Source organism: Excalfactoria chinensis, chromosome 1 (genome assembly GCF_039878825.1).
Source record: "Excalfactoria chinensis isolate bCotChi1 chromosome 1, bCotChi1.hap2, whole genome shotgun sequence".
Lineage (NCBI taxonomy): Eukaryota > Metazoa > Chordata > Aves > Galliformes > Phasianidae > Excalfactoria > Excalfactoria chinensis.
The window spans coordinates 28,447,776-28,675,991 of NC_092825.1; the positions used below are offsets into that span (position 1 = coordinate 28,447,776).

The 228,216-nt window shown below is 38.5% G+C and overlaps 3 protein-coding genes across 4 annotated transcripts; 1 reads left to right on the top strand and 2 right to left on the bottom strand.

The window, feature by feature from the left end:
• Positions 1-4,029: 4,029 nt before the first annotated feature.
• TMEM117 (transmembrane protein 117) lies at positions 4,030-199,001 on the top strand. Of its 2 annotated transcripts, none has more exons than XM_072333610.1 (8): positions 4,030-4,469; positions 9,755-10,059; positions 36,608-36,740; positions 86,968-87,067; positions 127,359-127,456; positions 158,316-158,475; positions 187,670-187,799; positions 196,920-199,001. In XM_072333610.1, the coding sequence occupies exons 2-8, from the start codon at positions 9,783-9,785 to the stop codon at positions 197,558-197,560; spliced, it is 1,539 nt and encodes a 512-aa protein (XP_072189711.1). In that variant the 5' UTR covers positions 4,030-4,469; positions 9,755-9,782; the 3' UTR covers positions 197,561-199,001. The 2 variants fall into 2 exon arrangements, with proteins under 2 accessions (XP_072189711.1, XP_072189702.1); XM_072333601.1 differs by lacking the exon at positions 4,030-4,469 and adding an exon at positions 7,716-7,913.
• On the bottom strand, positions 29,487-33,831 carry LOC140250715 (P2Y purinoceptor 1-like). Its single transcript, XM_072333621.1, has 2 exons — positions 33,762-33,831; positions 29,487-30,508 (listed from the first exon to the last, which is right to left on the bottom strand). Exons 1-2 carry the CDS (start codon positions 33,829-33,831, stop codon positions 29,487-29,489), a joined length of 1,092 nt encoding a protein of 363 aa, XP_072189722.1.
• Positions 199,002-208,838: 9,837 nt separating the features above from the next.
• On the bottom strand, positions 208,839-213,827 carry ARRDC5 (arrestin domain containing 5). The gene is given in 6 exon segments (XM_072327042.1): positions 208,839-208,983; positions 209,107-209,174; positions 209,176-209,233; positions 210,084-210,189; positions 212,094-212,206; positions 213,574-213,827. Coding segments are annotated over 6 exon segments (744 nt in total).
• Positions 213,828-228,216: the final 14,389 nt, after the last annotated feature.

Below are 228,216 nucleotides of genomic sequence, written 5' to 3' on the forward strand. Positions count from 1 at the left end.
CTCAGTCACATATTCCTGTCTTTAAGAACATTCAAAAATAGTAACAGTGATTAAGTAAAAATGCATGGCACAAAAATGAGAAAATACTTTTATTTTTCCTACTGTTACATGGAGGACATCGTGCTTTTACTGAAATCAGTAAGAAACCTATCAACAAATTCAGTACAGACAAGACTTTACTAGTAGAGAACTAGTAGAGATCTCTCTGTAGCATATGATCCGGTGCAGTGGTTGTGTGGATCCCATCATTTTCCCAGTGAACTCAAAAGAGAGGTTCTGGGCAATATTCCTTCTGTATTTATTTCTACTTCCTTCTACTACTTGCTTGAGATAAGTGCACTGAGACACTGTGAAATACTGACACACCAGCACTATGCTGATTATGTGCAAGTACTTATCTTGTTTTCCATTGCTATGGAGATGCTGTTTCCTCTCATGATGAGGTACAGTTAGTACAAACTAATATCAAATGAAGCATCAGCAACTCTGGCCAAGGCATTGTTTGCACTCTGTGTTGAAGACACAATGTTCTTAAGTCACTTCCTCTCTTAGAGAGTCCAGCAGTATCTGTACCCTGCTTAGGCTGCTTACCTTGTAGCTGGGGGGGAGGGGGGGGAATACTTGAAAATTTCAGTCTTTTGCTGTATATTTTCTCTCCCACTCTATCTTTTGTTCCTGAGGTGTCATGTTCCTGCCTGATTCTTCATGGCTTAGATAGCTGTGGGCATATTAGATCTAATCTCAAATTCCTTTTTGCCCGGCTCCTACTACACTTCTCTTTGCTCTTTTATAGTTTATGCAGCTTTCTTTAGAGATTAAGTAAGAAAAGGTTCAAATTGCTGTTAGATAAATCAACTTTTTGATGTCGGCATCATGATGACAGCTATGACTCTCTGAGGTACTTCAAAACTGAGGTGAAAGAACAGGAGGACCTGGGACAAAAGATGCTTTCAACCCATTGGGCCCCGCTGTGGGAGAAGAACTCAGTCAGACAGGTCCTTATCCCAGCTCACTCACAAGTGACACCGTCTTTCTATCTCTAAATTATTTTGAGAAAAAAATTAGTGTGAAAATGCCCATTAAGGGGAGATTTTATCCCAAAAGGATTCCATGAAGCCAATTAGGGATCTTATAAGCTACCGAATTGTAGGAAGTATTCTGAGAAATGTGAGAAAAAATGTGCACTGTAGGTCCTTATTCTGTACTGTTTAAGTTGATAGAAATGTGGAGGAAGGATGGGAGAAAGACCTGCAATGAAACCTGGAGAGTAGCGCAGTTCGCTTCTGGCACTGAAGCCTGCTCTGTTAGTGCTGAAGCAGAAAAAACCCTTCTGTATACATCTAAACCAGGCGTAGGCTGCATTTCAGCATAAATGGAAGGTCTCCAGTAGTTCATTTTAGCTCCAAAGGATTCTAGAGTGCACTCATTGCTGGTCTTATAGATGAAAGGAAGTTCACTAAACAAACAAAAGACATTTTGACTGTGCTGTCCATTCTTACTTGTTCTCTTGGGCACTCACTCAAAGTGTCTGTTCATCTTCAGTGGATTTCCAACTGTTTAATAAATTATTACATTTCTCATTGTAAGGGTTTTTTTTTTTTGGCGTAACTATGTTTTTTCACAGTGCATTAGTGTGAGCTAGAAATAGCAACCACTTGTCACAGGATATTCTTTGGCTATTGAAGAAGAGTCTATTTGCATAAGAGATACTGCATATCCCTATATATGATAAGAACAAGTTTTAAAGAAAGGTCACAAAGCTTGGTCTTCTCATTGCTTATTCAGAGCTGAAGATCTGTCACCAGAGAAACCCCTCTCTGTGCATAGCAGGGTATATGTGATTTTCTTATTAACTATCTTCAGACTATGATTAGCTATCTCACATTTAATGCTGGTGTATTTGATTATTTTCAGTGAAATTATTATGATTCACTAAGTGATGCCATTTGGACAATCACTGAAGTCATTAGCAAACTGAACTTAGTATTCCTAGGGTTTGATTCACTGCCTGGAGAAACCTAAAGGAGGGCCACAAGGTGAAGGCCACAAGGTGAAGGGTATGGAGGGCATGACATTCTTCTACCATTACAGTAGGCTTGTACGTTGTGGTTAAGCAGTATTCATGGAAGTCTGAACTCAGATTGAGTTCTTTCTTAATTTTGGTTTTCTCTAACTCTCTCTATATAACTGTTAATGTAGATGAACATTGATGATTCTTTTCTTAGTCTAATACAGAAGTCACACCTAGCTGAAAGCACCTGTATGGCCAGTGGATGCAGAAGATCTTTAGTGATGTAAGTTCATCTCACTAGCTACTTCTTTAACAATTCTATCTAGGCTAGGTGTGTGTTGCTTATCTCTTTGAAATCAGTATGATTATTTGAAGTAGAATTCTGCTTACTAGGAGTAAATTTGGTGTGGATGAACAGAAGTAAGTACTTCAGCTAATGATAAGTTTTGTTTCTAATCTGACCGTCACCTTCAAAACTTCCAGTACAGCTTCTGTTTTATCCTTGTTAAGTCTTTTATCATGTGACGGCAGGACTGGAGTTCTGCTTCACCATATGTAAAAGGTCACACAATTCTACATCTTCTTGTCCAAGTTCAACCACTATTGCAAAATTAGATCTATGTATCATATATTACTCCCATTTTGTTTTTATGACTTAATCTATCAACAGTGATGAAGTCATCTCTTAACTTTGTAAAGCTGAAGTTTCTTGGCAAGGATCAAAAACTACACATTAGTCTCTCACATCCCTAAAGTGCCCTACTGTTTTTAGCCAGAGCATCATTTATATTTGTTAAAATCCATATCTGTTGGTTTTTGGTTTTTTTTTCCCTTTTCTTCTTGTCATATAAAAATTGTTCCTATTCCCAGTTACATTTGTATTGAAATATTTTAGATTCTACCCAACAAATTGAAGAGCCTAGAGTTTTACCATCAGAGGTTTCTCTCTGCCATTAGTTTTAGCTTCCCTCATCTTTGGTGTTTTGCAATCTCTCTCTTGTTTCACTGATTAAAATATTAAATAGACTCATAAATATGTAGCATGAATGAAAGCCTATTGGTACACCTGTGCATTGCATATAATGTTGGTTTTGTGTCAATCTAGCTCTTTCACTGGAATGTCCATGGAGATCAGAAAGCATAAGATTTCAAGTATATTTCTACGTAGGTGCTTATAAAAAGAAAGTGGCATCTCTGAAGTGACATCAGAACAGTTTTTCAAGGAGGATTTTCTGCCAGCTCATTTTATTGGCGGCTGTTACTACAAAAATAGAGGCACTGGTTCAGCCAAAATCTGGGAAATGCTCTGACTCACACAGTGCAGGCAGGGACTGCACGGCTGCACAGCCTGCCCCACTGCCTGGCATTTAGCAATTCCGGTTCTTCTCCCTTTCATTCCTTTCTGTAATTGAGTCCTGAACCTGCCTTTCCTATCATTTTGCCCATACTTGCTGTCAGCCCAATGAGCCTGTAATTAAATAGGTCATCCTATTTACCCTTCAAATATTGTTACAGCATTAACTTTCTTCTGTTTCTCTGAAACTTCCTTGGCATTTCAGAAATTGCTAGGAATTGATTTTAATAATTAACATTGCTGCCTAATTCTACTTTCATTTATTTTTCTAAAAACTCTTTGACCTGCCATTTTAAAAATAACTGTCTAATATATTCTGCTGATCTTTGCTGTCCTTTTGTATTATTGATTTAAAGGAAAGTATTTCAATGTAATATAATATGAAAGCACAGCTTATGTTTACTAAATATACAACAGAAATATTGATTAATTCTGCTTCTGCACATTCTTTTAGGCAATTCTATTTCTTTACATCTAGTAGCAACATACTAACAGTATCTGCAATGTCATTGTCTCTGAGTTAACATGCTTACTTTCAATGAAGTACATATTTGTGTCTTTGTGTCCAGGTTCCTATATTTAACTCTTTAGTTATATACCAACATTTGTCAGCTTCTGTTTTTTTTCTCTATTTTTTTTCTTTTAATGGTTTAATGCACTACTTTCTCTTCTTTCAGACAGTAAAAAGGCGTTGGGAAAGCAGATAGATAGCACACAGCAGCATTGCTGAGACTGGTTGCCATAACCAAAGGCAGAAATCTCTTACTCCAAGAATGTTATCCTGCAGGTTCACTGGGGCTGGGATGGAGTTAATGTCCTTCATAGCAGCCTCTGTGGGGCTGTGGCTAAGGCAGTGCTGATAACACATCACTGTTTTGGCTGCAGCTGAGCAGTGCTCTCTGCTTCACTCCCACCCCAGCAAGAAGGCTGAGCATGCAAGGAGCTGGGAGGGGATGCAGCCAGGACAGCTGACCCAGACAGGATGTCCCATACCTTCTAACGTCATGCTCAGCAATAAAGCCTGGGGTGTGAGGGCTGGCTTCTGAGCTTGCTGTCACTGAGAGGCCGCCTGGGCATCAGGCTGTCGGTGGGACGTGGGATGTGGTGAGTGATTGCCTTCCTTGTTTTTTCCTTCACTTACTAAACTACCTTTATCTTTACCCATGAGTTTTCTTGGTTCTGCTCTCCCTGTTATCTCCCTCATCCCCTGGGAGAGGATGTGGGGGGAAGCAAGCCCACAGCTACGTGGATGCTGAGCTTCTGGCTGGGGTCAGCCCACAACGGCAGGATGGAAGAAAAATCCATTAGGAGCATAGTCCCTGACTAATGGGATTTTGAGGTCTGAAGGAATTACGTGCTTTTTCCAAGCAGCAAGCCAGAGAGAAGGCATGTGTTCAGCCACGGAGGTAAGGAGTGGGAGGACAGAACTGGGGCTGCTTAAGCTTGAGAAAGGGAGGCTTGAGGAGGGCACAGAGCACTTTACTGAAGTGTATGAAAGTCTGATAGAAGGGATAAAGAAGACAAAGCTGGATTTTCTCAGTGCTATTCAGTAGGCACAAACAGAAGCACAGAACATTTCATTCAACATATGAAAAGCACTTTTCCCCATGAGTGTGGCTGAACACTGGAACAGGTTGCCCAGCAAAGCTGTGGAGTCTCCAATCTTGACAAAACCCCAAGCCCATCTGGACACAGCCCTGGGGAATGTGCTCTCACTGCCCAAGCTCTGAACAGGGGGCTGGACCAGTGGAGCTCCAGATGTGCTTTCCAGCCTCAGCTCTGCTGTCATGCTGTGAATTTCACAGGTGTTAAGCAGTCCTTGGTTTTGTGTATCAGGCAGCTAGGCACAGTGTATAGATATTTGGGATAGCAGAGAGCTTCCTCAGATGAAACGGTAACGGGAGGTTCAGGTTGGATATGAGGAAACATTTCCTCTCAGAAAGAGCAGTGAGGCATTGGAATGGGCTGCACTGAGAAGTGGTGGTTTCACTGTCCCCGGGGGTGTTAAGAAACGTTTAGATGTGATACTAATGGATATGGCTTAGCAGGCATGGGTCAGCATTTGGACTAGATTACCTCAGTGGTCATTTCCAATCTTTATGATCACCCTTTCATCCTGGATTCACACAGAAAACTAGAGGATGTTTTATAACAAACTGCATTTTTGAATATTTTTTCTTGATCAGAGCGATTACACCAATGTTTTTGGTTTGGACCTGCAACCTTTCCACTGACAAAGCAAGCACTTTTGTTTTGGCATTAAGGCAAAGCAGAGAAACCTGTCTGTTAGTACAGCATCATTATTTGGAGCACAGTCCTGGGCCAGACGGGGCTGTTGGAAGCAGCAGCCCTGGATATGAGCTGAGCACTTCCAGGCCGATGTGCAGAAGGCCGGTCCTCATCCAGAAGAGTAAAAATGACTTCAGAGAAATTGAGACTGCACTAAGATGTATATACATTTAATTTAATACTCACAGCTCTCTGCTGGAAACAGTGTAAAAAGATAGGGTTTACACGAGCACTACTTTGTAGTAGGAGATCTGGTAAGTTTCATTCACAAACACCAAAACTAGCATTTCAGGAAGACTCGTGCCGATTCCACCTGCTCCTTAGGCCCACCTGGCTGCTGTCACTGCTGGCCTCCCAGTGGGCATTCTTCAGTTGCTGAGCAGGTTTGCTGGTCCCTGGCTGCTAAGGATGGGTCCCTATTAGCCTTCTTAAACGATGTGCTAATTGTTGCTCATCAGGAACGTATTTTATTGACAATAATTCGATTGCTTGATTAAGAAAACTGAAGTGGTTCAGCTCTTCTTTGCATCTATCAGTGAAATATATATTAAAAGGAAAGCACTTGCAAGAACTTTGGGGGAGGTACATGGCATAGTTACACTGCTGGCTACTTGAATAGAAAAGTGCCTGATTTTCACATGATTGAGTTATATCCGGGCTTCAAAAAGTTGCTCACAGATTTACTGTAAGAAAAACACGCAGAGAAACGCTCTGTAGTGTTTCCATGCAAGCTGAGTAGCATTTTTTTCCTTCCATGTGTAGGTGCATGGAGCGTGATCTGTTTGCCTCCTCCTCTTTGGATTCCCATCCACATCCAGGAACAGGGGGAGGCTGAGCCCTGTGAGCGTGGCAGTGCACACGGAGCTGTTGCATGAGCCGGCAGTGCTGCACGCTGTGTTTCAGCACTCTCAAGTCACACACGATGACTTGATTTTTTCTTACTCTGAATATTTTACATGTCTGTTTACTGCAAAGATAGCCTGGGGGCAGGGGGCTGGTGTTGAATGTATTGAAAGTTTTGCATCTTTCTACCTTAAAAATGAGGACCTCGTTGGTTATTGCATTGAGGAAGATAACATGATTGTGCCAGACACCTGCAGAGCAGCCACATTTATTGCAAGCAAATCAGCAGAGACTCACAAGCGCTCGGCTGGTGCTCCTGTGGTTGTGCCGCACTTCCACAGCGCAACTCACTTGAGGGCTCTTCCATGTGCCTCAGAGGACCTCAGCCACGTTCCCCCCCATACCTTGAGCAATCCCATGTATATGTCAGAGTCCACGTTTTAAGTTCGATGCTGTATTTCAGCTCCCCGCATCAATAGAGTGCCATGACTTCTCACAGTCCTACCGAAACGCTGAGGCAGCATCTAGCAGCTTCAAGCATCGAGCCGACCGAACCCCTGCCATAACGCAGCGCTGTGAGCATCCTGCACATGTTTTCCTGGGATGTCAGCAATACCAGCAAACCGGCGCTAGGGACCAAATCCCGCGTAGAAAGGCTTCGCTCTACAGTAAGGCTGAAGCGCAGCGTCAACACCGCTGTCAGGCTGCACGGAGAGCATCGGCCCGACACAGCGACAGCTCGGATGATGCCCGCACCGCGAGGACCTGCCGCGGCCTCGTGACAGCCCCCGCGATGTGACTTCAGCGGGTATCGCCCTCCCTCCCACCCTGCAGGAGGCTTTTCCTCAGTCTCCGAAGTGCCGCCGCCAGCCCCGTGCTCTGCCTCACCTCGGCGGAACGGAGATGTGACCCTCATTTCCCACCTACGGCTGATTCGCTTCCTACTGAAGGCAGCGCTGAGCGTCGCCCCGCTGTCACTCACCCTCCGCCTGTTCCAGCCCCGCCGCTTCCCAGCGCGCCCGGCTCAGGCCCTTCGCAGGGTACGGACCCTGCCGCAGCGCCGCTGCCCGCTGCCGCTAAGCCTGCGGCACAGCCGGGGCCGCCGCCGCCGCCTCCCCGGGAGAGGACAGGGCGGAGAGGAGGGGCCGCGCCGCCGCTCCCGCCGCAGCCGCTCCCTCCCCGAGGCGGCCGGGGGCGGGACGCCGCGGCAGCGCCAGCGCCGCTGTCAGCGCCCGGGGGTTCGGGGGGCCGAGGCGGCCGCGGGCTGCGCCGGGGGGTCTCCGGCCGCTGACAGCCGTTCCGAGCGGCCGACGGCCGGTCCGCGCCGAGCCGAGCCGAGCCGCGGAGAGACGCTCCGAGCCGAGTCGCTGAGAGAGAGCCGCAGCAGCCGCGCTCACGGCGCGGACCCCGGCGGCGGTGAGTGAGGCGGGAGCTTGGCCCCGGCCCCTGGGGGCACGGCGGGGACGCTGAAGGGTTGCCCGGCCTGCGGGGGGTACGGCGGCGTCTAACAGGTTGCGGCGGGCGAGGGGTGCGCGGCAAGCGGGGTCGGGCTCGGGCTCGGCACAACGGGAGCGCTGCTGCTGTTTCAGAGGGTGGTTCCTGAAGCCTTCAGCCGGCTGTAACCCGGCATCCTGGGGCTGCCGAAATGTCAGCGCATCCAGTTGTTTATCTCCAGCTCCGCTCGGGCTTTAAAGAAGGTTCGTGCCCGTGAGGAAATAAATAGGGAAACTTTGCTGCTCTTAGCCGGGAGATGGGAGAATGTAAAATAGTTTGGGGCATCCTTATGGTTCTAAAGGTGATTTGACCTCCTCAGAGTGCTGCTCCTGAGGCTGCTGGGCCGGTGACCCCTGCTTGAAATCGCCCCATTGATAAAGTTGTCCACAGGGCTGGTACTTGTTTCTGTCGACTGTTAAATGTGTGCTTTGTGCTTTGTCGTCTGCAATGTGATGTTATTAGTTCCGAATGTTTACTAAATGCTCTGACTGAATATGCTGAGAGCTTTCATTCTTTTGCTTTTCATGGATACATAATTCCTTGTAATTTGACCGAAATACTTCTGATTACAGAGTTAGGTCGTTTCGAAGGGACTACCTAAGGAGGGACGTTGTAATTTGAGCTGCTTGCGAGTTTCTAAAGTGAGACTCACCCACAGTCCAGGAAGGGATGGGTAACACATTGCTGTATTTAGGCCTATTGCTGGCACTGGGGTTTGATCATTTTTTCCCGTAGGGTAGATGACATTTACAAAGATCTACACTGCTCACTTGAGCACACCGTATCCTTCAAGGAGCGTGCTGTAAGAAACAAACAACATTATTAGATATTCCTTTCTTTTTGCTTTTTCCTTCCTACACTTGGAATCCCTTTGAATAACTGCGGCGTTCCACAGCACAAAGGCCTTATATATCTTTGTGAAAACAAAGTGCTTCAGCGGGATGAAACAACCAATTTGTTGTGAGGAAAGGAGAAATCAAATGACAAACAGCTGAAATGTTGACCATACCCCGCTGTGTTTTTCTGCAGCTGCTCTACATAAGTCGACAAGTTTCAAAACACAGCTTTCGTATTCGTAGAACATGGTGCTCAAGGCGCTCTTTCTTTCTTGGTTATGAAAATATCCTTAATTACTGGTGTGCTCCCTGAAGCTGATGAAGAGATTTCTACAGGCTTCCCTGGGCTGTAGGAATTGCCTCTAGGAACTTTTCCACTGTGGTGTCATTCTTTCATATAAGTAAAAGTTCCTGATGGGGTGAGGGACGTGTCTGAGAGCATCCGGGGGTGAGGCAGTAGGAGCCTTCATTGCACTCATTGACTCATTCCATTCTACATAATGAGAAAGGTTCAGTCAAGGTGTAGCATCAGAATTTGTGAAACATGCATGTCTTGTGTATTGCAGAACATGGGTGGAAGGGTACATTGAGTTTCCTGTTGCCTGCCTTGTTCTCACACACTGTGTTTACGTGCCCTACTGCTGAGCTGAGCCCTTAAAGAGATGATACAGAAATGTTTGAGACTAAAAGGACTGTGCTATAATATGTGTTTTTTTTCTTGCTTTTGCATTGGCAAGCGTTTTCAGTTTTTCTTTGCGTAAGTCTAACAGTATCTTCCGATGGAAACTTTCATCTCTCGTCAACGTGAAGGATTGCAAATGAGGGATTGCAGGGTTACTGCGATTTGGGTAACAAAATATGCAGATATTTCCCATTTCCATAATTCTTGGTATGTGTAACACGATGCATTTGTATCTTTACACACAGACAAAGAGCAGCTCTGAAGTACCTGAGGATGGATAAAGACTTCCGCTACTACTTCCAGCACCCGTGGTCTCGCTTAGTTGTGGCTTACCTCGTGATCTTCTTCAACTTCTTGATATTCGCCGAGGACCCGGTGTCTCACAGTCAGACAGAAGCCAATGTGATCGTTGTCGGGAACTGCTTCTCTTTTGTAACCAACAAGTACCCCGAGAGCGGCGGCTGGAGATGCCTGAAGGTGCTGCTGTGGCTGCTGGCCATTCTCACAGGGCTGATCGCTGGGAAATTCCTCTTCCACCAGCGCCTCTTTGGTGAGTTCTGTGATGTGCGCACGGACCTCCTGCTGATGGCTCAGTCACGTCGCCTTTAAACTGTCCACTTACTGCAATTTCGTAAGCTTTGCTATTAATCACTTCAGATGTGTAGAGCTGCGTAGAGCTTGGTACATCAAAGCTTACATTGCTGTGGAAATTAATGCCGTGTCTGCTTACGTGAATGCGATCCACAGTAATTTCAGCCAAAAAAGGTCTAAAACCAGAGAAAGCTGACGCGTTTGAAATAATGGAGAGATGGGTGATTTAAAATACTAAGAAAGTACTTTGTCTTCAAAGCAAATTTTAAATCGTATAATTTTCTCATCAGTCTGCAGAAAAGGAGTTGTTCCTTTAGGCAGTGACACTGAGTGTCTTGTCAGAAGTCTCATAAGTGCAACATGGGGATGTGGTTAGTATTAGCAGACCTGAGATAAGGAAATACTGCAAGAAAACAGGAGCTCTACAGAAGCAGGAGTTGTCCTGCCATTTCTTCGTACAAGAACAAGTTAATGAAATGGAAAGGTAGGAAATGGAAACAAACATGACAGCTAGTGCCTTTATGCAGGAGATGTGACTAAACTGGGAAACATACTGCCCATGGCACGGCTGAAGGGAAGGGAATGACCCCAGACTAAATTCTGAGTCTGAGAACTTTGGTGTAGGCATGTATGTAGAGAAAAATATCTATCATTGTCTTAATTGAGTCATGTAGTAAATGTAAAAAACATTGCATCTGAGGGCTCGAGGCTGTTCCAGTTGTAGAGATAAGTGGAAATCACAGGAGAGGTTACTTCAGTCTGCCAGCTGCAAGTGTTTGATTCTGGGTAGGTCAGAGAGATGGTGCTGGAGTGGGTGGGCCAGTCCTGTGTTCTTGTTCTGTTGGGGCTGCAGGATGGATTGTTGCTGAACACCTCACAGCACATGAGTAATTGGCCATTTCCTCAGCCTGCCTCATTCTATTAAGATAAAAAGAGGACCGGTATTGTTTCAATAAATCAAATGTAAAGCTATTATGTCAAGGAACAAATAAGGAAAACAACTCTAAGAGGCTTCTCTTAAAACATGAATTCTGAGAGATGGCTGAGCATCTCGATAGCTATTTGGTGGACATTTTTATGTAGTGTGGTGATAAGTGTAAAATGTAATGATGTTTTCAGTTCTGCCTTCCAAAATTGAGGAGTGATTTTGTTCATTTGGAGAAAGTAATGAAAGTGATGACAAAATTACAAATTGAGCCCTATAATGAGAGGATTTAGAGGATAAAGGAAAGGTTAGAGAGTGACTTGCTCAAATTTGACTTGAAGGACAGAACCTTCAGTCCAGCAAATATATTGCAAGGTCCAGTGCTTGGAAGTGGCAAATAGCCAAAGGAGCACTTTTTTTTCCTGTAGTTGGAAGGCTACATGATCAGTGGAATAAGGGATAGGCTGGAGTATCAAGAAAAGTGAAGTTTTCTTTTGGAGAATATGTTCTGTTCTGGCTAGGTAGATAATTATGATGATTCCTCCTGGATTTGTAAACATGTATGATAGAGAGAACATAGCTTAATGTGAATTTTTAAAGTGGCTTGAATCAGCATTACCGCCCAAAGAGGGCTTGCCCTGCCTTCAGTGTCTGCTGTGTGTTTGTGCTTTTGTGTAGTTGCTCAGTGAAACAGGTTTGGGAGCACAGGCATGTTTGCAGTATCCACCTTCTATTTCCGCAAGGATCATATCTGATCCCACAGATATGTGTGGCAGCACAAAGAAGGAATCAATGCTGGGAGGTAACAAACAGCCAAGAGATTCCTATCTGTGATGCAGTGCTGGCTTATGGATATTTACGGTTGTGGTCTGGGGGAGTGATAGGGGTGTAGATATGATCTGATCCAGGCTAGCTGCTGCAAGCTCAGTTTCAGAGCAGTTTAAGCCAACATGGCTCTGCCCCAGTCCCACCCAGCTGTGGATTTTGGGCCTGTCTAGAGCCAGCGCTGCTATGGATGCAGCTGAGCAGCGAGCCAGCCTGGGCAAGCGGCGCTCATGAAAAACCAGTTGCTTCTGCCATAACTTGAGTATCAGTGCTGATGCCAAGGATGGTGCAGCCAAATAGCCAGGGGCCATGGCAGCTCGGCCTCATGTTGGCTCCAGTGCTGTGGGATGGTGCCCATGCAGCGTGGCCATGCACACGGGCTGCTGCCTGTGATGCACTGAGAGCAGATGGTGACCTGCAACTGACAGCCTGTGTGACTGACAGCCTGTGTGACTGACAGCCTGACTGCGTGCTGTGTGCTGTGGCCATGCTAGCTGTAAACTGGCATGTGTGGAGAGTGACAGCATCGATGTGATGATGATGTGGGCTTCAGAGGAGGCTTTTAGCTTGGGTGTATCTTTTTGGTCTCCAGAAGATTTGCATAGTCCATGCTGAAATCTTTCTTGACATTTATGTGACAATATTTTAAAGTCTTTGCTGCCTAGAAATCCCACTTTGTATCCAAATCCCACTGAGTATGCCTGCTGGATCTTCTAGCTTCAAGCACTTCATACATTCAGCCCATTATTGCTTTTAATTTCCTTATTTCAAAAGAGATAGAGATAGATGTTGCAAAATATTTGTCTTTTCATATAGATTTTTCTTGTTTTCATTATTTTAATTTTTTATTATTTTAAATCCTTGTGCATTTATTTATATTTCTCTGCTACATTCTGTTTGCAGAGGAAATTGTGACTGGTTGTTTCCTGTAGCCTGCACATACTTTCCTGCTGTCGGGAAACCAAATAGCACCAGTCAATCTCCCTGTGTCAGATCTTGGCTCACAGTGTGTGCTGCAAATTGAAATTGAGAAGGATTAGTCTGCACATCTCACTTTAGATGTAGAGGACTGAAAAGGATTTTCTTTCCATGTGCCCTTCCTGCTCTTTTGTCCCTTCTGTATTTCTTACTGCTGAATGAGCATTTGGACTAAAAAAATAGTGTTGTGAGAGCTGCATTGTAACAAAGTTTACCATCTATAACAGACACCATCTGATAACCGTGACTGTTGTGAAATACAAAAATAATAGGATTAAGCTCAAGCATGTTATGTTCCTAAAAATGGAAGGAGAGGGGTGATAGCCTAAACATTAATTAGGCTTAATCTTTCTGAGACTACATAAAGATAAGACAGTAAGTAAACTATATTGTTGCGGAGTGGAAATCATGAATAGAGGACATGGCCAAGTATTTTCAATTGATAATACTCATTGCTACCTTAGCACAATAACCTCTTAGGGCACCTTCAAGACTCTGCTCACAACTTAGAACTCTACATTCTTGCTATTCAGTCAGGTAGAAACTTACTTCATTTAATAAACATCTCCAGTGATAAAGATTTCCAAAGAAAGCAGCCTTTATCCAGTACGTTCTATATATTTTCTTGGCATATGATCAGAACAAATGGAATTTTAAAATTGCCTCTTGGCTGTTAGCCACTATATTCTTTTGATTCATCACTGAGCATATCTCGTGTTTGGTTAGCTGTGGTGTTCTGTCATGCTTTTTATTTTGCATTGGAAAATGCAGGGTCATAGATGAATATTGGAAGTTTGGGGGAATAAAAATGTGCATCCTAGTCATTTCTTATTCTCTATGTGAGAGTTACTTGAGGAGGGGAAAACCAGTATCTTCTTTGCCCTTGCTTAGAGATTTATTGGTTTATTTTCTGCTTTATTAAAAGCAGAACGAGCTTAGAAACTGGCCCCATTAGATGACAGTGTGCATTCAGAAAATGCATTCAAATCTTACATGCTTCCTTAAAAGAAATTCATGAATAATCTCTTCATATTGCTCAGGGGCACTGTCTGGGAAATAACACAGTATTCAGTGTGTAGAAAGTGAATGTTTTAGTCGGCACCTCCTCAGCATTTGTACAATTGCAGTTCTGTACTCAAGCCTCGGGCCTGAATTCTGAGTTCAGAGTGGGACTTTTTGTTTCTAAGTTCGGGCTGTGTGTTTTGCATCAGTGTATAAACATCTATTACATCACGTATATCTAAAATGTTTTTTGATTTATATAGATTTTTAGCAGTGTGGATAAATGAGAAGTATTATTGGACTGAGTGTCTTCGTTTTTTTTCAGTTCAACATCTTTGCTTTGACTGATTTCCATGAGTAATAAAGCATAGCTTGTGCTGCAGATTTACTGAGTCAGTTTTTCAAAGTATAATTACTAAAAAATGGGCAGGTATGTGCCTGCTTGTTTTCCTGATTCTAAGTGATTACAAAGTCCAATTGAACTCTGTTATTATACAGATTTAATTTCATTCAATTGTTAAGGAGTATGCCCAATTTTTTAAGTTCACTTAAAACTGGATGGAAATTAAATGCTTAATATGTTATAACGAACTATAGAAAACAGGGTAAACAGAACTAAAGCTGTATTTCTTAAAACAGGTGGGCCATCGTAATAATGCAAGCAAATCTGAGCAGTTGAAAGAATGTTGAATTTAATGTATTCTCCCCTATAAATGATCGCAGTACGCAGTTTGTCTAGAATTAAATGATAATCTGAGCATTGTAGACACAGGAGTGAATAAATAAAGCAGTCATTATAGGAATTGCACTGAGAATTGCACGCACTAATGTTGCAGATTTTTTTAATGGGCAGTGGTGCCATGCTGGGACCAATTTCACGACAGACAGTTTCAAGCAGAACACCCACTGAGGACCTGTTGTCTGCAAACATAACTCTTTTTGTCAAACATTTTATCTGAAAGGCTGTAAAAAATATTGCAAACCTATTATAAACAGACTCTTCAGTGTCTGCTTTTATGCTGAGAGGTAAAAGTGCGTAACAACTGAAGCAGTGAATGTATGCAGATTGCAAGAGGAAATTAGGCAGAATGGGATTTAGTCAGGATGATAATGTACTACATAGGAGAAAAGTGAATCTGTCAGGCAGCTAACTGACGAAGGATACATTTGTACAAGAGCACATACATGATTAATTAGTATCTTGAATATCAGGGGTCATGTTAAGGTAAAATCTGGGCTGCAGTATTGCAGCTAGTGTTGCTGTGGCGTAGTGCTTGTGCAACGCCTAATGAACTAAATGAGAAAAAAAGATGGTGGTTGTTTTTCAGCCTGATTGTCTCTCATTCTTGCTTGTTTGGAACTGTATGAACAGTCGTGCCACTGTCTGTAGCAGCAAGCAATGGGTGCATGACAATACTTGCATCACACTGCAACCCGACTGACATGGCATATTCTTTTCTTTTGTCAGCTCTGTAGCTTAAATTACTATAAGACCTGTCACTTAATACCCAGCCACTTTGTTCCTGCTTTTTCTTTTCCATTGATGATTTCAACCCAGTAGAAAGCTACTAATGTGATAGCTGGTCAAACAAACAAAGCATCTTCAGGAGCCTGTTCAATATGAATTTTAACAACATTTGTTAAGTTTATGCTGTTGAAGACATTCAAGGTCTGCTGTGATTACGTCACAGTCAATTCACCTCTTTTGTATCCAGAAAAATGTCAAAGCAATACAGTCGGGTTATTTTGGTTGTACAAAATGTGTGCCAGAAGGCCAATCTAACAGCTAGCTAATAATAACACACAAAGGGCTGTGAGTGTGCATTTCTGAAAGCCAGATTCCTCAGCACAAAAAAAAACTCCAAACAAAAACAAGAAACAACCCACAAACAACAACCCAGAAACACCACCGCAAGATGAAAAGCAAGAAACTCTGCCAGCTGGTAGGCTCATTGGATTCCAGCTATGGCAAATTGCCAGTAATAAAGATGTCAGTTTAAAATGAGCTTTACATTGTTCATCAGAGAGACCACACGTGACCTTTAAAGTATAAATAAAAAGCATGCAAATGACTTCCTAGATTCTTCATTTACACTTGCGTTTTTAGGAGAGCTGTAATTTCTTGCTGCTTCCTATCATGAGGTTCAATGAGAAGAACGCTATTGTTTGCTGTTAGCATTAATTATGGAATGTCTGGTACCAGCAGAGTTTAATTGGAATCATTCAAGTTGGAAAAGACTGGTAGGATCATCCAGTCCATTGACCCATCCCCACATGCTCACTAACCATGTCCCTCAGTGTTACATCTCCTCTGTTCTTGGATGCCTCCCATGATGGTGACTCCACCACCTCCCTGGGCATATTGTTCCAGTTTCTCACTGCTCTCACTGAGAATAAGTTTTTTGTAATACCCATCTGGACCCTCCTCTCATACAATTTGAGGCCATTACCAACAGCAGCCACAACAAGCTTATTTTTGCAGTGAAAACTTTGATTCTCTTGGAGGTATGTCTCCCTTTCCCCAGGCAGCAGCACAAGAATGCAGAAAGAGCTACGTGAGTGAGATTATCTGTAATGGGAAGACTCTAGAGAATATTTAGCATTCAGTGCCTGAAAACTAAAAATAATCTCATTGCTACTTAGTATTGATGTGTCAACTGATGTGTTTTGATCTCTTTGATGTGATGTTCAGATTTTTCTTTCCATACGAGACAGGGAGTGATTTTGGAATGATGCCTGTCACTTGCAGGAATATGTCTCAGTCCCCTGATTTCTAGAAATAGAAGTGAGTTTATTACTAGCAGGATAAGCCTTGTGGGCATAGTGCCGGTACAACCTAGTACAGGGGCAATTTTCTTCCTTTCTTATTCCATACAGTAAGGATATATTAGTGTGGAGCATCACCTTGCAGCATGCTGTTGGAAAACCCCAAGGAGAACATGGTATCATTGGCCATGATGTGCTCTGTTGAAGGTCCCCTTAGGCTGTCAGAGTGGCATGAAGGTCCTTCATGTACCAGACAGTTAATGTTGCAGAAACAAATCCAAAAGAAGTGAAAACCTGAGTTTTCCCTTAAGCTCAGCAAAGAGTTCTGAAGTTATAATATCCAAACAAGAAGCAGAAATGTCTTTTATTAAGACATGAGTTAAAAAATTATAATCAAGATTTCAGTTCTTGCACATTTTGTTGCATGCCTGTGCCACTTATAATATAGTAAATTCTGCCTTTTCCTTTGCTTCATGCATCTATTAATTGATCAACCAGAATGATAAAGAATGTACATCTTTTGCATATCCAAATTGGCCATTGAATAGGCTATGACAAACTGGATGATTTAGGTGTGATTATCAGTAGTTTAATGTTATGACTTAAAAGTCTTCAGAATGTTACAAACTTTATTGGTTAAATTTCTCCCACTTCTGGCTCGATATCTGACAGTAGCCCACCATGGATGCTAAGGAAAGATGGTGCTGATAGTTTTCCAGCCTGTAACAATTTGTTCAGATTCAAACAAAAATAGGTCTATTTTTAGATGCCTTTGACAGTAATTCTGAAGGCAAATAATAAAGCTAGCAGTCATCAGTAGTCTTTGTTCCTGCCTACCTGTTATTAAGAAGCAAGTCCTCCACAATTTTTCACATTTTCTCATAAACTTCCAAATGTATCAAGTTCTTCTTCCTCCCACTTGTGTTAAAGTATTGGAGAACTTGTTGATTTGGACCATTTGCCTGGAGGGCAGAAAAACTGAAATGTTTAAAAACAAGCTGTTGATTGAAAAGAGGCAGATTACTCTGCTGATGTCTTCCTGTCTTAAATTGCTTTAATTCCTCTTTCCTCTTTGGCACTGGGATATAATCTTTCAAAGTGGACAGCTGCTTGAAGCTCATGTATGTGCATGCTAAGTAATGTTTTCTATTTCTGGATTACTGATGCCATGGTGCTGAGAAACACACTTTATTTAGTACTAATGCAAAGAGGGCACCAGACCTGTGTGCTGTAATACTTAATTTTAGTTTATGTGGAGGAAAGGGAACAAGGCCTAAAATTGGATGAATCCTAGCTGTAATTACCAAAAAACCCCACAAACATCCTAGCTCTTTTGTTGATCTTTGGTCAGAGGTATAGGTGGACATAAAATACGAATCTTAATTCACACTTGACAGTGTAATGTGTTGGAGTTTCATGACGTATAAAAACTGAAGAAGATGTGAAGACTCTTCAGAATCAATGGGAGCACACTGCAGCGCTGCTGCCTGCACAGGAGTGGCCTACAACTTGCTCAAAAGAGTCTTACTCTTAGCATTCTGCCAGCACCCATCGACACTGGAGATCTGAGAACCCTTTTGTGTCAAATGTTATGGTCTCGTCATATATTTGATACTAAGGTCCCATTTGATATTGTATCCTGGGACAGTAATTTAAAAAAAAATTAGTTCTGTTTCCAGTGATACCGTACGAGTTTCTGTCCATAGATCAGCTTCTCTGGATAAGAGTTTGCCCCCAAGGAGTTACAACACTTCTTGTGGAGCACATGTTCCTCATTCACTTTGTACCATGCGTACTGCACTTGAAATCAGATTGATGCCTGATATATTTCCTTTAGAAGACCAAAACTGAAACTGAGAGTTCTCACTCTGCTCACACTGATGTATATTGAATCCCTCTTTTTCATTTTTATAGTTGCAGACCTTATCCTTCAAGAGCTATCCCATAAAGCCATCTTATAGTATTTCATCACGTTGAGGGAAGCAAATTAATTACTTTCTAGCTATTTACTTGCTGTGATATACTATAGAAGTCTGTAGTAGACTATAGACTTCTATAGAAGACTCTTTCCTCAGAGTAGGAAGAACGTGTGCATTTCTAAGTACATCAGTGTCAAAAAGGTGTCTTCAGCAGTATGAAAGGCACTATTTGTTTAGTGATGGTGGAGTAATTTGTATTATTTTTAATCCTATGTTTAATCCATAACTAGACCTTTCAAGGAGTCTCAGTGAATATTCTGTGACCACTGTAATGTCAGAATTCGTGCTTGTTTTTCCTCACTGATGTACAAGATGGATTGAATGTAATCTAACAAGACATCCATAGAATAATTACTATTTTAAAATGAGTGCAGATATTTGATTCTGTTGAAGAGGTTTGGGTTCTTTGCTCTGAAAGGGAGAAAATCTTCCTCTGAAAGAGCCACAAACATTCAGTAGCAGGACTGAGAAAGTGCTCCATAACCTCAAGGAAACAAATACGCCAGATATGATTTTCTGTGTCTATTCCTTATCAAGACACTGGCATCTCAAGATGGAGAGCGTTGTGTTGGCTATTTGAAGATGAAAATGTAGTGCCCTAGCATGGTGCACATGAAGAGCGCTGGATCTGAAAGCTGTGTTCCTGACGTGTATGTATTCTTTCATTTACGCTCTGAGATCCAGGATTGTATAAATAGTCTTCCACATGAAAGCAGGACTGTTGCACCTCTGGAGTTGCTTTTCTGTTACAGTATCGTATTTCCCAGGAAACTCAGGTATTTTCTCTGGGAATGTTTGCCACATTAACACAAAGAAGTGAATGGAATGGGTTGTCTTCCTGAATAGCTTATCAGCATTTTTCTCCTTTAATTGTTTCCATTGTGACCATCTGGAACTCCCTGGTGCATCACACTCCAGAATCTGAGTAGTTCCTGAGCTTCTTTTGCCTCTTGCAGTGGGTCCTGCAAAGTGCTCCACTTGAGGGGCTCCACTTGAGAACACCATGTTTGCTGCTTGTGTGTAACTGAAGCTTGTGAAAAGCTAAGCAATCAAATCCTCACCATCAGGAAACTTATGCTTAGGGTGACCTTAGGTTTTAATGGGTTAATGATCCACTCCTTGAACTCTATGGATACTTTCTTCCTTAACTATCTTTCACTGGAAATGGGCTTCCTACTGACCGTAGTCTATGGTAGAAAAGCTGATGAAATGCAAGCTCTGAAAGTATACCAAAATTTTGAATTCTATAATGGTCACTTTTATACTTAGCATAAATTTCACACCTCATAAAATCAGAATCTTACCTTAGCCAGCCTGTGCATCTTCCTTGCCCTTTCACATTTCTCACCAAAATGCTATCTAACGACAAGTGACACAAAACTCTTCAGACTGTATCAGAATGCCTTTCTGGTTATCGCCTATCTAGTGAACTAAATCTTAACTTGACTGAGTCTTGTATGAGGCTGTCTATGAAATATGAATTCTTGCCCCTTGGATTTCTAGATACAGTATGATATCATGAAATTGTTTTTGTGGAATTGGTGTAAATCATGTGCTCATATTTGCACAGCTGTCTTACAGTCTTTCTAAAAATCTTGGACCCTCTTGCCTTCAGATCTCAGACAAGTGTGCAGATGTCCCACTAGGAGTGCATTCTGTTCCAAGACGCTCAAAGAATCATAGAATCCTTAGAGCTGGAAGGGACTTCTGAAGGCCACTGAGTCCAACTCCCCTGCAATGAACAGGGACACCACAGCTAGATCAGGTTGCCCAGGGCCTGATTCAGCCTCACCTTGAAAGTGCCCAGGGATGGGGCATCAACCCCATTACTAGGCATCCTGTTTCACTGCCTCACCACCATCACTGTAAAAGATTTTTGTGGCTCTTCATGAGGTGCCAGATTCACCACAGTTCCCTAAACTCAGAATCATGGAACAGTTTGGGGTGGAAGAGACCTTTAAGATCATGTAGTTCCAACCCCCCTGTCATAGGCAGGAACACCACCTACTCGACCAGGTTGCTCAAAGCCCCATCCAGCCTGGCCTCGAATGTGTCCAAGAAGGGCACATCCACATCCTCTCACCTTCCAGCAACACTGACTGGATTCCTGCTCAGCGGTGGTTCTGGCTGGTGAAGAAAACGGGCAACAACCGGTCTGTTATTCTTAGGCTGTGTTAATGGCTAGGACTTCCAAGGTTCTGCTGCTGTGTGACAGGGGCAGTTGATGCTACTACAGTCTGTGTAGACACCTGGCTAGAACCACAGTAATCTGAGGAAAATAGTTTTGAGAAGCAATTGAAACAGATGTAATCATCTTTCAACAGAGGAGCACCTTCTAGTGGTACTGAATGATTATGACAATTAAAATCTCATTTTCTTTAAATAAAAAACAACTTAAATATGATAAACAAAGAATAGCAATGAATGATTTTGTACAATATTTGGAAAAAATTAAGACATTTTTCAGTAACCTCCTTCTCTCCTGCCAAAAAAAGACCCTCTATAGTTTACCAGCATTTTGTGTACATACTACAAATAGTGTTCTACCATGGAACCTATCTACCCTTTGACCTTTTTTCAATAATGAAACTTGGGTTCATTTTATATCTGGTTGAGGTCCAGATGAAATTTGCTATGAAGCTGTTACTATTATTTTTATTTATTTTTTTTAATATTCACACAGTTTCTCCTTTCACATTGTTTCTAGTAAATACATATTTCTCAGTGCAGCATTTGTCACAGTTACTTAGTTAGCAAATAACAGTATCAAATTATTTAAAATTCATTTTTTCTAAGACGCTGCTAAGTGAAGTGGATCTGGAGGTTTAGTTGCTATTGTGCATTTCTACTCTTTCCACTTCAATACTGTAAATAGTCCTTTTTGGACTCCATCACATAACATTAGTACATAATACACATGAATGATGTGCTGCAGCAAACTGGGATTAATGAGCATTACTTATGATTATACCATTAAGAGAGTTCTGTAATGCCATTGATGGAAAAGTCATTGTGTTCCTTTGTCAAATACAAAAACTCCACTTTGAAGGTGGAGGAATGTTAACAAACACATAACTACGGTTCAAATTCTTAGTTCTATAAACATAGTCCTCTGTTATCAGTGTAGAGAACCTGACATTTTTTTCCTAGATGAACCTTCAGCCCACAGTTGAAGTAAGTCTTGCAAATATTTTACCCAGTGAAAATTCACTCCATATCACTGTTTATGTGCTTGCATCACACACCAATATTGATGTAGGACTTGACTTATTGACTGTATCCCTTTTGATGTTCAGACAAGTGTCTTTCTGATCACATATACATGTGCTAGTTGAGAAATACATTGCATATGAAATAATAGTTTTCATGGAATCTGAAAATGCTCAGGTCTAAGTGCAGGTCCTAAACATCCGCAATAGGCTAGAAAGCCTTCTTGATTGTCACTGGAATATACAACCTCTCAGTCCCACAGCACCAATTCTTTACTTGTCTTGCGCATCTTAAATACAAACACCCTCTGTAACCTCCAGGGTACTCCTTGTGAACCGTTAGATTTATTCTTCCAGTACAAAGCAGACAACAGAATTGTAAATATTTATTGAAGATGAAATATAAAATAAAACTCATGCTTAATCTATGCGTACTGGGGTTAAATCAGAAAGCTATCTGCAGTCCAATTTTCTTTTTTTCTGTATATTTTATGCCTCAGAGAGACAGAACCTTGCACAGGGAATTCTACTCACCCTTCCTGAGGTGACCAACGAATTCTGGACAAAAAAATAATGTACTTTGTTCTTAGCAAGGAGAGAGTCCAAATATATGTATCTGTATTTAGTAAGAAAGCACTGTTTCATTTCCTTCAAGACAATTTCTTTTTATTAGATCATGCGCTACCTCCTGTGTTGGACTACTTTTTATCTCAAGAAAATGTAAATCTCTTTTCTTGCTTGCCCTCTGCTGGTCCTTGACAGCTCAGCATACATGTTTGCTGTGAACCTTGCATTCCCTCCAGAGTAGCAGAGACAGTGCTGTTTTCTTTAGTCTCTTAGAAAACCAGTAGCAAAGCTCATGGTCAGACTAAATCTATTTTATGTTCCAGGTCAGGGTTAGTGGTGGGATGGCTGCTTTCTGTTCATCTCAGCTACATCTGTTTGAGAGAAAAGGACATTCCTGACTCAAGTCAGGCTAAACATATGTCGTGCATATTTGCTATTATTTAAACATATTATGCTATTTACAATTAAACATATTAAACTGCATATAGCACTACTCTCAGGTTTCTGAGCTACTTTGCCACAGTAGTGCATTTTGGGCAACTTATTACAAAGACCTTTTGTAAACCTAAAGATGCTTTTTGATGCATGAGGACAAAATCTCCTTTATTTTCTGACAAAACACGCTTTATAAATGCTTATCTAGAAGGGCAGCATGAAAGATAGGTTGCAAGCAAACTATTTTTTGTTGAAAGTAAGCTTGTGAATCAGTTTTAAAGCAGCGTCAGGAGAAAAGAACAAACAAATTTAAAAGAAAACAGAGAACTAATGATTCTGACAAGTCATTGCAGGATGTCACTGAACTGGGATTGAGAAATAGAGATTACAGCCCTGCATTTCAGAGTTCAACATCAGTGTTATAAAGGATATAAATGCTGTAAAGCTTCTTTTATTTATTGTGAAATTTGATCCAGTAAATTCGGAGAAGAAAATTAAGCTCTGACTAGATGATACAAATAAAATGATGAAATGTATTAGAGCTGTAGAATGAGAAAAAGGAGGAGGATCATGGAATTATGCTTATAGCTCTGGCAGTTAAAAAAGCCAGTACTTAAAGACGCTAAAAATTAATTAAGGATAAAGAGTACACAAATATAATTACATGCCCTCTAAAGAAATTTTATTTGTAATTCAGTGAAGATATCTAAAGAGGGTATTTTTTCCAGGATCATTTCATAAACTGGAGACTGTCACATAAAGTTAAACAATCTGCACCTCACAAACAGACACGTTAGCACTTTCTATTGCTTAGGCAGGATTTTGAGTTCCTTCCCTACTGCAAATTGTTCTAATACATAATAGGAAATCAATTTTTTTTTTTTTTTTTTTTTTTTTTTTCTTTTAACTGCATCAGCAGAATGTTCTAAACCTGATGTAATAAAAGGAGGAAGAGTAAAGTCTCTGGTTAAAATGACATTTGAAGTTCATGTAATGGGAATTGACAGATGTGGAAAAATGCGAAATCAAGCCTGCTTGCACATCATAATTCTGGTGTGGCTTAAGTCTTCCCATGTTACCAGCATTGTGCAGTTTATTCATAATAGCAGACTGAGGTATTATATCCAGGTAATAGTAATGACATTAATGTGAAACATAGAGAAAGATGTGATGCCTGCATGAATTCACTGCATCATACTGTAGAGCAGGTGGCTCTGACCATCACTAGATTTCTCTTGATTGCCTTTGGTAATCCTTCAGAGACAAAGACCATGTCAGCTCTTTCTTTGCAGTAGTAAAAGTCCATCTTCCCGTACTTATTTTGTGTTAAAAGATGAGTTTGTATTCTTATGAACAATTTTATTTCTGTTATTTTTTTCTTAGACAAGTAGCAAGCAGTATCTAAAGATTGCGTGGCATTTTAGATGAAGAGAGCAATACTGTTCAGCTGTATTTACTTCCCCCGCAGTTTCTAGTTCACACCAGGTCCACAAGACCAGCAGAGTCAGGTAGGTCAGGCCCCACAAGAAGGCTGATGGAGACATTTTGGCTGCTAACATTGGTCTTCTGACCAGTTCTGGCTGGGCTGTTAGGAAACTGGAGATCCTGGGTTCCCATAATATATGACATATTGCGCAAAGGCATCACTTTTCTAGCTAGGTCAGTAGCTGAGACCTTGAGTATGTACATTTTGTGACATTAGGTTGTGTTTTACCTTTGAGTGCAAAAGCTGAGAAGTGCAGTTCTCCCCGATGAAGGCTCACCTTGCCCAGCTGGAGGAAGACCTGTGAACCACGTGAAGAGGAAGCAGGGATCTTACCCTGGCAAGCAGTGCCATGCTGCAGGCCTTGTTTAGACCTTGGCCACCTGTGCCTGGTGAGGGGCCAGCCAGGCAGCGGTAGCGAGGCCCATGAAGAGCTTACTTCCTTCTGACATAGCTCCTCCAGTTGTAGAATCAGTTTGGTGATTATTTTTCCTTCTACCTAAAAAGCATTGCTTTCCACTGGTGAAAGTGGCGTACAAAGGTGAGATATTTTATCTTCCTGTTTGCCAGGTGCAGTGATTCTGAGGCTTAGGAAAGAAAAACTAATATCAGAATCCATTGGTTTGTGCACATTGAAGTAAGATTCCATCTTTTAGGAGCTTTTTAACATTGTTATTTTAAAAAGGTAAGCTCATATTTTAACATGGGAAGTTTTCAGGTAGCTTTCTGCAAGTATTACACAGGCAAATACAAAATGGCGGATGCATAAGTGTGGCTTACCTTAAAGAACACCTTTGGGACATTCGTCACTTGATTTATATCTTCAATTTAGAAATTTTAATTTTAGCAACTTTTGTTCACAAAACAATGCTGAGTTTTACAGCAATAAATAAGAAAGTTGTTCCCTCAACCACAGCTGATCACACCCATAAGCAAATCTTTCAGGCCACAGGCCATTTTGTGTTCATTTAGTAAGTTACAAAGATGCCCATCGCTGTAATATTTCTGAATCTAGAATTAGTAATTGAGAGCTATCCACATCTTGCAGTCAGTTTTGTAGGCTAATAAATTATTCCAAAGTTAACTGATATGTTCAAACTCATTAGAACAAGCGGGCATTTAATTAGATACCATGTCCTCAGATTTAACCCAAACAATAGGCTGTGAGAAAGCAGTGCTGCAACATATTTGTCTTAGAAGGAGATGTTGACTTTGGCTCTTAGCTGTTTGTTTTATTGTTCGCTGATTGTAGCAAAATGGAATAATCTGATTTGATTTTATTTGTGTATGTCAAATTATCTGAGGAATATTATAATGAAACATTTTAGGAGCATTTATTTCCAAATAAAAATATGACCAAGTAAATATGAACAGATGTCTTGTGTTTTTAAAGTCTTAGTTTGTAGAAAACCTTTGGTTTCATTCACAAGAACATTAGCATTAGTTCAGCCTGGTTGAACAAGAACACTTTATAGAAGTGTGTTTAATTGATTATTGCATCACTTATAAGCAGGAAAATAAATGTTTAGAAGCCTTTTCAGCTACTAGGGAGTACTCATAGCTGATTAGCTTGAGGAACTGCTATCTGAACAGCAGAAGGTAAGAGAGAGAGAACGATTTTTCCTACCAATTATGTGTCCTAAAGCAGATCTTTAAAGATTAACTTTAAACTCAGCCCAGTACGAGGCACGTTGTGCAAGGTACCAGGTTGGGAGAACAGGCAATGGAGGCACTGCGACATGGATACATTATTTTTTAATTTTTTTATATTTTTTTAAGGAATGTCTTCATTTCTTTCATTTGAGGTTGTTGAGAATAAACTTTTCAAGGACACAAGGAGGCTTGTTGGCTTTTTCTTTCTCGCATTCTCATTTGTATGTGAATGCTTTGGGACCTCTTCACATTGGCAGAAAACTGAGTTATATAAACTTGTGGGCCATTCCATCCAGGTACAAAAACAGACATGGAGAGAAGGATTCTCTTTTGAAATACACTTTATTCCATATTTTTATGTTTGTGAAATACAGAGAGAAGTAATGTGAAAAAGTGGATTTTATGAGAGTTCCAGAGTCCCAGTAGTGTGTGCCCCTTGACCTGTAGATGGACATAGAACTGTGGACTGAGGAACACCTGCTGTAATCCATCCTATGTAAGTGAACAAGAGGAGTCTCCAGCTTTCTCCTGCTTTTCTCCAGCACAGCATATAAATCGGGGTTGCCATCCATGCTACCTTTATCTCTTGCTCATATCCTTGGAAGTCGGGGAAGATCAAAGGAGATGCAGCAGAAATCAGTGTCGTTTTGATATGTGCTATTTCATGGCAGTTTCAGTCTGCTGACTTGGCTTGACATCTGGAAAATCAGTTCCTTGCCTCTTTTCTCCTGCTGTCCTTTCCTGGTCACTGGGCACAGCACTTACAGCTGCTGGCATTGTTCTGTCATGTGTGCCTTAGACCATGCAGTTCTTTGGTAGGGTGTTGCTGACAGAAAGTAAATAGCATCTCATTTTGTATCTTTTTATCTATATACTGCATAATTCAGCCACATAGAGACTATGAAGGTCACTCTTCTTCAGTTAAATGTGTTTTTATGTCCAAATTACCTTGACCAGAATAAAATTTCTGTCTAATGGAAAACTTTTTCTGAGTCAGAATCTCACATTGACATTCCTACAACAGTCTAAGACTACACTAGTAGTCTTATTTCCTCATTAACATTAATGACGCTTATTTCCTCATTAACAACAGAACTTTTGCCTAATGATGCTAACTACACTAGTAGCCTTAGTTTTTCTTTTCACACACTGAATCTCAGGTAGAGAAACCCATGACTTTGCAATCCATATTAATGCTGCTTGCAAAAGGCCTACGAGTTGCAGAAGGGTTATCTGTGAATCTTTCTAATTGTTGAGCCTGACCTTGCTGCAAGTTTCCTATTCCACTCTTTATTTGATATTTTTAATTTAATTCTCACAAACTTTTGGGTACTTGTGACCACAGACTGCATTCATAGGTGCATCATCTGTCGTTATGAAGACAGCAATTCTAAGAGAAAATGGTTTCGTTTTTTTTCCTTTTTCCAAGACAAAGAAACAACTTTGATGTTTTTCATGATTTCTTCTGAATCTAATACTTATTTCCTCATTAACAATTGAACTCCTTTCTAATGATGCTAACTTGATACGTAGTAGCAACATTAACATCTGTAGACAGTATGCAATGAGAATAGCAATGAGCTTTTATGCTTAATTTGTGTTAATTTTGATTTCCCATTGAGTTTTGTGGAAAAAAAAACAGCCCCCAACCATGCTGAAAATCAATACTGAAGTAGAAAAAGGAGAAAGAAAGAGTGTATTTATAGCTTTAAAGAGAGAATAAATGATAACGTGGCATGTGTTTGATTTTGGAAATTGCTTATGTTTAAAACTTGGCAGTGCAGTCCAGAGGGAGCAATAAACTCATTTAGCCCAGAGCTTCACAATTATCTCTCCTGTTCATCCCTTTCTCATGCTGAGAGCACCTTTGTCATGAAATGGCATTAGTATCATTTCTGTATCAGTCTGAAATGTAAGCGTATAGAGGAGTAGGTAGTGGCCAATATGTACCCATATAGAGATTAACAAACTTTCTTTAAGAAGTCAGTGGAAGTCAGTGCATTGTTAACTATCCTGTCGTGTTTACAATAGGCTGCTCACACATAAAGTAGATGAAAGGGAATATTTTTTCTTTTAATATATGGGAAAATTAAGGATTAAGAAACATCAATGTGTTAAGAGCAGTACTTAACAAATAGGTAAGTAACTCACTAGAATAGAATACAGACACACAATTTACTGTGAGATCCTCACATATGCATATAAACATATTTAAAGTGCTTTGTATTTTCAAGACTTGTTCCTTCAGTTTGCATCACCATTATGAACAATTAAAAAACACAATGTTCTAGATACTATGTGTACACATACATTTACTCAATACAACTGAAAAATTCAACAAGTGAGATTTAATGTCAATGTAGAATTCTATACAAGAACAAAATCATACTAAAATTATGAAAATGAAAAGGACACTATACAAAATATACCTAAAAATACATTGTCACTTCTGAAAATACAATTGTCTTGTCCACTGATTTATAGCCTTTAATAATTAACAAGATATTTTGTGAGACTTAGCTAGAAAGTACATAGTTGAATATGAAGGATGACTGTCTACATATGTTGGGAGAACACCTGTCTAGTGACTATTGAAAGTGATGTTCTTCATTGTGCTCTTTTAATAAGCAAAGCTGTATACTGTCCTGATGCTGAGACCCTAAATTAACAAGGAAAAAGCACTGTAGTGTAGCAGTGTTTCTTCCCTCAGCTCAGCTACTTCAGTGTTTCAGAAGCTTTCCTTTGTACAGTTGTCCCTGTTAAAGAGTTCACTGTAGAATAACGTGCTTCTCTGAAGCAGAGCACTTAGGAGAGACAGCTGTAATGGCCCAAGGTTTATGAGACTCTACCAGTGTGTCTGTGGTAACGGTTTGGAGCCACTGCTGCACTGGAAAAACTTTCATCAAACTCTTCAGTCCATGCTTGTTTGCTTCATAAGCAGACTCACTATGGCTCCGACTGTCATCAGGGGCTTTCCCTTATTATTTATATTTTGTTTGTTTTTGGAAATCTGCTGCATTTATCCAGGTTATTGAGGTTTCACTGCCACTGCCAGGGGAAATTTAGTGCAAGCAGCATTACAATTAAGTACTTGTACTAGGCCTCTCTACAAATGCTTGGGAAGTTCATCTGTTAACTTCATGACTCTTACTAATTGCATACTCTAGCCACAATACTACCTAAAAACATATTAAAAAATAATTAACAGAAACTATTAGGAGGCTCCTCAACACTGTTTATTCATAGACTTTCTGTATTTCCCTGACCAAGAACTAAAGCAGATCCTTAGAGCTTTTAGTCACTGTTCATCCATATCAGATGTACATATGGGGAAGAAGTGCTGTGTCACAATAAATTAACCTGTATTTATGACAATAATATTTAAAGTACATATAATAACATTTTTTCTCCAGTAGATCTATGTGTTAACTTTTACTCTGCATTGCTGTCTATTCTTGCCTGCTCAAGAGATTTCTGTGCTATAGAGGAGATGAAATTTTGAACTGTTCCGATGGTAGAAAGTTAAATGGATAGGAAGAGATGCATGTCTTAGTAAACTGACATTTAAGTCACTGTTCTTGGGGACAGAGCAATGTCCCTTACCCTGTGTGTTAGACAGCAGCAGCACTGGCATTTGAGATGACATTTTATATTTTTAATTTTTTGATAGAAGGTTTTATTTGCTACTGTAAAAATGATTGGGTCAAGGCAACTGTTGATGCTGCAGATGATCTCTGTGATTTGATAAACTGCCATTAATGTGCTTAAGCTCTCGGAGGTTGGTTGACAACAAGTTTTGTAAATTATTATCACCATCATCGTAATGTGATAAGGTGTGAAAGACACAGCAAATACAATCATAGCAGCTGAAATCAGTAAAAGAGGCCTAATAATTCTATTTTTTCTTTGCTGTCGTTTACAGAGTTGTAGTAATGCTTTGAGAGTCAACATATAGCATGTAAAGATGACTGTGACTGGAATTAGGAATCTCAATACAATCTTTGAGAGTACGAATGGCACTTCAAATTGTAAGTGCCCTCTAATGTCATCTTGGGAATTTTTGCTGTCATGCTGTCTTCTAGCTTCAATTGTGCAGAAGATCTCTGGCACTGATGCAAGAACTATGAAGATCCATACAGCAGCGGTACAAAACATGGCCTTTTCTTTGTTCCACCATGTTAATGAAGTGATAGGATGGACAGCACCTAAGTATCTATCAAAACTGATGAGTGTCAAGAAGTAGACACTTCCATAGATATTAATACTAAAAAATAGTTTTATGATGTAATAAAATGTTTGACTGAGAGAGTTGTCTGACTTCTGGAGACTATGGTATACTGAAAAAGGTGCCATGAGAATCCAAGTGAGGTCACACAATGCCAAATTAAATAGAAATATGCTGTTAGTAGTCCAGGTCTTCACGCAGTACACATAATGTCGAAGGGCAAGTATGTTGCCTAGAAATCCCACTATCAAAGTGAAAAGGCAAACCAGAATCAGCAGATAGCAGTACCACTCCAGCTTAGGATGGCTGTTGCAAATGAAAACAGTGCATGTACCATTTGTCGTCTTTCCATGGAGTAGGCCTGAAGGGGAAAAAGAGACCAACAAATTTAAAATAATAGCTAAATATACTGAATTTGCAATTCAGAACTTTTTAGTTAAATCCATTATGTTTGAACTGGTGAAATAATTCAGAATATGGTATATTCATGTGCTCCTCTATCTGAAAAAAAAAAAAAAAGCAAATTCCAAGTAGGCAATACTGAAAGCTTACTATACAGCAATGCCATCAAAGGCAGAGCTTCACGAACCTTTATAAAAACCCTTGTGTTCTGCTCTAATATTTAGTGTAGTGCACAACGCATGAGAGAAAAAAGGCATGCAGATTCCTTTTGCTGAGTAGTACATCTGTGTCTAGCTTTTCAGGAAACAGAGGAAAGAGCAGAAGGAAAATAGATGGCCACGCTCACTCCACCCGTGCTCTGACTGGCTTGGGTACCTGTACCGGGCCTAGAGGCATTTGTAATGTGGGTAGCTGTGCAGTGGTTTGAGACTGAGATCCAGAAGACAGTATCAAAACAAATCAGGTTGTGTTGAAGGCAACACCAACATTTATATCCAAGGCAATGAACAAAATGCTCTTTTGCTGTTGTGTGCTTTATTTTTGTTGGCATTCTTTTCTATTCTTTTCTAAACAGAAGTCCATGGCCAAAACCATTGTGCTTTTGATTAGGGATAGAAAGACTTCATTTTGTCTCAGTCTTTTGTTGCTGCCCAGTATCTATCAGTGCCTATTATAGATAATTTGGAATATAGATCCGTAGTGTGTTTTTCAAAGCAATGTTTTCATGCTTGCCAAGACTCACTTTTAGTCCCAAAGATTTTGAACTCCTAATTAAACAAACAAAAAACCCAAACAACCCAACAAACACATAATAAAGGCTGGAGTGTTTCAGCAGAGTGAACTGTCACCATTTTCATTTGTCATGTTTCTAGAATCTCTCTCCAAATGATAAAAGAGAACAGATTTCCCAGAAAGGCTGTGCATCTTTGGAGGCATTCAGGACCTGGTTGGATAAGGCACTGGGCAGCCTGATCTGATGGATGGCAGCCCTGCTGACAACAGGGGAATTGGAACTAGATGGTCTTCAAGGTCCCATTTGAACCCAAGCCATTCTTTGATTCAATGATTCTGTGACTCAGTGATTCTATTTTAATCTGTGAGGTCTGTCCAAATTGGAACTTTGTGTGAGGGTCATAAAAACAGCCGTTTAGAAATCAGAATCCACTACAGCACTTGATAGGAAAGTGGGATAGAATTTTACTCAGCATTTACTTACTTTACATAGAAGGAAGAGCTCCTTTCCATAATGTTATTGATGCCTTGAAAATTTTGGACCATCTTCCACTGTTAGGTTGATAGTAGTGCTTTTTTGGAACATGGTGTTTTGCTTTTGTACCTCCCTTACTATTACTTTTCCAAAGGTATGTCCACAGACATAGCTCAGGACATAACAAATAAGAACAGGGACTGCATTGGTTTGCCTTATTTATTTTGCTTTATGGCTCACCCAGATAACATACTTAGGAAAAGTTAGTTCAAACTGTCATGAATAAAATTACAAAGGAAAGTTATTTCTGTAGAAGTTCAGCAGTCAGGCAAAAGCAGTCAAATGACTTTCCAGAAAGATGGAAAGCTATGTGGTCAACTCTTGGTGTTTTTAAGAGATTGGAAACACTTACTTATTATTCAAATGTATATTCTTAAGTGTTGAAGCACTGTGCTTTAGCCTGGGGTAATGGTATTCTTATATCTTTCTCATAGCCTTTATGGATATCAAGTTTTGTATATGTATTTTTTTCTTCAACCAAAGTTTATAAGATGAAGAGATTAAATTCTTAAAAATGTAACCACCCTAATATGTACAATACCACTAAGTAACATTTGCTTTACATTGTGTTCAGTTAAAAGGAGTTTTAATATGTAAAGGAAAGTTATCTTTTTCTATGATCATCTTGGCTAAATCTCACTTGTCCTTTGAATTAAACTGTATTTATTTCCTACCTCTTTGCCTTCCTTTTAAATAATTATGAATGAAGGCACTTGATTCTAAGTATGGTGGCAGCACAAACAAGCCCTAAACTGGCTACAAAAAACATGTCTGTAGCTGCAGGAGGCAACTGTAATGCTGGGGATTCCTGATCTCATCAAACTCACGGAAGAGGACTGTAGGTCAGTCTCAACTGGAGAGACAGCTGTGCCACCTGATCCACTTTGCTGACTGTATGTATAGCCTGGTAAATGCATTATGGCAATTACAGACTCTGTACTCTTCATCACCTTGGGTTTATAGACTGTGCTCTGTCTGGAGCCACAGGGGGTTAGTTATCTGGAAGTTCTGGTACTGCATATTTTGATAAAATGAATATGGAGATAAAAATCACATCAGGAAGAATGATTGCATTTTTCTCTGTTTTCCATGCTCTTTGAAATTTCCTGGTAGGCATTTTCCTGGAATTTCATGAGCCCTGGTGTTCATATTTTGATTTTCTAAAATATTCTTAAGGTTTCTTATTTATTCATTGTATTATAATAGAGCTTAGAGACCGTAACCAGGACTGAATTTTTGAAACACTATACATTGCAGCTGGGCTGAATGAATTACAGTCTGTCAAACAGGATGGATGCAGTCAAAGAGGTTCAAATTAAATAAGAATGTTTTCCAAGATAATGTAATAAGCAAGAGAAGGACACAAACAGTTTGACTCTCAGCTCAGTGCTATAGTAAGACCTCCTGGTCTTCCATTAGAAGAATGTAAAGAATTCTCTACAAGCAATATCCAGTTTTGCTGTACCTGCATAGACATCATCACCATGCCCTGCTGTATCCTGAGACCATTAGAGCTATGCTGATACCGATAAGATCTGCATATGTGCTGCAATAAGTTTCAGGGGTGCCATATTTTAATATCAGACAATGGCAAGTTTTCTGACAGTCAGGTAAGTACACTGTGCTAATGCTCGGTTCCTTTGTTCCTAGTGACTCAGTCTATATTGTGATTAAGCTACTATTTTTTTTTTTATTTTTATTTTTTCATTAAGAAATGATGTTCATTTACTTGAAAGTTAATGAAAGCCCATTTGGCAAACGGATTGTGGTAAAGGGATAGTTAAGGCTTAAAGAATTGACAATAGTTATTAAAAAGTACTTTCAATAATTTGAAACTGTATAGGCGTTTGTATGTGCTGATCAGAATGCACAAGCTAAGTACCAAAAAAAAATGTTACTGTGGAGAATACAGGCGGGGTGAATATTTAATAAATTTTTCTCTTACCTGTTTTAGAAATGTTGCCATCATCTATTTTACAGAAGTCTAGATTCCAGGCTGTGCTTTTCTTCTCCATTAATCTCGATCTTCTAGAATTGCAATTCTGCTTTGCAAGTACTGCTTTTAATCCAAGGTTTCGGTGATATTCCATAGGCAATGGCAGCTCTTCAGAGGGCATTTGTCAAACTGCTAGAGAGAGAACTTTTATCATGATGCCCCTCCTCTCAGTCTGGCTAAATTGCTACTTAATGTAGCAGCCTCCACTTGTTTTTCAGGGAAAACCGACTCACTACAAATCCACAGTCTAGCTCTTTCTGGGGCTTTCGTTGGTTCTAGCATGAAAGAGAATGGTGGAGGGGCTTGGGGCTTGTGTGCCTCTGCACTTTCCTTCCCTGTTCTTCACTGCCAGAATTGCTGCCCCACTGCAGAAATGGCAGCTCTCACCCCACCACAGAGCTTGGATAGGAAAGGAATGGGCTGGATGAGACTGAGAGGTTCAGGAGAGGAAAGGTGGAATGGGAGTAGACATAAAGAAGGTCTGGAATCTAGGTAGGCTGAACTTATTTGTACAGGTGGGCTACAGGAAACCTAACGAAGTGAAAAACTGCTGTGTTAATGGCAGTGAAGGAGGACTGAGAGAAAAAAAAAATGAGAGAAGAAAAAAAAATGGAAGCTAAGCCATGAAAAATATGGTCCTGAAGAAAACAGGACAAAAATTTTACCTGTCCAGTGATGAGAGTAAGCAGAGCTTCTTTTTCTAGCCATAAGGCATACCTGTGTGCTCTGCAAAATGCATTTGTTGCAGAATGAAAAGTGAAGTACATCACATGATTGAGGCACCTACATTTAGGTACTCGCACACTCCTGTTTAGACCATTAATTACTGAAAATAAATAACAACAGTTGGAACCATTAAAATCCAGTATAAACTGGGTAAAGCAGGATAAGAAGAATGTTATACTGCAGTAAGACTTCATTGAGAGGACAAGAAAATCAGTCTCGCTCTGACAAAACTGTAATATTACATTTGTGAAATTACAAGAACATTGCTATGAGAAACAATCAGCTCAAACACTCCAGAGAGCAGTTAGTTCTCTGTGTTGCAGTGACAACATTTGGTGTACAGTTTTGGCTAAGAAAGTAGTAATAATTACACTGTAAGTATGGCTGTAAGTTCTGTTCTGTTTTGTGATATGGTTCATTTATGTTTTCACTTACAGGCTTAATCATTTTAGGACCTTGTTGTGGTATCATGTAGCAAAAAGGCAAAAATCCCTCCTCCCTGCTAGTCACAGAACTGAGCCGAACCAGCCCATAAACTGTTGACAAGTCAACAGTATAAGAAAGAGGATAATACTTTCTTCCATTTGATCTCATAGTAAATGATTTGTTTGTAAAATGATGAGAAGGTAGAATTTGGATCCTAAATCTGATGGCAGTTGCCTAGAGTGTATAATGGGTAAGGTCATTCTAGCTGAAAGCAGTATTATTGAGGTCTAAGCACTTCAGTGTATTTCTAGAAACTTGGACTTTTTCAGCACTGCCATTAAATGGGTGGCAGTACTCACAAAATAGGGGAACAAGGAGTTTGCACAGGACGATCTCAACTTTATTGCAGGGAGGGGTGATTACTTACTTATTTACTAACTGTATGTTTTTGTGTACTTCTGGGCTTAAGTAAGAGTAATCCTTGACTCGAGGCATGGCTTTTCCTATGGTGCCTGGAGAATCCCTTTAGTCCAGGCAATTTCTTTAATTCTCAACTGTCCTTGCAGTCATCTGCTCAGAAAATAATCTTTCTTTCTCATGAGTCCAAATGTCCTGAATCCTCCACTTCTAGTCTGTTTGTGTTTTTCACAAGCTAGACCAACGCATACGATGATTTATCGATTACTGCGTATTGTATTTGACCCAGCTTTGTCAATAGTCAGTGGAACAAGAGAGGCAACCATCAAGACCTAATGACTCTGTTTTTACTGCTCAAAAAAAACCACAAAAACCAAACCAAACGCTGGCATCAAATAACAGATATCACAGCCCGGAGTTCTTATGAAACCTCTAAGTTTGTAGACTTTTTTCTCAGAACAGTGAGCAAATGCCACGAAAGGTGTCTCTTACATTGACTTCTAGACTAATTCCATGAGATTTTCCCTGCTGTGGTGTTTGTTTTAGAAAGTTAGTTTCTAGAAAGTGGGATGGCTTACTTTACACATATGATCTTCGTGATCATCACTCCTTTCCACTTCTGCACGGATTTATAGCACTGCTATTCACCGAGTCTCAGTGTCAGCAGGTTGATGGAACTAATTCAACTGGAAGGAAAAGATGGGATTATCATTTTTTCTTGACAGGTTGTTTCCCTACTCCTTTTCACTTGTGCATACCTGCTCTGCCAGCATGAGAGTAGACTGGGTACGGGTGTTAATGATTAGAGCAAGGAAATAGTGAAGGCTGCTTAACCAGCATGTAGGATTGCATATGGTATATATAAAACCACAGCCACTTTCCAGTTAGGTACCACAGGCATGATGTGAACTCCTTCAGAGGTCCAGTTTAATGATTTAGTCTGTAGAATCAGAATGTAAATCCGTTTGTCACCAAATCAGTTTGTGGGAAACAACCTTATAGTTTTGTAGGAAATATCTCCATTCATGGCTGAACTGAAAAAGACGAGTGTGGCTGCATGATACTGAACCTGTCCTCCCCACACAAATTGGAATAATTGGCTGCAACAAGAAATTCACTGTAGTACACTATTTTGTTTGGTTGTTTTTTGGATCTTCTTTGGTATTGTGTAAACACATATTTACTGACTGACTAAAATATGGTTTCTCATAATATCCATACCACAGGTCAGTTGCTCCGTCTGAAAATGTTTCGAGAGGACCACGGGTCTTGGATGACAATGTTCTTCAGTACCATCCTCTTCCTCTTCATTTTCTCTCACATTTATAATCTATTCCTCATTATGGCAGGGAATATGAGGTAGGTTACAAAGTTTGTTTTTCTGTCTGTTTGGCTCTAGAATGTATTCCATGGGAAACTTCATATTGTGCATGAACTTGTTCTTACAGTGAGCGTGAACTTACAAAAACTGAAATGTAATAGTATTCACCATCTTTGTTTTTTCTGGATCTCTTCTTTCTGAATGTAGGTAGAATAGTAATTTCATTGATTAATTTGCCAAGAGGAAAGTTTCGGTTACAAAAAGTGGAATCCTTGCCTAATACCAACAGGGTATTCATGAACATTATGTAGAATTGGTTTGATTTGAAAGTATAAGTCAGCAAATTTGAAGTTAGGACTTAGCAAATTAGGAGTGTAAACGTTACTATTGTGTATAATCAGGAAATTCAGGGGTGAAATTGAGAGAAATCAAAACATTCAAATTTGAGTAAAGACACACTCCAAACATGAAATATGTAGTATGGTGCTATTCTGATTATGCAAAATAATGCTTTCTTATCTGATTTGTTTAAAAAATTCTTAAAAATCTGATTTTTTAATTTATTTTTCTTTTAAACTCATAAAGTGCACCAACAGGGTAACATTGAGGTTGACTGATGAACAGCTGTCTGTCCATTCTGTTTGGTTTTATTTTAATTTGAGCTTTTAATCTGAAGGTTTTGGTTTAAGAAAACTTCCTTTCTCTTATGCTCAAAATCATTGCAATTTTTGTGAGAAAATTTGCATCATTAGTCATCTAATACAGGCAAAATTAGTTAATTAGACAGAGCACAGTAGATGTGTTGTCTATGAAAAGCGAGATAGCATCTGAAGAGTTTTTAGCAAGAAATAAGAAACTCCAAATATATTTGAATTGAAGAGCAGTGTCAAATAATTGAATGACTTGTTAGAAAAATGTCAGAGGCAAGTCAACAGAATCTGATAAAGTGTTATTTAATGGACTTTTATGTCGGTCAACAAAAATACACAGTGTATGGAGTTCTCTTAACAATGAGACATAAAACAAACATTGATTGGGTGTTACTGAATGAACCTGAATGGAAACCAGCTGGGGTAATTGTGTGGTATGAAGACTAATTGTATTGATTCAAGCAAGGTGAATTAAGCAGCAGAATCACTCAGTATTTTAGAAGAAGAAATGATCAGGAAATGATGTAGTAAATATGAATAGGTGCCTAATAATAGGCAGAATAATCCTTCCTGCAGTGGAGAGGTTGGAAGCATTGCAGCTTTCTTTCTTCCCTATGTACATAGTCTGTTATTGGTACTACATTAAGATTTATATTTGGTATTTCTAAAGCTCCAGGAGCTATAACTAGCTATTAGACAAGGCATTAACTGCTTTGAAAGCTTGGCTTGTATCTGGAATCTGGAGTTCATTTGTCCTTGTCAACATTCCTGTTCCTCCTATCTGTTACACACTTCCATTAGCTGCACTGAGAAGATTGTGTGGCAGTCGTTGTCCGAGTTCATGGAAATAAGCACAGGCTATTTCTAAAATGGCTGGTGTCAGTTGATGTACTCTCACTGGGAAGTCTCTCCTTGACTGGAACTGATGCTAGCTCTAGGTTTGTCGCGATCATTTTGGGAAACTGACCATGCTGTTCTAAGAAATCACTGTGACTTTCCAAAGTGTGATGAAGGATTAGTAAAGCTGTTTTGGGTGTGCATTCCAGCAAAAAGGAATTGAGCAGATAAGGAACAAAATGTTTCAGTTTCAAACTGCACAACTTAAAACATCAGTTAAACTGAGCTGTTGGATCAGTCCTCTCAAAGTCAAGGTAGAACAATGTGCAGTACTTTTGAAAATAACATTTCTACAACAAAAAGCAAACAGTATCGAAGCCAAATGCTTCACATCAATATTATACAATGTTTTAAAGTGTGGATTCTCTTTCCTGAGTAAATATAATAGTCACGAAAGCCATTTATGGTTTATACTTCTGTCTGTGTGTTTTCACACAGTGCCTTACTGAAATGGCTGGTATCAGAGAAAATGGTATCTAAAGGAAAGGTCAGAGTTCAACTGCTGCATGAAGGTTACAGTCTATGTAGAGACAAGCTGGTCTCACACCTCTGAGATTCTGTGAAATGCGGGCACACAGAACACACATTATTTTAATACAAGGCATGTAAAAGACTTAAAATTACCTTCTATGAAACTGAGGAAAAAAAAAAAAAAGAAAAAAAAAAAGAAAAAAAAGAAAAATTGCAATTCCTAATGTATTTGTTCCTTGCTGTGTCTCTTGTTCCTGTTTGCTGCCAGGAGAGCGATTCTGCAAAGTACCTGTATGTCAGATGTTTGATATTATTACTGAACATTCCTCTGTGGCTCATGAGTAGGAAAATCCTATGTCTCTCATGTGTGTGCCTGTGTAGATGATCACAGCAGATCATTCTGAGGACTTGAGAAACCAGTGCCAGGAGTGCTCTAAAGTGCTTCTATGTTACCATTTCTAAGACAGTATATTTTACATTTGCCAAGAGTATTTTTGAAGACATTTCAGTTAATGTGTACCTCAATGTGGTAAAGTTAAAAAGTCTGAATGTATTCCTTAAAGAAAGGGTAGTTGTTGGGACTGTAGGTTGCTAGCAATTGTGAAAACTGAATAGGTTGCTGGTATTTGAACATAAGAGAGCTGCCATGAAAGTAATGACTCCTATTTTCTTAGGTTTCCCCATGACATCAGAGGTAGATGAGGGTGGTATGGCAGTAGGGACTAAACCTTCCTGTCCCTATCTCATTTTGTTTTGTTGCTGTGTGACAGATGGCAGCAGAGGGGCAGTCTGATAAAATTGGTGTCTGACATGGAAGTGTGTATGAAGCAAAAGTGTGTCATTGAATTACTCCATGCAGAAAAAAAAAAGCTCTTTTTCATTGCTGATGAAAATGCACGGCTAATGGTGGTGAAAATGCACGGCTAATGGTGGTGACTATGATGAAAAATAATAGTAGCTTTGTAGCTGAGAATTGCTCTATTAAATTGTGTTCTTGTTTACTTTGGATCTATTTCACTTTCTGTGGAAATAAATAGACATCACTTTTGAAATGACCTGTGTACATTATACAGCTATTAAGTGGGTCAATGTGTAAATATTTGAACTGATTTTATTTTATTTTATTTTGGTGACAGATTGGAATGGATTTATTATTATCATTATTATTATTATTAAAGTTTCTTTTTTTTCTTTTTTTTCTTTTTCTTTTTTTTTTTTTTTCTAGTGGTATTTCTTTTTAGGTACTTCACATTTTGTTATATTGACCCACCGCAAATTTGGTTATTGCTCTTTTAGGCAGAGTTGAACATCTGGTTGAGAAAATGTATTTGAACAGCTGTCTGACAATGATCTGTGACTATTTTTGCTTCTTATCCCCAATAACAATAAGCAGAAACCTAACTGGGCCCAAGGCCCAAGACAAAGACAGTGTTTAATGGAAAATTCTCTGTCAGGATCATGACAACCTTCTGTTACACTAAGGAAAACCAGACTGTGTAGACAGAAAAATGGAAAGTGTCAATTTTATGCATGATAGTTTAACTCAGGGCTGAAGGAAGGGTTAAAATTAAAGCGTTTGCATTCAGGCCTCATCTTACAGAGTCTGTGTCACTTAAGTGCTTAATTGTACTAGGGGACTTCTTTGCTAAGGGTGTTTTTCATTACTTACCAAGCCATTCCCAAATAGTCAAGAAGCATGAAGTGCAAACCTCAAGACATACTGGCAAGTTTGTGTTACCATCTGAAGGCATGGGAGGGTTGAGGACTTTGGTCTAACTGGTGGAAAAGATGTGGAAAAGAGAGGTTAAATGATCCAGAGGTAGAAAGGTTCCCCCATTATTTAAATGCTTTCAAGATCTGGGGAATGCAGCAGCACAATTTGGCCAAAATAGAGAAGCAGTCAACTGGAAAGCAAGACCTGTCAAGGCTGCTATGAGAACAAGACATAAAAAGTTGTTTTTTGTAAGTGAAAGTAACATTAAGGAGTGCTTCATGCTCAGGTAAGGAGAGAAGATTTATTTTACAGTAGTTACAATTCTTGGGACACAATAAAAAACAATTGTAAGGTACCAGAAAAAAATACTGTGGGGACTAATAAGCATCACAGTGGTCTATTCTTTGTTTCAGTACTGTATGTCCACAGCACCAGTCTTACACTGCATTCCAGGCTGGTATTCAGTTCCCATTTGATTTATCCCCCCAGATAGAGGGGTTCTTATCTGCAAAATGAAGCTTAATATAAATGTACAGTGCAGTGCATGAGGATTGCAGGGTGTCACAGAAAGTACTCCTGTTGTGTGGCAGACCTCTGAATTCAGGGCCTAAAGTTGTGACACTTATCAATACTTTTCAATTCAGAGGTTTGTATTTAATTTTCAGTGCCCGTTTAACCTGTCCAGCAGACTGGGGCTTTCTTACATCAGAGCACCCACCTATTTTAATCATAAGCATAGACATACACACGTTATTCAAGCCTCACATTGTAATTAGTACTATCATGACATCAACCAGATAATTTTGGTTACTGACTGAAGTCTCATCAGCTTCTGACCCTTTGCAGTGCACTCTGATTAGCTTTGTGATATTTGAACACGTAGGATGAGTCTGGCTGAGGTGCAGATGGGAAGCTGTGCTATCTCTTCTATGAAGGCACCATGCAGGGGAAGGAAAAAAAAAAAGAGTGTTGGTAGTTTGTGAGATTGCATTTTCAGTTTCCCAGTGTATTCCGAAAAGGCCCACGTGATGGCAGCAAAGGGTACAGTTTAACAGCAAAAAGCTAAATCCAGTGCAATTCTGTCTCTTTATTTATTTATTCTGAATTTTTGTGTGTTCAGCTTCACGGACCTTAATTTATATTGTTTTCCTTTGATGGAATTCTGAGTCTTCAGCTGTGCAGGAACTATCCCTTATTTTTCTCTTTTCTTTATAATTTTATGTGCTGAACATGTTGAGATAATCTAAATAGGTACCAAAATGTATTGACATTTTTCCAACCGTATTGCATTTCAGTGGAGAACATATGGCCTAAAGGAAACCTCTGCTCTTCTTTGGGAGCCTGTGTTGGCAAATAGTGCCCTGATGTTTAAAATTGTTGCACAGTGATTTATTTTTCATGTGACATCCAAAAGTCAGAGTTGTAACTGCTTCTCTCCCAAATGTCAGCTGTCTTAAATGAATCAATTTTCAGCTCGCCACTGGATGCTGAGATGCATCATTACTCAACTTATCAAAGTGTCATCACAGTTGCAGAAGCCAGCTATTTTTCTGTTGCTAATTGTGACATTACAATGGCTGTAATACAGGTTGTTAGGATTGTCTGTTAGGACTCTGTTTAAGTGGTTAAATGATTTGGGATCCAACTCCAAAGATTCTGTAGTTGAAGAATATATAGGAAGAGAGCTTGTATTTCATTTAACAAGCTGAAGCAAGTAAGCAGATATATATATTTTAAACAAACAAACAAACAAACACATTAATAGTTTTCCATCGAATACTTTACCTTTGTCTGGAATCATTGCAGTTCTGCTTCCTTTTTTTTTTTTTTTTTTTTTTTTTTTTTTCTTTTTTTGACAAGTTTTAAGAACAAATAGGAATATGTTTTACTAACTACTGTTATATACTGTTAATATTGACAGCAACATTACAAAACCACGACACTGTTCTATAGAACTTCAGGGTTCGTGGTGGATCCGTATTAGCCTTCCAGACCACCTTCATAGACCTGTTTAATGATGTTTATGTTGGTGCATCCTATGTCTGAATCTGTTACAGTCAGATTTTTATACCACAGTCATCTTAGATGGCAAAACATAAACTGTTTTGTTTCACTGTACTCTGTTGTTAAAGCACTCAACTAGAGACAAGATCTTAATATTTGTCCCTACTCAATGGATAAGGATTGTTGTGTTACACTATGACTTTCAGAACTTTCAAGCTTTTGCGGACTGCCAGAAGGATGGATTTCAAAGCCATAAGTCTGCTGTACTATTCTCAGAGACTCATCCTTTGTGGGCACTGTGAGTCCTTCCCAGAGAGTATGCAGAAAATGAGGACACCTTTGGAAGACACATAGGCTAACAGAGGCTGCAACAGATGTACCCTGTGTGAAGATATACAGAAGAGCAGAAAGTTGTAAGAATACAACTTTTGCAATTCTGCTCCAAGAAAAACAGATGGCTGCAGTCTTTAAGTGCTCTTCAGGTGAAGCTTTTTATTGCAGGTTCTCATGCTAGCTGAGATCCTAAGGCACAGGTGTCTAGGGAGAGTGCATGAGCAAAAGAAACCATGTTTTCTAAGGAGCTGTGATTGAAGAGTCTCTTGAGTCAACATCAGTACGTGAAAATCGAAGTTTACTTAATTTTTTTCCAAACAAGTTCGAGTTGCTTTAACCTTTATAGCTACATATACTCTCAGCCATATCACCTGGTAAAAAGCAGCTCTTGGTTCCATGTGATAAATCTGCCATATTACTTCTATCTTCTGTTAAGTATGCTTCAACAGGCTGCTGTTTTTCCTGAGCAAGGAAGCACCAGAGCAAAAAAGAAAAAAGAAAAGTTTAGTTTAGCTGTAATTAGAAGATGGTAGTTCTGAAATCCTCTTGAAAAGCTGAAAAATTAATTCCCCAGCCCACACTCTTGATGCAAGCAGAGGACAATCAGATCTCTGAATGACTGCAATAGAATCCTCACCGAACCTGGGCTGGGTGGATGTAAAGGAAGATATCAAAGAGAACCCTTATTCATAAAGAAATCTAGAGATCCTGCTTGTTCTCAGAAAGATCACAGCCAAAAAAAGCCTGTGGTACAGTCGGAGCTGTGTTATTATAAGGCATGATGCAGGTAGATCAGTCTGAAAGCCATACCGATCAGTGATGGAATGACTGAAAATTATCCAAGCCAAACCATTTTCCTGTTAATTCTGTGAGGTAGTTTATGCCAAACCTTGGAAATCTAAGTGATAGAAATCAGTTTTAGAAAGAGTTCTCCATCAAGACATAGGCAGAGGACCCAGGCTGGCAGTTGGGTACATGTGCTTACCACCTGCATTAGTTTCAGGGGTTGATAAGTGCTCAGGCAAGAACTACAGTGGTTGTGCTATTCTATAAATCCCGCTTCTTTAAGAGCTTTTTCCCCATTCTGGTGTTAATGGCTGGTTTTAAGAAGGTTGTCCCTGATCAGAGATGCCAGTGGGAAGAACTGTAAGTGCTGAATGTGGCCAGACCTGTTAGCTATGAGCAGGAGCTACAAAGGGTGCTGGCGGCTGTCCTGGGAAAAGCTTGTGAGGGACAGCGGCCTGTCCAGCACCTGAGGGGCAGCAGGTTGGATGGAGAAGCAAGTAGCCTTGTGGCTGTGACACAAATGTTGCTTTGGTGACACTGATGTGACTTTGGGGGTATCTGATGGCTGTGTAGACTGATTCCCCTTTCCTCCTTTGCAATATAAACTTACTGTGCTGTATATAACTAAATGAATTGATCATGGCATTGTGTAGTTGTGCCTTAAGCAAAAGTTCACATATACCACTGTTATGTATTTCATATTTTCTTTCTTTTTTTTTTTTTTAATTTTTTTTTTTTTTTTATTAGAAGTATTACGATTGAAGTAAAACAAATCCACAATTGAAAACACACAGTAAATTTACCCGTTTTTGATGTGTTCTCATTCATCTCAGGGGAAAAAAAAAGACACATTTTTCCTCTGCCCATCCTGCGGGTACTCACTGACAAGTATTTTCCTTTGTGAAGGGACAGGTAATGGCTATGGCATTGCTTTGTTTTTTTCATATCACTCTGGATTGAATTGATGCGTAGACACAGATAGTGCATTACTTTAATTACACTATGACACGAAGACTGAAATGCTTTGCTCTAACACAAATTGTTGAGTTCTACAGGGCAAAAAAAAAAAAAAAAAAGCAATCCCTGTCTGATGTTAGTAGGATCGTGGCAGCTCATGATGTAATCATAATGTAGGAGGCTGAAGGCCCTAAGAAACGTATAGGCACGTTAGGATACAGGTCTGTCAAAATGACCTGAGTGTCTTCGTATGTCTTCTTTCATAAGAAATCAGATCCTCAGGTGATCTTTTCTCACTATAAACTAAGAAATCTGTAAAGCTGTAATCTACACTTCCGGGGGCCTTGTTGTTTGCTAGTAATGAAAGGCTAATATTGAACCATATCTTCTGCTAGGTAATCTCTGTGAAACTGCTGCCACTCCCTGCAGGAGCTGGTCCACTCATGTCTTTCTCCCATTTATTTTAATTCCTATGAGAACATACACATAAACACGAATACAGTTTTAATAAAGGAGAATTTAATAATTAGTGCTTCCCTAAAAGCAGTTTTTAAAGAAGGAAAATGCTTCTTGGCACTTTTCATCCCTCTTCACTTTTGCTGAATCCCTCCTAAGATATTAAATACCTGGAATGTAAAAACATGTAGTGCAGCTGCCACCCAAGTAAGACATTTGCTTGCAGTAGGTGCTGCTGCTGTATTCTGCTTTTCTGGGGAGCAGACAGCCCACCTGTCTCCATCATCTCTGCCAGCAACAAAGTAGGTGGGAGCAGCAGATGGGCAGGCAGCCTGTTCCCCAGCCTAGTGAGGCTGCTGCACATGGAAGCCAGGACAGGGAAGATAAAAGCTTGGAAAGAAGTTGTAGTTTTGGAATAAGTTTTGCAGGCATTTGTTTTCTTGGGCAGCAGCAACAACTGATTTGACTCACAAATTTAGCCCACATCTTGCTACCTGCTCCCACAGGGGAACAACTGAGACAGTTCTCTGTTAGTGCCCTTCCCCAGGCCCTCCATACATTTAGTGTCTCAGATTAGAATGTGGCTGCTTGTGTGAGCGCTTCAGGTGGGCTGTACCAGGTGATGGCCCTGGTTCTTAGGGTTAAACTGCAATGTATCTGTTTTCGTCATCTTTCAGTAGTACAAGGGAGAAGAAAACAAAGTATTAAGTTTGTTCTCAGAAAGAGCATTATTTGAGTTTATTCAAGCATTCACAATTGCATTACCCCCGAAAGTACATGCATTTATAAAACATTTTGTTGCCATCTTGAAAAGTCAAAGCAGATTTTTTTAATAGAAATGTCCCAGTTTAACAAGTGATAATTCATGTCCCCGTGTAGCTTTATCTAGTATTATAACTATCAATCAACCCAAAACAACAAGTAACAGAAATAAATTACCCATTAAAAAGACCTGTTTACCTGCTTTTATCAGCAATTCTTGTGTCCTGAGTGTGCTTAAGGAGAATCTCTAACTGTGAGGTAAGTGCAATTGTTCTTTAATGGTTAACCTGCAGGATTACTGCAGTTTTCTTAAGGTTAGAGTTTTAAAACAGGACACTCACAGGTAGTTTGTACGTAGAATCATAGAATTACTCAGGTTGGAAAAGACCTCAGAGATCATCAAGTCCAACCACAGCTTAACTGTAGTACCCTAACTCTATCAACCCTCTGCTAAATCATATCTCTGAGCACCACATCCAAACGGCTCTTAAACACATCCAGGAATGGTGACTCAACCACCTCCCTGTGGAGCCTATTCCAGTGTTTAACTACCCTTTCTGTAAAGAAGTGTTTCCTGATATCCAACCTAAACTTACCTTGCTGCAACTTGAGGCCATTTCCCCTCATCCTGTCACCTGTCACCAATGAGAAGAGACTTGCCCCACTCTCACTGTAAGCACTTTTCAGATATTGGAAGAGAGCAGTAAGGTCTGCCCTCAGCCTCCTTTTCCTCAGACTAAACAGCCCCAGTTCCCTCAGCCTCTCTCAGATGAGCAGATTAAGAGTTGTGCTCGCAAATATCAGCTTTTAAATCTCTCACTGAATTTAATAAGAAAAGACTCCTTTATTTCTAATTTAGACCTTTTGTATTTTTGTTCACAAATTTCTGGCTGTCACTCAAGGATAGGAAGTTTTCACATTTTGACTGTGAACTGGAAGCTTTGAAGACTTTTAATTTTTAGAAAAACAACAAATGTTTCAGTGAGAAAAATGGTTGTAAATCTACTTTTTTGTCACAAAAGTTCCTAAATCTCCATGAACTTGAAGATACAGGAACAATCTGGTTTACCAGACAGTAAAAAGAATGAATGAAAATGGTAGAGCAGTTCATCTCTTCTGATACTTGCATGATTTAACTGGTGCATAAGCAGTTAATCTGAAGTTAATCTTAAATTAATCTGAAATCAAAACTAACAGTGTTTTTGCTTTGGATGGTATTCTCAGTGTTCTCTAAGCAATACTCAGAATATAGAGAAACCTTAATTTCCCTTTTTTCCAATGGGAAAAAAGACAGTAAATTTGAGGAAGGAGGTTTGTTTCTTTTTTCAGAATTTGGTACGGAAAATCTAGTCTGTGGAAATACTGAAGAAGTTAAAGGCTTTCTTGGATTTCTTTTAATTTAATATTATTTTTCCCCCCAGTTTACTCCTGCATGGGAATTGCCATGTCATGGCCTGAACCAGTGATTGAATGCAAGGTGAGAAGGCATGGCTAACCCAGAGAGCTCAAGCCTAAGCAGTGCACCTGAGCAATGGGAAGAGCTGAACCCTGAGTCCACCTTTCCTCACTCTCGTTTGAGGGTTAGCAGCCAAGGGAACAGCATCTCTGTACAGAAGTTGTGCTTTTCTCGAGCTGTCACTGGTTGTTGGAGAGGATGATCTGCTTGTCCTTATTTGTCCTATTTCGTTGCTCCATAGTGCTTGTACTCCAGCAGAGGGTGCTGTTATCGCCTTTCTTTTCCCTACAACTATTCAGATGCATCTGTTTTTTCTTCCCGCTCTGAGTCTTGCTAAATCTTGAGTTCTTTAGTTAGAATACCTGCTGGGCGAGCTAGGACTTTTGCTCAGTAGTAACTGCAAAATTCTGCTTGCTTTTTATTCAGCCTTCTTCTAAAAACACTTTAGCTTTATCTCTGCTGTACTCATCTACAGATCTTTGAGGTGAACATTTTTTATGTGCAACAATAGCATGCAGAGTTCTGAGATTTCACTTACTCCTTGTTTTTATTTTTTCTTATTTGTTCTCAAACTGTACGTTGTGTTGTTTCAGCACCTACATGATCTTCACACTCAAATAAGTTCTTGGAAGTTTTCTTATATCGTTTTATGGTAGTGATTTCATTTATCTTATGTCTGCTTGTGAGCTTTACTCATGTTTCCAACTGCCTGCTGGTAAGAAAGTCAGGTCATCTGTAATTCATAAATTCAGTTTTAGATTAGGACGTTGCTGTACAATTCAGGAACTTAAATGATTAACGCATTCTTCTAGCTGGGCTGCCAAAACAGCTGTTAGAGCAGATCGGTGCAGATTATCCAGAATATTAAAATAGCGAGTGCTTGCTGTAAAATGTTAACAATCCCCAAATTCTTCAAGAATTCAAAGGCCACTTTGAATAATGTACAAATATCTACTCATGACAGCACTTGATAGCAGAAGAAATTGCTAAATTAATGAAAATAACTTTTTATAATGCATGTTCCCTCAGCTTTTTTCCATGCTACCATTGTTCAATTACATTTAGTGCTAAAGCGTTATAATTAACAAGCCATTTTCAGTAACGTTCAGACAAACTGGAGTTACATTCACCGAGATGTTTGTTTCATCCATTCTGTAGGGTATTCTGTGAAAGGAAGAACAGACATTGTGTTTTAGGGTGTCGTGTTTGTGTGTGCTTAGGAGTGGGTGCCCATACATATGTAGGGACAGGAATAATAAAGGTACATGGTGTTTTTGAAAAGATGGAGCACTTTCCTTCTATTGATGTGTGCTTTTGACTAAAGACATTGCTGAGTTTCTTTATTTCAAGATCTTTTCTTTTAAAGTAAACACTATTCTTAATGCAGTTCACCCGTCTTGGAACAAATAAGTTTAAAAATAGATTCTAGAATTCTGTGGTAAAATAGTATTCAAATATATGTGCAAAAAGGTTGATGTAAGGTAGGATACATTTTCCTATCCACATTTTTTTTCCATGCAAGATTTCCTACAGAAAATTCTTGAATGCTTTGCAGATAGATTAGAAATATTTTGCCTCCTACTGTTATAACCTGGCAAAGTGTAGGTTAGGAGCTTATTTTTAGAGACATTTTTATTGTATAAGAGTCAGCATGACTGTGGTGGAGAGCACTGCTGGTTGTAAAAGTTATAATGAAGTGCTGAAAACCACACGGTTAGATCCTATCTAAATGGAAGCAACCTGTAAAGAGATTTGTGCTGAAATGGTTTTCAATAACACAGGCTTTGAAAAGAAGAGTAAGGACGCACAGTAGGTTTTGCTTCTTTCACACGATCCATTGTAAGACTGCATTGTATTTAAGGCATAATGATAACTGAGAACACAAATTTATAAAAGTTAACAGCAGCATTTGGCAATTACAATTAGCTCTCCATTGTTTCATAAATGATAATACAATGAAAAGAACCTTTTTCTAGCCTTTATAGCTTGCAAAGCTAAGAAAGGAGGTGTTCCCTTAGCACTTAGCCGTCTGAAATATCAGGAGGGTCAATTACATTCTGTAACAACTGCATAAGGCTCAGTAGGGGAACTTGCGCTGCATTTTTGTTCTTGTCTTAGATCAGCAGAGGCCAGGACCTCGCAGGCTCCCTGATGCCTCCCAGTGCAGCAGCTGTGCTCCTGAGCAGTGCAGTGGCAGTGATGGAATCTCACAGTTTTGGTGTGATGCCAGCTATTAGTGTCCTCTGTGAACTATGCTTCTTGGTCTTGATAGCATTGCTGCTTGCAAGATTGGCTCAGGGACAGAAAAAAAGGCAACGTTACATTGTAGACTACAGAAATGTGCTCCAAAAGCCCGGAAGTTGTGACAGTTAAAATAGATCTTTTTCTGTGTGCCTCTGGTCATAAACAGATGAGGACTTACCCATTGGAGGCATTCCATGCTGAAGCAGAATTCATATATGCATACAAAAAAGATGAGCGTGAGTTAGGATTGAAAATATTACTTGCTACAAAAAAATTCCTGCCAGTAATTTGAAACCAGTGAGCTAGAGCATAATGCTATCATAGCCAATCCATCTGTGATCAATGCTTGTAACTCAGAAACATTCACTTCTTAGTTTATCTCAGGTTGTTGTTTTTTTTCCCAAGAGTTGTCTGCCTCCTCCAGGAAATGGAGAGTAAATGCTAGATTCTCATACGGCCGGAGTTGAGAACAAAAATCTTATGTCTCCTGTTGCTGAAAGCTTCCTGTTTCTGTATCCCAGAATGTTTCCACTCTGTAGATATTAAGATCTGGGTTCTCCCTCTTTTGCCTTGATATGCAGTGAATCATAAACAGAGTGCATACAGTGTGAGACAGATTGCTTGAGTTCTTTATAGCCATTTGCAATGCAGTATTTGTCACTAAATAAATGTATTTTTTCTTCTGTTTACCAGAAAATAATGCTTAGTTTTTGCATATTAAAAATCACAGGGTTAGGAAAATTGAGTAGGTTCTAGGGCCTCTGTGGTTCTTTCCATAGGTATTTCTGTCCTTTTCTCTCAGTAACTGAATAATCTTTCAAAGAAGAACAGGAAAACTGGAAATGAAGGGACCTCGTGTCACTTAGATGCTTTAGGACCATCTGTAAGAAGCTGTCTAGGGGTCTTAAGATAAGAGTCACTCAGTCTTTGGGCAGCTGACCTGTATTCATGATACTTCTTGTTTCCTTGTGACACAGGCAAAACTCAGTTTTTGGGGTCACTCAGGGTTCTGCTCTTAACACAGTATCAGGTTTTGTCTCTAAGACCCCACCTGGAATGCTGTGTTCATCTTCTGGGCCCCCAGTGGAAGTACACAGGCCTGTTGAAGTGAGCTGAGAACATAAGGCTCTGGGGAGACCTTATAGCTACCTGCTTGTACTTAGAGAGGGCCTACAGGAAGGCTGGAAAAGAACTCTTTAATAGAGAGTGTAGTGTCAGGACAAGAGATAATGGTTTTAAACTAGAAGTGGGAAGGTTTAGATTAAAGATTAGGAAGAAATTCTTTACAGTCCAGAGAAGCTGTAGATGTCTCATAACTAGAAGTGCTAAAGACCAAGCTGGACTAAGATTTGAGCAACCTGGTCTAGTGGGAGATTTCTCTGCCCAGCACAAAGGATTGGAAATAGATGATATTTAAGATTCCTTCCAAACTAAACCATTCTGTAATTGCCTTTTTATGTTCTTCTGTATGCAACGACTATTTTGAAATGATACAAACAAAATTAAGACAGCTAGAGGGCACTGTGGCTAAACATTTGTAATCTGCCTTTTAGCTGGTACTGATTTACTTGCCTGACATAAATTGTAATTCAGAATTAACAATAGGTTTAAAGTTGCCCCTCACGTGTTTTGTTGTTCCTGGAACACATCTACATTACTATTAAATATATGCCGTTTTCATCCTTGAGCTTTTGAGCAAAGAGTAAAAATGCACAGAATTAAGTATTAGTGAATTCCTACAAAACATTCACTGTAAACCATCAGTGAATTCTCACCAAAAAATCACTTTAAAAATGCATGTTTTCAGATGTTGAAATCTTCTGTCTATTAGTCACAGTTGTTTACCTAAACAAACATGTATAACTAGACATAGTGATACTATGTCTGTGGAAGGAATGTCATGGTAATCTTTGGAAGAAAGAGTCCAGATTTTGATTTACTGAGAATAGCAGAATCTGAAAATGCAAGCTTGGATTTAGGGTCAGATCTTATTATCTAGATTTCCTCAAGAAATGCCTTAGCCCTCATGTGGCCTCATTTAAACCAGCAGAACAGCCTACTGTGAATTAGTATTCATATGTGTGAAATAGACTGAATCTGTCCATAAGTAAACTGCTACGAGTTAGAAAGTCAGGTGCCAGTTGACTCTAAATCACAAGGTAATCTTTGCTGAATATGCGATCTGTGCATAGATAACATAAAAAATAGGTAGGCTGTACAAGGTCTTTCTTTGATTGTACAAAAGAAAGTATATCGAGATTCTTCTTAAATTACAGATTGTGCTGCAATTTAAGGTACATGATTGAGTGTTGGATTTTGTTTCGTGGATTAAAAGTGGCAATAAAGCCATATATTCTCTTTCACGATTCCAGTGTTCATTATTATTATTTTTTATCAGAATGCAGCTTGGCTATACATATGGCTCTTTAATGCAAGGCTTACATCTGACATGTGCGAGTGCTTTTATCTACATAAATCACGTACCAATTAACTACTGTTACTTAATTACACCATCCATTTGGTGGAATCATTTATTTATCCCACCTAATTTGGTTTGTGCTGGTTACTGTTCACAGTTGTGTGGTTCAGCTGGGATTAGTTTCAAGCTGTGTGTTGCAGCTGCACCATGACTCAACTGTTCTCTCTTTTGTCTCTATTATTCAGGAAGGTGACAAGACAAGTAACAGCTGAGCTAGTTATCAGTTCTGAGTTTATTGGTGGATTGAATGCATGCTTAAGGCAAAGATAAAATGATTTCTGTCATTAGGGGTTGGGAATTTTCCTCTTCAGGCTGCTTATGATTGAGCCCATTGTTCTTGATTTTTGGCCTTGTTATTTTCCAGTGTCATTGAAAAATGTCTATACCTTTGTAGCAGCTCTGAGTGTTTCCTGTAGAACATCTGAATTTGCAGTAGCCTTGCCAACAGTAAATACAGGTATTGAATTTTTGTCGCTATACTGATAGCCGCACCAAGAATGTCTTTTTAAAATGTTAATAGGAGCTTACTGTGCTGATTTAATGAATGGTTGCATTAAGTATATTAAATCTGTGATTTATAAGATCTGTTACAAGATTAACCTTTGGTATTTTTAATTAAAGGCAGTTTTTGTTTTATTTTTTTTGAATTCTTGGCTTTCACCAAGGAAAAACAGCAATAATAAGCCATCAAATAGAAATGGAAGTTTATGAGGATAGATATGAGAAGGATCTCATTGGCATAGTAGAATTCTTAGATTACATAAGAACTATCTGGGACAACTGATTCCTCTCATTGAAGCTCAGTCACAGTGCCTCTGTAAACCTCTCCATTAACACTTTTCCAATTCTGAGATATGTTTGAGACAATTGGGTATGTAATGGATTGGTGTTTTTTTCCCCTTCTACCCAGCAGGAGGCTTGTTTGAGTCTCTTCTTAATTGTGGTATGACGACCAAAGCTACTGTGAATCAGGGATTCAGTAGAGTGCAAGTTTTAAATAGAAGTCCTTCTGTCAGTTCATTCTTGCAAATCAGCTGTTTTGTCAATGTAATTTTGGATAATCCCAGATGTCCAGAGATGATGCTTTCCTTTATTAATTTCAGGTAAACTAATGTAGAACAGGAAAAGCCTTTCTCTGCAACAATGTTTTATGACTACTTAATCAGTGATTTCTTGTGTGTGTAATGAAACCTGAAAACTGATTTTATGTTGATCGTTTGGTAAATCCTTTAAGCCTAGTGAGCAGTTTTGGTCCCCATAATAATTCTTCATAGTTGCTAACAGTGTACTGTATACTGTAGTGTACTGTATACTAGGCTTTATAATACCAAACATAGACAATATCTTCTTTTCTGCCCTTTTGTTCTTTGTTCGTGCATCATAGCCAAATAGATGGTTAGAAAGGCAGGGTGGAGCCAAGCTGGCTTTGTACTGGTGAGTCTTTCCCAGATAAATGAGAATGGGCACTGATTAAGTGTCAGGCTGCGCTTTTACTAATGAAATATTAGAAGAGAATAGCTTGTATCCAGTTCCCTGTTTCCTGTGTACCTGGTGCTTATGTGGTACAAGTGTTCAGTCACAGTTCTCCCCACATTATAACCTGTGATTCAAGTGGAATTGCCTCCTCCTAGGGAGGAGCTTGCTTCATGGTCTTCTCTGTTTCCCAGGGTTTGGATAGGAGGATGCTATTTACCCCTTATCCATTCTGTCTGCTGTAACCTGGAGGCACTACATCTGGCTTTGAACACAGAGTTTGACAGCAGATGGATATGCTGTCTCAGAGGCATCTGCTCTGTGCTGGTAAATGCACCAGGATATATACACACTGCCACTGCATGGAGGAGAAACTGCAGCTCTGAAATGTTCTTGATCTAAATATGTCACTGGACAGAGAAGCTGCTGCTGCTCTGAGAATTGTTGAGCTGTTTTTCTGATGTGGGAGTTCACAGCTTCTAATTCTTGGTTGTTTAATACCTTTCTGCGATAAAGGATTTTTCTCTACCCGGTGTTTATTTTTTCTGTAGACGTGTTTATTCTATGACTAGGTCATCTCTCAGTGCTATTTTTAGTCCACCGAACAGGCAAGTTTTAGAACTCACTGTATGTTTTTTCTCCAGCCTTATTTTAACATGTTTTTATTTTCTTTTAAAATATGTGTTTCTTCTCTAAACTGCTCGCTCAATAGATGGAATGGGCACTATGGTGTCTAGTACTTGTTGCTGCTTATTACTTCTGTCAGTTTTGAGTACAGAGCTGCCCTCAAGAATACACACTAGAACTTGTTTCTCAGAGTGCATAATTAAAGCTTTGCTGGATGATTCTAAGGTGATTATCACATTAATGAGTAATTAACGTTGTTCCAGAAAAATTTCCCACAACCTGTGCTGATAGCAGGAATGAAACAATGAGAAGTATCTTGAGTTCACATACAGGAGGTGGTACATACAAAATACAACATTTAGCTTTTCCCCAAGGAATGGGAACAGGGAGAAGGCAGCTGCAGACATGAGTGCTGTGGAGCTATCCTTTTCTCCACAGAGAAAATATCGTGAAATTAGTGCATGGATAGTCAAAGGCCCTCAGTGCCCAGCAGTTGACAGCCTTGGTAGAACAATGTGCAGCATAGACAGGAGATGGTGATGAGATCTGTGCAGGAAAACTGCAGCCAGTTGTGCAATGCTGAGAGAGGATGTTCGAATCGTGCATCCTGTCTCTGCCCCTGCTGGTAAGGAATGGCAGAGGTGGTAGTGGTTTAGGTTGCAGTTGTTCCTGTTGTGATGATTTGTTTCAGATATAACTGTGCTTTCTTCATTCTTTGAATTTCTGACTGTGACAGTGTTTACTTAAGACCTGCATATGCTGATTACAGTTATGGAAAATTACCTTGTTCCCCAATGAGAACATTTATTGTTCAATTAATTGTTCTCATTGTTTGCTCTGCTGTTTTGTTTTTTTTTTTTTCCTGATTTATACTAGACAACTTTTTTTTTTTTTTTCTTTTTTTCTATTAATAAATAGAAGTTGCTCTTATCAAACTGCAAATTCAGTATTCTATTGAGTTCCAGGCAGACTTGTAACATCCATGTGATGAACAGATCATTGGGTATAACATTCTTTCAAGTATCTCTAGAAGATCTGAGGTAGCCTTACCTTCTGGTCTCATGGAACAGTGTTGCTCCTGTGAAAAAGGGCAACCAGTTTCAGGCAGGTGTTGTTTAGGGATGAGTTATTTTGAGCACAACTAACAGAAACCTGTTAGTGAGCTACTGGCAGATAGATAATAACTTTAAAAAGGTATATAATTTGTTTCTAGATGATGTAATGGAACAAGTACAAAAAAAAAAAAAATACAGCTTCAAAAGAAGTTTGTGAAATTTCATCTCTGCCATCTGACACTGGTAGATTCACAAGTGGAAGATGCTTTAGAAGAGCAGTAAATTTTATTAAAATGTAGACTAACACTTTTTGAAACACTTGAAAGGATTCTGGTGAATGAGGAGTGTCATTCCTGGATTTTTACCCACTTGAGCAAAGCCTACTTTGGAGAAGTGTGTTGCTATAATTCAAAGTTTTATGGTGCACAGTTTGAAAATTAAATTAAACTTTTGGTCACTTTTGCAGTTAATACTTTAAAATGCACGCAGAGACAGCTGGCAAACCACAGCTGCAGAAGTCTGACATCCCTGCTGGGCAAGCTGATGGGATCAATGAACTGTAAACAAATATGCTTTACTAAGAAGAGTCTGAGAGAATCCTTCTGCAGGGGAAGGTTATGCCTTGCAAAAGTCTCTTACAGTTATGTGCCTTAAGGCATCACTGAGTATGTGAACTAATAAATCCTACTGATATTAACTTACTTGAAGTCTTTCAACAAGTTTCTGATGTAAGGCTTTCAAGGAACTCAGTCAGGATTAGAACTAACGTGTATTGAAATGAATGGCCTGTTAAAAGACAGGAGACAAAGGACAGAAATAAATTATCTGTGTTAAGAATGAAGGAAGTTCCTCAGTAATGTGTCAAGGGGATCTGTGCTGGTACCTGTACTGCTCAGTGTTTGCAGACTGTGCTGGGAAAGAGGGTAATAGCAAAGTTTTTGGTGACACTACATGGTTCAGTGAGGTGAAAATGAAACCTCACTGCAAAGAGTTGCAGAAGGATTTCACAGCACCAAGTTTCTAGAGGATGGTGGGGCATATGAAAAGCTATTGCATCACAGCAAACAGAGCTGAGAGTTAATACAGGTAGTTGCGTAGCAACTGTCACTTCAACAGTGAGCAGAGGGCAAAGGAGAGAATGTAAGGAATTATTAGGAAAATAGTAGAGGAAAAAGAGTAAGTTTAGAAGGAACAGAAATCCTGCCACTGTCCATACTTGAAGCAATCTTGTGTCTTGAATAATAGGCATCGTTCTGCTTCCTCTCAAAAATACTTAAAGTGCAGCAAGGATGATCAAAGGAACATCTTTCGTACAAGAAGCTGTTAAGTGGACTAGAGTCTATGAGAAGGTCTTTAAAATCACAGGTGGCACACACAAACTGAAGAACAATTGTGTGCTTTCTTATATTGTAAAATTTGGGGGTTGTCAAATAATATCACATGGTAGGATGAAAATAAATGGACTTTTGAGCACAACGATATCACATTTGATTGAGAAAGTCTTTGAACCTTGGGTTACCCAAATCTGGGAGTCTGTAATGGAGAAGCATCATCTGTAATTTCTTATCCTAATCCTTTCCTTGATCATCTTTGTGAGAGAGGTGTGGAGTACTGGGATAGATGTTTGATCTGGAAATGTACAATCATGATTATATTATTCTGATGATGTATATTTCTTAAATGTTATATATAAAGAATGTATTTAAAACACTATCTTACTTGTATTAAGCCACATGAAATACATACAGTAGAGTGTTACATGTCATTTCCATCATGCCTGTTCTACTGTTCTTGGTACAGTAAATTCGTAATTTTTGAGTTTTCCTCTTAAGTTATCTCATGAAAGATGAATTAGTTACTTTAACTGATTATAAAGTCATAAGTGATTACTCTAGAAACTTGTAGATGCTTTGGTGCTGAAATTTAGCAAGATAGTGGGGGAAAAAAAAAATGGTTTCTTCAGTGGCTAATGTAGACTTGCAGATGGGAAGATTGGTTGGATGTAATGGCCCATGTTTATTTATTCATCTGAGATTCTGCTTTTATGTCTAATTCATAGTTTCCAAATCTTTCCAAGATGGGATTTGGAACAGCAGTATTTACTTCAGCATGCATTATTAAAGAGTTGCAGCAAGTACTGAGCCGCTATATCAAACTTGTTAACTAAGTGCCCATTGGAGAATGAATATTTTCTCTTTCTCCCGGGGCTCCTAAACACATAGGAAAGATTATAATGCAAATAAATAAATAAAAATAAATAGTGAGATTATGAACTACTGAAATGCTTTTTTTGAGAAATAGACAGGGAAAGGTTGTTGAGTGCTAAAGAAAGATACTTGGGTTCCATTGGCAAGTTTGAGTTTACTTCCATCTGACTATTTTCAAGCCTTTTATTATAGTCTTGCCCTTTCCTTTCAAAGAAACTGCAGATGGATGAAAGATGGGAAGCACAGATGGGAGAAAATGAAAATGGAAAGGTATTTTGAAAGCCCTTGGTGAAGCAACAGAGATAATATTGTAAATTCATTGGGTGTGCTGTGTATGGCAGTTCTGTCCAAATTCTTCTGTTTCTTAACAAATTTATACTAAAGAAAGACTGCCTGTTTCATTCATTCAGTTACCAGTTCATTCATGCACTTTACAGAGCACCTACCAGACACTGAACTGAATGTATTCCCTCAAATATTTTCCCCACAGTCCTAAAATATTAGCTAAATAAACCATCAGTAATGTCACCCCAAAAAGTGGTATCTTGTTATAAATATACAGGAAGAAACATCTAAAAGCTCAACAGGATAAAGCAGTTCCTCTCGGTCTCTCTGACACCCACACATACACATGCACGTGTGTTAGGCAACTTATTAAACATTCAAAACATTGAATTACTTCAGTATCTGTCCTTGGATTTGCAATTTGCATGCTGTTTATCACCACAAGAGTACACATACTATGGTTTCCTTTTTATAAATCATGTCGATAACACATTTTCATTGTGTGTCACTGTATATAAAATATAATTCTGTTTTTGTCAGCAGACTGCTAAATGACAGTGGAGCGTCTGCAGTGTGCATAAAGCAGCATCTTGTAATAGACTGCAGGTCCCATGTGAGAACTTACAAGGGATGCATTTTAAAGCACAGCATCAAAAACTGCTGGCAATCATTGATTGTGATGGGTACATATATGTTGATTTTTGACATGCCAGTGTAAATGTTCTGCGAAGATGACTGGCAGTATCATGCGCTACAGTTAGCGGCCCAGTCTTTTACTTAGTGAACTGGCATTCTTTCAAAGACAAAATGTAAATAGTTCTGCTTATTGTGTAGAATACATAGAAAACCTGATGCTTCTGGGAGGCAGTGTTCCAAGTATCATTAGCAGTGTGTACCTTTGTATTCAGAAATGTGCTGCTGAATCTTGAGGGTTTCCTGTGCAGGAATAGGATACAGGACAATAGTAGATTTTAGCTACATGCATGTAATATTAAGACAGAAAAATGTCACAGCAATACATCTGAATTGAGCACAGTGCCAATTTATTTATTTATTACTATTACTACTACTACTATTATTACTATTACTTGGTTGTTCCAAAAAGTCAGGAAGCTTTGCACGATATTTTTTTCTTAAAAATACACAAGTTCTAGAACTGAGGCACATGAGAAAGATCTTTCCATTTACTGGCACAAATTCTACTGATTCACATTAAGTATAACTCATAAACCTTAAAAGCCAGGGCATTTCAAAGGTTAATTGTTGTAACAGTTAAGCATGAGTACATTGTTTCTGCTTTGTGTTGTTTAATTTAATTTTCCCACCATTTAATGCTGTTACTCACATTCTGGCTAGATGATAGAGCTCTCTATTATCAATAATCTCCCATGTAGGTACTTGTGTGGTGTAATCAAGTTCCCTATTAATCTTCACTTTGATCAGATAGATGCATCCTTAGGATTGTCGTTGCAAGGCAGAATGTACAATCCTCTGATTACTTAGTCATTCATGTATCTTTCCTTCTTTCTAGTGTTTTGCATCAGGGCCCAAAACAGCATTCTGAAAATATGCATGCTGTCCAAAAATGCCTCCAAACCCAGGAGGAATACTGTCCTCACATCCTGGAGAGACAGTCCTCTGTGTATATTGTCAGGGATGTTGTTATCTGTTGGTCCTGAACAGAGACCTCGTTTTGTTGGTTATAATGATGCTTATGTTATGCTTTCTCACGCAATATCCCTTCTCTAACACATTAGCACTATTTTATTGAGTAGTAGAATGCTGACTGAGGACACATAATTGTGCTTATGATTTGCTATGTAACACTGGATCATCTGCAGTTTTATTAGCAGTCAACTTCTAATGTTTCAAGCCGACTGACAATTGATGAGCTGAGTGACAACTGATCTGTAGGCCCGTAGGACAGGCACTTTACAGGACTGCATTTTATAATCTGGATGAACCCATTGACTGTTCTTTAAGACCTCAATTTTGAAGAATTTGTTTTAGCATTCTGACAAGATGGTAGTTTGGAAGGACTGTATTCTGTTGCTTCTTCACATGCTTTGTATGTTTGAAAGATGGCCTCTAGCTAGAGGGGTCTTAAATTTTGAAGGTTATTACCTGAAGTCTGTCATCCAGTGAAAAGTCTTGTTTTTCAGCAGTTAATGATAATGGGTGTAGTGAAGAGTTTGTCAGCCTTTTCAAAGTATGGATCTCCTTTCTTTTGTTGAAAAGTTTACTCAGATGTTACGTAATAAGTATTTCTTAAATGCCATCAAATAGTCAGAGTCCATTCAGGTTGGTTGTGAGGGATGCTGACTTTCTCATGACCGCAAAAACTCATCCTTCCCTATACTGGAAACAGTGGAGCTGCGTAGGTTTTTATCAAGTGAGGATCTAGCCTACTTTACATAATGAATTTTGAATTCACTGATGAGGTTGACAATCAGATGGTTTGAAGTCAACCTTTTAAGTAAAAAAAATAAAAAAAATTAAAAAAAATGTTGCTTTGGAAATAACTGTCCCTGCTTTATCCTTCCTTCTCCCACTACCTCCAAAAATACTGTTTTCTCTTCCAGAGCAGACGAAGTTTCACAGAACATTTAAAGCAAGCAGAGCTGTCTTCTCCTGGACACTGCAGTGATGAAGACACCTTTTTCAGACTTTCAGATTCAGAGCAGCATGCTCCCGTTCTCTAACTTCTTTTCTCCCAGTCTGTTTTCACAAGCTCACATGCCCCTACTGCCCTGAAGAGTTGCTAAATTGTCTTTGAACATGTAGTTGTGTTGGGCACCTGGCAGCCCAGGGGTCAAGTTCTCCATGATGTCAGACCACACTCACAGTGACAGTTAAGTGATTTTGCTGCTACTATGGCAAAGGAGAGCTATAGTGGGAATTTTGTGTTTCGTTCAGTGGAACACCAGTGAAGTGAAGACCACAGGCATAAAATTCTTGTCTTATAACAGTGTTTTCTTCTTGCTACCATCTGTGAAAATTTGAATCTTTAAACATTTGTCTCATGCATTTGTGTGTGGGAGGTGTGATACATTCAGTTTAATAAATGAGTCTTAGCTTGTTTACAGTATATCAGAATTGACGATAATTTGGACACTATGCATCTGTTCTAGAAAATGTCTAGCATACTTACTTTATAATGGTGTGTGATTATGTTTATACTTGATTTCTCCTGCACAATGAACCACAATTAAAATTTAATTTGTAATCCTTTAGTAATACAGTATGAAGCTTCTGTCAATTAATTGGAAGTAATTAATTAATTAGATAGAAATGAAAGAACCTTGAGAACAATGAGCATAGAGAGCAGGACAGTGAAAACATCTGTGGGAGACAGACAAGCATAGTTTGAGTCTCCGTGCCACAGATTAAGTAGCACTAGTAAAACAAAAATATGCATTTGTTTTTAAACCTGGTTGTTTGTGGTTTTAGTTTTATTGTTGTTGTTGTTTTTTCTGGACTGCGGAGCTGCAGATCACAAGGCAAGGCAGAGCAGATCAGTTTGAAATTACTGCTCACTGACTCAAGATGAAGAGGATTTAAGTTCTTTCTTAAATACTTCAGTAATGCAGGACTTCATATGAGTCACTGCACGTGGATTAAATCTAGCTAATTTCTTAAATGCAAAAATAATGGACTTCTCATGGTCTGAGTTCTTTTCTGAGGCCTCCTCTGGGCCACCAGTTAAATTCTAATCTTCTTGCTGTCAGTATTGCAGTAAAAAGGATCTTGCATCAGGTATCATCTAAACATCTTCCTCATGAGCGTCCTAAATAATTGTAGTAAGCTTGGTCTGGCACATTTTAGCCTTGGTGGACACAGAAGCACTCTCGTTAGTCTTACTTTTTGTGGGGAAAAAAGGTGCCAAGGGCTGAGTATCCTGAATATATATATATATAGGGGTATGCAAGGGGGTTACTTCAGCTTTTCTCTTGTCTGATCTGAGCACCAGTGCCACTGCAGCAGAGCGCGAGGTTTGGGTTGAGCTGGAAAATGGGATCTCAGCAGTGCACAACCTTCCTTTATGTTGAATCCATATCAGTTTCTGTATTCCTCACCACTGGGAGGCACCTTATGCCTGGGATCCCAACCATCACTGTTTTGTAAAAGTGGTCCAGAAAATGCTTTGTGTTGTGGTCATTCAGATGCTCTGTGGAACTGCATAGAACAGTATTTGATGAGGTTAAGAGAAAGCTGTGGTTTTGTTCTGTCTCAGGATAAGCAGGGAAGCGTGTTGCTTCCAGGCTACTTGAGTGGTTGTAATAATTTTCACAGTTTCTCTGAAGTTTTGGTCACTAAAATGAGACACTGGAAAAACTGTGACTCTCTGGATGAAAGGCAGTAGAGGAGAAGTGTGGGCTAAGCTGAGATAACTGACTTGTGATTCCTGGATGCTCTCTGTATGTGTATTTTATGAAAGTGCATTTTTCTTAATAGGTGCCAAAGGTATGATTGCCTAATGGGTATTGTATACCAAAGGCCATTACAGCTGAAGAGGAGTGGTCTTGTGCTGCCGATCTTTTTGCAAAAGCAATAGTTCTTTAGATGGGAGAGTTACTGGTGAAACCTGCTGCTGTTAAAATATGCATACTGGTGCCAGGGAATGTTAAAATGTTTTGAAGCTGTCCACAGACAAACAGTGGTTACTTGCTCTGTGAGGTTTTCCAAAGTGTTCTTGTGCTAATTTATATTGCACCAGGAAGAACATAATAAATTAGTTTTCAGTGTTGTTGCCAGAATACAGATAAATAAAACACTGTTGTTTACGATAGGAACTAGAAGTAACAAAAAGCTGCAGTAATAATACTCCTTTTCCACCCCAGTTTAAACCTATATAGATCTGAAAGTAACACGATAGCATATTTTTTGTTTCTTTCTGCGACCTGCAGATATTTATGGTCTTGTGAAAGTGTGAAAAGACTGTAATGCGCTGTAGTGATGATTGGTTCTAACTTACAGCAATATTTAGTGGCAAGACATCTAGGAAGGAAGCACAGGAGCAAGAAGAATGCTGTGATACATTTCCCAGTGTACCCTAATAATTTCCACCAATGCAGTGTTTTGTGAGTTTTGTGAGCTTGCTATTTTATTTGTATGTTAATAGTCATTTAATGGGCATTCTTCAATGAATTTGTAATATCATTTTTTCATACTGCCTAAACTTGCTGCTGCAGTACCCAGCAATAACTCCAGGCCCACGTTATATACTCTGTAGAAAGATAGTCGCTACTTTAAAATTGTGTTGATTACATTGTTTTGTAGGTTTTGTGTTGGGAAATGGAATGAATAATACTCTGTTTTTATGATTCTTCTTTTATATTTGGGTCCTGTATTTGTCTTCTACTGCTGTCTACTTTCTTTCCTCTGAAATGTTCCATTTAGGCTTCAAAAATGGCCTATATGTAATGGTAGCCAATAAGCAGAAGTGGAAACTCCTTTGTGGAAAAAAATAATAAGAAAAAAAAACAAAAACAGAGAAGAAAAAGATATTGAGAGGGCAGAGGCCATCTTGAATGACAGGACATTGCTCATCTGGGCTTGTCACTAGCTGAAGTTTCAGTTTACAGTGAAGGAAGAATGGCATGAGGAAATGCAAATGAAATGGAATTTCTTTTCTGAGAAAAAGAGAAGAAAAATAAATAATAAAAAAAGCAACAAAAAATCCCACTCTATGTAGATGAATTCCCTAAATTAACAATTGCCTTTTGCCTGCTCCCTTTTACATCTGCATGCACATAACTCCTTTAGAATTTCTTCTTGCTCCTTGTGTACCAGCATAGCAGCTTAGCTGGTGCCAGACACCTTACAGAACTAACTTTCTCCTTGTTGCCATTGAAGAAGGGACTTTTGTAACACCCAGAGAGCGGTGAATTGGAACCAAGAGAATGTTCTGTTTGTGTTTTAAGTATTCAACTATTATTTCATCATGACTAAAATAGCATCATTCTATCTGCTGGATAGCAGTGCTATTCTGGCCCAGCAAAGGAATTTCCAATTGAAAACAGAGCTCCAAATAATAATTTGTGTGCTTTTTATTTATTGTAATGACATTTCCAAGTCAGTAGACAAAGCCAACATATGCTTCAGGTTGCTGTTTCTGTTCTAAATGAATGGTAAGCCTTTTCCCAATGTGTTTGTTAATGGAAAGAATGTTATTAAGGCAGTGAGACCATAATTTGACCTGTATTTTGTGGTTTGAATGGTAGAGTGGGCTGCAATAAAAGCTTTTTCTTCCCTTTCTTATATTAGATCATTTATGTTAACAGATTAAGATAGTGAAATTCAGGGGTGATACTGTGTTGCTCTTACCATTTTGAATCTGAAATAAGCAGAAACCTTCCAGAGTGTGAAGGAGTATAAAAGCTCAGTTATCTTAAGTTGGTGATGAGTTCTGCTGGTATCAGTTACTCTACGAAAGCACATCAGGTGATCGAGTTTCATAACAAAGCATAAGTTTTGCGTGATGTGTCCCCTCCTCAGGAGTTTTGCAGTATGACTTAGAGAACTTTATTCTACTCAATGCTCAGTCTTTGAAAGGGAGAGTCTGAAAAGAAGTGTTGCCTTTCTGAGGTTTCCTGTCTGTGAACCACAGAGAAAGAAAAGAAACAGAACAGTGAGTTTGTGGTAGGAGACAGCATCTGTCTGTGGGTTGATATATTTAGGAGAGAGAACAGGAGAAGGAAAGGTGCATTTATTTTTACTTGTAAACACTGCTGTGACTATTGTTAATGTTTTATCTACACTCGGTTTTGCTATCAGTAGTTTAAAAGCTGTAGTAAGTGCAGAAGATGAGAAGCTAGTTCAGGTACTGGGAAGTAAGAGAGTGATAGATTAGCAAGGCCAGGAACAAAGAAAGGTGAAATGGGGATATCACATAAATATTTCAAAATGGGGTTTCGGTTCATAGAACATATTTATATTCCTGTCTATATGCACATGGAAATTCATGTCAGTTTCCTTCCATTTTGGCCTCACCATTGCAGCAGAGAAAGCATGAGCTTCACTCTGCTAATAGCTTTTTTACCAAGACTTAAATTACAAGGCCTTCTAGTGTCTTACAGTACTTCTAACCCCTCAATAAATAAGCTCTCTTTTGTTATAATTACATTAATGCTCTTTAGCATTTACGTAATTTATTTAATCTATGGGGAGATTTACATTCATTAGTTATATCTTCCATCAGACTAATTTCATGGAACGGTTTTGGTTGGAAGGGACCCTTGTGATCATCTAGTTCCGACTCCCCTGCCATAAGCAGAGATAATTCCCGCTAGACCAGCTCAAAGTCCCATCCAGCCTGGCCTCGAATGCTTCTAGGAAGAAGCCACCTGTTCTTTCCTCATTTAAACAAAAAGTATTACTGAGAAGCTTGGAACGAAGTACAGAGTGTTTTACATATTTGACCTCTATAATCTGAATTAGGAAAAGGATGGTAATTGTAGGGTACAACTGTTTTTCACAGTGTTCTTACAAAAAGGATGTTCTCTTTGTTAAAATTGGGAAAACATTCAGTTTGTGATGCGACTTCATGGAACTGGATAATTTTAAGGAATAATTATATGGGAATAAAAAGTATTTAACTCCTTACTGCAAGTATTTCAAATTAACCAGGCATTTATAGTTGTAAATACTGTATGATGCTGTGACTGGTATTGGATACTTGCAAGTGTTTTAGATTTAACAGGTACAAACATAGTATGTTAAAAAAACATAATATAAAACATAAATGGTAAGTGCCATTAGTCATACAGACTGCGTAGGAACATTCAAAGTCTGTATCCATATGTTATCTGTTACTTCTGTAAGTATGAGAATACAGTTTTGAATGGTTGGACCTTTGAAATACTGAGGATAAAGCTTTTGTAGGTGCAGGTAACACCAGGAAACTGTTCTGCTGTTGGAAGATACAGGAAAGCATGCATGCTAAAATTGGAAACAACTGGAAAATTGGGGTCAAGCCCTTCAAGTAATTCAATAAGAGACCAGTCTTCATTAATCTATGTACTAATTATGAAGTCAGACTTAAAAGTGCTTTCAGATCTGCTGTATAGATGATGTATGTAATCTATCACTGATCTCAAGCAGATACTTTTTACCTACTAGCCATTAACTACAGAGTGTAGATATCCTTACCATGAGTTCCTAGTGAGATAACAAATAGGAAGTACCTGCTGTACTCAGCAGGAGCAAAGGCTTAATATTCTTAACCTGCTGCAAGCAATGCAAACAGTTCATTAACACAGTTGCTTATGAGGCATGTCTGTACTTTATTCTTTATTAAGCTTTTACTGTCAGCAGCTCTGCAGCTAGACATTTATGTAAATAAAATCGTGGGAAAGATCTTTGGTTTACCTTCTCTGAAGTGTTCCCAAATGCCCAGTTGCATCTGAGGTTTGGGTTTGATTTTGCCCTTTTTCTTTGGATAGAACAACCAAAAGCAGCCATTTATTAGAACTTTAAAACTATATTTTCTCAAACATAAATTATTTTGTGCCATCAGAGCTAGTTTAGAATTGATAGAAATGTAAGCAACAATCTGATCTGTGCTGGCTTAAAAATAAATAAATAAATAAAATTGTCATGTTCTGATGTCGAGTTTGATTAAAACTTCACCTTTGTGCTAATTTGCATGGACCCAACTTCTCTTATTTTTTCTGTAGCTTTAGGATTCATTTGAAATGCCATCTGTTAAATTGCTGAGCTCTGTTCAGTGGTTTAGTGAGAAGAAATATCTGTCTAATAGGAGTAAAAGTAAATTATTTCTGTTTATGTTTGTAACCTTGAGATGCAAGTGGGAATGTCAACCCTTCTGGTTTTGGCATTCTTTCGAGCAAGGCAAGTAATTCCTGCAGCATAATCTTATTTATCTCTTGTCAGCTCCAGGTGGCTCCTTGGTCTTTATCTGGGATATTTATTCTTAACAGAATTATTTCCACCTCAGCCAGGCACATCTGCAGTGTCAGCATCTCCTGATTCACACTCTAGTACTGTAATCCACAATCTATACAGACAACGTGAGCGTAGGCATAAGGAGAAATAATAGAAAACCAGAAGACTGGGTTGGCAGAAATAAGCAAGTAAATTAGAAGTGGAGAAAGTGAGTCAGAGAGGAGATGTGAGTAACGGGATCAGTTTCTCCTACACTTAAGTATTAATACTGGACAAAAATTTGTTTATAGTGAAAATCACTGTAGTGTCCTATAAAAATGAGGAAAATAAAGCTGCAGTAAAGTATCTGCTCTTTTAAGGTCTCAGACAAATAAGCTCAAAAATATACACACTTAGTTCTGAATCAGGAGGAACTACCATAAGTTACTCACACTCTTAAGTAATTTACAGATGGAGATCAAATCAAACGGGCAGTAGGCACAAATTAGAAGATTTTTCATTTTCTATCAATTTCAAGTACTATTTGAGCCTTCTTTTATATCCTAATGCTAGTTTTTAGTGAAATCATTCTCTATACAGCCTAACAACAAGGTAGTGTGAACTGTTACGACCATCATCTGTCTCAGTCTGACATTCTTATTTTATTTCCTTTCTGCATAATCACTAGCATTAATTAATCTTAATGAAATTAGATAAATGTTGAGTGGCAGGGTTCGTACATTAGCACAATCCAATAACAGCTCACACCTAGTTGCAGCACCTGTTAACATGTTGCACAGTTCTAGAACTATAGATACATTATTAATAATGTTCATTTTTGTCTTAATTTTGACTCAAAACTAACATGAGACCATACTTCAATTAATAAATGGGAAGTGCATTTGTCTATCAATGAATACTGTGCAGTTTCTGTTTGAAACTGGCAACTTCAAATGGAACTGCATCCATACATTAGGTATGTTTGTTTAACATCTACGTATTGGCAATGAATCAAACCAGGAACTTGTTTGTGTTGAAGTTGATGAATAACATATTGATATTTTAGGCTTATTTTATGACACTGTATTGCAACTGTTTGATAGCGTATCGCCCAAGCTATTTTCAGTATTGTTGATGTGAGGTCATATCTGGTGCAGTTACTGTTACTCAGCCCTTCAGAGAAACTTGGCTGTTGCAGTTATAAGAGCACGGGAACTGTGTGATTTCTGTGCAAGACTGGCTTTAACAAACTTGTACGTCCATTGAGAAATGTTCATTTTGGTATATAACAGCATTTCTGTGAAGAATGTTACAGCAAAAACCTGTCTAGATTATATCAACCATGAGTGAATTAAAATACCTTCATACAGAATTGCATGATTTCGGTATCTATATATCTATAAATGCATTTTTATTTGTTAATGTAATCTAATATTTAGAATTGTGAAAGGAAAGCAAATTCAATATATATAGTCAACGTCATTAAATGCTGTTAAAAATAAGCCAGGAGGGGAGCAAGGGGCAATCACTTGGATAAATGTTTATAAGTGTGCCTGCCCGGTTTTTGTTATAACTTTGCAAATCCAACTTTAGCATGGATTTGCAGGGATTCTTCTTTATATTGCTAATTACCCTTAAAAATTTAAGAAAGAATGAATTAGATTTCAGGAGATAATAAACAGAAGATTTCAACCATGCTTCTTTCTAGAACCTGCACACCTACAAAGGAAAAAGTCAAAGCATTGAAACTAGTGATACTATCTACCAGTAGTGTTTGTATTTGCTGTTTGCATTCTGATGAATCTATTTTATTATCCTTTTCAACTCTTTTTTTTTTTTTTTTTTAATTATGACTGAGTTTCTTGACCAGTCTAAAGAACTTGGTACTGGGCAGTTCTCCAATCAAAAGATGAATTCTTCTAAGCATTAAGAAGGAGCTGTGTCAAACCAAAGACAGTTTTACCTACATTCTCAGAAGTGGCTTCGCTTAGCTACTTGATACATTTGCCATTAGGATCTTGTTTTTACAAGCATTCTTGTAAAAGCTGGAACTGTGGAATACTGGTGACCTGCTGGGGTGGACCTTTTGCCCCCACCTGCAGGGCCTTGTTTGTTTTCTTGACTGAAATGGCAGTTTGACCTGAAAAACTGACAATTTGTTATGCTAACATCATTTGGTTTTGGTCTGTTATTCCAGCACTGACCTTTAAGGAGTTCTATCACCTTTTTCCCCCAGCTTTCATGTTTAAAGTTCTTGGCCTCCATTGTTCTCCTGGTGGCAGGAAGGAGAGGGACATATACATTGTCTGCCTTGAAAACAAATCTTTGTGGTAACGTTTGTTAGGCATATATGTATATTGAACTGGTAAACTTATTACTAAAAAGGCTGCATCCCAGACTGTCCCTTAATGCAGGAATGTCAGGTGGCTTTGTAATATCTTCATTCAAATTGCAGCAATTACCATAGAGCTTTTCACACCTCTGAAAAAAATTTATTGGGGTCAAGGTCATCTTAAATAGTCCAATTTCTTTGTGGTATTTGAAGGAAAAAGTCTTCAGAGAAAGTGGGCAAAATTGAGAGAGGGAAATGCTTCACTTTCTTCACAGATATACGAAAAGTATAGTCAGTGGCTTTTTCCTTTTTCCTGTAAGAAAGAAGCTGCCAGTTTTAGTAACCAAAAACCACAAACTCTCCTTCCTCTGATGGAACAAAATTAATCCAAATAATTACCCAAAATAAATAAATAAATAAAAATTAGGAGGACTTTGTTCTTCTTATGAGTAGTATTAATTAATCCTTATGTCTCAGGGATCTATCCAAGCACAAGCCTCTGCTTATGCTCAGCTCTTATCTCTGTTACAGAGGTACAAGTACTTGTACGGATATACGCACAGCAACTGAAAAAACATGTAGATGGTTTCAACAGAATCAGTGTATTCAAAAATGACTTCTTCTACTACCAGCAAAATACTACTACCGCTCCACTTCTGCTGGTAGAACAATGTTAGCTTTTATTTTGTGAATGACAAGTATAGTGTTCATTATAATAATTAATTTCATGTGACTTTTAAAAATGATGACCAGATGAGCTAGTATTTGAACTTAATATGCAAAAAGGAATTACTTAGCTGAAATAAGGAGACATGAATATAGTATCTCAGAGATTCCATGTAAAAATTCATGAGTGCTAAAAAAAAAAAAAAAAAAAAAAAAAAAAAAAGAACACAACAAAGCCCTCAGGAATGACTCAAAGTAGAAACATATGCTTTGTGGTCTGAGACTGATTGTTTTATGTTGGAATACTTCAGGAGAAGCTTGAATAGAGACTTCAGATATAGAGATGGAACATAAGATTTCCGGTAATACCATAAAGTGTTTAGTTTGGCATGGTTTTAGAAGATGCAGTATCTTAACACAGAATCTTGAAGTATTCAGAGTAGAAATAAAATGCAGACATTTTATACTGAAATTAAGCAACCATCAGAAATTTTTTGTGTTCATTTTCTGTGTGTACAGTTAAAGTATTAAAATCAAGACTTTCTAAAAGGCTTGCCTAACCTCATTTAGAAAGAATCAGTTGCTGCTGAGAATTATGACCTGGATTATGTAGATGAAACTGGATTCTCGTATTTTATACTTTATGACCTTTAAACCTGTGATTTCACAAGTTACTACCATGATAATCATCACTTGTTACCTTTAAATGAAAATGAAATATTCCTGTTAAAACACTATATACAAGTAATTGAAAAATTGAAATATGAAGTTCACTTCAAATGAACAGCATAAAGATATGGGCAAAAGTATGTAAGTTGCATCTTTGAGGAAGCAGTAGTCAGAGCTATAAAATCATACTACAGAGCTCAAGGAGAATGACTGTTCCTTTTTCTCCACCTACAAACCTTAAGAGCTATGAGTAGTTTCACTCCATTAAGCAAAGACGGATGAATGAGACACACAAAGTCTGAAATTACAAATGTGTAAGATTTTCTTTCAGTATCACTTCATTTTGGCACTTTCCACATTTGCATTTAAATTCAAGTAAATGTAACCAAATAGATGAATGACAAACCTTTGCATTGTCTTTTTTATTGCTGATGTGTTCTGTATCAGTTCAGATTCTTTTGCTTTACTGCAACCTTGGCCAGAACTTCAGGATAAAGTATTTTGAATATATTCCCTACTTTATATTTTGTATGTATTTTGTTCAAGATACATGTAACTATTTGAAATTGTCTCAGAAAAAATAGGATAGAATCATATAATCATAGAATTGCTCAGATTGGAAAAGACCTTAAAGATCATTGAGTTCTATCATGATCTAACCATACTACCCTAACTCTAACAACCCTCCACTAAATCATGTCCCTGAGCAATGAATGTCTTTATCTTGCAACAGTAAAAATGCTAAGTGTTAGCATTCCAAACCTAGCCTATCAACATATTATTTTATTTTATATTATTTTCTCATCTTCTGGAATTTATTCCCAAACTATTTCTGGGAAAAAGAATGTCCCTACTAACACAGAAGTTGTTTTACTTTCTAGCCTTTCTTTGTCCTGTGAGGCATCTGAGAATACAGGAAACTAATATTTGTTCAAAACTGATGATTTTGCTGGTATCAAGATAATAACTTCCTGTCTTGGAAGGATTTAAAACACTCTGAATGCTTGCAGTCCATTCAGCTTTTAGAGAATTATGATCTATGTAGTCTCATGCTAAACAAATCTCTTCTGTCTTCATTGTTTTGAAGTAAATTGTTTCCTTTTCTAAAACGGGGAGATAATTTTGCCTCTTCACTTGTTTAAGGGAAACATGACATTTGTTAATGAATACTAATTTCTGAAGAGAAAGTCCAGCCAAAGCATAACTGTTTTCTGTTTTGCCTGTCTGACAAAACCATTTTGGGTTCCACACTGACTCAAAGAACAATCGTCTCTGTTGTGACTAGATGAAATACTGCCACCTGTTTACCTAATTTAATGTCATCCCTGCTAATAGTCATTATGGAATCACTAGTTTCAGTGGAAAAAGATTTCTTTCTTATGATTAGCAGATAAAAAAAGGCCTTAACATGTTAGCAATTAAAAAGCTACATAAACAAAAGGAAAACATAGAAAACTCTAAAAAGCCCATGTAAAAACCAAGACCATCCACGGCTACGTGACTTAAGATTAATAAATATTTATTTTGCATTTAAAAAGCTCTATTCCTTATAAATTTGCATTTGAGGTTAGATTTTTCCTCATGGTAGTCAAACAACATTTTGAGGCAAATGGAAGTGTTGATAACCAAATCTTACCTAAGCTTGTAATGATAAGCTGTCTGTTAGGACTGTGCTGGGGGGAAAAAAACAAAAAGAAAGAAAGGAAAAAAAGGGAAATAAGAAAAGGAATAACTCAAGTTGGTTAGACTGTTTCTCTTGCGGACTGAAGGCATGCTACCAGCACAGTGTCCAGTTCTGGTCTCTTCAGTTCAAAAAAGGCAGGGATTTCATATAAGGAGTCCAATGGAGGACTGCAAAGATGATAAATGGCCAGGAGCATATTCCTTATGAGAAAAGGCTGATTTACCTGGGTCTGTTCATCCTGTGGTCTATTCAGACTGAGAGGAGATCTGATTAATGTTTACAAATATCTAAATGGAGGTGTTAGGCAAATGGATGTGTTCAAGCTCTTCTTGGTGTGCATAGTGAAAGGACAAGGTGCAATGGCCGTAAAACTTGAACATAGGAACTTCCAGACAAACATGCGTAAGAACTTCTTTATGGTATGGGTGATGGAGTGCTGGAACAGATTGCCCGGAGAGGTTGTGGAGTCTCCTTCTGTAGAGATATTCACGACCCATATGGATGTCTTCTTGCATGACCTACTGTAGGAAACCTGCTTTAGCAGAGGAATAGGACTTGATGACCTCTTGAGATCCCTTCCAGCCTCTCCAGTTCTATGATTTTTTCAGACCCTGACTTCTCTGTCTGAAAAAAGCCATATGGCTAATGTTGCCTTCCTATAGGTATTTTGCATAACAAGGCAGCACTGTACATGCTGTTGTAGTGTGCTGTACTAGTTACAGTATGGTTATGAATCTGTGCCAGCGATGGTCAAGTTTCAACTGGGGAGTGAGAACACTGGATGAAATAGTATGTTGGAAAAGAAATGAGAAGAGCCACACCCCATTAAGAGCCCAAGTGTTCTGTAGAGGAAACCCATTCTGCTCTTCTTGATTTCTGTCATTTCTGGAAGGTCTGTAATGTAAGAAATTTCTGAAACTAAAAAAACCTTCCTGACAATGTGATGAATGAATGCTTAAGTCTTGTATCCCTTTAGCAACTGATTTTTTGCCATTGCCTTAATCACTCTCTATTTCAGCAGTCCAGATGGAGTCCAAGAACAGTCTAGTAAAGATACTTGCTTATCTACCCAAATGCATGGCTCTTTCTTAGTCATTCCATTAGTAATTTCTTGTTTAAGATGAAGTCTTTGTAGGCTTTTTAGTTCAAAAAAAAACCTCATTAATGCTTATTTGTAATTTGAACTTTTTTCCCCCCTGTTTGTAGCAACATGATTACTGTAGCTCATCTGAAATTTTCAAGATCTGAGTGCACAATTCAGAACTTGGTCACAAACACAACTAAGCAAATTGGGACATTTCTGACAAAGAGAAAAAGAAGATTGAGTTTCATTTCAAAATTTTCATCTTTCCAAATCTGATGAATTGAAATGTGTTTAAAGAATTGAAATAAGTTGATCATGGAGTACACGTTCCTTTTGGAATGTTTGCTACTGTCAGTCTTCCTGAGGTGGGCCATCCAATCAAAGAGATTGTTCAAGGTTGTGTCCAGTGGGGTTTTGAAAATGTCTGTGATTGGAGGTTCTGTAACCCTTCTGAGAATCATAGAATCACCATTAAAAAAGGACCTACAATATCATCTAGTACAACTGTCCTCCCATCACCATTGCTACCACAAGCCACTAAACCATACCTTGTAGCTCCTCATTCAGACATCTTGAACACTTGAACACTGCCAGGGACAGTGACTCCATCACCCCCCTGGGCAGCCATTCCAGTGCCTGACTACTCTCTGAGAGAAAAAGCTTTTTCTTATGTCCAATCTAAACCTGAGCAATCTGTCCCCATGTTCACTCACCATCATAGTGATTTTTTTTTTCCTTACATTTAAGTGGAATTTTCTGTACTTTGATTTATTCCAGTTGTTTCTTGTCCTATTTTAGCATGCCACTGGGAAGAGTCTGGCTCTACACTCTATCTCATTGATAAGATCCAACCTGACCCTTTCTTACAGAGTCTAACCTCTCTATATAATCCCAGCTCTCTCAGCCTCTTTTCCTATATCAGATGTTCTGGTTCCTTAGTTGACTTTGTGGCCATTTGCTGGACTTGTTCAGCTATGTCCATGTTTCTCTAGTCTGGGGAGGCCAGCAACTTGCCCAGCACTCCAGATGAGTCTCACTAATGCAGAGGGAAGGATCACTTCCAGCACCATTCTGGTAGTGCTTTTCCTGACACAGTTTAGAAGGCTGTTCCACAGAGTATATTGCTATTTTGTTCTCAACTTGGTGTCTGCCAGGAGCCCAGGTCCTTTTTCACAAAGATCACACTAGCTGATCAGTCAGGGTCTATGCAAGGAACGTCTAACAAGTAATAAGGATCAATATAACTATGTTGTTAATAAGTGCTGGGGCTGCATACTGGATACTGAAACTGTGGACAGATGTCACTGTGAGGCTGCTCACTAACAACTCTGAAAGATCAAGGCACATGAGGAGATCTCTTGTGATTTGTAAAAGGCAAACATTTAAGTCCACCTTCCAGAGGAACAAGTAGGAGAGTTTAGGAAGTTCCAGGCTGATCAGTGTAGTTGCAATGTGTGGGAAGGCTGTGGAACATGTCCTCATGACCATGTTGGGCTTTTTGGTACAAGGGAGACATTGATCAACTAGAATGAAAATATGAGAGGAAGGGGTTTAGGAGAACAGAATGTATGAAGAGCAGCTGAGGGAATTTTGTTTTCTCTGGAGACAAGAAGGCTACAGAGAAGGTGGTGCCAGAATCCTCTTAGAAGTAACAGGGACAGGATAGGTGGCAACGGTTTTGGCCTGAAGCAAGGAAAATTCAGACTGAAGTGGAAAATAAATAAATGAAAGAGGTAGCAGTTCTATAGGCACATAGGCACTGAAACAGACAGCCAAGAGAAGTTGTGCATTTCGAGGCTCTTGAAGCTCAGATGGCTCTCAGCAATCTGATCTTATTGAAGCTATCCCTGCCATGAGCAGAAATTTGGATAAGGTGATCTCCAGAGGTTCCTATCAACCTAAATTATTATATATTTTCACAAGTACAGAAATAAGAAAATATATGAAATTCATTCTTTTGCACTGTTTATCTGTTTTTTTGTGTTTTTTTTGTTTTTTGTTGTTTGTTTTTTTGTTTTTTTTTTTTTTGTTTGTTTGTTATAAATCACTTGTGGAGCAGCTAAATTCCAGTCTGTGCAAGAGTAAAATGCCATCAGCTTTAAGTGCTGGCAGCTGACCACTCTCTTGTATAATGGGAAATGTGAAAACTGATTGTGAAACAGTGGAACTGGATTCCTGCAAGAGACAAATCTATTGCCAGCCCTTAGATGTAACCTTAGAGGAAATTAAAGGGATGACTCAATGTAATGCAAAGTGTACCTGTACAACCAGTAAATCCAAAGGGACAGGGTCACAGTGCATTCTTTTTTTTTTTTTTTTTTTTTTTTTTTTTTTTTTTTTTTTTTTTTTCTCTTATCTGGCAGAAGATTTTATTTTCAATTACAGTAAAGAAATGGAAGTTCAGTCCACAAATGTGGCAGACTACTGACTGAACAACCTTCAAAAAGAGATGAGAAAAGGTTCTTTAAACGTTATGCGAGATAAATTTGGAAGTATTTGTTTCTTTGTTATTTAGCTGAACGTCTGCATTGTCCTGCTAATGAGATTTCTCATTAGGTCACTGCATTTTATTAGGAATATAATTATCAAATTATTAGAAGACTGTTTTGTGAAGGGGACAGTATGCAATAGAGCTATGTTGATTCGAGGATCAAATCTGCGAGCAATTTCTGGCAATTTGTCTTCTTTGTTTCAATGATAGTTTTGTTTAATTACTGAGTAAAGTAAGAATGAAAGAATATAACAGTTAAGTACGATTTATTGCAAGATCATAGCATATCCAGTGTTGAACTCCTTTGGCCGATACATTCTGTATGGTCAGTATGGTTCAGATGATGGTATAGTAGTTTTAATAAAAGTGTTTGCTTTGTCAGACAAGTGGAAGAACAGGCTGTCTTCTTCCCTTCATTTTCCATGTGAAATTCTCTGCTATAATTATATGCCAGCTCTTGTCAACTGACTGGCCCTAGACCCAGTTGTTCTTTATGCACCAATTTTGAGTAATATAGTAAAGAAGCGATCTTCTCAATTTGTTAATTTGTATATTGCTTGAAGTCTAGTTCTTTTCCATCTGCTCTACAATCTGCTGCTGTTATTACGTTATGAGACAAGTCAACCAAATCCTCAGACCAACTTCTGAGTTCTTATTAGATTTTTTCCTCCCATTGCTTCTCAGAAGTGAGAATGGTAGATTGTTATTTCTTAACAATTCCAACAGTTTCTGTATCTCAGTCTGATATTATGGATTGCACTGATACACAGCAGTCATCTTCAACAGATATGAAACCAATCGTACATAACAGAAAGATATTTCCTATTCTTTTGCACCTGTAAGCAATTTTAAGGAATAACTTTTTATCACATGAGAGATTCCCATTCATTTTGATTTAGGTACAAAATACTGACTGTGTATACAGATTGTAGAACTTGGGCAATATATTAGAACTCAACATGTACAAAGAAAATGCTTCACAAAGTTGTTATTTAGAGTGCATTTTTGTCTGGATCAAATTGCAGTATCTGTCTTCCGTATGAAGAAAGTCAGTTTTCCAGTCTGAATTACTTTTTTCTGCCTACTTGGTTCTTTGAGAAGCTTAGTAAGGCTGACATGCTAATACCATTTTTGGTCTTCATAAGACCCTGCATATTTATCTTTGCCATAGCATAATAGCTTTCCAAGATGGTGTATTCTTTCAATTCCTTGAATGCATTCTTTCAGTTCCTTGAACAAACTGTAGTTTTACTCTCCTTTATCTACACTAAGCATTAGTAAGCAGATAGATGCACTAAAATAACATTGTAGAAAGCATGGACTTATTCCTTTTTCTGAAATGATTCTGGTTGAGTGCTTTTCAGGGAATGATGAATCTCTCTCTTTCATCACATAGTGAAACTTTCTCTGCAATGCTGAGATTCTGGATAGTTAACTCTTTACAAGAAAAGTAGCACAATGCAGCTGAATCTGAACACTTTTCTAAAACCATTTTTGGACTGGGACACTGTCAGTTCCATTCTTGCTTTTCACTTTTAATCCTTCTAACATATTTTGTATTTGAAATGTGTTTATGAGCTTCTACAAATGCGCAGCTTGTCATTTTCCTTCCATCATATTTGCCAATCCAGTTTCATATTTCACCCACCCTTTTTAAAAAAATTTTTACTTCCCCTGTTGTGTTTCATCTTCTCTGTTTTTGGCTGATTGATTGTCACTCTGTGGTCCTTGTCAAATTCAGCGTTTAATAACTTGGTGAACCAACATCAGTTCCTGGTATGATTTTCCAAGAACCTCTGTTCCCCTTTTTAGGCTGTGCTTATATACAGCACAGGTACTCTAGGAGATAGAATTTGTGTTTTCAGTTAACTTCATCATTATCACATATGTACATATTTATATATATATAAAATAACCCATATTCTGTATATTATGCCTATGTGTAGGGCAACTTTCATATTATTTATACTAACATAAAAGTCTTACATTTATTTAATTTAACAGCTGCTAAACTATGTAATGACATGAAGAAAAAAATGAAGTGCTTTAAGAGATGATATATAGTTGCATATACTTTATTTCATTGAACTGTAGTGAAAGGACAGGGAGAAGAAAATATTGGCTGTTTTAATAGAAACAGTCTGTGCCAAAGCCTTGGCTGCTTTAGCACTGTGTTATATTGTTGAGGTCTTCCCATAATAAAAAAAGACCTTCTGAACTATAAGTCCAGAGCAGTCAATTGTAAAGAACACCTTCTCCCTAGTGCCCTTTTAAATCTTCTTTTGATAAATAGGCTTAAGTAAGTAAGTTTAAATACATGTTACTTAAAATAAACAATCCTTAAATAATTTATGAAAATAAGGCCTTGATCAATCTGGTCTAAAAGTTATCCCATTTAGTGGGAGGGGTTGAACAAGATCATCCCTTGGTTTTATTTCCAGCCTATTTATTTTTTTCTATGATTTATCTCCTTTTTAAAATTATTACTAATTACTTATTTGATGTATCTTCCAAAACTCTAATAGCTACTTTAGAAATCTTCATCTGCTTTCCAAAATTTTATATAGTCCAATCTTCGTTGTTCTATTTCAGCCAACATCCCACAAGCTCTACTGCAGGTATTGCTTGCTGTTCTTTTTTTAGTGCATATGTGCAATGTAAAGTAGGTGGAATTTGTCCATGCCATTCATCCTTTCAGTCATGGATGTTGTCGCCTCCTGGTCTTCTTCCTGACTTACTAATTTTGAAATATTACTTGTCTTCATAGAAAAAAATTTGAAGAAATACTTAAAAATATTATGTTGTTTGAATTGCTAATTCTACAGCCTTTATGTGCCTGTAGTATTATTTACGGTTTTAATGATCATGATACATGATACCGGACTTGTTCGGGTAATTTAAGATACTATTTACAGGTCCTACACAGTCTATTTTCAATGCAGAATTAATGCTTTTATTGCCTGGGTTTGGTTCATCAGTTAACATGCAAAGTTTCTTGTGAAAAAATAATAATTAAAAGGAAAATAGAAAACTGATAAATATTTTGCTACAGACAGAGGTAAGCCACAATTTACCCTGACTTTTACAGAAGGTCAAGTGTTTTCCTATCTGTAATCTCTGAATCCGCTGAAGCTATACTGGGCTTTAGTTTGCGTTGTAGTTTGAGGTAAAAATACATTTCGCCGAAAGAAAAATCTCTCATAACAAATGCCATTCCTAAGTGGTGTGGACATGAAATGTTTTTTTTCAGCATCACAAGAATTTTGGAAAATCAAAATGTTTTTCTGTCCTGAACCAGCAAAATATGTTAAAATCTTGAAAGTGTTTGTAATATGTAAGTTTAGAAAGAAAGCTGAAATGTTCATAGAAGATAAAAAAAAATCTGAATCTAAATTACTTCAATTTCCAACCAAACATCAAGATTATTTTTAATTTTAGAACTTGACAGATTTGCATTTCAAAAATAAGCTAATATTTTCAGATTTTTTAAGTATTTTTTTCCAGTGTATTAGAACTGTCAGTTGAAGGAAAATATGCCTGCCTTTTTTATCATAACGGTAAAGTTATTCTGACCATTTTTTGGTGGTCACGATAACTTTGACAAAAGGGACATGTAGCAGTGGCACTACAAGCACACAAGCCAAATCAAATACCCTCAGATCTTATATAAAATGTAACGTGACTGGGATTTGAAATGGCTGTCAGAGAAATAGCCTTCAAGCCCATGTCTGTGCTGCTTCAGATACTCTAATGTCTCTGCAGCAAAACTCTGGAAACAAAAATGTCAAAATGAAAAGTCACTGATGATTACTGATGTATTGAAAACAAACAAACAAACAACAACAACAACAACAACACCAAAAAACCCCAAACCATTTGTAGCCTACTTAGGAGCAGTTACATTCCTCCACCACACGTTTAAGTAAGTTTGGTTCAAATGGTAGGGTGAATCATATGTCACGTATCCACTGCTTTACAAATGGGCATCCGTATTTAGGTTGCATTCAACTGTATTTGCAATTCTCAAATTAAAACTGCATCCAAGGAGGAAGTTTTTCACACAGAGGGTGGTGCTGCACTGGCACAGGTTGCCCAAGGAGGCTGTGGATGCCCCATCCCTGGAGGCATTCAAGGCCAGGCTGGATGTGGCTCTGGGCAGCCTGGTCTGGTGGTTGGCGACCCTGCACATAGCAGGCCATTGTATGATTCTGTGATCCAAGAGGTTGCTTTTAAAGGAAACGCTGACCTAGCTTTTACTGTAGTGGAGCATCTCTTCCCAGTCACAGATGCAGAGATTCTTGAAGAGCCTTTTAGTGTTCAGAGAAACACTAGGAGTTCCCTAATCCATGCTGGAGAAACAGCCCTTTGACCCCTTGTCATTCAGTTGCACAATATTACTGCAGCTTCCTGAAAATAAAGTTTTTGCTGCAATTCACTGAAGTTTTAAATGATGCCAAACTGCTTTGCAAATGTATTTATGTCAGAGTCAGAAAGTTGCAAATATGTAAATATATCTTGTTCATATTCTGGCAGTTCTTTTTTATTAAGTCAGTCATTTTCTTGAAATTGCCTGTTCTAAAAATTTTGCTTTTCATCTTCCCTTCCCCTGCTGTAGCTCTACTAAAATGTGTATGTGTAAGCCATATGCTGAGAAATTCAGGCAGTGTAGTGTGATTCAGACTTACAGGTATCTTGTCTAGTATATATATAAAGACAAACAAACAAACATTTTTCCTTAAAATACAATGTTTTAATGCATCCAATTGTATATTACTAACCTAACTTCTCAAACATGTTGCCTGTTGTATTCCTTAGTTTCTGTTAGAGATGTCTTCAAGCTTTAGTAACTATTCTTTTTTTAAATGTCACTTACTGAACAATTCTCTTCATTTTGAGATGAAGAAGTGATCCTCAATACACAAGAACAAGGAAAATTTGAAAAAGATACAGATATATTTGAACAGGCAATAAAATTGTCAAATTCTTATGTCAAGCATCTTTTATGCTTTTACTCAGACTATCTCATCTGTAGGGAGTGCTTTGTAGTAGAGCCTCTAAGGGTAGTAGAGAATACAGCATCGAAGCTCTTAAAATAGTGATGGGGAACACTTCTCATCTAGGAGACAAGAAATCTGGATTTAATTCCCAACTCAGCCCCTAATTCTCTCTGATTTTGTGTAACTTAAGGTTTGACCTAAAAAAGAACTATAAGTTTAGCAGATTCTGTCTTTTAACATCCCTGGGAGTATGTGCGAACACTGACAAAGATTATCTTTGGCTGAAGGGGAGGCTGCATTCTTGCCATAGTGGAGTCCCTCAACACTTTTTTTTTTCAGATCTTTAGGATTTTCCCAGTAGAGATGCAGATTCTTTCTTTCTCTGGTGTAGAAAGGTTTCCCCTGCTGTTATAAGCAGCATCTCGCAAATCCTTTGGAAGCAGGATCCACCTGCTTCCACCTCACGGGTGCTGTAAGTGAAAACCATTTTGATTATATTCCTGCTCTGAATTGCCATCAAATCCATTAATTATGGAGACAGCCTAAGGAAACTGGTAACATCATCTGACCCCTAGAGAGAAGTACAGATTTTTGGGCTTCAGGTTTGTTGGCAGAGAACATGTAACACCACATATCATGAGCAAGTAACTCCAGTCTGCAGAAAAGGAGCTATATAAAGACAGAAATGTTTTAAATTAAATCCCAACTTACATTAAGTATTTTAATTGCATTGTAGTTTTGATCTTATCCAGAATCCTATCCTAATCTGTGGAATCCATTTCATTTTTCTTAAAGTGGAGAAAAGAAAGCTCTTTCTTATATATGCAAGTTGGGTAAGGATACCTCACTCTTGAATCCAACAATAGGAGCACAGGATCTATAGCTTCCATTGCCCCTCATGCAAAGGACATTGAAACACATATTTCTTATGCTCCTGAAGAGCATTACGTGTGCAAAACCACTTTCCTAGTAAGAGCTGGTCTTCATTTTTACTTTTCTTACAGTGAGATGTAGTTCTCTGACATGGGAAGGGATTGAACCAGTTTTCCCTGGAACACTGATTGGCTCTCACATGCTCCCTACCATTTAATTTAGATACGTTCTTTTCTACATTTACAGACAGAAGTGTGATTGCTGCTTTTTTTCAGTGGGCCTTGTCTCCTAAGGCAGGTTTGCAAAACACTTCACAGATGGAGCTCTGCAGGCAAACCAAGTGAAGGAATAAGTACTTTATGGATATCAATCAATACAGGATGTGAGTCGAAAGCCAAATTGCTTATTCCTGTAGAGAGAAGCTCCTCTACATGCCCAGCAGCAGATCTTTAAATGGCTTGGGAACCTTAAAACCGAAGTCCCCAGAGAAAGGAAGGCAGCCCCCCTGGGCCCATAGGCTGATGAGCAGAGGTTTTCAGAAACACAGTTCTGTTGCTTAATTTAAAAAACATTTATAAACAAGTTACCAACAAGGAGTGTTCAGTTGCAGCTTCAATTCATTAGTCTCAGGTGTCTTGCTCTGGGCCATGGATCTGTCTCAAGGGAGCCTTGCAGTGGTCAAGCTGTTATTGAATGCTGGTTTTGTTGTGTTTGGAGATTAGCTTGCTGAGCCTCATGCAGCTGTTCCCTCTCTGACACTCTGTCAAGCAAAATAACTGGTTCAGTGCATTCAGAAGGGCTAGTGACCATGTGCTTGTCTGTACTATGGGCAGGTAGCTATGCTTTAATTTCATTTTCGTTATGGCATTTCTGCCTATAAAACATAGGTCTAGACTCTGTGCATCTTCCAGTTTCTTGTGACTCCAGTTTCTAGCAACAGAGGGATATCTTTTCAGCTGAGCTACCATGATTCTCATTTGCCAGTCTGTAATTTTAGGGGACCAAATATGGAGCAGGAACTGTATCTTCAGTCTTTTGTGTATGTTTTCAATTATTCTGATACTCTTTAACTCTGCAAAATCAAAAATGAGGGCAGCTTGTGGAGATATGTCAAAGCACACGCATCTTTGTAAACTGTGAACTTCTGTGCTGTCCCTTGTTGGCCATTGTCAAGGCACTTCACTTTGTCAGGTGCACCAAGATGAAGTCAATAGATAATTAGCTATTGAGTGGGACTGCCAGATAAGAAAGCTGCTGTATTAGACTGCTGAGCATGTACAGATTTTCTGTTACTTAAGATAAAAGACATCTATGCCCACTCTCCTCTTGGAAGCGTCTCAAGCTGCGACACTATGCATGCAATTATTGTAGACCGTACAGAGCATACCATGTGCTGTGTGCCAGCCCTAGATACTGTATAAAAAGACATCTGACAGCACAGAGGTCCCTAAAATGGCATCAAATGCCTGCACTTAGGCAATCCTAACCTCCCATCAGTGTCAGTGCTCTCATTGCCATCCATGGGGATCTAGGGTTTGGTTCAAATGTTTCTGGGTTGTCAGCTGTGTCACAGGATTTACAGGAGATAGAGGATTTGGATTATCATCTGGAGAACAGAGTATGTCATGGTTCTTGGAATGATTTAGTCACCTGGTTTTAGCAAAAGCTTTTGGTATATGAACTTAACTGTTTTGACATGCTAGCCATCCTACAGTAACAAGGTAAGCATATCCTTCACCTAGCAAATCTGCAGAAGGTTATTGATAAAGCATGCTTGAATCTCCATTTGCTGTTCTGATTGGGACTCCACTGAGTGTATGATCCCTAGCTTACACTTAGGAATGTGTCTAAATTCAATCTAAATCCCAACCTTAGGTTCCTGTTTCAGTGTAACAATGTTGATAGCATCACAGTGGCTTGTACATCTGTTTTGAACTTTAAAGTGCTCCACATGCTTTCAGACTGTTAGCCATTTGGATAGCTGCTGACGTGTCATCCTTCTTTGGAAGAGAAAAAGAAAGAAAAAAGACTTCAAAATCTTTCTTGATTTGAAAAAGAAATTCTGGGATAGTGCTGTTGTTTCTGTCTTTGTTCTCTGCCCATTCTGGTGCTGACTTCAAAAAAGTGATCAAGTACACTGTTCTCATACATCTTCTTTCTGATTGCCTGTTATTAATTTGCCCTTTGGATGTAGACAGCGCTTGATAATGATGAATTTTAGACTCTTTCTGCCTCAAGTCCTTTCTTCTTGTCTCTGGCTCCTTTGTTTTGCTGTTGTGTGAAAATTGTGGTTTACCTTCTATAAGGCTTTAACCTGGAAAGAGTGTTCTGAGCATTTTCCCTTGCTTAACCGCTTCCATTTTTACTATCAGTAAGTAGTAGTAGTAGGTTTGTTCCAAGTACCAGATGAAAAATTGTCCTTTATGTACAGTATCCATAAACATGGGCTTCTCAACATTTAATTATTTACAGATATCCTCTCTGCTTCTGAAGAGCTTTTTACTTTGTTATGAAATTTAACCACTGTGTTTTTCCTGTTACTTAGGTTGTGCTGCTCATGTAATATGAATGTACCTTGCTACAGGATTTAAGTATGGCAAAGCGAACAGAAGCTTTTTGACAAACCAAATAAAAATCAGGCTGACCATGGCAAAATCTAGCTGAAATCCAACCACCCAATGGCCATTAACCATCCTACAGGGTGCAGACAAGGGTCTTAGCTGTGAAATGACAGTAACCAGCTATAGAACACTGCTCTAACTACAGGCTGAAGCTAGAAAGCTGTGGGGATTTTTCCACAATAGGTATAATTTTACTTCTGGTGCAGGTAAATATATGTAACCTGGTGACATCATTAGGCATGCATGGCTTTTTAAAAAGGTCACCTACTCTCATCTGTATTTGAATTAAAACTTGAAAATTAAAACTAGAGGCTCTTTTCATTTCTATCCACCAAAAACAATTTTTTTCATAAAGTGAAATTTGCATTTTGAGACTAAAATAATACTGCAGAGAATGGGATGTAGTGCTAATAGTTAATAAAATATAAATGTATTTTGTTACTATTTCTAACAAGCTAATGACAGTCCTAAAAATATTTGCTGTATTCCATAAAAGGTTGCAATTTTATTTTTATCAGTAAATGCACTTGAATCATGCACAGATTATGTTAGTATGAGTTTCTTTAAAGTAACGTTATTTTGCTCTAACCGAAGCTTGCTTAATTTGCAAACTTAGCATGGGCATTAATTAGTTATAGAATACGATGCACAATTTATACTAAGAATTTTGGATGCTTTCATGTTTCAAGTGTTCATGTTTCAAATTTCCAAAATGACTGTGAGGGTGATCTGATGTTTTCAAGGCCTTTCTATGCTTTTGATTATTTTATACAGCTTACCTGATGTTATTGTAAGGCCTGAGATACAACATTCTTGAAAATAAGCGACTACGTGGAAGGTTTCCATTACTATTAAAAAAAAATAAATAAATCACAACAATGTTTATGCCCAGTGTGGTGTCTCTTCTACTTGTTAATACCTATTACACAGTGATCATTTGCCTCATGGCCTTTTTTCGATAACCAATCTTGCATATGTCTGCTTTCCACAGTGGTACTGGGCTCCTGACAATGAGCAGTGGGGCTGTAGGAGTTAGCTTGGTAGCTGTTTTTCAGGAATGTACAAGAAACAGCTGGTTTCTGTACACCTGTCGTCATGTATAATGCATATTTCAATGACTTATGCATATGAGTAATGGGAATAAAAAATAAAGGTGCAAACTGTGTTTTTTTTTTTCCATGTGTTTTACACAAAAAGGTACCAGGTTGTTTTGAGAGGCCAGTCCTTACAACTGTTCATATCGTGTCTTATTTGTTAATGAGATACCTCCTTAGGAAATGCAGATTTAATTATTGTTCATCTTTACAAAATATTACAAAACTGCCATACTGAAAATGCAGGGAAAAAGGGAATTCTAAATGATTACAGTTACACTCTCCCTATCTCTCTGCAACTGGGAGATGTGTTCTTGTGTGTTCTTATGATCTTCCCTAGGAATTTGATATTGCAATCTCTTGAAGAATGGATATTGGAACAGAGAGACTTTAGACTAACCCACTATAGGTGATCTTGTGTTCCTGAATCCTTATTTGCAGTGCAGAACATTTACAGCATGAATGAACTTATTAACTACATGGAAAATAATTAAAAGTACTCCCACTCCAGAAGAAAATATAAGCCAGCATTTATATGCTGTTCATCTCATTAAAAAAACTGTGATTATTTTTTTTTAACAACATGTTGTCTAAAAGGTCACCAAATGTATTTAATCAAAAGAGCCATTAGAGTATGCCATTTTATATGAAACCATTCACTGACATCAGTATTTCTACTCTACAACTTACCAACTCATATCTAAGTAGCAGTACGGTGCTGTGCATTGATTTGTGTGATCAAGACCCCATATGTTGATCAAAAATCTAGATTTTAATATGACTGCCCCAAACAGTGGGATCAGCCTTGTGCTGATCCAGTTGCACAGATACTCTACAGTAGACTTTATAAAATACAGTCTTGGGAATATGGTAATGATAAGGTTTGAATAATACAATAATGACAGAAGCTGCTACATGCAACTGGGTGGGTTGTGCATAACCTTAAGTAGGCACAGCATTATGTAAGCAGTGTTTCCAGGAGTCTTGAAAACAGTTTAATTATTCAGTGCTTTAGTTCCTGAGGGCAGTTGTGTCTTCCTAAGCATGATAAAAGCATTTGAACAAAGAATATGCCTATATTTAAAGCTGTATTTTGTCCCAGAGAGCTCTTACTCCAGCAGGTAACTTCTTACTATAATGAACTTGAGTGTTGAGGTCAAATTATTGTGTAAGGTGTTTACTTAAACAAAACAGAACTACTTATTTTGGATTTAAATAAAATATATCTATGGAAATACATTGTATACATCAACAAATGGGGAATGGTCTTAAACTGAGATGGGGAGGTCTAGCTTAGATATTAGGAGGAAGTTTTTCACACAGAGGGTGGTGACGCACTGGAACAGGTTGCCAAAGGAGGCTGTGGATGCTCCATCCCTGAAGGCATTCAAGGCCAGACTGGATGTGGCTCTGGGCAGCCTGGTCTGGTGGATGGTGACTCTGCACATAGCAGGGAGTTGAAAGTGGATGATCAATGTGGGACTTTTCAACCCAGGCCATTCTATGATTCTGTGAATCTATGATTCTAAATTACTGCTTTTCACTGCAAGTCTCTAAAGCTTACTTGCACTACTGTGTTATAAAAACATGTTTGTATAGCTGGCGGAGTTAAAAATGAGGTGGCTCAATGATCTCTTTGAAGAGACATTAAAAATTTTCAACAAGATTTTGCAAAGTCAGCAATACTGAGAATGTTGCAGTTCCATTTGTACAGGGGAAGAGGTAAAAAGTGTAAAGCTGTTTTTATTTCTAGAATCCTTACATAATCCTAAATACTTTACCTGTCACTATTTTTGCACCTTCAGAAGAGATGTGAGCTGTAAAATCACATTTCCAATTCTAATTGGAATTGACCCATCCTAGTTCAGTACTGTGTCAAGGTTCAGATCTGGCAGAAAAAGTGATTATGCAAGAAATGGGAAATCTTTCACAAATTTGTCGCTAAAGCAAGTTCTTTATAACTACATTAAGCAAATGTGTGTAGCTTACAGTGTGTGTTCTTGTTTCCACAGTGCATACATTATAACAGACTTCATGGGCATCAGGAATGAAAATTTTATGAAGGTAGCTGCAGTTGGGACTTGGATGGGAGATTTTGTCACAGCATGGATGGTAAGAAATACAATATTACATTTTAAAAGAGAAAAGAAGTGAAGTAAATTTCTTAGTTTCAGGGAAGAGAGGAAAGGATAAGGGCTAAAACTCAGCTTCTTGAAGTATTCAAATATTGTAACTCAGAAATAGAAAACAAAGGCAAACATAGGTAAAGTGGCCTAATGGCGGGATATTTAAGTAGCTGGGATTCAAAAGCTGTTTCAGGAGCTTCAGCACCACTTTCATCCTTCTGTTACGAGTGGGAATTTTTCATAGGACAGCAAGGGCTTAAGTAAAACATCCCGGTGGACATGTTTTGCTGTAGAATAACATGATGACTTGCTATCTTATAAAACAGAGTGTAATAGCTCAAAATAAACAAGTCTAATTAAAAGGATTAAAAAGAAGAAACAATGAACAAATGAAGTGATAGAGTGATGGAGGTGAGAGAAAGCGAGCAAGCCAGTTTCATCCCAGAATTTGAAAGTAGCCTGTTTGACATGAAACTATCAGATTAAATTTGTCTCTAGTTTAAAGGTTTAGAAGAATAAATCTTTGCATAAAATTAGATGTGTTTGTGAGGCTCTCTTGAGTTATAATTGTTGAAAAAGTTATCTCCTGAAATGGTGGCTACCCACATCACTCCTTAGTGAAAGAGAACCAGAAAATGTCAGTTAATTGGGAACTAAAATGAAGCACATCCAAATGTGGTTTTCTTGTTCAGGAAGAGCATTTCTTAAACACAAAACGATAGAAAGTGAATTCTTGTTCCTTTTCTACTTCTTTCTTTCTTTCTTTCTTTCTTTCTTTCTTTCTTTCTTTCTTTCTTTCTTTCTTTCTTTCTTTCTTTCTTTCTTTCTTTCTTTCTTTCTTTCTTTCTTTCTTTCTTTCTTTTCTTAGTAAGATTATATTTCTCTGATAAGTGTAAGTAAGAATTTTAACAATTGTTGACTTACATTAATCACTGAAGTCACTACATTCATTTATACTGAAGTCAGAAGTCCATGATTTTTAAGCTTGCATAATTTTTTTTTTTAATTAATAACTAATAACTTTTCCCTAATCATTCACTGCTCCCTCAGTTGCTATTCAAACTGATCAACATAATTCTAGGGAGATTCATTAAAAGAAGCAACATTACACAATTGTGTATGTTTATCACATAAGCGTGGTTGGAAAGTATTTCGACACAGCATGTAGAAAGTGTTATTTTAGGCTGTGGCATGTGTTAGGAAAAATCACTACGGAAATGGTTTTAAATAAGAATCACTGTAAGACTCTTAAGAGTACGTTCTACAAAACTGTAGGAATAGTCTGAGAAGGGGATCTGAGTTTATGTCAGTTTATCTTGTATCCTCCACATATTGTGAACATACTGTATAACAGACAGGGGGAAAAAAAAAGAGCATAAATGATTTTTTCAGCATATTGTTTAGATGTATCAGCGGTTTGTCTGAGACAAATTATGCTCTGTGAAATGGTAGCCATGAAAATCAAGTAGAGAACAAATCATCTATACATACAAGCTTACAAGAAGGAGTCAACACACACAATGACTGATGCTGACCATTAGCGTGCATTTCTGCAGAATCACTAATAAAATTCATGGCTATTTCGGAAAACCTTTAGCTTGACCCTTGATGATGCATACACTAAGCTGAATTGAGAGTGACATATGTGAATTAGAGTTCTGACAACAGGTTACGTACAGTTCATGCTACATTCCAGTTTTTCAGTCCCTCTTTTCTCATTTGCAAAAAAAAAAAAAAAAAAAAAGAAACAAAGTATTATGTGCAGCACTGATGCTTTCTGTGTACTCAAAGCTCTCCCAGGTCTATTCAGCAATAGAGCTAAAATTAGATTGTACCAAATAAGATTCCATTGAAGACCAGGAGAGATTGCTGGGGCAGTCTGGGGAGGTTGGCTGGAGCCACTGCTCAGGAACTGGCTGGGTATTATTTGGTGGATGGTGAGCAGTTCAGCTGTGCATTACTTGTTTTGTATGTTCTTTTACTATTATCTTCCTCATCTACAAAGCAGAAGCAGAATGCAGTATAAATGAGGATGAATTTTCAAAAAAGTCATATTCCTGGCACAGAAAATTCACCTTTTTTCAGCGACACACAATATAAACTGTCCATCACTCCTGCAGCATACCGCCTTACCTTGCTGACATTTAGTATTTGCTTCCCTTTCCCACTGTCATTCTCCCAAGTTCCCCATTGCCAAAGAAATTTTTAAAGTATTTGTAGACTTTATTTCCTGTGTCTGTTATTAGAATTGTCTGAGTATAAATTAAAATCAAAACTGGATTTGGAGGAAAGGCACATTCAAACAGCCTTTGAAAAGTGACATTCAGTTTTCGTCATTTTAATTTTGAGAGAAATGCTGTGTTACATGGTGCTAATGTGAATGCTTCTATATAGAGCTGTAATCCATGTTTCCATCAGCAACAATGCTTATGACTGGTGGAAATGTCAAACTCTTCACACTTTTCATATGCAAAGATTGTCTGAAATCTCTTCAAATTTCTGATCTCAGATGTTTAGATCCTCAGAGGAAAAGAGAACAATGAGATTGCTTCTGCAGTGCAAAGTGTATGAATTAGTCCATGGAACATACAGTGTTGAAGGGCAGCTAAATCTTGAAACACCAAGAGAATGTACACTGTCAAGTGTAGAAGTATTAGTAGCGCTGGAGAGTGGACAGCATGCACACTGATGTAAACCTCCATTGGTAAAGCATGCTTATAGAGTAAGCAAGTTTGCAGAGTATACCTAGTGCGTGTTGACAATATGTAGTGCTAAGATGGTATTTCCATCTCAGTGGTGATGGTTATGATTTGCTACCTGTAGATATGCTATCTGTCATAACCTCAAAATCTTGCTCCTGGGCTATAGCGGTCCGATGAGGGCCATTGTTTCTTATGTAAAGCTAGTATTCTTTTGCCCCTTGTGAATCACTTTACATTCATTTACAAAATATTTCATCTGCCATTTTATTTGCTAGGGACTTCCTTCCATAAGGACCTTTCTCAGTTCTTCATGGTCAGCACAGTCATCATCCTTATTACTGTGAATAACTTAATACCATTATAAAGCTTTCTCACCTCACTGCTCACTCATTTCACAAGGTTACTTAAGAATATGATGAACTGCATCCCTTGCCGAAATCCCCGTGGAACTCAGCTAATGACCTCAGTCCATTGCAAGAGCTCTCTAGCTAACCTGCTTACCTTCTGTTTCCCGTCTTTTAACCAGTTATTTATCATCATAAAGGCCTTCCCTAAAGCTCTGGTTGTTGGGTTTCTATAAAGGCCATTGATTTGGGATTTTAAAAGCCTTTACAAAAAATCAGATTAGGCTGTTTCAGACACATCTCTTTTATAAATGTGCTTTGTTGACCTCATTCAGTAATCCCATTCTGAAATATCCCCACTCCTGATACTTATGGAGCCAGCTATTTCACTTAGCACTCCTTTCACAGCCTCAGTGTTCCCTGCTGCCATTAAAGAAATATTCAGATGATGTTGAGTGGCCCTGAAATTGCTGTTTGTCTGAAAAACAAAGAGTCCCAGGAACTGTGAATGTGCTGAACAGTTTGGGGATGCCTTCATGTGGCCTCTTGCTGAAAGACAGAGAGCTAAATTCCTACCGTATATAAACCATATATTCATTTTCCCTTATTTTTATTTGTTTCCTCTTAAAACACTTTTGTAGTATTGGCTGGGCATGGTTTTGCAAGTGAGAAAAAATGAATGTGGGAATACTTTGTTTTGTATATACTTAAATATAGTGGAAGGGACAGAGGCAGAGCCTGAAAATGTTAGTTAGTGTCACTCTGAAAACACAAACATGTCTGCTTGTGGTTAAGGCCTATATTCTGAATATGTGTATTTCAGAGAAGATCAACCATTGACTTATAACTTTTCTTCTATGTAGCACGGTCTTTTGGATCTCCTGGGGCTAGACAAGGGGGGTCTTACAAGCCAATGTTATCTCTGTAGTTATGTGGCTGATATTAGTGTCATAATTTTGGATGTTTAATTTAAAGCTGGACCCCTTTTGGCTTTACTGCTGAGATACACCTTTCCTCTCCTTCTCTGCAGTACAAGCAGTGGATACAGTACAGTTTCCTTAGTTTGGGATGGAAATGTTTAACAGCGAAAAATACATACTTGCTTAAAGCTCTTGACCTTGTAAATGCTGGTGTGACCTTTTTCTGTAAATCAACATTATGCTTTAGTGTACTATACAGTGCAGGGTGAAGTAATGTAACAAGTACATTATACTCCAGTAACTTGATTTTATTTTCTGGTATATATCCAGTACCTGCAGATTATGCTCTGCTTTATTTTTTATTTGTTTTTGTAATAAGAACAGGTGTTTACTTGTTAACATTATATGCTTTTTGCAAAACTATTGGCAGAAAAATTTAACAGTATTCGGAGATGTTTACTTTTCATTGTTGCCATTGAAATCATGAAAAATATATTTGCAGAATAGGAGAACAAGCTATTGAATGATTTTGAAGTACTTCCCTTGTTTTCTTTAAGACAAAAGATTATTCTTGTCCTCATTTTTTTCTGAAACATGAGTACCCATTCTGACATTCTAGTAGAATGAAGGATTTATTGCCACTCTGCAGAAATTAGGTTGATTTATCTCTGTTTTTATTTCATCTCATAATGTGTTTGTGTTAATAGGGCATGTTCAAAGGAAGTGAACAACCTTGATAGTGCAGATACTATCAAGTTACAGAAAATAACAGAAGCACCAAACTACTGCAGTGCCAGTAGATAGAGAATAAAATGCTAGTATGATTAAAACATGAAAACCTCCTTTAGTTCAGGGCAGGACACTACTGTAAAAGAATGATGAAAGGAAATGTAGCATGATTGTTAAAAATAACTCTCTGAGATATTGCACATATTTTTCTTATAAAATGACAGCCACAAATGTTAACTCTTGATTGTATGAGCCTTAGAGAGTGATCCTTCTTTCAAGAAAATACTGTTCATCAAAGACTGTTGTATTTTTTTTACGTTAGAAGCAGTGAAAATTCTGCCATCTTGGTGCTTGTTCCATGATAGTTGGGACAGTCAGGAGTCTTGAATGAATGGCACCTCTTCTAACTCATGCCTCTGTCAAGGAATGAGCATGACAATTCAGACTATGATCAGCATCAATCTTCTTGATCGTTTCTATTTCAGACATATCAGATGACAAAATAAAACTCTAATTGAATTTGCAGTGGTGTCTAAAATACTGTATAGCTAACAACTCCACTGTGCTTCAGTAGTGGAAATGAAATTAAACCAAGAAGCATCAAATGAAAGGAGCAAAGTGTATGACACATTTCTAAAACCACTTGCCAGAGCTGCACAGGAATGTGACTAACATCACTGGTGTCAACATGCTTCTTTCCATTCAGAGAAGCAGACACAATGCCAGTTGCTGTGTTTCATTTTTACTTTTCTTCCTCTTCTCAAGGGTCAGACCAGTTGCAGTCATTCTGTATGTAGTTGTTCTATCTCTAGGTGATAATATGCACATAAAGACATTGACACAGCTGGTGTTCATACACTCCATCTTACAAAACCTTCTAAATCTGTGTCTTAAGTTTTGTAGGGCACATATACATACACATCCTGCTCTTCTTTGTGACTGGCACATAGTTATATAAGGTGGAGTGTTCCTGGTGTCATCTGAGTTCATCTGATCATCCCATCAAGTCAGATTGCACTATTATTTATTCATTGATTGATGGTGTAGCCATCTGTTCGTGTGGATTATAATTATCTGCCTTTTCAAACTCCATCGTTTTTTATATTCCCCTGTTACCCTGTCATTTGAGTTTTGACCAGGCATTGCCAGAGGTGTTGCTTCATTCCTACCTCTTTCCCAGCCAGTGAGTTCTTTCAGCTCATTCTCACAGCAGGTGTCTCTGTTGAAGATAAGCATTTTCTGCACTTTAATACATGTCTTGGTATATGTACCAGTAAAAAACTCAATATTTTCTTCTAGAGAGGAATACATCCAGCTCTTTCTCAGAATTCAAGAGTAAGAATTAGAAACCCCAAAGTTGTGCCTCAAAATTTGTCCTAGGATTTCAATGAAGCAATGACACATACATCAATAAATGATCACCTGACACCTTTCTGTGGCAAGCAAAAATAGTTCAAGGATTTCTTTTAAACATGTGGGAAATTTCACCTGACAATTTTGTTTTTGAAGGAGTATGAACTCTTATGTACATTTCTGTGACCTCGTAAACACATTTATTGTACTGTCTGGATCATTTTCTCTTCACTCTGCATGTGTTCATGCCTACTAGTTCAGTAATCCTGAACCTGGTGAACACCGTAGCAAAACTCAGCATGCATGCTGGGCCTGGTGAGAGGAGTGTGTGGACTGTGCAGGAGACGCTGTCATTCATCTGACAACCTGTGTCTGGTGAGTGGCTTTAGATGAACTCAAGAAATTTCCTATTGATTGGGGTGGTAGATCATAAGCACTCAAGCATGGGGAATTAGCCCACCTCCGTCTTATGGCCTGTATGACAACAATTGATTGATTTGAATTGATAATTGAATTGATAATTGAATTGATTGAATTGATAATGAGGGGACTGTGAAAACAGTACCCAAAACTGCCTGAGATTGTAGGGAATGAATGACATGGACAGACATAAAGCAGGAACACTCATCACTGCAAAAGGAGATGTTTGCAACTGGGGGAACCCACAAAACTGGAAAGGGTGTGTGTTCTTGTAAGCCCCGTGACTGTGATACCTTCATGATGTGTGTGTCATGTGTGTTGTTCTTTTGGGAATTTGGCAAAGAAGGGTCTCAAAGAGTGTTAACATTTGTTAGATGCCAAGCATTGTCATTTATCTGTTATAGCGCTGGCTGATTGATGATTAATGATGTATCATTGATCAATTAATAAAACTCTGATTTTTATTTGATTTAAACCTTGTGAGTTAAGAAGTTTTTCCCTGCAGCTCTTGAATATTTTCAGTAATCTGGAGAACCATCTCTTCTTTGTCAATACATGAACACAAAATAAAGATCTGTGAGAATGCTGTGATTGATGTTTCAGGCACTCTGACGCAATTTACATTTGATCCAGAACTGGAAAACATAGCAGAGTGGCTTGAGAATGTTTTTTGCAAAATTAGCCTCACTAAATGGTAGTTATTTCTGCCTTTGAAGTAAAAAAAGTAATGATGTCAGATCTTCAGTTTCCAGACCAAGCAGTGCAGTTGATGAATGGTCTTCCCACAACAGTACAACTGCTATAAACTTGCTAAAGAGATTCTGTTAATTATCAGTAAAGAAGTCCAGTTTTTCAGCTCAGTCTTTAGTCAAGCTCTTCACTCCCTTTTCAGATCTGAATCATAATGATAATATGGCGTTTTCTACTGGAGCCAGAAGTCTGCTATGGTCTTGTATCCTACAGTGTTTAGTTCTCTGGTGGAACATCATAACATATCTTGGTGTTCTTCCTGTATATAATACTTCTACAACACAATCTTAAATTCTTTGAATTCTTTGTGCTTTCATTTTCCAATTTTTACACTGTTAGAAAAATTAACATACTCGTTTTTACCTCCTTCACTTCATATCTGTGGGCTGAGGTGTCAAGATGGATGTCTCTTTTCTAAACTGAACAGAAATTCCCACAGTGTTTGTGAAGAGATAAGAAGTGAAAAAAGTTAGACCTTGCTTGCTGAGACTGGCCATGGTGACAGCAAAGTGCCTCTTACAAGATTGCTGTGGAGCTTCTTGCCATCACTGGAGCACTTGCCAACTGCAGTTCAAGCTACTTTCCTTCTGCAAAGTGTCTCTGCTTTGAGTATTGCCAAAAACCATGACTTATTCCTTCATAAAACTGTACACTATACACAGGTGCCCTGATTGGTGTGGTAGCTAGTTGATGGGCAGTCTCGCTGTTTCTGCAAGACCTAATTTATCACCCAGCCTCAGTCACAGACCAAGCGAATACCTGAAGATGAAAAAGGATTTTCTGATAACTGGAGCTCTCTAATATTTGTGGGCCTTGTGTGCATTTATTCTCCACCCTTTAACTTATTTCCCCTAAAACTGCTTCATCTGCTGCTTGCAGATTGTATTGTTGTTAAACAATATGTGTTATTGATATCTTGGGTGAAAAGAATAAATGGATAGATGCTCAACAGCAGTATGCCCTTTCAGAAATATCTGCTCTGCTGTTCTTTCATGATTGTGTAGCAATAATGTGGGTTAATGATGTGTTTTTACTTTTTTGATGCTGCAGTTGTTTATATGGAAATAAGACTTAATCCACTAAAGACTGACTTGTTCTGAAAAGGATTTAATATGTGGTCAGAAATGACAGTTGATAGGGAGGACTGGAGTTACCCAGCAACATGGATACGGAAGTAGTTTTTCTGGTTCAGAGGAAGGCGAACATTTTTAGCATTAATTTTTGGATTACTCCAGATCAAAACCAAAATATAACTGTTATGTATGTGGCTGCTGTTCTGTAGTCTTACGTGTAGATATCTCCTCAGTTAAAAACAAAAGCATGCCATTCAGAATAAATTAAGAATACGGCGCTGGAACATACCACTTGTCCATCTTATCTACCATCCTGCATCCTGCACTAGTCAGTGTGAGATGCTGAAAGTGAAAGTTAATGCTGTGCCATATTAAGGGTGAGCATCCTCTGAGAGGGACTAGAAGACAAAAAGTAATACTAGGAGGGTGGAAGTGTATTTTTTCCAGAAAGCTTTCAACAACTACAGCCCCAGCTACTGTCAGCAGGGAACACTGCAGAGCGTTGTAAGTGCTGCCTAAGTGAGCTTTTTGCCATCAAAGCAACGAAACAGTTTCCTCATGGGAAGAGAAAAGATAGGAATAAACAAACAAACAAGCAAGCAGGTAGGAAGGAACAAGATGCATCTGTTCTTCACTGGGCAGAAGCAGAGCACAAAAGGGGGCTCAGGAGGTGCATGAAACTGAAAAATATGTTTACAGTTTAGAAGCTACCATTGTTGTTCTTGTTGTTGTTGTTTGCTTTTGTTTATTTATTTATTTATTTATTGAATGCCATGGCACACACCACATCCCTTTGAAAATTTTTAACTTTATCTGATTTGAAAAGCAAAGTCAAATCTCTTCATGTGACATTTATTGTGTGATTTTTCTGATATATTGAAATCAGTGCTATTTCTTACAAGGACTTTGAAGATAACGCTTTGAGGGAGATAAGACTTTGTATTTGTTAATGCTTCCTAACTGATTTCACTATTAAAACACATAAACCTATTTCTGACTTAGCTGTGCTCCCTTATAACCTCCAACCCCCCCTAAGAACTAAAAGATGCAACAAGTAGAACCAACAGGCAAATTAGAACTCTACAAAGGTAGTAAAAAGTTCATGACAACTTGCCCTGAGCTGCATGAGCGCAGTGTGCACCACTGATTTCAGGGCTCGGTGGAAGTTCTTTGATTGTTTTTCTGTGTTACATAGACAACTCCTTCATGTAGGTGGTGAGGAACTCAACAATTCGAAACAGAAGGGAATTAGCAAACCAAGACCTGACAACCCAGACATTGTTGTAGTGGTGTGCTTAGAAGTGAAGGTGACTGATTTCTGGCTGTGATGAGTGTGGAAGTGACACTTGATTCCTTTTAACCTCAGACATATCTGTGCATTTTTTTCTAGGCATAATCTTTCTTTTAATTTCAGAAGGGTGATGATCTGTGTTTTGGAATCTCCAGTGTCCTGAGATGCTTTAAAAATGAATGACGGATCATGTCAAGTATTGATGGGAGCTATTCTGTTCCCCAGATATGACAGGTGAAAGATATGGTACCATTCTTTTTCAAAAGAGAAGGTGTAAGGAGAAGATAAATTTTCCCCCAAGTCAAATCTCATTCAACTGGTTTGTTTTGTAGTTTTAATTTGCCCTCTTACTTACAGTGAGCTTGGAGTTTTACATTAATGTAAAACTTAATTTATCCCATTCTGTTTTGCTCTTTTTCATGTAGAGCTGTACTTGCTTCTTGATGGTATTTATACAGCAGATCTTGACATATCTTGGTTACGTGTATTTAGGAGCTGAAGTCAGCATATGATATATATTAAAGAACCTGCACAGCAGTTCTGCATTGATATGATGTACTCCTTGAAGAGGGTGTGAAAGTGTGGGTGTCAGAAGTGCTGCAGCAGTGGGGCTCTAGAAATACCATGTTCTTACTGAAGATCTTTCAGTAAAGATGGCAAATGTGTAAATTGTTGGGAGTCCCTAAGATGAACACTTCCTGTCTGGAATAGTTGTCTGGCTGTGTTTGAGTTTGGAAGCACAAACCTTTTTCACTGACTGGCCACCAAAAAAAAGAAAAAGACTTGCTAGAACCAAAACTGAAGTATTACCTCAATGAGTCTGAGATGTGTGATGAGAAACTGTAGAGTGGAGTAGGAAGGGGATAAGTATTATTAAAAAAAATATTGAATTAACTGTGTAAATTCAGCCAAAGATCTTTAGTGCACTGAATATATGGTGAAATAAGACCTTCTGAATCCACAGGGAGAGATTAGCAGCAGATGGCAGTGGTACACAGCAAAGCATTTCTTTAATTCTGAATTCCTTTAGGGTATGTAGGACAAACTACTGGAAACTGTAAAGGGAAGAGAGGAAAGAAGGGCATTTTATTATGAAAAAACACAATGCTCTTGCCTAGCAAAATGATGTATAAAATCTCTGCTCCTTTACAAGGGACAGTTCAGTTGAAAATGATACAGAAAGGAGAGGTTATTGCTAGTCTTAAACTACATTATTAAACTACTGTATTATGAAATGGAAAGAATCTGCAGTTGCCTCTGGGGTCAATTTTTCTTCAGTACAGAGTTGTCTCCTCTTTTTATGCTTCTCATTTGACATTCTCTGTGGTATAATCATCATAACCAGAATCAGTGATAAATTCCTATTGTTTCGATTTCATCCCTGATGCTGTTTTACTGGGAAAATACATTTAGAGTGTGGTCAGATGAAAACTGTTTGAATTCCTAGGTTGCCAGAATACACTCCTTTTGTACTGAGGTATGCTGAAAAATCAAGGCTATTCTCATAATAACTATAGTACCTTGAAAATGGTGTCCGGTGTTGCCATAAGTCAATTCAACTCACACATTCTCAAGATCAATATATCAGATGAGCAATTAAGCAAATGCCTGTGTAACTACAGCACAGAATTAATTTCCCTGTATGGTACTGCATAATATATGAATTTGTTTAGAACCAATTGTGTGAGAAGTCTTCTCTTAATCCAGCCTGCCAAGAAATAATAGAACCCTTCATCAAGTTGTAACTGCAGTCATGGACTCCACCTTCTATGTAAGGAAAATGGCAGTAAAGCTGAGCATGAGATGGAGAAAACTTGGAAATCTCAAGTTGGGCTTATGTTCAGATTTTGGAATCTAAGCAAGAAACACTAAAAAAAAAAAAAAAAAAAGTTTGAATTCCAACAGCTCTGCTTCTAAAACCCAAGTTTCTAACAACTACAGCAGAATTACCCTATTTCTTCTTAAAAGTTATTAAAATAAATATTAAATAATTCAATGTATTTGAATTAAAATTTATTTAACAACTTCATTTACTAAAAGGCTTTTAGTAAGTTGACTCTAATCTTAACTTAGTTTCTTTTCATTGTTATTTTACATTACTTCAAATGGGATCTTTAAGTACTTTTTTAATGGGTTGAAAAATTGTCAAGTTTCACTTAAACTTTTATAAGTACCTTTAAAGTCTCCATTAAACAGCTATTTTTGTAATTTCTTGCAGTACTGTGCTTCTCCAAATCACAAAAGAAATCACTGCCTCCTACACTGGCAGTAATAAAAAAAATTTGCATTTTGCAGACATTAGGGATTGATCTCGATAGCAATTTGTGGAGATAGGTATGCAGATATCCCCGTTTTACAGTAGAGAAATGAAGCAAAGAAAATGCTTGCAGATTTAGCTTTTTCAGGCCAAATTAATCAGGTGTTACCCACAGCTGCCAATAGAGTTACACTGACCTTTTATTAGTGTAATTGATGACAAAAAGATTTATTTTGTACAGCAGATTGTCAATCTTTATATCTTGCTGTCAAAATTGGTGTTTGGGTCATGTATAGAAATGGTGGTGGAGGTAAGAACCTTCTCTCGGCTCTGTTTTCTCCATCTCCACTGATGACAGTGTTCCAGTGTATCTAAATGGCGTATCTGCCAAAAATAACTCCTATAGAAACCTGAAATGGCATCTAATTGCATGAGAGAATCACAAACAGGAGCTGCTCTGGGTTTTTATCCTAGACAGTGATGAAAGCATACCCTCAGGTTTCTCTTTGCCTGTAATCAGATGAAGAGATGTTTCCAAGTAGTGGATGCACTGGGTTGTGCACGACCTTCTCTTAGCTTAATCTGTGTGTATAAATCACAGAACACTGGGCTGATTGTGTTGTTTTTTTGTTTTTGTTTTTTTCTGTGAAGTGTTCTGTGGCACTTTCTGAAGACCTCTGACCCATCCCTTCTACTGCTTTGCATTCATTTTAGGCTTGTGTGCTTTATGTACTGAAGGAGTTTATACTTGTAGGTGTGTGAATCCATCAGCGTATCATAGGCGAAGGTCCAGCACTAGAGCAAGGTGCAGCTCAGGTTAGGATATCTTACTGTACTCATAGGCAGGCCAGTACTTTTCCCACTGAAAACATAGTTTCTTGGCCTTCTTTTTATCCCTTATAGACCTTGCAAATATTCACAGCAGATAATGGAGGAAGCTTTGTACCTGTGTGGCTTTACACCACTTGACATAACATCCCTAAGTTATCCATTTGCTAAATGATCTTCACTGCCAGAGAAGCTGGAAGCGGGGATATTTGCATTACATTTGAGTTAAGACCTGACGTGGAGAATGAGCACCAAGTGGTCTTTTGATCATAGAAAGAATGTGGTGGGTCCTCCACCAGCTGCAGATTTTGATTTCTTTATCTGAATTGATTTTTCTGGACTACCATAATAATAAATGGAGAGAAAAAGATATGTTAAGTGCACGGAGTGTAGTGGGCAATTGAAATAATGCAACTAAATCATATTGTAAAACTGCTTATTTTTCTCAACTGGTAATAAGGGAACTGTAGGGTGACAGATTTAGCTGTTGACATTTTTGGTATTAAAGTTATGTATCTGATTGCAGGGGATCCAGAAATGCCAGAAGTTGTCCCACAGACCAGGCAGAGTAAAAGCGTAGCAATGTTTTCTCTTGTGGAATCTGCTTGGCATTAAGGAAGGTAAAGGAATACTTCCAGAATGGCACAGCTTTCCTGGTAAAATATTAAAAGAGCTTCACGTAAAATGTGAAGTCATGCAGCAGTGAATAAAATTAAACCATAGTGAAAATAAAACATAAAAGATTAATGTACTACAGCACTGTGAAATCAAGGTCTGTGTGAACAGCAATGGGAACAAGCAGGACTGAATATCCTCCAGAATCTGATATTTTTTTCTTTAGCTTAACAAACTTGTTAGGAAGAAATGTTGCTTAAGTTATCTACATTTTGAGATTGATTTTGGATATTTGGGTGGACATTTGTAGATAAAAACTTGCCTGTGTGTGCACACAGATTCAGTACTCAGTACTCCTGTTTGTATTATCTTACTATGAATGGAAATCTGCCTTAATTTATATGAGACAACTGGATATTATTAGTCCCAGCGTACCCTAATCTGCATAAGATGAACAAATATGATTTATTTATTGCTAAGGTGGCCTGTGACCACAGAAAACCTCAACTTGTTGATTTCTGTTGAATGTTTTTGTCTGCAGTGATTTTTTGGTATCTTATTTTTACTGGTGCAGCCAAAGACAGACTGGGCACATATCATCTGCGTGCTTTGCTAACCTACAATTTATATTGCTTTAACCTATTTCCAAGGTTATTTATGCCATTTAGTAGGCCAGCAGCTGTTAAATGAATTTGAGGTAGCTTGATAGCCCTGAATCAGCCACATGATGCTCCAAACCAGATATTTGAGAGCAACTTCTGAACAGATGCCAACTCTGCCTGATTATTCCTCCATTAAGCAATACTTCTGGTGTCTTGTCAGGTCAGATTTGCATCTTGTTTTGCCTTTGGAAAGGCATAGAGATTTGAGAGCTGATGATCTGATACAGTGAGAGCACTATGCCACTCTAACATTGAAGGTTAAGTGCTGCTGCTCTGCTGGGTTATTGAAGGCTTGTTTGGTGCTCTGTAGAATGGAGCTTTTATTTTGCTGCAATTAAAATTACAAACAAATTACTCACAAATTTTATAACATTTGACAGGAAGGGATAACCAGAAAGGTACTGAGAAGTTGGCTGTGATATGGATTTTATATTAAAGTCTCTGAAATCTAGCTGTTGGCTTATGATATCATAATATTTTACCTCAGAAATTAGTTTTTTTCCTCTCAGGTTTCTTTTCTAGCATCTATCATTCATTTCAAAAATGAAAAAGATTGTCATTCCCTACACTTCTGTCTATGTGCCTAGACTCTGCTATATTCCTACTGGTTCCTAAATATATCTCAATCTTAGTTCTACGTGTCTCCCTTCCATTCCTTTTTCTGTATACCACATGTTGATACTTTAGACCCTTCAGATTTCTTTCTGCTTTCATATGTTCATTTCAGGTCTCCAAGCCCAACTTTGTTAGACTGAACAGCCTCACAGTATGTGCTGAACTCCCTTCATTTGGAATTAAAAATCTGCTGGCTTAGTTTATATCTTTGTCTTTCATACTTCTGGTTTGTGTTCTGTGACACCTCTGTGCTGTAAGACCTGAGGCACTGACTGTCTCTTACTGGGGCTTTTTTATTTGCAAGTTATACAGTGCTGAGGGTATGTATTCGTAATAATTATAAACATTACTGCTGCTTGAATTTTTTAGCCTTCACACAATTGCTTCACTCTTCTCTTGTGTCTTATGTAAATCCTGCTCATACTTGTGTGATGTGATCTCTGTTGCAGTGATGCTATTTGTTCTGATGCTCAGATGCGACAGCGTACAAGTGTACAGCTCTTGCTGGCTCTGGGGACCACCCCTGCTGTGCAGTCCTGATACATATTCTCTTTTATCTGTGTGTTCCTATTCAGACCAGGGGAAACCTCTCTGTCAAATACACCCATAACTTATATATGGTTGTATAACTTTTACTTGAATTTTTAACCGAAGCAAACCACAAGACTGTTTCAGTGTAACAGAATTCTGGAGATGGGCAGGAGTGCAGGAGGGGGCTTGACCACAGCAAGGCTCTAATAGCTATTTCAAAACACTATTAGAGGAAATAAATTAAAGAAGACAGAGTGGATACATTAACCCCCTAGCATAACTGTTGTCTTGAAAAGAGTTGCACAAAGTAGAATTTGGTGAATGTTGTCCTTTCTCTGCAATTAAACTACATCTTTATACCTGCTGTTCACAGTGATACATGCATGCTAGTTGAAATTCACTGACTGCAATACTGCATAGGACAGACTTGTCAGAGAACACTCAGATTAGCATTAGAATTTTGATTTATGAAAAAACAAAATAATTTCTAAAAATATAATGCATTTCAGAATGAAGTATACATTAATAGAGAAGATTGACAAATTTTTGGAAGAGAAAAGCAGATTAAATCAGTTGCATTCAAATAGAAACAAATTATGAAATATAATAGTAGCAAGGGTTTACTTGGTTCACTTCATAACCTTGTGTTCGCAAATCATAGAATCATAGAATTACCCAGGTTGGAAAAGACCTTGAAGATCATCAAGTCCAACCGATGTTCTTGGGCAGAGAAACAACACGGCTCCCATACAGAAGCACTCTATGTGCTGTCCATGTGGCTATAACTTATACAAATATACAGAGTGTCTCAACTATTGGCAGTTAGTACTGATAAAGTTAAAGAAAAAAAGTCCTTATATTGTCAATGCGGGTGAAACACATTATTGAAGTTAGGAGCCAAGATGTTTTTAAATGCAAAGAGTAGAACACTGAATCAACATGTAGATGTAACTACACCCTTTCCAAAGTTTGATTGCCCACGCCAGAATGATCATCCCCTAACTGATGACGTTACATTGGAACAAAAAACTGTGTGCAGACCAAGCGTACACACCAGGGAATGAGGAGTCCTTTAAAGGGCTATAGCACTAGTATATATAGCACTAGTAGATCCTGCTCCAGTTTCAGTTCACTTATAAATACTGTATCCAGTCCTCAGCATAATTTCACTGAGGTCACTTGGAGGAAAATTTGAATTATTTATCATGTTCTTAAAAGTTTTTGAGGAGTTCACAGTCTATTCCATATAAAATACTGATTTACTTCAGAGAATGATGTTGATTTTGCTCTTGGGTCTCTGCTGCTGCCCATAAAGCATTCAGGGAACATTCTTGTAGTTTATGATGTCAAAAGTGTAATCCCTTGAGTGAATTATATATATTTGTATTCACACTAGGTCATCTTATTGCCTGGGGGTTTACAGACGGTCAGATTGCTTCCACCAACTGGCAGGTTTTGAAAGTCTGGGCAGTAGTTTTCCTCAGGAGTGCTCATATCTCAGGTATGGGTAAAGTGTGATGTCATGATGACATGGAAAGAGTGTTATAAGTTCAGTTCTGTTCCATCTAATTTTGAGAAATGTTTACGGCAGTCTATGCCCTTTTTCTTTCAACCCTTATTAAAGCAGGTATAATTTTTCTTTGACTGAATCCCCTTACCCTTTTTAAAAAAATACTCAAGGAAATATTTCTGTCCATCTCAAGCACTCTTCTGTTTTAAGCAGTCTTCTTGGAATTTGATATTGCTGTTGATCTGTTCCTCGATGTAAAAGAAAAAGCACTTTATGGCAGAAGGGGATTGAAGTATCTTTGCTAGTGGTAAGGAATAAGCAGTCTTCCAGACCTGTTTTGTAGTCTGGTAGTAATACAGTAGGAAAAATAATGGGAGGGTATTACTCATCTGACTATGTATGTCTATTTTGTTTTTAAATGTGGCACTTATGATACATCGTAGTGTCTGACACCCAATCCTATCAAGGCTTGAAGGCACCCAACTCTTCAGGTTAAATACATGTTAATATGTTCTACTAGACTGGAATCTCTTTCTTTTATATGTTTTCTTCCTATGCCCATATGGGGAAAAAAAAAAACAACACAAAAACAAACCAAAACCAAACCAAACAAACAAAAATACGCTTATTAAACACAGAGTTTAGGGTATTTGTTCTCACTTATGTTGTATTTTTTTCCATGGTTTTACTGATTGGGGATCAAACGGTTATGTAAGTTAAAGGTTTGGAATTTGTAGCTTGTCAGATATAGTTATTTCCCTCTCTTCTGGGTGATATCACTCATGGAGATTTAACTTAGGTAAAGTTAGTTCTTCCACCCTGCTGAGCCTCTTCCCTCAGCTGACAGTTTCTTTATTCCAGGGGAGCATAGCTGTCAGAGGAGGTCACTGCTGCAGAGGGGATGGCAGTCTCTCCAGTACCTAGGGCCAGTCCCACAGAAAGTTTTGAAGACCACAGTAATGACCTTCACCTGGACCCTGAAATCACGGAGGAGTTTGCATAAAGATCAAAGTGTCAGGAAGATGTATTCACAGTGGCTGTGTTGCTAAGCAAACTGGCAGCTGCTTTCAGTAGCAGTGAGAGTTTTTTACTCTTGGATATAATGAGATGCAGTAATCAAGCCTGGAGGTCATACATGTGTTGATCATTGCTGCCAAATCTGACTGTAGATGCCAAAGAGAAGTATGATTTTCATTACTTTGTACATCAAAACATTGATGTTTAGCAGGGTGCAGATCTTTATCATTTCTGCATTGTCTTCAGTGCAAGTGAAGAGGAAGAAGCAGTGGTTTGACAGGATCTAGGAGTATTTTTTCCACACTGTTCATCCTGAACATCCCCAGGACACAGTCTTTATTATGTGCTCTACAGCTTGCTCGTAGGGTGGCAGTTGTTGACCAGATGATTGAGAGTGTTCTGTCATAGCTGGATGACTAAGGAACAATTTTCATTCTCTATTCTGATTGTGTTCCTTGCTTTCTGTAGTGTTTTCAGTGGCTTTTAATTTCCTTCAAAATAACAACAAATTTGTATTTCCATTGAAAAACTGGTTGGAGTTTTGAACAAAAATGTGCACATCTGTCAAAGATGGAAGCAACTACACTACACTGCACATGTAAGAGAGAAGCTAGAGCATATTTATTTTTTATAATATGATTTAACAAAGCCTAATTGTAAATAAGGCAGTGACAAAAGATTTGCTATGTTCAGATACACTTGTTTATTTTCCGCATAGGAGGTAGGGTAAACACATAGGAGATCCTCTAATTGAGCATGAGCAAGAGTGGACCCTCTTGCTTTCTAAATGTCATGAACTTAATTAAGAATGTACGTGCAAAGTGTCATATCTGTTGAGTCCTTCTCTAAACAATGGAGAGTAAGAGCTGCTAGCCTCTGTTCAGAGGACAGTGTATGCATTTCCTTAGGAAAGACAAATCGGACATAGCAGTTAAGCTTCTGAAGTTACATGACAGAAATCCATTCTCCTGTGTGTGTTATTGGTTAATAGACAACATTCAAGATACACTGAACTGTGTCATTTTATTTTTGAAAGAGAAGAGTGCAAAACATGCCCGAGAGGAAGACAAGAATGCATATTTCCTCACGTTATATGCCAGGGGTGTTACGTATTCAGGACAGGTCTGAACCAAAAAACATCAATGGCTAGTGCCTCTTTCTTTTCTCCAAGTGTTTGTCTCAATCAATTCAATCTGTTTAGCTTCTGTAGTTAACTTTTCAGAAGCAAAGCAACTGGAATGCATGCATACAGATACTGTATTTTAGGCCATCTTTATCAGTAGAAGAGTTAAGTTTCACATGTTGACTTTCTAAACTAACCAGTCCCAACTTAAAAGTACAATCTTTTGTCATTGATCCATTGATTGTTGTTGCTTCATCTTTTCTAATAAGTGGAAACAAAGTTGTCACACCATCCAGAATTAAAATTGTTTTGGGTAAACTGGGGCAATTCTGTTTAGTAATTTGCCTTGATGGAGAATAACGCTTAACTGAGAGTATACACGTTAAAGTAACAGGAGCCTACCTTCCTTCCTTCTCCTGCCCCTCTTCCAGATATAAGAAATCACAATGGCTACTGCAGCAGAGTAGCTCTGACAAGTCAGGCATATGCTCAGAAGTCAGAAAGCAGTCCCTTCATGGTCACATATTTAACTGAGGACTGGAGTAGGCAACCTACAAACAGATGTGATGGAAAGTAAGGAAGATTTTACTGGTTCCACAGGGCCTACTCAGATTGTCAGACAGAACCTATAATCAGTTCTTTCCAATAAGAAAGCCTGTGATCCTGATGGCACAATGAATTCATCCAGACCAAATATTCAAACAGAGAAAGCAACTTCCATTATTTCTCTGGTGCTCTTTTTATTTCCCATTTCTCTATATTCAGTGATAGTTTTTCATTTTAACATAAATGGAAACTTAGGAAGGACTCTGAGATTCAGCTTGTTTTGATAAGGTGAATATAATTGCTCTTCATGTAGTTTTACCGAATTTAAAAGTCTGCATACTTACCATTCTCACAAAGTACTTCTAAATGAAGCCTAACAAAACTGTCTGTGTTGGTCTAAGATTGTACAATGCGCAGTATTTTGTTTATATTAAAAATGTCCAGAAAATAGTCTGACATCAGAGGGCTCCTCCCAGGCTTAATTTAATCCAAGGATGTGTCTGGGAAACAAGGTTTTATGAAACCTGGAATAAAAAGTTCAGTCTGCTAGGAATTACTAATATGGTTTAGAAACTGTTGAGATGATGCATTGTTTATTACTATAGAAGAAATAAACTGGAACAAACAGCTGATATTCTCTTTAAGAACTGTTGAACGTAGGCACATTAAAGAGATAGGAAATCCAGAATGTAAAATAAAACATTATTTTAGTACTAATTACTGCCTGTATTAGTAACTAAAAGGTGTTACAAGTAATGCAGGCAACATTTTTCCTCTTAACCTGGTAATACAACACAAATATATTTTTGAAAGGCAGGAAACTGGAAGTAACAAAATTGAGTCAAGCACATCTGTGTGTTGAATAACAGGTATAGAAGTCCTCTCATCACGTTTGGTATCATTTTGTATTTGTATTGCATTCTCTTGGCTTGTCTAGAAATGTAAAGCTTGGAGACAATTAACTACAGCTACTGAGGAGTTCAACAGCGATCCCCAAAGAGTAATAAATCTGCTTTTAAGCCAATAGCTTAAAGGTAACAGTTGTGCAAGAACAATGCCTTTTGAAACGCACTGTATCTTGACAGAAGCTCCAATCCCTTGTATTTCAGCCTTGTTCATTTGTCAACATAAAGGCAAGATAAAGTCTTTAGGGATTAAGTAAACTCCATAGCTAAAAATATAGTTTGACACTTCTTGTAGACGTATGACAAGGCTACACAAAGAATATGTTTGTATTCTTTTCAGCTGTAATATGTTTTTAAGAGAGAGTGAATACTCTTATTGAGTTTAAGTAGTGTGGCGTAAGTACCTTCAAATAATTTTAACCAGATGTTGTTACATTTTTCTTTTTCTGAATCTTTACAAATACAGATGGCAAGGAAGTAATGCGTGAAATATTTTTGAGTAGAATATTTAATTAATATTTAGAAACCATTTTGCTGTTGGTATGATTTCTCAAACTGTTTATGTAATTTCTTAAACTGGGTACTGTAATTAGACTTGAATGATTTTCTTAATATTGTTCAGTGTTCAGTGAATGAAAGATTGGTATCTTTTTAAATGCTCTGTATTCCATGTGTACTTTCCAGCAATTTTATAGCATACTGGTTTCTTAATCATCCATACCCCCCACACCAATGCTAATTGAGCTATATGTGTAGCATATTCTTTGTGAAGAACAAGTGACAGACACTAAAAGTGTAAGATCTGCAATTTAAGTCAAATAGTTCTGGTGAGAGTGAAACAAACAGTGATGTGTAAGTGTGACCACCTTCCGATGCACAAGAATTCAAAAAGAACAGCAAAGTTTTTGGGATGAACTTTGGTTTTTTTGGGTGAGTATAAAATAATGAACCTCCTGACCATACATTCACACTGATGCGATTGTACTTAAGTGACCAACTGTATAACGAAGAGCAGAATTTAGCCTTTTCACCATTTTTCATAGTGATTTTGATTTTGACAAGACAGGGTTTGAATTGCCCGTAACACTTCAGAAGTGAGCAGATGTTTTGGATTCTCTTGTGAATCATAAATCCCTTCATCTTTGTTTTGGTTTGGCAAATGCATTTCTGTTGCCAGTTGTAAAATGTGTTTTTTCTTCCATGTCAAACATCACAAGGTTAACTTTGCAAAGGGCAGTTCCACGGAAATCATCTATTTTCTACACAATGTGTTTTTGAGGGACCAGTTTGTCCTCCAGTAGGTACCTTGGTGGTTTCAAACTGTAATTCTGTTATGTGCTATATTTGTATCAACTTGTCATGAATGTCCCAACAGACAGAACAAAAAGAACTGTCTTTGGAAAACCAAAACTATGCATTCCAGATCCACTTGTGTGATTCTCACTGCCTCTTCTAGAGGAAAGAGGTCTTGCAAAGATATATGGAAGGATTTATAGCTGCAGTTGAAGTTGTAAATGGTCACGTCCTTTGCCAAGTTGATTCAGGGCAAATTGATATGATTGTGATGCCTTGAGGTGAAGGGGAACCAGTGTTTAGCTGTTGAACAGTCTGAACATTAAGGGCTAAATCAAAACCTGAAAATCTTTAGGAAGAATATACAAACACGGTTTGAAACTCCCTGGATCTCTAACTGTGGATCTGGTACAAGAAGTACTGTTACCTTAGAAACTTATTTAAAATGCAAGTCACATTCAATTGTTTTTCACGTGAAAGAGAAGCATCATCTGTCTGCAAAGGCAGCTACAGAAAAAAAAAAAAATGAAGCATACACCAAAATGTGCCCATAGCTTGGCATTTACTGTGACAAAATGTCTCCAATATAGCAAACAGACACAGCTGCATGAACAAGTTCATTTGAACTTAACCAGAGTTAAATGGGTTTTGTTCATTTGCTTTCCTTAACATTTCTGTGTATTATCTGTCTAGTTGTTTGGTTTTTTTTATGTATCCAAAGCAGCATGTACTTATTGCTGTGAGGATGGTGGGGTCAAACAATAGTGTGGAAATGAACATGTCCAAGGTTGTACAGAACATTTGGAAGTGGCCTCTTCAGTCTTTTTCTACCACCCTTCAGCTAGAGATTGCCAGAGTCAGTACACTGTCTCACATGAACCTTCTCTAACTACTTCAGTGCAATGTCAGTTGGCTTAAAACACTGCAAAAGGCTTCTTATTTATTTATTTATTTATTTATTTTCTTCTTTTTTTCTTTTTTTTTTTTTTAAATTAATTTTTTTTTATCTGACAAAGCTAACTGTGGATTTCAAAATCCCTTGTTTTATTCATAAATGGAAAAGGTCACAAAACAATATAAGCTCTAGAAATCTCCTGCTAGTCATGTTCCAATTGAAAACTTAATCTATTCCTAATCATTGTGCCATTATATTTATTGGTGGGTTTCTAATTTGTAGTGCAATTAATGAGAATGGAGTGTAGTCAGAAGCCACAGGACTTATTTTCAAGCAGAACTTATGCTGCCGTGCTACTAAGAAGAAAGAAAAAAAAAATGCAAATGATGTATCTATAAAAGTTCTATAAAACTGCTGAAATATAATTATCATTAATGGATTTTCTCTGAAGTGGAACACATTTGCACAATGCACGCTAGAAAAAATACTGCAAAAATTAAAAGGACAGAAGCTTCCTGGATAGAAAAAAAAAAAAAAAAGTGAAGGATCTTAAGATGTGAATAAAGAGAGAAAACCAAAAATGATGTTTTGGAGATTCATTCATATCAGTTCAGGATTTCTCACTTTCAAACCAATGAAATAATTAAGTGACAGTTACAAAAGCAACAACAAGTGCAGGCAAATTGTATTTTTGCAGTATTTCAGTATTTTCCCACAGTGGTGGGAAAGTGGCTTGCTTATCATATTGACTGTCAAAGAGTGCTCTTTTAGATCACTTTATATATCTAGAATATAAATCCAGAATAAGTCTGTCTGGAGAGATGGTGGGCAAAATTAATCATTGGACTTGTAAAAAAAAAGAATAGTTTTATGTATATATACGGAATGGAAAGATAACCAATGAGACCAGCATGAGAAAGGCATGCTATTGGGAAGCAGACGGCACTCAGTAAGAGAATAGCAGATAGTCCAGTGTAACAGACCTCCCTACTGTACAGACAGGGGCAAGACATGGTGAGTGGCACTACCAACTCTACATTTCACTTTGTTGTCTATAAACTACTCTCGTACAACAGACTTTGTGGAACTGGGACCTGAGTTTGCTTTTTGGGATGGTGGTCTCTGTCAGTCTGATCTTAAGAGTGCAGGGTAGAAATACACAGACGTGAAATATTTTTTTATGTATAAAATACACACATAGACAAAAATACAATACGATGAAGGAAAAACAACACAAAAACAAGTGAATGCATGTTTTATTGAAGTATGAATTTATTTTCTTGTGTTAACATGGGAAATTCTGACTTTCGCTTTTTAGTGCACTGTTAAAAATTCACTGTTAGAAGTTTACTACTGTTTAATGTGATTTTACAAATTCTAATCCCTCAAGTAATTTGTTTTTCCAAAAGCCTAGATGCTACTTTTTCTGCATGGGGAAAGGCTGCATTCAAGTGTCTGCATGACATAGGAAATAAAACAGTCATTTGTTCTTTTTTTATGCTACGTTTGTTATTATTAAACACCTAGGAAATTTTACTCATCATTTTACTGATGATGATTTATTTTCATCAAATCTATGCACCAGATCACATGTAATAGCTGAAGTATTCTCTGTTTACCATTTTTAGATGCCGGCTTATTTTTGTTAATTATGCATTCAGAAAGAGAAAAAAAAATATTACTAAATAAAAATTATTTTCCTGTATGGACTGTGAGAGTGCAGTGCTGTGGTTTAAGAGCTGATACTGAAAAATGTGTTTCTGCAATCAATCCTTTCATTGCCTGATCACTCCCTTGCCAGCAAATTCTGTGTGCAAGTTTTTTTGCAGGCTTGTTGCAGGTCTTTCAGGTCCTCATTAGTGGAAATGATTGACAGTAGACACATTTGTTTGTAAAGCCAAGGACAGCTTTAAAACACAGGATTCAACTATTCTTCAGATTTGCATCCTACATTGTTGGAAGCCACATTTTTGTGATTACTGGACTGGGTCTGTGCTTGGTGAAGATACAACTTCAAAGGCTCCACATCTTTCCTGTGATGGTGGCCCAAGACTTGGATGCACTACTCCACCTGGGGCCTTATGAGGACAGAGTAGAGGAGGAACAATCCCCCCTCTTCTGATGGAACCCAGGAACTGTTGACCTTCTGGGCTGCAAGTGCATGCTGCTGGCTCAAGCTAAGTTTTTTATCAACCAGAACTCCTATGGCCTTCTCAGCAGGGCTGTTCTCAGGGAGGTTTTCTCCCTGTTTGTATACATACCTGAGATTATCTCAACCCAAGTGTAAAACAATGCATGTTGCTTTGTTGAACCTCATTAGGTAAACTTGCTGAGATTGCACTCAATCCCATCATCGATGTCACTGATAAAGATGCTAAAAAGTACCAGACCCAAGGCAGCCACTGAGGACACTTCTTGTTACTGGCCTCCACCTGGACATAGAGACACTGGCCACAACCCTCTGGCTGTGACCTTCCAACCAATTCCTTATCCACAGAGTAGTTCACCTTTCAAATCCATATCTCTCTGGTTTAGAGATAAGTATGTGGTGGGGTGCAGGAGAAGCAGGAGAAGCTCCCATGAGTCAACAGAGCAAATACAGAATACTCAAGATTCTTCTCATGCCAAATGAATTTAATTGCTGTCTGCTGAAGACAGGATTTCAACAAAATTTAATTCTTTAGCTTATTACTTGCACTGAAAAATGCATGAATATTCACATAATAGATCAGTTTACTATGTTACATTTGTAAATTAGAAGAAAATAGCAAGGGTACAGCCAAAATCCAAACCTGTATGTGCGAACCCCATCATAAGAAGCACAAAGGTTTGATGGAGAGAAGTCAGACTTGGGTCTTGACAACAAAACGTGTGTTTTCTGGTACTAAATCAAAGTTAATATGCCTGCCTTCCAGGAGGCCAGGACATTTTACATTAGCTGCCTGTGGACTGAAGTTATGTACATGCAGATTGCCTTGAGGTGCACTGAGAGGAGAACATGCTGGCCTGGACTGATGCCAGCTTGGACACTTCTTTACTGTATTCCTTTGTGTGGAATGGAGACTCAATATGTGAAGTCCCTTCCTGTATATATCAAAAGAGATAGTAGAGCTAATGGATTACTAAACAGTTATCCCATTCCTTTTCTGGCAGATATTGAAGAGGTTCATGATAGCTCTGTATTTTGTGCATTATTAAAGTATCTCCATTAATCAAGAAAGTATAAGATCTAAAGACTAAAATTTTATTAAATGTACTTTCATAATTAAGAACTTTAGATAGCATCTGTTTTCTGACTGCCCCCTTAGCACCTTCTAACACTGGGATTTTAGACTTGAACTCTGTTTCCAGAAGCTCTTTAGATTAGAGTATCTTGACTTGGTTCTTGTCTTGTGGGTTAAAATCCCATATATTTTGTGAAGAGATGTTTGGATTATCTTTTGAAAACTTCAGAGCTGATTTTGGATCTGAGATGTCCTAGGTAATATTCAAATATGTCTTAAAGTAGTTAGGATAATCTACCTATAAGTGTCAAGGAAGCAAAAACATGTACATTTAAGCTTTGAATTCAATCTGTATTCTTTCACCACTATAGTATGCCAATTTAGTGACTTTATTTCAACATTTCAACCTCATGCTCTCATTTTTAGCATCATATAATTTTCACACTTCTCTCTCCCTGTATTCTATCAAGGTCACTTTTTTTTTTTTTTAAGAACACCTTAGTTCTGAGTGACAATTTTCTTGTTTCATTTTCTTGTCAAAAATCAGTGTATTTTTCAAAGCTGATAAAGGTCTTTACTATACCTTGGTTTTCTGTGAATGGGACTCGGGAGGTCCTATTATGGCTCAATGGCTGTTTACGGGGGTGGATAGCAATAGGACAAGGGGGAATGGTTTTAAACTGAGAGAGAGGAGGTTTAGGTTAGATGTTAGGAGGAATTTTTTCACAGAGAGTGGTGACGCACTGGAACAGGTTGCCCAAGGAGGTTGTGGATGTCCCATCCATGGAGGCATTCAAGGCCACGCTGGATGTGGCTCTGGTTAGCCTGGTTTGGTGGCTGGCGATCCTGCGTATAGCAGTGAGATTGAAATTCGATGATCATTGTGGTCCTTTTCAACCCTGGCCATTCTATGATTCTATGATTACAGACTAAAAATCCTGTAAATACCGTGATTTTTCATGAGAAATACTTCATACTAAACCTAAGGTTATGCCAACTGTAACTTTAATCACACTTCATTCTTCATCTTCATTAACCATACTTCATTCACCAATATTCACAGAGTTGCATTTTTAATAAAAAATGTATGCATATTACCATATTACAAGCATATTTATGTATATATTTATGTTTATGAGATTATGTAAACAAACATGGAAAACTCTGTTCTGACTTTTCAGTCAACAAAAACTGACATTTTCTTGAGGTTCCTATTTATGTGAAGATAAATCAGAGAGTGCATATTCCATGTTTATGTATTAGAGTAAGACAGGTCATCACCACTTATATTTGTTGTTTGGTTTTGAAGTTTGCCCTGTTAACTCTGTTAGATAGTAGTCTACCTCTTAGGTTAATGTGTACCTAGATTAAAATGTAAGCACATTGGTACTAGCTTAGTCTTTCTATGGACTGTCATTCAAATTAGAGATGGAACAGAGTTGTCAGGCACAAGTTCACAATGTTCTCATATAATCATGCTGCTTAGTTCTGGAATTAGTAATTTTAAAATGGATTTTTCTGAGCAAAGACTTATGATTACCAATGAGAATTCTGAGGAAATGAAACAGAAGTATGAGAGGGACTGGTTTAAAGACATAACCCACCTTAGGCATGCTATATACTTTATATGGAAGTAATAAAACTTAAATATATACCTGATCTGTAAACATACATTTACTTCACTAGTATTGCAATAATGGATATTTCATTAATCTTTATTTTTACCCAGATTAAATATTATTGTCTTATTCCCCTTGAGAACCTTCAGTTGTGTGATAACACTGATATTTTAATTTCTACCTTCTCTTTATAGCTAGAAGGCATATATTTTTTTATTTTTATTTTTTTAAGTCCTTCTGTTTATGCTTAGTCATAGTAAAGATTTTTGTTTCTTTTGTCAAGGAAAAAAACCTAGACTGTATTATCACAGTGTGATTTAGGCAGCCCTCGATTTTTCCAAATTGTGGTCTTTCACTCTTTGTGCTAAGAGAGCAGAGCAAAGAGCTGGAGCCCAGCCAAATTGTTTGTTCAGAAAAGCCCAAATAGGTTATGTTAATATTATAAGGGAAAATCTGTAAGTATAGACAGGAAGAATTAAATAAAGGTGATTTAAAATTGTACAGCTAATTCAAGCATGTAAATATAATCTATATTCAATTTCTTGAAAACTTGGAGACAAAGTGGAATTGTTTCATCTAAAAAAATACCACCAAACACGTAATCTGACTGAAGAAAGGAAATGACTTAGTAAACCAATCAAAAAAGAAGAGATAAGTGCAACACTTAGAACATGTTTTTAGTATCAGTTAGAAGCTAAAGGTCAAAGTTTATAACAAAAGAAGGCTGTTCCATTATCCTCCAAGACATTAAGCTAAATGTAAAGAAGCTTACAGGCATCACTGGAAGCTGCTTTCCAGCATTGATAGTACATTATTTTGAAAGGATTGGAGCGAGAGTATTCATTATTGTTTTGTGCATAAAGTAAGAATTAAGACACTGATTATAAACCTTTCAAAAGTTGTGGAATGAGAAATGGACAAAGCCAAGTAAGATTTTGAGAAGTCAACTGGTTTTCAATTAAATGCCAGCCAGGCAATTTCCAAGAGAAGGTGCACAATTTATGCAAAATGCTGTTTAAAATGCTTAATCAAGTAAGCTGAGATGACAAACAAGACCAGCTGTAGAGCAAAGATTGTACCATATCAGCTGTGCACACAGTATGGTTCAGATTTGAGAACTATCCATATGAGAAGTAATAATTGACCAAAAATTGTTCTTCAAAAAGGAATCTGATTAAAAAAAGAAACACAAAAACCTGCTTTATACCATGTTGATAAAGTGGCATATTTTAATTTGTAACAACTGAACTTACAAAAAAGCAACTTTCGCTTTCATGTAAAGTTGATATCCTTGAGATTTTTCTCCTTTGTTCTTTTTTAAAGAATCTGTTGGTTTGCAGTAGTGTGTTTTATGAATATAAATAAGGTAAAAGTACATTTTAATGAGTGACCATTAGCTGACTTTACATGGCTTTGTGTTTAGACAGTGGGTAAAAAATAAGCATGTCAAACAAATGGCAAGAATGATCTAGTGTTATTTGCTTTCTTCTAAATGATACCAATCCTGGTTCCTCGTGGGATGAACATTTACAGATGGATAGCTATGCCTTTGATGTCAAGAAAAAAACAACAACTGAGAATAATCTTGATTTTTTTTTATTTTTTATTTTATTTTATTTTTATTTGAGAAAAACTCAATTTCAAATGAAAGCATGGTCTGGACACGGACTTACTTTAAGATATGGTGGAGTAACAACCATATGATAAAGGTTGTGCACTCAAATATTCTTGAGCAGTGGAAGAAATTTCCTTCCATTGTCTTTGAATTTCATGTTTGCTGAGAGGTTCTAAGAATCATTTCCAACAATCCTTGACTTCCCAGACTGTAAAACCAGGCATCTACTTACAGCCAAACTGGCTGTAGAACATCCTGCGACACCAGTCCAGAAGGGAATGTAAAATCCTATCTCTAGAGTTAAAAGTTTCCCTTAGCTCTCATCTTGCTGTACTTCCTTTTCCAAAATGCCCTCTATCAACCTTACTAGTACTTAAGAAATCTTCATAAACCATTATCCACTGTGTCTTCACTGTTCTTCCCAAACAGGTGCCTGAATCTTTTTCAGTTATACCTAATAATATTTGGCAGCCATCTTTACCTCTTTGTGCTTATTGTACAAAAAGATAGCAAGATTCAGTGTTACCAAAAATTGTATGAGATTGTCTTTAATATGTAGAAGCAACAATTTTATCTGAAAGCCTATGTTTTGAATTTTCTGTATCTGTCTTCTAATTACTTTCAAGGCAGCATGTTATCCTGGTTTCAACTGAGATAAGGATAATTTTCTTCATAGCGTCTAGCATAGTGCTATGTTTTGGATTTAGGAGAAAAGTGTTGATAGCACACACTGATGTTTAGTTTTTGCCAAGCAGTTCTGCACAGATCCAAGGACTTCTCATACTGCCCTGCCACTGAGGGGGCTGGGAGAGCACAGATTGCTGGGATGGGAAGTCCTGTCCTGTGAAGGACTGAATAAACAGCTGTATGGTGTTGAGCAGCTTGCTGGATCAAATCACAGAGCATATTTGTTAGAAAGTCTTTCAAAACACAATTCTTAAACCCTGAATACAAATAAAAGGGATCTTTATTATACAGTTTTTCTTAAATTGTTAATTCTGAGCTGAGCTTATCACATCACTTTGAGGGAACATTCAGTAAGCTTTCTCCACAAGTAAGGAATTCCCCAGTAGTCCCTGAGTAGGAGTTAAATAAGGAAGAAAACAACACTGTTCCCCAAACTGTCCATTCATAATCTTCTGCTGTCATAAGTGTGTCTTCTTTCTTGTCCTCACAGAATCATTCTAACGCTATGTCTTTGCAGCATGTGAGGGCATCATAGAATCAGAATCACTCAGGCTGGAAAACACCTTAAAGATCACTGAGTCCAACAACAACCAAACCATTCTACCCTAACTAACAACCCTCCACTAAATCATGTCCTTGAGCACCACATCCAAGCGGTTTTTAAACACATCCAGGGATGGTGACTCAATCACCTCCCTGGGGAGTCTATTGCAGTGCTTAACAACCCTTTCTGTAAAGAAGTTTTTCCTGATATCCAACCTAAACTTACCCCAGCACAACTTGAGGCCATTTCCCCTCATTCTGTCATCTGTCACCAGTGAGAAGAGATCAACCCTGCTCTCTCTGTAAGCACCTTTCAGATACCGGAAGAGAGCAATAAGGTCTCCCCTTAGCCTCCCCAGACTAAACAGCCTCGATTCCTACAGTCTCTCCTCATAGGGCATATTCTCTAAACCCTTCACAAGCCCTGTTGCTCTTCTTTGGACCTGTTCCAGCACCTGTTTGTTCTTTATTGAGTATTGTCCTGTGTTGAGGTGCCCAAAACTGAACAGAGTACTCATGGTGAGGCGTCACCGGTGCCAAGTACAGGAGCAGGATGACTTCCGTAGTCCTGCTCACCATACCATTCCTGATTAAAGCCAGGATGCCATTGGCCTTCTTGGCCACCTGGGCACACTGCTGGCTCATATTCAGCTGACTGTCCATCAGCACACCAAGGTGCCTTTCTATCAGGCAGCTTTCTAGTCACTGGCTCTTATCCACTAGCTCATCAAATATGATTAAATTAATAACGGTTAATAATTGATATGTTTTCTGGGAAATAGAGAGCCAGGTGAAAAGACACCAAGTGACATATTGTCATTTATGTATACTTTTATCTGAAGAGTAAGAACTTTGAAACCACAAATGTCAGAATAGTAAATGATGCCTTCTGGCACATGCAAACACAGATTACACAGGAAAAGTTACAGTGGTGGTGTACGAGTCTAACAGTGAATTTCTGACTCTGAGGGCATCACAATACAAATAAAATTATGCCAGTGCCCAAGAGCAGTACTTAATGGCCTATGTATTACAGCATATGAATGCATGCAAGTCTTACAGAGAAAGCTGTTAGATGGAGATGTTGAAAGAAGGTATAGCAGAAATAAATGCAGGCCTTTCTGTTTTGCAAGAAACTCCTTCATGTCTCAGAAGTGATTTTCTTTATATATATGCCTACACTTGTAGCACACTCCACAGTGGGCACTCTGGTTAGCCTCGTGTTGGCACAGTCCAGGAAAGCTATCTTTAGAGACATAAGTGTTCCTTGTACATGCATCCAAAGTGGCTGGCAATCTAGCCAGAACAGCTCAGCATCTATGTTGTATCTAAGCTAAATTAAACCAGACTTTATTGTTCCATTGATGCTGATAGTCAGCTTCCTAGCCTTTCTGTCCTTTATGAGGTGTGTTGGTTGAACTTCTTGTTTGTGACTTGCTGGCATATTCCAACCTTAAAATTTTTCCAAGATGAAGACTTAGTTTCAGAGAATGAATCTCATCTTAATTGCTTAAACAAAGACTCCTGTATATAGCTGTATGGCTATGTAATAGACTAAAACCCTTACATTGCTGTAGTTTTGAAATAAATGCTTGCATTTCTGCAATATTCCAAAACATTTAGGGTCCTATCCTAACTTTAAAAATACTTTCTGCTTTTTCCATATAAAGGCCCTTTCTGTGTGAACACATTTTGAACCTTCTGGTGGTGTTCTGCTTGTTGGTTTCTCACTGAATTCATGGAATCACGGAATTGCAGAAAGACTTGAGTCAGAAGGGACCTTAAAGCCCATCCAGTTCCAACCCCCTTGTGCAGGGTTGCAACTCAGTGGGGCTTCCCAGGGCCCCATCCAACCTGGCCTTGAGTGCTTCCGGAGATGCGGCATCCACAGCTTCTCTGGGATCACCATTTTGTGTGTCATCCTTTTGTGATATGACTTGTCCATTCTCCAGAGTCCTTACGCTGTACTTATTCCTCTACAGGGCCTTTCAAAATCACTTGGATTCTCTAGGTTTATTTTCCCAGATCAGCCCAATGAAGGCACTAAACTCTTATATATAGGATGTATGAGTATAGAATCAGAATCATAGAACCCTTAGAGTTGGAAGGGATCTATAGAGGCCCTCTAGTTCAACTTCTCTTCAACAATTGCACTCCATAAATGCCTTTTTCTTTTCACTGAACACAAAAAGTATCCTTACCATTTTAGATGTGTGCCAGACCTGGCATAATTTCTACCTCTTGCCTTGAACAAAGCCACCAAGCTCCCAAAGGAAAGAAAGAAAGCTTTCCTGCCGTGTCAGCCAAAGATGGAACAGAGCTGAATACCATAATAAAAATCATTTTATGTCTCGCATATTGCCTGTAATACTACTCAAACCTCTGCTTATGCTTTTGTAAAACTAATAAGGAGTGGTAAAACAAGAACAAAGATCCTCCTCGACAACATGCTGGATCACATGAACGAGACAGCCAGCACAGCTTCACCAAGGGAAGGTCATGCTTAAGCAATCTTGTGGCCTTCTATGATGGAGTAACAGCGCTGGTTGATGAAGAGAAGACGACCGATGTCATTTACTTGGATTTGAGCAAGGCCTTTGACATGGTACCCCACCACATCCTTGTCTCCAAATTGGAGGCATGTGGTTTTGATGGGTGGACAACTCGATGGATAAGCAATTGGTTGAAAGCCCGCAGACAGAGGGTGGTGGTCAATGGCTCTATGTCCGGGCAGAGGCTGGTAACGAGTGGTGTCCCCCAGGGGTATGTCTTGGGACCGGTGCTCTTTAACATCTTTATCAATGACATTAATGATGGAATCGAGTGCACCCTCAGTAAGTTTGCTGACGACACAAAGCTGAGTGGTGCAGTTGATATGGAGGGTGGAAAAGATGCCATTCAGAGGGACCTCGACAGACTTGAAAGGTGGGCCCGGGTGAACCTAATGAGGTTCAACATGGCAAAGTGCTAAGTTTTGCACTTGGGCCGGAAGAACCCCAGGCATCTGTACAGACTGGGAGGAGTGATCCTTGAGAGAAGCTTGGCAGAGAAGGACCTGGGGGTACTGATGGACGAGAAGCTTAACATGAACCAGCAGTGTACTCTTGCAGCTTGGAAGGCAAATGGTATCCTGGGCTCCATCAGGAGAGGGGTGGCCAGCAGGGATGGAGAGGTGATTCTCCCTCTTTACTCTACCCTTGTGGGGCCCCATCTGGAGTACTGTGTCCAGGTATGGAGCCCTCAGTACAAGGAAGATGTGTTGGAAAGGGTCCAGAGGAGAGTGACGAAGGTGATCAGGGGACTGGAGCACCTCCCCTGTGAAGACAGGCTGAGGGAGCTGGGCTTGTTCAGCCTGGAGAGAAGAAGGCTGCGGGGTGACCTCATTGCCTTTCAGTACCTGAAGGGAACCTATATCCAGGAGGGGAGTAAACTCTTCGAATGGGCTGCTAATAGCAGAACAACGGGAAATGGATTTAAGTTGAAAGAGGGTAGATTTAGATTGGATGTCAGGAGGAAGTTCTTTACTAGGAGAGTGGTTAGGTCCTGGAACAGGCTGCCCAGGGAGGTTGTGGATGCCCTGTCCTTGGAGGTGTTCAGAGCCAGGTTGGATGGGGCCCTGGGCAACCTGATCTAGTAATTGTGGAAGTTTGGTGGCCCTGCCAGGCAGGGTGATTGGAACTTCATGATCCTTGAGGTCCCTTCCAACCCAGGTCATTCTGTGATTCTGTGATTCTGTGATCTCCTGAATCATGGTGTCAATGGCTTTATAAACAGCAAGTGCTTGCCACATGGCACCTAATATTTTGTACTTTGTTGCGTATATTTAGTGATTTGTGTGCACAGAAGGGACTTGAAATATGGTAGGAAATGGGTTGGTGTAGCAGAGGTTTTTTTTGCTGTTGTTTTTTTGTGTGTTTTTGTTTGTGTTTTGTTGTTTTTTGTTTGTTTGTTTGCCAAAGCTCTATTCCACTGGTGCAACTGATCCTAAACAACAGTTATTTATATCTATGAAGTGTTCAAAAATTTCTAGTTTAAAGAAAATTACTCTATTTTTTGATTGCCTGTTTTAAATAAAATTTATTCAGGAGTTATTTTTGTGCATATTAAAGTACAAGATATAATTTCCAGAGTAATTTGAATATAGATTTTAACTGCATTTGCTGGATATGCAGATGTAAGACAGTATGTGTGCAAATGCTGTTGATCAGGGGAATAATTCAGATGTGACACAGGTCATAAGGGTAATAATGGAAGGCATGGTGGAAAATGGTCAAATGCAGAAAATAATACTGGGGTCTGTTGTGGAAGCTTGAGAATTGAACCACAGTACTATTTATCATTCATATTGATTACTGAATTGTGACAGACAATTAATGTTGTTTTTCAGGATTTACCTATTATTAAAACAGTGTGTTTGTTAAGACAAGAACAATGTACTAGCTTTGCCTAAACTGAGAAAACAAAGAGTAGATTGAAGGGGCCATATTTTGTCTCTGTGATTGCAGTTGTTTTACAACTGCAAATATGTAAAGATTTTCTTCCAATTAAAATGGTGAGAAATAAACTTGATTGTTTTCAGGGTAGCAATGAACATTTGAAAACATAAAAGTAGACAAGACTATTTTAAAATCTGGCTATACATTTGCAGCCAAAAAATATTTAGCTTAAAAAATGTCTTTTTTATAGATCAGTAAGACTCAGTATAAATATTTGTTGCATCAGTTTTCAAACAGTTACACATTTGTGTGTTCCAAAATGCAACAGAGTAGATTAAAATAAATTAACAGTTATTTCTGAGGGATATGTATCGAAGTTTTTTACAGTTGTGCCCATATGCTGTAAGAATTTCATAATTAAAGAAGACCTTTCGTATCATTACTGTGTAAGTCAGGAAAGTGTTGAGCCATGATCCTCAGCAGTCTGTTTTCTCCCTAATGTCCAGCTAATAGAAGCATAAAAGCATCTTTCACATAGGTTACTTTGCACATCAAGTGAACATCTCTGCAATTTTTAAGTATCTCAAAGAGGATGAATCCCAAAATGGTGGAGCAAAGCTTTTAATGATGAATACTAAATGTAACCCTGGTTTTGTGTATGGTTGCCATGATGTAGTGGAAACTGTGATATAATAAAGAATTGATGTGTAGATACTGGGCCACCTATATATAACTTTTACCTAAAAGCACAGAGCTGCAAAGCAGAGGAAATGGAACAACTGCACGCACTCTATGGTATGCACATTAGTTCTCACTGACTTCATGCTTAGACTTCACTAAATGTTCTTACTTTAAACTGTCTTAGCTACGCAAGCCAGAAAACAAGAAAACAAAAACAAAAACAAAAACAAAAACAAAAAAAAAACAAAACAAACAAACAAAAAAAACAAACAACACTTACTTTTCAGAGGCTCATAAGCATGGTTGAGTTCTTACCAAAGGTACCAGTGGGATATTTCAGTTCTGCTCCACTAAACCAAGCAATGTGCCCACACACCATGCAGTTCTGCCATTAGTACGTTGTCATTCTTACCCTATCAGTTGTTTTTATGCTGAAAGACTGAGAGCAATATGTTTCTTGTTTAAACAGTTTGGGATGAGTGGAAAAATGGTACTCCTGAGTTACTTCAAGGCTGAGTTTCAAATTAAATTAATTTGGTGCTACTTTTAATGATGAATGTGATTTAAACCAAGAAATTTTGTAAATTTGAAGCTTCTAGAAATAGAAATAAATTAACACTTAGAAAACTTGAGTCTTATACTTGACAGTGGTAGAAATGCCTAGCTAGAGAAAGATACATAATATGCCAAAGGTAAAAGCTGCTGTCCCGAAGCACTGCTTAGAACACAGAAGTTGTTCTATGCAGGCAGGATGCTCATTGTACCTACCTTTTCACTTGCTTATGATTAATTTTGTCAAATGCAGAATTACTCAAGCTACTCCATTTCCCAGCAATAGCACCATGAAGTTTTGCCCTCCAGGCTGAGTAGCTGTTCATGGAGAACATGTTTATTGATTCAAGATGTTGCAGTTCTATTGGCCATTATTCCTTGTCATTACCGGGGGAAAAAAATAAAAATAATTAAAAAAATGATTTCAGAATTCAACAGAGTTTTGTATTTCCAAGCTTTTCTTGTGGATCTTGGCTGCCTCTATGTTCTGTTAAGTTTGGTTAATTTCTGGAGGGTTGATCTCTTATTTTTGACAATTTATCAAACAGTCAATAAAGCAGTGAAAACCCTCCACTGATTGTCAGTATTACTGAATGTTGTGGTGCGGAACACATCACATCTTTGAGAGCTTGTCCAGCATCTGTTCATCTTTCAAGATGCAGTTTGTTCAGTTGCTTATATGGAGAAGTGCTACTATGGAATTATTTGATGTGCTTTTATACTTGTAGGTTTCTAAAATGCAATTTGGCAGATGAAAGCCGCTTGGCAGGCAGCCTATGCCACGTTAGTTTTCCAGAAATTATTCATTAGTGCTCTGAGGATCACAGCATAGGTCCTACTAATGAAGGATTTGGAAGGTGTTTTGAAGGCATGGCCAAAGTATTAGGTCAAACTCGCACTTACAGCTAGCTTATTAATAGAAAAGATAGTCGGGCTTCCCCCAAACTCCCACTGCAGGCATTGTCTCTGCTGGAAAGGACTGTCTATGGGAGAGAGATCTAAGGTGTGTGCGCGGAGCATCCTGAGTAATATGTTCTAAGAGCAACGACTTGGAAGGACTAGATATATGATCCTTGTGGTGTCTTGGTGTTCCATGTGGTGCAGCTCAGGTACCTCAGATCTCTTTCTGCTTTTTGCTTTTCTGAAGTTAGAATTTTGCTTACTGCTTTTATTGCCTGTGTAACTTACCTGCTCTGAACAGGACTTTGAATCTCATTTTCTTTCTATGATATGATAGCATTTTTTCTAATAACTGTAGTATATCATATTAAAAGAACCATTTAATTTCTGTAACTGAAGCTGTGAATCATAACATTTTTGCTAGTATCTTAATGATAACATTACAAGTTATTTCACAGTTAATGTGAAATGAATGTTATGAATAGTTAATAAATTCGTGTTTTTATTTGGTAGAATGAAATTTAAGATGACAAAGCAGTGCAAGGAATGCTTATTCTTTTAAGGAAAATATTTTGCTGCGTCATTTATAACAAAAAGTCAGCAAATGTGTATTATGAGTCCCTGTGCAATTCTATATGGTTTAGCCATTTCCCTCACGAGACTCTAAATAAAGTGAAAGAATATACAGTCATTATAATAGGCTTCATTTCTTACTGAATTGAGTCAGTGTATTTAGTTGTTTAAAGTATAATATTACACCTCTTAGCTCTTCAAGAAAGAAAACTGCATGACATAATTACTTTGTAAGTTGCTTTCCCTGATTTATCTTGATTATGTGGGGTGCATGGGTACATAGAATTACTGAGGAGATCAGTTGTTTTCTATTACTGAGTATCAACGATGTTTTCAAATACAGTAAGACAGAAAGAAAAGTTTACTGGTCAGTAATTGCATTTTGAAATACAGAAAGGAAACAAAATCTAAAATAACCAAACCACACACATCTCTTATTTTTATGGAAAATTGTTCTGCAGAGAAGGACTTCAGGGTTCTGGCGAACAACAGATTTACTATGGGATAGCAGTGTGCTTTTGTGTCCTGTTCTGGGCTTCTCAATTCAAGAAAGACAGGAAACATCTAGAGAGTGTCCAGCAGAGAACTACAAAGATTATTAGGGGTCTGGAGCATCCATTTCCCTTGTGAAGGAAGGCAGAGTGACATGGAACTGTTCAGCCTGGAGAAGACTGATAAGGAATCTTACCAGTGTTTACAAATTCCTAACAGTTAGAGATGACTCTTTTCAGTGGTGCTTAGTGACACAAGGAGCCGTGGGTGAAAACTGGCAGGTAGGAAGTTCCATCTGAACATAGGGAAGAACTTTACTGTGAGAGTGACAGAGCACTGGCACAGGCTGCCCAGGGAAGTTGTGTATTCTCCTTCTCTGGAGATATACAAAACCCACCTGTGCACTTTCCTGTGAAGCCTACTAAAGGGAACCTGCTTTAGCAGGGGGTTGGGCTGGAGAATCTCCAGAGTTCCTTCCAACACCTATAGTTCTGTGATTCTGGATTATTAAGTTGCAAAAATTAAAGTTTATCATATTGATTCTTTTTCCAAAATAATCCTAGCACTTTTTTGTGTGTGTTTCTGTCCAAAGAGTTATTTGCATTGTGTTGGTGCTGAGTAGTTTTCTTCCATAAGCTGTTTTCCACAGTGACTGTCCTTGAACAAACCAGAAAATGAATTTGATTTCTCTAATGCAGAAGGTAATTGGATTTCTCTTTATGGAATGCATCCCTTTAATGACTGTCTCTGCTTCAACCAATTTAGCTGCAACTGACCTGACATTGATCTGGTGATATGACTTTAAATAAATGCCAAAGCTGGAAGATAAGAGACCAACTGTCTGATATCAGAAAGAACATTTCCTGCCTCATCTTGCCATTTTTCTCAGAAAATGTCTCCTTCTTGAATGTCATTCCCATGAAATATGCCACAAATAATTGGTCGTAGAGGAGCATATTGCATCCTTCTAGCAAATATAACAAGTATTCCCCAGAAATCCTCAGAAGCAACTACTTTTGAAATGGAATAAAACCTCTCAAAATAGCTTTGCAAGTATTTGTTACTATGTAGATCCTTTCTAAGTGATCAAGTGATACTAGCATAGTGAATTAAACCTTTACAGAGTTCTTGCTCAACGTTAAATATTTATCAGAATATTTAGTTAGCTTATGGGAGTGTTATAAAAAACATTATAGCATGTTTACCCAAGAAAAAAAAAATACTTAGAGAAAACAATTAATAAACGTGGTATTTCAGAGCATAATGCATTCTTTCTTCAGTCTGATTATAATGGAATTAGAAAATCCTAGATCATGCATTTCTACTTATTTAACATGTTATCCTTTGGATTCATTCCTCTAGGCTATTATGCTAAGTGCTTTTAACCGTAAATGAACTATGAGCCAAAATTTAGAAGCTGAATTTGGTTCCTACGTGGTTTAGATTTAATTGTCGCCTGTGTGTTCCTTTAACATTAACATCTGCGAAAATAGTAGTGAACTCATGACATGGTAAATTAGATCCTAAAATCATTATACTAAAACAAATTCAATGGAAAATAATAAAAAAAAAAGTCTTGATTTCTAGATGAACTTATTTCCTTTTGAAATTTAATTGCTATTTTCATTCTAATCAAATCAGTAATTTTCTGCTGTACTGGTACCAATGACAGACAGTAAGAATTTGTTCTACTTGTCTTTACTAACAGTTGCTCCCCCTATTTCCTTTTTCTGATTAATTCTCTTTCTGGAAAGATGGGTTTCCACTCTTCTAGAACTTCTGCACATTGGAGTTAATTAGCTTTCTGTACGTAACTTTCAGTTCTGTATAGTGTAGTTATCTTAAAGTAAATAGATGTGAAAACAAAGCTTCCCAAAGGCGTAAGGGCCGGAGGGGCTATTAACCTCCCAAAATTAGCTGAAAATCATTTTTAATTCTTTCGTGTACTACGCAGAAGTACTGCATACATACGAGTCTCTGGACAGAGAAACAGATGGTCTTTTCAGATAGAAATTATGAAAATGAGAATAAATATTTCATATTTTTAAATTCCATGCAAGTTTTAAGGGTTTTTCGTGTCTCTGTTCCCAAACGTGTTTTTCCTTCTGATATCAGGAAGCAGGAGAAGATTATAAATGGCATATAGTGCTTAATTTGCAGGCTTGTACTCCCTGGTTACAACTCTGGCTTCAAGAGTGAAAACACTGCCTGTGCTGCCCTTGGGGAAGTGGGTTCCTGGTCCAGACTGGACTGGAAAGCCATTCTGTGGCCATACGTATGGCCATAGGCAAAAGTAACTCATATCCTGTAGGTTGCTGCAACTCCTAGGTTAATTCTTATCTTTGAATCTCCCACAGGTTTCCTTGTTTCTCAAGGATCTTCTCACACTTCTAGGGGCTGAATGTTTAGGACAGCATACCTCATGTTGACTGAAAGATACTGTTTTTCTCTTGCCAAATTACTGAAGTCATCAGAACTGAAACAGATTTGTCATAGATGAAATGTTCTTTGAATCCTTCTGAGTGTCTCTTTCATGACAGCAGTTGTTCTGTATGTTATTTCTGTTTTCTGTGTAGGTCACTGATATGATGCTTCAGGATAAACCCTACCCAGACTGGGGGAAGTCGGCCAGAGCTTTCTGGAAGAAAGGGAACGTTAGGATCATTTTATTCTGGTAGGAAAATAATAACATCAAATTATACTAAATGAAGCTCTTATAGAACACTCAAGAATGTGTCTTCTCATTCTCTGCTTCATAAAGTGATGTACTGGTGATAGAGGGCAAGAAGAGAGAAATGAAAAACCTAACACTACATCTAATAAAAAATTGATCATTACAAAAGTTGCATATAAGCAAACACTTCATAAACAAAATAACTGATGTAAAAATATAATTTTAAAACTTATACTGTTTCATTTATTATATGCTTGGGACTTTTTATAATGGAGTTGCAAATATTTTGCTGCGTGTGATAATATTTAGATGTCTAATTGTCAGTTCTTTTAATTAAGGTGAGTAGATATGTAAATGTCCTTCTGTAACATTTAAATTAATATGAGTAAATTTTTGAATTTGCAATTAGAAAATCAGCCACAGATTTTTAAGAGAAGTATTTAATAATCAATACAAAAGTTGTAAGGAGAAAGCAAAAGCTTGACCATAAATGTAGTGTCTTCCTATTAAATTCAGACTGCTGAAATAGAACATAAATTATGCCAGGAAAAAAATGGAAGGTGATAGAAAATGTATAGTCTAAGGGGCAGACAAGAGGACCTTGTGGTTAAAGATTAAATTTGAAGGGCTTTTTTCAGCTACATTAGCAGCAGAAAATCTGATGAAAATATCAGCAGACCTGCTGTTTTGTTGTTTTTTTTTTTTTTTTTTCTTAAAAGAAAAGACTTCAAAGGAATTTTTACAAAGAAGTTGAAAAAATTATTTAACTGAATTCTGCTACAGAAAATGCAAAGAATTATCAATAATTTCAAAGTAGTAAAGGTGAGATACTATGTTAAATTGGGGCAATTAAAGGAAACACAAAGAGAAACTTGGAGGCTGAAGAAAATAGGAGATTCAGATGGCCAATTGTCTACAACCAAGACCTGCAGGGAACTGACACAAACTTCGTTCTCTCTTAAACGACCAATGAAAAACTGAAGGCTAAAAACTGGTTTTTGTTTTGTTTGTGATGCTTATTTGAACAAACAAGAGTTATCATACTGGTCAGTTAAGTCTTAATTCAGTATTAGCTAAATGGGTCAGATACATCATTAATAATAGAATTATTAGAAAAACTGATGATTAAATTCTGCTAAAAGAAACCAGTGTAGCTGTGTTGAAAGAAAACCTTCTCTGACCTGGTAGAAGTCTTTCACTGTGTCATCAAAATAATGGATTAGGAAGAAATGCTTGATCTAATTTATTTGGATTTCAAAAGGCTTCTGACAAAGTTCTTAACTGAAGGCAATTAAGAAAAATAGTAAGCCCCATGGAGTCTCCTGAAATAATTAAGGAATCGGCTAAAAGATGTGCAGTGAAAGGCATAAATAAAATAATAGCTTTCTGCTACTCTTGTAAGAGTGGGAAGAGCCATTCTTTAATGTTAGAAATAATAGCGTTAGTGATTTGTGTGCATTATGTGGTGATGTATAACTTAGTGATACGACAGAATCTGAAGATGAGGCAAATAATTTGAAGTGGCAAATGCTGGCATTTAAGAAGGATCTTAGAAAGCTGGGTGAAAAGATACTGTGATCAAAAAGGTATAGTTGTGCAGGAAGGTTCAAATAGCTCCTTGTCATTATGAGACATACAGAGGAATATTTTGCACTGTGCCGAGGTAGACAAGAAGGTAAAGCAGATGAATTTTAAATGGCTCAGATGTGTAGCAAGTGGGCCAGCAATCATTGGTGTCATTTGTTTAAGTCAATAAAAAGGTCAGCGTGGAACATCAAATTCTTTCCACCTTGACTAAAGAATGGCCTAAAGGACTGTAAAGGACGTTAATTAAGAGTCAAGTAAAATAATAATAATAATAATTAATTCCTTAATTGCACCGAATGAAAGGAAGAAGTTAACATGGTAAATAGTTTTCTTTTCAAATTTATATGCCAGATATGGAGAATAATAAGATATTACTGAAAATACATTTATGTCGTTGCAAAAGATGTTATGACTTCTTGAAGTCTGAAATGCTATAAACATGTATTTTTTTCAAATAATATTCACAGTAACAAAAACAATGAACAGTTTAAAACTGAGATAAAGTAATAAAAAGAGATCTTCCGTACTGTGAGTGATTCTCATACTAAGGAGTATGCTTAATGGGGTTTTAGAAGCCTAAAGTGTGGTATAAATGCTTTTATTTTTAACTTTCAGCAGTGAACTAGAATCACCCTGTGCAGCAGTCTACATTCTGTGGAAACATTTAGATTGTGCATGTTAGACTTCAGTAAAAAAGACTTATTTTTCCTTATAAGTAAGAAAAATGAAGAGTGAACCTTAAAGTATTGACGAAGTCATACACAATAACAAGAGATATTCCTGTTTCATTTGTTATTGTTTACGTAGACTGATGTGAGCAGCCTCCTTTCTGAAATGTTCCAAGTGAACCAACCTTGATAGTATGTGCTACACAGATACTGGTATACCAAAATTTGTTTATTCAGTATGTTTCTTACTGGCACACCTGTTTTGCAGAGATAGTGTAATTCAGTACTCCGTACATTAATTATTGCAAATGCTAGATATGTGGTGCACAGTTTAAAGTGGCTGATGAAATGAAATTATAGGATACACACCGGACTTGTTTTTCTGGTAGCTTCATTTTTACTTCCAGGTTTTTCTTCATAAAATTAGAAAATGTCTCTAAACATACCAAGGACAGATGGACTGTCATGGTGATAGAGACATCATCCGCTTGTTTTTTAACAGTTGTAATGACTTTTTGTTTCTCATTTGTCATTCTCATTCTAACATGCATTAGTCCTAGTTAGGAGCTGATCTGCTAGAAAGGAGCTCTACAGAGTACCTTGGTGTCCTGGTGGACAGCAGGTTGGCCACAAACCATCAGTGTGCCCCTGTGGCCTTGAAGGCCAATGGTATGCTGGGGCATGTTACAGAGAGTGTGGCCAGCAGGTCAAGGGAGGTGATCCTCACCCTGCTCTGCCCTGGTAAGGCCACACCTGGAGTTCTGTGTCCACTTCAGGGCTCCCCAGTTCAAGAAAGACAGGGAGCTTCCAGAGGGTGTCCAGCAGAGGTCTACAATGATGACTGGGACCTGGAGCATCTCCTGTATGAGGAAAGACTGTGAGACTTGGGGCTGTTCAACCTGCAGAAAAAAAGACTGATGGTGGATCTTATCAATGGTTATAAATATCTAAAGAGCCAGTGTCAAGAGGATGAGGTCAGACTCTTTTCAGTGGTGCCCAATGACAGAAGAAGGGGCAGTGGGTGAAAACTCCAAGCTCCATCTGAAAATGAATAATAATTACTTTTGTGTGCCCCCAGTGGCGCAGTGGTATAAGCTGCTGCTTGTGGCACCGGAGGGCCCAGGTTTGAATCCCCCCTGTGGCGCAGGGGTAGAAGTGCCGCTTCGCTACACAGGGGGCTCGAAACCCAGGAGTTGGACTCGATGATCTCTAAGGTCCCTTCCAACTCGCACAATACTATGATACTATGATACTATGATACTGTGGGAGTGATGGAGCACTAGAACAGGCTGCTCAGATGTTGTGGATTCTCCTCTGGAGATATTAAAAAATCTGGGACACTTTCCTATGTAACGTGCTGTAGGGAATTTACTTTCATAGGTGGGTTGAACTTTGTGGTCTCCAGAAGTCTTTTCCAGATTCTACAATTTCGTGATTCTCTGATTTGGAAATATTTTCAGCTTTCCAATGCAAATAATTAATGAACATTTTAATTTAGCTTATCCTCTACTGCTTCAAGTCAGTCCTTGGGAGCATTGTCAGCAACCACTGCTTGGCTGTTCCTGAGAATTCTGGCTGCCTTTTGAATGTCTTCAAAGCATAATTCTTCCACAAAGAACTCAGCTAAGTAAAAAATTCCCATTTGTTATTTTTCCTTGTCTCATCCAGCAGTAAGTGGTTTATTGAAGTTATATTGGTTATATACAACTCTGCTGATGGCTAATTTCCCTTGTAGAGGCACCTTTGTATAACATTATTATGGTCTGTGTTAATGAAGTATCTGGAATGGTGGTAAAACTAGGATGGTACAGGTAGGTTGTGTAGACTACAAAAGGAAGACAGATAGAATACTAAATATCTACACCATCTGGCAGCCTGATGAGGCTGTGGCAGAGAGTTTACTGACTTCAGTGCTCTGCAAAGTTACAGGTGTGAATTGAAATAGCTTGATATGTAATTTTGGATGTGTTGATAATTTTCTTATTTAGGAGAGATGTTATATATGAAATACAAGGACTGTCATGTTTAAAAAGTTACAAGAAAAAAAGTGTTGTTAAATTCAGGCAAACAAAGATCTTGGACAAAACTAACCATGAACAAATAACAGTAGCTGCTGAGAAGTTAAATAAACAGCTTAGATTATTAGTTTTTTGTTTGTTTGTTTTAATGTATGGACATTCAATGAAGCAGAGACAGATGCACAGTGTAAGCAGACTGGTTATTTTCTGAATAGTTTTTGGTTTCTTTGGAATGCTGAATAAGTCCATCTTATACCAGAAGTCTCTATAAGGAAACCATTTGTTAAGATAGGAGAAAGAGAACTGAATATATTATAAAGTGAACTGCAAAAGGGATAAAATAGTGTTAAGAGAATCCATGTAAATCTACTTAAAACTGACTTAGTTACAGGATCTCTCTTTTGCACGAAACAAGAACTGATTAATTTAGGATCTCAGTAAGAGAGGCATGGACACTCAAGGCTGGTTAACTGGTTTATTGAACAAAAGTTGGAAATTATAGAAAAGGTGACAGGAATCATATGTCCCTTCTGATGTTCAGGAACTCAGCTACTGCAGGATGTGCTCTTTACAGCATCTTCTGTGGCAGCCCACCAAACTCTGTGAGGCCTTAATCATAGCAGTTATGATAACATCACCAAGACATCTGTGGGCAGTACATACCATTCAGTTAATAGAGGAAAGACTCAAATACTCTCCCTTGACAAATTGTTACAATATTAATTGTCCTGAAATTTTCTTATCAGAGGACAAGGAGATTATAGCGAGCAAGATGTAAAAAATTCTACATGTGAACATTTAACTGTAGGGAAAAACAGAACATGAACAAAAAGGAATGAGATTACTGGAAGAGAGGATAAGAGCTGCTAAGATGTAACCATAGAAGAGAAAAATCATATGCAGAGGTATGTTATCAAAATGGTAGAGTGTAGAGATAACGGTGGATTGTGCAGCTGCATATTGATTGCAGACAGAGTGACAGAATAATGTACACCAGCTCACTGTCTGAATATACAAGTAGCATGCTGGAATCCATTTCTATGGTATCCCCAGCTGTATGTTTGTTGTATACAGTGGTCAGTCTTCATTGGTGCAGTAGTGTGTCTTTGACATAGGATACTTGCCCAATGTAATAGGAAAGAACTTACCAACTTGGAGAAGAAATAAAATGATATGGAAAATTGTGATTCTCTGAGTTTTGTATGTTTGTCTTTGGAAACTGAACAATATTCTCATAGTATGTGTTTCCATAAGTTCCCTAGCTTTCTTTAATGAAAACAAAATTACATGTCCTCAGAAATGTGTTAATAATTATGGTACTTTGATTCAGCCAGTTTGTAATATAGCTTTAAAAGCTTTTATTCAAATTAATTGCTCAGAGTTACTGCAGGCCACTAAGTCATATACATCTGTTATTTTGATAGGAGATTGTGTTAAACATGGTTTTCTGTAGGATTTTTAATTGGACAATATCTTAAACCCTGAGGCTCAAGGAAGCTTCCTTATAGGATAGAGAGCCATGTCTCCCACACAGAAATGAGTGATTTTCTGTTATGTACCTAATTAAGTAAGTGTTTGGTTTGATAAGTTAAACTTCTGTGCTTTCACGGTCAGGATGATAAATGTGTACTGGACAACTGTGTTCATTTCAGTTATATGAATGTAGTTCATATATTTGTTTAAAAGACAGCTTCTTGAAACATCCAATTTTTTCATTACAGCCTGCACTAAGGAAAGCTAATTAGATATTATAGCTTTGCCAACCTAAATTACCTACTAATCCAAAGAAAACAAACCTTTATTAAGTTTGTGTAAAGGGTCCTATGCTGCAGTCACACAAATACAACTGCACAAAACAACTAAATAATTATGTTTATGTATAATGAAATATGCATTCACACACATACATTATTATCTCTTTATTTTGAAGTTCTAAAAGTTTACTTATTAATTCTTTCATACTTTAGTTATTTGCATTGCAATAGGATACTCAGTTGGATTGAAACCTGGATTGACTTAGAAGGGAAGGAAGATTTCCCAGTAAATATTGTAAGTCAAAAGAGCATCAAAGTAATTTACAGTATTGGTGCTCCCAGTAAATCTTTTAACCTGATGCTATAACTGAAGACAGTAAATTCAATTTGGCTTCCAAATAAGCAAGACAACAAATAAGTTCCTTGCAATTTTCTTTCAGTCACAATACAAAGTGTTCACTTTCACAGAGAATTTATATTGAATAATTTGACTGCTAATCTGGGCAGGCATTGTTAAATGTATTTTGAAAAGATAAAACTGTGTGAACAGTAATTGTTGCATTTAGTCTGACAGTCAAGAAGTAATACCATTTGTCAAGAGGTGACTAAAATATTTTGATAGCTTTCATTTAATGTGTTGGTAAACTCTGCAGTAAGAATACGATAATAAATATGTCTTGAAATTAAATCATAATAATCCAGACAAACTTTCTTTCATACAAATGGTGTTCAATTGTTCTTCTTAATTTTCAGTTAACCAACCTATACTATATTGCCTGGAAATATATTATCTGAAATATTCATATAGAGGTTTTTGTACATATCTATATTTGATCCTGTTTACAGTCTTCATTTTGTGTCATAGGGATTATTTTCTGATTTTGATAGAACAGTGCTTTTACACTGTCTAGTATGGAAAAGAGTAGTCAGATCTCACCGGATTGGTCAAGCTTGAATAACCCCATGAGTCAGACCCCTTTCTGGGGCTGTATTTTGGGACCTCATTCTCTTATGCTATTCCTTAGCTCCTCATTCTATGAAGAGCACAATGGCAGTAATTCAGGGCTGTCCCATGAGTCTGCTCTACTCAATGCTTTTGCTTTCAGCTGGAAGAGTTGTTCAGTCCCTCCTTTAAGATGCTTCTGCCTCCCCACTGATTTCCAGTGCAAGCAATAGATCCAGTCCCTGGCAAAACTCATCTGTCCCTTTCCTTTCTCTCTTACTCCTTCAATCCCTTCCTTTCACCCAACAACAGCTCCAAAACTGCCAACATTCCCTGCTCTATTTGTGATAGGAAGAACAGTGAAATGTGGGAGGAAAAGCATTTGAGACAAAATCAAGCTTGGGGAACCTTGAGATCTCAGATTCAAAAGTCACCATCACTGTGAAATCCCTTTGGCATGAAGATTAGATTTGCTACATTTATTTTGTTTAAGTTACATAAAGCGGTCACATTCTCCTATTTATTTTGATGGAGAGTCCCACAGATCAAACAAAATGAATATTCTTTTTTATTTGTGTCTATGAATAAAAGAAGGATTGGCAGAGATGGAGAAGGAGTGTAGGATGGCAGTTAACTCTCACATGATGTAGGACACACATGCACATCCATCTCCTCATCCACACTATAGACAACAAAAGAGGTGAGTGAGGGAGCTCCCACCACCCATCGCTCAAATGCCATTACCCTGTTAATTTCTAGTGTCCAAGAATTTCATACACTGGTGTAGTAAAAAAAAAAAAAAAAAAAAGATTATTCTGACTGAAAGCTACTAATACAGAACAGAGAAAAGGAGCACCTATTAGCAACAGTGTGTTTAGGATTGGGTCTGTAAACTTATGTTTCACCTTTGATTTGGCTTAAGTTCTTTTAACTGTTGTAATACCTTGTATTTTATAGCATACATTTTCAGTACTCAGACTGTTTTTGAGTTATATTTGGTATGTGCTTGCTGTCTTCAATAGCTGATAGCCTGTTAGAGAAAGAGACTGTTTTTATTCCTACATAATTGCTAGATCCCTAAGTATAGCCCTCATAATTGGATGGATATGGCAACCCATCTTCACCTCTTAAAAAGCACATTTTATTCTATCTCTGTTCGTGAGCAAGAGGTATATCACGAACAGTTGCTAAAAATATTTTATCCAAAGTGTAACTCTAATAAAACTTCTTAAAGTGCAGTCCCTGCAATGCTTCAGTAATAATGGCCCTTCTAAATGAAAGTGCTTTCACAAAATCACATTCTATGTCAAAAAAAAAAAAAAAAAAAAAAAAAAGTCTGTAATGCTTTGATGAAAATTTCCCTCAACAGAATTCAAAAGTTCTGGTCTTTGAAATAGTCAAGTGCAATCCTTTGTCTTCTTTTACCTTCATCTGCACCAGGTTTCCACAAACTTCATGCTGAGCAGTAGACACCCCTGCCTCCTCCCAGGCCCCAAGGAAGACCCACCAGGAGAGCTGCAGGGTCACTAATGTGGTTGGTTGTTCTGTTACTGTTTTCTTTCTGATTGTTTCCCCTTCCTTCTTCTTCTGCAATATAAATTCATTTGCTTTTAACAAAAGCATCTCCAATCTTTAGTATTTACAGCCAGCGTGTTTCTAGATGCACTGTGAAGTTAGGATGAGTATCAGAAAATGGTGTGATTGTATAATCATGTAGGCATAAGAAAATGCTGAAAGTTGAGCTGTAATGATGTATAGTCAAATAATTGTGAGTCCCACCCCAAAAACAGATGTTATAAGTATTACAAATAGATCAGCACTCATATTGTGGGCTATTATTGGTACAGCATAAAAACCTGTTTATCAGGGTAGGAATTTCTATCTTGAATCACTGTTTAATCATGCTCAGGCCTGGTGAAATCATCGCCCAAAAATATGATCTGACTGACTCAAGCCTCTTTGGAGAAACCTTAGTGAGTCCACACTGCATGGGGAAGATGGAGCCTCAGCCAATGGTTTTGTGCAAGATGGGCATTCTGGAAGGCCACAGTATTCAACAGAGATCAGGAGACTAGTGCTTCATCTACTGGTACTCACAGCCATAGTTCATAGACTTTATCATGGCCAGATTCCAAAAATCAATTCAGTTTTGTAAGATAAATGTGGTGATTAGAGCAATCAAATTATTTCCCTTCCTGGAATCCTGGAATACTTTTTTAAACTTGTATTTCTGCATAATTCCTGTTGAAACTTGTTCATTAGAATTTGCTGATGCATTTAGCTGAAATCTGGACTCATCATCTTTCTCATATTCCCATATTTCCCACAAATACTCAGTATTTGCGTGTTCTTGATTGGAAAGCACACTGGAGCCATTTCAATGAAAGTGATTACTCAGTTAAAACTAATGTTTCAGGATGTGCTTAACAAAACCATGAAGGTGAATATACATGCTACTAATTAGTCCTTGTATATAACCTCCATTTAGGATATAAGGACAATTTATTCTGCTTCCTCCTTGCATTTCTACTTTGAAAAAAAAATCACTAGAGCTTAAAAATTTGAAGAATTGGTTGACAACCATCTAAATCAAGACATAAAACTCTTAATATATATATATACATATATGTATTTTTATCCTGGACAACATAAAGAGAATATTGTCACCATATTTTTATTTCAAGTAATTGCATATTGTCTGTCTGTAATTATGACAGTAGAGAAAAAAACAGCTCAGTCAAAGAACAGATTAAATTGTAAATAAAATCACATTGAAAGATTGTTAACAAAAAGAACCCTCTGGTTTTTTGTTTTGTTTTGTTTTGTTTTTTTTCTTAGTGGATGTTTTGATGCTTTATTATCTTTTCTGGATTTTTTTAATAACACTTAAAATACACAGTAGCAGTTAAATGAGCTAAATAGCTGGTTTAATTTCAGACAGTACATCTTTGAGGTACTTTCTCTAAATGGAAGTTATCCCAGTGAACATGATTAATTTCTCATACGGAGTAATTAAAGTCAGGAGCTTCAGTAAGCATTGTATAAACAAAAATAGCATTATCATGGTACCAAATATTTCCCATCCTTTCAAATTCTTTACCTACTGAAATAAATGATCTTTTCCTTGAAGAAAACGTTGACTGCAGTTTACTGTTGCTTGTCTTACATTGATGATTACCTTGGTACTTTGGTGAGCACAGAAATGGTCCTCATGCAGACAAAGAGTAAACATTTCTGGATTTCAATGGGAAGAACGTCAGCCCTTCTTGTCCATGATGGCCAAAGTGGTAATGCAAATCCAGGGCCAACCATCTGAGAGTCAGTCTGAGAGAGACAGCTTTGGAAGCTTTGTTTCTTACACTCTAGGTCATTGCTTCCCTGCTTCTTTTTTAAATGCTCTCCTGTCACAGAGTAACTTTAATTTAATTAAAGAAAAAATACAGCTTGGAAGGTGGAAGGCAGAGGCCAAAAAATTGTCAAAAACTGCATTAATACAGAAGAGGAATTCATATCAATTTCCTACTTTGCTAATGCAGCTTTAGTTTATTTATAGATGCACTGAAAATGGAAGTGCAACGATTCTTGTTTTAAAGACACCACATATAGTTTTCTCCTGGTGCTCAATAATTGTTCATGACTGTTATTTCTGGCACAAATTCTTGAACATATCAGCTTTATCATGTATTGAGGAGTTGTATGATAAGTAAGTGGAATGTGCCTTTTTTTCTTTTGCTTTTATTTTTTTCTCTGCCTGCTGATGGTCTGAATCCATTATTTATATCAATTCTTTCAAAGTTTTATTTGATTTTTTACATAATTGGAACATAGTGGGAACTTTTAATAATGAAGTGCCCTAAGGTGTCTCTACTATGAACTGAACCAAATAATTTTAAAATTTTAGTAGATTAATTTCCTATAAGCAACCACCCATGACCAGAGTTTCAAAACAAACAACAATTATGAATGCATTCATTTAGGCTCTCCACCCTGCTGTTGTTGTGCAGCCAAAGAACAAGTGAACTCTTCACCCTAAGGAGGTTTGAGTCTGGAATTCAAATATTAAAAAGAAAAATAAGTCAGAAATGCATTAAATCCCTCATCTACAAATGCAATTTGCTGCTCACACAAGGCAGGATGTCAGTGAAAAAAATAACCCTTGACACATGCTCAGCCTCAGGTTATTTGCATGCTTTGACCTGACCTGATCAACTAAAATATTCGAGGCCTGTTCGCAGTGTGCAGAAAGTTAGGTCTTAGTCAAGGAAATAAGAGAGGCATGTTTTCAATGACAGTAAACTATCTGGAAAGATCTCATTTGACTTTTAAATGATTTATTGAGTTGCAAGAACTGTGGTTTAGGTAGCAAATAATCATCTTCAAATTGAGTAAATTTTATGTGGACAATCTGGAGAAAGACTACATGTACAATGGCAGTGTTATTCTTAGCGCACTGATGTTCAGGATGAAAATTCTCTCTAGGACAGGCCCAAAACAGGCCAAAGTTTCTTTTCTTGTTGTAGCTCCTCTGCAGTGTTCTATCACGTGAAGTCTAATGTGACCATGCTACTAAACCTTAAAGGATGGAATGACTTCAACTGGCAGGCTAAGAGAGCTGGGGCTTTTCAGCCTGGAGAAGAGAAGGCTCCTGAGGCACCTTCTCCAGCCTTCCAGTACCTGAATGGGGACTTTGGGAAAGCTGGAGAGGGACTTATTATAATGGCAGGTAGTGGCAAGACTAGCGGAAATGGTTTTAAACTGGAATAAGGTAGATTTAGAAATTCTTTACTGTGAGGGTTGTGAGACACTGGAACAGGTTGCCCAGAGAAGTTGTAGATGCTCTGCTCCCTGGAATCATTCAAAGCCAGGCTGGATGGGGCTTTGGGAAACCTGGTCTAGCGGAGGTTTCCCTGACTATAGCACAGGAGTTGGAACTACAAGATCTTAAAGGTCCCTTCCAACCCGAACCATTCTATGATTTTATGATTTTCAGGGATTCCTCCGATGTATTATGTAAGATTGACCAAACTGCATGAACATACATCCATTATAATGAAATACACTGTGAATGTAGCTAGTTTTCATCTAGAGAGTGGTAATACTGATGTTAGTTTAAATGTGTAAAATACGGATGCTTTAAGGCTGTGAAGACTTGAATGTCCAGGCTTCCCAGGAAGCCAGATGGTGCCTAGTGACATTCAGGGGATTGTTTCCTCAGAGAGGTGTACTTAAGATGTTAACTGCCACAGTTTAACCATACTTGTCGTTAATATCTTGGACTGGAAGAGTTTTGGTTCAGACTGGAATAATTTACATTTCACAACATTGTGGCTGTTTGAACAAGACCTTTGAAACACTTAGCTTTTCCCCTTGTGTGCAGCCAATTTGATAAGATGATTTGAACTTCTGAAGCTTTATTTTTATGCAGTGTTTAAGAATTTTGCTTGCTCCCAAAGCAAATTAATTTACATGATGAAAGCATCTGGTTTGAAATTATAACATTTCAAAGAAAGATGACATTATGTTTCAAAAAGATGGAGCTTTGTACTCAAAATTAAACCTCGTGTTAAAATTTTGATTAGTAGAGTTCTTCAGCCTATTGTATAATTTCCAACTGTTACTACCTGAAAGATTTCCCTGAAGGGCTATTTTGGTGTCTTCATCCAGAAGTGCCACTTGCTTCGCGTGCCACAAATGTTTCAATGTCTACAATATATTTTGTCTGGTTTCAAGGAGCATACGTTCTCTTTTAATCTGTACACAACCTCAATTAGTGTTCAGGTCAGTAAGTGGGAAGACGTTTATGAAATCAATCATTTTGGGTTAAGGAGTACACATACTGCAAGTGTACTAATGGAATGGAAATAATGCCTGGAACATCTCCAGAAGAGTCATAGTCTCAATAGAGCAATTAAATATGTATGAAGAATGTTTGCATTGAAGTTCAAACACATCAGCCTGAGGCTTATATTTTTGGTTTAATTTATTCACAGCCTTTCTGTGTAGTGCTTCTTGATGCTCCAAAAACACTTCTGCACACTGCTTCTTGCTTCATCTGTGTGTCCACAGACTGACAGATACAGTGGCAATTGCTATTTTTAATCACTATCTCCAGAGCAAGAAGTATACTGTAGTAGAAATGTGCAGTGTTATTATGCAGGTTAGTAGGTTTTGTTCATTAATGTATTGCCATTAATGGAAAGGGAAGTGGTCTTCAGAATTAGTTCAGACAGTGTTTGAGTGTTTAGCAAAACTTCGTAGTCTGAACACTGGCATTACTATGTCTTCAAATTAGGGTATTGCATGATATGGCCTGTATTACATGCCTTCACATCACTGCTTTTATCCATCATGAAAGAGATGCTTGTACTATAGCTAGAGGCTGCTTTTCAGTATTGTCAGTGAATACTGGAGCTCTTTAAAAAGGTAGTGGGAATATTTCCTGATAATTACAGTTCTTTGCAAAACACATGAAGAAACAAATGCTATCTTCAGTAATAAGTAAAACTAAAGTATCTGGGGCTTTGTAATAGATTTTGATTATTTTCATGACTCTGGGTTCTATGTTTTGTCACTGATCAGAGAGCACCAGCATATTGGTTGGTTCGTTTGTTATCAGTTCATAAAGTATGAATAAATGGGATTGTCATATAGCTAAGCTTTGAGCCATTGGCAAAACATCTGAGCACTCAGCCTCTTGAAAGGATTACTGGTAATGTAATTGCTTGTGGAAAATGTATATGTGTGTCTCCCATATGAAAACAACATCGTCTTAATATGTTGTTTAAGCAACGATATTAGTAGAATGAGAGCACACACTACTGATGGGTATTTATGTAAACACTGAACTAAAGCCAGAAATGTAGTTTAGTTTCTTTGGCTGGTTTCAAGGCTGTTTTTGAAACAAAGCTTACTTTCTAATTACACTGCGGTTATTTTATTAAATGCAATAGAAATGTGAGGCCTCAAACCTTCCAACTGAATTTCTTCTAGTCTGAAGAAAAAAATCTGTTTATGTATGGCCATTAATAGCATCTTTAAAACAGCTAATATTAATATCACTAATGCTCACAAAAAATGAGGTGCTAGTATGATCACTATTACTAGAAATGCCAAGGATATGTCATGGGACCTCAAATCATCCTAGAGAAGCAGAACCAATTTAGTATCTTCAGTTCAGGCACAGAATGAATGATCTTGGCGATGAAAAATTAAAAAAACCTCCACGTTTGTGAGAAGTTGTGGTTAGTGTCTTTAGATACCTACTTTGACAAGCAAGTCAGTTGACTTTTCCTACTGAGAAGAAATGTCCCCATAAGCATATTGAAATAAGCATCAGACCTTCTTATTTTTTGAGATCAACGGTAAAAGCCCAGTAGTCGTCAATGGAAATGTAATATCTTTTGGATACTCTCCTCACCCTCATTTAAAAGTTAACAGCTGAAGGAGCATTATGTTTTTGTGTAGAGACTGCAGTCCTTTTGTCATGGGTTATTGGAAGGGGAGAGTAAGTATATACTTTTTAAAGCATGCTATTGCTCTGTAGAGTTTGTATCCTACTGGAAGGTGCTGTCATCACCTTCTTTTGCTGTACTCTATGCTCTATTAGTATTTTAAGCACCTAAGATATCTTTGACTTCTATCTATGTGGTATTTGTTTGGCTTGCAGTACTGTGTAAGATTAGGCCATTTAAATTACCTTATACAGATTTAGGCTCCTACTTTAGATATATGGTCAAGTGGTACTTCAATGAAAACACCTCATAAGGTCATTCCCTGTACCATGTGAAGTTATAACTTATTTGATCTGTCCATCCTGTTACCCCCATCTTAGAATTCTAGTTATGCCAGTGGTGCAGCAGCTTGCACAGGCAGAGTATGCAGGGGTGACACAAGGCAGACCACTGCCAAGAACATGCCACAGCTTGAAAAGAGTGTGGTCTGTTTTCAACAACTGCTCTTTCACATGGACAGGAATGATACTGTAATCTGGAGTATGGGTAGATTTAAGGAGGAATATAAAGCCCTCTGACCAGAGAAAAATACTGGTGCCTGAGTTATCTTCTTTTCAGTTTTTCCAGTTAGAAGAAAGAGAGAAGCCAGAAAAGGACAGGTGTCATGGTTTAACCTAAAATCTACCTGCACCCATGACAGGGGAAATAGACAGCCTGCAGGGCCACTGTCCCAAAAGGAAAAGGGAAAAGGAAAATAAATCAGCAACAATCTAAGGAGGCACACTTATTTACTAAATACTATATTGGAATACAGAATAACACAATATAATACAATATAATTGGAATTAAGGCTAACGAATCAAGTAAAATAAGAGAGAGTGAGTCCCGAAACTGAGAGGCCTACTGTAACGCTAGGTGAAACGGCTGGAACGCTCCCACACGGCTTCCCCCCTGGCTGGCAGGATCCAAGAGAGAGAGTCCAGCACCGAAGTGAGATTATATAGAGTTCGTGTCATATGACTGACTGTGATGTTCTCTGGGACATTCAATCTTCTTCCGTGAGCAGCACATTCGTCAAAATTATCCGTGCTTTATCATGATGTTATGATGTGGAATACTGATAGCAAAATTACAAAATTGCAAAACCATGACAACAGGTCATAGAAAGTTATCCTCCACATCTATTCTACCCTAATGCAGCCATATATGTAGTAAAGTGTTTAGTTCTGAGCATTAAGAATTGGTTTTGGCATCAAATGTTACCTTAGTGTGAAGTAACCTAACAATTAAAGGAGTATTTCAGTTTGCTACATCCTATTTTTTTTCGGTACTGTATGTACTAAAACAATCATTAACCAATCTTGGTTTACAAAAGTACAGGCTTAAAAAATGTTTTCTCTTTAATAAAGGGCAATAATGGAAGTAAGAAGCTCTTGGCAGAATTATGTATTCATTTCAGTTTTGAAGAGCTGCTGGGGCAGAGCTGTTCTGTTCAAAACTGATGGTATGATCCACTGTAGGTCACATGAATCTGTCTACAGAGCCATGGTCTGTTCTTTTATCATCTTTATAAAGAGAGGTGAGGACATTTGTCCACATAGTTTGAAGCATTGTGACTTACCAAGTAACAGAACTCTCTTTTGTTGCTGTTGTTAACAGGTACTCTGTATACTGTCCTTGAATTCTGCCTTGTCACCAAAAAGTCTTTATATTCTCAATTCTTTCTGTTTAAGTAAATCAATAGCTTTGCACATGTCATTCATTATAGATCCAAATATCCTACCTTTTGAACAAATTTGATGCTAATGTAATTCCAGAATTAAACTTGTTTTGTCTCAGTATTAGATTTATGCAAATCCGGGGAAAATATCTGCTAATTGGTAGAGACAGTAGAAATAGCATTAATCATTGGAAGGATTGTTAAGATTTGTTCTGTGACACAGCATATTCTCATGAACTTATGAGCTATAAAAGATTCCATGCTGAATGCAGCCATGGGCATTTTGTTTTGAGGGATGCTGCATGCAGACGTTTTATGATGTGGTTTATAGCATGATTGGTTACCCTGTTTCTGTATAATCCATTTCGGAAGCAACCTTTAAATGTCAAATGGTATTTGCATATAAAAGCAGTCATCTGTTGTAGAGTTTATGGACATTATACAAACACAAAATGACAGCTGGTCTCATACAATATTTCATACTATTTGAAGGGTTTTAAGTGTAAAGTTCCTCCCTAAATCCAGCACTTTTAACTTAGTGAAGGTAGCCTCTGCCTCAGATGTATTCCTCCTTTGTTGTCTTCTTGTTTGTTTGTTTTTGTTTGTTTTTGATGTACAGCAATGGTGTGCAGACTCTGTGATAGATTGCAAGTGATGACTGACTATAAATCACATTCATCTTTCAAGGCCTCCTACCAGGAGGTGGCAGCTATCTTTAAGGCTCCCAAGGAAGAACATAAAGCCAAAAAACCAAGTGAAAAATTGGCCAGATTAATTTAATGTCTTGTCTGCACTGTGACTAAATAATCAAAGTTAACTTTGTTTTGATTAACAAAGCTGATCAAAAAGGCTTATGAAAGCTTTCTAAGAGACTATATCCAGTCCTTAGTTTTATAGCCATTGTGGAATGGATGTAGGCATTTTCACTGCGGAAGTCCAAAAATTTGACTCATCCTAGACTCTCCAGTTGTTGTTGATCAAAGGAGCCATGTCTTTCCAAGTGCTGATTTGTTTCACAGTCTTATCAACAATATGTAGGTTCTGTGTTTTGAGGGAGAGCGTGACAGTCTAAAATACAGGCATTCCAGAAGTTCTCTTTGAATTGCTCCCTGTAGGTGCCTGCTGGAAAAAGCGATCGTGCAAGTGATGAGCAAGTGTAGGCTTTTATGCTTTTCAAATGTATGCAGAAGTGTTTTGCAGGAAGAAAAGGATTGTACAGCTGTAAAACTGGAAGGAACTTCATCAGCTTTGAGTGAAATATATGACAGAATATTCTGTTAAAACACAGAATGTATATTTGGCAAAATTTAGATTCGTAAAATATCTCTTAAACTCTTTAAGGTTTTTAAGAAGGTCACTTTAGTACTATCTGTGCTGTTTTGAGCTCAACATGACTGTGAAGGCAAAGTAAAAGTTGATGAAGTTCATATTGTATGTAGGTCTTTGGAAGGTGGGTGAATACCTAATCTGACCTGTATGTGGTCCCTTGTTCTAAAAGCTCACCTTTCTCTTATACAAGGGAAAAGGCTATTCCCCCTCTCCCCCTTCCCATTCTAGCCTGGCTCCAATGAAAGAACTGACTTGTTAGAACAGTGTGAGAGGTGGGATGTTGATTCACTTTTTTAATACTTTTTGCAATTAATTGTAACCCTATTGAAGACGGACACTAACAGAAAACCATGGGAGAAGCAACAAGTGCTGTTCTAAGAGGAAAAAACAAACAAACAAACAAACAAAAAAAAACAACTGATGCTTTTTTCCACTTGCTGGCAACCCACTTTGTCTGAACTCTGTAGTGTCATCTGGCATTGAACTGTGCCCTTGCCTTAGTTTGTGCTAAGGTATCCACAGCTGTTTGCATACATTCTAGATGACCAAAACATCATCAGATCTTAGCATCAAAGAGGACGTATTATGGATTACAGATTGCATTGAAATTCATGCAGGGCATTAACTAAAAGTTAAAGGTAGGAGATCTGGTTGTTGGTTATTTTTAACTACAATTACAGGGGATGAATCTGGCAAATTCAGAGCATGAGGTGTTGAAGAGACTGACTGAGGCTGAAAAGCAAAGGGTGATGTTACTTGAAGAGGAGAAGGACCTTTACTTACACTTCAGAATCCTGCAGCAGAACTTTTTGAGAAGACTGAAACATTCCAAAATGCACCACTTTTGATTAAAATTTCATCGAGAAAAGTTTCTCATCTGTGGGAGGGAATTTCTGATCAAAACTGGCGAGATCCACTCTCTTCGGAATAGCCAGTAGTATGATAATCAAATCCACAGGGATGAGTGTTCATCTGAACCTCTGCACTTTTCAATGGCAAGGATACAGTGGGGTGAAGAAGCCTTTGTTTGGATTTACTGGAGCTTGCTAGATTTCTCTAAATATTGTTGTTTCCTCCAGAAGTTACTGAAATTAGTGAAGGACTAGCTCACTGACAAGTTTCTTTGTGAAGGGGATATTGCCATTTCCTGGGACAGTCAAAGTTTAACCAAGCAGCATTTCACGCTTGTAAAGAGAAAACAAGGGAAGCCAAACCTCAGCTCATGTTGACATCAATCACTGTAGTATCAGACAACAAAAAAGACTCATTTAGGAATGTCAATAACAAGAGGAAGTCTGCAAAAAACTGGTAGTTGCTGATCACCTAACAAGTATGAATGAGTAAAAGGTGGAATAATTCATGCCTTTTTTGACTTGGCTTTTGATATTAATGCCCTGTGTTGGAATGTTCATGCCTTTCTTTTACTGTAAGGCCCAGAACTGGACACAATCATCAGTGCTGAGCAGAGGGGAAGTATCACCTCTCTTGAACTCTTGGTGATACTTGGCAAGCAAAACCAGTAGCCTTCTTGACAGCAAGGGCACATTTCTGATTCATGCTCAAGGAGGTGTTTACCGTAACTCCCAGGTTGTTTTCTCTTTACTGATGTCTTTTTTGTGCTGTATGCAGTATTCTGGATGTGATCTAAAAAGTATTGAGTAGAGACACATCATTATTTCCCTTGATCTACTGGCCATGCTCCTGTTATTACCATCTTGGACATTGTTGGGATCTCTACTACTAGTGCACACAACCAGATCTTGCACAGCTTGCTGTCTACTAAAACTTTTTTCTCACTGAATGAGATATGTATGCTTTCTGAAAGATTATTTTTGCATGAAAATACGTTACCCAAGATGTAAGATTACAACAAAAAGCTGTAATTTTTCTTGTTTGTATACTTTGGAGTTGTTTTGGAAATACATTTAATCATAATGTAATCAACTTGTTAGATGAAAGAGCCTGCATTTGTTCAAAATGCTTTGGGGAAAAAAACCAACCAAACAAAAAAACACCACCACATTGAAGAGTGGTTCAGAACAGCTGGATTTTATTTTGATATGTCTTACACAAGTTTCATTGTAAAAGAAGACACTATGTTGTGAAGTTACATCTCAGAGATATCATGATGTAGGAAACCTAAAATAATGAGAAATTTCTTACTCTCTCAAACTGCTGTGTAGTTAAAACATACAATTAATCAAATCCTGAACATAGAAAGCTATTAAGCTATTATGATTAGCTTACTCTAAATTTTATCTGTGGGTTTGTGTGTTGTTTTTTTTTTTTTAAATTTTGACTTTGAATATAACATTGTATGAAAATTGTTGAGAATATAAAAGCGTACCTTACAGCTCACCCACCTGCTCTTATCAAAAGGTTTTTTTAAGAGCAGTGATAAAACAGTTGGAGAAAGGCAATGTATCTTTAAGTTGTAAACAGAATCAGACTTTTCTATGTATATCCTTAGTATTTTGTAACTTATAATCACAAAGGAAGTAGGAGAGTTTGTGATTTTTTTTAATTTTTTTATTTTTCCCAATAAACTGCAGGGATAATTTTAACACTAAAACATAAGGATGCTATGCAAAGTCATTTCAATTTTCTAAAATGTTTTCTTTTTTAAGCCAAGTGTCCCTCCAGCCCCCAAACTACCTTTTTACTGATGTTTTTCATTCGACGGTTTCTAAATGGAATCTTTTGCTTAGAAGATGTGTTTTGACAATTCCTAAATAAATTGTATTCTTCATTTTAAGCAAACTTTCCCCTATTTTCTTGAGGAAAAAAAAAATACAGTGTCTTAATAATTGCTTAATAATTGCTGTCAACATATCAGCTACTACTACAGCCAGCAAAGTTCTGACCAGTGCAGGCAAGGGACATTCACATTGCCCCAAGCAGAAACTTATTTTCATTCTCATGAATGGTTTTCTAGGCTTCACAGACTGAACAAAGAGGGGATTCGGCTACTTAAGTAAAGGCATCAACTACAATTTGAAGTACTTTAGTATATCAAAAAAGATACACAGACTGGGCAGGTGTGGTGCAGGACTTCTACCACAAGGTCAAGCAGGTGCCCCATATCACTCTAGACATGTATATGTAGGCAAATGAATGTCACACTAGATCTGTGTTGACTGTAATGACAGATTAGTTGTTAGCTCACATATAAATTTCTGACTGAATCCAAGTTGTTTATAAAATGACTTATTTGTACTGAACTAAAAACATGTAGAAGTTATGTCTATTTTAAAAAAAAGAGAACAAGTGTTTATACACATAGTTGAAATGCAGCAGAGTTCACTGTTGGGTGAGGAAAAAAAAACAGTAATAAAAATGCAGGAAATAATGAGTTTATTATATCCCAAAGTATGCATAGCAGACCTGATTCAGTGTTATCTATTGTAGTAAAGATTTGATCAACACTAAAGTTTTGTTAATTATATAATAAAATTTGAATAAGATAATTCTGTGATTATGAATTAATCATATAATCAGAGAATGGTCTGAGTCAAAAGGCAGCTTTAAAGCTCACCTAATTCCAGCTTCTCTGACTTTGGCAAGGACACCTTCCACTACGCTCCACTGGGCAGCCTGTTCCAATGCCTTGCCATCCTCATCATGAAAGATTTCTTCCTTTCATCTAATCTACATTTTACCTTCTTTCAGTTTAAAACTGTTACCCTTTAATCTTGTTGCAGGCCTTATTAAAACATGTTCTCTCTTTGTTATGCCTGCTTATGCATTGAAATACCAAAACAGTTTCCTCTGAACCTTTTCTTCGCTAGGCTGGAGAACTCTGAGTATTTCAGTATTTCAGCTTCCTCATCAGTTTTGTAGCCCTCCTCCGGACCATCTCAGACAGGCCTGTATTTTTCTTGAATGGAGGATGTTAGAGTTGGATGAATAAAGAATATAATAAACTTATTCATTAAATAATATGTCAGTTCATTTATTTTTATAGCTTATCTGAGTTGTGTTGTATTAATTGAATCTTATCCATTCTGTGAAAGTCAGTTTTTCTTAAACTGACTGTGAGTCCAAATACCCCGGAGCATTGCAAGGCTTAAAGATGTAACAGAAGAAAGACATAAGGAGGTGGTGGAGTCACTGACCTTAGAGGTGTTCAGCAAGTCTTTAGACATTGTGTTGAGGGACATGGCTTAGTGAGAACTATTGGTCGTAGGTGAACGGTTGGAGTGGATAATCTTGTAGGTCTTTTCCAACCTTGGTGATTCCATGATTCTATTAAAGTAAGTCCCTAAAACATTCAATTAGGGTGTGGGAAGAACCCTTTTCCCTATGTAGAATTTGTGGATTTTTTAATTTTTTTTCCAAAATGCATTCCACTGGAATTAAGCAATTAACTTCTAACTTTGGAAGCTGAGTGTGAACTGGAGTGCCATAGATACAACTCATGTGAATCCTATACTGCCTTGTGCATGATAGGTATTGACTGAAAATGTTTTTACAAGCAAGACCATGAAACTCCATAAGCTGTTTTTCTTTTTCTGTGTCACAGATAGGAAACAGCACTTGAGACTTAAAGCTTATGGCTGATGAATTTAATTTAAATGAGCTGGTGTTTGAAATAGATAACACTTTCATTTTAGTAAATTAATGATGTGGCAAAAGGAAATTCAAAGATGCTTCTACCTATAATAAAAAATGATGCTCTCTAGAATTCTAATATTTCACCATGTGATTACATTGCCTAATCTTATTCACTTTGTTACATGAAACATAGCAAAGTACTTTCTCTGTACATTAACATAAATGTAATTTCAGACTTTATAAGACTTTATACAAATCTTTGTAGAAAAATCCCAAGTAGATCTGGAATCACATTGGTACACTGTAATAAATTCACAGCTGTCACAGTCTAAGCATGGAAGCAAAGGAAGATTTGCTGGAGAGGAGTAGCTTTTCTTTGCCAAATGGATGTAATTGGGAAAAATGAGCTAGCACTTCTTACATTCCTAAAGATGTTTTTTATTTTTCAAAGTATAATGAATATTTAAAATGCAGAATAAACAGTTTCAGTTGTGTCTTGTACAAAGAGTTCTTTATTCTCTGTGTGGTCCAGTTTCTTCTGCTCACCAGGCAGAACAACGACAAGCATAGACTATAAGACTTTAGTGGCAATACAAGGTTCTCAAAATGCACATTGTTTACTATTAATAAGCAATTATGAGCCAGTTCCAATATAGGCTTGCCTTTGTTATGCCCTATTCAAGATAGATAGAAAATATTTCAGAACTGACAATTTCAGAATTGATATTTCAGAACTCCTAGATACTGGCAAATGCTGAATTACTTATCCATTACTCCCAGCTGTAGGGAAGAAATCAGAAATATTCCATTGTGATTTAAATAATAATAATAATAATAATGCAATTCAATGTTTTTTATTAAAAAACATTTTTTTCTAATTGGTATTTAACTTTAGGTAAATATATCTTTTTGATGGTAATGTACTATCTTCCTCTTATTTAGCCTGTATGTCATGCCACAAGGTATATGGAGCTCTGAAATCTGGTGGTATTATTACTCCATGTCTCTCCCACACATTTGTCCCTTGAAGTGGGAGTATCTGGAGAGTATATGGAGTATATGGAGATCTGAGCTGAAGCCAATGGGATGAGGTTCAACAAGACCAAATGCTGGGTCCTGCACTTTGGCTACAACAACCCTGGGTGACGCTACAGGCTTGGGGCAGAATGGCTGGAAGACTGCGTAGAGGAAATGGATCTGACAGTATTGATTGATGCTTGGCTGAACATGAGCCAGCAGTGTGCCCAGGTGGCCAAGAAGGCCAGCGGCATCCTGGCTTGCATCAGAAACAGTGTTGCCAGCAGAAACAGAGAGGTGATTGTTCCTTTGTACTCAGCACTGGTGAGGCCACATCTCAAGTACTGTGTCCAGTTTTGGGCCTCTCACTGCAAGGAAGACATTGAGGACCTGGAACGTGTTCAAAGGAGGGCAAGAAAGCTGGTGGGGGGTCTGGAGCACAGGCCTTATGAGGAGCAGCTGAGGGAGTTGGGAATGTTCAGCCTGGAGAAGAGAAGGCTCAGGGGAGACCTCATTGCTCTCTATAACTTCCTGAAGGGAGGTTGTAGTGAGCTAGGGGTCGGCATCTTTTCTCGTGTCATTAGTGATAGGACCAGGGGGAATGGTTTCAAGCTGCAGCAGGGGAGATTCAGGCTGGACGTTAGGAGGTATTACTTCTCAGAAAGGGTGGTCAGGCACTGGAGTGGGCTGCCAGGGAGGTGGTGAAATCACTGACCCTAGGGGTGTTCAAGGAACAACTGGTAGTTGTGTTGAGGGACATGGCTTAGTGGGAGTTATTGGTAACAAGTGAATTGTTGGACTGGATGATCTTTTAGGTATCTTCCAGCCTTGGTGATTCTATGATTCTATGATCTCTCTGGAATCTCTCCTAGTGGGTTGCAGTAGTGGATGGAGGTGCACTCAGTTCAGCCCACAAGACACATGTACATTGTCTGTCCCTCAGCACCATTTCCCTTCATGACAATGCATCACACTGATGTGCTGCTGGTGGGTGCAAGCAGAGCTCCCAGCCCAGTGCTCTCTCTTCTGTTAGAGCTCTGTCCCACTCAAGGCTGGAGAGCAGAGACTATCTGGAGTCTCAAATCTGTGTCGCTCCGGGGAACCCAGATGCCTTTCACCAGCACAGCATCTGTCCCTTGCAATTGCTTAATTGCAGAAGTGGTGCTGACACAAAGTAACAGGCAGATGAAATATTTTATTTTAAACAGGTTTAGAGTTGCTATTTTTGACAGATTTAATAACAGAACTCTTCCTAATTAAAACAAGTGAAATAAAAAGTGTTGGCATTTGCATATGAACATCTGCAGTAGCATTGTTCTTTATCGTTATTGTACACTGTGGGACAGTATGTTTGGCCAGTGCTGATTCTCAGATTAAGAATTATGGAAAGTATTTAACTTGATGGATGATCTTGCTTTCCTGAGGACTGGAAAATGCTCTTAAATATCAAGAGCAGTAAAATTTGTTCTTCCTTTCCTGTATCCATTTTCACAGGGTGCTTTTAACTATTTTGTCAGATTCGTGAAAAATTGACGCTATAAACCACCACAACAGAAAACATAAATAACAATTTATTAAACATTGATTAGAATTGCTTTTCTGTTTCTTACACGCCATCTGAAGCTGGAAGTTTTGACAAATAGTGGCTAACTGCTTGGTGGTTCTATTCAGTGTGTAAATATACTCAGAATATATGCTTGTTAGTTTCTTTAATTAGTAAGCCCATGTATGTATTACATATTGTATGGATTACATGCTCTCATTTATTTAATGAACAATAATAGAAATACAGAATTTAAGATTTAATTTTTTCATTAATGTCTCCTTCTGTCTCAAATGTACATAGTACTAAGCAATATCTGGAATTCTTTTTAGCTATATTTAGCAATTTCTAAATAACCCAGCTTAGTGGAAATTATGGGTCAAAGTGTGATGAAAAGTTCTCACAATACAATGTCATATAAATCTAGGAGCTACTTTTGACACAACACAGGTGTGTGTTTTTTTCTGGAGAAGGTATGGTCAAAGGGCAAGGTATTGCTTTTTGCCTCTTGGAAAAGACAAAATGAAGAAGAGGAAAATGGTCAGAGTTTGCCTTTCATCTCTTCAGTCAGTCCTAGCAGAATTCTTGCTATTTGATCATCAAAGCTACAGCTTCATAAAAGATTTGGCAGAGGGTCATGCAAGACAGAAGAAAATTCTAAGTAGCTCCTACAAAGAGCAGCACAAAGTTGCTAGTAAATTGAAGGTAGTATTATCTTCCCCTTGTGTATGGTTGGGCAAAGAACTGTATTTGATAGTTGAACAGTGAAAAGCTTTCCTTTCATTGTGTGGCAGTTTGAGAAATGAGGTTCTGACATGGGCCAGAACTTGCTTTAGTGGTACACTTTGTCCTGTTGCTTTTGACATGAAAAATGGGAGGTTCAGATTGGAAGCAGTTCTTGTTCCCAACATTGAAGTTTTCTATGAGCTTATATATATATATATATATATATGTATTTCTTAGCTTGTCTTCATATTCCTATATGCAAATTCTGTTTTGTTCAGTTTTCAACTTAGTACAGACAAATAACACAGGCAGGAAGCTTGTTTTGTTCCCTCAAGATGTGGCTGAATATAGTCAGTGGTGCTTCTGGCATAGCTCTGGAGGGAATGTGCTATGGACAGAGGATTCCTGGTGTGGAATTTGATGGTGTCCACAGGCAGTCAGGACCTAAGATGACCACAGCACACTGTGTCTTCTCTCAGGCAAGAATTAGGAATATCAGTAAGTTCATGCTTTGCATATTGATCTACTGAAGTTATCACAGGCAAGCCAACCTTCCAGTTTGAACTACCTTTGTCATGGCCCTTAATGTTACTGAGTGAAAACAGTCACTTGGCATGGACAGTTTACAGATCCCTTTTACCAGTAAGGCTGGTGGTAGTGCTATTATTTTGGAATTCAAATAAAACTAAATGATGTGCCCACTCCACTTCTGAGAAAAACCCAGAATTTCTTAGGTTTGCATCAACACTGGATATCGATTGCTGTAGATTGCAAAGCACGTGTGTTCTCTTTCTCTCCCTTTGTGACTGTCTCCCACGGCTCTTCCTTCAGAACATACTTTAGTGTTTTGGAGTCCATCTGCTGCTCTGGCACACAGTGCTCTTTCAAGAACTTCTAAGGCATGGGGTGGACCAGTGGCATTTCAGATGCCAGACTGCAGTTGCCAATATGACAGGCAATTGGCATTCTGAACTGCACAGTCTAAGCTGCTATGTTCCCAGGCACATTCTTTGAAGAGGAGTTCCCAAAGTGCTAGATTCTTATGGGAGATGGTCTTTATTTCCTGCTAGTTATGGATCTTGAGAATTTTTTTAATTTATCTGAATGCAGTTATGTATTTAGACTGAGTGAATCCATTGCAGATCCCAGGAATAAAAAGGCTCGTTGTTTTCTCCACAACTAAGTCTGGGCTCATCCCATTCACGTTTCATAAGCTTACTGTGGAGTGGGTGCAGAATAAACAGAGAAGAGTTATGGGCTAGTCTTCCAGAGTGAAGCTTCTTTCTGAGGTAACTTGTTAACACAGTTACATCCTAGAGGCAATATGACAGCTCCTGCTCCTGATATCCTGGAAAGCTGAGTATCACATGTTATCCCTACTATTCAGAAGTGGAAACAAGCCAGCCCTGCCAGAAGGAAATGGGAAAAATCATTAGTCTTGACACTATTTGATGATACCATACATTAAGTAGACCAGAGAGTAGGAATGGAAACAACTACTGGAGAAAGATACTGGCAATGGATCTTGACAAGAACATTTAGATTCTTGCAGAGTATGGTTTACTCACCACACTGGGTTTTGAGTGTTTTTCTTTCTTTGATTGAACATTTCAGATTTGTACTCCTAGAACAGCTTTTTAGGAAATCTTACCCTATCCTCAATTTTTTTGGAGAGTGGATGAAGATAGCCCTGGTGTTTTAACTTCAGATCATTTTCTGCACATCTATGCTCACCTACATAGACACTACTCTGATTATTTATATTTTTCTAGGGAAAGCATATTGGCCTCAACTGGCCCTATTTTTCTTGTATTACTTTTCCTCTTTGTGATAGAATGAATGCAGTGGCTTTGCATCCTTGATATTTGTGTCCAGATTATTTTTTCCATTACACTTTACAGGTTTTTCTCGTTTATTTCACATGCGTTTCTGATATCTTGAGGAGAGATTTATATGTGATTTTTGAAAAAGTAGTTGTTTAAGAGAAAGGCACAGTATTTTCAGCCTGAGAGGCTAAAACAAGTGGATAACATTCGTGGTGGCCCTTGCATCTTGGGCAGTGTAGGTATGTATGGATGCACACAGTGAAACCAAGCAAGCTGCTTCCAGTGAAGATCTGTTAACAGAGTTCCTTCTTTAGCATAAGCTGTGAAGTGAACTGCATGCCAGCCTAATGTGCACAGGGTTTATGAAGTTTGTCTCTAGGTGAACACATGAAGTCTGTCACCTCCTAATGAAGCCCAGTGCATGCTCCATGAGCACACTGTGAAATTTATGGACAGAGCAGAAAAAAAATATATGGTCTGATATTTTCCTGAGGCAGAATAGAATATGCATGACTGCCTTCAGTGCAGGTTTGACCCTTGTAAAGTGTTGGCAAAATAGGGCCAGCAGTATGGATTTAGTGTGACATGTGTGATTTGATTTGACAAATTCAAGACAAATCTCTGTCTTAGCTACCAAAGATTGTGGAGATATGAGTTTTTAAAAATTATCTGCTATTAAGAGGTGCCTGGCAGGGAAAAGTTCCTGTCTTCAACCTTTCCTTCAGTTCTGTGTAGAACTGAAGACTTTAGACTATTACTAACAGTGGTAATCATAGTTCTGACTTTTCTGGATCTACCTAATAATTTTTATTTCCCAGTATGTATTTGATTTGGACAGTGGTTGTTTTATTTTATTGTTGTTTCAGGCATTGTTCATTTTTATTCTTCAGAGCACCCTTGTATGTTGGAGAGTAAGGGCTTTGCTGTAAAATCTGTGTTACCATATCTGATTAGGTGACCAGGGCACACAGTGATTCAATCCAGTGAATTCGACTTAGAAGTGAAAAATGACAGGGCATTTCATCTGTGATAAGGAGGAAGAAGCTGCACTTCCTAATGCCTATTAGAGAGAAAAGTCATCCCTCTCTTGCCTTTCTCTTCATATATGCCCTTCTATAAGCAGAAGATGGAGGAGTCCTCCCAGCAGTGCTGTGAATAATGTGATGACGTAGCTCTTTGCAATAATGTGGCTTGCAAAGTATAGGACAAACTTCACTGGCCTAAATATTGTGGAGTAGTTCACATTTGTGTCATCTGATACAGGTCAGGTTAAGCTAAATCCTCAGTTTCTCTTAGTCCCCACCACACCAGGGCAATGCTGTACTTTCACAAGAAATGGGGTGAACTCTAACCCAGACAAACTCAGTTTGTAACAGCTCCCAAAACATGTGTTGAATATTTTGTTGTTCCGGTATCATAGGTCAAAAAGACAACTGAGCACTAACGCAACCATTTCAAATGTCTCTTTCTAACCATATTTATTGGTCTCACATTTCCTTATTTTATTAGCAGCCCATTTTATGCTCCCTTCCCTCCCTGTTTGACATTTCAGAATGAGTTACGAAGTGTTTTTTTTAAGTGTATATGCATTTCCTCAAGGAAATCAGGGCGTTAGCACATACACTGGTCTTTGCATGCATGCTGATGAAGCATGCATAAAAATGTCTTCCTTTGCTTGCATACAAGCCAAAGTCTGACCTTATATGCTTTGCACTCTGGCTTCAAAATGCAAATGCATAATTTAAGAGGTCTGAAATGGAAAAGCATTGAGCATAACTTCTGGGTACATGGCTCCCATAGCAAACTGTGCAGCCTTCAACTAAACTAGCAAAGCACTAGGAGACATGAGTTCTGCAAAATGAGGATAAGGAAAGTCATTGCATCCAGCAGCCAGAGCAGCCTCCACCTGGCAGTAGAGAAGTGCTGAGGTCTGTGCTTTTTCTGGAGAGGTCCCTTCTCATCTCAAGTGAGAACATTTACAGCCAAATGTGCCAAAGTAGAATCTGTAGGAGTCTGTCAGCTTCAGTACTCACAGGTGAGACAGCAGCAAGGCAAATGGTTTGGAAATAAGAAAGCTTGAGTATTGCTGAGGTCTAATTAAGTATAATAATCTCTTTTTTTTTTTTTTTTTTTTTTTTTCTCTGGCCCAGGTGCTGGTAATGTGCTTAGGGGATACTGTTATAGTGGCAACCACATTGTTGAATATGACTGAATTTATTTGTTAAGAATGAAAACAAATGTGCAAACGTAAAGGTAGCAGCAGCAAGTCCTTTTGTGTCTCATTATATTGTGGAAAAGATGGCCCATCATACCACAGAAGAACTGTTCATGAGTACAAATGTGTACATGACTGCCTATGTGCTCATTTATGCCATAAAGACACAGCTAAGACTGATGTATAAAAATGAATGTTTGCAGACTGGTAGTCTGTGACTACTGCTATACAGACTTTTCTTCTGCTCTGCTCAGTACTTGCCCTGATTAGAAGTGTCATAGGAAATATTCTTTACAGTTTTTACAGCCCTCAGTAGTTGAAGGAAATTAGACTCCATTGCTCTAGAAAAAACTCCACACTGCCACAATAATTTAGCTCTATGTATACTTTCGGTTGTTGTTATTCCTCTATTACAGCGTGGAATTTCTGGCAGCTCTTGCTAATGGGAGAAGCCTTGCTACCCATCAGTTTACTGGCATACTTCCCTGCTTTCATTGAACCAGGAATTAAATCAATTATCATTGCCATCTGAAAGGTGATGAGGTGCTGGCATAGCTGCCCTGGAAAGCTGTGGGTGCCTCATCCCTGGGAGCATTCGAAGCCAGGTTAGATGGTGCCCCAGGCTGCCTTATCTGGTGAGCTGCAGCTCTGCCCATGGCAGAGCAGATGGAACTGGATGGTCTTTAATGTCCTCTCCAACCCAACCCATTCAAGGATTCTGTCATTCTCTGACAGATAACACCAAATCGCTGCTGGAAGTGGGGCAGAACTATTTTGGGGGATATATTTGAAAGTATTTTATTTCAGTAGCAAATCACAGTGTTGTATGAAGTACTCAGATGTGTCTTCTGGAATTCTCACATCATTTGTATGTGGGCATTGTTGCTTTTTTTAATTCACTCCTCATTGACGTCTCAGAAATTCTGTGTCAAAAAAATTGCACAAATAACATCTTAGGAGATACAGAGTGGCATCTTTCTCTACAACCCACAGAAAATGCTAAAGATTCATTTAGTGCAATGAAAATCTCTTTCATACAGACGGATGTTTTATATAAAATTCAGCCTTCACAGTTAATGTCCTGTGGCTCCTGCAACTTAGAAAAGATTTTTCAGAGATTCTGATGTCCTTGGAGCCTTACAAAATTGTTTATTTGAATTTGGTGTAGATTATATAGCCTTTGGTGTATTTTAATAGTTCTTCTGTATTTTATTTAATTGATTATCATAAATAAAAAATACGGAATGAAGAGCAGGAGTGATATATGCCAGCCTAATTTTGCAACATGTATTGTACTAGTTAATAACTTTCTTTTTACTGAGGGAAGAGCTGACTGCTTCCCTATTTTGAATTACATGATTTGTTTGGACACTTAGATTTCTTCAATGGTTTTTCATCAGTGGAAATGTGATAGTAAAGCAATGGTTGACCACTAGAAGTAGATAAAATAGAATGCTGTATTTTTGTTACAATCTTATTCTCACTGAACTACTTTATTTTCCCTGCAGGACGGTTCTATTTACACTAACCTCTGTAGTTGTGCTTGTCATCACTACCGACTGGATCAGCTGGGACAAGTTGAATCGTGGATTTCTGCCAAGTGATGAGGTCTCACGGGCGTTCTTGGCTTCTTTCATCTTGGTGTTTGACCTTCTTATTGTCATGCAGGTATGTTTTCCTAATGTTCCATTCCAGCTGCCAAGGCTTCCTGCTCACGCTGTTTCCACTTGAGCACAAGGTGTTTTGCCAAGACTATGTAGAGAAAAGTAAATGTTTAGTTTGCCATCACTATTAGTGGAGGCATTGTGTAACATCATTCTCAGTGACTTTGCAAAAAGCCTGTTGGTCTTTTATGGTAAAAACATCGCTGATATCTTTTCTTAGACTACCAAAAAGAAACTTTCCAAATTAGAATGTTTTCTGGAAAAAAAAAAAACAAAAAACAAAACAAAACAAAACAAGAAAAAAAAATAAAATCAGAAAAAGAAAGAGGAGGGAGAGATCCAGACAAAGAATGAGTTTTGTATTTGTATTTCAAGCATTTACAGTACTCGGTATAGTACATTATGGTGGCATTTTAATAGATGAAAATCAATATATGAACGTTTATTTACTTCCTTTAATGGCAGGTACTCGTATGCCTTCTTGATAGTGAAGGTAGCAAGGGAGGTAATTCCCTGTAGTTTCCACAATGTCTGCTCGTTGGAATCTAGCTGTTAAGAAGGGAGTCTGGGTCACAAGTGTGTATCCAGAAAATTTCTTTGTATGATGCCACACATTATCCTTTGATAATAGGTAGTTTGAGTCTTCTGTGAGAAGCTCACCCAGTGCCCTGTGAAGAACAGTGTCATTTGGGCTGACGCAAGGAAAAGGAATGTCAAAGCCTGAATGACTTTTGCTGTTAGTTCTAGACATGTTAGGCTGTAAAACTGAAGCTTAGCAAAGAATGTGAGAACTGATGCATCCTTTCTCTCCAATATATTATTAACTAACTCTGCCAGGAAAGATCATTTCTGAGACAGTTAGCTCTCTTTAATGAGATATCTATTACTTGTGTAATTACCATAGAGGTGACACTGCACTGGCACTCAGAATTTATCACTGCTGTACTAAGGCTGCATAATGTGAGTAGTTCAGTTTTATTTTCCAATGTCCACCACTGTTCAGTGTTCACTGTTGTTCATGGTTAGGACCAGAAGGATAGGAAATGAAATTCTACTTCAATTTCTAGCCTTTTGGTGTTATCTTCATTTTTTGTTTTGTTGCTCTTTCAGAAAGATTCAAGGGGATGTAAAATGAATGATTGTACTTCATAGGGCTGTAATGAAAACATGAATGAAAATGCATGATGCATCAAGCTGCACTGAACTTGATATTGTTTGCCAGGTAGAGAAACAGACCTGTCTTGATGTCAAATAATTATTGTCATCCTTTTGACTTTGAAAAATTGAGCTCCAGTACTTCAACCTTGGAGTTGTTGAATCCAGGGAATTTTATTTGAAACAGCCTGTCCTAAGTACTATTTCATGTTTTTGCAGCAACAAAGTGAGAATCTCCTCTTAATTGCATTTTTGACTGATGATAGTTCGATGGAGTTATATATTTATTTAAAGTTATTTATTTGGCATGTGAACTAAGTTTGGCATGTTTTATTTATAGTGTAGTTCATTGCCGTTCTACTACAAGAAAGTCAGATTTAGACAGTAAAGCACTAAATCACAAGTAAAAATGATCAGGATAGTGATTCGTTGACTGAAGTGCCCTTTAGAATTAAACATTTCCAGAAGTTATTTTTATAGTGTAGCCCATTTCCAGTTTTTTTTTGTTTGTTTGTTTTTTTCAGGTTTAACAAACCTGGTAAAATTTGCTCCAAAAAAATTCCTGGCATTATTTCTGTTTGAGGCTGATGTTAAATAAGAACAAAAATGGAGACTTGTAATTTACTGAGTGCAAACATCTTCTGTCCATTTGAACAGCAGCATTAATGCTGCAAGTACAACTGCTTCTAGCAACAAGAGAAGAATGGGAACCTGTTCTCAATAATGTGAAAAATAATCACACATCTGTGGAGGGCAGATTTGCTTGGTTAGTACTATTAGAATTTAATGTTTATCTAAGACACATGTATGCAGCATGAAGAAAAGAATTAAGGGACTGAAGTGTCTCTGCCCTGAAGATCTAACTCTTTTCAATTAGACATAAGTCAGACAGACATGTGAAGAGACGAACATGAACAGCTAAACTTATATGGACAGTTGTACATGAGCTATGCTTAAGGGTAGGTGCACTTTTTACCTTTGTTTTCCATCCTGCAATAAGCTCTGGCTGCCTCCCAGCCTCTCTGTCCTTTTAATGTGTAAAGGCTCCTTCAGTCCAAATGATAAATGGGATGTTCAGGGGACAAGTCAGGAGGCAAGCACAGATGAGATATGGAGACGAAGGCAGAGTCTTGTGACTGAAATGTAAATGTGAAAGTTATGACAGTAAAAATACTAAGTCAACCTGAGAAGATGAATCATGAGGGAGGCTGCAGGACTCCAGCACGACCACATTGGTAGTGAGGCTGGCTTATGGCTCAGACTGTGTTCCTGCTGCTTCCACTGATCTCACCAACACATCACTTCAAGGAGGAAATAAAAAAGACACCTACCTGTTTTAGATGTCTGCTGTGTGTATATCTCCACCTCATTTTAATCAGAGTCTCCTTAGAGTCAGTGGAGAAGTTGAAGTACAGCTGAAGTGCTTATAAGCATACACAGTAGACTGAGATGTCATGTGCCCTACCAGTGCGAGTTTCCCTCCTCTGAGGATAAACAGACCCAGTGTGGGGTTGTCAGAGAAACCATCCCTTCAGCCACGTGCAGAAGAGAGGCTGTGAGTGTGGCTTAGCATCAGTCCAGAGCCACAGAACCACAAGGTCCTTCTCAGCTATTGTCACTCTTCTCATGTTTTATCAAGGGGACCCTCAGGCCACGTCTGACTCCCACAGGTAGGGACATCTCTTCTTCTCACACTGCTTCCAGGCTGCAGTGCAGAAAAGTCTTTGTGTCTGGGGCAGTGCATCAGATAACTGACATTCTAGCGAGTTGGAGAGGCCTCTATTCTAATCCTGCTTATGAGAACGTTTTATCCAATGTAAATAATAAGACTGATTTTTAAAAATAGATTGCACACTTTCCCACAGAGAAACAACAGATCAACTTCAGTCCAATGCAGGTAAGCATCAATTAATTTTAAGGGATATGTTTGCTTGTCGTAAGAAACAGCTTTATGAACTTTTCATTTTTCCCAAGCATGTTTAATTGTGCCTGCCCTGATCATCAAGATGCTGAGACACTGACATATGTGTGTTCCTGGCACCTATAGCATTCCCTGCTCTACACAGGCCTCATTCTGTTTTTAGCCTTAATTTCAGACTGGGTGCAAGACCATGCGTAATAAAGCTGGATGTGTAATAATGCTATTATCGTGTACTAGAACTTTTACTATTTTAAGGAAATAAATTACATTTTTACACCCATATGCAATGGAAAAGCTGTGAACTGAGTGAGTAAGTATGAAAAATGTGTCTATAATCCCACATTCCAATCAGAGCAAGCAGACAGCAGATCAGGCAATAGGCTATGTGCTATTCTGTGTTATTTTCCTAATGATGTTCTCAGTGAGTTTGCCAATGGGTAGGAACCTGTGGTGCCTGGATTATTAAGTCTCACGTGTCTGGGGCTGATGGATTGTTTCAGCCCTTTCGTGTCTTCCGTGAGCAGGTTTTTCCAGACTTCTGGAAGACCATGGAGCTTTTCAGCATCTCTGTGGAGTTACACGTCGTAGCTGTAGCTACCTTGTTGAGCACTTTGCAAATCCTGTGGTATTAATTCTTCCTGTTCTTATGATTCACTGCAACTTTTTATCTGACAGCACAATCAAATACAAAGTCAGAGTGGTCTAAAGTCTAGCTGAGAATAAGTCAGGCATTGCTTATGGCTAAGATTCTTTAAGGAATCTCTGATGTATCCAAAACCTAACTTGTGAAATAATCCCATTAATTCCAGATGGGAATATGGTTGTAAACAGGGAGAAATTTTCCATCTAGATAACCTAATAGAAGTTGAGGTCAAAGAGAGTTAGGTAATTAGCCACGTTTTTTTATGAGTAGTGCTGCATCTGCCTTAATGTAGGTGTTAGTGTATCAGCACATGGAAAAGATAATAACCGATTTTCAAATGCATTTTTCATAATATTTCTGAATTTTAATTACTGTTTCATGTAAGTGGAGATCACTCCTTGCTACTGCAGTTAAAAACTGACATTTTTGTTGGTATCCTGTCACTTCATTTTCTGCTGCAGAATGTCCGATCTTCTGTCTTTGAAGGACTATTAGTAAGAGAATCAGAAGGTTAACAGATTGAGGAAAACCTGTCCTCAGTCTGTGTTTTTTTCTTCTAGTTCTTCACATTTCCCTAAAGAAAAGTAGCTAATTTAGCTACTTTGTGACATTCATTATGATTTACATATGTCTGTTTAACAGAAACTTTGGCAGCAAAATGAAACAGAATCTACTCTTTTTAAAATATATATAAAGCAGGGACAGTTCCATTTATTCTGTGTTGTCCTGGTTTTACACTAATGGACAAGCTGTTTTGTTTGCAGTGTTGAGTGCAATGTGAGTCCATTAAAAACCACCATCAACAACCAATAGCATCAAGTGCATTCAAGAAGCTAAAATATTCTTGAAGTAAAAACACTGTCTTGTCCACACAAAATGGGCAAAAAACTTGACTTCTTGAGTGTTTTTACTTTCTTAGGTAGTCTATTTAACTTTGCAAACCTACTTTGTCTATGACTTTTAGCTGAAATTTGATAGCAATAATTTAATTAGTGCAAGTAAGAGTAGAGTACTGATTTGCACTTATGCAGGACAGGTATATTAGCTTTCCTTCCAAGCAACCAAGCAATATATGATTTTGTGTTCACAGAGAAAGCGTAGAATAGTTTGTCATTCTGTCAGAGTCGATCCTTCCAGCTGTATATTTGGTGTAACCACCTCCTTGTTTCCTAACAAGCAGCAGCAAGAACTACCAACCAATAGTTTCTTCCTGAGGAAGGCACCAAACTCTGAATGAAGAGCTCAAAAAAATTCACCCTTTTGCCAGCCTGGCTTCCATGTGCTCTTTTCTCAACTTGCATGCTGTTTGATCAGAGCTGGTTTCTGCAACTGTCCTTCTAAAAGCCTCCCAACCAGCGTGAACTTTTCTGAAGTGAATATTTGAATGTCAGGGTACATTCCTTCAAACCTGTGCTACGTTTTGTAGCATTTGCAAATACAGGAATAAAATAAAAACCAAAACTCATAAGAAACATCTGTGTTGGTGAAGTTGCCAAACAGCATGCACGTCATCTTTGACACTCAGACCTTCTGCATGCAGGGGGTCATTATGTTTTATCTTCATTTACTGCTTGCCCTTTCAAGATGGGAATTCAGACAGAAGGGCAGATGACCAGTGACAGGTGTTTCTGCAGAGCCAGGGTAGATGGAAATTCACCTTTGATAAAAATGACAGCAGATCCACTCCTCTTACTGGCATCCCTAGTTGTTGCCATATGGCTCTATTTCACAGCGAGGAGCCTGTTGCCACATACCTGGAACAGGTTTTTTTCCTGATATTATGTGGAGTGTTTCATTCTGCTTGTCACTAGCCAATTTTAGACACGTCTGTCAAGCAGCATAGAAAAATGGGTAAGTATTTTGATCAATCTTTATGTTGAGCTAATGTGTTTGCTGAAGAGCCCAGTGGTGAGGGATGGCTGTACAGTGCTCTACCTCTCATCAACTGCGGGGTCACTGGAACAAAAGAAGACAAGTTCAAGTGAGGTAACCAGCTTAACTCAACTGGTAGCTGAGCACCACACAGTCATTTTCTCACTCCTCCTCTTCCCAGTGGGGTGGGGGAGAGAACTGAAAAAAAAAAACAAAAACAAAACAACAAAGTAGAACTTGCAGGTCGAAATAAAACCATTTACTAAGATAGAGAAAAAGGAAAGGATAATAATTATGACAAATATATATATACATATATATGTATTTAACAAGTGATGCACAAAAAATTGCTCACCACCCCCTGAGTGGTGCCCTGTTAGCCCCCTGAGCAACAGAAGAGAGCCAGAGGAACTTGCACCCTCTTCAAAACTCCTTCCACTTTATGTCATACAGTATCGAATGTCCCTTTGGCCAATTTAAATCAGGTGCCCTGATTCTATTCCCTCTCAGCTCCTAGGGTCCTTCTCTGTGAATGGCCTTGTCTCTGTACATTACATTTTTTTGGAGTTGTCAAGTCTTGCTACTTTGGCTTTTGAACACAGAACAGTAGCTCTCCTTCCTTCCATCAGATACCAGTTTCTTCCTATCTTTCTTTTATGTTCTGTCTACAACTGATATCAAGGGAGTGGGTTATTTCCTGGCTATCATGCTCTGGCAGGGACAAGTTACTGTCATCCCAGTAATGCTCCACTTGACAGCTCAGGAGCAAACAGTAGTGAAGAGAGCCTCAGAGAGCAAAGCTGTCCCTTTCCTGGCAGGTATGTGAGAATGCACAGACTCAGAACAATCTGTGCATGCACCCTCCACCTTCCTTCTTCATGTTAGCATGTTATGTGAACAAAGCAATTAGAATGGAAATGCACCAAAGAATAATGTATTGCATTTGAAATGCGCTACTTTTATTTTCAAGAGAAATCCCTTTTGAGTTTGGTGGAAATGTATGTAGAGCTTAAGTAAAAGGGTGGTGAGGAAATGGGGAAATGAGGAGAGTACTGTGTTGTTATGTGTAACTATAGCCCAGAAGACTTCACTGGAATATTTTTGAGATAGAGGCAGATGTACAAATTCCTTTTGAAAATCCCTAAAACATTCATTTGGCCCCTTCCCAGACCCCATTATAAAGTACAGTTTATTTCTTCAACTCTTCAAGTTAGTTTGGGACTAAGAAAATGCAAAGTAAAATGAATCCCCTCAGGGAATGGATGGGTGTATGTTGTCCGTTATTGTGCAGTCTACACCTTGCCATTTTAATGAGCTGTCCTGGTTTATACTGCAGTGTTTTCATTCACTGCTTGTCCAGTTTGATAACCGGTGCCATCATTTTATGCTGTGGATTTTGTCAAATGAGACATACAAAGTACAGTAATTTTAAGTTCTTTTCCTCCTTTGGACTGCTTGAGGATGGTTAAATCTTACTTGGACACATTATATTTGTCTCAGGCATTATAGACTCAATTTGGAAGTTTCTTCCAACTGCTGTAACTTGTTATATTTGTGCTGCCCTGAATCCTATTGTGCCAATCCATGGCAGCTGAGAGCTGGACACTTTTTAGCTCTGTGACACAGTTCCTCATTTGCTGAGAAGGAACAACTGTAGTTCTTTTCTTTCCCTAGTTGTCTGATTGTCTGCTTAGCCCCTAAGGTGCTCAGAGAAGGATGCTGTCTGACTTCCTAATGCTTTCAGCATAATCAGGCAGCAGTCCCAGCTGCAGCCCCCTTGGCTCTGAGATGACTACACACAAAATGAATTAGCTCAGGAAGCTTCTCATTTGTCACAGTTGTTCCCTTTTACCTTGACAATGGGTATCTGCCATACATGTGACACTGAAGCCATTCTTTCACAGGCATAATGAAGCAGTTCTCCAAAAGCAGACTTGCTATTTTCACACACTGCTCCCCTGCAAATGCTGTATCCAACCCAAGTACACAGAAAAGATGAATTCTAGAAGCAGGAAAAGCTGGAGATTGTTTGCAATTCTTCCACAGAAGTAGTCTCTTCTATAATTGCAAACAGTCTTTTCACAGATCCTGCTACCATCAGTGTGTGATAGGCTTTGTTGCTGAGGTGTAAGCCTGAGGAGTGCTGCATTGCTTAATATTATATTGCAGTGATATATGTTGAAATAACAGTAACGGTGACATTCAGATAAATTTCAGTGCTCCACAACGGTGCTTAGGAATATATTATTTGACCAGAAGTCTGCTTTGTAGCGAGCCTTGTAAGTGCAAGTTTTTATCTCAGAGTGAAAAATCTGAGATGAGATTCAACAGATTCAGCTGTTTCTAAAGTAGTGGAGCTGTATCCAATTTGTAAATGCAACCATGTGAGTTGAGAAAAGAAGCAAGATAAACCTCAGTGAGCCATCACTAGATAGAGTGACAAGTTTTATGCCTACCAACAATGTATATTTAGCCATGCAGTGTACTGAATTTACAGGATGTAGTGACAGGTGATACGTGGACATAGAAGTCCTCTGAGTGACAGCACTGAGCAAAACCAGCTTGGTTGCACTTAATCAAACAGTGTCAAGAATATGCCTAACGTTGTTGGCCTATGTGCATTATTTCTGCAAAGCTGATTCAATGGCAATTGTTTATGCTTCCTCAGAAAATTTGAAGGCTGTTTTATGAATAATAAACAAAAAGGTATGTGTATTTTTATTCTGAGCTCTTCTCATGTCCAATACAGCTGTTGCTTTTTTCTTTTCTATGACAGTAGGGACTTACATATTTCATCATTGAGTGTCTTGAGATAATGAGTACATTAGAAATGTTTGCATCTGTTAGAACCAGACTTTATTGTACATATCAATAGGTAATTGTCCCTAGTCCTTTCTAATGATTTGAAGTTATAGTTGCAGTGGTTCCTAACTTTGAACTAACACTTAATTACTCAGCTGTGCTGTGCTTGGAGTCATGTCCCTGTGGGTCATATGTATTGTCTAAGTGTGGCCTTATTTCAGCAAAGCTTCTCCTCTTCTGCAGACCAGAAGCTAAAAAGTTTCTCTTTCCTAGAACCTGCCAGTGTTTGCTTGCCCATTAGGGAGAGGTGTTTCCCCAGCCTAGCGCTTACCAGATGTGACAGATAGACTGGGGACCAGTACTGCCTGACACAGTGTAAATCTGTGGTTCCCACTGGAGCAGCAGAACAACTAAATCAGCATGCCTATGGAGTCCTCCAGCTAGTCTTTGCAGTGGGCTGCAGCTTTGGGCTGTATGACCTCTCAGCTGGTCCCCAAATAATTAATCTCTTAGTCTCTTCCTTGTGCCTAGGCAGTATTTGCAATATCATTTTTTAATTTTTTTTTCATTAAGATTCCCTAAAGCTCTGCATGAGCCAACATGTGCTGTAGCAGCATTAAAGGTGATGCAGTTGTGGAAATGGTACAAACACAGATTAAAAAAAGATGTTAATCAAGGAGGTGCCCTCACCAATTCTGTTTTCATCTCCTCCTCAGTAACCTTGGAAACATATCTTTTTGTCAGTACATTTATGGCTTGCACCTCTGCAGCATTAGTTCCCTGATACAGTTACCCAGAACACCACTTTGTTGTTGTTCTGGTAGTGGTCATCTTGGGCAGTGGTTTTATTTCATCTTTTAGGGGCAGGCATTCCAACTCTGCCTTTCATACAAAATCATCTTCAATTTCACTCCCTATCTGCTCTCAGTGAGTTGTGCTCTGATGTGGTTTCTCATATCAGGTACTCCGTGAGAAATAAAATGATATAAATTGTGGCTAGGTAATCCATTTTATCACCTGGAGATGAAAACGAAAAAAAAACAGTGTACATCTCTTTCTGATGTATCTTGGTATGGATTTAAGAACATAATCTTATAATCCCCCTTGGATGGCTCTTTGCCATCAGGTGATCTTTGGGCTTACCTATACCCACTGCGCAGAACGCTATGGGTTTATGATTGCACTTCATTCCACTTCAGAACTGTATGCCCAGAGCAGAGAAACAGAAAATCCTCAGCAGCAGCAGTGATACCATGTGCAGCATTTAGGGCTGGGTGACAGAGCAGAAGTGATTTGCTGTATCAGGCAGGCAGTGTTTGAGGAAGCAAAGGGGACTGCTTGCTGTCCACGACAACACTTTTTGATGACTTTGATTCCTGCTTCCTATGGCTAGAAGAGCTGCTTTGACCACCCAGACTCTCCCACAGCATTTTTGATCACCGACAGCTTTGAGCTGCAGCAAACACCAGTGGCTGCTCCCTCTGAGCATGTTCTCTTGGCTTCAGTCTGGTCCTTTTGTTCTGACCTTAAGTTGTGAAGCGGCAGCTACATCTGAATGGATGAATGTTCTCTAAGGGATGTTCCTGGCATCTAGACCAAACAATTACTGCACTAATCTAAATTATACAAACTTCTGCTATTCCTCAAGGTCGGGCTGCAAAGATTTGCATATCTAGACAAAGTGTTCCCTATAGAGGGAAGAAGACAAAGGCAGCACACAAACAAGCCTAGCATCAGAAACAAGCAGTCTGTAATTTAAGGAGATACAGAGTTGTACCTAAAAATGATGTTAAAAATGAGACAGCGCTACTGAAGTTGCAGAGTCATGCATTCAGGAGTTAAGAAAAAGGCCAGAATTAAGGTCACTGGAATAAACTTTTCACCCCCACGGTATTGTGATGCTATCTTTAATTATCTGTTGGCACCAATTTTCCCACAGGACCTCTGTCTCGTTGGCAGCACTGGATGGATGGCGTTCACTTAGCAAGAAGCTATTCAGTATTTTGTTTTACCCTTTTTGTGCACTGTGTGGCCGTAGGCCTTACTTACTGTGCACTACTGAGACCTTGATATGAAGATGGAATCATTCATTTCCTTGTGAGCTTTTTTGTGGCAATAATTGCCGCAGTTCCTGAGGGCTTTTCTAACATTAATGTATTTATCTTCACAATAGCTTTCACAACAGGAGTATTATTGTCTCTTATTGTCCACATTTCATATTGAGGCGGGAAGAAATTAAAGTCAAAGGGTCCCTAATTTGAGATGTCTGAGGATATTATTATGAAAATGTATATTATTGCCCATCCTTTAGCTGAGCAGTTAGCTAAATGGGGGAGAAGAATCTAGCATGTAATTTCACTAGGCATAGATGGAGCCACATATTTATTTGATGTAATCTTATTTATTATTATACCAACGGTCCTATTTCCCAAATGGTTGTAGAAGCAGCCTCTTTGCTTGTTTTAAGTGATGGCTATGACTGTGTCATGCATTTGGATCTATTAAAAAAAGAAAGTTACTTTTTTCCTGTACTAGGCACTACAATATTCTTAGTATCCCTACAATATCACTACAGTATTCTTACTACCTTACTTACAGTGGTGTTGTCAATCCTTCCTCATCTTCCCAGTGGAGAATATGTATTCATGTCCAGCCTTGATGGATGTTTATACCAGCCATGGGCACTTGTCACTTGAACAAATCGAAACTTAGGTGGATTCTTGAAAAAAAAGGCAAACAATTTATAACTGCCTGGGAATACTTTGCTTTTAAAATTCACTTAGTGTTTCACATAAAAAATCAGTTCTTCCTTGCAGTGGTGACTCCCATTATAATGAGTAAAGGTTTCTAGATCTGCTTCTGTTTCTTACGTTTACAACCTACTTTTATACACCTCCCATCTCCTGTTGCAGATGCAGAGTGCATAACTGCAGGGTCTGTAACATTATATATTCCCACCTCATAATCACCATGGCTAAGCCTCTTTTATGAAAAAGGGCCTTTCCTCTCTGCACAGGTCATCCAGTCTTTGCCTCCTGCACCAATACTACTACATGACACCCTCTTGCCCCTCCTGTTGAGCTCCTCTTGCAGCTAATTCCAGTTTTCCTATCAACTCTCTCTCTCCTTGCTCTCCTTTCCCTCCACAGGGTGTCCCAGGGGAACACAGCCCCTTGCCACATGGATGTGTTGGGCTTGGTGCTTGGTCTCTTAGAGAGCTGGTGGGGAGGTAGGAGAAGAGGGGTTGTGTCACTGTGTCTCTATTTGTCTCAGACAAGCTGGCTCCAAGCCCCTCAGCTGCTGTCCTGGTAATGGCAGCTCCACATCCCAGCCACAAGCAGTGAGGTAGGAGGCAAAGGGGAATGAAGGATGCTCCAATCTCTCTTCCCCAAGTGGCAGTTTCACAGTGAAAGAAGTTCTGGGAGCTGAGCCCTTTAGGCACACGTAGTGGTGCACAGTTTGCATAGATACTTGTTTCTGAACTTCTAGCTCCGCTCTCACAAACGAGAAAGTTATGACTTTTCAGAGGTACCTTAACTCTTCTAGTTTGAGGCAGATATTTACAGGGAAAGCAGAAGGCACATCTCTGACACAGAATTACTCCCATGCTGAACTGAATGTCTCTGCTCCAAATTATGTTGTTTTTCTGCAGCAAAGAAGCTGATTTTCTCTTGGTCTTGCTCTTGGAAGTGCTTAACTGGTGCTAGTTGAAAATGTCAAAACCCTTAAACAGAAACATGGAAACAAACAGGAGACAAAAAAAATAGCCTGAGGCAGACACCTGGCATGGAGTTTGCTCAACCCAAGCAGTTAAATTTGGAAAAGTTATAAGCAAATTAAATGGATATTTTGTACACATACTTCAACAGTAAGCAGCAGAGCTGGTTTCTGCCTGCTCCATATGGCACCTGTTCCAGTGGCAACTCTGTCCTGCGAGTTGTATGAATTCCTCTAGCATTACTTTAGCAACAGTAAAATATATACCGAAAAGACTTTCTTGTAGTGCAAACAGTTTATTGCATTTCTCTTTTTATGCACTTTGAAACTACACCTAAGAACAGAGAAGGGAGAAAATGGGGAGGGTTTGTTGCACAAAGCTTTCTCGTTTTTTCTTCTGGTGGTTGGGAAGGGTTGGGAGGAACCACTGCCTGTGCGTGCAGAGAGCACTCTGCCCTCCTCCCCTGCTGAATTTCAGGCCAACCAACGAGGGGCTCTTCCCAGCTCTCCAGACCTGATCTCAAGCACCATGGCACCATTTTCAACCTTCTCTCTCAAGCTGTTGCTCCAGCTTGACAGAGCTGTATTAGTTTGCAGGCAAATTGCTTGGTCCACCCTGGTGACTTTCAGAGTTTCAGCTGTTGGATAGCCACTTCTATGTCATCATTTTTCAACCTCATTTTCATTTATATAGCAGTAGTACAGCACTTTTCCAGCACCTAGAGCTTGTCAGTGTAGGCAACTTTAAGCACTGAAAATATCTGAAAGAACGAAATTTCATTCCCCACACAGAAACTGTCAATAAATTTGCACTGAGGAACACCTCAGTGAGTACTGCCAAAAGGAATTACCTGTCAGGACTATATTATCTATCAAACATAACAACTTATTCTACTAATTACCAGTATTCTTTGTAAGGCATAGATTGCCTTTGGAAATGCAGAATATTAGTGAAAATTATTAATACATTTTGTGGGGAAACTATTATTTGCATAGCTCTCCTTAGTAATCTAATTTTAAAGGGTAAGAATAGAGAGTATGTAAACTCAGTTGATTTTACGTCACAAAAATCAGTGGGAGCTTTTTTTTTTTTTTTATGTTTATCTAACAGGAAATAGTACTGCCCATTGCTTAAATTGTTGCTGCAAAATATACCGGAGTTACAGAGTGACATTATCTTCACACTGTAACTCAGCAGTTAAAGCAAGAAGATTGGAGCTGGCTGCAGGATAACTGAGAGAAATTGGGAAATGTGGATAAAATGGGTAGGGAAAACAATAATTCCTACCCATTTTGTGGAAGCTGTTAGGTGAGTTTCTTAGGGGAGGTGTAGTCATTCTGTGTGATTGCTGGGGAGTGGATTCTTTTTGCTGTAGGAGCTTCTAATCTTCGGAAAGTCACATGTGAGCTCTGATTAAAAAGCAATCTGTTCTGGTCAGTGTTTTTGTACCCCACATCAGGGGATTCTGTCTTTTCTGGATATCTGTGGTTTGCAGTGGGAAGTCTATCAGATGGAGCTCTCAGATCCTCTCAGCATCTGTGAGATCTCTTAGCAGGGTCTCTGCCAAAGGACATCATCAAATGTTATTTTAATACCTCAGCTTTTTAATTTCTGCTTGTAAAATGCAGTGAAATTGCTTTTAGGCCAGAGCAGAACATTTGGCCAAGCTCTGCTGCCAGGCATGCTGATACAAACCAATAGCCCAGTAGTCTTTAATTCCTAAATAGTACTTCACTGTAATAATAACCTGCAATGTGGTTCTAAGTTGCTTTCTTGAATTATACCTCTCCACCTCTGATTATAGACATTTGAAATTGTAGTAACACTTGTTATAATCGGCTGTGTTCATATTTCATTTATACTTGCCTACTTTTTAGCCACATTTTGTACATTCAAACTGGATAAACCTCAGTAAGAGTATTCCAAGCCCAAGGAAACAGAAACAGTCTGTGTTTTCTTTCAAACACACGACAGTGAGAGTATTGCTGTCTGGACTCTAAGCATGTAGCATTGCACGTGCATGTCCACTACCTCTCAAATGGTAGCTAATGTTATTGTAGGTGAACACCCTTGCCAACGCAGATAAATTTTGTAATGCATTTCTCATTCCTAAACTACTACATGTAAATGTGCATTTTTAATCAATTCATTATAAATATAAACTACCCAGGACCCTCCAGTGTATATGTGTGAATGGGCACAGCAACTTTTCTAGCAGACATTTGTTCTGTAGGCAGGCCAAAAGAGTTATAAATGATGACTTTTGAATGAAAAAAAAAAAAAAAAAAAAAGATAAAAGTACCGTTATAAACTGTAAGTTGAAATAAATTATGTAAAATATGTAATTCACATAATGATTGTCCCTTTACTTCATATGAAGTTACCATATCATTTGGGATAACTCCTCCTTGAGGAATACTGTGAACGAACAGCTCATTCATTATCTTGACTTGGTGAATTGCTCTAAAACATCTCCTCTGATGAGAAAATTGATTTAGTATTTCCTTAAACAATTGAAAATAGTGCTTGAATTTTATATTTTTCTATGCAGAAAGCCTTAATAACTATCTGCATTATGTAGCTTTGATTGGCTAAACAGACACTTCCCAAGAACAACATGCATCTACTTCTCCTCTACATATGTACACATACAGAACCTGGCTTTAAAACCCACCTGGTCCATTAATCACACTGAGACAGTAATCACCCAACTGCTGTTACATAGATCCTATGATTCATTGGTGCCAGCAATTAAAAGTTTAGGATTAAAAGTTTTTTAATGGGCTGAAACTACAGCATAGGAAGTTCCGCACAAATGTGCTCAAGAACTTCTTTACAGTGAGGGTGACGGAGCACTGGAACAGGCTGCCCAGGGAGGTGGTGGAGTCTCCTTCTCTGGAGATATTCAAGACCCGCCTGGATGCCTACCTGTGCAACGTGGTGTAGGGAGCCTGCTTTGGCAATGGGGTTGGACTCGATGATCTCTAGAGGTCCCTTCCAACCCCTACAATTCTGTGATTCTGTGAACACTTTTAAGTTTAGAAGTCCTGCATTTGCATACACACAACGTACTGCATCTGGTGATGCCTGAGCAACAGCATCTCTGAGAGAGGGCAATATGTAGTGTTTCTAAACTTTTGTTGGGAAAATCCCCAAAACTGAAAATACAAAGGGCTTATTTAAGTCTATCACTTGTTGATAGATGCTAAAGAGAAAATTAAGGAAGAAAATAGAGGAAAAGCATGTAAATACTGTCTTCATTAGCAAAGGTCATGTGGGTAGGTGAAAGGTAACGGCAAATTTCTGAAACAACAAATGTTGGAAGAGGTCTTCCCCTCCAAAAAGAGGGGCTCATGGGCACTTACAATTGACCCCAAAGGAAATTAACTGTGAAGGGAATAGGTGAGTGGTCTTCCAAAAAGAGCATTGGTGGTGAGGTGAAAAAGGGATTACTTGCAGAGCAAAAGTAAAGAGTGAGTAGGAAGGTTGCAGGAGGGCTTACTTCAGAAGGGTCTGGTAGTTTGGATAAGCTTCTGCCAAGTGCTGTAAATATGCTGTCTTATCTCCACTGAATTTCCATACCTTTTGAGGTTGTCCACCCTGTTTCATCTGTCACTTTTTTAAAGCAATAATTCAGCATTTCCTTGTATCAGCATAGTTGCTATATTTAGATTCACATCTCACTAAGAAAACACTTCAATTCATTCAAGGCACACCACCAGCCTGATTTTGTTTTTGAGGCTCAAAAAGACACCTTAACAACATTCTCTCTGCTCCCAAGGATTTTGACGGGAATAGTTTTAAAATTCAAACCAAACTGTTGTGTTTGTCAAGAGCAGGATGAGTTTGTGCAATTAGAACTTGGTTCACTGTGTTTTTGACAAGTTCTCCCAGGAGATTTCTAAACATTGAAAACCTTTTAGGATGAAGTTCATGTTTTCTGCATACAGTTGGCAGAGGTAGATATATCACTCTGGTCTAAAAAGCTGAAATTGCGTTTTTTCTCTCTCACAGTCAGGAAGTGAGTTTCTGCATTGGGGTCAGAGAGGAGACTGTAGAAAAGAGTTATCTTCCCTAATTTTTATTCACATTTGAGGATATATTTTTGGATTTATGATTTTGTTCATTCCTTGAGGCATGTAATTTATGCACTTGTAACGTACAGAAGATACTACTTCGGAAGAAGGGACAGGCAACTCAAGAAGAGTACAAGGATGTTGCTAGGTTATGCGGCCCACTATTTTAAAAGGTAACAAAAAATGTTTTTACAAATGCATTAACAACAAAAGGAGGGCCAAGGAGAATCTCCATCCTTCCTTGGATCAGCCCCCTACAATCCAAGTGGATACAGTTAGAGATTAGCTATTCTGCCTGGATGGAATATACCTTCTGGACAAGTCCAGGGGTCAGATGGGATCCACTCAGGGGTTCTGAGGGAGCTGGCAAAGGTGATAGCCAAGCCAGTTTCCTTCATCTATCAGCAGTTCTGGTAAACTGGAGAGGTCCCAGATGACTGGAGATTTGCTCATGTAATGCCAGTCTGTAAGAAGCGTAGTAAGGTGTATGTGGAAACTACAGGCCTGTCAGCCTCATCTCAGTGCCAGAGAAGGTTATGGAGCAGATCATCTTGGGTGTGATCACACAGCATGTGTTGGATGGGGGATATAGCCAGCATGGGTGCATGAAAATCGAGTCTTGCTTTGAATAATAAAATACTATGGAATTGAAAGGATTCTATGATATCCACTATGAGCCAGCAGTGTGCCCAGGTGGCCAAGTAAGCCAGTGGCATCCTGGCTTTTTATGAGTGACAGTGTAGACTAGGGAAGTGATCTCCCCTCTATACTCAGCACTGGTGCGTGTACCTCAAGTACTATGTTTAGTTTTGTGTCCCTCACTACAGGAAAGACATTGAGGCCAATTGTCCAGAGAAGGGCAACGAAACTGTGAAGGGTCTGGAGTACAGGATTTATGGAGTGTCTGAGGGAACTGGGATTGTTTAGTCTGGAGAAGAGGAGGCTCGGGGGAGACCTCATTGCTCCTACAACTGCCCGAAAGGAGGATGTGGTGAGGTGGGCATTGACCTCCCAGGTAAGTAGATACAGGACGAGAGGTAGTGGCCTCATGTTATGCCAAGGGAGGTTCAGGTTGAGTATTGGGAAAAACTTCTTCTCCAAAGGAAAGGTCAGTTATTGGAACACAGTGTCCAGGAAAGTGATGGAGTCACCATCCCTGAAGGTGTTCAAGAAATGTGTGGTTGTGGCAGTGAGAGGCATGGTTTAGTGGGCACGCTGGTAATGAGCTGAATAGATGATCTTAGAGGTCTTTTCCAACCTTAATGATTCTATTATCCTATTATTCTACTACAAGCATTTCCCCAAGGGGTAAGAAAAGGAATGAATTTTTGCAAAGAGTAGATTGGAAGGTGAGAGCTTAAGTAAATGCAATGATGATGTCACATCCACTCTGTAATGAGAGGATGTTTCATCTCTGAACTGCAGTGGATGACTAATGTAGTACTATGATCTATATGGGATATACATTATAATAATCCAAGCAATAAACTAGTTTTTTTGTAGCCTCTTGCTGAAAATAATAAAAAGTGGTAAACCTGTATTTATGTAGGGAGACTATTGTTTTCTTTCTTTTTTTTTTCTCTCAAAATCTCCTTAGTCAGTGATGGAGAATAAAATGAAATAAGAGTATCTTGTGACAAAGTCACCAAGTTCTGCTCAGGATATCAGTCTCTGAGAAAACATTGTAGGGTAGAAAACCCTCTGACATGGCAAGCTGCTAAGTACTCTGAGGTGGCTCAGTTCATCAGACACACATGTGGATGGAGTCCAGTCCAAATTTACCTTAACTCTGCAACTAGCCTCCTGCAAAAACATTCTGGGAAATAATACATGACTCCTTCTATTTATGTGACTTTTCAAGCAGAACATCACCAATGGAATACATTGACATTTCTTTGAAATGCTTGAAAGAAGACTGACAGGAAATCACCATTGCTCTGAAAGATTTCTTTCTATGGGGCAAGACATTTCCACAGGGCAGTACCTCTTTGCTTCACCCCTTCATCTCCAGGTAATGTCATCCAAAATGTCTGTCACTGGCTGAGGAATCTTCATGGGTACTCTGCTCACAAAGTAGGTGAAGAAAACAGAAGAAAGTACAAAGAACAGTTTTAGTTCTGTGGTCAAATATCATTTTTTCCTGGGCCTGTTGTTACAGAATTTGTCAGGTTGTATCTTATGCACTGGTCTGAGTCTGTACACAACAGCGCAGTTAAGAAAGTTCTTTCCTTTTGTTTTCATGGATTTATACTTTCTGTTAAATTTTCCAGTCCATTTGTATCAGAGGCCTGGACCATTCCATTTACATCCTATTGAAGTATGTAGTGGCTTGTGCTGAGTTGTAATTTCAGGTTGCCAAGGCAAATGCTCTCATTTGATGAGGATGTACCAGAGCAGTTCCATGGGCATTCTGCTGTTTATCTTTTGGATCTGGTGTGAGAGACAAGAGAAAATGCCTCACATGATTACTAGAATTATTATAATCAATGGTAAAATGCAGGTAGATCACTGCAAACACAGAAAAGGTATTCAGAGGTCATTAGACCAGACATCATCAATAGTTTGGGCTTACATATTCTGAAAAGGAATAATTGAATCACAGAATCACAGAATTGTAGGGGTTGGAAGGGACATCTAGAGATCATCAAGTCCAACCCCCCTGCCAAAGCAGGTTCCCTACAACAGGTCACACAGGTAGGCGTCCAGGTGGGTCTTGAATATCTCCAGAGAAGGAGACTCCACCACCCCCCTGGGCAGCCTGTTCCAGTGCTCCATCACCCTCACCATAAAGAAGTTCTTGCGCACATTCATGCGGAACTTCCTATGCTCCAGTTTCTGTCCATTTCCCCTTGTCCTGTCTCCACACACTGCTGAAAAGAGTCTGGCCTTGCCACTTTGCCTCCCACACCTTACATATTTATAGACCTGGATCAGGTCCCCTCTCAGTCTTCTTTTCTCAAGGCTAAACAGACCCAGTTCACTTAGCCTTTCTTCGAAGAGGAGATGCTCCAGGCCCTTCACTATCTTTGTGGCCCTCCGCTGTACTCTTTCCCATAGATCCCTGTCTTTTGTGTACTGGGGAGCCCAGAACTGAACACAGTAGGAACTTAATTGTGAGAAAGGATGTCTGCTTTGTAGCATGCATGGACAAGTCTGGATTGATCCACGGTACTTCTGGAGTGGGACTCAGCTGAATTTCCCTGAACATAAGAAGATCTGGAAGATCAGAGCAACTGAATGTGGGTGACTGTAAGATCTCTATGCTAGTTCCCACGGTGGTAAATGGAAAACTAACCCACACAGTCAATATATCATAGAAACCTATTTGGCAGTATGTATAATGCAAATTAAAATGGACAAAAGAAGCATTCATATAACGGATATCTATTTTCACTTGTATTGTAGATTGTTGATTGTCATTTAAAGACATGTTCCAGAGGTACTGACATATGAGTGATGCTGATTTTATTTTTACATGCATACCTGCTGAGCTTTCTGTGTTTCCTTATATCTTCTTTTGCTACCCAGATGTGTTTATGCAAAGTCTATGGAAGCATAATGTACGCATTTTGTACTGACACCCCAACTGACACCAAACAAGTAACAACTTGTGGAACAGATGTGCCTAATGGCCACAACACATCCTTGAAAGCTAAAACTGGGGCTTAGAGGGAGTGTGGAGGAGGACTTCAGGAATGCAATATGTTAATGTGTTGTTGAAGGCAACACATTAGCAAGTACAGTATGCTGCTGCTAATCCTATTAGCTAGAACTCAGGGCACAGAAAATTTTAGCTTTGAGTAAAATTAAAAAAAAAAAAATAAAAAATAAAAAATATTAAAAAGAGAAGGAGCTGGGAAAACTAGATGCCGGATGTATTTTATATTACTGTTGTTTCTGAAACTAAAACTTCGGTTGCAGATAACCAGGTTTTGGAAAATAAGCCTTTCTTCTATCAGTGCCTGCACAGTTGTCTTTTTCTTTGCTTACATATTAAAACCAGTATTTTTTCTTAGCAAATTTATGAGAATAAATTTGGAAGAGACTTATTATTGTGTGCATTTCTTTTTAAAGGAAAAGGAATAAGGAATTTTCACTGACTTTTTTGTGAAAGTCACATTCAAATACATTTTTCCATTCATTTTGTGTACATTCAGCCTTTTTACTTTCTGTTAGAGAGGCTGTGGATGCTCCTTCCCTGGGGGCTTTCAAGGCCAAGTTGGATGGGGCCCAGGGCAGTCTGATCTGGTGGGTGGCCAACCCTGTCCACAGCAGGGTGTTGGAACTGAATTATCTTTAAGACTCCTTCCATCTCAAACTATTCTATGATTCTATGAAATGCAACATATAATCCCGTTTCTTTTCTTCAATTGAAAATGAATATCACTTTTTTGCTGCTGTTTACTGCATGTTGTGTTAACTGCACAAGTACGTGTTATTTACTTTTACAGAAAAAACAAAAACAAAAACTGACACCATTGGTCTAAAAATGTCCCTTCCAACTTGATCCTAGAATGTGTGTAGAACCATAAAGGCAAGCTTATACTGTTTGCAACTAGCCCCAAATTTGCTCAAAGCATATGATAGTAAAATTCTTCAGAGCATGTATGAACTGAAGGAATTTTGTTGAGGACAGAACAGCTCTTCAGTCATCCATTCCTAATATTAAGGCATCTGATTTACTTTTCATGTACAGTGAGAAATATGTAATAGCATAACATATAATCCTCTTGCTCATGATATCCTTAGTTTCTAAAGCATCATTATTTATTTATTTATTTATTTTTTTATGTTGCAAAACTCAAAGCAAGGAAAATATCTGCTCAGGTATTTTACTGAAAATCTATCTTCTTGGATTTAGGCAACACTAGAAAACACCATTAAGATTTGTATATCAAGCAACAAGGAAATTTACATATGTGGATATTATATGTGGGTATTTGGAAAGAAAAAGGAGAGAGGGATATTTTAATACAGCTGAAATTAACTGGAGACAGCAGCATCAATGCAAAATTACTTTGGAGCTCTAAACACAGCTTACCATTCCCAAACAGATACAAGTGGCATTAGCATTAGTTTTAGCAAATCCTGAAATGCTCCAGATGTCATATTACTGCTCAGCACAATGCAAATGCGTAGGTACTCTTATTGTTGGAGGTGATTTCATAGCAATATATTTAAAATTTATTTTTATTCTCCAAATCAAAGACTTCAAGGATACCAGAAAGATTAATTGCTTTGTCATAATTGATTTCCCTTGACAGCAAGCCATAGACTCATGAAATCAGTAAGTATATATTAGTGAAAGTTTGTTTCTCCTGTTCACCACAGAAATGGCTTTCATGAAATGTGTCACTGAGTTAGAAATCATTATGGCCAACTTGGCTAACTTACTGGTGGCTTGGGGAAGTTTTGCAGAGGAAACAAAACACAGGTGCTTTGTAGGAAGTTTCTTTCAGATATACAGTATTGGAACATTATTCCTTCATTTAGCAGCTTATCCAACCCAAAAATTAACTGGAAAAGCTCTCACTAGTGTTTCTCATCCAAACGAGTTACCTGACCAATATTTGTTATAACCAAGGCTAGTAATGAGTAAGACAGTAAAGCAAAAGTAAAGGATTAAAAAATTTGGAGAAACTCAGACTCAAAACAGAACATTTACTTTTGAGTAGCTTTCTTTAATTAGTATTTTCAGCAATTGTGAACAGATCAGCAACAGGCAAGAGGGAAATGAAAGAAAGATGAGTGTCACAGCGTCCCTGACCTCATGTTTGCCTGGTGGAAATGTTGGTGGACATCTTCCTAGGACATCCTGGGTGTGCATAGAGGCCATGATTAGTGATGTCTACATCACCCCAGCAAGGAAAAGGTTGCTTCCCCTTGCTCTTCCTAGATCCCTCTTTAAAGGCTGAGAGAGCTGGGTCTGTTTAACCTAGAAAAGACCAAGATGGGATCTGGTTAATGTTTATAAATACCTGAAGTGTGGGGGGCAATTGGATGAGGCCAGACGTGTTTTTTTCTAATGCAAAAGAAATAATTGATAACCATTAATTCTCCACACTACTAGCAATACTTGTCCTACTGAGGAACTAGTAACTGTCATTAAAGATGGGGCATTATGTTGCTAACTGAGGTTCAAAGACAACCAAAACACAACTCTGATCCTGGAGCGCTTTCTGGTCAAGGAAAGGTTGAGTTAAATCTGCATGGAGTGTCTGGTGTAAGCAGTAGTGACATCATTTGTCAAGATGGCAGGTAATCCTGGATGCCTAATGCATGACATCCTCATGTTTTCTCAGAGGGGGCAAGGAGTCATAGAGGAGAAAGCTCTGCAGCTGATTAAGAACCACAAAGAGAATTTCTTTAAATAGCGAAAAGAATCATTGCTTGAACTTCTCTATAAACTGGTAGAAGGAGCAGATGTCAGATAAAGAGTCTTTACCAATGGTTGTGAAAGATCTAAAGGAATTTGAATGTGAAAAGAAGTAGCCTATATTTTATCTGATCAAAGAAGAATGACATGGCTGAAGAAACAGACTAGAAAAATGGTCTCTGCAGCAGGATTCTTCTATCAGTGGAGAACTGCACTTGTCAAGTCCAGAGGAAAGAATGCTGATGTAACTGAATAGCAAATGATGAGAGCTTCAATAAGAATTTTAGCTGTGGGGTTTGATAGGAATTGTCATATCTGTAATATGTTATGCAGAAAAGATCTGCAATATCAAGGCATTACCAGGTTGTGAGGAGTGAACAGAGGATGATACCTGAGTTATAGTCACAGGGAAAAGAAAGAAGGAATGCTGTCTGTCACAGAACAGCCATCTGCCAGTGCAGATAGGCATGACTACAGGTCTTTCAGGAAAATGCAGGCATTTCTTGTTTTAGGCAGCCTGAAATTTTCAGATTGCTTTGAGCTTGCTCAAGAAAAGCTGAAGACCAGTTCTGACATTTTAGTAACAAGTAGCACTTTTTTGAGAATGTGTGCGTACATGCTTTGTCTTTGTTCAAAATGTATTAATAAAGTAAAATCGAAGTGCAATGATGTAGAGCTTATTTGGGATTTGGAAAGCATGGTGACTTTTTATTTTAAATGATCAGAAATAGACAGTAGACTGAATTACTCTAATGATCTTTTATTGAAAGCAATCATTCAAGTTCAAGCACGAAAAATAAAGGGAGTATCAGTTGCTACTTTGACTCACAGGGAGCTAGTTGCTGCTATCCTACTAGTATCTCCTCAGATTATTGAGAAATAAGTGAGGGTTGTAGTGGTGGTTCTAGAGAAAGGCCACTTGTAGAAGGCAAAGACTGAGGACAGGAGTGTAAAGATGATGGAGAACAACAAGGTTGTGGGTACATCTACACCTTGCCTTGAAGTGCAGTGCAGAAATACCTTTCTATTGGAATGCACTGTCTAGAAACAGAAATTAGAGAAATTCAGGGCAGAAGCAAACCAATTCTCCAGAGTATTTTCTGAGAGCATATTTCAATACTGAGGCAGTCATTCAAGTGTTAGAGTGGATTTTCTGTATTTTGAATTCTTCACAAATAAGTGATGAAAGATGTAGCTATGTCTGCAATTAGGGACTTTGTGCCACAGCTCCTAGTGGGGTTTTATGATTGTTATTGCCAATAACAATTCAAGCAGGTGAAGCATAAACAGTTGAACAAATCAAATAACACTTTCTGCCCTTGAAAACTGAATAGATTAACGCTGATAGAACCAACATGGACCTTCAGGTCCTCTGAATAATAATTTGTCATGCTTCACTTTGAGTGATAAGTAGCCTCACTAAAGCCATGCAAGCATACATGCAGGCAAGGTTAAGAGTAGCTGGGTATTCTTGGTTTAGTGAAGGCTGAAAACTGCAATGGCTATCAAACTTCCTTCCTAGTAAACTAAGATATATGCAAAGAGCAGGAGGCCAGAAACTGAGCTGTAAATTTGATACCATAGGCATAACAGTGAGTTCTGGTTGTGGCTGGTGACTTCTCTTGTTATGTATATTGAAATATTAAAACTGTGTTTGTGTTTTAGCAGCTCACAGCTGCAGAGATCACTGTGAACTGCAGCTCCAAATGAAGTTTGAGATAACCACAGAGGATTCAGGTCTTTGTCTCTGAATTCCAGCTGCTCATTTCTTACTTCAAACACTTGCAAAAATTTATAGACATTGCTTGTCATTAAATCTCGTCTATCTGCCTGCCTTACCACGCTCTGAGAACTGAAACAAAGCTGTCTAAGAGATGCAAAGATACCTGAACACATAAAGCCTCCAACCTGATAAGTTAAAAGGATTTTTATAAATTAAATAAAAATTGCTATTGGCAGTTTCTGGAACAGAAACAAATATGCACATTCTTATGTGCATTTCCTGAATTCTTTCCCTCTGCTTTTTCTTTATTTATTCAAAGGGGTTTAAACTGTGAATGTGTTTCTAGTATTAAATACAGCACATATTTTTACTACTTAGAGCAGAAATATTCAGTCCTCTTTCATGATTACATCTGAATCTGAATAATGTTTATATTATTTTTGCGTTATTTTGTAGTCACTGTGTATTGAGTATCCTCTAAGCTACACAGAGGCAAGAGACAAGATGAAAGCATGGCACATTTGGCCGCCGTTAATCATTACCATCTTTTGATCCCAGCCTAACCTTCTCTGCTGCAGTTTCTCTTGGGTGGAGAAGTGCTGGATGCTAAGGAATATGGGATCATCTGTGTATGAAGCACAGGGTGTGGGCACCAGGATAGAGCTTCTTCTGACATTTATTTTTCTCAGATGATGGCAGAGAATGACCAGATTTTATCAAAAAGTGTGGCTTTGATGCTCAGCTACCATTGCTGTTATATCTTTACTTGAAGAGATGCCAAGTCAGTGTCTCCACTTGCACTGCAGTACCTTAAACCAGTACATGGTATTGTGGCAGAAAGTGTGTGCATTTGTTTGTCTTGGAGAACTGGAAGCAAAGGGAAGAAAATCAAAATATCACGGCCTCCTTCTTTGCAGTATCTATTTTTATTGCCGTGCTTGTGGATTTAATGAAGTAGGTGATGGAAATCAGAGGTGCTCTCTTTGCCCACTGCAGCACTAGGATGAACACCTCGGTGATCTTAAATATATCCTCTGGCTGCCCTTCCCTCATGACTGCAGAGTGAAATGAGGCAATAACCTCATTTGATTTGCACATCCCACAAAACTTGCCAGTAAGGCTGGAGACCTCTCTACAGCTGATTTAAGTCTCATGGTGCTGGGTTGGCTTTTTCTTCACAGACTGCACAGAAGGATTCTGCAGACCCCCAGGTTGGAAAATGCAGAAGTAGCAGAGAAACCTGAAGCTGACAAATTTAAAGAGAGAGACAAACATGTAGTTCATGCGGTATGAGGGGGCAAATGTGAGTTACCAGTATGTCTACACAAATTTGATTTTCAAACGGTGCAAGTGGAGATATGGTCTAAATGAGGTATTTTGGGCACAGTTTCCAATAAGATCATAGATACAGCAAAATACAGGCACTTCATTGGTGAGGACTAGAGCTGATCAAGTGGATTTCATTTAATTATGAGCTGAGAACTTCAAGAACGTGGCATATGTCAGTTATGTTCCACAGGTGAACACAGACTGATAGCACAGACAGAAATCAGATCCCATGGAGAGAAAATACCATGTGTGGAGGCATGACATAGAGCTAAGTTGTATTTCAAAGAGGGAAGCATTTCGATTTTGGTCTTGTACATTCAAGCTATTAGTGTACCTATTAGGAAATGATGTGGTTGACTCCCAACAGGCATCTGGAGTTTCTTAGAAAACTGGTTTTCTGGGTATTATTGAAGTTGTCTTTTGTTGATTAGTGAAGAAAACATTTTAAAAAGATAGCAAAGTCAGAAAACTTTGGACAACAGTTTCTTGGAGTCAAGACAGCAAAATGCTTTGTTAGTTTGGATTTGTCAACCTGATGATGACATTAGCTAAGAAAGTTAATAGTCATCAGCTTTTCTCCTTAATGCATTCATGTTTGCAGGTGATGTATATGCATTACTTATGAAATCTATGAGCCAGATAGAGCTCCAAAGGCCATTTGATTTAGTAAACTGAAGCTTCATTCTTCTAAGTACTGTGGCTGTAGTGACCTTTGTGCAAGTCAGTAGGTGCAACTCATTATTTTAATTGCGCTTGTTGTTGTTGTTTTTAATATTACTTTCAGATAAATTTTCTTGTTTTTGTTTTATTATTACTGTCATTTTACATTTTATTTCTTTGTTTCCACTTATTCTGAGTGGGTTATAATTGGTCTGTGAGAGTTTTTACACTCAAACCTTATTTATGGCCATAGAAGAAACATACCTTCTAGATATAGCCAAGACTTTATTAGTAGCATCCCTTAAATTTTAACAATGTAATCCAGTAACTATTATTAGTTGACTTCTAATTCTTACAAAAAATGTTTCAGTTGTAGTACTAATGTTAAAATTGTTATATGCACACTTAGTTTCTACCACTTTTCACGGTGCTTTGTTCACCATCTGTTGCTCCTGCAGGCCCTGAGGTCAGTGCTTTCAGGCTGGTGGGGGTCCGGGAGCGTTCCAGCATGTCATTGGCATCTGGAGCCCTTCCCTGGGATGGATGTGATTTTCATGTTAATGGCTTATTTTTCCTCACTCTAGGATCCACTTGAAGTCATTTTATGCTTGCTAACATAGACCTTGCTTTTTCTTCACTGGTCTGAAGATTCAGGTTATGACCAAATTTACCATGCACAGTTCCTTTCGTGTATGTTAGATGCTACTTCTTTGTTCTCTTTGTTACATTTAAATGCAGCTTTGTCCAGATCCAGGTCTGGATTTCTTTAGCACAGCAAGGTCATTTGTTTATAACCATGGGGTCTCCAATGTCAGTGCCCATCTTTATCATCCGACACCTGTACCCTCTGCACTGAAGCTGCAAAGCTGTGGGCTGTCATCACCAATGGAAACCACAAATTATGGGGTTACAGGATAACAGAGGTCATGACAATTCCAGCATGCTTTGCACAGTGTGGAGTGTGTATACAGAAAATGTGAACTACTGTACCACATGAAAGGTACCTGTAATTCAGAGTATCAAATATTTAATTTTCTAATGGGCTTTCCAATTACCTTCTTTTTATAATGTAAATAGGAGCAAGCTATTGGGGTTGGATCTCTGTTTTCATTTGTCTTAGGAAATATTTTCCAGTCTCAATAATGGTTTGCTAAAACAAATAATTCAGTATTTTCCAAATTTGGCAGAGCTGACATTCTAGTCACTGATCATTAATATCATCAATAAAATATGGGTGCAAAAACACAGTCCAATACGAAATTCTGTCTAATGGAATTTAATCTGGAATTCCACAAAAAGCAGTAGGAGCACTGGGGCAAGGCAAGAGCAGGAGGCCAGATTTGTAATTCTGTGTTTACTTATTTCTAATTCCCCATTTGTGTTTTCTTCAGGAATATGTAATTTATTTATTTTTTTCTCCCTATTCTTATTTCTTCCTGGATGAGAGTATGTTTGAGTTACCCTGAGATACGAGTCCAGAAATGTGTATTAGGAACAGTGAACTGAGAGAGCACACCCATAAAATATTAATCTTCAGGCACTTACTGAATGTCTCCCAAATCTAAGGGGATGTTTGTAGATGCTGCATAAGGGATTACGCAGCTGGGCTGCTATTACCATACCTGATGACCAGGAGAGCATGCTTTGTGTTTGTGATAAGGGAAGATGAGAACATCCTTATTTTCTCTTATCTTCTGCATCTGTAAATTGGCACTTTCTTTATCGCTCTGGACACTGAGAACCAGGTACAGTGGCTCAGGGCTTCTTCTCAGGTATATTCCTGTTAATCCATTTAGCTCAGTATCAGAATATGTTAGCAAAAATCAACCTCTGTTAGTGTTTGGGCCATGCTAAATTCCCTGCTGGTAAAGCCCACTCTTTCGTTTCCCTTCCACCACTGAGAATGTTGGAACTGATCAGCAGTTCTTGCATGTTAAATCATATGCAAAGGAAGCAGGAGCTATTTACAGAGCTCCTTCCATTTCAGATTCCTTTTTCTTACTGTCAGTAATTCAAGTGTGGGTTGCACTAACTGTGGGATACAAATCCAGGTGCATGTATGGGAACAGGGCCAGTGTGTTTTTAACAGCCTGCGGCACACCAGGTAACCACCCAGCAGTAATTATACTGACTCCTGCAATATTGCTGGACTTTTAAGTTTTGGCTGTAATGAGCCATGCTATTATACCCATTTTCAAGTGATCAGTGGTGGGTACAGATAACCAAATGGAAAATTCCTCTTAATGCAACTCCTCCTCAGCTGAGTTATCACATGCCACCAAAATATGCATAATAATAGGTAAGAGCTTCCACATTTCCAGCATTACTTTGTCAGCTGAAATATCTCAGCAGAGAAAACTGTGCCTGGATCGATTCAAGCAGATTATGCTGAGGGATCTTCACTTGCAGAGAATGCTTATTTAGATGCATTACGGGCAGATGCTGAAAACACACCTATGCTGACCGAGTTGCAAGTATGAAAGACTTGAAGGGATGGACGTTCTCTGCCAATCTCTTACCTGTAAATTGTTTGCCAGATTAGGAACAGAAGTTGTAACTTTTATTGCAAGGGTGCTGTAATTATTTACATCATGAGCCAATTCTTTTTACACGGTGTGATATACAGGAGCTCATATACTCGGACAATTTTATGCTGTCGGCTGGTGCGGTGGGGTCATTATTGTCATTCTGAAGTGAACTTTTAAGCATGTAATTACATGGAGTTGAAGTAAAAATCATACTGTAATAGCTAGTATAAACAAGATATTCAGTTTCAAGCAGTTCCATAAAACTTATAGTGGGAAAAGTCAATAATGGGAGACTTAAAAATAGAACCATGCCCTTTTCATAATTTAAGCCACTCTAAAGGGTAAAATATACTGTGAAATCTTGTATTTAGGCTATTGCTTTTCTTTTTTAACAGGACTGGGAGTTCCCACATTTTATGGGTGATGTTGAAGTGAATCTTCCAGGCTTGCCATCTGCACACATGCAATTCAAAGTACCTTATTTCCAAAAGATCTTAAAAGAGGAGTATCACATTCATATAACAGGTATGTAACCACACAGACTGTGATACAGGCACACGTTGAACTGCTTCCGTGTAGGAAATGAATGCTAACATGTTCTTTACCACATATTTTCTTTGTTTTCCCCTACCCCCCAAATGATTGCTGTTTTTCTATCTGTTTAACTCTCCCTATCAGTATCATCTATATATAAGCCTCTCAGGGAAATGAGGAATCTATATCTTACAAATCAAAAAGACCTGCTGCTTGTCATGGATTTCAGCAGCTTCTTGTGACACTAAGTAATACCTAGTGTAGCTGCAGAAATCTTTTATCTAAAATTACTCTCCAGGGGAATTAGCTGCTTATTTCATTTATAATCTCTTATGCTTTCAGATGCCTTTGCTGTGATTTATGCTAATGTATTTTCATAACTTCGGTCATTCTCATCTGGCAAAGGCCACTCACTGCCATACTTCCATCACTCATCTAACCAAAAGCAGGCAGTTAAATAACTTCAAATAAAATAGAGTCACAGTTATTCAAATGGATGGCACATACAGATAAAAGTACCCAGTCCTTAACATACTATGAGACAGTGTTTGAATAGCAGTAGAGAATAAAAAGGGAGGAAAGTTAAATAGTGATAAATATTTTACTTTTACTTTCATGTTGTTCAGAACAATGTGGTGGCAAGAGAGAAATAAATAGTACTGTATAGCAAAAGAATGTAAGTGTGAACTGACGGAGGTCTTTAGCTGCTAATATAAACAATCATAGCACATGACAGTGTACAGGAATAAGGTATAAAGAGCATCCAATGATACAGTCATATGGAATTCCTGCAGAGCAGGGACAAAAGGAGTATTCAGAGATCATACAAAGACATGGCCCACAGCTAGCAGGAGAGCCCTAAGCCTAGCAGGCATCAAAAGACAAGGAAGGAAAATGTGCCCAGGAAGAAAATGAGGAACTGGGAATCAGTGGAGATAGGCTGAATGAAGACAAGGCCCCCGGTGTGCCCCCGGTGGCGCAGTGGTATAAAGTGCAAGCAGCACCAGAGGGCCCGGGTTCGAATCCCCCCTGTGGCGAAGGGGGTAGAAGTGCCGCTTCGCTACAAAGAGGGCTCGAAACCCGGGAGTTGGACTCGATGATTTCTAAGGTCCCTTCCAACTCACACAATACTATGATACTATGATACTATGAAGGCATTTTCAGAAGAGATGACAGAAACTGGAGTGATCAGGTTGGAAACCAGAAAAGAAAAGAAAATGAGTGCAAAAGTTATCTGCAGGTTGTTGAGTAAAATGAGGCAAATGGGCCAGTGAAAGTAGAAACAGAGAGATGGAAAGTTTTTCTCAAGTTGTATGTAGATTCCCTGTTACAGTACTGATAGGAAATAGACAGTAGGCCACAGAAGATGGGTTTGGGGTACATCTAGATGAGATGTTTTGAGATCAGGAGCAGGACAAAGTGAAACAGGTAAATGATGTCATGGTCAGTGACAGAAGGTACAGAATGAAAAGATATGTGTATATGAGAACAAAAAACATATATTTCTCTCTGAAGTGAGAAAAGTCTTGGGTAAAAAGGGAAACAAAGAAGAGAATAAAAAAAGAGTATAAGAATCAAGTATCTGTCATGAATAGGCCTAGTGGAAATGAGGATTTAATTCTGCTTCTCAGGACTAGAGCATGAATTTGAAGAGACTTAGTTTCATGAGGATCCCAGATGTCCTGCAGTTATTCCATGGAATAAAGAACAGTAGTGAAATGGGTGCACATAGTAGCTTGAACAAGGACTAAGTAATGATTGGGTAAGCTGTGCCATTAGATACAGGAACTCAGGATATAATTAATGTAAATGAAAACCAATGGGTGGTAGAAGAGGAACTGAAGAGTGAATAACAGTTTTGCATTGCAGAAGAGTCAGGGATATTGATAAGCAGAGAGAAGCTAGGAATAAGCAACAGCAAAGAACATAAATTACATATCAGAAATACAACTGCTCGCAGTGTTGCTGTTTAAAACAAATCAACTGAGATCAATATTTATACATCGTAGAGTCTTCTGCAGGGAGGACTGGAGGTCTTTCTGATTTTCTGGCAAGAAAGCATTCTTTTAATGAGGATGAGCTAATGAATAGGAGCTGAGAAATATTTTTCCCTGCTCAGCATTAACAAGATCCATTTATTAGATTCACTAGACAAATCAATCCATTTGACTGCACATCACGTACTCTGTCTACTGAGTGCCTGTTTTATCTCAGTGCTACACCACCCTTTAGGAGATCTAATAAACAGCCATAACACATGGCACAGGAACCTCCCTTTGGGTAAGTTTTGCTTGAACCATCTGTTCTTGCCATCAGTTCTTAGGTTAGTTTAGGGTATCATCTTGGATCATTTTCAAACTGTAGTTCTTGTATGGATGTGTAGATTCTTCTAATTTTCTACTTAAATCATGGAACTAATAAAAGAAGGAAAAAAAAAAAAAAAAAAGGTTCTTTATATATATTTAACAGGGTAGAAAGTACAGCAGATGACATGTAGGTAGGGTATTGATAATGGAGGGAATGTAAAGCCCCGTTAAAACCTTGTTTATTTAAGCCATAACACATGAGATCCAGAATGTTAAACTTAACTGTGTAACTTTGTTGTTGTTGTTGTTATAAGCAGGAAAAAACATAAGACAAGGGCCCAAATATCATTTATTTTTGTACTCGCTACTGTGATAAGGTCAAGTTGCAAAACTACAATCTATGCCCCAGTGTCCAGAAACTGAAAATCCGTTTCTCCTAGTATTGAGAAAAAAAGAAGTCATGGCTGAAATATCATTTCCCATCTTCTTCCTTGCCAATATTATTCTTCATAAGTTTTATGTATTTGGTCACTCTTAAATGATATAAACAAGAACAGCCCCTGGACTCCCATGAGCAGCCCTATTCTGTGCTGGGTTGCTCTAATGAGCAATGGTCCCACAAAAAATCAGTTATAAGTGTAGGGTCATGCAGAGAAGTAAATGACATTAAACCTCCTTTCTGTTGATGCGTACTTAATGACTTGGTATATGGTCTGTACAGATGAAGGATTTCACGGTTATGCGATCTGTGTTGCCGGCTTTCCTGATTTTATGTCTTTTAAGATAGTTGATTACTAACATGTGGGTTGGTTTTGTTTTTTTTCCATTTAATCTTGAAGTCTTCTCTCTTGTATTCAGCACCCGTGTGAGAACATCTACATTCGTACTTTTAAAAATGTACCTCATGATTGTAGAGAGAGAAAAAACCCGTTACTTCTACATAGGTCCTTGTCTCAAAAAGCAGATAGATGAATCATTATTGAGTGCATTACTTTTCACTTATCTGGCTACTTTGAACAAGTAGCGTGCTTTCTTAGGCCTGACTTATGATTTCTGAATGTTTTAAACTGGCAGTTATGTTAACATCTGCAGCCTGTGTTTTATATGCTTCACTGTAATTTTAACTTCACTATCAAAAGCCCATCTCATTTTTACTGGTAACTGAATACAACATTTTGCCCACATTTCTTTGCATCTAGGATCTCCTAGCAAGTATCTACTCAGTATTAAACATTTTTATCCTTTTTTGATAGGCACTTTTATCTACAAACATCAAAAATATCTTGCATTCCTGCATTTGCTTAACTGATCTGGATTTCCCTTGATAGATGGCTCACTATAGTATGTATGTTTTCCTTCCTGGCTGTTGTTTATGAAAATACATTAGCTAGCCTAGTTTCTATAATACCCAGGGAAATTTCTAATACTTTAAAGTAAATTTTATTACTTCTTATTCTTTCATTGTTGAAAGGCACTTGGAGGCCAGGCTGGTGCCATCTAATAGCACAGATCCATGAGAATCGGCTGTATAGTTTCAAATAAGTTCCAAAACAGCCAGAAACTGGAGCATAGGAAGTTCTGCACAAATGTGTGCAAGAACTTCTTTACGGTGAGGGTAACAGAGCACTGGGACAGGCTGCCCAGGGGGGTTGTGGGGTGTCCTTCCCTGGAGATATTCAAGACCCTTCTGGACACCTACCTGTGCAACCTGGTGTAGGGAACCTGCTTTGTCAGGGGGATTGGATTGGATGATCTTTGGAGGTCCCTTCCAACTCCTACCATTCTGTGATTCTGTGAAATGAGAAAAGTGAAGGTTTAGGTATCAAAACAAGAGGGAGATTTTTCTAGCTATTTGTAAATGTGTTTCTGAGTTCTGATCTAGGCGTGCTCTTCCACCCAAAGGAGAAATTGTCACCTTCAGGATTGGCAAATGCCTGGTATGGCTGGCTTGTGGAGTTAAACCAAAAGAATGTCTATATCCAGGCCAAGCATCACCTACACAGATACGCCTGAAGGAGCCCGAGGGCAAAAACAGGAAGGTTAGAGGTAAAAACAAAGTTGTCTGTGCACACAGACATTAAAAGATCTCAGAGGATTTGCTGCTCAGTTCAGCTGTGAGTAGTCTGTATGGATGTATCTAGCCAATAGCACTGACATGACAGAAGAGATGAAGAATGTTTCTAAGATATCTGTATGTTTTGCAGAGGTGTCCGGATGTTTTTAGACACAAAATGCAATTGAGATAAGAATCTTAAGACAACATTTCCTACATAAGCCTCTGGCTGTGATTGCATTGCAGGATGCCAATTGAGTCTAGCCTTAATAAGTGAAATTTTCATATGTCCTCTTGACCTCTAGCAAGCTCCTGAGGACTGGTTTCTACACTAGAATTCTGTTTTTAGGACACGACTACTCCATTACAGAGTGGACTTTCTTGCAAAAATAAAAATGCTCCATAATCAGAAGCAGTTTGGGAGCATTTAGATCTGCAGGATCTGCCAGCCTCGGTTGCCTGGTAAATCAGATGCATGTGATGTTGTGGACCAGTTGCTTAACCACTTGTAGAATTTTTGAGCCTCTTTAAAAATGAGCACTGCCCAAACATTTTGTTCATCTGGCAGAAATGCATGGCCCTTCAGATGTCATGTGTGACACATAAGAACTTCAACACTGTAAATGGTGCTTGTGAACCAGGAGTATTTTAAGTAGTGTGTGGCTGAATGTCAGCCAGTTTTGAACCTGATTTTTTTCATGGTAACTCCACTGAGGAGTCTGGGTATAGTTCTCAGTTTCCTGAAATATTTGACTGATTTTGTGGTCTGGAGATCTGCATCTTTCCAGCTCCGTTTGTCTATGGAAAATCTATCTGATTGAAGAATTGCATATATAGGTAAAGGCTGGTTAGTATCTTCAGTCTCAAAAATAAAATGTCATATGGAATTATCATTAGATAGATGTTTGTGAGAGGAGACTGTCAGACCTCTTGGGTCAAGCTGCTTCAATACATTTATTACCAATCTAGAAGTGCTCGGCAAACTGGTCTTCTTTGTCTATCATGCCTGCTAATGCAGCTAAGTAAAGTACACATCTTGGAAGAGGGATAAACAAAAGAAGACAGTGTATTGTTGAAGAAGTTAAATACTTTCTGTAAGTAACTAAGGCAGCACTAAGGAGATTAACACAGCCCTTGGCTACAGGGAATATAGAGTAGGAGTTGAAAGATATTGTGTTGGTATGTTTGTAGTGAGACTGTTACAGAATTTAGTTCTGGTGACAACAATTTTCAAAGGAAAAAAACATGAGCTCATATATCATGGCAGTGAAGCAGAGAACGTAAGAATAGTCTAGAGATGAGAAATTAAAGGAGTAGGTCCAACAGAAAACAGAGGGATGTCAGGCAACCAGCTGGCTCTTAGGCATAATGGACAAGACTCAGTAAAGTGAAGTTTTTGCATCTAAGCTGATTGTCCAAGCACTATTTACATGTGGTAATACAACTAATACACTCAGGGAAACTTTTGGCTGTGTCTGCCTTACTGTATCTGGGGGCTAACTGAGGAAGTTTCAAGTTCATGCTTTTAATAAAACAGGGAAGAACTGAAAGGTTCTCTTTTATATCAGCTAAGTACTTTAATTCTTGGTATGTGGGGTGGAACCTTTTTTAAACATATCCAACTCAGAAGATTCACAATGATGAAATCACAGTGTAGGAGAGGTTCTACATAAGGCCTGAGACTAATCATAGAATCATAGAATCATAGAATTACTCAGGTTGGAAAAGACCTTGAAGATCATCAAGTCCAACCGCAGCCTAACCAGTAGCCTATCTCTTAAAAAACAACCACAAAACAATACCACAACAACAAACCTCTGCTAAATCATATCCCTGAGTACCACATCCAAACAGCTCTTAAACACATCCAGGGATGGCGATTCAACCACCTCCTTGGGGAGCCCATTCCAGTACCTAACCACCCTTTCTGTAAAGAAGTTCTTTCTAATATCCAACCTAAACTTGCCCTGGCACAACTTGAGGCCATTTCCCCTCGTCCTGTCACATGTCAGTAGTGAGAAGAGACCTGCCCCACTCTCACTGTAAGAACCTTTCAGGTACTGGAAGACGGCAATAAGGTCTCCCCTCAGCCTCCTCTTCCTCAGACTAAACAGCCCCAGCTTCCTTAGTCTCTCCTCATAGGGCTGATTCTCCAAGCCCTTAACGAGCCTCGTTGCCCTTAACTAAGCACCTAACAAACTCTATTCAGCATTTTCAGTATTTTCTGCCAGCTTCTAAGGTGACTCCATCAGCAGGCTGCCATCTCGAGTCTTACTGCTCAGATGGTTTATTCTACATGATTTGCTTAGGGCTACATGGTCACAGATGAGAACCGTGAAATCCACCGGGTGCCATTGCACCTAAAGATGTGGTAGCTCACATCTCAGTATTAAAATAGGTAAGTTCCCTTTGTCATTCATACCTGAAGTTGTAATCAAGATCATAGCAATATCATTCGGCCTTTATAAAGGTCATCTTAATAATACCTCCAATTCATTACACTTCTACTTTGATCTCTTAGTTGTCTGTTTTTAATTATGTGTTTTCATTGTTGCCATGTCTGTTGGATGAGAAAGAGCAATCCTGGCCCAACATGAGACTTTTCACTTCCTGTCATCCACTTCCTGCAGTCCAGCAGTCTTTGGAAGGCAGCCTTTTCTTTTTTCTTTTTAGCTCTGCAGAAACACAGAGTACCAAATATGTATCTGTAGGTAAACAGATAACGGTTGTAATATTTATGTTTAGTTGGCATTTGTGTTTAGCCCATTTTCCTAAGAAAATGAGAATTAAATGACCACATTCTCTGTGGGTATTGGTCTCATTCTCTCTTTCCAATATCCATTCATCATCAAACAACTTCTGAGCACACAGCCAGATTTAAGAATATTTATGGAGGGTAGGAATCTAAACAATACTTATGTTCCCATTATATCCTGGGAATTAGTGATTAGTTAAGGAAATTAGGTGATTAGGTAAGGAAAAATCATCTAAGTCAGTACCCAGCTGAGGAAATAAAGGTAGAAGTCAGTCATTATGTGTTCTGTTTGACAGCAGCCAATTGAACAGTGAATGTGTGTCCCAAGCAGCCCATCAGCACACACCATAAGGTGTATTCTGGCTCTGTTTGCTGAAAGCTTGTGTGTGGTGTGTAAACTAGGGTTATTCTGATGGGAAGAAACATGGGAAATACAGGACAGAAATCCACTGGAAACTGCACCAATCTAGAACATATTGTTTCTTAATGTAAGTGGACTGCTCCAAAAGTAATGTCTCTTCTTTTACGATGTTGGCCCACAACATCAGTGGCGGGTGTTGGTGGTATGGTGGTACATGTTGAAACCTCTCACCAGTATTCCACTTCACTAAAAGGTCAATGACAGTGTTGATGAAAACTCAGAAAATAGAAGCTAGAGTTGTGAACAGGAATCACTGCAAGGTCTTTTCAGTGTAGTTTGATTTCTGGATAGTGACAATAACATAATTGAAAGAACATTGTCTTATGGCTTAAGTGTAAATGCAAACTAGATTGAAAAGGACTATTAAACATAATTGCTAACATGCGAGGAGTTACCCTAAAGGAGCATGTACTAGTCCATGGCTCAGTCTGAACATACTGGAACTGGAATCCACTTACTCTTATCAAATGTTCATTTTCTTTTTCACTTGAAACATAGTTAAATATGGTTCTAGCGTAAATGGTTTCATTCGTCAGTAGGGGCGTTTCTCCACAAATGTCCTTTCACATAATGCTGTGATGTCAGTCATAAATTCTCCATCCTAAAACAGCTTTGATGTATATAGTTCTGTTGGATTGTGGGTGGTGCCAGTCATTACTGCATAGATATGTTCTTAACATATCTTCAGCTAAACACGCGTAAGATGCCTTAACAGTATAATCTGTGTGTGTGTGTCTTCATAGAATAATTTAGCTTAGAAGGAATGTCTGGACATCATCTGTACCAGTATTCTGCCCAAAGCAGGGATAACTTTGCTATTGCATAAAAGTACGTTTCATATACTTTGGATGCCTAGAGGAGGCATGCAAAAGAGTAGTTTTAAATAATAAACAGAGAAAGCATTCTTCCTCCAGTATTCAGGAGCTTAATGTTAGACTATGAGTCACTCCTTGGAGGAGTTTTTCACTACATATAGCATAGGAAAGCTAAGCTGACTAACCTTCCAGTATTAAAATCAGCCCTTCCTTTTTCTCAAGGGCATAATATCTCCAAATCATCATTTATCCAATTGCCTCACCTATGAGGATTTGGACACCATGGTTGGAACATTAAACAATATCTGTACGTGCTTAAAAAATACATGCTTATAAAACCCTAGGAGAGTCTCATTTCAGTCATTAGTGGCATACAAATATTTCTATTAAATATAGAGAGGAGAATTCCCATGTCAATATTTTCAAAGTCCTGAAATTAATGCTTTTTATGTTTATTGATCCATACCACATCACGTAATTATCTAATCAACAGATTGCCTACAAAATGCAATGTGAATTCAATTGATATACTGCTGTGCTTGCATTACAAAATTATTTTATTATGTGCCCAGACCTAACTGTAAAATACTAAAGGATATTCAGCACAAAGTTGATTACAGTGGAAATATTATTACAACTTTGCTTTACAGATTTATTACAAAAGGATTTTTGCTTTTAGTTGGTTTTACATATAAATGCATGTATACTGCTTCTAGAATGGATGTATCAGATAACAGAACTTTCTTTTTTTTTCCGAACAGGCAAATGGTTTAACTACGGGATTATCTTTCTTGTTTTAATCTTGGATCTAAATATGTGGAAGAACCAAATATTTTACAAACCTCACGAATATGGTCAATATATTGGTCCTGGGCAGAAGATCTACACAGTGAAGGACTCAGAAAGCTTGAAAGATCTTAACAGAACTAAGTTGTCTTGGGAATGGAGATCCAATAACACTAACCCTTTGACCAACCGGACCTATGCTGAAGGAGACATGTTCTTGCACAGCAGATACATAGGCTCTAGCCTTGATGTCAAATGCCTGGCTTTTATTCCAAGTTTGCTGGCTTTTGCATTGTTTGGTTTCTTCATCTGGTTCTTTGGGCGATTTCAAAAAACTGACCAAGGCATGGAGAATTTAGACAAGTCATACACAAGAATGAAACGAAAGTCACCATCAGATATGGGAATGACACGAGAAAATACACAGGTGTTAGTAGAAGAACCATTAAGTTTTCAAGAACCACATCTTGTATCCATAAAATCAGACTTAAGTGAAATAGTTTTTAATTCTTCTCTCCTAACTTCTGAAAACTTGAACGCACAATTGAGTGAACAAGATAGCCCCTTACAACCAGTACCAGAGTCTTCTGTCCCTAAGAGTAACCCTACAACATAGAGTCAAATACCCAGGAAAATCAGTTTAAATAAGCAGTTGCTATAAGAGTTCAGTTTTACCTTTTGTAAGTTAAGATTTACATAGTGTTTAGAATAAGAAACTCAGTCTATACCAAACGGTGCTCAGCATGCTTTTTCTAGGATTATTATTTTTTTTTAATTTGTATTAGAGTACGTGCCTACTGTATATCTAACATTCCTTTATAGATTGCTTCCCAAAATTGCACAAGCTGTTTATTAATAAATTACCTTAACTGTACAATAGCGTATTAGATGATTACTTGCAGGTATAAAATTCTACCATGGTGGTGCCTTGAGACATTAAACTGTTTTTTAACTCAACACCAGGTGTATAGCACAGTTATTCTGATCTGTTTTGCAATGCTTTTTGTATATAGTTATTTTCAGAATCATTTGATGTCTTAACAGAGGAGATAAACACAGTTATTCCTTAAAGAGATTTTCAGCTAGAACATCACAACTTGACTTCATTATTTACTCATCTGTGGAGCCAGGGACTTTTGATGACCGGACTGCAGAGAAGAATGTTGATTACCTTTTAATTTTTGCTGGCTAGCTGCCAAACACAAATACAGATTCATTATGCGGTAAACAGTAGAGCGATAATACAACATGGGTCACTACTTACGAAAATATGACTTTCTCCATTAGTAATAGCAATTAGGTGATAATGCCTAATTATATTTTTCATAATTAAAGATAAACTGCTCCTTGATTAAAAATTCTGCCTTTCACCTTTCAGAAAGAGAGGTGAAAATACATGGTTGAAGCAACTTCTTCCATCATCACACCAAACCTATGTCACATCAAAGACACAATGCAGTGATTACAGTAAAGGACACAGAACCCATTAAAAATCCTGTGTTTGTATGATTCGGTGCAGGTATGGTGAAATGGGCCAATGAAAAGCACCACACACGGGCACTCTGAACACAGTGAAGAGATGTTTAGGAGTTTCAATTAAAATAGATTAATACTTGAGTTGTCTTGTACCCTTTTCTTTCTTCATTCACTATCCATGAGTAAATGCAACATGAAATCAGAAATGTGCCAAAACTATTTATTTTGCTTTTTGGAAGGGGACTTTGAAATTCTTTGCTGTACGATCAAACAATATGCACTAGAGAGACTGCGTATCTAAAACATCAGACAGACTGTGATTTGCCTTTAATTCAGTTCTATAAATTGTTGTTACAAGTTCCTAAATAATAAGTAATTTTTAAGTCTGAGTTATTTCCCTGTCATTAACTTGTGTTGCTGCGTTTTGCCTTTGTGACTTTTTTATCTCAATTGTTTTGATCTCTCTGCTTTAAAGTATTTGGAATGCTGAATTTAGCATGCTTAATAGGGCTATGCATTTATTAACTGTCACTTGAGAGCAAATTCTAATAAATATAATTCGACCACTGTTTATTATGAGGCAGGGGCACATTATGTTAGTTTTGGAGTTTAAAAAAAAAATAAAAAAATTCAACTTTCACTGTCCTACTTAAAATCATAAATATTTCTGGAACTAGAAAGGACAGTAAACTCAAAATCAAATATTTTGCTTATGGAATATTTATTATTACATAAGTCAAAATTTCACTTTCTAATCAAAACAATTGTTTTTCCATTAAAAACGTGAATAAAAATATTTCTGTTATTAGCTTTTGCCTATTGCAGTCTATAAATTTGTTTATATATATCTGAAGACGAACCATTGATTAGTAATAGTAAAACACTGTGAGAGCCCACCTGTGCTATGTAAGCAGTGACTGTAGTGATACTTGACTTTCAAGCAGAATTTGATTTAAAAAGTGAGATCATATATTAAGTGGTTACAGAAATAGCTGATTGATTTTGCAGATACATGCTTCTCTGTATGTTTTGGGAAATATAAACCCAATCTTAAAATCCCCCATGAACCTACTTCTCTTTTTTTTTTTTTTTTTTGTGCTTGGGAGTGGTTAAATCCATTAGTAAGCTGGCAGAAAATGAAAGACTTACTTGAGCCTTACAGCCTGCATGATTACATGACTCCGAGAAAACTGCTATTAAGCAACTGATCCGCAGCTAAAATAATTCTGTGACCTCACATTGAGTTAATGCTTTTAAGGTCATTACAAGACTGCATGAACAAGTGAAAAACATCAGGTAATCCTAGATTTTGGAGGAGTATTTAAATTAATGGTCAAGTAGAGAGACTGCTTACAACACAAATTCATAAGAAGTGGAAAGTCTTAGTGTTGCCACTCATCACGCTCAGTTCATTGATTTAATTAGAGGAGAAAGGACTTCTCAGTTCTGTGGGAGTCTCATTTGTAAACAGAGATGGACAGAGAGGAATGTTTCCACGCTTTTTTCAGTATCTTGTTTGAGAAGCCTGAGATAGGTGGTTAGACTTACCCCGAGACCCTTCACTTTAGTTGTAGTCTGCTCCTAATAACTGATTGACCAGTAATGTCTGGAGTATGTTTCAGTCAATTTTTATGTGCAGAGATCACACAATTGGAGCCAGGGGAGAGTAAATAAGCACACTCCACTCATGTACAGACCTACTAGTCCAGATTCATCCTCAGTCTTCTGAAGCAGCTTGTCTTCCACTGCTTCCACTGCTGAGCGGCTCATGGGAGACTGGATGGCTAAATAGCCTAAAACTGGTTACCTGAAATGGAAATATTCCTCCCACAAGAATGTTCATTGTTTTCAACTACTGTGCATTATTCATATCCTGAACTGTTTTGTTAACTCAAAACAATCTGAAATCCTTTCTTCTTACCTGCCACTATGTGATATGTTTAGTTAACATTTTCCTGAAAGTCTAACAAAAATTTTTTTAGTCTTTTTTTTTTTTTTTTTTTTTTTTTTGGCTTGAAGAAGCCTCTCTGTGATAAGCCTTTAATATAGGGTTGTGCTTTGTCAGAGACTGGGCTGAGTGCAATAGCTCTTTTCCCTTTTTTTCTAATACATATATTCTGTACAGTGATAGATTATAGATTCAGCTTATGAAGCATGTGTAGAAGAGACATCTCTGGGCTAAGCACATAAGATTTATGAGCCCACAGGTGCCTATAAATTACCTTAGCATTCTCAACAACATCCTCAACAATTACCTTTGATGAGATGGAAATGACAGGGATCCAACAGAAGGCAAGAATATTTGTAGGAATCACCCTAAATATTGTCATCATGTGTATGAAGGCATTTACATGTCTAAAATCCAGTTGTATAGGATGTATGTGTGCATGTACATTTGGAGTCTAGGGATTAGTTGATTGTCTTGGGGAAACTCCTGATTCTCTCAAGCAGGACATTCATTGCTTCCCTCTTTATTCTGTGTTACTCTATGAATGTTACTTAGTCCAGGTTGTTTCATCTCTTCTACTACCTTGACTTCTATTGCCTAGAAACCAAAAAGGGACATTTAATTTCACCATCTGCCTCCCCAAATTATATTTTTGTCTAATGTATACAAAAAAAAAAAAAAAAAAAAAAAGTAAATTTATTTATTCTGTTTAAAAGATTTCTGCCCTCTTCAGCTAGTACCATCATACTCTGGGCTATTACACGACTGTACAGTATGTACTGAGCATTGCTTTTCCTGCAGTGAATTGCTTCCATCACAACAGCCACCAGGAAACAAAGAAGAAACACCTCTCGAACTGGAAAGACAGCAATTCAGATACCTACTAGACTGGCAAGCTCATTTTCCCAGAAGTGCACAAGTTATGACTCACTAATAAAAGATGTAACAGATTTTTTTAATATACTGTCCTTAATTTTAACAACCTTCTAGGAGGGGCTTAGTGGGGGAGAACTTTATATCTGAGGCCATAAAGTTGAAGTGCTTAAGGTCCTGCAAGCAGAGTACTTCAGCTTTTTAGGTTGCATTTAAAAGTAACCAGCTTAAGCTTTGAACAGATTGCAAGAATCATAAAAATTAGACATACCAAACTGTGCATAAGACCATAAAGCCGATTGACTTGTAGCTGCCTGATGGAGGATATAGACAAAGCACATACTTATTAGATGTTAGAGTGACCTTTTGCATGAGATTATGGACAGTGACACACAGAGCTTCAAACTGCATTTGTTAATGAACAGTTGCAGTTCCTTTATTGACCAAGATGCTTCTGCACACACCAGACATCCCAGGTCTTCTACCACCAGTCCCTCTCTTGTCCATCTGTTCTAAGTCTCAAATGACAAAGGGATTTTTTGTCATCATTTTTCTCTGCACTCAAAACTATCCTGTGGGGAGCCTGGGCTCCCTGTCCACAATGTGGCACACCATTGAGATGCCAAATGCACAGACTCAAGTAGGACAGTCAAGGACAAGGAAGAGGTAAAAATCTGGTCTGTGAGCTGCACAGAACTGAGGGGAGGAAGAATACACTATGTGACCATTTCAGGGGGAAACTGGTAAAAACGGAAAATCTGTTTTGTAGGAACAGAGGGAGACAAATGGAGACAGCAAATCATTATAAACCCTATCCGTCCCCTTCACGTACTCAAACAGAAGAGCCAGTCTCTCTTCCCAAATGTTCACAAACAGCTCTCAGCTTCCAGATGACTTTTGAGTGACTAGGTTTTAACGCCGTCTTATTTCTCTTCTAACACTTCCTCTGCATGGGGGATGCCAGCACCTTCTCACTGTTTGGGGGAAGGGATAGCTTTCTGAAGAAGTAGGGAAGAAACTTTCAAAGCAGAAACTCCATGATGCTCACAGTTTCCATAGCAAACTCTGTACTGGAGTGAGGAAAAGCATGAACCCAGCTGCTTTTGCGAAGAAGAATCTAGTAGCATCAAATCCTTTCTGAAATGCATGTTAGAGCCACTGCACAGTCACAAAGATACTTCTAATCTCTGTTTTTCCTTTGATCTCTGGCAATTGGGGTCTGCAGAAGGGCAGCTTATCTGATTCCCGCAGGCAGGTTATAGACCTGGCTCTCATGCTGATTTGTGACATATGGAGCACTTGTCTGCATTTTGAATTCCTTTTCTTCTTCCTTTTCTTTCTTTTTTTCCCTCAGACCTCATTCCTCTGTTTACATTTCAAAGCTATTTATATTGTTGGCGACCCAAACCACAAATCACTCACCAAAGGCCCCTAATTGTTGTTATTGATACAATACCATCCGTATACAGGCTCTGCTCAGCCAACAAAATTGAGCCAAAGGAGCAACAGGTACCTTTCCTAAAGCTTCCTCCTAGTTTAGGGACAGACGTAACAAGAAAGTGATACATTGCAATACTATATGCTACGTACCAAAAGGTGTTTGTTCTGTCTAACCAGGTCTCTCCTTGGATTGTTATCAAGGAATATTTACAGATGATATCTTTATGACTGGATACTTTTGTTCAAGAAGATGCATAATCATGTAATTTCTTTAGAACAATGAAAGCTCTGCATCTTCCGTTGCAAGTAGCTTGCCCTTTTCTGTCCTACATTTAAAGGAGAAATGAGCCACATGAACATAACGGGTGTTTTCTTTGAGTCAGCCATCCTCATAGCTCTTCAGTTCCCAGCAGCTTTCAGTCTGCTTGTGCCCAAAGCCCCAGTGTGTCATGCTTCAAGGATAGGGATTTGAAGAAAGAGTGAGCTCCTTTCTTTACAAACAGACAAGTACTTTCGCTGCAGATGCCTGTGGTGGAACTCCAACCTATTGTCAGCAAAATGAGAAATAATGAGAAATTACTCATAATAATAAAAACTGAAATACATTATTTGTTTTTAAAATGTCACTGACTGCTTCTTTGCTCTTTCTTTTTGCTACCTTTCACATAGGCAGTTTGAAATGGATCCATACATTCTTATTTCCTCAGCTGTCACCTTTTTTATTTCTATTCTTTTTTTCCTCCCCCATCCACCACCCCCCTATAGGAAATCTCTTTAATTGTCAGCATCCTCAGAATGATCTGTAGTTTACATTCAGCCTTCCTTTCCTCTCTGCTTACCTCCTCTTCACTCACAAGATAATTCAAGTTGGAAGGTGACTCTAGGCAAGCTCTTGCACAAAACAGGGTCAGCTCAGAGCTCAAACCAGATTGCTCAGGGCTTTATCTTTGCAAGTCTTGAAAACATCCGAGGATGCAGCACAACCTCCCTGGGCAGATTGTTTCAAACCCCTTTCAGTTTTGCTATATAAATGTTGCCACTGGTGAAGAGATTCACAGTAACAGTAAGTGTGGATGAAACAAACTGTGTATAAAACATGACAAGTGACATGGTGCAAAGCCACAACTGTTAAGAAGTGAGCACTATTATGTTCAGGTATCCTGTGCTCTATGGAAGTTAATCCACATCCATCCCTCACTAAGAGCTGTTTAGGCATTACAGAAAGCAGAAAATTGAATGCAAGCACTGAAAAAATTAAGCAAGTTTCCTCATGATGCTGAAGTTAATTGTAATTATATTTCATACTGATATAGCTGGTATCAGTTTATTACCTGGTACTGTATTTGCATATTGAAGTCAATTTCCTCTTCAGTTTGCAACCCTTGTCTCATATAATCAATTAACTTGTGTGAATGTTTAAAATTGCTGATGAAAAAGTTGTGCTTTGTTCTATTTTGTCTAGAAGAACCAATAGCTCCCACTAATAAAATGATTTAATGAGCTATTACATTTTTAGAAAACCTATTTGGAGTGGTCAGTAGGAAATATTGAATAGCTGAACTTAGGCATTTCCTAGGTCAGGTAACTATACAGACCAACTGTAATCAGTATTAACTGCAGAATCATTGAAATTAACTGGAGGGGGAGGGAGACAAGGGGGGGAAGACTTTTTTCTTTTCAGATCTCCATTTATATTGACTTTCCATTACTGGCCTTGTGTATGTCTACACACACAAGAGCGTTAGAATTGGTCTCTAAAAGGAAAAACAGATTAGAAACCAATACTTACAAGTAATGTAGATGAAGCCTAGTCAGGTTGGGGGCAGTTTTAATTAGGATCTGTCTAGAGTGACAAAGGAGCCCGTCCTTCTCCAGAAGTCTAACAGAGGCAATCAGAAGAAAGAAACTGGACCCATTCAGACTTTTGTTGGGGAAGGTGGCAGATTACTTGCAAGGATGTGAAAGGGACACAGAGAACTTTGCGGAGAAATGGAAGTTTTAATCAGGAAAGGAAAGGGTGGAGGTAGATCAAGATCAAACAAATCAATATGATTTAATCCACATTTGTGTTTTACAGCAGTAGCTTATCTGAAGAGCCTGTGTAATTATAAAGGATAAAGAGACAAAGGAAAAGGAGCTGGGTAATAGGAGGCTATCTTATTCAAAACGCTTTTAAAAAAGTATTGATGTGCTCTTCTTCCCTTTAAATAGAGATAGATGGTGATGGTGACTGCTCTTGAGAAATTACATGTCTCATTGGCCCTTCTTTGAAAGGTCTGAGGGTATATGAAAAGAGACAATGCTTTGGTAGCTACTAAGTGTTTTGGATAGTGAAACACGTATTCAAACACGAACACAGTTTTGCTATAGAATCAATCATAAAATCATTTGCTGAAAACAGGAAAAGCTGGAACCAACATCAGCTAGAGTAAAAATGTTCCAGAATTGCAGGTGTTCCAGCAACTCCAGATGTTTGAAGACCTTTGTAAGATTCATTCATTCCCCACTGGCTATGGCAGCATTGCCAGGTAACATTGCCAAGGATGCAGATGTGGTTTAACTTCTGTATCCTCCAGCAGTAACACAAACCTGCTCCCACAAGTACAGATGAAGTGTAACTATTTCCAGTAATCATTGTTTCTGTGTTTCTATGGTTACTGGAAAGAGAAAAATCTCTGGTTTTGCTTCATGATTAAAAAAATAAAAATAAAATGGAGCATTCTCCAAAATCTGTGCAAGGTTAACATTAGAAAATGAGCAGACAAAAGAGCCTTCCACGTGTCTCATCTTTTTATACTCTTTCCCATCTCCTCTGACCTGCACAAAGCCCACCAGTTTCTCAATAAGGCTGCTCCTCAGAAATAATCCCAGAGATCAGACTCCTCTGTGTGGGGTTCTGGAGAGACTCCAGGCATGGCTCATTCAAAAAGAAATAAAAAAAAATATTGATTCCAAGAACTAAAGAGCTCAGCATTTATATATATACAGCCAAACTATATGAGGCAGAAGTCAGCAGTAACCTCCTGCTCCGTTTTTGCAATAAGTCGCCCTACAAGGACCAATATTTGTTGAACGTGTCAACTACAAGTAGACTTAGTGTGCAGTATTTAATGAAACCTCAGCTCAAACATGTTGTATTGCACCTAAATGTTTTGGTTTCTAAGTTTTCAAGCCTAGATGATTGATACCTATGTCAAACAAGAAAGGTTGGTGGTGGCTTCTTAGTTAGTAAGTGGTTCTTGAAATTCATGGAGAATCATCTTACGGTACAGTGTTTCCATTAGATATATGGCTACTTTTGGTCACTGCACCTGAATGGTTACTGCTCCTGCTCTGAAGAGTCTTAGGAAAGACACAGCATAATATTGATCTGGCTGAACTGTAAAGGCATGAGGTTCATTTGCATGTGTTTCAGTGTCTTGCAAAAGGTGTACGAAGGGAAATACATAGGTAGTACAAATGTCACTCCTGGTGTTTTTATGGCTTCAGTGTTGCTAAACAAAAATCTCCATCACCTCTTTGTAGAAGTGAACCAAATATTTGACAAGACCTTTCCTACAGATCTCTATATGCCGTCATCTTCAGTGCGCTGGAAAAAAGTATTTGACTGAACTACCCAGATGTGATATTGATCTTGTTACTATTTATACCAGAGTAGGATGAAAGTGCCTTAGAGAAATGAAACTATAAAGACAGGGAAGAAACTGCTTGAAGAATTTGCAATACAGACAACACACAAAAAGCAGAAAAGAAAATTAAAACAGAGTTGTGAAGTCACCTGCCTACGTTCCCAGAAGTCAGGAATCACACAGGTATCTATGTCTGTTGTATTATACCTTGGCCTTTCTGACTTGTTGATGTCAACCATTTTATTTTGCTTCTTGTTTACACAGAGACTGCATAAAACATCCCCGGAACAAGGTTATGCATATTTCACCCCGGTATATATTCCATCTTGAGAAATGCAGTTTTTGAAACCAGGAGGCAGTTTTGCTAGCATCAGATACTGGTTGTCTTCTGCAATCAGGATGCCAGCAGGGAGACCATAGTGAGGTGTGGGAATACCTCGTTTCTTCCTCAACTGCCTTTCTGAGTCTGCTGATCTCAGTCTGGCTTCAGACATCTGAGCCAAAATAGACTTCCACAGTGCTTCAAATCCCAGCAAGTAGCACGCAAAGAAATTACAAAGCTGCTTTTTATTTCTCCAAGTGCTGATATCCTATTGTTTCTTTACAAACTATATTTTGTAAAAAGGAAGTTGTTAAATTCTTTTTCATATTATTTGTGAGGACTTATGTGCTTATGTGCTGCTTATGTGAGGGCAACTTCAGAATTGATACCTGGTAGTGGTTTTCCTTCAGTTGTGTCATGTGTCACTAAGAAACAAAGCTGGAAGTTCAAAAGACAAGCAGTGAAAGATGTCCTTCTAGCATATCACTGCCATGTACATTGTGGGCACCTTAATTTTTGCTTGAACAAAATGAAAACAGGGAGACTGTGAAACAATAATCTATTTGTAATGGGATTCTGCACATAGCATCCTGATATATGGTCTCAACTGAGATGTGGAATGGGCCTTCCAGTGTCAGAATGATAAATACCGTTTTTAGGGACAAGATGAGGAGAAATGTTAGCCCTGTGTGAGCAGCAGAACGTGACAATGCCATGCAATGTCTCACACCCAGGCTGGGAAGTTCTGTCATCCAAAGTCAGTCTGAGAGCACATGGGAAAAGACAACAGGCAGGTGGAGTGTGAAATGCTGGTTCGGTTTGGAGACCAGGGAAGGTTCTGGGCTCTTGCTAAAGATGAGTGAGTCCTGGCAGAAGGCTGCTGCAAGAGGCCTGCTGTGGGACTGAGGTTTTGCCAGAGGACACTGGACCCCTGAGCCTGTCCCCCTAAGAGACGGGGGATATGCTGGGAGCCTACAGGGCACCTTGTGGGACAAGATATGACAGCAGAGTGCTCTGAAGAAGCAGCTCTCAGTTCATATTGTGTAAATCACATCAGAATCAGGGTGAATTATTCAATTAGCAACGCCTAATTAACCAGCAATCAGTGAACTATACATTCAGGCTCAATATCAGCAATACAGCTGATAAACCACAATACTAGGCATTAGACACAAATGCCAACAAACACCAACAAATGCCTAAGCACCCTTCTGATCCTCAGACCCTTTCTTCACCCACACAGACACAAACAAACACAGTGTCATCATGGGCTATACACACCATGTCCCTGGGAATGCCTGTTTCCGCAGCCTGTGCAGGTCCCCCTGCATGGCAACATGACCATGTGGGTGGGTGATCGGTCCCAGAGCAGACTAAGGCAAAAGGGGCAGTAGAAGTCATGACACACTTACAGTTGCCAGGTTCTATCCTTCCCCATGTACCCAGTACCTTCCTTCACTGTGTGGAGTAAGCCCTAAGGCAACAGTCTTCAAAGGACTTAGGTCTTCCTATAATGATTATCCAGTCATATACTGAGAACTCCAGTCCTTCCATCCTGGCCTGCTTTGTTGCTTCATGAAATCTTGGAAGAGGATTTCCTAGTTGGGTGGGTACTGCCCTTGCCCTGCCTTCAGCAGCCCTATGTCTCACATGCTCCTTGCTGCCTGACTACTCCTTTGTCCCCAGGGATCACCCAGCTGCCCACCCAGCCATGATGGTAGCTGAAAGTATCTCCCACAGCTCCCTATATGACAAGCAACATGCCTGCTCCTTGTCTCTGTCCAGCATTTGATTTATCTCACAGCTGGTTTTCGGAAAGCTTGTTTTCCACTCTCACCATACCTCTAGATAAGACTAGGGTGGGCTTTTATCTTATGGACTGGTGTGTGGCCACCTTCTGAGCCTGCAAAGTATCTAGGGCACTGTTGAGTCTCCTGCCCTTCCTCTGTCATCAGGTCTGGCTTCAGCAGAACTATAAGCTCCCTTCATGTGTCTTCCTGATCTTGGGTTTTGGCTAGTTTTACACCTCTCATTTTGGAAATCACCAGATGCATCTCTGCAACCACAGTCTCCTCTTGGGCAAGCAGAGAGATAATGTCTACGGATCTTGAACAACAAAATAAATCCTTTATTCCTTGTATCCAATTGCTCCTAGATCATTCTCATAAATGTCTCTGTAGAGGCTAACTTTGATTTTCATGCAGTGTCATGGTGCTCTGCTCCACAAATGCTTTGATGTGGCTGGTATGATGATAGGCACCCTGCCGAAGATGGTGAACATGGCATGAGGAAGGTTAGCGGTTTCTACCAGCTCATACTTGAATGCCATAATGTTATTTCCACTCAGGGCACTGGTGACAGGAATGATTTTGGCAGAACCAATGCACTGATGATGCTCATGGTATCAAAAACCTTGCCACTTCATTTGATCTTCCAAGGAATATTGATCTCCACTGTTGCTGAAGACTCTGTACAGGACAAAGGAAAAAAGTTCCTTTCTAATGTAATTGCATGTCCTGCTGGCAATAACTACTGTGAAGACAGACATTTTTGCCACGAGAAAATAGGTTTTTCTCCAGACAAATCTGAAGGATCACAGAGCTGTGGATGAAGAAGCAGAGGTAAATGACAACATTTCTAGCTTCCACCACCAATGGAGGCTGCATGGAGTGTGAGTGTAAAGGCAAAACACTGTGAACTATTGCTGCTGGACACAGGGTGTTCCCCAAAAACCACATGTCCAAACTTGTGAAGGAACATCTGAAGCTGCTCAAACCTTTGCCAGACCCTGCCTTTAACTTACAGGGCAGCCTTCCCCACTACACCACACATGGCATGGTTGAATTATTACTATGCTTTTAAGCATCCGTGAAAAGAATGCACACATGCACATGCATACATTTTCACCTGTATTTATCACCCACATTTAGAGGAAAGCAATAAAAAAATATTTGGAATAACCATGTTTTACTTGTTCTACTTGTCCTGATGATCTTTGACTTATTATCCCTGTTTAGATGGACTTTGGTTACAAAAAAAAGTCCTCCTATTTTGTGAAGACTGCCAAAGATTTGGACTTTAAAGCAAGAGAATAAACTCTCTCAGTTCCCATTCTGGATCTCAAAGTGCTCCTTGTATATCATTCTACGATGCTGTTTATACACTATGTAAGAAACATCTTTGTATATGGGCCAAAGCCCCAGGACAACAATGGCAAAACATATTAAAGGTGTTGTTTTAATATTAAAATAAGAAAAACTGAGTGTTGAAAGTTAGTGAACACTCAGTAGTAGGTATTTAAAACACAAGATCAGAACAGTCCCCATCTCAGATAGTTGGTTCCCCTTAACTCATCTTTTGCAGTCCCATGTAGTCACCACTGATTCTTTGCAACAGTAAATATCTCTGCCCTTTATCTAAGATAGTACCATGGCTGCAGCAAATCCTGTACAAGAAATAGGAGATGCAGCAAACTTTGCTGGTGAGTGTGGAGGGAACCTCTGGAGGAAAGCTGAAGTGGAAATCAAAGGTGTGGATCCCAGAATCCAGGCAGCTGTCTGAAAGCAAAGCAATGTGCTCTTGTTAGAAACCTTTTAAACATTTAGGATGTTTGTACCTTCCAGAAAGCTTGACATTTCTGCCAGAAATCAAGGTGATGTTACCCTACCTTACCTTAACAGCTGGTATTTCACACAAAATTTTACGAGTGAATTGTGTGCTGCCTCTGCAGGTCAGCTGCTGGATCTGTGAGCAAAGCAGTAGGCAGACTTGAGAACTGCTCATCTGCCCCATCCTAACTCAAAGTCATGAACCTGCAACTTCTAGCAAATTGTTTAGAATCAAAATAGACTGCTCTGGGCTTTTAACTGCAAAAAGCATTAATGGTCTTCTAGGGAGTGAAATAATGTCTTAACTCTTTTATTTTTGTCTGCAGCACATGGGAATGTATCTGAACCTTGTATTTTGCCTTTGTGAGAGACTCATTCACAGTAGAAATAATACTGGACAGCTTCTTTGCCCAACTGTGAGACAGGAATATTATGATCCATTCCTTCTAAAGTCTTTGCATCTGTGTCACTCCATCATAATGAAATTCAGCTTTGTATAGGTGTAGCCCCGCTGACTTTAAGACAAGACTGTCTCACCTATGTAAGCATATGCTTAACCCCTTTTGGCCAGACAAGAGAAGCTCTTGACTCTTTGCTTCATCCAAGACTTCACTTCAACACATGTAGGAGCTGAGGAGCTGCCAGTTTTATTGTCCAGTTGTACACTTTTGTTCTTCCTAACAGCTTGTGCCAAACCTTCACTTTGAACAATAGTAGTTGGGAATGAGAGAGTGCTAGAGTTTTGTCCTGTTGTCTGCATCCTTTTGCAGATGAATTCAACAATGCTTTAAGTTTTAATAATCTCAGCTGGATATTCCTGCTGGCAGAAGAGTCTGGGTATTGTTTCCTCACAGCAGGGTGTCTTTTTTTGCCACATGGCATAAGAGCACTTTTAGTTGATCAGTGTTGTAACACAGAAGGAAAAAAAATAATGCCTAAAAACCAATCTGAAATGGAGGAAACTGAAATTCATCAACCTCTTGGATAGATGCAATATAAGAAAGTCCTGATAGCTTGTAGAAACCTGATATTCCAGTGTCTCTGTATTCCCCTGGGAAGTAAAGATCCGCTCCCCTTCCCCAACATACCCATGCCTGGTAGGCATGAACCCCATTGCACAGGAGAAATTGCCATCCACGTGGGCTCCACAACTTATTCCCCTGAAACCACATGAGGGAATTAATTTCAGTGTTGCAGCTGTAGAGGTGGGAAGGGCTCCCAAGAGCCAACTCCTGAAGGCACCCAGAGACATTGTGCATCTTGGTCTTCAGCAAAACCTGGAAATTTCAGTCACACTGTGACTGTGTTTACTGGCAAGAAGACAATGGTTGTGGCTATGGGGTAAGTGTGAGTGTGCTACTGGTAGGAATGACCAGACGGATGACTTTCCTATGAAGGGCAGGCAGAAGAGATTTCCTGAGGTGAGACCATGCACAGCAGTGCTTAAAGAGCTTCAAACTGTTTGCTGAGCTCCTGGCTCTTGTTTGCTCTGACAGAGGGATTCTGTTGGTGCTGTCTTGGTAGCACCAAAATGCCCTTTTCTTTTCTGGATTTGATTATCCTAGTACTATTACCAGTCAGATTTGATGATCACCAGTAGTCAGCTCTTAAGCAGTCATTATCTCACAAGACTGTACTGAGTTCCATGAAATGGTGGAGAGGTTTACCAGGGTTAAAAGGAAATTTGTCAGTAGGCACCAGAAGCCATGCACATGCACTTCTTACACAGACATCAGCTGTAACCCAAGTTGGATATGCAGTAAGATCAAATACCAGGCAGTAACATGCTATCAAGGCCATATTAGCAGCTGAGTGTTAAAAGCTGACACAGGCAGCAAACTGTTCAAACATACATTCCTCCTGTGCCAACATCAGTGGGGGGCAAATAGTGTTCAGGGTAAGAAGGGTCAGGTCTGTATCTTCTTTCATGTTTTCAGATGGCTTTCTCACACTTGTTAGAGCACTTCTGCAGAGATGCAATCAGTGCTGGGAAAAGGAGCAGAAAGACTCAGCTACAGTAGGAATAATCTGTTATTATACTGTACTGCAAGTTATGGTGGATGTGAGTGCTCAGCTCTTCTGATAAAAGGAACATGCATGCAGGTAACAAAATGTGGATTTAAGAGTATACTTAAACAACCCCTATTTCAGCTTTAACTGAGGAGATACAGAACTGAGGCACTTCACAGGTACTTGTTCTTCTAATGGTAAAGACAATTTTTCCTACACTTAGCCACTTTCTGTCTTTCCTGTCAGGGCTGTAACATCTGGTAGCTCATCGGAAGAACCAGCATGCTGCAGGAGGTCAAGGCTAAGAGTCAAAGGCATCTGTAAGGGGAAAATGATCTTTAGGATGAAGTAGAGCCTTCAGGTCTGAAAGGAAATGAAACCTGATTGCTGCAGGTCATAGCTCAAATAAACGGCTTCAGAGCATAGGCACAGTCTAACTTTATTACTAAACTATTCTAACGCAGTGAACTTTAGCCAATTATCTGTAGATAAAATCCTTGGGTCTCCCAATAGAACTGAAGAAAGAGGGGCTGAGAAGAGGAAGTGCTCTTCCTAGGAGGATTGCATTTACTTTACATATCTCCTGAAATAACATTTATCTGCAAAGGAGACTTCTTAGGTGGTCATTACAACTCACTGACTAGACCTTTTTAATAAACAAGTACAGTTTAATCACTAGCTCTGCATTTACATGTATGCATGTTAGAGTGTATGATACCTAAAGGGTGCCCAGCTCTGGGTGTCCCTGTTGGAGCAGGAGAGCAGGAGAAGACTTCCAGTGGTCCCGTCCAACCTCACCCATTCTATGATTCACAATTGTGCAGTGTTTTCACTTTGTCTCTGTTTTTTTCTTGCCTCTCATTAAGGATACAGCAGTAATACTAAAAATGCCTTCCCTACATTTGCATATGTAACAGTTACATACTCAATTTATATATTCTGGCATATATTTATATATTACCTGAAAAGTAAGCATTTCAGATGAGCAAAGAATGTTTCAGTGATGTGACTAAAGATCTCATACCTGCATTGTGCGCAGGTTGTCTGTGCAACGAACGATCACACATGCAGTTACCAGAAGTGTGCTGAGGACACTTCTGACACTCTCAGATGCTACTTCCCGTACTAGAATGCTTCTGTTCATTTCTCAGCACCAGTTGCCATATGACATAGTGAAAAGAAGAGTGCCATGGGATAGAAACAAAACATTTGGCAGAACTATTGGCAAGAGCAAGATTCCTTCCACTGGCAGAGGTCTGATCTCATCTTCTCTAGCCCAGCACTAGGTTTCTGTTGCAGTGGCACCTCGTTTCAGCATCTTACCTGCTGAAATGCATCTTCTTTGCTTTGGAGATGCAGACATCTTTTTTGGTGCAGGCTGTGATCTTTTCATACTCCAGTTCTGGATGACCCTCCTGATCCCACCTCAGGTAGCCTCTTTCCATGCGCTCCACCTTCACAGCAGGGTCCACAAAGGTACTGCTGAGCTTCAGAACCAGTTGGCCACATGTGCTGGAGCCAGCTGAATACACCTCAGTCTCAGGCAGCACAAGGTTAATTGTTTTCACTACTGTCATATGGAAAAAGTGGGAATCAGTGCTGTTGGGACCATAAGGTTGGACTGGAAGATCATCTCACCCAGCATTCCCTTGTAGTGCTGGGGTTTGTGAGGTCACAGCAGGAATGGATGCTGGGATCCTAGCAGCAGAGAGCTCAGCTCCCCAGGCTACACCAAACTGAAGGGGATTCGAGTGACTTATCCATTTATTAGCAGCACCACCCCTAACTGGCAAGCAGCCAATTGTACATTTAGGATTGGTACTGGTGATACAGTAGATAAACTGTAATTCAAGATCGATATTGTGAACGTAAGTGGTGGCCAGAGGACTACAGCAATTACCAGTGAGATCTAAGGACAGCAGAACAGGTGAGCAGCCACTACACCATCCTTCTGAGAAGTCTGGCTGAGACAAACAACTACAGACAGGATGCTTGTTAAGTTCTTATTGTAGTGTAGGAGCCTTTGGTGAATATGGCTAAAGGCAAGGGACTGAGGTGAAGCTCAACCCTGAAAATGTCTTAGTCACATGAGAGTAATTCCAGGCAACAGGAGCTGCTGCCAACACATTCCCTCCGAAAACATCATCAACAAAGAATAACAACAGCATAAAACACTGTCTGGCTGATTAATGTAGTCCTCAGGTTCTATTGGACACTTGGAACAAGTGAGCGCAGAATACTCTGGTCTGCATTGATTTGGGAAAGAAAAAAGAAGAATACAGCATGGGAGATTGGAGATCTCTTCTGCCAGGGGAGCAGGGATGAACAGCAAGGGCTGCAGCAGGGATCACTTGCACTGCTGTTGCCAGCAGACAGATGTCTGAGCCACCAACAAGCTGTGAGCCAAGAGAAAGCATTGGCACCTGCTCCACAGAACCTGATTCCAGGGACAGTGTTCTCAGCTGCAAGCTGAGGATCTGGGCGCACAATGAGAAATACTGAGTATCAGCTGATCAAGGCAGCAGATAGTTCAGGAAACAAGACACAGGAGAACTTTGAACTTTAAGCCTTTCTTCCTACGTGCCAACTACCCACTTGCTCCAGTGAAGTCAGAAATCTCCTTCATAGCCCCTGTACCTCACTCTTTCTTGCAGTGTTTTCATTTTTGTTGTTGTTGCTTTCCCGTTTTCTTTTTTTGAAGGAAAAAGTACTAAATTTACATGCTGACTGCAGACTTGTTCTCAGTTCTTGGCTGCTGCATCTTATTCTGTGAGTTTCTCTTTGTGTTGCCCTGTTAAAAAATAAACCCTTTTGGAGAGGAATTGTTCAGTATCCTGGGTTGTAGTGAGAAGGGACAGTTTTTCAATGGGGTTCAGAATTACCAGTAACAGAAATATCCTTTCTTTCTTGCTAACACTTTGTAACATTCAGCAGTCACACATCATGGACAACCTGTATGGTTATAGGTGGAAAAAATAACTTACAGCTACTTGCATGAGTCAAGATATATCATCAAGTAAAAAATTATTATCCATGCTAATTTATGAATCGAATGCTAAACTTCCATGGTTTGGTGCTCAGTCACTGATTTATGCATTACAAAAATAGCTTATAGCTATGATCTCCATACTACCATTATACCAAACCAATATTTCATCTCAATCTGTATATCCCCTGAGAATTTTAAATACAATCTGAGCCTGCAATCCGTCAGCAAAGGAGGAAGAACTGCTTTTAAGTCATAGTTTGTTCTCATTCCTTAACTCTATTTTCTGTCTTGAAGTAAGACCAGCTAAAAGTGAGTTGTGTAAATGTTGTTTCTTCACATCAAGTGACCTCCCTGACAAAATGATCTTTAAATTCCCTTTCCAGAAGAACAGCATAGTTCTTTTAACAAAAGCATCTTTAACAAATGCAAACTTTTAACAGGTACAATGGAGAACATTATATTCTCTCTACTCATGTTGATGTGTGGTGTCATTGATTTTGAGGTTTCAATTGGTATCAGCCAAAATAGAGCCTTTTGTCTGAATCTGCTGCACTTCAGAAATCACAAATGAAAAGGAAGAATATATCAATGCCTCAATGCATTTAATTTTTCACGCTGAAGCTGCAGCTTATACAGACTTCAGGGAAAACTGTGTCATTATTTCTTCCTGATTTTGTTTCTCTGAGACTCACATGGACGTGGCTGTAGGTTTGAGCTACCTCCTGGTTTTATGGAGGACCAAGTCCTTGGGCTTTTAGTGTTGTATTTGAGAAGCTAATGAGGTTGTGCTTGGGCAATCCCAGATATGTGTACAGTCTGGGAGAACTCATTGATAAGGACTTGCATTTTTCATATAAGAACAGTTGAGGGCACTGGGCTTGTTCAGCCTGGAGAAGAGCAGGCTTCAGGGAGATCTCATTGCAGCATTCCAGTACTTAAAGTGAGCTTATAAACAGGCAGTAGACATATTTTTTTCACATTCTGATAGTGATACAACAACAGGACTTGGTTATAAACTATGAGGGCTGCCCTGAAAATAGTGCCTCTTATTTTATTATATCCCTCACCACCAGAGGCAGATGTTAGTGGTATGGCAGTAGAGGTTGAACCTTCCCACCATTATTCCATTCCATGTTGTTGCCATGTGACAGATGGCAGCAGAGGCGCAGTCCTACACAATGGTGTCTGACATGGAAGTGCGGATGAAGCAAAGGGATGTCACTGAATTCCTCCATATGGAAAAAATGGCACCCATTGACATTCATTGACATTTCCTGATCTACTTGTGGATGTGAGCACAGTGAGGCAGTCGGCAGTGTGTTCCTACGATGAAGACTGCAATGTGAAATACAATACATGTTCATTGCTGGCCAAAATGCACAGCTAATGGTCACGACTGAAAAAGAGAGTTTGTAGCTGAGAATTTTCTCTATCAAATAGTGTTATTTTGCTCTTTGTATCTGTTTTAGTTTCCATAGGAATGAGTAGAAGGCATTACTTTCGGAATAACCATAAAAAAGGGGAGATTTTGATTAAATGTTAGGAAGTCTTTTAATCAGAGAGTGGTAAGGCAGTGGCACAGGCTATGCAAAGATATGGATGCCCCATCTCTGAAGGAACATTCCCAGCCCATTGTCACTCTGGTTCCCCAGAGACCCTGAAGCCTGAAGGAGTTTGATGTGACAAAGAAAGAAGAAGATCAAGGTTAAACTTTAGGGTTCATCATTGAACTAGGACTGGCTTGAACTTTAAAAGGATTAAATACTAAAGCGTAGCACATATCTTGTTAGTATTCAGCTGCTCTCTACCTGCATGTGAAGGGCCTGCATTTGAACACAAATTCCCTTTGTGAGTTTAGCCGCCTCTAGCTCTCCTCATGGTGACATGTGGAAAATGGAATACCTGCATTTTAATTTTAAATTTCTTGTATTACTGGGAATTAGACTCTACTGAAAGCCAAGTAGTTTGGATGCACTGAATGCTAGTTCTAGCTTTCTTGAAGCCAACTTCACCACCACATTACAGGCAGTGATATAGCTATTAAAATGACTCTTCATAAACTCAGCCCTTTTAATACAGAAGTTTTACTAGAAAGCATGAATCAGGCAAATTAATTCAACATCTTTTTGCCAAGAGGTGTCTCTCTCTGGGAAAAAAAAAAAAAATGTGCAATAAACACTGTGAGTGGGATGGCCAACCAGAGCTAAATGGAAAGTTCTTATTTGGCATTCCCATGTGATGAATGATTCACTTGGCAATCACAAGTTTTAATTATGTTTTAATAATCTTGTTTTCTGGACATGATTGTGATATATTGTGCACATAAATTGACAATCAATGCTTTCACTAATAATGCTTTTAATTTTATTAGTGAGTGAATTGCAAAAAGTAACTTTTTTTTCATCTCTCTTGTAACTTTGAAGTTATTTTATTTATAGTGATATTCTCCCTGATCTTAGTATTAAAAATTATCTGTTATTTTAACATCTTCTGGGGTATTCACAGGGCTGAAAAAAAATGCCATTTCTACTGCCAGTTGATTTTCTACCAACTTGTTCTGCAGCAGATATAAAGAGCTGTGCCATACAGCCGTACAGGAAAACTAATTTCATCAAAGAGTATGAAAGTGTAGTTGCCAGCTTTCTGTAAGCCAAACACCTTTTTTTGTGAGGATCAGCATAAGTCAGACTGACTGTAAATTCAGAAGTCCTCCTTTATTCCCTGGCTATTCTCCACATTTAGTGAGCACAATCAAAAGTAAGAACCACTTTAAGAATTTATAACTCTACTTGGCAGGTTTGGAGAGGGAGGACTAAGAAATGCAGCAGAGCCAGCATGAGTTTAAAGCTTCAATGCGATAGATCTTACCCACAGAAGGTACTGCAAAGCTGTCAATAGCTGCTTGTAAACAGTGGAGCTTGAAGTAGGGAAAACATGTTTTTTCCCTGTCAGAATGGCACAAAGCTGTGGCTGAAGCCTTCAGCTGGCCTATCTATCTGGATGATGTGAGAAATAAGATATTGATTTTTCTTATAGCATACAATCAGAAACTTTGAGAAGCCACAAAGCTAGCAAGCAACACTGTTTATTATGCTCTAAGTAGAGATGTTGGAAAACTTTCACTATCACATATCTTTCTATTTACCAAATGCAACCTAATTCTGCTATTGACCCAATAAATATAGAACAGTGGCTGCTAGAGTTGCTTCTGATAGGAACCAACACATCTAGGAACTGGCTTACATACTATAGTTTTCCATGTTACAAATAATATGTTCATTGAAAGGAAATGATTTCTTTTTAAAAAATGAGCTTGAATTTGCTTTTTTTTTTTTTTTTGCTTTTTTTTTTTTTTTTTTTTCTTTTTCAGAATCACTCTATTAAATTAGAACAATGGTTACCACTCTTTTTAAGGAAATGTATTGCATCCATATCCACACAGGATACTTGAAATTATCAATCTAAGAACCCAGAATGATCTCTTGTCTAGAAAACTGTACAGAAATTGAAATCTTGATGGAAGAATTCTACTTAAGAAAGTCTATGTGAGCCAAAGAATAGAAGTCTGAAGATACAGAAACATCAGTGGGAATGAGAAAGACATTTCTCAGTATTTGGCCTCAATAGAAAGTTTGCATTGTTTTGTCCTTGCTAAAGAGACATTGTAGTTCAAGACTTTCTTACTAAATCAAAGAGCCCCAGAGAGCGGTGGTGTTCACTAGGAGGTCTTCCAATGAGGAACCAGCTCTCATGTTGCAAGTATCTGTTCCATGGACCAATGTTACTTCAAATAGCCTCTCAGTCTCTCTTCATTTAAATAAGTGTATAAACAGTCCTGTTTCGATTGTGGGTAGCGCTAGCAGCGAGATGATAAACACACCAAGAGCACTACCCACAGAAGAGAGTGCAAGCCCAGGTGAATCTGCCCACCCCAGCCCTGCAGGCTGTGAACATCTCTGTTAGGAATGCTGAGGAAAAAGTGGTTGTGTTGCTGACAAGTACCTCCTTGGATCTTTCAAAGCAAGCATATTCAAATGTGGGAACTGCTCCATTGGCACCTTTTCATAGGTCAGTCTTGTTTTCAGATAAGGCCGAGGATAAGGGTGATAGAGCTGCTCCTTTTTTTACCCAAAATAAGGGGTCTATCTCTGTGAATACTCCTTCCACTATGTGTATCTGTTCAGGACTGTACAAATGTTTAGCTACAATCTATTGTGTTCTGGAAAACTTAGCAGAAGCTTAGTAGTATCTTTGACCTTCTGAAATGTTTCCATTTTGCTTCAAATATTCATTTTATCAATATGAAATTCTGGCAGATTTTCAGCGCTGTTCCTTGTCAATACAGTTTATTACAACTGAAATGTAATGAGAGCTCTTTGCTCCAGACTCTCCTGCTGCAGGTAGTCACCATAAGCGTATGAGATCAGACTGAACCTCCCTCTAAGCCAACAGAACATCATCTAGCATGTATCAGTGCCAGTGTGGGGATGGCAGGGGGTGTTAGGTTACTTGACAAAGACAGATCCCACACTGAACACCACAGATGGGGCAAATGAGCTGCTTGGCATAACCATAGTTGTGCAGTCATGCCCACACCTGATAATCACTGCCTGTCCCAGCTTTTCACAAAACTCCACTTCCACTTCTGTCCCTGGGTGCAGGGCTATCTGGCCTGTGTTCATGTGTAGGGGCTGAGTTCTGGAGTGGGATGAGGAACCCAGTCAGTTTGTTTCAGATGTGAGTGTGTTTTTGTGTGTCTCAGCTGAATGTCCACACAGTATATTAAAAAACATATCAGGACTGTGCGGTTTCAAATGAACACTTCAAACAGTGCAGAGAAACCCTAATGCCTTGCAGCTCCCATAACCTTTGACCCAATGAAGGCATGCCAGGAAGATTTCTTGCTATTTAGGGAGCTTGTATTCCCCAGACTTATGTTGCCCGCTGCTACTGATTTGTGATGCCGACTTTTTTCTTCTTTTAGCCTTTAGATTCTAGCCTAGGAGCATATTTGTTCAACTAGGTTTGGGGTCATAAATAATTGAAACGCACTAAGAAATGGTAGTTTTGGCTGGCTGATTTATATAGTGAGGAGAGCAAAGCGGTTATGACCTTCTGGCTCTAACTTTGACAAGCATATAATTGGGAGACAAGAAAGAGGCTCAAAAGCATGCCACTACATGAAAAACCAGCCACTTCTGCTTATGAAGACAGGATAGTCTAAATTGCCTCTCATGCATGCAATGCCTAATCTATTTATTCATCTTTTAACAACCCTACTGGCTTTTCCACATTGCTGAATATTCCTTGATGTCTTGTTTGGTTTGGTTTGGTTCTAGTGGTCAGAGAATATGACAGCAACAGAAGCACGAGTGAAATCATTGTGTATACAGTGCCGGAAACCTCCCAGGAATACACAAAGAAGGAGCAGGGAAAAGGAAAAATGAATAGGAAAAAAGCTGAGCTTTTGGTTCAATTTCTGTTCCATCAGTGACCCTTAAAGAGAGACAAAGATCTCTTCACACTGAATTTGATCACTACCTCTGAAGTGGAGGAAGTTCCTTTGGCTCCATTCTTGCTCACTGGGACTGTCTGGGTGAATTCATGCCCTCTGTGGGGTTCACTGGTTCTAATTCTGCCATGTTAGTGCAAATCACTTGTGGTCAGAAAGGAAGGGTCAACTTCCTTACCTATTGTCTGTCATCTATCACCTGTCACCTAAATCCATATTACCTAAATCTGGGAAGGAATCTACTGAGGTAATCAAGCCACTAAGATGCCACCAGCTCTGTACATCTGTGCTGATGTAATGCTTTCCACTACTTCATTATTTATGGAGACAAATTTAGCTCTAGTATAAAATACATTGTTCTTTTTAGGAAAGAAACAAAACAAAACAAAACAAAACAAAACAAAAAACCAGAAAGACAACACAGTGCATTAAGCATGAGTTGTATGGAATTTTTTTGTGCTGCTACATCTTGATGCATACTATCAAATGCACTTTGTATCAGTCCTTGCAGCCCTTACTCTCAATTTTTTATTAATGCTTCCTTTCTAATTCTATATTTGCTTCCGAAGTAGATGGGAAATAAAATGGGAGTTCTCCAGTGACTAACATGACATTTTTTGAGTTCTCATGGATGTTAACAAAAGACTGTGCACTCCAGTGAATAAAAGCTATTTACTGCGTTAAAAATGACACTGAAATTGCATCCCATGTGGATCTTTTTTTATTATTATTAAAGTCGTTCATTAAATACTTGTTATTTCCTGCAAAGCAATATTTTCAAAAAGATTAAGTGGTCCATAAATGGACTGGATAAGTTCATGATCAACCATCATTCTGCAGCTTGATTATCTATAAATCTGTGTGAAGAGTGCTGGCAGCCTCTTGTCATTGGGCCCTCAGTCTGCAATGCTCAGTTTTCTAAACCCCTGACCAAGGGAGGTGTGAACACCCAAACCACAGAGCTCAGGGGGCACTTCCTCCCATCCACCTCATATCTCATAGCCACTGGATGCCCAGGAATGCATGCATGCACTGTGGGCAAAAAGAGAGGTAAGTGCTCAAGGCTATGGTACCTTGAGGCAGATGGGTGGTTTGGTGGTGGGGCAGAGGTGGTGGTCAGGCTGAGGAAGAAACATCTTGAGTTCTACCAGGCATTTCACTGCTATAGCAGTGGGATGGCACTGACAGTTACCACTTCTTCATATAGCCATGGAAAGAAAGAGCTGCTCTCAGTCCCAGAGGGAGCAGAGAAGGCACTTACACTTCAGGTTCACCTAGAAGGACACTGAATTGTGCCACTGTGAGGCAGCTTGGCTGAATATGGCTTTGATTTAAGCGAGTAACTCCACCTTGTCCTAAGAAGCCTTTGAAACAAAGCTTTTACCTCATTTATTCCTGTTCTCTGGATAATTACAGGGGAAGAAAATATTTCATCAAAAAATAAAAATCCCAAGTTCTTTTCACTTTTTTTCAGGTTAAACATTTTCTGCTACCTACCTGTAGATTCACCCATGACAAATAACATTATTTAAGCACAGACTTTGGCTTGACTTACAACGTCACCATCCTACAAAAAAAAAGTGTTGCCAGTTATAAGAACATATGTTATTCAAGAATCTTCTATGCGTGTTTTCATTAAACACATTGAAAACATATTTATTGCATTAATGGAAATATATGTAATACTGTAACATGGGCCAATTATGAAAGAAATATAGATTTGAATAATTGTTAGTGTGCAGAAATAAAGGTAAAAGTGATTAACAAAATTATTTATATATATTCAGAGTTAAGAGGCAGTTTTGTCCCAGAATAATTATAAAGGAGCTTTCCACTGCTTCACAGTTAAGGTGTTGTTTTTAGATGGGTTGTTTATTGTGTGTTTTCTGTTTGGTTGGTTGGTTTTTGTTGTTTGTTTTGTGTTGTTTTTTGTTTGTTTGTTTGTTTGTTTGTTTCCCCTGGATTTGAAGCTTGTTATTGTGACCAGAAAGAAGGGAGGGAAATTATACAGTTGTATAAATAGGATCAAAATTTGTTCCATTTGAACTTTAGCCTATGAACTAAATAGGATACAGATTAGCTCAGGCTACAAATCTGAGCAGACATAGGAAATGTCAGCAATGTTAATGAGCGAGCAGACATTTATCAGGGAGCTGCTGTGAAAGTAATCTTCTTGCTGAGCCATTGAAGATAGGCGACCAGGTTGCACACGTAATTGGGGGCACCGTGTGTACAATGAGGCAGAACAGACCACTCTTTTCACAGAGGCAATGCTACAGTCACATATATGCAAGTCATTCTGTTTCTTTGTGTGAGTAATTTTGTGCATGGCTGCCCCTAACCGTGCAGTCTTTGAGGGGCTGCACTGTATCAAATGGATCCTTTCATCTGCAACACCTAAAGGGACACAGCCAGAGCCTTCTTGACATTACCAACACGCAGCTCCCTCCTAGGAACAAAATAGCTTCAAAATAGGTTTGGCTTTATTCTTTGTGCCTCAGACAAACAAAATAGACCAACTATAGTCAGTGTCATTCAGTTGGTGTATATTTTTAGCTTCTTTGAGCATCATTCCTGGGTCCTACCACAAGGGAAAATCTCTGCTGACTTTCCCAGGATTCATTTACATCACAGCTGAGAGGAGGTGACAGCATCCATCAGCTGCTCCTCCAACACAGCTGGCCCCATGCTCAGGTGTGCTCCATCATCCATGCCATGTGCTTAAAGCTCAAAGCCAGAAGTACCTCAGTCTATGGCACTTCTTCATCCTGAAGTTTTCCCTTAATGACAGATCTATATCTTCTCTGTTCAGCGGCTGCTTTCTCAGGACTTTCAGGTACAGCGCTCAGCAAATACACTGTAAATTCACATCCATGTTTTTCTCTGATCTTGATCTTGCCAAACTCAGAGAGAAAATGAATTACCTAATTCACTTGAAACCAGTCCGTTTATCTTGTTTTGTACATGAAAAGCATTTTGGTTACAGTGAAATCTGTCCTTCTCTGTACTGCGATAAACATGTCTGTTTCGATTCACAGCATGCAGGAAATGGCTACTGTTGACCTCATATTGATTGACTGCTCAAAAATCCAAGTCCGTGATTGTAAACATCATCAAAATCCAGCAAAAAAAGCTGGAACACAACGAAGCACAGAAATTATTTCAAATACTTAATCAAGCACAATTTTATCTTCACCCTTAAGCACTAAGCCAAATTCAGCTGTCTGTAGGAAGAGAAGTAGGTCTGCCGCTGCTGACCAGATGTACCTGAGGACGTATTTTATGTATGAACCTTAAATTCTAACAGCTGAAAAAAGTCAAATGCAACAGGTGAGAAACTGCTAGCAGATATTAACCACAGGAAGTAATTCAAATACACCGAGCATATAAAAATGATTTGAAAGATGCATGAATGGTAAAAACATGCTGCAGGAGAAATAAAAAGATCACTCAAATGAGCTTTGTAAAAGTCTGAGTATCTATAGCTTTGCTGGGAATTGATGGAGCGTCTCAAAGTTTGGTGTGATTGAGGGATTTAGATCTGCATGAACGAGGAGTACAAATTGACATTCTGAGGTGCAGATTTTAGAAGCAGTTTCTATCGAGCTTGTTGAGGTGTTTAGTGGTGGTTTATTTTTGCTGTTTCTGTTTTTAAAAGGACTTTGATTTCCTATAATCCTCATTCAGAAGAAAAAAAAAAAAAAAAAAGGAAAAAAAGACCAAATATAATTAGGATTTCAGCAATAACTTTCTCAGACTGGTTCAAGTCCCAAAGCAATAGAAAATACAGATGAGTTTGAACAAGCAAAACTAGGGCTAAAGTAAGAATTTTCCTCCAGATTTGTCCAAACTCAGTGATGTTAATCATACAGCTGCTTGTGGGTGCAGGGAATGCACAGTGAAAATGTCTTTTTTAGGCCTTGTAAAAGGATGATTAACACTGGTTGAAGCCTTTAAAGCAACAAAACTGATTTCCATCACAAGAAGTGATGAATTCAATGTAAGAAAGTTTGAAAGCATAACAAAATGAAAGGGTCTGTTGTGGGAGCTGTCAGTATCGTGCTGAGGCAGGTCAGCACTGAAAGTGATCTATCAGGAGCTCACCTCTGTGCCCACAGGTGAGAAGAGGGAACGGTGTATAATTTTTATGAATAAAACAGCAAGCAGTGTGTAATGTAGTTACACAACCAAGTCTGCTGCCTTTTCCCCACCCCGTCTGCAGACAGAAGAAGGCAACCCAATAACTATGTGAAGGAGTTAATTTGTTGTGTGAAGGGCATCAGAGACAGTGCTCTTGCTGCTGGGGCTGAAGGGCAGGAGCTGCCTATGGCAGCCAGGATGGGTCCGGGCACAGCCTGCCTTTCTGCTGAGCTGGGCTGCTTCTGGGAGGATCACAAGCTCTGTGGGTTCCAGCTGCCTTTCCTTTGAAGGAAGAATCAGCTGAGCAGCCTCTCAAGTTTACCAAGTGAAGAAACTGAATTATTTCTTCTTCTCCTGCTGTGTTTTTCACAAGAGCATCAGAGAACATCAGACATAATTATTACCCAGAGGAAACTTAAAATGGCAAAAGCGGGCTAATTAAAGAGGGATCATTTAAGCTGTAGATACATTACCCCCTCACATTGCCACTGGCAATGTCTATGAGGCCAAATTCTCACAGTGCCTGCTTTTAAATGAGCTTCAATGTCAGTTTGTCAGCTGCTTGACCAGGCAAGGCAAGGGCGGGGTTCCCGCTCCAGGCCCTGCAGGCCCTGACAGCCAAGTGTTGACCACAGAACTTGCAACAAAACTGGGATTTCTTGCCTTGTGTGACTTCAAGAGGAGTCAGCGTGAGCATGGTCACTCAGTCTGTGGTTGGAATGCTGCTCCTGGCCCTGGAGCCAGTGCCCACAGCTGCCCTGAGAGCAGGAGGCGCCCACTGCAGCCAGGACCAACAGTGGGAGATCACTGGATGTTGTGATTGCCCTAAATATTTTTGTTTACGTTTCTATCAAAGAAATCAAGAAAATAAGCAGGAAAGGGCTTTGACGTGTTAAGTCAGATGAAATATTCAATAGCAGCATCAGTTGCAGAGTTTCCCATAAGAAATAATGTAGTTGTGGAAATTGCACTTAAGTCAGAACTTTGTTTCTGATGTTCTATTTAGATGGATGTTCTAGCTGTGCTGATGCAGTTCTACTTATTTTGTTTTTTAAGATGACTCGTCCTAAAAGAAGTCCTTAAAAAATTTCTTTTACAATTCCAAGCTATGTTGCCGATGCATAAATGACATCCGAGGAATTACACTGCGAGTCTAAAATAGTAAAATGAGATTACTGATAAAAACTGATTTTAAGATGAAGAACAGTAATTGAGTTTGGCTCTTTTATGGATGAAACATTATGTGATCAATAGATTCTTACAGTTTGAAGTAATTAAAGTTTCATGTTAGAGATGCAATCTATGAACAGATGAGTAGAATGAAGGGTGAAAATCTGTTATATTAAATTATGTCTCTTTGGCGTTTTCCAGGCTGTAAACTGGCAGTAAGAAAATACTGATTAGTGTCGATCTAGATGTGTAAGTGATGTTAACAACTGATAATTTAAATATATATATGTGTGTGTATGTTGATTTTTTATTAGAATGACAATCTTGAAAACAAACAAACAAAAAAGAAACAACTCAGGAGTGAAATACTGGCATACTAATGACTATTCTGTGAATAGGGATCTGCAACATGGTCTTTTTCCTTGCAGGCCCCCTCAGAATCTTTTCTTCTTAGCGAGAAACACAGCTGTGCTCTTTCCTCTCAGGGCAGAGATTTGGCCACCATGCTAAAGCAACAAGAAGTTTTACATTTTTAATTAGAAGCTAAAATAGCAACAGAGGTGCTTGCTGGGGTTGTGAGCATGTGGAACATGGTGGTACTGCTGCTCTGGTTCAGGCAGAAGATGCAGCTGCAGCGGGACCTCTCTGATGCACTGTGGAACAACTGTTTCTCCACAAGCTGTACACTCAGCAGATGCCAGGGCTGCTCAAGTTTTCCTATTTGTATTACTCTGAAATATTTCCCTAAATATGTGGCAAAAGCTATCTGGTGACTTTGAACTTAAATTATTAACTGGTTTGGGGGCAAGTTAAACTGCATTTGCCTGTAAGTTAGTTTCGCCATTAAAAAATAACTAGCTGAATTAAAGCTACTGCTATTTTTGTCTGAGAAAAGGAGGGAGGCGATGCAAGCTGAGTGCTGTGTTGCAGTGCACAGGGATTCATGCACTTCAGAGGAGACCCACAAGTGCAGTCTGCCCAGAGCATCCTGCACTGGAATACAAACACCACCCACCCACCCCATGAGCATGGAGGGGGCTCAGGAGCCCCCTACACCCCTGTAACTGAAGCTTTTGCTGCTGTGTCCACTTTGTGGAAAGCCTATGCTGGCACCAAGTGTGGGCAGCTGTACAGTTCTCCCCACCTAAACATCCACTTCCTTGACAACCTAGAAAAAAGTACTGAATTTCAGCTATGGCTTAATGACAATATTCCACCAGTTGGACTGGAAAAGATGGATGCCAGAGCAAAGGCATGCTAATAAGGATGCTTGAGGTAGCCAGCCCTCTGTTCTTGCCCACAACCAGTTTGTGAATGTCACAAATGGGCAGCAGCACAGCTATTTTCCTTTTCTACAGCTTACCAACACTGATGCTTCTTGTCAGCCTGTTTCACCCCAGCATTGAATTCAGCATTGTAGCTGAAGACATTTCTGCCTTTGTGTCTGTAAGTCAATTAACTTAGGGCAATTACTCTGCAGAGAGGTGACAATTCCTTTATGGAAGTTATTGAATTCTAGTACAGCAAACAGTGCATCAATAATGAAAGGCTGCTAAAAGAACACAATGTACTTGCATTGTTCAGAAATATAGAAATAGAATATATATTTTTTATGGACTATATTGTCTGGTGGACATTTAAGCCTTGAAATTAGACATAAATTTTTAATAATACTTAGATTTATTTTTCAAAGAAAATGAAAAACATGCTACTAATTAGTGGCTCGACTGAACAGGAAGGAGATGGGCAGAGGGGGTTGAAAGTGGATGACAGCGAAGGTCACTGAGATGTCTCATTGGACTTTGTTGACCTTTAGAAGAACTCCCAACTGATTAGTAACCTTGAATACTGATAAATTAGACAATATTCACACACGCCATTTCCATTTTTATTCAGCAGAGATTTCCAGCTTTGTTCAGCAGGGTAACTTCTGCTCTTCACATGCATGTGGCACTGTCTCTCCAAGGATATGATTCAAGGTTTAGTTATTATGTTATGTTTCAATCTTTGGCTTTTAAGCCTGTTTCTTTTTGTATTGCACTGTGCTTCATAAACCTGCAGTAGCACAGAGTACTCAGGTCATGGTAGACAAAAGGAAAGATGTTTACTTTTCAACTATCCATATTTTCAGTTTTGAATAAATGCTGGGATTAAG

What these genes read in the sequence shown, in the direction of transcription:
- LOC140250715 (XM_072333621.1), bottom strand. Translation starts at nt 33,831, where the DNA reads ATGGAGAAGAAAAGCACAGCCTGGAATCTAGACTTCTGTAAAATAGAT. An exon ending in TGGCAACATTTCTAAAACAG is followed by an intron (nt 30,509 to 33,761) that starts GTAAGAGAAAAA and finishes TTTCCCCTTCAG; the next exon opens with GCCTACTCCATGGAAAGACG.
- TMEM117 (XM_072333610.1), top strand. Translation starts at nt 9,783, where the DNA reads ATGGATAAAGACTTCCGCTACTACTTCCAGCACCCGTGGTCTCGCTTA. An exon ending in CTTCCACCAGCGCCTCTTTG is followed by an intron (nt 10,060 to 36,607) that starts GTGAGTTCTGTG and finishes TCCATACCACAG; the next exon opens with GTCAGTTGCTCCGTCTGAAA. An exon ending in ATTTTGTCACAGCATGGATG is followed by an intron (nt 87,068 to 127,358) that starts GTAAGAAATACA and finishes TTTTCTGTGTAG; the next exon opens with GTCACTGATATGATGCTTCA.